Source organism: Aquarana catesbeiana, linkage group LG03 (assembly GCF_042186555.1).
Source record: "Aquarana catesbeiana isolate 2022-GZ linkage group LG03, ASM4218655v1, whole genome shotgun sequence".
Classification (NCBI taxonomy): Eukaryota; Metazoa; Chordata; class Amphibia; order Anura; family Ranidae; genus Aquarana; species Aquarana catesbeiana.
This window is the reverse complement of record NC_133326.1, coordinates 624,283,189-624,526,981: the sequence shown is the minus strand read 5'-3', so window position 1 is coordinate 624,526,981 and position 243,793 is coordinate 624,283,189. Positions and strand designations below refer to the sequence as shown.

The window sequence follows — 243,793 nt, the reverse complement described above, 5'->3', positions numbered from 1 at the left end:
ATAAAATAAACATTCCCCTGTAAACCCTTTGTTAAAATTCTTACCCCAGCATCTGCAGTTTACAACTTTTAATGCTGCTGGCTCCTGCTCTCTCAGTGCCGCTTCCTGGAACACCAGGTCTTCACAGGAAAGTGTTAAAGCGGAGTTCCACACGTTTTTTAGTTTATTAAAAGTCAGCAGCTACAAAAAGCATAGCTGCTGACTTTTAATAAACAGACACTCACCTGTCCCACGGTCCAGCCTCACAACTCTCCCCCTCTTCTCCTTGGCACCATCATAGCAACTATGGGCATTCAGCCGTGACAGCTTAGAGCTTCACGGCCGGGCATGCACTATATATACACTGTCCTTGTGTCCCAGAAGAGCACTGGCAGGGAGGACCACCTAGGGCGAGAGGAGGAGTCGCCTAGGCAGCCAAAAAGAGGAAGGAGGAAGTGGGACAGGAAGTCCCACTAAAAAGAAGGTACACCCCCCCCCAAAAAAAAATGACATGCCAAGTGTGGCATGTCGGGGTGCGAGGGGTGCTTAAAGCGGAAGTTCCACTTTTGGGTGGAACTCTGCTTTAACAGTGGACAGTGCAGTCTATAGACAGTCTGTTAGCTTGGAAAAGGTGGGGGGGGGGGGGGTGCCTTGCCATCCTAGGCTTTGGGACTGTGTTTCTATTGAAAACTCTAGTCCCTGCATACAAGGGTGGCTCCATAGGATGCTGTAACAGAAAGGAGCTACCCTGAAATAGGAAACCTAGGGCCTTAGTAATTGTCACGGAACGTCCCACACTCCGCTTGAGTGCTTCCGTCATATACCACTTCCTCCCAGTCTGTATACAGATATCAGATATTCCAACCTCTCTGAGCAGAAGACAAGGCGACACTTGCTTCACTGCTAACATGGACTGTTTATTATGAATCAAAGTTACAAGACTTGCCGTTGGAACCTCCTCTAACAATACAACTGTAACTTAATTAACATGAGCTAATTATCTAATCCTTTATACAGCCTAGGTGACTGAGACATGACCTTTCACCCAGACTTGTGGTCACCGAGCTTCACACAGTTAGTTAACACAAACAACAATGGGTGAAAAGACTCTTAGAGCCACACTAGACTTATTTACAATAAACCCATTATAGCAGAATTGATGACATTAGCATTTAACAGTACGAGTCCCAACGGTATAAATCAGTCACCATTCTAATATGGCATATAAAGGGTTCCCAGAGTCTGTGTGTTTTTGGGGGGACATGGAGCTGAATCCAAAGTAACACCAACCCCAGGGTCCCCAGGCATACAGCTCATAGAGAGCACCATTCCCCCAAATGCTAGGGCCCATAATCAAAAGGCAACAGGCTTGCATACAGTCCTCTCCAACAGCCTCTGTCCCGGCTAGGTCTGTGACATTTCTCCCCTTTCGGCAGGAGACTAACACAGGAGGAGACCCCAGACGGGTTGACTCCGAAGTTAGTCCATAGTTCCAGTCCTCTACTGCCTGTACCCACACCGTACCCCAAACAAATTGTTCCAAACAGAGTATTACTCACCCAGCCAACCTCTGCCTCTCTCAGAGAACATATCTGCCGCTGGGGAGAGGCCTGGACTGGCTCTTCTCCCTGGAATCCTTTCTGCCGCTGGAGAGAAGACAGGGTGTCTGGGCTCACTCCATCATGCTGTTGGAGATCTGGGCCCACTGCCCAGCATCCCTGGGGTATACAGGTGGAGACTGAAGTCCCATCCACCTTTACAGGAAATCCATCCTCTGTTAGTTGAGGGCAGAGTCCAGCAGTCCTCGGCCCTGTTGCCAGCCCTTCTGCTGGAAACCCCACACCATCTGTTCCGGCTAACTGTTGGAGAGGGAGGCCGACTGCCCCGCCTCCCTGGAACTCTGTAGTTGTTGCCGGTGCTGGGCAGAGGTTGGTAGCACTCTGCCCTGTTGCCAGCACTTCTGCTGGGGACTCCGCATCCTCTGCTCCGGCTAACTGTTGGGGCAGGAGGCTGGCTTCCTCCACTCCCAAACTGTGTAGCTGCCATTGGGGAGGTGAGCCGGCTGCTTCCTTTTCCATTCCCTCATCTGGCTGTTGGGACGACATGTCGATGGTACTGTCTCCCAGGTACACGGATCTTTGCTGGGGAGGAAAGCCCACTTCCTCCACCCTGGCCAACTGTTGGGGAGGGACAACACACACCTCCTCTCCCTTCTCCCCCTGTATCTGCTGCTGGGAAGTGATTGCCATCTTCTCAGCCTGAGCCTCCACAATTGCTGCAGGTGTGGGGCAGAGGTCTTGGACCCTCTGTCCGGTTGCCAGCACTTCTGCTGGGAGTTTGCCAGGTGGTTCCTCCTCTACAGAAACGTCTATTAAATCCCCAGTCTCTGGAATTGGTAAAAGTGTGGGACAGAGGTCTTGGACCCTCTGTTCAGTTACCAGATCTTCAGCTGGAGAAGTTTGTTTTAACTCCATAGATGCTGCTGGCAGAAAATCACATGTCCCTGTCAGTGTTGTGGGAGAAAGGCCGACTACCTCTTCTCTCAGGAAGGCTGAAGCCACTGTTGGTGCTGGGCAGAACACAGTGAACTTTGGCCCTGATAGCAGCTCTTCTGCTGGAGGCTCATCAGGTTGTTCTTCCTCAGCAGAAAAGTCTATCAAATCCCATGTCTCTGCAACTGATGTCTGGGGATAGAGGTTCACCATCTCCTGTCCATGGAACCCAGAAGATGCTATCATTTCTGGGCAGAGGTTAGCAGAGCTCTGCCCTGTTGTCAGCACTTCAGGTTTGGGGACGGCAATCTCCGGATTTTCCACTGCCGATTCTCTGGCATGCTGCTGAACTTGTTCTAGCAGTTTTCTGTATGCCCTTTCCAGATGCTGTTCCTTCCTTAGCAAATGGTCCAGATCAGGTTTGAGCTCTGAGACCCCTGCAAAACCGAGCATAGACTCTCTATAGTCTCTCAGGTCCTCAAGGTCAGGTTCCCCTTCATCGCCAAACATAAAAAGATCTGTAAGGCTCTCCCACAGCAATCCAGGGCCGCCAAAGTCATATCCCTCCAGAGAGCATTCTGTTGTCTCCCCTAAATATCCCTCCTCTGCGTGCCATTGCAGAGCCCGATAACGATTGTCCAGCTCTATCTCCTGCTGGACCAACCTGTCCAACTCAGTCACCCATTGCTCCTGGGGCTGCTCTCCCAGGAATGCCATCCGCAATGCCCGTTGGTCACTGGCCCGTTGCTCTTGGGTTGGAAAGCACTTGCCCTGTTTTATACCAGCGAGACGGAGGGCTGCAATCCAGAGCTCCACCCGAATTTGCTGCCTAAGCTCCAGGTATTCATCCTCAGACACAGTCCTGGTGTATGTTGAAAGGATGATCCGCAGCAGCCCCGGGAATTCTGATGCCAGGTCCATATCTCCGCTGGGGTGACTGAAGTCTGCTATCCTGTTCTTGGATCCAGTTGGAGGTTTGGATGTCCCAGACTTCAGGAAGCTTTCCCGCCGCTTGCCACCAATGTCACGGAACGTCCCACACTCCGCTTGAGTGCTTCCGTCATATACCACTTCCTCCCAGTCTGTATACAGATATCAGATATTCCAACCTCTCTGAGCAGAAGACAAGGCGACACTTGCTTCACTGCTAACATGGACTGTTTATTATGAATCAAAGTTACAAGACTTTATATGCCGTTGGAACCTCCTCTAACAATACAACTGTAACTTAATTAACATGAGCTAATTATCTAATCCTTTATACAGCCTAGGTGACTGAGACATGACCTTTCGCCCAGACTTGTGGTCACCGAGCTTCACACAGTTAATTAACACAAACAACAATGGGTGAAAAGACTCTTAGAGCCACACTAGACTTATTTACAATAAACCCATTATAGCAGAATTGATGACATTAGCATTTAACAGTACGAGTCCCAACGGTATAAATCAGTCACCATTCTAATATGGCATATAAAGGGTTCCCAGAGTCTGTGTGTTTTTGGGGGGACATGGAGCTGAATCCAAAGTAACACCAACCCCAGGGTCCCCAGGCATACAGCTCATAGAGAGCACCATTCCCCCAAATGCTAGGGCCCATAATCAAAAGGCAACAGGCTTGCATACAGTCCTCTCCAACAGCCTCTGTCCCGGCTAGGTCTGTGACAGTAATTAAATCAGCTGACCATTAAAGTGGTTGTAAACCCAAAAAAACAAACAAAAAAAAAACCCCTGTAAGATAAAGGCATAATGAGATGCATACTAGCTCATTAAGAAATACTTACATCAGATCGAAGCTGTTGCAGCGGCCCCGCACACCGCTGTAAACGGCGACATATCTCCCAAAGTTATTTCCGGGTTCGCGGGCTCTGGCGCTGTGATTGGCCAGAGCTGCGATGACGTCACACCCACGCATGCACGTGGGAGCCGCTGGTCATGGCACGCTGCTGAAGAAACGGCATGATCAAGCAGTTTCTTCAGTGCGCATGCGCCGATGATGTCGGCGCAAGTGTATATGATAAATATCTCCTAAACCGTGCAGGTTTAGGAGATATTTACAGTACCTACAGGTAAGCCTTATTATAGGCTTACCTGTAGCTACAAGTGGTGTAACAAGGTTTACAACCACTTTAACGCTGACAAAATACTCAACTCTAGGTAGCCAGGTGCTGAACTACAGGAAAATGTAGATGAAGACATTGTCCTCTTTATAGTCAGTTTGATTTTACTTTCTACTGCTATGCTAGATGTTCTGTTGCAATCTCCCCTCCAGCCAGCAGGGGGAGAGCTATAGCCAGGAAATCCTATGGACTGCTATGTAGCAGTTTAGAATCATAGGAATTGAGAACCGGGACATCCAACATAGAATGGGACTCATGTATCCTTACACTACAGTTCCCAGAGAACACTGAGGAGGGGCAGAGGTGGAATAAATTTTATCAGACTGGATCAGCCTGCACACATCTCTGCAGCAGACCAGACCGGGGGGAACCAAAGCTTGGGGCCTGAGAGCAATGATTGGAATCAACATTATAAGAATAAACTTTGGACACAATTGGAACAAACTCAAACACTCATCCTTGTGGTGTTTCAATCGCCTGCCCTTGGTGCTCATAGCTCACCCCCTACTTGGCACCATACTCCGTGTGTGCTTTAAGACGGTTTTTCCAGTTTCCCTCTCCACTCGTGACTCTCCTCTGTTCCTCATATTGGGTAACCCAGCATCTCCCCCTGGACTTGGACGGTCTAAGTTCCAGACACTCTCTCAAATGGGTCGAGACTAGCATCTCATTTTTTGGAAGGGGATCATTGGCCTTCCATATCGTCATTGATGAGTGCTTCTGGCCGTTTTCAACTTCCTCTTTGGAATGCTCTGCAATTGCATCACTTCTTACATTCTATTGCAAAGCCTACCCTTTTCAACTGTAGCTTAACGACCTTTGAGGATTATTGCCAAGACGAAGGAATTCTGACAAAGGTGTTATTCAAAACTTATACCTTGCTAAATTCCCCCTTTGAACAACCACAACTGTTTTTCTTACAAAAATGGGAAGTAGACTTAAACCGATCCTTTACGGTACTCAAACAACAAAATATCCTTAGATTTTCCGTCAATTTGTACGAAAATACAGGAGTCTAATTATAAAATCCTGACTAGGTGGCATTATACACCTCAGTTACTGCAGAAATACATATTTTGATCCTGCCCTAAGTTGAAACATTTTTGGACGACCGCCCAAAAATATCAACCAAAAATTCACAGACTTTAGGATTTCTGATGATCCTGCTTTTTCCCAGCGAAACAATACCAAGAATCAATTGTGCGACATTTGTTGAATGCTGCCAAATCCTGCATCCCCCTACTTTGGAAAAAGCAGACACTTCCCTCTATTGGGACTTGGTTGAGCAAAGCGGGGGATATAAATTAATTGGGAGGACTTGATCCTCACGGTGCAGAACAAGCAGGAAAACATACTAAAACATGGAGGCTATGGAATATGTTTATTCTCTCTGACGAAGGGGTGTCTATGCTCGGTTCATAGATGGATCTATAGCGAATGCTCAGATTGTTTTTGCAGATAGTGGAAGTTCCTCGCCCACCGGGTCCCCCCCTCCTTTTTTTCTCCCTCCCCCCCCCCCTCCTTTTTGTGACTCTTTCCATATTTATTTTCTTCTAATCACCTTTTCCTATTTTTCTTTCCCTTTTTCATGCTGTTTTTTATTTCTTCTGTTCCTTGAAACACATAATGAACTGACGGGATTGTGCGGTTCAAACCACATCTTGAGGAGTTTTTGCTCTGTTTGCATCCAACAAAATAAGATGATGTTTTTTTTCTTGATGTGGACAAGCCTTTTATTATATTACTTTATAATAAGTTGATATTGCATCTTATTAACCCAATTGCTGGGAATAATGTACATTCTCTGCGTGGAATTGTCCACAATTACTTTGTGTTGCTGATGTAATTGAACTTGCCTTCCCTGAGTTCTAAACTAATAAAGTTATATTTTTAAAAAAAAAGCTATCCAAAGCCTTGAATATGCCAGTCAGTACTGTTCAATTACTTACTAAGAAGTGGAAAATTCTGGGATCTCTTGATACCAAGCCAAGGTCAGGTAGGCCAAGAAAGATTGCAGCCACAACTGCCAGAAGAAATGATTGAGATAAGAAGAATAATCTACTACTGTGGCAGTAAAAGACTTCTTTCCAGACTTTTCAAACTTATGGAAAATGCCTGACGGATGTTTTATCTGGAAGAACTTTCTGTCTGGAGGCCCAGCAACAGCCCCTTTGTGGTCTGTGATGACGGCTTGACCAAAGGAAGGATGGAGAGCAATACCAGGAAGGAGAATGAGATCTCTTGAGGTGGTCTGAATTATAAGAACAACATTTAGATCAGTGTGGAAATGAGGAAGTACAAGAAGACTTGAGGTAGACAGGAAGCAGAAATAATGGTTACATAAAAAATAACATGTGACAACAGAGGAGGGAAAGATACAAGCGCAACAGGGCCGAGATGAAACTGGAGAGACCAAGAGCTGAAAAGGCAATAGAGAAAACCCAAACCAGAAACTTTATATGCCAGAAAATTGCAAAAATACCACACATCTGGGGAAAAACAGCATATTAAAACCCTCAGCCATCCTCACCAAGTTCTACACCCAAGCAGAAAGAGAAAGGCTTCAAGAAAATGTAATTTTCAAAATGACTAACAAATAACCTGCTGGATTTTTTTTCCCCCCCTAGGGTATAAGAAGCAGACACCCTTAACCGTGCCAGCCACATTCATGGAAAAAAGAAAATGGCACACAGAAAAATGCATCCTTTCCTTTCAGATTTTTTTTTTTTACATATAGTGGATATAAAAATTCTACACACCCCTGTTAAATGTCAGGTTTCTGTGATGTAAAAAAAATAAGACAAAGATAAATCATTTCAGAACTTTTTCCACCTTTAATGTGACCTATAAACTGTACAACTCAGTTGAACAACAAACTGAAATCTTTTAGGTGGAGGGAAGTAAAAATAAAAAACTAAAATAATATGGTTGCATTAGTATGCAGACCCTTTGTCAGGAATGGTGTCATTGCTTGGTTCACCTGCTGGTGGCACTGTTGCATTCAGCACCAAAGGGTGTAGTTCTGGTGGCCACCAGCGGCTGTCTCCCTGCCAAGTTACTAACTGACAATCAAGTTACACCTGATGTGGGTCTGCTGGACTATATAAGCCCGCCCTTAACCAAGGCTCAGGGCTTCAGAATTCCCCCTGCAAGCCTGATTCCTGCCCTGTACCTGTCTTCTGTCCTGGACCCTGTATCCTGAATCCTGACCCTGAGACCTGTCCCCGGTACCTGTTTCCAGTCCCCCTTTATCTGTTATCCATGTTTGATTCTTGCATTTGTGTAAACTTAGTTAACTAGGTGTTTTTTTAGGGTTTGCTGTGTTCTTTGTATTCATTACTTGTTTATGGTTTGCTGTTTGGTTTGTACGTGTGTCTTTATCTTAATAAATATACCTTTTTCACTTAATCTTTTGTTCCTGATTCCTTAAGTGCAGCCCAACGATCTGATCACCCAGTGTTGGATGCCTGTATATGGCATCCCTGACAGAATTCTGAAGCCATACAATCAGATTGGCTGCACCTGGGAATTAGGTCAGAGCACTTGCTCAATTACTGCAAGATGCATCTGGAAGATGTTTTGTATTTTTCACTCTTGGCAACAGATGACAGAGATTTTTGCTTTCAGACTTTGAGAGCGCATACTAAAGAGCAGTTATTCGAATGTATCCATCTGGCTCACGTTTTCATTGATCAGGGGAGTTTTCTGTTTGAGGACGTTCTGCCACTTATTTAGATTTGTGCAGAGTTGGCCCTGTCTAATGCCCCTAGTGGAGGTGATGATTATACTGTATGTCCCCATTTAGTGCAGCTCAGGTGGCGTTTTTGGTTTGGCTTTTGGAGGATGACAGCCTTTTTCTTTGAGCAATACTCAGCTTGTCCTCAACAGGTGCATGTGGAATGTATTGATTCAGTGCAGTCTCTGATCAGACAAGCCGTGTGCAAATCAGATTTTGTGCAATCATTATTACAGGCCTGGTCAAGTTTATTTTACTCAACCTCTGTCCGCTTCCAACCACCCATTTCTGTGGCTAGATACCAGCCTGCTCGGATGTCTACATCTCCTTCACCCACAGCAATCACAGTTGCCACCCAATATACCCTGCTACCAACTAAGTACCAGTACCCCGTTTCCTCCTGCTGCACCTACCCTGCCTTTGACCCTTCTGCTTCTTCTCTGCCGCCTCCAACAGTTCCAATAAATCTCTCAACAACTATTCCCTCTGATTTACCACCCTTCCGCTCTTCGTTTCCATCAGTTGCACCCACTACCTACTGCCCTGTATCCCCCCCCCCCCCCCAAAAGATTTCAGTTTGTTTTTCAATTGAGTTGTACAGTTTAAAGGTGGAAAAGTTCTGAAATTATTTATCTTTGTCTCATTATTTTACATCACAGTAACCTGACATTTTAAAAGGTATGTAGACCACTGTACATATGTTTTCCCTGCTATCAGCATACCCATACAGTGGGGCAAAAAAGTATTTAGTCAGCCACCAATTGTGCAAGTTCTCCCACTTAAAAAGATGAGAGAGGCCTGTAATTGTCATCATAGGTATACCTCAACTATGAGAGACAAAATGTGGAAACAAATCCACACAATCACATTGTCTGATTTTTGAATGAATTTATTTGCAAATTATGGTGGAAAATAAGTATTTGGTCAATATCAAAAGTTCATCTCAATACTTTGTTATATATCCTTTGTTGGCAATGACAGAGGTCAAACGTTTTCTGTAAGTCTTCACAAGGTTGTCACACACTGTTGCTGGTATGTTGGCCCATTCCTCCATGCCGATCTCCTCTAAAGCAGTGATGTTTTGAGGCTGTCGCTGGGCAACACGGACTTTCAACTCCCTCCAAAGGTTTTCTATGGGGTTGAGATCTGGAGACTGGCTAGGCCACTCCAGGACCTTGAAATGCTTCTTACGAAGCCACTCCTTCGTTGCCCGGGCGGTGCGTTTGGGATCTTCAGATGTCATGCTGAAAGACCCAGCCACGTTTCATCTTCAATGCCCTTGCTGATGGGAGGAGGTTTGCACTCAAAATCTCACGATACATGGCCCCATTCATTCTTTCATGTACACGGATCAGTCGTCCTGTTCCCTTTGCAGAGAAACAGCCCCAAAGCATGATGTTGCCACCCCCATGCTTCACAGTAGGTATGGTGTTCTTTGGTTGCAACTCAGCATTCTCTCTCCTCCAAACACGACAAGTTGTGTTTCTACCAAACAGTTCTACTTTGGTTTCATCTGACCATATGACATTCTCCCAATCCTCTTCTGGATCATCCAAATGCTCTCTAGCAAACCTCAGATGGGCCCGGACATGTACTGGCTTAAGCAGGGGGACACGTCTGGCACTGCAGGATCTGAGTCCCTGGCGGCGTAGTGTGTCACTGATGGTAGCCTTTGCGTTGGTCCCAGCTCTCTGCAGGTCATTCACTAGGTCCCCCCGTGTGGTTCTGGGATTTTTGCTCACCGTTCTTGTGATCATTTTGACCCCAAGGGGTGAGATCTTGCGTGGAGCCCCAGATCGAGGGAGATTATCAGTGGTCTTGTATGTCTTCCATTTTCTAATTATTGCTCCCACAGTTGATTTCTTCACACCAAGCTGCTTGCCTATTGCAGATTCAGTCTTCCCAGCCTGGTGCAGGTCTACAATGTTGTTTCTGGTGTCCTTCGACAGCTCTTTGGTCTTCACCATAGTGGAGTTTGGAGTGTGACTGTTTGAGGTTGTGGACAGGTGTCTTTTATATTGATAACAAGTTCAAACAGGTGCCATTAATACAGGTAATGAGTGGAGGACAGAGGAGCCTCTTTAAGAAGAAGACACAGGTCTGTGAGAGCCAGAAATCTTGCTTGTTTGTAGGTGACCAAATACTTATTTTCCACCATAATTTGCAAATAAATTCTTTCAAAAATCAGACAATGTGATTGTCTGGATTTGTTTTCACATTTTGTCTCTCATAGTTGAGGTATACCTATGATGACAATTATAGGCCTCTCTCATCTTTTTAAGTGGGAGAACTTGCACAATTGGTGGATGACTAAATACTTTTTTGCCCCACTGTATATCTACACACAATTCAGGCAAATATGAGGGGATGCAGTTGTCCAGACCAGTCTCATTTTTCATTGGCAAGTATCTCCATTGCCTGTGACCCTTTCACAGGACCAAGAATTGTGAGGTGTGGAGTCTTATTTTGCTATGGCCTGTGGCAGAATCTTCAGCATCTGACACTTCCGGGTGTGCCAGATGCCTTGGTTCCCTGCTGCACCAAGGTTCCAATCATGAACCCTTACGTCAATACATGTCACAGTAGTGACATAGGAGCCCACAGGAGAAACCAGTGTGCAGCGGGTGACCAGACATCTGACATACTTGGAAATATTAAATGCTGACGCTTCTAAAGCTCCTTTGCACTGACTTGTGTCAGTGTCTCCTTAAAGGGGTTGTAACACCCTTGTGTTTTTTCACCTTAATGCATCCTATGCATTAAGGTGAAAAAACTTCTGGCAGTCACTGGCCCCCCGCCCGTTTTACTTACCTGAGCTCCTTATTTCCCTAGGCGGAGATGCGCTGTCCCTCTCTGTATGGGGTCCCGGCTCTTGATTGGATAGATTGATAGCAGCGTAGCCATTGGCTCCCGCTGCTGTCAATCAAATCCAATGATGCGGGGGAGGGGCTGAGTCTGGCATTCGTGTCTATGGACGCAAATGCTGGACTCGGGAGATCACCCGCACCCCCCGGGAGATCGTTCTCCTAGGGGGTCATACGAAGTGGGGAGGAGCCACGAAAGCCACCAAGGGACCCCAGAAGTCGAGGATCGGGGCCACACTGTGCAAAACAAACTGCACAGTGGAGGTAAGTATGACTTTTTTTTTTTTTTTTTTTAAATGTAAAATAACAAACATGAGCCTTTACAATCATTGTAAGGTTTGCACCCCTGCTAGGAACCAGGCTTTAAAATGTAAAGTGATATTAAAGGAAATGTTTAAAAAAAAAAAAAAAAAAAAAAAATGTTATACTTGCCTAAGAAAAAGAATAAGCTAATGCGCTGACAAGAACCCAACCATCATTAAACGGGGCACATAAGAGGGCCAGGAGAATGGTAGGGAGCACCAGATGAAGTGGATGCAGCTCCTCTCAGATTAGGTCGAGATCCTAATGCAGACATAAAAAACAAACACAAGAGGGCGCTTCCATCTAGGTGTAGCGATTTATTTAACCACTTGCCCTTCAGAAGGTTTACCCTTCCTTCATGACCAAGCCATTTTTTGTTATACAGTACTGTGTTACTTTAACTGACATTTGCGTGGTCGTGCGACACTGTACCCAAATAAAATAAATGTCCTTTTTTCACACAAATAGAGCCATTTTTTAGTGGCATTTCACCTCTGTGGTTTTTATTTTCTTGCGCTATAAACAAAAAAAGACTGCCAATTTCAAAGAAAAAAAAAAAAAAAAAAAACGCAAAAAACAATATTTTTTACTTTCTGCTATAAAACATATCTAATAAAAAAAATGTTAAAAAATGTTTTCATCAATTTAGGCCAATATGTATTCTGCTATATGTTTTTGGTAACAAAAATCCCAATAAGCATATATTGATTGGTTTACGCAAAAAATATAGCGTCTACAAACTATGGGATAGGATTTACAGAATTATTTTTTATTTTTATTAGTAATGGTGGCGATCAGCGACTTACTGCGGGACTGCGACATTGAGGCGGACAAATCAGACCCAGACCTGGAAGTGCAGGATCACGTACAGGCATGTGATGCTGAGCGGAGGAGCCACTTTGCCGCCATACATATACAGTATACGGTCAGCCAGCGGTTAAAAAAGTATAAAGGACAATAAAAATGCACTCACTAGATAACAGTGGATCAAGGCTTGCCATAGACTTATATAGACCTCCATAGGATCAGCAAGCATGTGGCTAGTTGAAGCAGAGTTTTTGATGGAAGTGCAGCTGTCAAGCTTCAGGTTGGAACATAAGCATCAGAAGCTTCCAGAAGTGGAAGTGCTTCAACTAGCCACATGCCTGCTGAGCTCTGCAGCTTCAGTTTTCCTATGGAGGTCTATGACAAGGCTTGATGCACTTTTATCTAGCGAGTGCATTTTATTGTTTTTTTATACTTTAAATAAATCACTACACCAAGATGGAGGCACCCTCTTGTGTTTGTTTTTTATATGTTGTACTTACCTGCTGTGTGTAGTGGTTTTGCACTGAGCAGCCCCGATCCTCCTCTTCTTGGGTCCCCTGCTGGCGCTCCTGGCCCCTCCCTCCTGCCCCCAGAGAAAGCAGCTTATGGGAGCACCCGAGGAGGCTCCCTTCTGAGCCGCTGCTCTGTGTGTCCATTCACACAGAGCCACAGCTCTGCCCCGCTCCCTCTCTCTCCTCCTTGGCTCATTGAAAGTGATTGCCAATGGCTCCTGCTGCTGTCTCAGCCAATGAGGAGGGAGAGTCCCCAGAGAGTCAACGCTCTGTCCAAGGGTCCTGCTGCCCAAGGGTGGCTACATTTCTCCTCCTTCAATAGAGTGGAGCGTAGCCACCCTAAGACAGGAAGGGTGTTGCAAGCTAGAGCACCAGGTGAAAAGAGAGAAAATCAATGCAGACACTACATTGGTAGGACAGGGATTGGTAAGCTGCAAATAAAGTTTTGTAATTTGATTTAGATAAGCTTTAAGCGATATTAAAGTCTTGTTTTTTATTTAAGTAACAAAACAAAAACATGTTATACTTACCTGCTCTGTGTAATGGTTTTGCACAAAGCAGCCCGGATCCTCTTCTCGGGTCCCATACTAACGCTCCTGGCCCCACCCTCCTGCCGGGTGCCCACACAGCAAGCTGCTTGCTATGAGGGCAACTGATCTGTGTGTCCATTCACACATGAAGCTTTGGCTCGGCCCCGCCCCCTCCATCTCCTGATTGGCTCACTGGCTGTGATTGACAGCAGCGGGAGCAAATGGTGCCTGATGCTGCCAAAAGCCAATCAGGAGTGTGAATCCCTGGAGAGGCAAGGCTCTCCTGGACATTGCTGAATCAAGAGGGGGCTCAGGTAAGTATTGGGGGGGGGGGGGGGGGTGCTGCACATAGAATGCATGAAGGTAAAAAATCTTGTGCCTTTATTTACAACCAATTCTACTGAGTATTATTGGGCATTTGTACACACATAGAAAAGTGGCATGGGCAGCTCTTGCCCAGGCACATGGTCCCTGGCACCTGTATGAGAAATGTATTTAGACAAATAGTCTGCACTACTGAAATGCTTCTTGCATTCAGCTAGAATAATAACAGACAGCAGCATCCACACTGAACAGTCCTTTTCAGTTCACCAGCATCCATGGTGGGCAAAAATTTGATTTATTAACAAAACGTGTTCTGTACCAGAGAATATGTGTAAGTAGCATAGCTTTGGAAAATGTACATCACCTCTAATTTCAGCATTAACATACATGGACACCTCAAAAATAAATGTATCTTATTTGCTCCCTTCCAGCCTGTTAAACATCCTATTGAAAGTGTTTTTGTTATACACGTTCAATACGTGCAAAAAATACCTGTTGGTCCTGGTAGAAATTTTTTGAGCCGAAAACTTTCTGTGCCGACTCTTCTCAGTTGGCATTATTCCCACCAGCTGTCTTTGTAAACTACAAAACAGCTCCCCTATGGAGAAAAGGAGGGAGTGGGGTGTTCTGTCGTCTTGTTCCTGGGCGACACCAATGCTCCTCCAAAAATACAGTAGAGTGAGTATTCACACCCCAAGTCAGGAAGTGTTTTAGGCTACTTTCACACTGAGGCGTGCGGGCGCTGGCGGTACAGCGGCGCCAAATATAGCGCCGCTTTACCGTTATTTTAGCGGCACGGTTTTAACGGTTAAAACCGCCCGCAAAGCGGGTTTGCAGCACTGCACCATTGTTTTCAATGGGAAGGGGCACTTTAGGAGCTCCTACAGCACTACAAAGATGCGGCTTGCAGGACTTTTTTGACCGCCCTGCAAGTGCACCGCTCCAGTGTGAAAGCCCTCGAGGCTTTCACACTGGAGTGCATTGAGCGGCCCTTTCGGGGCAATTTGCAGGCCTTATTTTTAGCACTATACCGCCTACAAAGCGCCTCAGTGTGAAAGGATCCTAACTGCCAGGTTTACCAGGTGAAAATATAAAAAAAAAAAAAAACTAACTTGCAATATATTACATTGTTGTTTTTGTGTTATGGACGCTTTCATTTTTTAAATGCTCCCACTGGTTCTTCTTCAAACACATCAAAAATTACTATAACCGAACCACAAGGGATGCAGAAAACTAACCGATGAAATTCTGTGAGACTCGAGCCATATTTACAAAAAAAAAACATCTTTACTGAATAGATCACTTTGGTATCATACATGAAACCACATTCAATCTTACATAGTGTACAAAACACACTGGGGAAGAGTGCAATATTAGGAGAGGTGTGAAGGAGCAGCGCCTTCTGCTGGACGTCTTCTAGTCCTGCGAGTACAGCTTCTCTCTTCGCTGTCTTGCGGCTTCTTTTGCCTCCTGTAACTGCTGCTTCTGCAAGACAAAAGGGGTGGGCATTACTGGTGTGACCAGTCTTTTTACTGTGCTTCTCTATATTGGAAAAGCATGATATTGTTCCAAAGCAAGAACTTAAAATTAATATCTATATACCTCAAATTAACCACTTACAATGGGCTCCCACTGGCCCTTAAAGGGGTTCTGTACACCGGAGACTCCCGATTAGAAACAGGGATCAGGAACTGTGGATGATGGTGAGGTCGCTGGGAGCAACAAGTGAGTGTGCTTCCCAGCACAGAGCAGAATACATGCATGTGGCAGCACAACATTAAGCCCACCACTGTGATGCCATATAAGTATGGCCAGCAGAAACAGCAATTTTTCTTTAAATATACAAGTAAAAGGGAGCAGTGTTTCTACCGGGGATCCCCAAGCCCCAGGCTGCAATCTGGTGCCGGTCCGTGGCCTGCTGGGACCTGGTCCACCCAGGAAGTGGTTGGTGGCAGGCAGAGCAAGCCGGCACAACCTGCATTGCCACCCTTTGACCACCAGAGGGCGCCCGCTCCCATTCTCTTAGCAGCACTACGCCCCTTCACTCTCTGTGGTCACGAAGGAGGAGAAGAGGAGGGGGAGAGTCGGGCCAAGGACAGGATCTAATAGCACTGGTGAGACCCATGCTGCACCACACCACCTACCTGGGGTGACAGACTGCACCCCCCCCCTCCTCCTCCCAGTTGACAAGCTGCAAACCCACCTTAACCCCCCCCTCCCCACCCAAGGTGACAAGCTGCATCCCCCTGTCCCCGTGACAGTCTGCAACCACCACACAAATAACCACCAACCCCACCCCCCAGTCAGTGGAAGGGTTAACTTCTGAGTGGCAGGGGACTGGTGATCTAAACAATGTATATTTTTTGTACTTTTTTTTTCTTTTTTTTACTTGATTTATAATTTGTTATATTATTTGTCCACTGGGCAACCATATTTGCCACATTATATATTTAGGTTTCTGCTTCCTGATTTGAAGTGGTTGCACTTTACTGCTGCTTCCCACATTGAAAGTCTTCTCTTTGCTCCCTGCCCTTCCATGTAGCCTACAGGAGCAAGGAAAGGGAACCGTGTAAGCTCCAGTGACTTGGAGCTTACACAGGGCTGAGGACTCTTTCCCTGTTTCCATGTGACAATGCTGGATGTCTGAGCAGCCAATTATCAAGCACCATTGCTGTCACCTGGAGGAATGGCAATGCATGACATACTGTCCCATACCTTGAAGAATTGGATATGCCACTTCGCTTCTCTGAGTAAACAGATCATGAAAAGCAAAAGGAAATAGTAAGAATAAACAGCTGTGGGGGGTCAGCATACAGGTAATCTGTTGCTCTTCTCTAAATGGACAAAGCAAAGGTTTATTTTTAAGTAATATTTATCTGACTTTTGGATCTTTACATGTATGTACTTTTGTTATCAAAGTGTATTGAATTTGTAGATTTGTAGTTTAGCCACCAGTGGGAGCTAGCAGACCCACTGAAAACAATGGGCTGCCTATACAGATGATATCTTATTTCAGCAGTTATTAAAGCACATAGCCAAAACATTTTATAGTGTCTTTTTTTTGTTGTTGCCATCTTGCTGTGTCTTGTTGATGAAATTTCCCTTAACTTCATGTCCTGGAGACACAACAGGAATTGCAAGGAAATCTCTAAAAGGTGAAGGAGAATCGACACCTAAAGCGGAACTAAACTCTCCGATTCAACATTATTTTTTAATCCTTAGCATGTTAGCATTAGTAAACAGAAAGGAATGTATATGATATTCACTTGCTTTAAACTTTTTTTTTTTCTTTTAACCACTTAAGGACCAGAAGATTTGGCCCCTTAATGACCAGGCCATTTTTTGCAATACAGCACTGCGTCGCTTTAACAGACAATTGCGTGGTCGTGCGACATTGTACCCCAAACAAAATTGACGTCATTTTTTTCCCCACAAATAGAGATTTCTTTTGGTGGTATTTGATCAATAGTGACAATTTTGAAAAAAAAAAAAACAATATTTTTTATTTTTCTCTTTAATAAATATGTAAAAAAAAATAAATTTCTTCCTCAGTTTAGGCCAATATGTATTCTACATATTTTTGGTAAAAAAAAAAAAAAATATCACAATTAGCGTACATTGATTGGTTTGCGCAAAAGTTATCGCGTCTACAAAATAGGGGATAGATTTATGGCATTTTTATTATTATTTTATATACTAGTAATGGCGGTGATCTGCGATTTTTAGCGGGACTGCGACATTGAGGCGGACAGATCGGACACTTTTTTGGGACCATTAACATTTATACAGCGATCAGTGCTATAAAAATGCACTGATTACTGTATAAATGGCACTGGCAGGGAAGGGGTTAGCACCAAGGGCGATCAACGGGTTAAATGTTCCCTTTCTAACTGTGGGGGGAAGGGGACTAACAAGGAGTAGAGAGAGATTGCTTTTCCTAATCACTAGGAACAGACAATCTCACTCTACTCCCCTGACAGAACGGGTATCTGTTTGTTTACACTGGCAGATCCCCGTTCTGCCTCTCTGTGGAGCGATCGCGGGTGGCCGGCAGACTCGCCGATTGGCTCCCTCGCTAGCAAACGGGCGCAAATGGGCACACGCACACCCACAGTTCGCCGTGTATGCGCCCGATGTACAACAACGGCGATTCGTGCAGGAGAGCCAACCTGCCGCAGTACAACTGCGGTGGCAGGTTAAGTAGTTAATTGCGTCCTGGCCTAGGCCAAAATTATATCTTACATCCTGGGAGTCTTCATGGACATTTTTTTTCTTTCATCTGGAAAAAGGAAGGTGGAGGCGCTTTCTCAGCGAAGCACACCCTCCTGCCAGCATGCCTGAGCTAAGGGCAGATGGAAATGCTACAAAACATCTACCCTTATTTATGATGGCCATGGCCAGGAATGCTGGGAAATGTTTCTAAGTGACTTCCCAACAAAATTAAGCATGGAGACATAGATGGATGGGTGAGTTTGCTTTGAATATTAAAAATGAATTAACCCATTCCCGCCGACAGTACGCACATCTGCGTACTCGGGTTTCGGGGGTTATACCGGGATGATGCCCGCAGCTGCAGGCATCATCCCGGTACCATTGTTTCGAGTGGGCGATCGGCTATCCGTATAACAACCGATGCGGCTAAAAGCCGCTTGGCTGTTATACCGGAGGAGCGGGAGGGGACATCCCCCCCCCTCCCGCCGCTCTTACCGGGCCTCCCGTGCGATCGGGAGGCCCGGTGTCCAATCGGCTGCCTCCGGCAGCTGAGGGCGGGCTGGAACGAAGCTGTGGGCGGCTTCGTTCCAGCCTTCTCAATGTAAACACGGAAGCGACGTCATGACATCACTTCCCGTTTACTCGGCTGCCAATGGCGCCGAATTTTAAAAAATACACAGTATTCAGAATCGCCGTTTTCGGCGATCTGAATACTTTGAAGTGCAGAGGAGGGACTAAAAGACCCCCGATCCCTCCATAAAGAGTACCTGTCACCACCTATTACTGTCACAAGGGATGTTTACATTCCTTGTGACAGCAATAAAAGTTAAAAAAAAAACATTTTTTTTTTAAACACAATTTTTAAGTATAAAAATAAATAAAAAAAAAAATTTTTTTAAAGCGCCCCCGTCCCCACGAGCTCGCGCAGCGAAGAAAACGCATACGGAAGTCGCGCACGCATATGTAAACGGTGTTCAAATCACATATGTGAGATATCGCCGCGATCGTCAGAGCGAGAGCAATAATTCTAGCCCTAGACCTCCTCTGTAACTCAAACCTGGTAAACGTAAAAAAAATTTAAAGCGTCGCCTATGGAAATTCATAGCTACCATAGTTTGTCGCCATTCCACGAGTGCGTGCAATTATAAAGCATGACATGTTTGGTATCTATTTACTCGGCGTAACATCATCTTTCACATTATACAAAAAAATTGGGGTAACTTTACTGTTTGGATTTTTTAAAATTCGTGGAAGTGTCCCTTTTCCAAAAATTTGCGCTGCACAAATACCGTGTGATATAAAATATTGCAACAATCTCCATTTTATTCTCTAGATTCTCTGCTAAAAAAAAAAAATATATATATATATATATATATATATATATATATATATATATATATATATATATATATATATATATATATATATATATATATATATATATATATATAATGTTTGGGGGTTCTAAGTAATTTTCTAGCAAAAAATATGGATTTTAACTTGTAAACACCAAATTTCAAAAATAGGCTTAGTCATGAAAGGTTTAAAGCGCATTTTTGGTTTGTGTTGCTCAAATACAGTTTAGTTCCACTTTAACCACTTGCCAACCAGGCCAATTCTGACATTTCTCTCCTACATGTAAAAATCAGTTTTTTGCTAGAAAATTACATAGAACCCCCAAACATTATATATATTTTTTTTAGCAGAGACCCTAGAGAATAAAATGGTGGTCATTGCAACTTTTTATCTTGCACAGTATTTGCGCAGCAATTTTTCAAATTTTTTTGGGAAAAAAAAAAAAAAAAAAAACTGTTTCATGCTTTAAAAGGAAACAGTAAAGTTAACCCAATTTTTTTGCATAATGTGAAAGATGAAGTTATGTCGAGTAAGTAGATACCCAACATGTCATGCTTCAAAATTGCACACGTTCATGGAATGGCACCAAACTTCCGTACTTAAAAATCCCCATAGGCGACACTTAAAATTTTTTTACTGGTTACATGTTTTGAGTTACAGAGGAGGTCTAGGGCTAGAATTATTTGTCTCGCTGTAACGTTCGCGGCGATACCTCACGTGTGGTTTGAACACTGTTTTCATATGTGGGCGGGAATAACATATACGTTCGCATCTGCATGTGAGCCGTTCTGTGTTGTCAGTGTCGATAGATGCAGGCAGCATGGCTTGGGGTTGAGCCAGCACAAGTGCTCCCAATTGAAACAGCTTCTTATGGGGGTACTCACCGAACAAGAGGAGCCAGGAGCGCAGGAGGGGGAACCCAGAAGAGGAGGATGGGGACTGCTCTGTGCAAAACCATTGCATAACATGTTTATTGTTAAAAATAAATAAGTAGTTGTCTGGGTATTTTGACAGCATGGCACAGCTGTCAAAATACAATAGCTCCAGAGGAAGATTCGCCCATCAATGCGCTAAAATGTTGATGGAGGAATCTACTAGTAATTTTTTGGGGGGGATAAATACTGCAATTGACGAATAGTGATGTAATCCCCTCTAATAAAACATCAAACATAAACAATACTACAAATAATTGCAAATTACAATCACATCACTGTTTGTCAATCGCAGTGTTGTATACACCAGATATAAGAGTTTCTATGGGTTATTGAGCCCATTAAGAAAGAGGGTGTCACTATTACATTGCAATACATTTTGTTTTTTATGGTTTACATTTGCAAAGTCATTTTTTAGAGTATGGTTTTCAGTAGGCTTGTGATGCCTTTTTTATGTATATGGGTGTGAGAATGTCAACAATGCTAGTGGCAACAATTTAACAATTTTATCTCCTTTTATTATTTGATGTAAGCCATTTGGTTTTTTTTTTTCAATTTTTTAACAATTATAATCACAGTGATTGTGTGGTGATTATTTGATTTATACACTCACCGGCCACTTTATTAGGTACACCTTGCTAGTACCGGGTTGGACCTTCTTTTGCCTTCAGAACTGCCTTAATTCTTCGTGGCATAGATTCAACAAGATGTTGGAAAAAAATTCCTCAGAGATTTTGGTCCATATTAACAACATCACACAGTTGCTGCAGATTTGTCGGCTGCACATCCATAATGCGAATCTCCCGTTTCACCATATCCCAAAGGTGCTCTATTGGATGAGATCTGGTGATTGTGGAGGCCATTGGAGTACAGTGATCTCATTGTCATGTTCAGGAAACCAGTGGTGAGATGATTTGAGCTTTGTGACATGGTGCATTATCCTGCTGGAAGGAGCCATCAGAAGATGGGGACACTGTAGTCATAAAGGGATGGACATGGTCAGCAACAATACTCAGGTAGGCCGTGGCGTTTAAATGGTGCTTAATTGGTACTAAGGGGCCCAAAGTGAAAATATCCCCCCACACCATTACACCCGCCTGAACTGTTGATACAAGGCAGGATGGATCAATGCTTTAATGTTGTTTACACCAAATTCTGACTTGTCAGACCAGACAATGTTTTTCCAATCTTCTATTGTCCAATTTTGATGAGCCTGTGTGAATTGTAGCCTCAGTTTCCTGTTCTTAGCAGACAGGAGTGGCACCCGATGTGGTCTTCTGCTGCTGTAGCCCATCTGCTTCAAGGTTCCATGCGTTGTGCGTTCAGTGGTGGTTATTTGAGTTACTGTTGCCTTTCTATCATCTCGAACAAGTCTGTCCATTCTCCTATGACATCAACAAGGGGTTTTTGTTCCACACAACTGCCGCTCACTGGATAATTTCTCTTTTTTTGGACCATTCTCTGTAAACCCTACAGATGGTTGTGTGTGAAAATCCCAGTAGATCAACAGTTTTTTAAATACTCAGACCAGCCAATCTGCCACCAACAACCATGCCACGTTCAAAGTTACTTAAATCCCCTTTCTTCCTCATTCTGATGCTCGGTTTGAACTTCAGCAAGTTGTCTTCACCACATCTAGATGCCTAAATGCATTGAGTTGCTACCAGGTGATTAGCAATTTGTGTTACCAAACTATTGATCAGGTGTACCTAATAAAGTGGCTAGTTTGTGTACTTTTGCGTCAGGCCCACTGTTGGTCCAACAGAAATTTCTAGCATAGGAACAGAGATGTGCAAATAGGTTTGTGATTTTCTGTAAACTGACTGCATCAAATGCACTATTAGACTAGGTTCATACTGGCACGGTGCACATGGCATTCCTGTTCAGATTACATGTGATTCTATGAAGTGCGATTGGAGCTGATTCCTTTTGTATGGCTCAAATCACACAAAAAAGGTGCATGCACCTTTTTTTTTTTTTTTTGCCGCACTGGAACTGGATCACATGGGTGTTCTATGCGATCCGATTTTGCCAATTGCACTGCGTTTTGCAAACCGTTTTTGGGGTGTCATTGAGATAACATTGACACCTGCAACAGTTCACATGAACAGGAGTGGCATTGCGATGCGGTGCGGGAAAAGCACAGGAATTGCCGCACCGTATCAGTTTATACTGGGGCTCATGGTGAGATGTGATCTTCCAGAATAATTAGCTGCCACTTCACAAAGTGATATACAAATAGTGGGTCTAACTATCTTCACATGTGCAGCAAACAGAAGACTAGTCTTAAATAGATGTGTGAAGAGGCAACCACATATAATGCGTTCAATAAATAATGTATGTTAGCTTCTGGTTCATACCACTGTATGGTTTGTATACACATTGACAGCAGTGATTTACTTACCACGTCATCCTTTTCTGGGGGATAAATCTCCCTCTAAAACATAAGAAAAATATATGTCGAGTTAATATTATTAGCTACTGTACAAAATATTGGCAAACATAGATACACAGTATAAATGCATGTATTGTACGTGAATGTTTTTATATGCCAAAATATTAGTAATGAAATTCAGCCACTCGTATCCTTTACTTGTATTACAGAGTAAGATTGCTATTTTGAACCTGCAGGTCTGCATCCTCCTATGTCACTTTCCCACCTCCAGCATTGCTTTTGGCTGCAGCCCCGTGCCTCTATTCTGTTTGTCCTCTAAATGAAAAGCCTACATTTTGGAAATGAGGTTGGACAGGTATCCTAAACCAATTTTATGTTTAAGTTTCAGACAGAGTGGGGAAGACTACAGACCCAGCCACACGTTGGCAATCTGGTGCGTTGCATTAAGACCCCTTTAACACTGAGGCATTTGCTTGTGCTTTGCAGTGCTTGTGCTGTGAAATCTGCCCCCTGGCTGATCCTGCTTCCCCCTCTGTGAGCTGACCACGAAAATCAGGGCTGCTGAGCCCTGACCACTGTGGTCAGAGTATGTCCCTTTGTCATCCGCAGCCCTGCTCTCCTCTCCTCTCCCCCTCACCCCTGCCTGTCAGCTCTGTGTTCTATATCTGTCTCTGCCCCTACATCCCCGCCACTATTAGTGCAAATAAAATTTTATATATGGTCACTGCCAGCGCCTCTATTATAGTTAGGCATAGCACACTGTATAAGTCTTTTTATAAAAACGAGGCTTGTAAATAACGATTTAGTGTGATCTTCAGGCCGGTCACGTGACTCTCAGGCCGGTTTCCAGGGCTACTGACCTGCCCGGCTGACGTCAGAGGGAGATCTTGGCCCCTCCCGCAGTAGCCATGTATCGGAGCTGTACAGTGGCCGCAAGTCACGTGACCAGCCTGAAAATTGCTCTAAATCTGTATTTACAAGCCTTGTTTTTATAAAATACTTATACAGTGTGCTATGCCCAACTATAATAGAGGGGCCGGCAGTGCTTTAGGCCCCATTCACACGATCGGACCGTTCAGGTCCGCCTGTCAGTTTTGACGGCGGACCTGAACGGGCGCTCCATGTTAGCCTATGGAGCGTCGGATGTCAGCGGAGACATGTCCGCTGACATCCGACCCCGTCCGATCAGCTAAAAGCAAACGGATGGCCCTACATCCGGATCCGTCGCTGGCGGATCGGATGAGATCTGATGAAAACGGACATGCTGTCCGTTGTCATCCGATCCCTCCATAGGCAGCAGCGGCGCCTGACAAGCCCCTCCCCGCTCAGTGAGCAGAGAGGGACCTGTCATCCGCCGGCTCAGCGGATATCAACGGAGAGATCTCCCGCTGAGCCGGTGGACCGAGGCGGGCTCCGTGGAAGTGGAGTCCGCCTTGTGTGAATGAGGCCTTACATATTTGAGTTCACAAACACTCTAAAGGTCACGTTGTCACGTGACCTTAAAAAAAAGCGCACCGCTAGTGCCTCAAAAGCACTGCAAAATCCCCGGCGGTTTATGGGCAGTTTTTTTAAGTGCCTCAGTGTGAAAGGGGTGTAACACGTGTACTGCATGCATTAATTAATGTACTGCATTCAAATTAATGTACCAAAAACATCAAAGAAGGTTAGACAGCATTTTTTTCAACACAGTGCCTCACAACACATGGTAGTGTGCTGCAATGCATGTGCATTAAAAACGAATGGCGCCACAATGCGCTGATGTATGCAACATGCATCACTGCAAGGCAACAGTGTAAATGGACCCTTCTTGTTTTTGTCAGGTTTCTATTTCTGTCTGTGACCCCATTGAGGAGATTTATTCTCACTTCCTTTGCCTCTGATGCCAACGCAAGAATCAGGAATGTCGTCAATGGTAAATAAAGGCAGGAACATCAATAAAAATATTAATTCCAAAAATAAAACAAGCCACTGACATATTTTATCCCAGTCAATCTTAAATACATTTACATATTTGTCAATTCCAACACCAAACATTCCCAATACATGAAAAGTTTAAAAGAGGCTACTGATGCACACACCAAAACTATACAGTTGTGCTCATAAGTTTACATACCCTGGCAGAATTTATGATTTCTTGGCCATTTTTCAGAGAATATGAATAACACAAAAACTTTTCTTTCACTCATGGTTAGTGTTTGGCTGAAGCCATTTATTATCAATCAACTGTGTTTACTCTTTTTAAATCATAATCACAACAGAAACTACCCAAATGACCCTGATCAAAAGTTTACATATCCCAGTTCTTAATACAGTGTATTGCCCCCTTTAACACCAATGACAGCCTGAAGTCTTTTGTGGTATTTGTGGATGAGGCTCTTTATCTTCTCAGATGGTAAAGCTGCCCATTCCTCTTGGCAAAAAGCCTCCAGTTCCTGTAAATTCTTGGGCTGTCTTGCATGAACTGCACGTTTGAGATCTCCCCAGAGTGGCTCAATGATATTGAAGTCAGGAGACTGAGATGGCCACTCCAGAACCTTCACTTTATTCAGCTGTAACCAATGACAGGTCGACTTGGCCTTGTGTTTTGGATCATTGTCATGTTAGAATGTCCAAGTACGTCCCATGCGCAGCTTCCTGGCTGATGAATGCAAATGTTCCTCCAGTATTTTTTGATAACGTACTGCATTCATCTTGCCATGAATTGTGACCAAATTTCCTGGCCCTTTGTAGCTCACACATGCCCAAAACATCAGCGATCCATCTCTGTGTTTCACAGTAGGAACGGTGTACCTTTCATCATAGGCCTTGTTGACTCCTCTCTAAATGAAGCGTTTATGGTTGTGGCCAAAAACCTCAATTTTGGTCTCATCACTTCAAATGACTTTGTGCCAGAAGGTTTGAGGCTTGTCTATGTGCCGTTTGGCGTATTGTAAGCAAAATACTTTGTGGCATTTGCGTAGTAATGGCTTTCTTCTGGCGACCATGCAGCCCATCTTTCTTAAAGTGCCTCATTGTGGATCTTGAAACAGCCACACCACATGTTTTCAGAGAGTCCTGTATTTCACCTGAAGGTATTTGTGGGTTTTTCTTTGCATCCCAAACAATTTTCCTGGCAGTTGTGGCTGAAATTTTAGTTGGTCTACCTGACCGTGGTTTGGTTTCAACAGAACCCCTCATTTTCCACTTCTTCATTAGAGTTTGAACAATGCTGATTGGCATTCTCAATTCCTTGGATATCTTTTTATATCCCCTTCCTGTTTTATACAGTTCAACTACCTTTTCTTGCAGATCATTTGAGAATTCTTTTGCTTTCCTCATGACTCAGAATCCAGAAACGTCAGTGCAGCACTGGATGAAAGATTCAAGGGTCTGTCAGGAGTCCGCAAACTCATTGACCTTTTATACACACACACCAATTACAAGCAAACAGATCACAGGTGAGGATGGGTACCTTTAATATCCATTCAAACTCCTTTGTGTCAACTTGTGTGCATGTCATCAGGCCAAAATCACCAGGGTATGTAAACCTTTGATCAGGGTCATTCGGGTAGTTGCTGTTGTCATTATGATTTAAAAAGAGTAAACACCATTGATTGATAATAAATGGCTTCAGCCAAACACTAAACATGAGAGAAAGAAAAGTTTTTGTGTTATTATTCATATTCTCTGAAAAATGGCGAAGAAATCATAAATTCTGCCAGGGTATGTAAACTTATGAGCACAACTGTATATGCTTTATTAAAGTGTTTGCAACCCTAAAAAAACAAATAAATAAATTAAATCAATTAATTAATTTAAAAAAAAGGAAAATCCTGGTCCCTTATAGCAGGTTTAACAGCACAGTGCTTGTGTTGTCTAACGTGCCCCCTCTCTAAACTGAAAAAAACCTGGCTGGTCCTGCCACTTCCGGTGTCCCCCTCTGTGAGCTGACAACAATAATCAGGGCTGCTGAGCCCTGACTACAGTGGTCAGTTTACGTCCCTCCGTCACCTCTGCACCTGTCTTTGTCTCCGCACCCCCCTCCTGCCGCGATTAGTATAAATAAAAGATTAGCAATGGTCACTGGCAGCCCCTCTTTTATAACTAATCCTAACACACGGGGTAAATGTTTTATGAAAACGAAGCTTGTAAATACAGTTGTAGAGCAATCTTCACGTGACTCCCACCCAGTCTTCTACTCCAATCCAGGGCTACTGCAGGAGGAACAGAGTGGCCATGTGACCTCCCCGGCTGGCGTCAGAGGGAGATCTCGGCCCCTCCTGCAGTAGCCCTGGATTGGAGTAGGAGACCAGCCGGGAGTCACATGAACGGCCTGAAGATCACTCTAAAACAGCATTTACAAGCTTTATTTTCATAAAACATTTGTCCCGTGTATTAGGACTAGTTATAATAGAGAGGCTGCCAGTTACACAGTTTTGGTGTGTAGATCAGTAGAATTCATTCAGTCTTTTGTATATTGAGGGGAAATCCCCCACCACTGCTTGTAGTGGCAGGAAAAATCTCTCATCACTGCCTGTATTGGGAGGTGGTCATACCCCCGAAGGGGTCTTCAGAGTCTGGATTCCAAAGGGATAGACTACAGCCCTGGATCTGTATTGCACCCTGAGGTAAACTACAAGTGTGTCCAGACGAAGCTACACTACTGCACAGCGAAACACGTTGCCGTCATCATCACCCTGACGCCACAGCCCCATCCCCTGTAGTTTTGGCAAGCACACGAGGGGATTCCTCCAAATCAGAGAGGGACCATCCATGTCTCCTTGGGACCATACATGTCTCCTTGGTCGTTGGCCAAGCTAACCTTCATGTGGATATATTGGGATTGGTGAGAGGAAGTTGCAGCAAACGGCGGCATCCACCCCACTCTACTGGGATAGGACTACTTGTTTTGTAGAAAGGATCAATACCCCTGGGAAACACCAGATGCCAAGCATGCACCAAGGTGATAAAACATAGTATCCATGGAAGGGTAAAGTACTACATCAACCCGCTGGTATCTTGATCTTGTAATCCTATTGTGAATCATCGCAGACTGGTTTCTACATGAAATCCCATTACCCTCAATATCTCTTTTCTCCTTGATCTATCAATGATAGATCCGCCGCACTTCCATCCATCCCTGTATGCCATCCACCCATGACCCTTCATCATAGTTACAGAATAGGAGACCTACAATTATCAAGACCTTTTTTGAGGAATTTGGCTTTAGTGGCTTTGATATAGTGCTCTCAAATTTATTGAACACTATTCAGCATATACCAAAAATCCTCAGCAATAATGACAACTCAGCACATGGGCTTATCAGGAACTCAGTAATTAGACGGATAAGAACCTTCTGTTCTTCTATACACTGGGATATACTATCTAAACCTGAGACATTCTTCCAGCCCCTGCTGATTTAGATATACCATCAACCTCCCCTCTCCCTCCTCCCCTCCAGCTCAAGCCTCCAAGGGGTTGACACTTGGGTACACCTCCTAGACAGACTGTGCTAGATTCCCATACAGCCTTTTGCCATGGAGGTGTCCCCCTGTGTCAACTGAATTGGCGTCCGGATGAATTGTTATATTTTTTTTTGGATATGTCTATGGTTTATGTGTGTCAATGACACAGCTAGCGTGCAATACCCTGCATTGCTAAGCAGCAATTTTTCCATCGGTTTCCCCAATGGTGGCTTGTAGCACCATGTTTTTAGATGAAATTTGAATTAATAAGTTTATTTATCTTATTAAGCAGTCCGCACTCACAGTCATTTGGAGCTTTTCTGTTTTTTTCTCCCCTACTCTGGGAAGAGATCATTTTTCTATAAACTACAAGGGTTGCACAAAGTGAGCACCCATGTAGGAACCAGTGCCCAAAGCAACTTTACAGTTATTTTCCACAGGGTGGGGTCTGGGTATGACTCCCAAGGTTTTACTGAGGTTACACCAAGAACTGATTGAATCTGAAGATAAAATAATAAACTAGGTAAACTTAGCAAGGGAGAAGAGGTCCATGACCCTAAGACACCAGCAAAAAAAGAAGGGCTCACGGAGTGGGGTACAGTTATAAGGGAAGCAGCCAGGAGGTGTCCTCAAAACCTTGCCAGTGTCTAATTACCTGAACTTACAAAGCTAGAACTCAGGATCTATGAATACTCAGCCTGTCTCCTCTACTATATGATTAAGACCCCATGCACACTGTTAGATTTTCTGCAGATTTTCGTCTTCAGATTTACCAAAACCATGTAGTGCAAGGTCCTGCCTGATTGCATACAAATTGAAACTCTTAATGTTTGACCTCATATTATATGGTTTTGGTAAATCTGAAGACAAAAATCTGCAGAAAATCTAATAGTGTGTATGGGGCTTTTGAGAAGATAATTCCCCAACTACTGCACAAAGGATCCTCCAAAGGTCTTTTGTGCAACAGTTCAGGATTATAAAAGGCTATTGCTTATTTAGCAGAATATCCAGCTGGGTGAAACCAACCTACGTGCTCTATATAGTTATGTAGGAAGTGTCAGGGTGTGGTTGTGTGTCCTCCAGGTGGAGTAGTATGGTTGGCCTTGTGCCCCACTGTTTAATGGGAGATAATTTAACAGATTACAAAATGTCCTGCTTCTTTCTCTATGATAATCTGCATTAGCTGGTTGGCTGCAAATAGTTTTGATTTCATGTTCCTGTCTTCAGACTAACAAAGCTTATCAGTAAAAATAGAATGTAAAGGGAAGGGGGGGCTTGCTCTGGACATCTGCTTATAATTATTATGGGAATAATACAATTCTATGCCAGTTGAAAAGGAGGGCTGCAAACCGCTGGTATCATCCACAAGAAACTTTATTGGAGATTGCTCAGGCAGAACAACATTCACAGACACCATGTTCTGTCTGAGCAGTCGCCAATAAAGTTTTAAATAAAGACTTAAATCATCTGCTACAGGAATGCGTGTGGGCTCCGTGTCAGTCTGCACCTGCCCTTTACAGCTTAAGCCTTAAGTTATTACTAAAGGCAGTAATAATCAAATTCAGGAGGTAATTAGTTTATATTATAAAGAATAGATACATTTATATAGTCTTACAGATACAACTGGCACTTTGAGGGCAAGCATATTGCTGATGTGGCCTGCAATGGAATCAAGTTGGACACCTCTGGTATAGAGAAAGCCTAGAAATGATAATTGTGCTCAAGCAGTACCCTGAAAGATTCACCCTTTGTCTGAATTTCTCTTAAAAATATCAGTGCACTTCTCAGCATGTGAGTGTGGACAAGGTGGAGACATCCAATCAGATAGCGTTCTGCATTTATTCAGAAAATGCAAAGCATTCTCTGAATAGTGCCTGTGCTGAGGGGTCGACCTCCTTCCAGGTCCAGCTGCTAAGCACAGGACCTGGAAGCAAGCAGAGATCACCGGGGTAGCGGTGTTTACTTCAGTGATTTACAGCTTCCAGGGACATTGGCCAGGTGTGGAATATACATATTTACACCGGTTCAAGCTGGACTAATGTGACTATGTATAAAATATCTATACCTGGAATTCTTCTTTAACATATTTTAAGCATGTCATTTACCTGTAAAAGCTTCCCTTGTGTAGACATCCAAAAGCCCTGAGACTACTGCTGGGTGCCACCATGTTTGATGTGATGTCAGCAGTCCCACGCAGACTCAGAGCGGTCAATCGACGTTCTATAGCATGGGTGCTCAACCTGTGGCCCTCCAGCTGTTACAGAACTACAAATCCAATAAGGCATTGCAAGGCTGACTCCCAAAGGCAGAGACATGAAGGGTAGTTGAGCAACAGCTTGAGGGCCACAGGTTGAGCACCCATGCTCTATAGTATTACTCTTCCCTCCTCCTCTGCCAGCTACATAAAAGGTTATGTAGGGAGGTGAGGGATAGAGGAGCTGGGTCTGCCTAGAGTAAATAGACATTTCCAGAAGAAGAGAGGGCTATGACGTGCAAGGAGGGAGGGGGCTGTGCTAAGGAATGGACTCTAGAATAGTCAACTTTTCTAGTCATTTCCAGTACCAATAACTAGAAGGATATGTGTATAGTTATTATTATAAATACATCTAATGCCAAAACCTTTTTGTTTTCTATTGGTGGGAGTGTGGACAGGTTAAAAGTCTTGCCAGGTCTTTCTTTGCAACCGGTGTCCTATTCGGTTCCCTTTAGAGTAGATACTACAGGAAGTAAGAGGGTATCTCCTCAAAGCGAGCTAAATCCCCTCTTCAACACTCATAGTTTCCTAGTTATTCAGGCCAACCCCCTCCCCTTTTTTTTTTTTTTTATCTTGACCTTAACCACTTCAATACCAGGCACTTGCGCCCCTTCCTACCCAGGACAATTTTCAGCTTTCAGCGCTGTCACACTTTGAATGACAATTGCACGGTCATACAACACTGTACTCAAACAAAATTTTTATCATTTTCTTCCCACAAATAGAGCTTTGTTTTGGTGGTATTTGATCACCTCTGCGGTTTTTATTTTTTGCTAAACAAACTAAAAAAAAACAAATTTTTTGAAAAAAAAAAAAGAGTTTTTTTTTTTTAGTTTCTGTCATAAAATTTTGTTTTCTCTATCACTGATGAGGTGGCACTGATAAAGTGGCACTGATGAGGAGACATCGATATGTAGAATTGATTGGCACTGATAGGCAGCACTGATGAGCACCAATAGGCGGCACTGACAGGCGGCTGTGATGGGCACTGACAGGCGGCTGTGATGGGCACTGACAGGCAGCACTGAGGATGAGGTACTGATACGTACTTAAAGTTGTTACTGCTGGACAGTGATTGGCATTGTGGGGGACAGTGATTGGCACTGTGGGGGGCACTGGCAGAATGTATTGTTTTTACATTGCTGGGCACTGGTTGGCAGGCGATTTGTACATACGAGGGGGCTGTGCTGATAATCAATGTGCTGATTATCAGCACAGACCCCCCCCCCCCCGACAGGGAGAGCCACCGATCGGCTCTCCCTGTCAGCGCGAACCGAGGAATGCCGTTTACCAGCACTTCCTGGTTCACGTCATGACCAGTCACAGCTGATCACATGGTAAGAAGCCTCTAACAGAGGCTTCTTATCACAATCGGAGATGCGGGGTGTCAGATTGACACGCCACACTCGTGATCGTCCACGCTCGTGGGCATATTATCCTGCTGGACGTCATATGACGCCCACTCAGGATAACAGAACTGGTTAAAATGTATAGAAAACAATCTGTATAATGCATACCTTTCGCTTCACAATATATTCTTCAAAATATTCCGGTTGATTTGAGATCCAAAACATTGTCACTGGGAATGAGAGATAGAGCATCATCTAGGAGGTAACATATGAGAAAGTCAAGACTACAAAAGGAAGAATGTTTAGCGTATATTATTGAAAATTCTCAGTACATTCGATGACTAGAGAAATGTTCAAATTTGGATGGTTATTAACATTTGAATTTGTTTTTTTTTTTTGTTTTGTTTTTTTATATCTTTATTAAATTGAGGTGCAATAATAATTATCCCCAAACAAGGGGAAGGTTTAAATACAATAACATATAAACAGTATCAGCATACACATAGAACACATTTTAATATCTATAAACACCTCAAGTAATTTTCTAATAAATAATAACAAAACAAAACAGAACAAAAAAAAAAAAGAAAGAAAGAAAAAAAAAACCCATCCTAAATTAGATTATCCCTAGTCCTCTTCCTTTCACAGAAGCAAAAAAAAAAACAACAAAAAAAACACCACTATTGATATGATATAGCCCAAAACAAGGATCTATACTCTCAACCCACTCTCTAGAACATACACATATTTTCCACAAAAATAAAAAAAATAATATTTATCCCCCCTCCCAAATTACCTTCCCTCTCCCCTTCCACCCTCCCTCTCCCTCTATTGTTAACATTTGAATTTATCAGTAAATGTAATCTCCTGAACAAAACCATACAGTTAAAAATTTTTCAAGAAAAATTTTCCATCCTGCTCCTTCAAATTTTCTTGTCACTGCAGTCAAAAACAAATATTGATATGACCCCATAAATGATTAGAAAATCAAACTAACATTATTAAATCTAAAAATTTCACAGGCAATTCTACTGGTGAAGTGCTTAATCAGTTCCGGACTGCCCTATAGCATATTTACTGCTACAGGGCAGCCGTCCAGTGCAGAAGCATGTTAATATACATACTTCTGCACTTCCACCTGCAGGTGGCGTGCACTCGCCGGCGGGCTGCTTCTGCTGTGATTATTCACAGCAGAACCAATTTCTGGGTGCCAGGGCACTGGATGTCTGCCGGCACCCGTTAATCATCGGTAAAACACGCAGAGTGCAGATCTGCCTATGTACACAAGGCACAGCTCCGTTCTGACAGGAGGGAAGGGATGGATTTAGTCGTTAATCGCCGCCATTACTACTATAAAAGAAAATTTTAAAATTCAAAAAATATATCACATAGTTTGTAGGCGCTATAATGTTTGCTTATTGGGATTTTATTTATTTTTTTACCAAAAAAAATTTTGCAGAATACATATTGGCCTAAATTGATGAAGAAATTAGATTTTTTACATTTTGTAAATGGATATGTTTTATAGCAGAAAGTAAAAAATATTGTTTTTTTTTTTTAAACTGTCTGTTTTTTTGTTTATAGCGCAAGAAATAAAATGCAGTGGTGATCAAATACCACCAAAAGAAAGCTCTATTTGTGGGAAAAATATTACATTAATTTTATTGGGGTACAGTGTCGCGCGACTGCGCAACTATCAAAGTACCGCAGTGCTGTATCGCAAAAAATGGCCTGGTCACAAAGGGGGTAAATCTTCCAGGGGACAAGTGGTTAAAAGAGGCATTCATAGAGGGGAATGTACTAAAACCAGAACAGCTGTGCATGGCAACCAATCAGCTTCTAGCTTTTACATTTAAAGCGGGATTCCGGCCAGGACATTTTTTTTTTTTTTTTAAGTCAGCAGCTACAAACACTGTAGCTGCTGACTTTAAATAAGTAGACTTACCTGTCCTGGGTGCCGTCCCTCGGCTCTCGGGTCCCGGCACCGCCATCCTAACTAAGGGAAACAGGCAGTGGAGCCTTGCGGCTTCACTGCCAGTTTCCTACTGCGCACGCTCGAGCGGCGCGGCGCTCTGTGAATGGCCCCGTGGTTTATTGGGAACACACACAATTCCCAGAAGGCAACGGGGCCGCTCAGCTAGGAGCAGAACACACCACGGAATAGGAAGAGGCAGATTAGGAAGACTGCCTAGCAACAAGGGTTCAGGTAAGTTTAAAAAATTTTTTTTCAAATTTTTTTTACATTTTTTTTTTAGGATTTTTTATGCTATTTTTTATTTTAGGGAGGCCCTCCACTTTAACCGAACAAGCCAAAGGTAGAAGCTGATTGGTTACCATGCACCACTGCTTTAGATAATTGCCATAATCTGCTTTTCTCTCCAAAAGGACATCTCATCATCCAGGGTCACCATCTACTTCCTGAACTGAGATTGCCGATTTAGAGATGACACCATTCTGTAAATCCAGGTGCAGTACAAATACAGTTCATGAATGTCTGACACGGAACAGCCCCTGCGGCAGCCTCTCATCTTGCGACTTACTACAAAGCGACAATGTTGCCGTCTGATTACTGGGAGAGAGAAGACTGGGGAAATGCTTCCTCCTGCCTGCAGCAGACTGATGTCATCACCTTTCAGAAAAGCCATTACTGGAGCTCATGGACTGATTTTCAAAGTGATAATAAAACCAAATTTTTAACCGATGGCCGACCTTATACTGTACATATATGGCGGCAAGGCGGCTCTCCTGCGCAGGATCTTGTACTGGTATGTGATCCTGCACTTCCGGGTCTGGGGCATGCACGCGCACCGACGGCGACACAGCGGGGGCCAACCAGCAAGTCTGGCGAATTCGATGTCCACCGGGACCCATTTATCGTTCGGGACACAAGCAGAACAGTGATCTGCCTATGTAAACAAGGCAGACTGCCTTTCTGTCAGTAAGGAAGGTAGTGATCCTGTGTTTATGCAAAGCAGGAGCTTGGATCGCTGCCTTTCTATAGTACAAGCACATCCCACACAGTAACCAAGCACATTTTAGGCACACATTTAACCCTTTGATCGCCCCTGATATTAACCCCTTCCCAGCCAATGTCATTAGCACAGTGGCGGTGCATATTTTTTTTAACACTGATCACTGTATTAGTGTCACTGGTCCCCCAAAAAAAAGTGTCAAAAGTGTCACTTAATGTCCGATTTGTCTGCCACAATTCTGATATAAGTCACTGATTGCCGCCATTACTAGTATAAAAAATAAAAAAATCCATAAAAATATCCCATTGTTTGAAGATGCTATAAATTTTGTGCAAACCAATCAATATACACTTATTGGGATTTGTTACCAAAACATGTAGCAAAATACATATTGGCCTAAAATGATAAAGAAACTTGATTTTTTAAATTTTTTTTAATGCGTTTTATAGCAGAAAGTAAAAAATATTGTTTTGTTTTTTTTTTCAAAATTGTCAGTCTTTGTTTATAGCGCAAAAAATAAAAACCACAGAGGTGATCAAATACCACCAAAAGAAAGCTCTAGTTGTGGGGAAAAAAAGGACATCAATTTTATTTGGGTACAACGTCGCACGACCACGCAATTGTCAAAGTGACGCAGTGCTGTATCACAAAAAACAACCGGTTTGCGTACATTGACTGCGGCACAATGGCACCCCTGCGCGAAACCCCGTATATATACAGGGTTCCTTTAAGAGCCGCCAGAGGGCGCGCGCCCACTACACAGCGTGGGACCCGATGCACGTGGCCGGCGGTCGCGTGCACGAGTGCTAGCATGGGAATTTGTGTGTGTGTATAAAAATCCCTGTGCTGTCAGAGGAAAGGAGACTAAGGATGAGCTCCGGCGTGTTCGCACACTCCACGTGCAGAGCCCGCCAGGAAGTTGGCAATGCGCTGCGCTAATCACAGGCAGTGAGGCATTTCCCGATCTCTGCAGCTGCACATCGGGGAAATGTCTCACTGCCTGTGATTAGCGCTGTGCCGACTTCCTGGCGGGCTCTGCACATGCAGCAAGGCGAACACGCCGGAGCTCATCCTTAAAGGAGACATGTCGTTTGTTCCTACTATTTAGAAACAGTTAAATGTCTCCTCTCCCCATACAGTTAGAACACAGTGAGGGAACACACATTTAACCCCTTGATCGCTCCCTAGTGTTAACCCCTTCCCTACCAGTGTCATTTACACAGTAATCAGTGCATTTTTATAGCACTGATCGCTGTATAAATGTCAATGGTCCCAAAAATGTGTCAAAAGTGTCCGATCCGTCCGTCGCAATACCATTAAAAATTGCAGATCTCACCGCCATTACTAGTATATATAAAAAAAAAAAAATAATAGTAAAAATGCCATAAATCTTTCCCATAGTTTGTAGACACTATAACTTTTGCGCAAACCAATCAATATATGCTTATTTACATAGTTAGTAAGGTTGAATAAAGACACCAGTCCATCCAGTTCAACCTGAGTGAGTTTGGGCGCATGTATTGCGATTTTTTTAGCAAAAATATGTTGAAGAATATATATCAGTCTAAACTGTTCAAGAAATTTGTTTTTTAAAAAAATTTGGGGGGGGGGGGGATATTTATGATAGCAAAAAGTAAAAAAAAAAAAAAAAAAAATTATATATATATATATATATATATATATATATATATATTTTTTTTTTTTTTTTTCAAAATTGTTGCGCTTTTTTTTTTTTTTAGCGCAAACAATAAAAACCGCAGAGGTGATCAAATACCACCAAAAGAAAGCTCTATTTGTGGGGGAAAAAAAGGACGCAAATTTCATTCGGGTGCAACGTCACACGGCCGCGCAATTGTCAGCTAAAGCGACGCACTGCCGAATTGTAAAAAGTGCTCTGGTCAGGAAGGGGGTAAAACCTTCCGGGGCTGAAGTGGTTAAACTTGGGTCAGCAATGAAACCCCCAAACCAATGTCCACACACCTTCAGCACAAGCAACAGTCAATGTGTATTATAACAAGGGCCTGCTGCTGGGCATACATACAACATACACTATATAGTGTTATCATATAGCACTGAGCAATACACAGCACACACGTGACAGGTGAAAGGTTAACCAAGGTCATCGTCACAACCCAGAAACTGGAACCCCCTCACAACGACCAGGAGTGACGTCACTGACCCTCCCCCTTGTGCTTTCCGATAGTTACCCTAAAAACCTCCAGCTTGACCCCCATGTCTGCAACTACGTTCCAGGGCCCGGCCACGCCTCTTCAATCCCTATTGGCTACAGCGTGTGTCGAGCTCTGCCTTACGTCCTGGCTGTACGTGCGCGCGCCTTCAACTTGTCACGGATCCCACAGCATGAGAGTAACGCGCATGCGCGGAATAAAGTGTCGTTTTTGGGGTACTTTGACGAATAGTTGTCTCGTTTCCGTCTTCTCTGTGCTATATACTGTAATGTGGCGTGACGCACGAGGGAGATGACAAAGTAGTGAAGAGATTCCCCTGAGTGTATAGCAGACAGTGCTGCCGTCTTCATGACTAACCACATAGCCAAATACATATAAATATACACCTATGTATGATGATAGTGACAGGCCTGAGGCAGTGTGTAATTATGGTAGCCACTTAAGGACCAGCCTCGTTTTGGATTTTAGGTGTTTACACGTTTAAAACAGTTTTTTTTGCTAGAAAATTACTTAGAACCCCCAAACATTATATATTGTTTTTTTTCAACACCCTAGAGAATAAAATGGTGGTCATTGCAATACTTTTTTTTTTTTTGCACCGTATTTGCGCAGCGGTCTTATAAGCGCACTTTTTTTGTAAAAAAAATCACTTTTTTGAATAAAAAAATAAGACCACAGTAAAGCCCAATTTTTTTTTTATATTGTGAAATATAATGTTACGCCAAGTAAACTGATATCCAACATGTCACGCTTCAAAATTGCGCCCGCTCGTGGAATGGCGTTAAACATCCCTTGTAATAGAAAAAAGCATGACAGGTCCTCTTAACCACCTCAGCCCCGGAAGGATTTACACCCTTCCTGACCAGAGCACTTTTTACAATTTGGCACTGCATCGCTTTAACTGCTAATTGCGCGGTCATGCAATGCTGTACCCAAAATAAATTTGCGTCCTTTTCTTCCCACAAATAGAGCTTTCTTTTGATGGTATTTGATCACCTCTGCCGTTTTTATTTTTTGTGCTATACACGGAAAAAGACCAAAAATTTTGAAAAAAAATGATATTTTCTACTTTTTGTTCTAAAAAAAATCCAATAAACTCAATTTTAGTCATACATTTAGGCCAAAATGTATTCGGCCACATGTCTTTGGTAAAAAAAAAGTCAATAAGTGTATATTTATTGGTTTGCGCAAAAGTTATAGCGCCTACAAACTAGGGTACATTTTCTGGAATTTACACAGCCTTTAATTTATGACTGCTATGTCGTTTCTTGAGGTGCTAAAATGGCAGGGCAGTACAAAATCCCCACAAATGACCCCATTTTGGAAAGTAGACACCCCAAGGAAATTGCTGAGAGGCATGTTGAGCCCATTATATATTCATTTTTTTTTGTCCCAAGTGATTGAATAATGACAAAAAAAAAAAAAATTACAAAAAGTTGTCACTAAATGATATATTGCTCACACAGGCCATGGGCATATGTGGAATTGCACCCCAAAATACATTTAGCTGCTTCTCCTGAGTATGGGGATACCACATGTGTGGGACTTTTTGGGAGCCTAGCCGCGTACGGGGCCCCGAAAACCAATCACTGCCTTCAGGATTTCTAAGGGCGTACATTTTTGATTTTACTCCTCACTACCTATCACAGTTTTGAAGGCCATAAAATGCCCAGATGGCATAAAACCCCCCCAAATGACCCCATTTTGGAAAGTAGACACCCCAAGCTATTTGCTTAGAGGCATGTTGAGTCCATGGAATGTTTTATATTTTGACACAAGTTGCGGGAAAGTGACAAATTTTTTTTTTTTGCACAAAGTTGTCACTAAATGATATATTGCTCACACAGGCCATGGGCATATGTGGAATTGCACCCCAAAATACATTTAGCTACTTCCCCTGAGTACGGGGATACCACATGTGTGGGACTTTTTGGGAGCCTAGCTGCGTACGGGGCCCCGAAAACCAATCAACGCCTTCAGGATTTCTAAGGGTGTAAATTTTTGATTTCACTCTTCACTGCCTATCACAGTTTCGGAGGCCATGGAATGCCCAGGTGGCACAAAACCCCCCCAAATGACCCCATTTTGGAAAGTAAACACCCCAAGCTATTTGCTGAGAGGCATGGTGAGTATTTTGCAGCTCTCATTTGTTTTTGAAAATAAAGAAAGACAAGAAAAATTTTTTTTTTTTTTCTTTTTTCAATTTTCAAAACTTTGTGACAAAAAGTGAGGTCTGCAAAATTCTCACTATACCTCTCAGCAAATAGCTTGGGATGTCTACTTTCCAAAATGGGGTCATTTGGGGGTTTTTTTTGCCACCTGGGCATTCCATGGCCTCCGAAACTGTGATAGGCAGTGAAGAGTGAAATCAAAAATTTACGCCCTTAGAAAGCCTGAAGGCGGTGCTTGGTTTTCGGGGTCCTGTACGCGGCTAGGCTCCCAAAAAGTCTCACATATGTGGTATCCCCGTACTCAGGAGAAGCAACAGAATGTATTTTGGGGTGTAATTTCACATATTCCCATGGCATGTTTGAGCAATATATCATTTAGTGACAACTTTGTGCAAAAAAAAAAAAAAAAAAATTGTCTCTTTCCCGCAACTTGTGTCACAATATAAAATATTCCATGGACTCGACATGACTCTCAGCAAATAGCTTGGGGTGTCTACTTTTCAAAATGGGGTCATTTGGGGGGGTTTGAACTGTCCTGGCATTTTATGCACAAAATTTAGAAGCTTATGTCACACATCACCCACTCTTCTAACCACTTGAAGACAAAGCCCTTTCTGACACTTTTTGATTACATGAAAAAATTATTTTTTTTTGCAAGAAAATTACTTTGAACCCCCACACATTATATATTTTTTTTAAAGCAAATGCCCTACAGATTAAAATGGTGGGTGTTTCATTTTTTTTTTCACACAGTATTTGCGCAGCGATTTTTCAAACGCATTTTTTGGGGAAAAAACACACTTTTTTAAATTTGAATGCACTAAAACACACTATATTGCCCAAATGTTTGATGAGATAAAAAAGATGATCTTAGGCCGAGTACATGGATACCAAACATGACATGCTTTAAAATTGCGCACAAACGTGCAGTGGCGACAAACTAAATACATTTTTAAAAGCCTTTAAAAGAACTTTACAGGTTACCACTTTAGATTTACAGAGGAGGTCTACTGCTAAAATTACTGCCCTCAATCTGACCTTCGCGGTGATACCTCACATGCATGGTGCAATTGCTGTTTACATTTGACGCCAGACCGACGCTTGCGTTCGCCTTAGCGCAAGAGCAGGGGGGACAGGGGTGCTTTTTTTTTTTTTTTTTTTTTTTCTTTATTATTTTTTTGCTTTTTTATCTTATTTTTAAACTGTTCCTTTCATTTTTTTTTTTAATCATTTTTATTGTTATCTCAGGGAATGTAAATATCCCCTATCATAGCAATAGGTAGTGACAGGTACTCTTTTTTGAAAAAATTGGGGTCTATTAGACCCTAGATTTCTCCTCTGCCCTCAAAGCATCTGACCACACCAAGATCGGTGTGATAAAATGCTTTCCCAAGTTCCCAATGGCGCTGTTTACATCCGGCGAAATCTAACTCATAAAATGCTCGTAGCTTCTGGTTTCTTAGGCCATAGAGATGTTTGGAGCCACTCTGGTCTCTGATCAGCTCTATGGTCAGCTGGCTGAATCACCGGCTGCATTCTCAGGTTTCCTGTTGAGACAGGAGAGCCAGAGAAAAACACGGAAGACGGTGGGGGGGGGGCATTCCCTCCCACTGCTTGTAAAAGCAGTCTAGAGGCTAAATAGCCGCTAGGATTGCTTTTACATGAAAGCCGACCGCTGGCTGAAAAGAATGATACCAAGATGATACCTAAACCTGCAGGCATCATTCTGGTACAGAGCCGTTGCTAGGGGGGTGCGGGGGGTGCGGTCCGCACCGGGTGACACCCGCTAGAGGGGTGACACCCTCCCGACGGTGTGGAAAGCACTGTTTTTTTTTTTTTTTAATGAGCTGACCCGTTCACCCCGCACTCTGCAGCCTGCCGGGTTGAAACAACACACACCTCCAGCGCCGTGGCGGCGCTTGGTATGTCAGTGTGTGAGCGTGCTGCGTGTCCTCTTTCCTCCTCCTCCTACTGAGCCAGCCTGTTACTGTCTACACACACTACCATCTCCGCCCGGGCGGCGCGGCAGCTGTACGTTGTGAAGCTGCCCTCTGCTCTTCTCTCCACTGGCACTGAACATGAACACTCGATCCGGGCACACACCCAACACATGCCATTCCCACAGACAAAGCCTCAAGCTCTGCTGTCTGTGTCTCCAGTGAGGATGGCAGAGCCGGCTGTGTGCGATCCGGGGCAAGGTGAGGAGGGGGGAGTCTCGTCCCTCTCTGTGTCTCACCCCCCTCTCTCAACCACCCTCTCTCTCTCACCCCCCTCTCTGTCAACCCCACTTTCCTCTCTCACCCCCTCTCTGTCACTCCCCACCCCCCCTCTCTCTCTCTCTCATCCCCCTCTCTGGCACCCCCCCTCTCTCTCTATCTATCTCTCAACCCCACCCCCCTTACCCCCTCTCTGTCACCCCCGCCCTCCTCTCTTTCTATCTCTCACCTCCCACCCCCTCTCTCTATCACCCCATCTCTCTTTCACCCCTCACTCACCCTCAACCCCTCTCACCCCATCTCCCTCTCTCTCACCCCTTCTCTCTCTCTCTCAGACCCCTGCCTCTCTCTCTCTCACCCCTTCTCTCTCACCCCTTCTCTCTCTCTTTCACCCCTTCTCTCTCTCTCTCACTCCTTTTCTCTCTCTCTCTCTCTCTCTCACCCCTTCTCTCTCTCTCTCTCTCACCCCTTCTCTCTCTCTCTCACCCCTTCTCTCTCTCTCTCTCTCTCACCCCTTCTCTCTCTCTCTCACCCCTTCTCTCTCTCTCTCTCACCCCTTCTCTGTCTCTCTCTCTCTCTCTCTCACCCCTTCTCTCTCTCTCTCTCTCTCTCACCCCTTCTCTCTCTCTCTCACCCCTTCTCTCTCTCTCTCTCACCCCTTCTCTCTCTCTCTCACCCCTTCTCTCTCTCTCTCTCTCTCTCTCTCTCTCTCACCCCTTCTCTCTCTCTCTCTCTCTCTCTCTCACCCCTTCTCTCTCACCCCTTCTCTCTCTCTCTTTCTCACCCCTTCTCTCTCTCGCTCTCTCTCTCTCACCCCTTCTCTCTCTCTCTCACCCCTTCTCTCTCTCTCTCACCCCTTCTCTCTCTCTCTCAGACCCCTGCCTCTCTCCCCACTTTCTCTATCTCTCTCCTACTTTCCCATCTACCCCTCTCTCTCCCTCCTGTTCCTATCTCTCCTACCACTCCCCCCTTCTGTCTCTATCCCTCCAACCCCTCTTTCCCTCTTAGGGCTAATTCACACTGAAACAGCATGAAATCGCAGAGCAATTTGGCACTTCAGCCACTCTGCATTGCAGGCTGCTAGGGGGCAGTGTGATGCACAATTCAGTGCGTCCTACTGCCCCCCCCCCCCCTTTTTTGTACAACCTTTGTTTGAAGTATACAAAATGTACATTTCATTCTCCACAATATCGGGCAGCACGCTGTCATCTCAGCTTCTCAGGAAAAAAAAGCATTCTGTCAGTAGATTTTCAATGTGTATAATAAAATTGTGGGGGGGTTGGCAACACTGTTGGGAGGGGGGCTTCAGCGTCCAGTGCCTATAGGCTCCTGCGATGTAAATCTGGCCCTGGAGAGAGAGGCGGGTAGGGGGAACAGGGACAAGTAAAGGGAGAGGAAGAAGAAGAGATAGAAAGAACAAGAAAGATGGATAGAGAGAGAGAGAAAAGGGGAAGAAGGGAGAACAGAGAGAAAACAGTAGGGTAAAAATATATTGGGAAGAGGTTATTGTGGGGGGGGGGGGTGACACCATGTTTTCTCGCACCAGGTGACACCAACCCTAGTGACGCCACTGTTCTGGTATAACCATTCAAAGCCATGAATTGCGTACCTGAAGACAAAAAAATGGTTAACAATAAAGCACAGTAAGCGGTAAAGTATAAAAAATTGCATACCTGCAAAACAAACATGATAAAACATAATAACAATAAAACATTGCAGAATAGAATACAGTAAAAAAGAGCAGAACAATAGAGAGAGAGAATAGAGAGAGAGAACAATAAAATGACAACTATTTTTTTTTTTATTTTATATTTTTGTATGTGTTTTTTTTTTTTTTTTTACACTTTTTTTTTGTAACTGTAACTTTTATAACTATAACCGGTTCCAGGTTCGGGTCTCTCAAAATGCGATGGCATCTTGGGAGACCCTGTGAAAGTGCGCCTAGTCTGTGCAATGCTGTACCCTACGCTAATACTCAACTAGTGTATGGTAGCGTTCAAAACATTCACCAATGCAAAGACCAGGATTGTCAGGACAGGAGGGACAATAATAGCGGGTGTCACGCCTATATCCGCGCTTGCTGCAGACACGACCTTTTTGGCGGGTTCGTTGGGTAGGGGTACTCGGGAGGACATAAAGAAAATGCCTCTCATGCAGCCGACTGCATTTGGTTGGGGATGTGAATGGGGGAAGTACGGGCGCTGCAGAAGTGGTGGGTTCCCAATTAGGATTGGCGAATGCAGCAGGAAGGGCACTATGGGCATGACGGGCCTGTGTTTGTCTTTTTGGTGGCAGCGGGACACTACTTGTGCTTGCCACCTCACCAGCTTGAACTGCACTTATGGGACTCGCCACGTCACCAAGTGTTACTGCAGTGCTGGTTTGACTATGACCGGGGTGTACTAGGCCGCTGGTGCTTGCCAGTTCACCAAAACGCTACCAAAAAAAGTGTTAGCGATCGCAGGGATCAGGCCTGACTCTGCAAATGCTGCAGTTATGCGTTTAGTGTTTTGTAAGTGACAGTGATCGATTGATACTGCACTTGGGTGGGCTGGGCTGGGCCGGGTGGAGGGGCAAAACGCAGGTGCTAGCAGGTATCTGGGCTGATCCCGCTAACACTGCGTTTGTGGGAACCCTAAACTGCTGGGGACGCCAGTATAGATCTGATCGGATCAGATATTGATCCGATCAGATACTATACCACTAAGGGAGGTGTACGGTGCGTGCGTGGGTGTTAGCGGTACTGGCGCTAACCTGACGCTGCCTGGGGCTGGTGCTTGCCAGTTCACCAAAATGCTACCAAGAAAACTGTTAGCGATCGCAGGGATCAGGCCTGACTCTGCGAACGCTGCAGTTATGCGTTTAGTGTTTTGTAAGTGACAGTGATCGATCGATACTGCACTTGGGTGGGCTGAGCCGGGCCGGGCGGAGGGGAAAAACGCAGGTGCTAGCAGGTATCTGGGCTGATCCCGCTAACACTGCGTTTTTGGGAACCCTAAACTGCTGGGGACGCTAGTATAGATCTGATCGGATCAGATATTGATGCGATCAGATACTATACCACTAAGGGAGGCGTATGCTGCGTGCGTGGGTGTTAGCGGTACTAGCGCTAATCTGACGCTGCCTGGGGCAACGCATATCACCGCCGGGCGATCAGGGGGCTAAACCTTTATTCGGTAATAAACGGCGGGTGCCCTGACACTATAAAAAATAAACGAACTAACCAGCGTCAACCGTAACACTTATACGGTGATCAGTGGTGAAAGGGTTAACTAGGGGGCAATCAAGGGGTTAAAACATTTATAAGATAGTATATGGGGGTCCCTGTCGCTATAAAACGCTGACGGCAAACCTAAATATTTACGTCCCTAACCAGCGTCACCAGCGACACTAATACAGCGATCAGAAAAATGATCGCTTAGCGACACTGGTGACGGGGGGTGATCAAGGGGTTAAAACTTTATTAGGGGGGGTTAGGGGGGTACCCTAGACCTACAGGGGGCTAACACTCACTGCCCTACCACTTCTAACTGTCACAAACTGAAACCATGCAGTAATCAGAAAAAAAAAAATACTGCTTGGTGTCAGTTTGACAGGGAGGGGGGAGGGGTGATTGGGGGGGATCGGGGGGCGATCGGGGGGGGATCGGGGGTGTAAAGTATGCCTGGCATGTTCTACTGTGTGTGTATGTGTTGTGCACTCACATGTCTTCTCTCCTCGGCGCCGGAACGGAAACTGCCGAGCCGAGGAGAGATGACATCACATCCTCTGCCTGTGTGAAACTACACACAGGCAGGGGAGGATTCTGATTGGCTGGGAGCGATCGCGAGGGGGGGGCCACGATCGGATGGCCTCCCCCTCGCCTCTCAACGCTCCCAGAGAAATGCCGACCGCCGCTGGGTACGGGTACGTGATTCTGCCTGCCCATGCCATTCTGCCGACGTATATCGGCGTTAGGCGGTCGGCAAGTGGTTAAATATGAGATCTGGGGTCAAAAAGTCCTCAGATCTCATATTTAGACTTTAATGCAAAAAAAAAAAAAAAGTCGTTTGAAAAAATGACACAAAAAAAATTGTGCCTTTAAGACAAATGGGCGGAGCTGACGTAATGATGTCGCTTCCGCCGACCTATGGTATGGAGACGGGTGGGGGCCATCTTAGCCTCACTCGTCTCCATACCTAAGAAGTGAGAGGACCCGATAGACTCCGCTGCTACTGACGGCTCCGGTAAGCGGCGGAGGGCGCGGGAGAGAGACGGGACGGGGTTCGGCACCTCTCCCGCTGCCGCTAACGGTGAATTTGCGGTGAACCTGCCGCAGAGACCACCATTATCATGTACAGAACCGCCGGCCCTAAAGGTGGATACCTTGGTTGTGGCAGCAGCTGCTGCCATTACCGAGATATCCATCTTCAAAGTAATGACGTATATATACAGTGGCCGGTCGGTAAGTGGGTAGTATGGTCTCCAAATACAGTGCTGGCTATGATTGCAGTCTGCTCCTGGCTATTGTATTCAAACAGCCGGAGTTCTGTCAAATTAGGCGACCCGTCAGAAATGGTAACGGAAGTGACGTTCCGTCGCCACCATCTTGCTACACCCCGCACTCCTCCACAGTAAGGACACACCGAGAAGGGGGCAGGTGGACATCTTGTTACACCCACCAGAGTTTTGCACTTTACAGTTATTTTTAAAAGTAAACAGAGCTTATATGGCCAAATACAGTATTATTATATGTTGAATTCTAAAATCAGTGTTCTGTCAGATTAGCAGGCATCTCAACCATGGAAGATGGGGATACAACAAACAGACAGGTAACACCGCTCCAGGTGAAAAAGATTCCTTCCTTAAAGCGGAGTTCCACACAAAAATGGAACTTCCGCTTTTTCGGAACCCTCCCCCCTGCCGGTGTCACATTTGGCACTTTTCAGGGGGGAGGGGGGGTGCAGATACCAGTCTAATGTCCCGTACACAAGGTCGATTTTTCCAACGGAAAATATGCGATCGGAGCGTGTTGTCGGACATTGCGACCGTGTGTGGGCTCCATCGGACTTTTTCCATCAGATTTTCCGACACACAAAGTTTGAGAGCAGGCTATAAAATTTTCCGACAACAAAATCCGATCGCATCAATTCCGACCGTGTGTGGCCAGTTCCGACGCACAAAGTGCCACGCATGCTCAGAAGAAATTCCGAGACGGAACAGCTCGGTCTGGTAAAATTAGCGTTCGGAATGGATACAGCACTTTCGTCACGCTGCAATGTTTTAAATTGTTTAATACAGTGCACTCTCTTCTTCTTTATAATGTGAAAAGAATGAAGTAGTTTTGCTGCTCATATTCACACACACTTCTCACAAACTTATTTCTTTATTATTTAGCGGGATTCCCTCAATATATTTTGATTTGTCACATCTGACCAAATTTCTATTTTGTTGTTTTATTTTTGTTTTGTATTTTTTTCAAGGCTGTTTTTATTTTTTTTTGGGTTTGTATTTTTTTCAAGGCTGTTTTTATTTTGTGTTCTTTTGTGTTTTACTCCCGAATATTTTTGTGTGTGTTTTGTGTGTCAAGTTACCACAACACCATTATTATCTTGTATTATTTAATCTCAAGGAGGTTGCTTGGTGTTGGTGTCCCTTGTTAATTTCACATTGTATATTAGAAATGTACCTGCCTCCTCACTAACAAACTGTCCTTTTTGAAGGAAAACACACATAGGCGAGTATAATTGAAACAAAAAATTCCTTTATTAAGGGCTCACAACTAAACAAAGAGGGAGGCAACGCTGGAGAAACAGCAGAAATTGGCAAAGCCTTTGACCCCCCAGGGCACACATCAATTATTTCCAGCCAAAATTGGTGGCCTGAGGATTCCATATCTAAGGGAGTGCAGTCTGGTCCAGAAGTCCCAGAGATCCGGAAAGCAGCAGATGACATCTGTGTCCCCAGGCTGTGGTCATACAAGAGACTGCATCTTTGGCCAGACCAGACTGAACCCAGGGTCATCACTCTCTGGTCTTCCTTCCACGCTTCCTTCCACGCTGTGGCTCTGGTGTTGGAGATGTGGCAGCAGGAGGAGGAGGAGGATGGGCCAACTGGGTGTGATTTCGCCACTCACCCCCTTACTTAGGACTTTATACAGAAGGTCCTCACACAGCTTGCATTGACCCTCCTGCATGGCCTGCAGTTTGGTGGCAGCCATGCAGGCAAAGGCCTCTTCAGGTGTGGGGGTGGCTCTGAGGGATGCAGAAGCCTCCTGAATGAGCCTGAGCGCTGAATCCTGAACGTGACTCCCCTTCCTGGGATTTTGTATGGAAGGCGGAGGGGAGGAACCTGCGATTCGGTCAGGCTCCGACTGGGCCCAGGCTTCTCCTGGCTGCCACTTAGCCCCGCCTCCTCCTGGCTGCCACATTCCACAGCCTCCTCCTGGCTGAGGTCTTCCTGTGTATGAAAAAGGGACATCGATATAGTTTTTTATTCATCAATCACACACAATTTTCACCTCATGATTGTTGCAAATTGAATGTTAACAAATAGAAAAGACTATCATTCTGAGCCCAGCATTTTTCAGTCTTGTCCCAATTATTTTTCAAAACTACTGTCTATTGATATGTAAAACACTTTCTTAAATCAGCAATTAGTGATCAATAATAACATCTAGTAAACATCATTTCTTTATTGACCAGAAATCTGTAGAAGAATGCTATACCTGACTCCATCTGGGCTCCTCCACCTCTTCTTGGCTGGAAGTCCCAGGTTGGACATCGGAAGCCTCAGCTGGGGTGGAAGGAAGAGTGGAAGGAAGGGTTGAGAGGGATTCCCTGACTCCAGTCTGGTCCAACAGAAATCGCAGTCTCTCATAGTACCACAGTCTGGGGACATAAATGTCATCTGCTCCAGCTCCTAAACTCTGGGAATCCGTGACCTTCTTGCGCTCCCTAAGATATGTGCTCCTCAGGCCACCTATTTTGGCTTTTAAATAGGGGATGGTTGCTGTGGGGACCACCGGCGTCACCAACTCTAGCAGTTTCTCCAGCGCTGTCTGCCTCTTTTGTTTATGATTAGAATGTTGGCGTTTCACCTGCCACAGACAGGGCTGCTCCCTGTATTTGTCTATGAACAGGGGGAGGAAGTTTTGGTCATTGAAGCCATCCATTTTATCTGCAAGACACAACACAAGACAAACCCTAATGTCAGGCAAAACTTTCCTAATCTTGTTACAATATAGGCCTCAATGTAGAAGCAGTATAGGCCCAAGTTTAGATCTTACCTTCGTTATCACGATCGGCGCCTCTGATACTCCTTCCTCCGCTCACAGATCGTACGTACTACGCACGCGTGTTACGCTTTATACACACTGCGCATGCGTGTAACTCCGCCCGCCCCTGACGTTCTTTCTAGTGTATTTCCCGCCCCTTTCGTTCGGCACAGTGGGTAATGAGCACAGCAGGTGTGTGCTAATTACAGCAACGAGGAGGAGGGGGAGGAAAGCCCGGAGCCAGAAACGTCTGGATCCAGAAGGAGAAGATTTAAGGCATCAAATATGTCCTTTGGGGAGATGTTGGACATCCTGAAGAAGGCCGACTATGACGGGAAGTATGGACCTTATCCCAACCCCAATGTCAGAAAGGCCAAGATCATGGCGAAAGTGGTCAAAAGTCTGCACCGGAATTTCGGGGTAAGACGATCAGCTCAGGAAGCGGTGGTCGGACCTAAAATTAAGAGAGCACGAGCAGTACAGAAAGATCCGGAGAGTGCTGCAAAAAAGTAAGTAGTTGTCCTGTGTTCTTATTCTTTATTTTTATTACGTTCATGCTGCTCCATGTGCTTTTCTTAACTGTTGTCCAGTTTAAAATGGCAACTTTCATGTTCATGGGCACATTATTCGTTCGTATCAAACATTGTTCGTTCGGCCTAGAAAACACCATGGTTTTGGCCACATGCATTTGGCCACATTTTTAAGGGCCTTCTTGTCTGAAACTAATTTAGTTGGGTAGATGGGTTTGTAACTAGAATTCTGTGTAAGGAGAGGACACTCAGCAGCAGTTTTCACATCTGGACTCTGTAGCACTAGTGTGGGACACAAGAACACCCTTTTTATTAGGGGGCCCACACAGGTGCTCCAGTGTATACTATAGGGGTCTCCATATGTGAAGCTTGTATAAGATAGGTAAAGTATTCAAGCTTGACAAAGGACAAGAAAAATGCTACATCTTGGAACTCTGGCCACAAACAAAATTGTACCCCATTTCCAAACAATGTTTTATATTTATAGTTCTGCCATCAAATATCTGTGTGCTAAGTATACCATTTTTTTTTTACATAGGGGAGAAAAGACTCGGAGGACACCCCTCATCCGAGGAGACCAGAGACCCCCCACCTATGGAAGAAGGGGAAATCCACCCAAGACAAACAGAGCAGGAGGAGGAAGACGTGGTGGAAATTGGCACCACAACAGGTGAGTGTCTGCAACCACAGGCTCAGGTAAGAGATGGATGCCGGCATATTTATAATACATGGTGTTTTTTGGTTTCTATCTTTTTAGGTGATCGTGATGTTGTGGATCCAGATCCTTTCACCTCGGAAAGTGCACAGATCCTGATCAGGGAGATCATGGGGTGTAATAGGGACTTGGAAAACATCAAGAAAAACATCAATGATGTTCTTCAAAAAAAATGAGAACATCATTGATGTCTTAGGGAGAGTTTAAAACCCCTCCAAATCCCTTTGTTTTTTGGTGTGCTACAATTTTTTTACATTTTTTGTCAAGTTCTAGAAAAGCCAAATTTTGAAGAGGCACACAGTGTGTCAACATGTGCTATCTGCCATCACGGGAGATCAATGGACGCGTTTTGGGGGTGCAACCCCTTCCTCAATAATAAAGTAGCTGAGAGGAAGGGGTTGCACCCCCAAAACACGTCTCTTGATCCCCCATGATGGCAGGTAGCACATGTTGACATTCGGCTATTTGTGTGCATCTTCAAAATTTGGCTTTTCCTGGGGTGACTTCACCCCATCTGAACGCAATATCAAACACAATTTGTAAATACTCATGTCTGATATTGCCTTCAAGTTCTACCAAATGTGAACTTTGTAAATTCAAGATTTGTGTCTTTCTTGTTGGTTTTAAACATGCCTGTTTTATCTTAAATGGACATTTCTACTTTTTCTAATGTGACCCCAAAAATTGTTATACAACAAACATGTTGGTTTGTTTTAAAAACCTTTTCTAAATGCACTTGTGATTGTGCAAGTATTAAAAAGATTGTAAATCAAGAATGTGTGGATTATTGTCTCAACGCTACAACACTTTTGTGGTGCTCTAATTGCTGTTTTCTGTGACAATGGGTGTTATTTCCTAAGGGCAAATTCACATTGCACTACAAGTGCAGTTTCAAGTGCACTTGTAGTGCAAAGTGTCTTTGCCTTTAGTAAATAACACCCAACAGTGCTTTGTAATGTTACACAATCACGCCATTTTGAGGACTCATCACATTTCTCTCAGGGTCAGCTAAAACAAACACAAGCAGTAAATGTCACCAAAGATTTGATTTTTTTTGAAAAAGGTTTTAGACATTGTCTGGCATATTGATAGCCCCCCTACCCGCAAAGAATTCAAGGTATCTTAGCCGGACATCACGGGCACTCAGGGGGGGCAAGCCAGGACGGCCACTTTCAAGCACCGTCAGGGTTGGTTCATTTTGAATTCTGGCCTCAGGCCCAACTGAGCCAGCATAGTTGGCAGAATGTTGCCATAAAAAGTTGTGTAGAACACAGCACGCCAGGATAATGTGATTCAGTTTGTACTCCGCCATATGTATGGGTGTAAGAAATAGGCGGAACCAGCTGGCCATGATCCCAAACGTGTTCTCCACCACTCTTCTGGCTCTGGCCAGCCTGTAATTAAAAACCCTCTGGTCCGGGGTGAGGGTCCTCATTGGGAATGGCCGCATAAGATGGTCCCCCAGCGCAAATGCTTCATCCGCAACAAAGACGAATGGGAGTCCTTCCACATTGTCTTCTGGAGGTGGCAAGTCCATGCTGCCATTCTGGAGACGCCTGTAGAACTCGATCTGGGTGATGACTCCACCATCAGACATCCGGCCATTCTTCCCCACGTCCACATACAGGAACTCATAAGTAGCCTACACCACCGCCAACATCACAATACTATTGAACCCCTTGTAGTTGTAATAGTACGACCCCGAGTTGGGTGGTGGGACGATGTGGACATGTTTCCCATCAATTGCCCCTCCGCAGCTAGGAAAGTCCCACCACTGGGCAAAGTGGGAGGCCACAGTCTGCCATTCCTGTGGCGTAGAAGGAAACTCTGGAGTCAAAACAAAAAAAAAAATTAGTCATTTTGCACATAAAAACAGGGAACGCAGATTACACACAAACATTCTTGGCCAACATCAAGATAACATTTTTGGGAGGGAGTTTTTAAAGACCAAAGTATAAGGTACACCTATCATATTCCCCCTCCCCCCCACCCTCTCATGGGCCATTTCTAACATTATGGGGGGGGGAGCTCTAGGACAGGTAACCCTCTCCACTTCATTGAGAGATGAATGCCTAAATAATGGGTATTACTTTGGCCAGCCCCTCCTTAGTTACACTATTGACAGCCCACTGGACAGATAAGAAGTGTCATAATACAAAGATATAAATACACATTGTACACATTTGAGCACATTTGAGCACATTTGGAAATTCTGCTATTACCTATCAAGATAATAATAGTATACAAAAACTTTAAACAGTACCATTTGAAAGTATACAGGTAGGCCCTTGCTTTGGGGAATTCAAAGGGTGCTGCGCTTGGTTCTGAACTCGCCTTTTCTAGTCTAGTCTACGTCACCGAATTCTTGGTGATCGGAAATTCCGACAACTTTGTGCGACCGTGTGTACGCAAAACAAGTTTGAGCCAACATCCGTCGGAAAAAATCCATGGATTTTGTTGTCGGAATGTCCGATCAATGTCCGATCGTGTGTACGGGGCATAAGGCAGGTATTTGCACCCACTTCCGGGCATAGTCTCCCGCGGGAGTCTAACAAAGTATTGGTAACTGTAAGCGCAAACAGACAAGTCCATATATAACAGGAGATATAAAGGGCTGAGCAACTTAGTCCATAGGGGATAGGCTGGAAGTTCAAGGGTTAAGTGGTAACCGGTAATGTAATGGTTAAAGTAGGTTGGTAGGCTACTGGTTCCTTCTCTACCCCTCCCGTGGGGGTCTACGCCTCTTCCCGTCCCCCCGTGCTATCTGCTGGGACACACACGGGTCCCAGAGACAGCAGGGACCATTCGGATTGCGCAGCGCGACTCGCGCATGTGCAGTAGGGAACCAAGAAGTGAAGCCGCAAGGCTTCACTTCCTGATTCCCTTACCGAAGATGGCGGCGGCAGCACCCCAGAGCCCACCCTTTTTTTAAGCCTAATAAAGCCTCAGTCTCTAATCATGTGCTTCAAAAAAAAAACCATTGTAATTTATGCATCCTGCACCCCGCATGTAGATTAGGGGGCCAGGAGCCCTACATTACAGGCCACCACTGAACGGATTGTGTTCGAAATTCTTTATATAGCCCTATGGAACAGACCACATGGGTTTTATCTGTTGCAAATTCTTTATCTGAGCCCTTTAGGGCTCTAAAGGAACACATGGAGAGAGAATCTGCAACTAAGAGGACCTTTCAAGCCATGCTGGAACTTACCACCATCCCTGTGGGGTTACATGCGTTTATGACCTTCTGTAATACGGAGGTCCACCTTATCTGGTAGGCGCAATTTGGCTTATGTGGTGGAGGATACTGTCACTTATTCATTAGTGGAAGAATTAATTTACCTTCCTTCACGAGGGATCTTGTCTTTCTCCATCTGTCTGGATGTAGGAGCCCCTATCCATTTGGTTTGGACATTTTTCTTCTTTTAATTGTTACGCTGCACTAATAGATCTGTAATAGGCTTATGTGATTACCTATAGTGTTCAGCCTGCATTTTTCTGTACTCTTGTATTTGTTTGCACTGATTGTTCCCCTTTTTTTAGATAAAATAAGATTATAAGTATTTTTTTAGTAGTATGTACATGCATATTGACAAACATAGAAATCTTTTTTTGTTTGTCATATGCATTTTTTCTTTATGCACTTTCTCCATATGCATTTTTTTGTGCAACTTTTCTACTATACTCCTTCTCTATGGGTTTTATAGAGTATTGATAGGTATGCAGGTATTTTCTTATGATATAGGTTTTTAATAATTCATTAATATTAGATCCTTTTATATATATATATATATATATATATATATATATATATATATATATATATATGCCTCACCGAGAACTCCACTGTAGTCCACTCACCGACCTTCTTCTGCCCCAAGTCCATGATGGAGAACTCTAACTGGACATACGTTCCGGCAGCTTCTCCAGCCCCTCTGTTCCAGAACACTTCATCCATGACCATGTAAAGATGAAGCTCCCTCCCAGCTTTCCCGGGCTCCTCCGCTAGGCCGCCCCCCCCAGATGGTGATGGAGCCCCTGCTGCTGCCTAGTACTCTATTCTCCACATTTCCCAGCCGACAACTCCTCCCCCAGTGGGCTGTTACCCAAGCTTATATGGGAGGCCTGCCTCCTGCCAATTCCAGTTGGGGATTGATCAGAGCTCCTCTCATGAGCTGCCTGCCACTCCAGTCCTAGGCCCTCCCCCTCTTCCAGATCATTCTTCCTGGAAGCAGAGGAGGCGCCTCAGAACTAAAGCACAGGTGGTCACACCCACTGCTGCACTAACCATTCCCTGCCCCCCAGATCAAAACAGACAGGCCTAGCCTGAAGCATAGGCCTGCCCAAATTTACCTGAACTGAAGTCTTCACTCTAGCACCTACCTATGGTAGAGGGTGCTACACAATGTTTTCTAAATTCACACAGTGTAAGTTCCTGAATTTATCCTACTATCAGTCTGTTGTAATTCCCTGAACAGCAGAGCTCACACTAGGAGAGGAAGAAGCAGCAGAAGAAGCCAATTAGTATGTGCTTTAGCTATCATGAGGCAACAAAGAGCATGCTGATAGGAGGAGAGAAGTTACAGAGAGACAGAGAGACACAAGCTCATCAATGACTTCTCCTGTAGACCTGTAAGACCTATAAGTCCCAGTTTACACTTGGTGTTTGAGGAGGGGGTTAAGCTGCAGTTTTAATGCCCCCCAACCACCCACGTAAGCTGCAAAGGCAGCCATATGGAGATTTACAAGAAATGGAGAAATGACCCCCCCTACTGCACTGATCAGGCAGTGCTATGGTGTAGGTGCTGGTAGTTAAAACAGGCGGCGAGGAAGCAAAATAATGCTTTCTCACCTCCTATCAAATGCCCTCTGAAAAATGATTTCAGAGGGCCACCACAAATGTAAACCAGCCCTAAGTGTTATGCAACTGCAACAAAGAAAAATAAGGTCCCCTTACCTGCCAGACAGGGTTGTGTTGTGTAGCAGAGCTGTGTAAACCTCAGAACTCAGTGGACAAAAATGCAAAAACCTTTGGTAGGTAAAAATACTCCCATAGATATATTGCTTCTGTGTGTAGCACTGACCTCCTCCGAAGCTGGTGGGTTAGAGGGGGGTTGTATCCTTTCTACTGGTCATCTGGCCTACGCATGGGCGTCCGCAGAACTTTTTCAGGGGGGGGCATAATTTTAGGGTCACCCATGCACTGCCCCTTTTCGGCAATGTCATTATCACATTATCATGGTCAGAGACTGCAGATGTAGTACAGTCCCTAAGATAAGTAATGGATAATGGCCAACAGGCCTTTTTACTAGACCCAGCGAAACAACAGCAGTGATTACTCCAGCTGGATGATCGCTCACTCTGGGTTCCCCGGGGGCGACTCTGGTCAGTAGTGTAGCATGTCTGTACCCTGGTAGTGGCTCAGTCTTTCTCTCTCTGGTGGTGCTGGGCAGCGTGGCTCTCTCTCTGGTGGCGCTGGGCAGCATGGCTCTCTCTCTGGTGGCGCTGGGCAGCATGGCTCTCTCTCTGGCTTCCGTCCAGTATACTCCTCGTTCTTTGTCCTGTAGCACTCTCTCCCTCAGCTTTTTTCCAGGCTGCAGTCTCTCAATCTCTCTCTTGATCGAGCTGTAGCCTCCTCCTTGTGAAAAATGGGGCCGCCAATCTTTGGGACTACACGTCCCATGATGCTCTCCTCTCCTAGTCTCCTTTGATTGGCTCTCAGTTATGGCCAATAGGGAAGGAACGGAGTGGGCAGGAAGCTGGGCGGGGAACCTGGTGAGAGCTGCCGTCTCTTCTCCCTGACAGGAGAAAGGGGGGCAAGCGGGGGAAACCTCTGATAGAAACCTCTGATAGCTCGCCATTCTCCTGTCACAGCACCGCCGAGTTCTCTGCTGGACTGAGCAATGGAAAAAAGCCTGAAGTCAGATTACACTGATGGGTGGGCTTGACAGCAACTTGATGGTGTCACCCCACTGGCAGGTGGCACCCGGGTGCAGGCTGGCCGCACCCCGATAGCGACGCAACTGTACTGAATTTAAGATCAGATTCCTGATTCCGGGGGGGAGCACTTGACCCCCCTTGCCCCTACCTGCAAATGCCCATGGGCCTACGGCTGCCCCAAAACACTCAATGAACCTCCATTGTTGACCAAATAACAGATATCCATTCCGTCAATCATCATTTGCAAAATTTATTGACTCAGTGTCCAAGGGAGAGAGGGTTAGTAGCAAAAAATCCCTCTGCTCAATAGTATCTGGTATTATCTTTACATCTGCCACAGGCTAATGTAAAACTGGGTGGGCCAGTCAAAGAGCTTTCTTGATATATCTTGAAATAATATCTTCAGCCCCTCTCACAGGCTGGTAGTGGACCTCTAAACTGCGACCAGCAATTTATAATAGCAGCTAAGACTGGCAATAGACTAAGCAGAATTCTTGTGAATGTGCTCCCCTTAAAGTGTTACTAAACCCACAACAGTAAAATCAGTGTCTATATGCAGTAATGCATGCTTGTTATACTCACTGTAGAACCTAAAGGGTTAATCCTCTGCATTTTGTAAAAAGACTGTTTTATCCTGTCTTCTCTGACCCTCCCCTTCTTTTACTGTTCCCAATCCATCTGCTGATAGAACAGAGCCTTGGAAAAACTTTGCACATGCTTAGTTTTAGTGTGTATTGCTAGAGAGTTTTTTTTTTTTGGGGAGGATGCATGTGATCAGCACAGGGCCAATCATCACTGTCCAAACAGAAAGTCAGAGGTCATGCAGCCTCATAGGACAGTCAGATGAGAACGAAAGCTCCTCCTACAGGCTATAACCAGTGCACAGCCAGACACTGATAGAAGTCACAAGACTGCTCTAACTGCTGATAAGAAAAGGTATTTAGCAGTTTATATTTGCTAAAATAATTGCATTTCCATGTTCTGTGTATTTTTGGGAGACCAGATATAGTGAATGCAGGGTCCTGGGTTTAGTAACACTTTAACCCCTTCCCGACCAGCTGCCGCAGTTATACTGCGGCAGGTTGGCTCCCCTGCGTGAGCCGTCGTAGCTGTACGTCGGCTCTTTAAGATACTCTAGCATGTCCCTGGAGCCGATGCGCGTGCCCGGTAGTCGCGATGACCTCCAGGCATCCGAGATCGCTCGTGACAGAGCGAGAACCGGGATCTGTATGTGTAAACACACAAATCCCGGTTCTGTCAGGGGAGAGGAGACAGATCATGTGTTCATACTAAGTAGGAACAACAATCTGTTTCCTCCTCTAGTCAGCCACATTCCCCACACAGTTAGAACACATCTAGGGAACACATTTAACCCCTTGATCGCCCCCTAGTGTTAACCCCTTCCTTGCCAGTGACATTTATACAGTAATCAGTGGCTACTTTTATCTCTGATCGCTGTATAAATGTCAATGGTCCCAAAAAAGTGTCAAAAGTGTCTGATCTGTCCGCCGCAATGTCGCAGTTCCGATAAAAATCGCAGATTACCGCCATTACTAGTAAAACAAATAATAATAATAAAAATATCATTAATCTATCCCCTATTTTGTAGACGCTATAACTTTTGTGCAAACCAATCAATATATGCTTATTGATATTTTTTTAACCAAAAATATGTAGAAGAATAAATATCAGCCTAATCTGAGGAAGAAATTTGTTTTTTAACCACTTGCCTACAGGGCACTTACACCCCCTTTCTGCCCAGGCCATTTTTCAGCTGTACCCAGATGAAATTTTTATCATCTTCTTTACACAAATAGAGCTTTCTCTTGGTAATTTTTCTCCACTGATGTGCGCTGATGAGGCGGCACTGATGGGTACTGATAGGCTGAACTGGTGGGCATTGATGAGGTGGCACTTATGGGCACTGATGAGGCGGCACTTATGGGCACTGATTAGGTGGCACTGATGAGGGGGCACTAATATGCCGCACTTATGGGCACTGATATGTGGCACTGATGGGCAGTGTTAGGTGGCACTGATGGGCACTAATAGGCGGCACTGGTGGCCACTGATAGGCGGCACTGGTGGGTGCTGTTAGGCAGCACCGGTGGGCACTGATAGGCAGCACTGATAGGCAGTACTGATGGGCATTGATGCGTGGCACCGATGGGCGACACTGATGGACATTGATGGACAGCAGTGATGGGCATTGATGGGCAGCTCTGATATGCGGCACTGATAGCCAGCACTAACTGGCATCGCTAATGTGCACTGATTGGTGGCACTTGTGGGCAGTGGTGGGCACTGATTGCTGGCACTGGTGGGCACTGATTGCTGGCACTGGTGGGCAATGGTGTGCACTGATTGGTGACACTGTAAGTGCTATATTGTAATCAGGGCACTGATGATCAGTGGCCTGATTACATGCCTAGATGTCCCCCTGCGTGTCCCCCTGCGTGGAGATGCCGCTAATCGGCTCTCCTCGCCACACACTTTGTCAGGGTGAGGCGAGGAGGGCCGATTACTAGCATCTCCGTGTTTACATGTGACCGGCTGTGATTGGGCACAGCCGATCACACGGTTACCCACTTCAGCCCCGGAAGGATTTACCCCCTTCCTGACCAGAGCACTTTTTACAATTTGGCACTGTGTCGCTTTAACTGCTAATTGCGCGGTCATGCAATGCTGTACCCAAACAAAATTTGCGTCCTTTTCTTCCAACAAATAGAGCTTTCTTTTGATGGTATTTGATCACCTCTGTGGTTTTTATTTTTTGCGATATAAATGGAAAAAGACCGAAAATTTTGAAAAAAAATGATATTTTCTACTTTTTGTTATAAAAAAAATCCAATAAACTCAATTTTAGTCATACATTTAGGCCAAAATGTATTCGGCCACATGTCTTTGGTAAAAAAAATGTCAATAAGCCTATAATTATTGGTTCGCGCAAAAGTTATAGCTTCTACAAACTAGGGTACATTTTCTGGAATTTACACAGCTTTTAGTTTATGACTACATATGTCATTTCTTGAGGTGCTAAAATGGCAGGGCAGTACAAAACCCCCACAAATGACCCCATTTTGGAAAGAAGACACCCCAAGGAAATTGCTGAGAGGCATGTGGAGCCCATTGAATATTCATTTTTTTTTGTCCCAAGTGATTGAATAATGACAAAAAAAAATTACAAAAAGTTGTCACTAAATGATATATTGCTCACACAGGCCATGGGCATATGTGGAATTGCACCCCAAAATACATTTAGCTGCTTCTCCTGAGTATGGGGATACCACATGTGTGGGACTTTTTGGGAGCCTAGCCGCGTACGGGGCCCCGAAAACCAATCACCACCTTCAGGATTTCTAAGGGCGTACATTTTTGATTTCACTCCTCACTACCTATCACAGTTTTGAAGGCCATAAAATGCCAAGATGGCACAACCCCCCCCCCCAAATGACCCCATTTTGGAAAGTAGACACCCCAAGCTATTTGCTGAGTGGCATGTTGAGTCCATGGAATATTTTATATTTTGACACAAGTTGCGGGAAAATTACAAACTTTTTTTTTTTTTTTTTTGCACAAAGTTGTCACTAAATGATATATTGCTCAAACATGCCATGGGCATATGTGGAATTACACCCCAAAATACATTCTGCTGCTTCTCCTGAGTACGGGGATACCACATGTGTGGGACTTTTTTGGAGCCTAGCCGCGTACGGGGCCCCGAAACCAAGCACCGCCTTCAGGATTTCTAAGGCCGTAAATTTTTGATTTCACTCCTCACTACCTATCACAGTTTTGAAGGCCATAAAATGCCCAGATGGCACAACCCCCCCCCCCCCCCCCCCCCAAATGACCCCATTTTGGAAAGTAGACTCGACATGCTTCTCAGCAAATAGCTTGGGGTGTCTACTTTCCAAAATGTGGTCATTTGGGGGGGTTTTGAACTGTCCTGGCATTTTATGCACAACATTTAGAAGCTTATGTCACACATAACCCACTCTTCTAACCACTTGAAGACAAAGCCCTTTCTGACACTTTTTGTTTACATGAAAACATTTTTTTTTGCAAGAAAATTACTTTGAACCCCCAAACATTATATATTTTTTAAAGCAAATGCCCTACAGATTAAAATGGTGGGTGTTTCATTTTTTTTTTCACACAGTATTTGCGCATTTTTTTGGGAAAAAACACACTTTTTAAAATTTTAATGCACTAAAACACACTATATTGCCCAAATGTTTGATGGAATAAAAAAGATGATCTTAGGCTGAGTACATGGATACCAAACATGACATGCTTTAAAATTGCGCACAAACGTGCAGTGGCGACAAACTAAATACATTTTTAAAAGCCTTTAAAAGCCTTTACAGGTTACCACTTTAGATTTACAGAGGAGGTCTACTGCAAAAATTACCTCACATGCATGGTGCAATTGCTGTTTACATTTGACGCCAGGCCAACGCTTGCGTTCGCCTTTGCGCGAGAGCAGGAGGGGACAGGGTGCTTTATTTTATTTTTTTTTCTTTATTATTTTTTTGCTTTTTAATCTTATTTTTAAACTGTTCCTTTCATTTTTTTTTAATCATTTTTATTGTTATCTCAGGGAATGTAGATATCCCCTACGATAGCAATAGGTAGTGACAAGTACTCTTTTTTGAAAAAATTGGGATCTATTAGACCCTAGATCTCTCCTCTGCCCTCAGAGCATCTGACCACACCAAGATCGGTGTGATAAAATGCTTTCCCAATTTCCCAATGGCGCTGTTTACATCCGGCAAAATCTAAGTCATGAAATGCGCGTAGCTTCCGGTTTCTTAGGCCATAGAGATGTTTGGAGCCATTCTGGTCTCTGATCAGCTCTATGGTCAGCTGGCTGAATCACCGGCTGCATTCTCAGGTTCCCTGTTGGGACAGGAGAGCCAGAGAAAAACATGGAAGACGGTGGGGGGGGGGGGCATTTCCTCCCACTGCTTGTAAAAGCAGTCTAGAGGATAATTAGCCACTAGGATTGCTTTTAAATGAAAGCCGACCGCTGGCTGAAAAGAATGATACCAAGATGATACCTAAACCTGCAGGCATCATTCTGGTCATATGACGGCGTCCCAGAACGAGAGCCGCACAGCCCTGCCGTCATTTGACGGTGGGCGGGCGGCAACTGGTTAAAAAACATTTGAGGATATTTATTATAGCAAAAGTAAAAAATCTTGTTTTTTTTTCAAAATTGTCGCTCTTTTTTTGTTTATAGCGCAAAAAATGAAAATGGCAGAGGTGATCAAATACCACCAAAAGAAAGCTCTATTTGTAGGAAAAAGGGGACCTCAATTTTGTTTTTGTACAATGTCGTACGGCCGCGCAATTGTCAGTTAAAACGACGCAGTGCCATATCGCAAAAAATGGCCTGGTCATTGAGGGGCCAAATCTTCTGGGGCCAAAGTGGTTAAAGTAGAACTATAAAACAAGTAAAAAGGCGCAAAGCACAGTTACCTTAATAAGGAAACGATTAGTCCAAAAGCTAAAGATTAGTTAATAGGATGCATGTGTAAGTTCATGCATGCATACTGGGGGATATGTAGCAGAGGTCAGTCAGGGCAACCACCCAAGGAGCCAAAAGCGGGGTCCAACGAACTATAACTATAACGAACTATAACAACAACAAGGAGAGGGGCGCCTCTGAGTATGTATCATAAAAACATTTTATTGAAACAACAATATCCACTCACATTAAAGCTAGATGAGTTGCATTCTGGTCTATTAGCTGGGCTGAAGAGATGCAGTGGGACTACAGGTCACAGCGGTTTCTGCAGGGCTGGTTCCATATCAAATCCAGAAGAGGAAGGATGGGATGGTACAGCAGGGTGCAGTCTCTTACAGCTGACAGTCTAATTCGAATCCTGCTAGGAGCCTGATGGTATCCAGAGTGCAGAGATAAGGTTTCCAAGCGGGGGGAGGTGGGACGCCAGAGCCGCCGGTCAGCCGTGCTGCTGCTCTGCACTGGATGGTGAAGCCTCGGGGATAGAACACGGCCGGCCGTGTATAGGACCAAAACGAGGCTTGGGGAGCAAAACACAGCGTGGTGCCCGGTGATGACGTCACACGTATGCGACGCGTTTCAGAACAAGCTGGCCATTGGTGGACGAAAAAAAAGGAGGCTTCCGTTTTGTTAATCACTCCGCAATCAAGAGCTGACTTCACCAAAACGTTAACCTCATTGGCAAATTCACTAGTGGGGTCTTTAGGGAGCTTGTTATATGTAGTCTTATCTGAGAGAAGTCTGAGGGCTTCATCGATATAGTCCGTCTTATTTTGCAGAACTATATCTCCCCCTTTATCGGCTGATTTGATAATAATGTCAGCCGAATGAGTTAGGGAGTCTAGAGCATGAATTTCAGAGGCGGACAGGTTATGTATGTGAGGTGGTATCATAGAGGATGTCTGGCAAAGTTTCAAGAAGTCAGCATATACTACTCTGTAAAAACTTTCCAGGTAGGGACCTTTTGACTTGGGTTTCAACGATGAGTGTATTATGGGTGGTGACGTGGCGAGGTGTTGAGTAAAGAGGCTAAGAGTGTCTCCTTCATCAGTTAAAGATTCTAGTATGTCTATGATGGTCACCATCATATTCAAAAGTATCTGTGGGGGGAATGATAGAGGAGGGGTCCGGGCAGACTGCAATAGGTTTGTTTTGTTTAGCATTAAAAACCTTTTTAGGGTCAGGTTACGAATATATCTATTTAGATCCTTAAATAAAAGGAAAGGATTGGGCTTGTTGATGGGGGCGAAACTGAGGCCTCTGCTAAGTAGACTGATATCTGCAGAGGAGAGTTCGAGGGATGATAAGTTGAAGATTTTTACAGTTTGCGGAGTTTGGGTGTGTTGATTTTGGGACTTTTTACGTCCTGCTCTACAGCCTCTCCGGTGAGTTTTCGTTTTCCTCCGGTTGGTTTGAGGAGGACTGAGGACTAAAAAAGTGTTAGGGTCAGTAGTAGCGGAAGAACATGATGTATAGGATATAGAGGCATCAATGGAAGGTGTGTGAAGGGAGGATAGTGGAGTCAGAGGTGACAGTGGGATGGATGCTAGGCGGAGGAAGGAATTGGGATGTTCCATGATGGTGGCGAGACTCTCTGTGGCGGACTGGACATCCATAGTTAGATCATTGGAGGTTATGACCGAGGTAGATGTTGACGCCAGGAACAAGATTGCCCCGAGCAAATTATCTATGAACATATCCACCTCCAATCTCACCACCCTTATACCATTAGTTGGCATGTACCAATGCAAGAAAACCCGCTGCAAGACTTGTTTGTTTGTTGAACATGGCAAAAAATCCTTCCATTCCAAAGACAGAACTTACACATTAGAACAATTCTACAACTGCTCATCCAACTTTGTCGTGTATGGCCTTACATGCCCCTGTGGCTTGATTTACGTTGGGCGAACCATCTGCCGGCAGCGTTTCGGCCAGCATCGACGACTCATTGAGGGGTGGAAGGGACAAACATAGTGTTCCTCTGCATTTTGCTGAGTATCACAACAAATCCACTATTGGTTTGTCAGTTTGGGTTATAGAGCAAATCCCCAAATATATGTCCAGAAGCTGAACGTTTCAAAAAATTGTGCGCAAGAGAGACTTTTTGGATATATTGCCTTGATGTACTCTCGCCTGGTAGCCTCAATGAAGGGATAGAGATATCCACGGTCTTATAATAACCCCCTTAATGCTCTACCCTAACCATATGAATTTACATGTCCCATGTGTATGCGGCTGCCTATATGTCCATATGTGTATAAGTTTATACTATTTATATAATCTATTTCTATATTTTTCTGATACGGTTTTACCCCATTATACACATATATATAACTTCTGTCATTATTATTGTTTACTGCAGGTTTCTCCATATCTATGTCCCTTTTCTATACATGGGGGTGGTGGGCTTGTTTGCTCATATAGTAAGTATTGGTAACCCTATAGATAACATCTCAGCGCCCCCCCCCCCCCCTTTCCTCTCCCCTTCTATTTACATCTTTTTCTTTTTTCCCTCACCCTCTCTCCTTTCCTCCTCCCCCCCCCCCCCGACCCATTGTTACTTATTTTTATTTTTATCCTCTCTTCCCCCCCTCTCTACCTATATTATCTTTCCCATACCCCCATCTTATATATGGCAGGATATTTGTATATACACATAATTATTAAATATAGCATTAAAAAAATTAAAACCAATGAATGACACTTTCACTGACTTAGGATGCGAGACTTACAGCGGAGCACAGCACTGGACAGGGGAGAGGGAGCTGGCAAAGTTAACTTATCCTATGAACAAGCTGGTGATTGGTTGCCAAGTGGTCCAAGCAACCAATCTATCAGGCTCCTACTTACCAGACCGGCGAGTCCTGTCGGGCCAGAGGGTAGGCTCCCTTACCCTCCGACTATCGGCCCCCTGATAGAGTAAACAGGGGGTACAACAGTACGGAGTGGTATGAAGGCCAATATGGCTGTTCAGGTATTGTTGTCCAGGTGTCACAGGGTTAACTGTAGCAAAGACTGAGTAGACTGGAGCACCTTCACTGAGCAGAGCAGGCTGGTGTGGACAACAGGCAGGGAGACTGCAGACAGGCTGACAGGATCCCAGGGAGCAGGCAGATGGATGGTCAGGAGACAGGCCGGGTTTGGCAACAGGCAGACGGCAGAGGTACAGTGGAACAGGCAAGCGGATGGTCAAACAAGCAAAGGTCGGTGCAGGCAGAGTTCAGAGAGTGGTCGGGGGACAAGGCCGGGTCAGTAGGTATAACAGGAACAAACAAGGTACACGGTCAGGCTCTGGAACTACTAGCTGTTGATTAGGCAGCACTGGTCACCAGAACTTACTGGCTTAAATAGGGCTTTTGGCGCCAAACGACGTGCACGCGCGCGCCCCGGCACACACAGGCACGCGCGCCCGCCAACGCCCGCGCACGCGCCCCCCGCACACCGGCGTGCACAGTGGAACGATCCCGGACACACACACCGGCGCCGCGAGGAGCCTGCACGGCGAGGTCCGCAGAAACGCGCGCGCCAACGCGCGCCGACGCACCCTGACGCACACCACCGCGGGCGCCCCGCCTGCCAAGGTAAGAACCCTGACAGTGCCCCCTCCTCAAGGGCAGCCTCCGGATGCCCAGCTGGGCCAGCCTGGGAGCATGGGAGTTCTTGAAGGTTTGTAGCAATTCGTTGGCATGCAGGTTACCTTCGGGTTCCCAGGAATTATCCTCGGGTCCATACCCCTTCCATTTGATGAGGTACTGGAGCTGATTCTGCCTTTTCCTACAGTCCAAGATTGCCTCGACTTCGAACTCCTCCTCATTGTTGACCAAAACAGCCTATGGTGGCTTGGCCTTACGGTCAGGAAAAGGATCGTGGATAACTGGTTTCAGTAATGAAACGTGGAAGACCGGGTGGATTCTAAGGGACTCTGGCAGACTAAGTTCAAAAGCAACATCATTCACCTTTCTCTTCACCCGAAATGGGCCCAGAAACTTAGGTCCCAACTTTTTGGAGGGACAAGCCAACTTTAGATTAGTTGTAGAGAGCCATACTTGGTTGCCAGGTTCAAGGACGAGTTCTCCTCGCCTTTTCTTATCGAACATCCTCTTGAAGGAAGCCTGGGATTGGGCCATGGTTTCCTGCAAGATCTTACAGTTACTAGAAAAGAACTCCATTGTTTCCGTTACTGCGGGTAGAGAACATTCTGGGATAGAACTGGGAAGGAAAGAAGGATTGAATCCATAATTCGCAAAGAAAGGAGTCTGGTTGATGGCAGAGTGTAGGGAGTTGTTATATGAGAATTCGGCGACTGGTAACAAGGACACCCAGTCGTCTTGAGTAAATACAGAAAAACAACGGAGGTATTGCTCCAGCGTCTGGTTAGTTCTTTCTGTCTGGCCGTTCGTCTGAGGGTGGTAGGCCGAGGAGAACGCCAATTCAATTTCCAAAGCGGCACACAGGGTACTGTGTCACTAAATGATATATTGCTCACACAGGCCATGGGCATATGTGGAATTGCACCCCAAAATACATTTAGCTGCTTCTCCTGAGTATGGGGATACCACATGTGTGGGACTTTTTGGGAGCCTAGCCGCGTACGGGGCCCCGAAAACCAATCACCACCTTCAGGATTTCTAAGGGCGTACATTTTTGATTTCACTCCTCACTACCTATCACAGTTTTGAAGGCCATAAAATGCCAAGATGGCACAACCCCCCCCCCCCAAATGACCCCATTTTGGAAAGTAGACACCCCAAGCTATTTGCTGAGTGGCATGTTGAGTCCATGGAATATTTTATATTTTGACACAAGTTGCGGGAAAATTACAAACTTTTTTTTTTTTTTTTTTGCACAAAGTTGTCACTAAATGATATATTGCTCAAACATGCCATGGGCATATGTGGAATTACACCCCAAAATACATTCTGCTGCTTCTCCTGAGTACGGGGATACCACATGTGTGGGACTTTTTTGGAGCCTAGCCGCGTACGGGGCCCCGAAACCAAGCACCGCCTTCAGGATTTCTAAGGCCGTAAATTTTTGATTTCACTCCTCACTACCTATCACAGTTTTGAAGGCCATAAAATGCCCAGATGGCACAACCCCCCCCCCCCCCCCCAAATGACCCCATTTTGGAAAGTAGACTCGACATGCTTCTCAGCAAATAGCTTGGGGTGTCTACTTTCCAAAATGTGGTCATTTGGGGGGGTTTTGAACTGTCCTGGCATTTTATGCACAACATTTAGAAGCTTATGTCACACATAACCCACTCTTCTAACCACTTGAAGACAAAGCCCTTTCTGACACTTTTTGTTTACATGAAAACATTTTTTTTTGCAAGAAAATTACTTTGAACCCCCAAACATTATATATTTTTTAAAGCAAATGCCCTACAGATTAAAATGGTGGGTGTTTCATTTTTTTTTTCACACAGTATTTGCGCATTTTTTTGGGAAAAAACACACTTTTTAAAATTTTAATGCACTAAAACACACTATATTGCCCAAATGTTTGATGGAATAAAAAAGATGATCTTAGGCTGAGTACATGGATACCAAACATGACATGCTTTAAAATTGCGCACAAACGTGCAGTGGCGACAAACTAAATACATTTTTAAAGCCTTTAAAAGCCTTTACAGGTTACCACTTTAGATTTACAGAGGAGGTCTACTGCAAAAATTACCTCACATGCATGGTGCAATTGCTGTTTACATTTGACGCCAGGCCAACGCTTGCGTTCGCCTTTGCGCGAGAGCAGGAGGGGACAGGGTGCTTTATTTTATTTTTTTTTCTTTATTATTTTTTTGCTTTTTAATCTTATTTTTAAACTGTTCCTTTCATTTTTTTTTAATCATTTTTATTGTTATCTCAGGGAATGTAGATATCCCCTACGATAGCAATAGGTAGTGACAAGTACTCTTTTTTGAAAAAATTGGGATCTATTAGACCCTAGATCTCTCCTCTGCCCTCAGAGCATCTGACCACACCAAGATCGGTGTGATAAAATGCTTTCCCAATTTCCCAATGGCGCTGTTTACATCCGGCAAAATCTAAGTCATGAAATGCGCGTAGCTTCCGGTTTCTTAGGCCATAGAGATGTTTGGAGCCATTCTGGTCTCTGATCAGCTCTATGGTCAGCTGGCTGAATCACCGGCTGCATTCTCAGGTTCCCTGTTGGGACAGGAGAGCCAGAGAAAAACATGGAAGACGGTGGGGGGGGGGGCATTTCCTCCCACTGCTTGTAAAAGCAGTCTAGAGGATAATTAGCCACTAGGATTGCTTTTAAATGAAAGCCGACCGCTGGCTGAAAAGAATGATACCAAGATGATACCTAAACCTGCAGGCATCATTCTGGTCATATGACGGCGTCCCAGAACGAGAGCCGCACAGCCCTGCCGTCATTTGACGGTGGGCGGGCGGCAACTGGTTAAAAAACATTTGAGGATATTTATTATAGCAAAAGTAAAAAATCTTGTTTTTTTTTCAAAATTGTCGCTCTTTTTTTGTTTATAGCGCAAAAAATGAAAATGGCAGAGGTGATCAAATACCACCAAAAGAAAGCTCTATTTGTAGGAAAAAGGGGACCTCAATTTTGTTTTTGTACAATGTCGTACGGCCGCGCAATTGTCAGTTAAAACGACGCAGTGCCATATCGCAAAAAATGGCCTGGTCATTGAGGGGCCAAATCTTCTGGGGCCAAAGTGGTTAAAGTAGAACTATAAAACAAGTAAAAAGGCGCAAAGCACAGTTACCTTAATAAGGAAACGATTAGTCCAAAAGCTAAAGATTAGTTAATAGGATGCATGTGTAAGTTCATGCATGCATACTGGGGGATATGTAGCAGAGGTCAGTCAGGGCAACCACCCAAGGAGCCAAAAGCGGGGTCCAACGAACTATAACTATAACGAACTATAACAACAACAAGGAGAGGGGCGCCTCTGAGTATGTATCATAAAAACATTTTATTGAAACAACAATATCCACTCACATTAAAGCTAGATGAGTTGCATTCTGGTCTATTAGCTGGGCTGAAGAGATGCAGTGGGACTACAGGTCACAGCGGTTTCTGCAGGGCTGGTTCCATATCAAATCCAGAAGAGGAAGGATGGGATGGTACAGCAGGGTGCAGTCTCTTACAGCTGACAGTCTAATTCGAATCCTGCTAGGAGCCTGATGGTATCCAGAGTGCAGAGATAAGGTTTCCAAGCGGGGGGAGGTGGGACGCCAGAGCCGCCGGTCAGCCGTGCTGCTGCTCTGCACTGGATGGTGAAGCCTCGGGGATAGAACACGGCCGGCCGTGTATAGGACCAAAACGAGGCTTGGGGAGCAAAACACAGCGTGGTGCCCGGTGATGACGTCACACGTATGCGACGCGTTTCAGAACAAGCTGGCCATTGGTGGACGAAAAAAAAGGAGGCTTCCGTTTTGTTAATCACTCCGCAATCAAGAGCTGACTTCACCAAAACGTTAACCTCATTGGCAAATTCACTAGTGGGGTCTTTAGGGAGCTTGTTATATGTAGTCTTATCTGAGAGAAGTCTGAGGGCTTCATCGATATAGTCCGTCTTATTTTGCAGAACTATATCTCCCCCTTTATCGGCTGATTTGATAATAATGTCAGCCGAATGAGTTAGGGAGTCTAGAGCATGAATTTCAGAGGCGGACAGGTTATGTATGTGAGGTGGTATCATAGAGGATGTCTGGCAAAGTTTCAAGAAGTCAGCATATACTACTCTGTAAAAACTTTCCAGGTAGGGACCTTTTGACTTGGGTTTCAACGATGAGTGTATTATGGGTGGTGACGTGGCGAGGTGTTGAGTAAAGAGGCTAAGAGTGTCTCCTTCATCAGTTAAAGATTCTAGTATGTCTATGATGTCACCATCATATTCAAAAGTATCTGTGGGGGGAATGATAGAGGAGGGGTCCGGGCAGACTGCAATAGGTTTGTTTTGTTTAGCATTAAAAAACCTTTTTAGGGTCAGGTTACGAATATATCTATTTAGATCCTTAAATAAAAGGAAAGGATTGGGCTTGTTGATGGGGGCGAAACTGAGGCCTCTGCTAAGTAGACTGATATCTGCAGAGGAGAGTTCGAGGGATGATAAGTTGAAGATTTTTACAGTTTGCGGAGTTTGGGTGTGTTGATTTTGGGACTTTTTACGTCCTGCTCTACAGCCTCTCCGGTGAGTTTTCGTTTTCTCCGGTTGGTTTGAGGAGGACTGAGGACTAAAAAAGTGTTAGGGTCAGTAGTAGCGGAAGAACATGATGTATAGGATATAGAGGCATCAATGGAAGGTGTGTGAAGGGAGGATAGTGGAGTCAGAGGTGACAGTGGGATGGATGCTAGGCGGAGGGAAGGAATTGGGATGTTCCATGATGGTGGCGAGACTCTCTGTGGCGGACTGGACATCCATAGTTAGATCATTGGAGGTTATGACCGAGGTAGATGTTGACGCCAGGAACAAGATTGCCCCGAGCAAATTATCTATGAACATATCCACCTCCAATCTCACCACCCTTATACCATTAGTTGGCATGTACCAATGCAAGAAAACCCGCTGCAAGACTTGTTTGTTTGTTGAACATGGCAAAAAATCCTTCCATTCCAAAGACAGAACTTACACATTAGAACAATTCTACAACTGCTCATCCAACTTTGTCGTGTATGGCCTTACATGCCCCTGTGGCTTGATTTACGTTGGGCGAACCATCTGCCCACTTAGGCAGCGTTTCGGCCAGCATCGACGACTCATTGAGGGTGGAAGGGACAAACATAGTGTTCCTCTGCATTTTGCTGAGTATCACAACAAATCCACTATTGGTTTGTCAGTTTGGGTTATAGAGCAAATCCCCAAATATATGTCAGAAGCTGAACGTTTCAAAAAATTGTGCGCAAGAGAGACTTTTTGGATATATTGCCTTGATGTACTCTCGCCTGGTAGCCTCAATGAAGGGATAGAGATATCCACGGTCTTATAATAACCCCCTTAATGCTCTACCCTAACCATATGAATTTACATGTCCCATGTGTATGCGGCTGCCTATATGTCCATATGTGTATAAGTTTATACTATTTATATAATCTATTTCTATATTTTTCTGATACGGTTTTACCCCATTATACACATATATATAACTTCTGTCATTATTATTGTTTACTGCAGGTTTCTCCATATCTATGTCCCTTTTCTATACATGGGGGTGGTGGGCTTGTTTGCTCATATAGTAAGTATTGGTAACCCTATAGATAACATCTCAGCGCCCCCCCCCCCTTTCCTCTCCCCTTCTATTTACATCTTTTTCTTTTTTCCCTCACCCTCTCTCCTTTCCTCCTCCCCCCCCCCCCCGACCCATTGTTACTTATTTTTATTTTTATCCTCTCTTCCCCCCCTCTCTACCTATATTATCTTTCCCATACCCCCATCTTATATATGGCAGGATATTTGTATATACACATAATTATTAAATATAGCATTAAAAAAATTAAAACCAATGAATGACACTTTCACTGACTTAGGATGCGAGACTTACAGCGGAGCACAGCACTGGACAGGGGAGAGGGAGCTGGCAAAGTTAACTTATCCTATGAACAAGCTGGTGATTGGTTGCCAAGTGGTCCAAGCAACCAATCTATCAGGCTCCTACTTACCAGACCGGCGAGTCCTGTCGGGCAGAGGGTAGGCTCCCTTACCCTCCGACTATCGGCCCCCTGATAGAGTAAACAGGGGGTACAACAGTACGGAGTGGTATGAAGGCCAATATGGCTGTTCAGGTATTGTTGTCCAGGTGTCACAGGGTTAACTGTAGCAAAGACTGAGTAGACTGGAGCACCTTCACTGAGCAGAGCAGGCTGGTGTGGACAACAGGCAGGGAGACTGCAGACAGGCTGACAGGATCCCAGGGAGCAGGCAGATGGATGGTCAGGAGACAGGCCGGGTTTGGCAACAGGCAGACGGCAGAGGTACAGTGGAACAGGCAAGCGGATGGTCAAACAAGCAAAGGTCGGTGCAGGCAGAGTTCAGAGAGTGGTCGGGGGACAAGGCCGGGTCAGTAGGTATAACAGGAACAAACAAGGTACACGGTCAGGCTCTGGAACTACTAGCTGTTGATTAGGCAGCACTGGTCACCAGAACTTACTGGCTTAAATAGGGCTTTTGGCGCCAAACGACGTGCACGCGCGCGCCCCGGCACACACAGGCACGCGCGCCCGCCAACGCCCGCGCACGCGCCCCCGCACACCGGCGTGCACAGTGGAACGATCCCGGACACACACACCGGCGCCGCGAGGAGCCTGCACGGCGAGGTCCGCAGAAACGCGCGCGCCAACGCGCGCCGACGCACCCTGACGCACACCACCGCGGGCGCCCCGCCTGCCAAGGTAAGAACCCTGACAGTGCCCCCTCCTCAAGGGCAGCCTCCGGATGCCCAGCTGGGCCAGCCTGGGAGCATGGGAGTTCTTGAAGGTTTGTAGCAATTCGTTGGCATGCAGGTTACCTTCGGGTTCCCAGGAATTATCCTCGGGTCCATACCCCTTCCATTTGATGAGGTACTGGAGCTGATTCTGCCTTTTCCTACAGTCCAAGATTGCCTCGACTTCGAACTCCTCCTCATTGTTGACCAAAACAGCCTATGGTGGCTTGGCCTTACGGTCAGGAAAAGGATCGTGGATAACTGGTTTCAGTAATGAAACGTGGAAGACCGGGTGGATTCTAAGGGACTCTGGCAGACTAAGTTCAAAAGCAACATCATTCACCTTTCTCTTCACCCGAAATGGGCCCAGAAACTTAGGTCCCAACTTTTTGGAGGGACAAGCCAACTTTAGATTAGTTGTAGAGAGCCATACTTGGTTGCCAGGTTCAAGGACGAGTTCTCCTCGCCTTTTCTTATCGAACATCCTCTTGAAGGAAGCCTGGGATTGGGCCATGGTTTCCTGCAAGATCTTACAGTTACTAGAAAAGAACTCCATTGTTTCCGTTACTGTGGGTAGAGAACATTCTGGGATAGAACTGGGAAGGAAAGAAGGATTGAATCCATAATTCGCAAAGAAAGGAGTCTGGTTGATGGCAGAGTGTAGGGAGTTGTTATATGAGAATTCGGCGACTGGTAACAAGGACACCCAGTCGTCTTGAGTAAATACAGAAAAACAACGGAGGTATTGCTCCAGCGTCTGGTTAGTTCTTTCTGTCTGGCCGTTCGTCTGAGGGTGGTAGGCCGAGGAGAACGCCAATTCAATTTCCAAAGCGGCACACAGTGCTCTCCAAAACCGGGAGGTAAATTGAACACCTCGGTCGGATACGATATTCGCGGGCACCCCATGTAACCTTACTACTTCCTTGACGAATATCTTCGCCGTTTCTACGGCTGTGGGAGTACCCTTCATAGGGATGAAGTGTGCCATCTTGGATAGCCTATCAATCACCACAAAGATGGTTGAGAAACCTTCAGAGGGGGGTAACTCCACAATGAAATCCATTGATAGCATTCTCCAAGGCCTGTCAGGAATCGGTAAGGGTCTCAATAAACCCCAGGCCTTTGAGCGGTTGCATTTATTCCGGGCACAAGTGCGGCAAGAACCCACATACCTCTTACAGTCCTCCAGAAGACATGGCCACCAAAAGGTGCGTAGCACCAATTCTGAGGTTTTCCGGGCTCCGAAGTGACCCGCCAGCTTGTGGTCATGACATAGTTCCAGTACCAGTACCCTACATCTTTCAGGTACGAAAATCTTGCCTTCATGCCAGAGCAACCCATCATTTAAACTGGTTCCAGTAGGTAGAGGAATTTCAGAGGAGGCCTGTTTAATCCTGGAAATTAAATCTCCCTGGAGAAGTAAGAAACTACCTGCAGGCAGAATAGTATCAGGAGGAGTACTTTCCTTGGAGTCGTGGAACATCCGTGATAGAGCATCAGGTTTTCCATTCTTGGATCCGGGCCTGTACGTGATATGAAAGGAGAAGCGGGAAAAAAAAAGTGCCCATCTAGCCTGTCGTGGTCTGAGTCGCTTGGCTGCTCTTAAGTATTCCAAGTTCTTGTGGTCGGTAAAGATGAGAACCGGATGTACCGCACCCTCTAGTAGATAGCGCCATTCTTCCAAAGCCGCTTTGATGGCCAACAGTTCCCGGTCTCCGACATCATAATTTCTCTCAGATGATGAGAGTTTACGGGAAAAGAATGCTACAGGAAACAAGAGGGCCTTGGGGCCCTGACGTTGAGAAAGTACTGCCCCCACTGCGATCTCCGAAGCATCCACTTCCAGTACAAACGGTAACGCAGGATCCGGGTGCTTGAGAATAGAGGCAGAAGTAAACAGTCCCTTTAATTTCTCGAACGCTGCCTGTGCTTGGGATGACCAACAGAATCGTGCCCCTTGTTTAGTAAGTTCCGTTATTGGTGCAATGATCTTAGAAAAGTCTTTAATGAATTTCCTGTAAAAGTTGGAAAATCCTACGAAACGTTGGACTCCTTTCTTGTCTGTAGGAGCCGGCCAGTCCAGGATGGCCGATACTTTTTGTGGGTCCATCTTGATTCCTTCAACAGAAATAATGAGTCCCAAGAACTGAATACTCTGGCGTTCGAACTCACATTTATCTAGTTTAGTGTATAAGCCATGTTGCCTGAGCCGGACGAGAACATTCCTGACGTGCCTGCGATGATCCGCCAAAGAAGAGGAGAAGATGAGTATATCGTCCAGATAAACGATGACATAAAGGTCCAGGATATCTCTAAAGATGTCGTTCACAAAGTGCTGGAACGTAGCCGGGGCATTACAAAGACCAAAGGGCATGACCTGGTACTCAAAATGCCCGAAACGAGTGCGAAACGCAGTCTTCCACTCGTCACCCTCTCGGATGCGGATTAAGTTATAAGCACCCCGGAGATCCAGTTTAGTAAAGATTCTGGCAGTGCCCAGCCTTTGGAATAACTCAGGTACCAGAGGGAGCGGGTAGCGATTTTTAATCGTGATCTTGTTCAGTTCGCGGTAATCAATACATGGCCGCAGGGAATGATCCTTCTTTTCCACAAAAAATAAACCCGCACCGGCCGGAGAGGTGGACGGGCGGATAAATTTCTTTTTCAGATTTTCATCCAAGTACTGCTTCAGGGTGCCCAGTTCCTGCTCAGTCAAGGGGAAGATCCGGCCAAAAGGTACCTCGGTTCCAGGAAGCAATTCAATTGGGCAGTCGTAGGGCCTGTGTGGTGGTAGTAATTCTGCCCCCTTCTTGCTAAACACATCCGCAAAGTCTTGGTAAGGCTCAGGAATAGCTTGAAGCAGATCAACATCTGGATGTAGACAGAGGAGTTGGGCAACCTCACGGCCTGTCCCTTGCAAGCAGTGTTGAAGACAGTATCCAGAGAGGAACTCGACATTACCTGAAGCCCAGTTGATTTGGGGGTTGTGCGCTTGTAGCCAAGGTATTCCAAGAATAACTGGAAAGAGGGGGGACGAGATGGCGTCCAGACAGAGATATTCATGGTGTTGCTGGCCCATGATGGCTTCTAAAGGGACAGTCTCCTGAGTGACTGGGCCGGAGCGGAGAGCAGAACCGTCAGCGAGATGAACAGCAAGGCTTTGAGTTTTGGTTTGGAGAGGAATGGCATGTTGAAAGGCAAAGGTCCGGTCAATAAAACAGCTGCAGGCTCCAGAATCAATGATAGCTGGGACTTGGATGGCCTTTCCGGGAAGCTGTAAAGTGACAGAAATGGTTAGGTGCGTGCCCAAAGAGGGTACAATAGTAGCACAGGTACGAACATCAGAACGACACTTACGCATCTTGTTGGGGCAACCGCTGGCGTAGTGCCCCGATTCCCCGCAGTAGAGGCAGAGGTTGTGTGCCCGCCTACGTGTCTTCTCCTCTGGAGTCAAAGAAGGACGGAACAGACCAAGCTGCATTGGTTCAGGTGCATCATAGGTTGAGGCAGGTGGTGGAGCAGGAGATCTACTGGGAGGACAGGGTACTTGTGGAATCATCCAGGTAGGACGAAAGGTACTGGTGGTTCTTTCGGTACGTCGTTCTCACAGTCTACGGTCTATTTGGATAGACAGATTGATAAGGTCTTCCAGGGTCTGTGGTACCCCTACTCGTGCCAACTCATCTTTGAGAGGTTCTGACAACCCCATCCTGAACTGATGGCGCAATGCAGCGTCATTCCAAGCCGTGTCAGAACTCCAGCGTCTGAACTCGACGGCATAGTCTTCAGCTGCTCGGCGGCCTTGACGAAGGGCCTGTAAGGAAGCTTCTGCGGTGGCAGTGAGCTGGGGGTCTTCGTATAGTTGGGACATGGCTCCAAAGAAGGCCTCCAGACTATCCAAGACGACAGATTTTTGCTCCAGGAGCCGATGGGCCCATGTTTGTGGTTCACCAGACAGTAAGGAAATAACAAAGCCCACCTTAGTGGCTTCCAGGGAGAACGTGCGTGGCTGAAGGGCGAAGTACAGGTTGCAAGCATTCCGGAAGGCACGATACTTACTCCGGTCTCCGAGAAATCTTTCGGGTACTGGTACTTTGGGCTCAGGAGGTAACATGACCACAGAAGGTGTTGAGGTGGCTGCTGCGGACCCTGGTGGACCGGTAGGTGCGGACAGAGCCTGCACCCGTTCTTCCAAGCTGGAATACCCCTCTTGTAGGCTTTTCACTGCCTGGGTTAGACCCGCCAAATGTCGGCAAAGTTCATCCATGGGGGAGGCCCCCTGCCCGGACTCGGTCATGGCTGCCTAATACTATCAGGCTCCTACTTACCAGACCGGCGAGTCCTGTCGGGCAGAGGGTAGGCTCCCTTACCCTCCGACTATCGGCCCCCTGATAGAGTAAACAGGGGGTACAACAGTACGGAGTGGTATGAAGGCCAATATGGCTGTTCAGGTATTGTTGTCCGGGTGTCACAGGGTTAACTGTAGCAAAGACTGAGTAGACTGGAGCACCTTCACTGAGCAGAGCAGGCTGGTGTGGACAACAGGCAGGGAGACTGCAGACAGGCTGACAGGATCCCAGGGAGCAGGCAGATGGATGGTCAGGAGACAGGCCGGGTTTGGCAACAGGCAGACGGCAGAGGTACAGTGGAACAGGCAAGCGGATGGTCAAACAAGCAAAGGTCGGTGCAGGCAGAGTTCAGAGAGTGGTCGGGGGACAAGGCCGGGTCAGTAGGTATAACAGGAACAAACAAGGTACACGGTCAGGCTCTGGAACTACTAGCTGTTGATTAGGCAGCACTGGTCACCAGAACTTACTGGCTTAAATAGGGCTTTTGGCGCCAAACGACGTGCACGCGCGGCGCCCCGGCACACACAGGCACGCGCGCCCGCCAACGCCCGCGCGCGCGCCCCCGCACACCGGCGTGCACAGTGGAACGATCCCGGACACACACACCGGCGCCACGAGGAGCCCGCACGGCGAGGTCCGCAGAAACGCGCGCGCCAACGCGCGCCGACGCACCCTGACGCACACCACCGCGGGCGCCCCGCCTGCCAAGGTAAGAACCCTGACACAATCACCAGCTTATTAATAGGAAAAGGAAAAGTAAACTTTGCCAGCCCCCGCCCAACCCCCCTCTCCGCCCCACCCTCACCTCATCTAGTTCTTTGCCGACTCTCGCTGTATGCCCTTCAACCCGCTTGCTGGCGGCGCCCACACCTCCCCCTTCAATGCGGCTCCACACTCGCCCTCAAGTGACAAGTATTCTAATCCCTCTCCACTCTATCCAAAACTTGCATGTCCAACTACGTGAGTTAGTTCACAGTTCGGGTGTACATTCTTGTGCGTGCATCCTCTACAAGTGGATTACTTCTGTGTACTTTATTGTACACCGTACTGTATTTTTATTTCAACCTTTTTTTCCATGCATTATTTGTGTGAAATGTGTTCTAAACCTATTACAGTCATTTATTGCACCAATTGTGTTAATTGGGTTCCAAGGCTAACTTGTTGGACTTACGAAACGTGCTCTCGGAATGGAACTCATTCGTATATAAGGGACGTGCTATATTGTGGTGTTTTGCACATTATGAAATGACCTTCACTTTATGACACGTTATGAACTTTTTATTGATTGTTTATTTATTTATTTGCACATCTATTTATGATATTTGTACATAATATGAGTTTTTTCTATATGAATTGTATAATAGCGGTATTTGCACAGTTGAATTTAGTTCTTAAAGGCGCAGAGTACCAATATTTGGTTTGATATTGTTTTCATATTTGGTATTTGGATGTGCTGTTGAGTGCAGCTGAGATCAATTTAGTTTTGATCACTAAGAACGGTTATGAGTTGTTTTTTCTTTTATAACCGGAATATCTTGTTATCGTTTTGTTTCCAGGTGTGAATGTCATTGAGTGTTTCATCAACAAATATTAATTAGCAGAAATCAGGATAGTAGGACAGGTTGTCAGCTACAGTATCCGCCTAAGTGATCAGTCACTTTTTAAGCTCACAATTAATAGATGAAATGCAAACTGAGATTGACATAATTGTATAACAGATACACAACTACTACGCCCATAGAATTGTTATCAACACTGCAGAGTTACATGTTGGACGCACACATGTGCTATTTAGTGATGTGGTGTCACAATTGCATGGTGCCTTGCAAGCACATAAATATACTTCAGTTGCTGACCCAGGTCTTTAGGTCTAAAAAGATCTATAATCATTCAAATTTGAAAATTAGGCACAGGGCACATCAGGGCACAGGACATCAGGCCACAAGGCACATCAGGTCACGGGGCACATCAGGGCATAGGACATCGGGGCACAGCACATCTGGGCATGGGGCACATCAGGGCACATAGCACATAAGGGCACATCAGGGCATATAGCACATCAGGGCACGGGCCACATAGCACATCAGGGCACGGGGCAAATCATTGCACATTATGGCACATCAGGGCACATAGCACATTATGGGGCACATCAGGGCACATGGCACATAGGGCACATCAGGGCACGGGGCATGTCAGGGCACATAGCACATCAGGGCACATAGCACATCAGGGCACATAGCACATCAGGGCACGGGGCACGTCAGGGCACATAGCACATCAGGGCACATTATGGCATATCAGGGCACGGGCCACATAGCACATCAGGGCACGGGGCACATCAGGGCACATTATGGCACATCAGGGCACATAGCACATTATGGGGCACATCAGGGCATATAGCACATCAGGGCACGGGCCACATAGCACATCAGGGCACGGGGCACATCAGGGCACATTATGGCACATCAGGGCACATAGCACATTATGGGGCACATCAGGGCACATGGCACATCAGGGCACGGGGCACATCAGGGCACGGGGCATGTCAGGGCACATAGCACATCAGGGCACATAGCACATCAGGGCACATAGCACATCAGGGCACGGGGCACGTCAGGGCACATAGCACATCAGGGCACATTATGGCACATCAGGGCACGGGCCACATAGCACATCAGGGCACGGGGCACATCAGGGCACATTATGGCACATCAGGGCACATAGCACATTATGGGGCACATCAGGGCACATGGCACATCAGGGCACGGGGCACATCAGGGCACGGGGCATGTCAGGGCACATAGCACATCAGGGCACATAGCACATCAGGGCACGGGGCACGTCAGGGCACATAGCACATCAGGGCACATTATGGCACATCAGGGCACATGGCACATTATGGGGCACATCGGGGCACATAGCACATCAGGGCACATAGCACATCACACATGGCACATTAGGGCACAGGGCACATCAGGGCACATAGCACATCAGGGCACATAGCACATGGCACATGGCACATTAGGGCACAGGGCACATCAGGGCACAGGGCACATCAGGGCATGGGGCACATCAGGGGGCACATGATCGGGGGACATTATATGGCACATCAGGGGGCACATCATCAGGGCACATCAGGGGACACATCATCAGGGCACATCATCAGGGCACATCAGGGGACACATCAGGGGACACATCATCAGGGCACATCAGGGGACACATCATCAGGATCTTACTAGTCAGTATGCAGAGTAGCACAGGAAGCGTGTGTAGTAGTAAGTTCTCTCTCTCATGTCACGCGCGGCTGCTCCTTGGCAGCCCCTCCTCTCTTCTCTTCTATCCCAGATGATCTTACAAGCCAATGGGGATAGACAAGAAGAGAGGAGGGGCCGCCTGGGAGCAGCCACGCGTGATATGAGAGAGAGAACTTACTACACACGCTTCCTGCGCTACTCTGCATACTGGCTTACGATCTACCCGTCAGGCGACAGCTGTCGACGGTTGACGGGTAGATTGCCGCGCACCGCAGATGCAGCAGAAACTGGTCCACACTGAGCCATCGGCCCCCCGGGAATCTCCCGGTAGTCCCGATGGCCAGTCCATCCCTGACAGCCAGTCATGTTTCACCTTTCATTTTAACAAGAATTCTGATTGGTTATTATGGGAAATATCTCCAGTTTTGTTCTCTTTTCTTTTTATCCAGTCTTTAAAAGATCTATGGGGATTTACTGTGCAGTGGCGGCAGGGGGAAAGAAGTCATTGGCCTCGGGATGTAAAGATTGTGGTAGGCCATGAGAAGCAGATATGTATATATTACGGGTTGGGAAGGGTTGCTTTAGGTCAGAGGGGCTAGGCAGAAATGATAACTGCATGTTACATGAAAGTGCACTTACCCTTTAATGACACAGACCAAAATCATAGACACACAAACCCAATAGCCCAAATATGAGCTTAAAACATGATCCTTTGTGCTAAGGTTTATGTGTGTCTTTATCTTGAGAATTATGTATGTGTCTGTAAGGCTTTTACGTGTGGCACAGTCAGTAAAGCCCAACTGAAGTTCAAATTGTTTTAGCTCTTTATATCCTGATCCCACAGCACATTATGAATTGTTATATTAACCACTTCAGCCCCGGAGGATTTGGCAGCTCAATGACCGGAGCACTTTTTACAATTTGACACTGCGCTGCTTTAACTGGTAATTGCGCGGTCATGCAATGTTGTACCCAAACAAAATTTGTGTCCTTTTTTTCCCACAAATAGAGCTTTCTTTTGATGATATTTGAGTGCCTCTGCGATTTTTATTTTTTGCGATATTAACAGAAAAAGACCACAAATTTTGAAAAAAAAATGATATTTTCTACTTTTTGTTATAAAAAAAATGTAATAAACTCAATTTTAGTCATACATTTAGGCCAAAATGTATTCAGCCACATGTCCTTGGTAAACAAAATGTCAATAAGCATATATTTATTGGTTTGTTCAAATAGCGTCTACAAACTAGGGTATATTTTTTGAAATTTACGCAGCTTTTAGTTTATGACTACCTATTTTGAGGTGCTAAAATGGCAAGGCAGTACAAACACCCCCCAAATGACCCCATTTTGGAAAGTAGACACCCCAAGGAAATTGCTGAGAGGCATGTTGAGCCCATTGAATATTTAATTTTTTTGTCACAAGTGATTGAAAAATGACTAAAAAAAAATTACACAAAGTTGTCACTAAATGATATATTGCTCACACATGCCATGGTTGTATGTGGAATTGCACCCCAAAATACATTCTGCTGCTTCTCCTGAGTATGGGGATACCTCATGTGTGAGACTTTTTGGGAGCCTAGCCACATACAGAACCCTGAAAACTAAGCACTGCCTTCAGGCTTTCTAAGGGAATAATTTTTGATTTCACTCCTTACTACCTATGACAGTTTTGAAGGCCATAAAATGCCAAGATAGCACAAAACCCCCCCCATGACCCCATTTTGGAAAGTAGACACCCCAAGCTATCTGCTGAGAGGCATGTTGAGTATTTTGCAGATCTCGCCTTTTGTCACAAAGTTTTGAAAATTAAAAGGAGACAAAAAAAAATTATTTTCTTTTTTTTTCTTCATTTTCAAAAATAAATGAGATCTGCACCATGCCTCTTAGCAAATACCTTGGGGTGTCTACTTTCCAAAATAGGGTCATTTGGGGGGGGGGTTGTGCTATCTGGACATTTCAGGGCCTCCATAACTGTGATAGGTAGTGAGGAGTAAAATCACAATTTTACACCTTTAGAAATCTTGAAGGTGGTGATTGGCTTTGGGGTCCTGTACGCGGCTAGGCTCCCAAGAAGTCCCACACATGTGCTATCCCCGTACACAGGAGAAGCAGCAGAATGCATTTTGGGGTGTAATTCCACATATGCCCATGCCATGTTTGAACAATATATCATATATTTAGTGACAGCTTTGTGCAAAAAAAAAAGTGTAATTGTCCCGAAACTAGACAAAATATAAAATATTCCATGGACTCGACATGCCTATCAGCAAATAGCTTGGGGTGTCTACTTTCCAAAATGGGGTAATTTAGGGGTTTTGGACTGTCCTGGCATTTTATGCACAACATTTAGAAGCTTATGTCACACATCACCCACTCTTCTAACCACTTGAAGACAAAGCCCTTTCTGGCACTTTTTGTTAACATGAAAAAATATTTTTTTTTTTTGCAAGAAAATGACTTTGAACCCCCAAACATTATATATTTTTTTAAAGCAAAGGCCCTACACCCACCCATTAAAATGGTGGGTGTTGCAATTTTTTTTTTCATACAGTATTTGCACAGCGATTTTTCAAATGCAATTTTTTTGGAAAAAAACACACTTTTTTTAATTTTAATGCACTCAAACACACTATATCGCCTAAATGTTTGCTGAAATAAAAAAGGATGATCTTATGCCGAGTACATGGATACCAAACATGACATGCTTTAAAATTGTGCACAAACGTGCAGCGGCGACAAACTACATACATTTTTAAAAGCCTTTAAAAGCCTTTACAGGTTACCACTTTAGATTTACAGAGGAGGTCTACTGCTAAAATTACTGCTCTCGATCTGACCTTCGCGGTTCGCGGACATGGGTGCTTTTTCTTTTTTTTTTTTTTAATTATTTAATTAGCCGCTAGGATTGTTTTTACATGAAAGCCGACCGCTGACTGAAAAGAATGATACCAAGATGATACCTAAACCTGCAGGCATCATTCTGGTATAACCACTTTGTTGGGCATATATTGTAATGTTCTTTTTTTCATGCAGCCTGTGGGCTGAACAAAAGAAAAAGATTGATTGGTGGGTATGCCCACCATTAGAATACCGCCCTTCATCCACCCACTTCTATGGGCATACATGCACCATTTTTTTCTTAACTGTGGTGGTGAAATCTTTATCTTGACAGCAAACGCTGTTGCTGTCAAGATAAATAAACCTGTGCTGCAGCTGAATGGCATACCTGCTAAGCAAATGATGGTTCACCGGTTCCCGACCGGCTCCTGTACATTTACGTTGGCAGAATGGCACGGCTGCGCAAAGTAACGTACCCGTACGTTACTTTGAAATTGCCGCCGTGTGCACGCGTGCGCCGCGATCTCCATGAGTCAGGTCGCGGGTCCTGCGGACTCAATCGCCGCGGGGATACCCGCGATCGCCTCACGGAGAGGACGAACAGGGAGATGCTGATGTAAACAGCATCTCCCCGTTCTGCCTAGTGACAGTGTCACTGGATCTCTGCTCCCTGTCATCGGAGCAGAGATCAGTGTAGTGACACACTCAAGCCCATCCTCCCTACAGTTAGTAATCACTCCCTAGTACTGATTTAACCCCTCCCCGCCCCCCTAGTGGTTAACCACTTCACTGCCAGTGTCATTTATACAGGAATCAATGTTTTTTTATAGCACTGATTGCTGTATAAATGACAGTGGTCCCAAAAATGTGTCAAAAATGTCCGACATGTCCGCCATAACGTCGCAGTCACAATAAAAATCGCTGATCGCTGCTATTACTAGTAAAAAAAAAAAAAATTAATAAAAATGCAATAAAACTATCCCCTATTTTGTAAACGCTATAACTTTTGCGCAAACAAATCAATAAACGCTTATTGCGATTTTTTTTAACCAAAAATATGTAGAAGAATACGTATCGGCCTAAACTGAGGAAAAAAAAAAATTTTTATATATTTTTGGGGGATATTTATTATAGCAAAAAGTAAAAAATAATGCGTTTTTTTTCAAAATTGTCGCTCTTATTTTGTTTATAGCGCAAAAAATAAAAATCGCAGAGATGATCAAATACCACCAAAAGAAAGTTCTATTTGTGGGAAAAAAAGGACGTCAATTTTGTTTTGGAGCCACGTTGCACGACCACGCAATTGTCAGTTAAAGCGAGGCAGTGCCGAATCGCAAAAAGTGCTCTGGTCAGGAAGGGCGTGAGTCCTTCCCGGGGCTGAAGTGGTTAACAATAAAACAAAGTAACATTACAGTATAACAGTAATGCCCTGTACACGCGATCTCACATTCTGACAACAAAATCCATCAGATTTTTTCTGACGGATGTTGGCTCAAACTTGTCTTGCGTACACACGGTCACACAAAGTTGGTCGGAAATTCCGAACGTCAAGAACGGGGTGTTGTACAACACGTACGACGAGCCGAGAAAAATGAAGTTCAATAGCCAGTGCGGCTCTTCTGCTTGATTCTGAGCATGCATGGCACTTTGTGCGTTGGAATTGTCTACACACGATCGGAATTTCAATTAGCCCTTCTTCACATTATGATTTGTTACTGACTTTGCTTGGAAATGCCTTAAAACACATTTTTTCTTAATGAAAATGCTGCTTCCAGACATCCCACTCCAGTGCTCTATGCTAAAGAAGGGAGATGTGTCTATTTCTGTTACTGTGCGTACTATTGGACTGCGCAGTCATATTTAACCTTGTTCAGAGGGCCAATTTGGAATGTACACTGACCAAACTCAGTGTAAATCAGTGTCGGGTATTCAAAAGAGGACAGAAGCCTGCACAAATCAATGACAGGCACCATCATTTTCTGTGGCTGTTCACTGTGCTGTAAGTTCATTGATCCACATCGGCCTATTCTGCATGATGTGCTGTATGTTCAGTGCTGCACATCGGCCTATTCTGCATGCTGTGCTGTATTTTTGCTGTTTCCCATCGGCCTATTCTGCATGCTGTGCTGCATGTTCAATATTCCACATCCACCCATTCTTGATGCTGTGCTGTATATTAAGTGCTCAGGGAGGAGGTTGGGAGGTAATAACAAGATAAAGTCAAACTTGAAACCAAATTTTTAAGTGTTTTTATTAAAGTTATAGTTTGCATGCCACACCCATTTTGCTGGAAAGGTGGCAACCTTAACACTGACTCAAGCATAACGTTGCGTGACCGAGTACAATCACCAGGAGTAAGTGGGTGTTGAATTGATGCACTCATTTCATTACATTTCATTATCAGTGTATCCCTGGCAACGGATGTGTTTTATTATACTTTATTACTATACTGCTCTGGTTAGCTTTGTAAAGTGCATGTTTATAGATTTAGCTAAATAGCAGATTCCCAGCAGCTTAGGAAAAAGAAAAGTCACTTTCAGCCCCGGTTCACACAGGGGTGGCACGACTTGCAGGTCGCCTCACCGAGACGACCTGCACATGACTGCCACGGCGACTTGCAAAACGACTTCTGTATAGAAGTCTATGCAAGTTGCCCCAAGTCGCCCCCAAAGTAGTACAGGAACCTTTTTCTAAGTCGGAGCGACTTGCGGTTCTATTGTACAGAACGGGAGGCGACTTGTCAGGCGGCTAGGTCACCTGACAAGTCACCCCTGTGTGAACCGGCACTTACAGGAGTTCATCCTACTGCTCCCCAAATTCACAGGCTCTAGGCACCCATCATGTTACATAAACTTTTAACTGTCAGAGCTATTTTTGTGTTTTTGCAAACATTGCAAAAAAAATCATTTTAGGCCTGAAGATTACATAAAACCCTGAAATTATTTTTTATTTTCTGATGGCAGACACCCTAGAGAATAGAATAGTCCTAGTCCCAATGTTTTATGTCACAGGATGTTCGTGCAACAGTTTAGGAAACACAGCATCTTAGTAAAAAATACACTAAAGTTAATTTTAGGGCAAACAAACATAATAAATTGCCCACTTTTTTGATAAAATATAAAACATGAGGTTTCACTGAGTAAATAGATACTCAACATATCAAGCCTTAAATTCGTGTGCACCCGTGAAATGACAACAAACTTCAGTACCCTATATTTTCCATAGGCAACACTTTAAAGTGGGTGTAAACCCTGTTACGCCACTTGTACCCACAGGTAAGCCTATAATAAGGCTTACCTGTAAGTACTGTATATATGCCCTAATCCTGCACAGTTTAGAAGATATCTATCATATACGTTTGCGCCGATGACGTCATCGGCGCATGCATGACGTCATCGGCTCGATCGTGCCGTTTCTAAAGGGTCTGGGGCTTGACTGGAGTGACATCATCGTGACTCCGGCCAATCACAGCACCGAAGCCCGCAAACCCGGAAATAACATGTTGCCGGTCACAGCGGTGTACGGGGACTGCTGCAACAGCTTTGATCTAAGGTAAGTATTTCATAATGAGCTAGAAGGCGATGCCTACTAGCTCATTATGCCTTTGTCTTTCAGGTTTTTTTTTTTTTCCGGAGTCAACAATCACTTTAAAAGCCCCCTACAGGTCATCATTTTAGAGTTACCTGAGAATAATTGGCCCTGAACTATTGATCTCACTTTGGCGTGCGTGGAGATATGTAACAAGTGAAACAATCTACGTTTTTGCGCACAGACAAATTTTTTTTATACTAAACTTTTTTTTTATCACATAGAGAACAAAATTTTGACAAGCCTATGCAATACATTTATTGGTAACAGGTTCTCTTGATGTGCATCACTCTCATGGGTGATTTTTTTTGTGAAAATGGCGATTTGATAAACATTTACGCAACTATTGCGTGACCTAAAAAATCAGCAGCACATTTTTTTTATTCTACAGGTCATGAGCTTTCAGAACATACCATATATGGTTTGAGGGCGTCTTTTAGAAACTCTGAAAGCTGTAAGTGAAAAATGATATCCTTTAGATTTTTAGAGTAAATTTTTTTATTTACAGTTTTGCGTACCTTCAGTTTTTACCATTCTACCAAAAGGCTCAATTTAAAATGCAAAAATATTTGTTATTTTTTGACTCTGTACCGTTTTAGCTTTTAAATTTAGTAGGAATATTTAAAACTTTGCCATTTATGTATCTACTAATGATTTTAGTAGAAAGATTGTTATGATAAACATTTGCGCAAATATCACAGGACCTAAAAAAATCAGTAGCACCTTCCTTTCATTCTACTGGTCCTAGGCTTGTAGAAAATGTATGGTTTATGGGGGGTCTTTCAAAATCTGAAAGCTGAAAGGGGAAAAAAAAAATGGAGCATATGAAAAATTGATCTGGCCACCTGAGTTTAAAAGTGGAGCACGGGGCCCGGCAACGAAAGGGTTAAAGGGATAAAACACGGGCAAAGCATTCTTTGGTTGGACGAGGTGGGGTCGTGACATAACACCCTCCACTTCATCCAATCAGAGAACGCTTTGTAATAATTCAGAAGATGCATAACATTTTCCTAAAGGCCTCTGTGCTGAGCAACTGACCTCCTGTTTTCAGAATGCAGCAGGCCAGCCACTCGGCACGGGACCCAGAGGCAAATGAAGGTCACTGGAGTAGCGATATCGAAGTAGGGCTTTCAAGGACATCAGCCAGGTATAGTAACGTATATACATAGTTACATTGGTCCAAGCTGGACCAATGTAACTGTGTAAAAATATACCATATTTGTAATTCATCTACAGTATAACAAACCTCACCCCTTGTCCCAGCCTCCACACTTGGCACATGCTATATTACCACTGTGCTGCACCTTCCTTAGGTTCACTCTCTGAGATGACAGCAGTGGCCTCTCCTCTGCATGCTATAAGCCAGGAGTTCTCTGGATACAGTTGTAGCACTGCCCCCTCGGGGGTTGCTTAGTAATGCATGTTCTCTTATGCTACCATGACCCTGTGAACTCTCCAGCTCCTCTGACACTCTAGGTTCAGACATTCTGTGTATACATTTAAATGACAAACAGACACAAAGCAAATAGTTTCAACTCTCTCTGTCTTTACTTATTTGAGATGAGAGGTTTAAACGAGAATTATTCAGCCAAATCCTGGGTTCAGCCAAGACTAGATTGAAATAACACTTGCAGCACCAACAATTAGCAATGACACATGAATGACAACAATATACACAATCACTATGGGATTAGGTAGGAAAGCAATCAACGCATATAAAGAGATGTGTCTACTTTAAAGGGGAACCCTGGGTTGACCTATAATACCTTTATCCTAATGAGAGATTGTATACTATATTGACCAGTAAAGTGTCCCCTTTAAGAGTACTAACAACACTGTCCTAAAAGCAAGGCCTTGCACTGTCTTCACCGGCAACATTGGAGCTCATAGAACAAAGATTCCTGGCTGCAGCAAAGTGATGATGAACAAGCAAGATAGTAAATCCCAGTTGATAGCAATACTATTTGTAATCCAAGCAAGTGTCACATGTACACTGTGTTGAAAGTGTAGTTCTTAGCAAGGCAATGGGATCTGTGGGCGCAAGCCCCCTCACCAATCCTGATAGACCTTGAACCTCCTGATCGGATCAACAAACGATTCTTCCTTCCTCAGAGAGCAGAGACAGTGATCAGTCTGCTAATTCAGCAAACCAATTCCGTGGTGTTTAGTGCTGCTGCAGGGCGTCCTTCTGCCAGCGGGTGACGACTGGACTCGCTGGGGCTGGAGCGGTGGGCTGTGTGTCGCATGCTAGGCTGCAATCGTCTTACACAGCGGCGAAGTGGTGCACATACAGTGAGATTCAGGAAACTAGAGAGCGCGGGCCTGGTCCACAGATCCCTACATAGTCTCTCCAACAATTTCCCTGCAGAGCAGATGGTTGGGAGATGCAGTTCACAGTCACTTCTGCAAGATCAGCAATGCCTATCCAGTGGACTACATCTCCCACAATGTCTTTCTCTGTGCTTTAGAAGATGATGTAATTGATTTAGATCCAGCACTAGGGGGACTAGAATAGCAAAAGACAGTCTGCAAAAGTCAGATAAGTCCGTTCCCGGCTACACAGTAATTATTGCAGTAGGAAAAGCCATCTCATATATATGGATCTGCTGCCCTCCACTGTTTGTATTTGTGTATACTTGTGCTCTAAATATTACATAGTTAATTATATATGCATTTACTGTCTCTGGGAGCCTAGATTTAAAACCCCAAAGGAAGGAAGTACATAGAGAGGATTTTGGAGACCATATAGCCACATACAGAAGCTGCTGCTGTATTTTATCCAGGCCAAAGGCAGAGTCTATCGGGTAATTGTTCCTGTGCTCTGGTAGTTTAACTGTAGCTGCCCATAACTTCTCAATCTGGATCCTAATAATAGATTAGTCTCTGTCCTACTGTTATTATCCCACGTGCATACCTCCAAACCTTCTCGCATTCCCTAGGACCGCCCCGCAATTTCAAGTAAATCCCGGTGTCCTGCGAATCCAGGCTGCGTCACGCAGCAGAGCCAAGAACAAGTTCCGGTACTTGACTTCACTAATCCTTCTGTCCCGTGCATGCCATCCCCCACTGCAGCTGGCGAGGTTAATGCTCGCTCAGTGCACTGCCCGCCCACTCACCCGCCCCACCGACTCTTTTTCCTGTATACGAGGAAGGAGGAGGTAGGATGGTTCTCTTCCACCTCCTCCCTGTGTCCCCTTGTGCCTGCCCTCAACACCTGGCATGCAGCAAATGCTGTGCTTCGAAGGGGTTGTGTGGGCGGGCACCGAGCAGGCAGTGTACACGATCCCTGCCTGAGTCTGGGGTGAATAATGCCTCGTTTCCACTCAGTGGATCGGTTCGGGTCGGCACAGTTTGAATGGCCTAGAATCATCCTGTCTATTCTGGTGAGCGTTTGCACTGCAAGTGGGACCATACAGGGTTTAGAAAAAATGCCTCAGCATAGCACAGCAGAGGGTTTTCTGTCAGCCAATCAGTGGAATGTATCGTAGCTCCGCCCTAACCGAACCGTTCCATTTTCTATGGCCCCACATCTGAAGCAGGACCCTGAATGGAACGGTACAGTTCGGTTGTATGGGCCGCTTTTATAATGGAAACACCCAAAATAGCGTACCGAACTGAACCGATCCGCTCAGTGGAAACGAGGCATAAATTCTCCACTCTCTCCCTTCCTTGCACTGTAGTGATCCATCCTACCATACACTGTATTGATCCATCCTTCCTGCCTTCCATGCGCTGTAGTGATCCATTCTTCCTTCCTTCCATGTACAGTAGTGATCCATTCTTCCTTCCTTCCATGCGCTTTACTGATCTATCCTTCCTTCAATGTACTGTAGTTATCCATCCTTCCTGCCTTTCATGTACCATAGTGATCCATCCTTCCTTCCATGTACAGTAGTAATCCATCATCCCTTCCTTACATGTACAGTAGAGATCCATCCTTCCTTCCATGTGCAGTAGTGATCCATTCTTCCTTACATGTACAGTAATGATCTATCCTTCTTGCCTTCCATGTACCGTAGTAATCCATCCTTCCTGTCTTCTGATGCAACCATGAAGCAAAGCATTGCAACTGCTGCATATGTACACCCCGGCTGCTGCCTCTGCATCTGAAGAGGGAGCACTTGGGGAGATGGTAAAACCCTGTGGTTGAGCTGTAGTTTTACCCCCCCTTACAACCACTAGTGTGAATGAGCCCTAAGTGTTATATTGCATATTTCTGACATTTGAAATAAGATTTCCTTCTGATGTTCATTTGTTCAAGCAATGCTGCACTGTATACAGCAACTGGGCTCAGCTTCCCTCTTTAAGCCACTCCCATTGTTGTGCCATCATTTGCTACTATGTGCTGCACGTACTGCAGTACTTATTCTTTGGCTCCATCCCAGGGTTCCTCAGGTCCCTCATAATCCTCTATTATAAGCCCTCCGTCTATTTTCAGTGTATACAAAATCTGATGTATTGGAAGTATTTTTCTAAATGATTGTGTTGAGCTTTATATGTATCCCTGAGACCCCAGCTTGTGGCACAGCAATCAAAATATATTTTATAGGTACGAGAAAGCCCAGGTTTTGTTTAACCACAGCCTGGCGCTGGTCATTATCTTGCTGTAATGTCCCTCATTCTCAAATTCAAAAGTTGGTATGCACATGCACAGTGCCAGATGTCTAGGTATGTGCTATTGTATGTATGCAGTGGCCAACTTCCAATATATTACTAGGTACACCTGTTTATTGCAATATAGTTTATATGCAGCTCCTGTTATTTTAGTTAAGCCTGGTCTGGGATTCTATAGCTAGTTTTAGCTTACGGCTTGATAGCCAGAATAGGCTGGAGCCAAGTTAGGCATCCAATGGCCCAGTAGGTAGCTGGAAGACTGGTTGCATGGCAGATTGGAAGCTACAAGGGACTAAGAAGCTGAGTAGATAGGCTGATCCTGAGTTCCAGTATCAGACCATGGTTTCTGCTTAGTGAGAAGCTAGATTCCAGACTGGTTGGACAGCGGATGGAGGATCTTCCATCATTAATGACTCTGTCCTCAGGTCTTTGACAACTAGATGGACGCTGCATCGTGAACATCCTCAGGGAGCCCCACAACTGGACTTTGCTGCAAGATTCATCTTGAGGTATCCAGATGATTAATAATATTCTATTATTAATTATATATACCTGGGTAAACATGCACAATTCCACCAGGACTCCTGTGGGGCCCTTTGTTGATATTACCTGTCTATACATTGAATGCATGTACTATTATTAACCTTTAGTTATATAAAACTTGTAGTCTTCCCATACTGGTGTGTATCTATATACTTATGGTTAATGTTATATGTTGGTTGTAGCAGTTCCTCTGCTCCCAATTATTTTGATTCTATTATTGATTAATTTCCTGGGAAGGAAATCCCCTCTGTTAACAGAGGCCCTGTCCTGGGTGGAGACACTGCCAACTTTAGTATCAAACCCACTTGTTTACTTGGTGAAGGTTTTGCTTCTTTTATTTACTTACAGGTTTATCACAATATCCTGTTTGGGGACAGTCATTTCTCATAACCCTCCCAAAAGAGGACTACACATATTCCAGACTAATTGCCCTTAAACAGTGGAGACCATAGCAGTGGTAAAGGCTGGAATAATGCACACAGACACAACCGATGAAGGAGTGGAGGGAGGGAAGAGACCAAAACCTGGAGCCGGCATGGACAGGGATCTGACATCCCTAGAAGTGTTGTATGGTAAACTGTAAGTATTTTCTAGTGTTGCAAGTGTTTAAAACATAAAGTGAGGCCTGGTGACAGGTTCTCTTTAAGTGGTGTTCTGTAATATTCCATTAATTGCATTGTACCACATTGATAGGTGTCAACGATGCCATTCAATTTATTGTCTTATGTAATACTAGTAGAAGCAGTGCTAAAGCAATGCCCATACCCAGAGGCAGCTCTCTAATTAGGCAAATTAGGCGATCGCCTAAGGCCCCACACTCACAGGGGCCTCGCAGCTGCCTAATTTGCCTGTGATCAAACACTGATGTCTCATCACGAAGCGTTCCGGTCCGGTGGCAGCAAGTGCGGGGAGCGGGACAGTAGAGGCCTCTAGGTGGTGGCAGCGGCTGGATGACAGCACTCGGCTCCAAGGCATGCGGGCGGCATGTCCATGTGGGACCCACAGCTGAGCTGCTCCTTCAGCCTGCGCCGCTCACCCGACCTCTCTGCACCTGCCTCTTATTTGGTTCAGCAGTCGGGGCGGGTCGCTGAAACTATCCAGCTGAGCTGCCCCATGACTGTGAAAAGGAAGGAGCTCTTATGCTGCCTGGCCAACTGGAGAGAACGTGAGTGCCTGTGCAGCCTCCCTGTGTGTCTGAATAGGAGGAGCGGTGGGGAGGGAAAGAGATAGGGGAGGGAAAGAGAGAGAAATGGGGAGGGGGAGCGAGGGGCAGGGCGGGGCCAGGGAGCACAAGGAGGGGCTGGAGAGCAGGAGGGGCAGAGCCAGGGAACACAAGGAGGGGCCGGAAAGCAGGAGGGGCAGAGCCGGGGAGCGCACTGAGGGGCTTAGCCAGGGAGCACAAGGAGGGGCCGGGGAGAGAGAAGAAGTTAGATAGGAGGAGCGGTGAGGAGGCTGAACATAGTGGAATTGATTTTCCTATATTCCTCCATGCAGTCGCTGAATGTCTGCAGGAGGGAGAGGAGGAGAAGTAATCATTCATCGGCTGCATGGAGAAATATGGAAAAATCTATTCTACTTTGTTCAGTCTCCTCACCGCTCCTCCTATCTAACTTCTTCTCTCTCCCCGGCCCCTCCTTGTGCTCCCTGGCTAAGCCCCTCAGTACGCTCCCCAGCTCTGCCCCTCCTTGTGTTCCCTGGCTCCGCCCCTCCTGCTCTCCAGCCCCTCCTTGTGCTCCCTGGACCCGCCCCTCGCTCCCCCTCCCCATCTCTCTCTCTTTCCCTCCCCCTCTCTCTCTTTTCCCCCCTCTCCCCCTCTCTTCCCCCCCCCTCTATTTCCCTTCCCCTCTTTCTTCTTCCCTCCCCTGTCTCTCTCCCCCTCTGGCTCTCCCCCTATCGCTCACAATCTCTTGCTCCCCCTCCCCTCTCTCTCCTCTATTTCTCTCTCTCTCTCCCCCCCTCCCCCTCCCTCTCTTTCTCTCTCATTCTCTCTCTCTTGTTCTCACTCTCTCCCCCTCTTTCTCTCTCGCTCCCCCTATCTCTCCCCCCCTCTCCCTCTCCCTCCCCTCCTCTACCTCCCTCCCCCCTCTCTTTCCCCCTGCGCTGTGCTGGGATCCCCCCACTCTACTTCCTCTGTGGATGTGGAATGACTCAGTGACATCCCCTCCCCATTCTCCCAACACACGGGAAATTCTTAGAGGGGTTGCCACCTTGCTGGGCCCCAGATGTTTTATTGGTTGCATATGTCTGATGGGTAAGGGCGGGTGCCCTGGAAGTGGTGCTGATAAACTGCGTGCTAGATCTGTGCATGTTTTTGCAGCCATTTTTATTGCTTGAATTTTTTTCCCATTATGGGCGTGATTGGGCCCTCATGTGTAAGTTTAGCCTAATGCCTCACAGAGCCGCCTCTGCCCACACCCAATAGACTCCCACAGACAAGTCATGACATTTACATCCATTCAGCACAATGGAAGACTGTCCTCTCTAACACACCCTTCATTTATCATTTTTCTATATATACCCTGACCTAATTAATAAATTATTGTTTTCCCAGGTTTCATACTTTTGACACAGACAAATTACATTTTCAAAGGTAAAGTGTATCTATAGCTAAAAATTGTATTAGCATTGCATAGAGTGGTTAAGTGATAGAACCCCTGTCTTATTTTTATTGTTATCTGTGTCCCCACTGGGAAAATTTCCCCTTGTCTTGGTGACAGTAGTAATGAGGAAAGTGATAAAACACCCATAGATGTTACGGTTGTCACTAAGATATAACCAATAAGTCTGTGTCATGAAAAACATAGAAATTAGTGCCTAAAAGCGTGCAGCTGCCGTCACTAAGGTATTTTAGATACTCTTATAAATATAAATAAAAAATGACAGCTCTATCAATCCCTCTATCACGGGTGTCAAACTCAATTTCATTGCAGACCACATCAGCATTATGGTTGCCCTCAAAGGGCTAGTTGTATCTGTAAGACTACATGTCCAGAGAAAGCCCCCCACCGTCAGAAATCAAGAGTCCTCCTCCCTCCCTCCCTCCCTTACATCACAGTGCACCCCCCCCCCCCTTACCATGTGTTGCTGCCAGGAAGAAGCTGGGGTGGAGCTGGGAAGTAGAAAGTGCAGGGTCTGGAGGAGAATCAGAAGGAAGGAGTCTGCTGCCGATGTCTGCTGAATGCTGAACCCGGGGAGGCAGAAACGAGGCCGTGATGCAGCTGCAGAGAGAGGTGTAGTGTCTGTAGGAATAGTCTTGTCCTCCTCTCTGCTGCCAATTGCTGATACAGGGGGCATAGGTGAGCTTCTCTGCGGCTGCACAGAGAAGAGCAGGATCTGGAAGACAAGGTGAGGGCAGGGTGGAGCCGCAGCTGTAGGACAGGTGTGCAGGTAACATAGAATGGCCTGGGGGGCTGAATTGGCCTTGCGTTTGACACATGTGCTTTATGTTCAATACAAATATAATGGGAATAAATAAATACGTCTTAGATGCTCGGTTCATATGTGGCATACATAAATAAATTAAAATATAACCATTAAACTACAAATTCTTAAAACAACACCATGTGATATAATTTGTGACCTTTAATCTCATCACAGATTTTCATTAACCCTTAGAAATAATCCTGTCACATTCTTGGTTTCTTGGGACACGGTCCATAGATAGTCAAGGTAAACTGCTCTCGACATTCCTTCTTGTCTTGTTTGTTGTTGCCTATTCTGGTGTCATTGTTGCTTTATTTTTTTCTCTGCCTGATGCTGTTAGGTCGGATCATGTATTATATACTTCCATTGCAGATGTGTCCAATTGTCTGACTTTGAGGGAGTTGATACTGTTACATAGTTACTTAGTTACATAGTCAGTAAGGCTGAAAAAAGACAATAGTCCATCCAGTTCAACCTGTGAAGATGTATGTGTATCAGTGTATATAATGATCTCCCATATCCCTGTATGTTGTGTCCTTTTAGATGTACGTCTTATGCCGCGTACACATGATCGGAAATGCCGCCAGCAAAACTCTGATGAGAGCTTTTTGTCAGAAAATGCGACCGTGTGTATGCTCCATCGATCTTTTGCTGGCGGAATTCCAACCAGCAAAAGATTGAGAGCATGTTCTCTATTTTTCGGTCGGGAAAAGTTCCTATCCGAAAATGTGTTCATCTGTATGCAATTCGAACGCGCAAAAAATCACGCATGCTCGGAAACAATTTGACGCATGCTCGGAAGCATTGAAGTTCATTTTCTGAGCTCGTCATAGTGTTGTATGTCACCGTGTTCTTGACGGTCGAAAGTTCAGAGAACTTTTGTGTGACCGTGTGTATGCAAGGCAAGCTTGAGCGGAATTCCGTCGGAAAAACCATCCAAGTTTTATCTGACGGAAATTCCGATCGTGTGTATAAAAGTCTTTTAAAACTATCCATACTCCCCGCAGTCACCACCAATTGTGGGAGAGAGCTCCACATCCTTATATCCCTAACAGTGAAGAACCCCCTACGCAGTTTAAGATTAAACCGCTTCTCCTCCAGTCTCATTGTGTGCCCCTGTGTCCTTATATACTCCCTAGGACTGAATAGTTTGATTCCTATGCTGGGATCCCCATTGAGATATTTGTAGATCGCTATCATGTCTCCTCTTAAGCGTCTCATCTCCAGTGAGAATACATTTAGTGTTTGCAGCCATTCCTCGTAATCAAGGTCCTCCAGTCCCCTTATTAGTTTTGTTGCCCTTCTTTGGACTCTCTCCAGTTCCAGCACATCCCTCCGGAGGACTGGTGACCAGAACTGGACGCAAAACTCCAGATGAGGCCTAACCAGAGTTTTATAAAGTGGCAGAATTATAGTTTTGTCCCTGGAGTATATCCCCTTTTTTATGCATGATATCATTCTGCTGGCTTTGGTAGCTGCAGCTTGGCACTGCATGCTGTTGCTCAATCTATCATCTATTAGCACCCCTAGATCCTTCTCCATCCTTGAGTCTCCCATCAGTTCTCTCTCTAGTGAATATTTTGCATTTATATTTTTTGCCCCCAAGTGCATTACTTTACATTTCTCCACATTAAACCTCATTTGCCATTTGTCTGCCCACACCTTTATTTCATTCAGGTCATTCTGCAAAATGTCCTGATGTAAGTTTATTACTCTGCTTATCTTTGTGTCATCTGCAAAAACTGAGACTGAACTAGTTATCCCATACTCTATATCATTTATAAATATATTGAATAGAATTGGTCCCAAGACAGAACCTTAGGGTACCCCACTCTCCACTCCAGACCAGTCTAAGTACATGTTATTTATCACTACCCTTTAGACCTGTCCCTGTAACCAGTTTTTTACCCAAGCACAAACCCTATGGTCCAAGCCTGCAGATCTCAGCTTGTAAATTAGGTGTTTACGGGGGACTGTATCAAATGCTTTTGCGAAGTCCAGATACACCACATCCACAGGCCTCCCCCTGTCCAGATGGCAGTTCACTTCCTTGTAGAATGATGTTAGCAGATTGGTCTGGCAGGAACGTCCTCTCATAAACCCATGCTGTTTATCACTGATGATATTCTTGTCCTCAGTAAAACTTTGGATATAGTCCCTAATCATCCCCTCCAATAATTTACCTACTATTGTTGTTAGGCTGACTGGCCTGTAATTCCCAGGAACATGTCTCTGCCCTTTTTTTGAAAATTGGGTATCACAAAAATCAGAAATAATGGCCTGGCTATAACTTGACTGAGTTCTCTGAGGACTCTTGGGTGTAAGCCATCTAGTGCTGGTGATTTATTTGTGTTAAGTTTATTAAGTCTTTCGTTGACTCCGGCCTCTGTTAGCCATGTCAATATGTCATGTGTTGTGTTACTAACTCCACAATCGCTGTTGGTAAACCCTTTTTTTTGGAGAAGAAGGCGTTTAGTACAGTTGCCTTCTCCGTGTCATTTGTAACCATCTTCCCATCCTCATCTTTAAAGTGTGCAGTGTGCTCCAATTTTGTCTTTTTTTTTTTCAAATATAAATTTTATTATTTTCTTAAACAGAGAATCAAAATACAAGAAATGTTACAGTGTCTCACAACAATGCATCACGTTCACATAGAAGTATAAACATGTGATAACTTTAGTCGAGCATACTATAACCAATTCTGAGCATTGCTTCTGTGTACTTTTATGTCCGGTAGAATCCCGTGATCCCTTCCGTCGAACTCAGTATATAAATACGCAATGATTTCAGCTTGGAATCTCCATAATTCTCACGGAAAAAAAAAAAAAAAAAAAGAAAAGAAAAACAAGAAGAAAAAAAAAACCCTGACGAAGAAAAAAGAAAAAAGAAAGAGAGACAGAGAGAGGGAAGAACAGTCATAGAGGGGAGTACAAGAGGGGAAGAGAGGTGGGGGGGGGGTAATGTGGTGGTGGTCTGTGGAGTTAGTGACTCCAGGTTCCTCAGCAGGAGTATTGTCCTTATTAGTATATGTTCAAGTCGTTAGCATAGCCTGCCCTTCATCTGAATATATAAATATATTCCAATGCATCCAAGTGTTGAGGTGTTGCTCCTGCTTATTCTGTGCCGTAAGGACTAAGTCCTCCAATCTCCTGATCTCTTCCACTCTGCGCAGCCACATTCCCACAGTTGGGGGTGAAGTTTTTTTCCAAAATAGTGGGATGCATGATTTAGCTGCGTTCAATAAGTGTCGTATTATTGATTCTTTATATTTCTTTGGCGGAATAGAGGAGACATGCAGCAGTATAAAGGCTGGATTATCATTCATCGGGTAATCCGTAAATTTCTGAGAGATCCTTCGGACTGTTGTCCAAAAATGCTGCAACAGAGGGCAAGACCAAAAAATGTGGAGGAGCGTTCCCCTGGCAGAATGGCATCTCCAGCATCTATCCGAGGAGCTAGGGAATATCTTGTGGAGTCTGACGGGGGTATAGTACCATCTGGTCAATATTTTGTAATTAAGTTCCTGAGTCTTTGTGCATATGGATGATTTCAGTGAGAATCTAATTATTGATTGTTTTTGGGTGTCTGTAAATTGGCATTGTAAGTCTGTTTCCCATTTTTTTATGTGTGTCAAGTCTGGTAGTTCCATCGGGGTATTTAGCAAGATATACATTTTAGATAAGACCTGGGGGAGAACTCCCTCGTCCCTACAGTAATCTTCGAAGGTCGTCAAGTCCCGATTAAAGCGCGTTGGATTGGGAATTGAGTGTAGAAAGTGGTGTAGTTTTAATGCTTCCCAAAATGGTAGTTTGAATTGTCCTCTAGCGTCCATAAGTGACCGCAAGGACGGCCAGGTATTATCCATTAGAAAATGTGTTGCTCTGTCTTTTCCTGATAATGTCAATGTCCTATATCCCTCCCTCTCCAGGCCAGGCGTAAAAGCAGGGTTGCCAAGTATGGGATAAAGAGGGGATTCTTTAGTGGATAGGAGGTTTGCGGAGATCGTGGACGCTCCAATCCGGAGGGTGGCACCGATGACCGGGTGAGACTTTAACTGTGGTGAGATCTGGTCATAACACCAGATCGCTCCTTTTAGTGTGATTTCGGCCTGTGCCTGTTCCAGTTGTGTCCACATTTTGTTTTTATAATGACGGTTCCAGTCTATTATTCGTCCTAAGTGGACCGCTGTGTAGTACTTTTTCAGGTCTGGGAGTGCAATTCCTCCCAGGTTTTTAGGTAGGGTTAAGTAGTTTCTACGTAGTCTAGGTTTAGAATGTGCCCAAATAAATTGGGTAAATAATGAATGCGTTTGTTCAAAATATTTAGGTGGGATTTTAATTGGGAGGGCCTGGAACAGGTACAGGAATTTCGGGAGTATCGACATTTTAAGCAGGTTACACCTGCCGAACCATGAGTGGAGTCCCTTTCGCCAGCCTTGTAGTAGTAAACGGATCTCAGTCAGTAAGGGTGTAAAGTTTAGGTCAAAGGTGCGTGCTAAGTCATTTGGGATCTGAGTACCTAAATATTTAAGGGAGTCTGTGGACCATTTGAATTTAAATTGTGACTTCAATGAATTCATTCTGCCCGTTGGGATATTCATTCCCATCGCAGACGATTTATCAAAGTTTATTTTTAAATTAGACAGGGCTCCATATCTGTTGAACTCTTTGAGTAGGTTTGGTATTGAGATCAGTGGATTGGATAGGGAAAACATAAGGTCGTCTGCATATGCAGAGATCTTGTATTGGGTACCCTTCACCGTTATTCCCATTATATCCGGGTTCGAGCGAACCGTGCACAGGAAAGGTTCAAGGGAAAGGGCGAATAGTAATGGCGATAATGGACAGCCCTGTCTAGTACCATTAGCTATTGTAAAGGGATCTGACAGAATCCCATTTGCCTTGACCTGGGCTGTAGGTATAGTGTATATACTCGAGATCCACTGCATCATTCTGTTCCCTAAGCCTATCTGTTTGAGGACTGCTGACATGAAGCCCCAATTAACACGGTCAAACGCTTTCTCAGCGTCCGTGCTGAGAAAAATGCATGGGGACTTCTGTTGGGTCGCTACGTGAATAAGATTTAGTACTTTTGTAGTATTATCCCTTGCCTCTCTTGCAGGGATAAATCCTACTTGGCCAACATGGATTAGATCTGGAATGAACTGGGTTAATCTATTGGCTAACACTTTAGTAAATACTTTAAGGTCTACGTTTAGAAGGGAGATGGGCCTATAGCTGCCACAAGCAGTTGGGTCTTTGCCTTCTTTTAGTATTATAGAAATGTGTGCCCTCAGCGTATCTCTAGGGAAGGAAACTCCATTGTTTAGGCCATTAAATAGCCTTACCATATAAGGGCCTAGAATATGTTGAAGGGTTTGATAATACTGCAAAGTGAGTCCATCTGGGCCTGGGGCTTTGCCTGGTTTCATGCCTTTCACTGCCTGTTGTATTTCTTCTAGAGTGATGGGCTCTTCTAGTTCTTCTCTGTTCTCTGGTGTTAGTTGGGGAATCTGAGATGCAGAGAGGTATTCCTTTATTTTTGTGTCATTGGGCGGTCTAACAGGAAGATTATAGAGAGAGGTGTAATAGTTTCTAAATTCCCCCGTGATCTGTGTCGGCGTATTCTTCTTCTGTCCCGATTGGTCTATTATCTGAGGTATATATGTGTTAAGTCTTAGGTTTCGTACCGCATTGGCAAGCAATTTCCCACATTTATTTCCTGATTCGTAGGAAAGTTTACGACACCTTTGTAGTGCAGCTTTGGCCCTATATTGTAGTAGCTCCAAAGTTTGCTTTCTCAGTGTCATTAGTTCTGTCTCTAGGGGTGAGGTCGGTGTTATCTTGTGTTTTGTTTCTGTGACCTGAATCTTCTTAAGAAGTTCCATCAGTAAGTGTTCTCTTTCTTTTTTGATTCGCGCTCCATGTTTGATGAACACTCCCCTCAGTACGGCTTTGTGCGCCTCCCATAAAATACCCGGGTCACAGTTGTCAATGTCATTTGTCCGGAAAAAGTGTTGCAGTTCGTTCTCAATATCGGTCTGTACTTCTGGTGTTTGCAGTAGACTTTCATTAAGTCTCCAGAATCTGGATCTGGTGTTCCAATTGGACGATAGGCAGTATCGCATGGTAATAGGAGCGTGGTCTGACCAAGTGGCACTGCCTATTTCCACTGCTTGGATAGTCTCTAACTGTCTATGGGGAATAAAGAAGTAGTCCAGTCTCGAGTATACTTTATGTGGGGTCGAGTAAAAAGTATAGTCTCTTTCTCCCGAATGAGTCAGTCTCCAGATGTCTATCAGTTGGGCATTGTGAAGGTCTTTTGTTATCCTCTTAAGAGTACTCGCACGCATAGAGGAGGTATTTGAAGAGGTATCAACCGCAGGGTTGAGAGGCATATTAAAGTCACCCCCTAGAATCAATTGACCTTCCTGAAAGTCAGAGAGCAGTTTCAGTGTACGATGTAGGAATGTGTCCTGTCTGTCATTGGGAGCATATACTGTGGCTATGGTGACCTGAGTATTTCTCAATGTTCCCTTGACAAATATGTACCGTCCGTCCGGGTCTGTACGTACGTCACTACATTACCATGGAACCGTCCCTGCAATCAGTATCGACACCCCTTTAGATTTAGTGGTCGCGTTCGTCGCGTGATATACATGGGGAAATTGACGACTTTTGAGGTAAATGGGTTTGTCTGTTCTGAATTGTGTCTCCTGTATGAGCGCGATGTCAGTGTGAGCCCTTTTAAGGTCATTTAGGAGCATTCGTCGCTTTTCAGGTATGTTTAGGCCCCGCGCGTTTATGGAATAAATGTTTACCGTGTCCATATTCTCCCTGACTGTGGCTAATGAGAGTGAAGGAACCACCAAAAAATGAAGGGGGTGGGGAGTGAGGGGAGAGTGGGGTAAGGTAAGAGAAGATAGGAAGTTAGCAAGATGTAAAAAAGAAAAAGTAAGAAGAGAAAATTTAAGACAGAAAGTAAGTGCCGTCAGAGAAGGAAGACGACATGTGTCGGATAGTGTAACTATCCTGCCCGTTCCAGAAAAAATATAAATACATCAACAGTGTGTATTGAAGCTTTCTCTGGTATGTACCAAGAGATATGCTTCGGCCTATTGGGGAAGAGGTAAGAGATGACCGTGAGAGGGCCTCCCGTCCCCACCCGCCCCACCCAGCTTGACAGTCGTAAGCTAAGTATCTATTCTCAGTAGACATGAAAATTTCAGTAAGTGCAGCAAAATACATAACCTTATAAACAGTAAAACAGAACATAACAATATTGCTGAGATTGCATCTCCTAGTTCAAGTAGCGTGTCCCCCCAGTCTCTCTCCTCCCAATTCCTGCCTGTCCTGTGATCTATCTTGTGTTTATCTAATGTTTCGAGACAGTCGTGGTATGTGCAGTATAGGAGGGGCTAACTTATCCAGTTCCTGTTTGCTATCTGGAGATAGTTTGTCTGCATCACCCAGATATTAGGGTTCCTGAATCTCTGTGTGTGTAAGAAAGCGGTCTTGTGTCAACTGTGCTGTAGTGAGAGTTTACTCTTTTCTCCTCTACTTCTAGTGTTTACTTCTCACTAAATTGCCCAGCTGCTAACGTCACTGAGACATAGCTTCTCTGAAGTATCTGTCTCATTGTTTTTTCTGATGGTTTACTCTGTTCGCTAGGTTGTGGTCACCTGCTCTCTAAAGGTGTAAGAGAGTTCCCTTGTGTATAGAAACTTTAAACATTGAACATTCTTACAACTCTACAATGCAAACAATCAACTGGAATGAAGAGAGTGACCAGGTACCTGTATAAATACTTTTGTTTAACTCTCGACGAGTGTCTTCTGTAACTGCAGTGCTGAGTAAAACAACATTGCCGGGGTACTGTCATCTTACTCCGCTATTTTTCCCCCTGTTTCCTGTGTTTGCGTTGGTCAAAGTTGTTGCCCCCTCCCCCCCGTTACAACAGAGAAAACATCAGAACAGAGGGTGGGTACTGGCACATATCTGGTTAAAGTCTCGCGAGATATAGGGGGAGACAACCAAGGAAGTCTATCCGTGCGCAGCTCCCCTGAGGTTCAATGCAGACAGGGTTAAGATCATCTCACCACCATACCTTTACTGTGCCTTCCCTGTTTCAGTTCCGTCCCCAAAGTACTGCATGTAGAAGGCCGTGTAGAGAAGGAGTCAGGTTGACTGCTCTCAGAGGTCCTTGCCCCTCATTTTGCTCTCTGAGCCTGCCTATCTGGGACTGTGCCGCTTGGCTGCATAGCGTCACTTCTCAATGGTGGTTTTCCCCTCCCCTGTGCCTCCCACCATCCGGTAAATAGTTCTGAGGGGATCAGTCACCGCCACACAAAAAACCCACCACCATCCGGTGGGTATGGTCAAACCCAACAAAAGAAAAATAAAAATTTAAAATTGAAAAGCAGAAATCTTCAAGAGTAGATATAGTTGGGCCAAACTAGACAAGGATGGAGGAAACCTGTGGGTGGACAGCTATCGTGAATGGAGTCAACTCCCTGGGGGAGCTAGTCCTCTCAGCTTACCCGGCAGTCGCGGTTATTCAGTCCTCTCTTGGTGCCTCTGCCGAGCTGTATCTCGGTCTGTTCCGGTTCCTCTGTGGCCTCGGTGACCGTGTTCTCCGTAGATGTGATGGTCCAGAGCGGGGATTGTGCAGTTGCAGCATCTGGAGCCAATCAGGTACTTCAAATGGTTCGATCTCCATAAATGTAAATAGAGCCGGCAGGTCTGTCGGGGTCCGGAGGGTGAATGAGCGTTGATCCTTTTTAAAGGTGACTGAGATGGGGAATCCCCAACGATAAGTGATTCCAGATCTTCTAGATGCTTCTAGTACCGGTTTCAGGAGAGCTCTTCTCTGCAGCGTTGATCTAGACAGATCCGGCATGATCCGTATGCAAGCTCCATCAAACTCCATGTTGCCCTTCTCCCAGGTTGCCCGAAGTATCATTTCTTTATGGGCATATTGATGGATCCTGCATATGATATCCCTCGGTCTCTCCAAATCTGTCGACCGGGGTCCCAAGGCTCTGTGTATTCTATCAAAGGTAAGACTGTTTGGATATAGTTCCCCCATCAGGTCTCGGAATATCGCCATGATTGTTACCGCCAGGTCCTCCGTGCCCGTAGCTTCTGGAAGACCTCTGAGACGCAAATTGTTCCGTCTGCTACGGTCTTCCATTTCTTCCAGCCGGAGTTGCTGGGTAAGAATTGTGTTTGCTTGTGTGGTACATGAGGCTTCAACTGCAGAGATCCGTCTCTCCAGCGCCGCCACCGATGTTTCTCCTGTGTCCACTCGTTCATTCAAGACCTGTACCTCCTGCCGTACTACCTCTATCTCCTGTCTGTGGGATGCCTCCAGCTTGTTCACTATCTCTTCTATATCGTTCCTTGTTGGGAGGGCCTGCAGGATCGCTTTCAATTCGGCATCCGCTCTCAGAGTCAGCGGTGCCTGTGAGAGTTCTTGTGTTCCCGACCGGAACATTGCAGGTATAGTGAAGTCCATGTTGGGAGTGTTCTGTAACGCTGTCTGGGCAGACGTGGAGGCGGTCAGTGACAAGCGATCTCCATTAGGGTCAGACCTCGTGGCTTCCGCCATCTTGAGACTCGGGGAGGCTCCGGATCGGTTCAGCAGAAGTTGTTGAATGTCTGCACTCCGGCGTGCCTGTGGAGTTGTACGTTTTATGTGTCTGCCTCTCCGCTTTCCAGCGGAGTACATGCCGAGTTGTCTAGGCGAGAAATTACTATTTTAAAGCTGTTAAGGACGGGCCGGGCCGGGAGCTCCTCAGACACACGTCTTCACACAGCCATGTCCAGGCCACGCCTGCTCAATTTTGTCTTTTTACTGTTAATATATCTAAAACATATAATAACATATCTATGTGTCTCTCGTAATCCCTTTTAGCTGCCCTGATTGCGTTTTTACATTTCTTATTGCATTCCTTGTAGTGCTGGAATGCTGAAGGTGACCCATTCACTTTATATTTTTTAAAGGCCATACTTTCCTTGATGAGTCTACTCACATTACGGTTTAGCCACCCAGGTTTAATTTTTGCTCTTCTATATTTATTGCCCATTGGAATGCTCTGTTTGATACCTTTGTTTAATATGTTCCTAAAGCATTCCCATTTCTCTTCTGGATTCAATGATTCCAGAATTTGGTCCCAATTAATGTCATGTAGCAATGACCGTAGTTCAGGAAAATTCGGTTAGTTTGAAATTTAGTGTTTTTGTACTACCCATATGCCTCCTTTTTCTGTGATTTATGCTAAACGCGATCATCCTATGATCACTAGATCCCAAGTCGTCGTGTATCTCCACATCTGAGATCAGACTTGGATCCTTCGTAATTAATAGATCTAACAGAGCACTCTTTCTAGTTGGGGAATCCACCAATTGGGACATGAAGTTGTCCTGTAAAACATTCATGAAATGACAGGCCTTTAATGAGAGAGCTGTTCCCTCTGCCCAGTCAATATCGGGGTAATTGAAGTCCCCCATTATGATTACATTTCCCTGTTTCCTTGCCATTTTCAACTGAGATAGTAATTCCAGCTCCTCCTCCTCCTTCATGTTGGGTGGCCTATAACATACCCCCACTATTAATTTCCCACTTACTTCCTCTTTTTGAAGTTCTACACACACTGATTCTACTTCCCCCTATTTCCATACATAATGTCGTTCCTCTTTACCACCCTTGTATAATTTTTGACATATAGACACCCACCCCCTGCTACCTTCCCTGTCCTTTCGATACAAGGAATACCTTTGTATATTGGCCAGGAATACCACTGTATATTGGCCTGCCTGTATATGCTGGGGACCGAATTCTGGGAGTCTGAGATGTTGAGTAGATAGTGAGGACCAGCGTTGTGATGTTGCTCTCTTTCTTAAGGTCACCATCCCTACAATGGTCAAAGGTCACCATCCCTACAATGGGGCCATTCGACAAGAAAACCATGGACTTTGTTGCTATAGACATTTACCAATCCGGGTACAGTATGTGCAGCACCGGTTCTCTATTGCACCTATTTAGTATACCAGCCCTCAAAAAGGCCACTCGCCTGCTCGCATCTTCTGAGTGGATTTTGAGGGCTGGCGAGCTGTGGCTGCCTGAGAGCGGGGTGGAGGGGGGGGGGGCACCGCCGGCAGCCTGGGTTGAAGGGGAGTTCCAGCGATTGTGGGGAAGTAAGAGAGAGACAACCAGGTGATCAGAGCACAGGGAGCAGTACGATAACAGCTTTAATTTCAATTGCTGTGTTCCCAAGCCCCTCCTCCTGGTCCCGGGACTTTGATAGACAGATCACCTGTCCTATCCCAGGACAGACAATCTGTCAATCAAAGGGGCTGTATATGATGTTGAGCGGTGAGAACACAGCAATTGAAATGAAAGTTGTTATTGCTGTGTTCCCTGTGCTGCACTCTGATCATCCGGGAGGCTCTCCTGTTCCTCTCCTCCCCTGCACAGGTAGGCTGCATAGTGGACACAGGCTGCATAGTGGGCATAGGCTTCATGGTGGACACAGGTTGCATGGTGGACACAGGCTGCATAGTGGGCACAGGCTGCATGGTGGACACAGGCTGCATGGTGGGCACAGGCTGCATTGGTGGACACAGGCTGCATTGGTGGGCACAGGCAGGCTGCATTGGTCGGCATGGATAAAGTTGTTAATGTTTATTTTTGTAACTTAATTCTGTATAAAACATTTAAGTGTAATTTCATGAGATAATTTATGAGGGTGTGTTTAGGGGCGGAATTAGGAGCGGGACTGGATTGGGTGGGACAGCTGGTGGCGAGTAACCCTTGAGGCCTGGCTAGTAGCTAAGAACTTGACATTTTGAGCCCTGTAGTATACCATTAGGGACAGTTTTAAATAACAACACAGCCAAATGCACAGCCAATGTTTATTATTCTTCCTTTGTACCAGCTGTGAAAGAAGAATTGTATAATTAACCAAGTGTATGGAACTTGTCAATTCCTTTTATAGTTTAAGTAAAGAGAAGACTTAAGTCACCAAGAAGTTGTCTTTGTTCTTTATTGGGCAGAACTGTTTAAGTGAGAGACCAATTGTAACCATGGTCTATCTCATGGACAATATCTTGGGAGTTAAAGCCATTTACATTTACCTGTAACCTCCTAGGTTGAGACACTGGTAATATATAGCAGCCAAATGGATAGGAGGCGATGACTGTGACGGATGTCAGCAACCCTGATTGTGGTGGTGGGGGACTGTTGTGCTTTTTGTCCCTCATCTCACACCTTGGTCTCCATCTTAGAGCCTGCTGCAGCACAGAGTTAGTCTGCACCTGTGGGTCACAGGAGTGAAGCCTGACATACAATACCGTGCAAAGGTTTTAGTCAATTGTTTATTTTTTATCTATTTACAAGAGGCAAAATGAGCGAACAGATTAAAAATTTAAACCAAATCAATATTTGGTGTGAATACCCTTTGGCTTCAAACCAGCATCAATTCTTACACTTGCATTCTCTGTACATTTCCACAAATTCAGAGAGTTTGTGGAATTGGAGCCAAGTGTAAAATTACCATATATACCAAGCAGGTATAGACGCAGTGGTTGACCAAGGAAATTTGATGCAGCAGATGAAAGAAACATAATGCTTTCCTTCAACATTGGAAGATGTTCAGCAGTGCCATCAGCACAGAAATGACAGAAACCAGTGGGACCCAGGTATACACATCTACTGTCCAGAGAAGTTTGGCCAGAAGTGCTCTTCATGGAAGAATTGCAGCCAAAAAGCCATACCTCTGATGTGGAAACAAGGCTAAGCGATTAAATTATGCACGAAAACATAGGTACTGGGTGGGCAGAAAAATGTCAGCAGGTGTCCTGGACTGATGAGTTCAAATTTGCTGTAGCAGGAGGCAGTTTATTTGCTGAAGGGCTTGAGAGAGGTATAATAATGTGTGTCTGCAGCCAACAGTAAAGCATGGTTCGAGGTCCCTTTCAAGTTTGGTGTCCTCAATGCTGAGAAATACACGCAGATATTTAACCATTACGCCATACCATCTGGGAGGTGTGTGACTGGTCCCAATGACCCCAAACATACAGCCAATGTCATTAGGAACTATTACCAGTGTAAATAAGAACAAGGAGGCCTGCAAGTGATGGTTTGGCCCCCACAGAGTCCTGATCTCAACATCCTCAAATCTGTCTGGGATTACATGAAGAGACAGAGACATTTTAGGCAGCCTACATCCACAGAAGATCTGTGGTTAGGTCTCCAAGATGTTTGCAACAACCTACCAGTTTCTTCAAAAACTATGTGCCTAGTGTACCTAGAAGAATTGATGCTGTTTGAAGACAAAGGGTGGTCACACCAAATATTGATTTGCTTTTCTCTTCTGTTCATTTACTTTCCATTTTCTTAATTGATAAATATAAACTATTAACACTTCTGTTTCTGAAAACAGTCTTAATTTACAGCATTTTTTTGCACCTGCCTAAAGCTTTTTGCACAGTAGTGTATGTGTACAAGATGTGGTGTTGAGGGTAGATGTGGTAGGCTGGTGAAGGGTGGGATATGTTCAGCATTCCTGTCATGCTATTAATGCTATGAAGTATTGTGAATGAGTGGCAAAGATTACGGTGCCTCTACTGTACTGTACTCTACTGCGCTGTGGAATTATACTTTTAAATATCTTTACATGGCTTGTAGTGCAGTAGATGGCCACCTGCCCACAAGTCATTATTTGTGAACTCCAGCATCTCTAAAGTTTTTTTCCCCAATAGTGCTTCACATCTTATATCTTATATGCAGAGCATCATTTTGCAGCTGAAGCAGAAACATCTCTAGGGATACAAGAGACACCATATTTCTTCTTATTTTGCATGATTCAGAGCTGCCTGCAGTAAAATGCAGAGAAGGAGATGAATCCACACAAACCATGATATTTTGTTAAGGCTGGGTTCACATTGGAGAACGCAGTAGCTCACAGTCCGGTGCGTCTCCATTCACCGTTTCAGGTCTGATTTCAGCCCGAATTTGGACTGAATTCGGACCTGAAATGGACCAAAAGACTCACAGGACTCCTCTGCAATTTGCACCAGAACCGCTGTGAAGATGTGTGAACCGGCTCCATAGAGAGCCGGTGAAAATCTCCTGCTATGTGAATGGGAATGTGGAGAAACCCACATCCAATTCCCAATAGTGTAAACCCAGCCTAAGCCTAGGCTCACATTGAAGTGATTTGGTATGCCATTTGACATGTCCAAATCCCAATTCTCAAAAGTAGTTCCTGTACATGTTTTGGCGACTTTGGGGGGCGATTTGTACAGGAACCCGCACAGAAGCCTGTCAAATTGCCCCTGAAGTCGGACTGCATTGCCGGGTTGAAATTGTGTGAATTCAGCTGAACTCACTCAATTTCTAACCCGCTCCAGTGTGAGCCTGGACTTAAGGACATTTTTTATAAAAAAAAAAAAAAAAAAATGCTTTCTGGAGTGCTTCTTTAAAATATCTGATGCAATTTTCCTTTAATTTTTCTCTCCCAAATTAATTGCATATGTATGAATGCCATGGTATAGCACACGGAAAACCAATATACAAATTCTCTCTATAACTTTTTATTGGGTGTTGTCCCTAAACAGGCTATACAAGCTATACACACCTATAGCACACCTATAGCATAAATTATAGGTTAGCCCAGAGAAAGTCCTTGCCAGTTTACAGGGTGTGAATTTCATGGTGGCGGTTAGTATAAAAAGGGACTTGTCTCCATAGCTGTATGGATTGCTCTCTGCTGTGAGAGGTAAGCAAAAAGGTAATATGTTATATTCCCTTGGTATGTCTTTTTCTTCTGTTTCAAGAATTTTATTGTTTTTTCTTAACATAGTGTAATATTTTTTTTTGTTTTTCTTAACATAGTGTAATAAATACATTGTTACATCAAACAAAGAAGATATACCGGTATATAAATACAATAGACATATAGAGGTATTCCTAATAAAAAGAAAGTAAGGATATATCAGACAAATAAGATAAAAATAAATAAATAAGACCTTAATAAAATTAATATTTAATAATTAATTCTTATTTTATAATAAGTATTATTGTAATGAATCACTAATCAAATGAATCAATTAAAGTTGTTCAAGTCAAAAGAAATATATAATGATAAAAAAATACAGAAGAAGAATGTGGGTAAGATATGTATGTAAGGTATGTCTTTTTCTAATGAACAGTTCTCCAAATCAAGTTCAGTTCAATTCAGTTCAAAGGCTTATATACGCGGTCAGTCAAAGCCTTTTCATTCAAATGCAGCGCTGCTAAAGCTTAATGCACACGGGACACTGAGGCAACCTCCTCTGAACAAACTTTTTGACAGCTTCAAACCGGCGTTTAAAAATGCCCGTTTTGCGGCGTTTGCATGCTGCGTTTTGTCGCATTTGCGTCTAGGAGCGTTTATTTAAGATAACATTATAGGACCCTCCCAAAGCCCAAAAAACAGTATTATTTAACTATTTCAGCCATTCTGTGAGACCAGAGTGAGTAGCAGCAGCTGAGAGAGCAGCAGTGTACTTGTATCTACCTCAATTTCGGTGCTTTTACTATGGATCCCATAATGAGCATATGTGAGGAAAAAAATGAACATTTTTTAATATAATTAATTTTTAAATTGCGATTGATTAGTATATATTTTTGTTTATATTTTTTTATAAGCTGTATATGTAATTTCATTTTATTTATTTATTTTGTCTTTTTTATGCAAAATTTAATTGGAATTTTTTAAATATGTTTAATTCTTAAATTGCAATTGATTAGTATATTTTTTGTTTATTTTTTATTATAAGTTGTATATGTAATTTCTTTTTTTTATTTATTTACTTTGTCTTTTTTATGCAAAAGTTAATTGCAATTTTTAATATATGTAATTTTTAAATTGCAATTGATTATTAGAATTTTTCTTTTATTTTTTTTTTTAAAGCTGTAATTGTAATTTCATTTTTTTTTAATTAATTTATTTTGTCTTTTTTGTGCAAATTTTAATTGCAATTTTTAAAATATTTTTAATTAACCCTAACCCTAACTGGAAACTCTAACCCTAGCTTGTTCTTTGAGGGGAAAACCCTAACTATAACCCCCTAACCTTAATGGGAAACCCTAACCGGAAACCTTAACCCTAACCGGAAACCCTAACCCTAACTTGTTCTTTAAGGGGAAAACCATAACCCCTAACCCTAATGGGAAACCCTAACCGGAAACCCTAACCCTAACTTGTTCTTCAAGGGGAAAACCCTAACCATAACCCCCTAACCCTAATGGAAACCCTAATCGGAAACCCTAACGCTAACCCTAATGGGAAACCATAACCCTTACTATAACCCTAAACTTGTTCTTCAAGGGAAAAACCTTAACCCTAACCATAACCCCCTAGCCCTAATGGGAAACCCTAACCCTATATAAACATAGCAAGCAATTACAAGTTTTTTAAATATTTTTTTAGTGTTTTTTCATCATTTGCTTCATTTTTAAGTTTTGTAATGTTAAAAAATAGGGTACTTGTAAAAACGCTTATAAACGAAATCGCGGCTAAACGCCGATACCATATTTAGCGGCGTTTAGCGTCTGAACTCATTTTTTTGCCTTCAAAGAAAAGCCTATAAACGCAACTGCCTAAAAACGACATTAAACGACCCTGTGTACATGTACATAAGATAACATTGGATGAGTTCAGGGCAGCTGAAAAAAGCAGCCAACTGCCTCTGAACATTTGTTTACCAGCAAGAGTGTACATGAGGCCTAAGGCTCCATTCACACTAACGCGTTTTTTGATGCATTTTGCATTTTGCAGAAATGCATGGGAATTTTTTAACATGGGTTCCTATGGAACATTTTCACATCAATGCATTTTTGTACCTCTGCGTTTTTGGAAAGGGTCAAGGACTTTTTTTCATGCAAAATGCAGCGTTTTGCATGTAATAGAATTTAATGGACCAGCATCAAAAACGCAAGTACAGCGTTTTTGCAGCATTTTTACAGCGTTTTTGCTGCGTTTTTGAGCATTTTTGGCGTTTTTTTTTTTTTTTAGACTGTATACAGTCTAAAAAAAAACTGTAAAAAAAAAAAAAAAAAAACGCAAAACGCGGCAAAAACGCTGCTCAAAAACGCGGCAAGCACCATAAAAAACACTGCAGAAATGCTCAAAAGCAACATGCATAGATTTGAATCGAGCCTAAGACTTACATTTGATAGTCTTACATTTGAATACGAAATGCTGGAGGACAACACCTGTGTCTTCTTACAGGTTCCGTATCTTTGACTATCTTGAGTAGCTCGGGGTGACATAACTGCACGAACAACTCAGTGTACAATATAAAGAAAGTAGAAACCTTTATTGCAGAAGACACATAGTAGGTTGATTTACTAAAAGCAAATCAACTATGCACTTTGCAAGTGCAGTTGCTCCAGATCTTAGTAAATGAGGTAAAGCTTCACGTTGCAAAGAATATCCAATCACATCCAAGCAAAATAAAAGAAGCAGCATTTGGATGATGGAAGTCAGCAGAGCTTCCCATCCTTTACTAAGCCCTGGAGCAACTGCACTTGCAAATGCTCTTTCCCTTTAATAATTCAAACCCAATAAGTCTCTTCTTGAATAAAATTGAATTTAAAGGTAAATATCCACTTTAGGATGCCATATATTTTTCTGTTCAATAACATATGGAAATGTCTGCTTCTGAACTGCATTACATTGATTGCAGAGCTACTGCAAGTCTACAATTCACATTAGCAAGGGACAATTAGTAAGATGCTTCTGTGAAGAGTAGTTGTGACCAAAAAATATTTTGCTTTAATTAGCAAATAAAAAATGGACATACATTTTTTTCCTTTATGTCTAATGGTAAAACTTTGTTTAGTTTTAGTTTGAGTGGGAAGTGGTTAAAAGCCTTGTAAATTTTCTTTTTTTTTTTGCTGTTTGTGTCTCGTTGCAAAGATTTCCGTTCACTTTCTGTTCTGTAGACAAAACAGGAAGGAAGGTATAAAAAATGGGGGAAATGGCGCTACCCTATAAAGCACTAAGTGGTTGTTAAGAAGTAGTGTGGAGTATTAAACTAGACTCCCTACACCAAATTAAAAGTGAACGTACTCCCACAAAAGAGTGTGATATGCAAAGTGGGTATGTGAAAAATATATCAATCCATAACTAGAAAATATATTAAAAAAATATAGTGTATATACAAAATCTGAAAGGTGAGTATGTGTTAAAATATGTCTAAATAAGGCTAGGATCCAGCTCAGATTAATAATTAGTGGGATGCATACCCACCCAACCTTATGACCCAGCCAAATTCTATAAGATTAACAAATCGTTATAAATATATGATATAATAAATGTATACAGAATAATAGAGTGCAAGAATGTCCACACCTTACTATACAAGCGCTAATTGTGTAAGCGTACCCTTATTAATAAAGTGCAATTAAATCCGCACCTAATCGTAAATATGATAAGTCTCCAATATGATAACCCAAGACCCTAATCAAAAATAAAAATGCATATGAATAAAAAGAAAAACAAAAAATATAAGTAGTCCCAAAATGTCCAATATTGCGTAAATCAAGTGACTTCGGTGCACAACAAATAGTGTGACTGTAGTGCTCCCCCAGTGGGTCCCCACTCACCAGACATAGTTACCCCTGCAGGGGTAGTAGGCATAGAGTAGGTGACTGTGAATGAATCTCCACCTTGGTAGCTGTACTAAGCCATCTGTTCCTCCATCGGGCTTGTCCCCCTGTTCAATCAGACTCCGGAGTGTGCTCCAATCAGGGCTTCCCAGGTTGTTCCTCACCAACATGCGGCACAATCCTCACAGAAAAAAGCAAGGGGCTCCCATAGTGCAGTAATTAAAAATGAAGTTTATTAAACTAATGTAAAAACAATCGCTGGTAAGCAAGAGAGAGAAACCGCATTAAAAAAGGTAGGCAAAAAGCCGGTCCATGTCGTGCGTACCATCTGCGTTCTAAGCTCTATTCTTCCGGGTGTGATGTAAGAGCGTGTCTCTGCCTTACGCGTTTCGTCACTAGACGTTCTCAAAGGCGCTTTTATAACTAATGGCTAATGACAGGGGTTATAACTCTCCCTTACTTTATCCAAAATGGAAAAAAAAAGTTTTGCCTTTAGATTTACTTAAAGTGGAAGTAAACCCTCCTATCATTTTCATCCAAGGAAGCTGCCATCTTGGTCTCTGTTTAATCTTCAGCTGCCATGATGCTGCACATGTGATCAGTTATGACTCCAGCCAGTGGCGGCCCGTCCATTGGGGGCGCACGGTGCCATCCCCTCTATCCACGGCCGCCACATCCTAATTGATGCTCTATGATCCACGGCCGTTACCCCCCATTCATGTGTCCGGCCCCTTTCAGGGCGCTGGGCGCATGAATTACAGAGACGGGGGTGTTTTTTTGAAGCACCTGAAGACTTCTAAATAGGGTGGGCTCGTGGCGCAGAGTATTGTGCCATGTGCCCACCCAGGTGTTACAACAGCGAATGAATATTCGCTGTTGCAACACCGATCCTCCTGCCAAGCGGGAAGCGGGTCTGATATTCATCACCCGATTGGCTGAAAGGGCAGGCGATCCTATTGGATGCCTAGGAGAAGATGCACAGCGGAAGCAAGGAGGAGAAGACACAGGAGCCGCTGCTTGATGCCTGCCGCAGTCTGATGTCCGCCGCTGTCCTGATCCCCGCTGCTGCCCGATGTGCCCGCAGATGCCTGATCCCCGCCACTGGCCAATGTGCCCACCGCCTAGATGGGGTAAGTGCTGGTGGACCGGCAGACAACGAGGGGGGGGATTGAGTTGCCGTGGGGGGTTGGTTGTTTGCCGCCTCCCAAAAAAACCACCATCCACCTCCAGCCAATGGGTGGTTTGACAGTTTGGTTAAGAGAACACCCACTGTGACAGTTAGAGCCGGTTCACACGGGGGCGACTTGTCAGGTGACCTAGCCGCCTGACAAGTCGCCTCCCGTTCTGTACAATGGAACCGTTCTAATCGGAGCGACGCAAGTCGCTCCGACTTAGAAGAAAGGTTCCTGTAATACTTTGGGGGCGACTTGCATAGACTTCTATACAGAAGTCGTCTTGCAAGTCGCTGTGGCAGTCGTGTGCAGGTCGCCTCACCGTGTGAACCGGCTCTTACATTCCCGGCATGTACAGGAAATGTAACTGTTTTTTGAAACTGTTAAATCTATGGGTTTACGCCTGCTTTAAGTGACAGAGTAGCTTTAAAACAGACAAAAGAAGGTACAAATAACATTGTACCATATGTGTTTTCTGATGATCTTTGCCTTGGCTGATGTCACAATATATTTAGGGCCACATTTTGTTCTTTTTTTATTTGACTAGACTTGTATCAATTATTTTTTCAAAATGCTAAACCTAGGAAGGGGAGTGAGAGAACGGCTCAAAACAAATAAGGCAAAATAAATGTGTAGAAATGTTTAAGGTGTTTTTAAATAATTCATTACAGTGCAGGTACAAGAGGGATTTTGGAACAAGTTGGGTAATAGGAGCTCAGTATAGATCACATAGGCTGGGATAGGCTGCAAGGGACCATTTCTGCACAAGTATCAGCCATAGAAAACAGAATGCTTTCTGTGTGAAATGGCTTGTATTTATCATGCTATCGCTATGCATTCCCATTTAGTTCTATACAGATTAGAACATGCTCTATACAAACAAAAAACAAAAAAACACAAGGCAAAAGCATCAGGAGATATGGTTGCATATTAATTCATAATTTCGGGGCTCATTTACAGCTATGTGTTATGTGTTTTTTTGAAGCAATGACTTCCATGCATCCATTCATTTCCTATGGTTCCTTAACAGGCTTCTATGTACCAAAAACAAAGAAATGAATGAACACATACCCTAAAGTGTATACTAGTGCACAGGGGCTCTGTATAATTTCTGTCTGCTCATGAGTATTACTGCAGATAAATGTATATTTTAAATTGAAAAAGCATAAATTGGATTTTTTTCTTCTCTTGCAGAAACATGGCGTCGTTGACATTGTTCGTTTGTTGCCTGTTAGTGGCATCCACATGTAAGTACCAGGGATCCTGCATAGCATATACTACTTTTACTCTGCATGCTAGATAATAGTTTTGATAATGAATTGCCTGTAAATACTTTTTTATCCCACTGCCTGTGAAGCTGATCTTCTTGCCTAGAAACAATGGCTGAGGAATCTTTTGCATCCTACATTTCACTACATTAGTATCAGATGTGGTTCCATCCGCTGGCCCCATGTCACTTCAGGACCTCGGGGGACCAACACAAGAAACCATAGTGCACAGTGGGGGAAACATTTGTTTCTTTGCAGTTAAATATTGTTCTTTACAGGGAGTTCATTTTTAAAACTTTTTTTTTTATCTATGGACAGAGTCACTTTAACAATTTCTCGCCCTATAGCCAAAAGACAGCTACAGCACGGCCGTCTAGTTCTGGGAGGGCGTCCAAGGATGCCCCACCAGCGGCCCTTTACCGTCTGATCATCTGTGTCCAATCAAAGCTGATCACACGAAAACACACTTGCTGGTTATCGACATTCCTCTCCTCTCCTCACAACATGAGGAAAGGAGAGCTGGTAACTGGCAATTGTGACAGGACTTTTACACTGATAATCAGGGCACAACAGTGTCCATCAGTGCCGCCTATCAGTGCAGCCTATCAGTGCCCATCAGTACAGCCACATCACGCACATCAGTGAATGAGAAAAATGACTTATTTGCAAAATTCTATAACAGAAACAAAGAAAACCTTTTTTTTTTTTTTCAACATAAGGAGAGCGGGTAACTGGTAATTGTAATGGGACTTTTACACTGATAATCAGGGCACTGATCATCAGTGTCCTGATCATAAGTGCAGCCCCAATAGTGCCCATCAGTGCTGCCTATCAGTGCCCACCAGTGCTGCCTATCAGTGCCCATCAGTGCCTCCTCATCAGTGCCACCTATCAATGCAGCCTATCAGTGCCCATCAGTTCTGCCTATCAGTGCCCACCAGTGCTGCCTATCAGTGCCCATCAGTGCCACCTATCAATTCAGCCTATCAGTGCCCATCAGTGCAGCCACATCAGCGCACATCAGTGAAGGAGAAAAATTACTTATTTGCTAAATTTTATAACAGAAACTAAGCAAAACTTTTTTTTTTTACAAAATTTTCAGTCTTTTTTGTTTGTTTTGCAAAAAATAAAAAACCCAGTGGTGATTAAATACCACCAAAAGAAAGCTCTATCTGTCTCAAAAAATGCTAAAAATGTCATCTGGGTACGTACTATGCCAATGCTAGGGTTTATTATTTAGTCACAACAGTAACCCTCAATATTGGTGTCAGAGCCTGCAGTACTAACCCCCAATATTGGTGTCAGAGCCAAGGGTAATAACCTCCAGCACTGATGTCAGTGTCTATATTAATAACCCCCAGCACTGGTGTCAGTGTCTGCAATAAAAATCCCTAGCACTAGTGTCAGTGTCTGCAATAATAATTCCCAGTATTGGTATCAGTAGCCACAATAATAATCCCAGCATTGGTGTCAGTGAACACAATAATAACCCCAGCATTGGTGTCAGTGAACACAATATTAACCCCAGCATTGGTGTCAGTGAACACAATAATAACCCCAGCATTGATGTCAGTGAACACAATAAATAACCCCAGCATTGGTGTCAGTGAACACAATAATAACCCCAGCATTGGCTGTGACCTCAATAATAACTCCCGGCATTGGTGTAAGTGATTGCAATAATAACTACCAGCATTGGTGTCAGGATCTGCAATAATGATCCCCGACATTGGAGTCAGTGCCTGCAATGATAAACCTCAACACTGGTGCCAGTGCCTGCAGTAATAACCCCCAACATGTGTTTCAGTATTCTCAATAATAACTCCCAGCATTGTTTTCAGTGCCTGCAATATTAACCCCCAACATTGGTGTCAGTAGCTGCAATAATAACTCCCAGTCCCAGCATTGGTGTCAGTTGCCACAATAATTATACCCAGTATTGGTGTCAGTGGGTGACAAAATAACCAATATTTGGTCTTGTTTTACTCCATTGTCTCTACAATGTACCCCCAGGCCCTATTATTACTAAAACACAGCAAATCAAAGGGTGAAAGCCTCATGCCATGAAGCGACACTCACTATATTGACCATGCCCATAGTTGCCAACATTGCAAAAAATAATGTGGGACACTTTTTTGGCTGAAGGCGGAGCCATATAATAATTAGGGGGCGGGGCATGCATTTGTAGGCGTGACACAGCAATAAAAAAAAATGCAGTGCGCGAAGAATGAGCGTGGTTTACGTGAAATAGTGGCCATGACTTAAATGGGCGTGGCTCAAAGGGGGTGTGGTTAGAGTCTGAGATGAATGAGGGATGGAGAGGGAAAGGGGGAGAGAGGAATGGAGGGACAGCAGCCCCAGATCCTTCACAACAATTGAAATATGTGTATTCTAGAAAGTTTAACAATCAGCAGATAAAGATACTCTAAACACCTGGTGTTAGCACTTCAATCATCCCGACACCATGATTGTTATGGTGTCAGGATGATTGAAGCGCATTATTTCTATTATCACATTGTAATATAAAATGAAATAGTTCAACTCACCATAATGCAGAATCAGTGGGAGCACTGAGCGTGTCACCTGCCACGTCGCCTGCCACCAGCAGAGTCCTTACTTGCATCAGGTGCCCCGGCAGAGTCCCTCCTTGCATCACATCAGATTCCTCAGTCCCCCTTTTCCCATCAGAGTCCATAGTCCCCCCTTTCCAATCCTTTTTCACATCAGAGTCTGCAGTCTTCTGGCACCTTTATACATTACAGTTCTCAGTTTCCTCCTTTCCCATCAGAGTCCCCAGCTCCCCCCCCCTTCCTTCATCACATCAAAGTCTGCAGTCACCTGGCACCCTTTCACATTAGAGTTCTCAATTCCCCCTTTCCAATCAGGGTCCTCAGTTCCCCCCCTTTTAATCAGAATCCTCAGTCCCCCCTCTTTCCAATCAGAGTCCTCAGTCCCCCTCTTTCCAATCAGAGTCCTCAGCCCCCCTCTTTCCAATCAGAGTCCTCAGCCCCCCTCTTTCCAATCAGAGTCCTCAGTTCCCCCTTTCACATCAGAGTCCTCAGTTCCCCCCTTTCCAACCAGAGTCCTCAGTTCCCCCCTTTGACATTCAAGTCCTCTGTCCCCCTGTTCCCATCAGAGTCCATAGTTCCCTCCTTTCCAATAAGAGTCCTCAGCCCCCCCCCCCTTTCACACCAGAGTCCTCAGTCTCCCATTTCCAATCAGAGTCCTCTGTCCTTCCCTTTCCCATCAGAGTCCTCAGTTCCCCACTTTCCAGAGTCCTCAGTTCCCCACTTTCCAGAGTCCTCAGTTCCCCCTTTCCAGAGTCCTCAGTTCCCCCCTTTCCAGAGTCCTCAGTCCCCCCCCCCTTCCTTTCACATCAGAGTCCTCAGCACCCCCATCATTCTGGGGGGCATCGTTCTGGAAGACATACAGTTAGCAGATGTGTATCCCAGACTTTGCTCCTCCTTCTGTAAGCAGCACATCCCCCAGGAGAGGGGAGAGAGGCAGGCTGAGACTTCTAAATGGGGGCTGACCGATCTCCTCCTCCTTCAGACCTCGGATACATGACACTTCTGCCTACACCCTGCCCTGCCATCCTCCGCTACCAGCACCCTGCCATCCTCCCATGCTGGACATACAGCATGGTGATGAGAGTGGCCGCCGACTCCGTGTGTTCCATGGAGATGGGAGGGGCCGCCGATCCATGCAAGAGGAGAAGCCGATTTATTGGCTGCATGGATCAAGCCCCCTTCCTCTCTCCACTGAGCACAAGGGGGAGCGATCTAGCGGCGGCGGCGGCTCCAGCGGCCATTCTGCTGAAGCCAGCTGCAAAAAAAGGTAAAATCCAAACATTCCCGATTTCCCTGGGCAAATCCCGATTCGGGACAGCCTCCGATCGGGACGAGGGTTCCAAAATCGGGATTGTCCCAGGAAATTCGGGACTGTTGGCAACTATGCATGCCCGCCCCACAATTGTGTGGAACGCAAGCATTTCTTATCTTGTTCCTCTGAAGGTGTCCCTCCTAATTATTTAGATATTTTAATATTGGCAACTTTTACTCTATCTACATACAATATCTGCTTTAATCAAACGGTGATCTTAGTGGTTGATTTATCATATACTGTATATTTTGGCATGTGATTGAAGGACACGGGCCTGATTTATTAAGCTGTGATAACATATACTGCATTGACAATTTCCATATTAAAATCCAACTGTAGGAAAACTATTCTTTTAGTTTTGTGTGGAAAGGATTATAAACTCTGTAAGAAATATCATCTCAAGTCACTAGGGAATAAAGAAAAACTGCCAGCCCTGTCTAACCCTTCCCTTTTATAGTACAAGTGCCATATCTGCTCATTGTATCCATATTGGAAAGACTCCCTTTACTGGGATCACAGACAGTAATAAAAAACCTGACAAAGGATCTAGGACTTCCCCACTCTGCAAAACTAAAAAACAAAGTTGGTAATTATGTATTATTATGATGCGATTCATAAAAATCATGAAAACTGAACTGATGTTTCACTGTGGCCCAAAGCACACCTTATCAGTGTGTAGCATGTTTTACAACATTGGACCTGATGGGTTCTGAGGAATGGAATGCATCAGGAAGTACACTCCCAATGATCCTGTGAGGTGCTCTAGATTCTATCTGAAGTGAATTACAGAGAACTAGGACTAAAGTACAACTGAGTTGACTTTCTGGCTTTGAAATGATTGCATAGTAGCGTTAGTAGCTCTTTGACTGGTTCCACTTGTCCAGGATTGCTCTTTAAACTACAGGCATACAAAAGTAATATCAGAGCTGTGGAACTATTATGTAAGGGCCGGTTCACACCAGATGCAGCCCAGTGCGTTTTCAGAAGCATGGAAAGTAGATTATATGGGTTCCAATGGCTGTTCAGTGCATTCCAGTGCATTTTTTCTGCACTGAACTGTAGTTGAACATGGCAAAATGTATAAAAAATGCACCAGAACACATCTAAACACATTAAAAATGCAGTAAAACAAAACCCGGGAAAACTTGAAAAAAAGGAAAAAAACAAGAGGGGGAAAATGCACTTGACTGCATTGAAAATGCATCAAAAATATGCATGCAGAATCATATCCAGATTGGGTTTTTGTAGTGTGAGCTGTAAGCAAAAACACATTTGGAACGCATCCAGAGTGTGTTTTTCTGCTGTGAACCGGCCCTTAAAATTTCCATTGAAAAGATGTTAAATAACATATAACATATGCAAAAATATCTTGGCTTGTGTTCATATTTCTGCAGATTCTCAGCCGGGTTGGTTTGGAGGACATAACATTTTTGGACCTCATTTTGAAGGACGATATCCCGTCTCAGGACGAAGTGGAGCAAATGGTGGAGGACGTCCCGGCACAGGAGGCTACCCTGAAGGACGTCCCGGCACAGGAGGAAATGTAGGATACCCAGAAGGACGTCCCGGCACAGGAGGAAATGAAGGATACCCTGAAGGACGTCCCGGCACAGGAGGAAATGGAGGATACCCTGGAGGACGTCCTGACACAGGAGGAAATGGAGGATACCCTGGAGGACGTCCCGACACAGGGGGAAATGGAGGATACCCTGGAGGACGTCCCGACACAGGGGGAAATGGAGGATACCCTGGAGGACGTCCCGAAACAGGGGGAAATGGAGGATACCCTGGAGGACGCCCCCCCACTGGAGGAAGTGGAGAGTACAATGGAGGGTATCCTAACTCAGGAGGATTAGGAGGACGTCCCAATACTGGTAGTGGATCTACTAATACAGGAGGATCTGAGTGTAAATGTAAAATTCCAGAACTCAAATGCATAGATAGTAAAGCCAATGGAGTTAATGCAAAATGCCCTACAGGTAAGATATTTTTTCATAGTAAATTATACTGATTTAAAGTAAACCAAATCCCAAGAGAGACATGAATGCTGCAATTTGTTTAAGTCTCCTGAAAAATCGAGTTCCCTGGCTGTCAGTCTCATCATTCTGACCATGTTGCCTGGCTGTATCCTGGCGATCTTGCATTATACTCTGAGTCACTGTGTGATCAGGAACAAATAAGCAAATAAGGACATCTGACTGAGCCCCTACCTCATTTCATGTCATAGCCCTCTATTTTTTTTTCTGTAAGGCTAGGTTTCCACTAGTGCGACTTGTCATGCGACTTGGGACTGTAAAGTTGCATGACAAGTCATACCCCAAGATTTCCAATGAGTACCATTCATATATGTGCCATTTCAAGTCGCAGCAACTTCAAAGTAGTCCCTGCACTAATTTGGTCCCACTTTGATGCGACTTGAAGTTCATTGACCTCAAGAATACACAGGCATTGTTTCAAATAGCATCCAAATCGCAGCAAAATCAGGTCACAATAGTGGAAACCTAGCTTAAGTGCTGGCTTAACTCCTCCATCTGGTATCCCCACATGACCTTTTATGTAGCTGTTTGGAGAGTAGGGAAGGATAATGGAGCATCCTGTCTTAATCATTGATCCATGGAAAAAAGAAAACAAATGAAGGCACCTCTGAATTAGACTGTAAAGTGTGTATTCATAAAATCACATAGTAACTTACATCAAGGATTACAATGAAGGGTACATCTGTAGTTAGACACTCTGCGAGGCATCCATCACGCTGGTCAAATGAAGGTAAGCTGTATCAGCCGCTCTGCGGGCTCTCCCGGCCGGCAGGAAGATGGTGTAGTGGTGGAGAGCTGGAGAGGAGACTTAGAATGCTCCCTGGACCGCAGAGCTGGAGGGGATAACATCACAGGCGTGATCGCGACGCGTTTCTGGGCTGGCGCACCCTGGTGGTGGGAGGAATGCGTGCTCCTTTTTCAAGCTTGAAAGACCTACCTACAAATGTACCCTTCATTGTAATCCTTGATGTAAGTTGCTATGTGATTTTATGTATACACACTTTACAGTCTAACCCAGAAGCGCCTGCATTTGTTTTCTTTTTTGCATATCTTGGAGACCGCTTCTGCTTCCCTGCTAAGGCTGGCCCTGAATCACTAGACTTTTCTCCTGGCTGCAAAGCAGCCCACTGGCCATTTGGACTTCAGTATCATAGGATCTGTTTCGGTACCAGCGCCACGTGTATATCTGTTATTACATTGATCCATGGAACCATAGGGTTCCTCCAGAGGTTTACATGGGTTTCTTGAGCAAAAAGCAATTTCTACCTCAGATAAGTAACCACTAACACACTAACATGATCTTTTTTGCTATTTGTATGGGGGACATTCCTCCCACTGACTACCATTGCAAGAAGCATTCTTCTCATTGACTACCAAATTAACTCCTTCAGATCCATGCTATAGCCGAATGTTAGCTACAGCGCGGATATGCTTTGCCGGGAGGGCGTCAATAGACGTCCTCTGCTTAGCAAGCTGGCCGTGCCCCCCTGCAGTGTGCGCACAACTGGTTGTGCGCTGTGATCACCTGATTTATTGAGACTCTGGTGATCACAGATCGAAGTAAGAGGTCGATCCCGCCCCCTTACCATGTGATCAGCTGTCAGCCAATGACAGCTGATCACGTGTAGTAAACAGAGAATTGGTAATCGTTTTTTTTTTCCTTCTCACGCTGACAGCGTGAGGAGAAAGAAAAGCCGATCACCGCCTCCTGTTGAAGGGACATTGGTCCCGAGCAGGAAGAGGCGAAGCTGCCTCATATGTGCCCACAGTGCCCGCAAATCAGTGGCCACAGTGCCCACCAATCAGTGCCCACAAGTACATCAGTGCCACCTATCAATGCCCACGAGTGCCACCTATCAATGCCCACCAGTGGTGCCTCATCAGTGCCACCTAAAAGTGCTGCCTATCAGTGTCGCCTATCAGTGACAATCAGTGCCCATTAGTGCCAGCTATCAGTGCCACCTATTAGTGCCCTTCAGTGCCACCTATCAATGCCCTTCAGTGCCGCCCTTCAGTGACGCCCATCAGTGCCACCCATCAGTGCCCACCAGTGCCGCCTATTAGTGACCACCAGTGCCGCCTATTAGTGACCATCAGTGTCGCCTTATCAGTGCCCATCAATGCAGCCTATCTGTGCCCATCAGTGCAGCCTATTGGTGCCCATCAGTGCAGCCTATCAGGGCCCATCAGTGTAGCCTCATCAGCGTACATCAATGAAGGAGAAAAATGACCTGTTTGCTAAATTTATTAACAAAAATATAAAACGGTTTTGTATTTTTTTTTTTTAATGGTGATCAAATACCACCAAAAGAAAGCTCTATTTGTGGGGGAAAAAATGATAACATTTTAATTTGGGTAAAGTGTTGTATGACCGCGCAATTGTCATTCAAAGAGTGACAGCGCTAAAAGCTGAAAGTTGGTCTGGGCAGGAGGGGGTTTAGGTGCCCAGTAAGCAAGTGGTTAATGTAGCATTAGTTGTTGTTATAATAATTATTTGCAGGGATTCCCTGAGACCTGTGTAGCGCTACCCCTGTATGGGCCGCTGGTATTACGGTAATTGTTTTTTCCCTAAAAGAACAGAAGCTGCCCACCGCCGCAAGCACCAGTCCATTCACACCGGCTCGAATAACACAGATTAGCGGATGTCTTTAAGATTTATTGTTTGAATAAACCTTAAACAGGAGAGGAATTAGGGCATGGAGTACTCCAAAATTATTAGCACATAAGCAACTAGAGGACAATCCTCTCCTTAAGTAAATGTAAATGTTTGACAGTCTAAACTCTCACAGCTGAGGTAACTTTCTGAACAGGCTAATGCTGGCCATACACTATACGAAAAATTGGCCCAAATTCGATCATTTGGCCAGTTCGTTCGTCTTTTGGCCAGTTAATGGGCACAAAATGGATAATCGTTGGGACGTTTTTGAGCCGAAAAAACGAAGGACAAGTTTGGAAGTTGTCTGCCGAACGAACGATAAATTGAAAGGTTAATGTGTTTCCAGTGCAAACTGTTTGCACTAGGTATATGTATAAAAACTAACAAAAAATGGATTCATTTATGTCCACTGAACGATTTATCGTTCATTACATGATGGCACTATCATTTGCTCTCATGGCCGAATGTTCGTTTTTTGAAAATGGGTTTGGACGATTTTTTGTATCGTGTATGGCAGTGGTCATCAACCCTGTCCTCGGGGCTCACTAACAGGCCAGGTTTGCAAGATAACTGAAATACATCACAGGTGATATCATTTGCTGCTCAGTGATTGCAGTATTCTAGTTTGCATCACCCCCAAGGTAATACATTAAACCTGGCCTGTTAGTGGGCCCACAGGGTTGATGACCACTGGTGTATGGCCAGCATTAGACCTCACAGTTAAAGACTAAAGCCTCGTACACACTAGTATTTCTTTCCGTTCAACCCAGCAGGGCTGAACAAAAAAAAAAGCTGACCGCCCAGGTCGGAGCCGCTGTGCTAACAATCCGATGTTAGTACAGTGATCTCCCCTGCTTTTCTATTGTGTTCTGACAGGGAGGCGGCCCCCCTGCCAGAACCAGGGTTGCCAACCTCCCACAGCATTTTTTACTGACAAAACATGGAAAATTTACTGGCTGAGCACATTTCTACTGGTAACCTGAGAAATTACAGATCTCCTATTGGAAACTAACAAAGTGAATATTTGAACAGTATAAACATGATATGGAAACACCAACAATACCTATAACAAAGTAATTTGCTTGATTTACACTTAAAAAGTCAACACAGCATGAAATTATCAGCCTCTGATATTTACTGGCAGATGTAAATAATCATCGATTTTTACAAACGGTCAGTAAATTTACTGGCGGTTGGCAACCCTGCCCAGAACACTCAAGTCAGCACTCTCAGCCACTGGCGCTGATCGGGAGACGGTTGGCAGACCTTTTCTGGTCGTAACCCTTCGACAGAAGCCAAGTGAGCGGCTAGCTTCTGTTGAACCAGACGATGCCACCTGACATTCAGGCCGTGTGTACAAGGCTTTAGAGGCAAGTTTCTTTTGGCATCTGGTTACCTTGCACCTATGCACAACTATGTACATTACAAGGATTTTAACAAACTTTGTTGCAGAGTCTTACCTTTTGTTTTTCAGAGGAAATCACTGCTTGTTCCTCAGTGCTGAGTGAGAGCCGGTTCATACTGAGGCAGCACGACTTGCAGCGTGACTGCCTCAGGCGACCTGCACACGACAGCAGCAGCGTCTTGCAAAATGACTTCTATATAGAAGTCAATGCAAGTCACCTCAAGTCGCCCCCAAAGTAGTACAGGAACCTTTTTCTAAGTTGGGGTGACTTGAGTGGCTCCTATTGGAACAGTTCCATTGTACAGAATGGAACGCGACTTGTCAGGCGGCTAAGTCGCCTGACAAGTCGTCCCAGTGTGAACCGGCTCTTAGTCTAATGGCAGGAGTTTCATAATTATCAACCAGATGCTGCAGGTGCAGGGCTCTAATGAGGAAAATTGCTGTGCCTGCATCCCTTTAGATTTGATTTCCTATTGGGAGTATCTTATCAAAAATTACATGCCAAAAAAACTGATTTGTATCTTAGTGTAGACTTCTGAGAAAATCAGTGAGCCAATCACACAAGCAGAAAATGATGTTTCTGGGGGCGTTCTGTACACATTCCGTGTGTAGAACACCTCCAGGTAGCCATATTGCATTGCTTTTTACAGAAAATTACAGAGTTGCAAATTTCAAAGGAAAGGTAATTTTTAATAACATTCAATTACAATATGACTTGTGTTGCAATTGTATATGCTATAATATTTTTTTTTATTTTCTATTTTTTTTCCCCATGAAAGTGGAGTTACCCTTTAATCAAACATACCAGTATTGTTTTCTGGAGTGTTTTCATTTTCACCCTGCGTACTTTTGCATGCAGAGTGGTACATTCAAAGCATAGCGATAGCTGTCACAATTGCCAATGTGTTTATGTCAGTTATTATGTAATTTCTCAACTTATCTTTCGAGCCCTCAAGGTTTTTGACTGTTCTCATGTGCAGCACCATGGCAACTGCAGATCTAAATAGACACAAAGATGGCGCAGTCCTTGGTGGATCGGATGGTTAAGTTTAAAGATTTCTTGCCTAAGCCCAGTTGTGACTAATTCTCTTTAAATGTATTTTGCCTTTGCACCCACAGATTTGGTGTCATCCGTCTGCCTCTCCGCCTCAGTCAAACAGAGGAAGCTTTGTATTGAATGCAAAGCTTCCTGTGAATGGCTGAGCAACACTCAGCCTGACTCCATTTTGTTCTGGGATTGGGATGCTAAGTCCCCATCCTACTGCTGGAAAACAATGTTATATACAGTATATGCAGCTGAGGCTACATACAGTTAATACAGCACATCCAGTGTAGTAAATACTTTGTTTGGGCTAGCTTGGCCCAAACAAACTATTAAAGGGACATTAAATGCGGAGTTAGGCTTTTAAAGGCGGAACTAAACTGACCAATTTACATTCAAGGCATGCCTCTGATGATAACTGTTACAGTTTCCAGCATGCTTCTGTCAGTTCTCAATTAAAGTGATTGTAAAGTCTCGTTTTTTTTTAAATAACAAACATTATACTTACCTCCTCTGTGCGGTTGGTTTTGCACAGAACAGCCTGGATCTTCCTCTTTTCAGGTCACTCTTTGCTGCTCCTGGCCCCTCCCTCTTATCGAGTGCCCCCTCAGCCAGCAGCTTTCTATGGGGGCACCCGAGTCGAGTCAGAGCTCTATGTATCCATTCAGACATGGAGCCCCGACCTGGCCCCACCCCTCTCTCCCCTGATTGGCTGACTGACTTTGATTGACTTTGATAGCCAATCAGGAGGAGTGTGCCTGATGGCTTAGACATTCGTGGACATCGCTGGAGAGAGATGGGGCTCAGGTAAGTAATTAGGGGGGTGCTGGGGGGGCTGCTACACACAAATAGTTTTTTTATCTTAATGCATAGAATGCACTAAGATAAAAAACATTCTACATTTACAACCCCTTTAAATTTTCAAGCCCTCAAATAGCTAAACACATGTGCAGCACCATGGCAACTGCAGATCTAAATAGAGGCTAAAATTACTCTATTGCCGCGTACACATGAGCGGAATTTACGGCAGACTTTGCCCGGCGGATGGGATTTCGTCGGACAATTCGATCGTGTGTGGGCTCCAGCGGACTTTGTTTTCTCAAAAGTTGGACGGACTTAGATTTGAAACGGACTCGAGTCCAGTCGAAAAGGCCGCTCGTCTGTATGCTAGTTCGACGGACAAAAAGCCACGCTAGGGCAGCTATTGGCTACTGGCTATAAACTTCCTTATTTTAGTCCGGTCGTACGTCATCACGTACGAATTCAACAGACTTTGGTTGATTGTGTGTAGGCAAGTCCGTTCATTCAGAAAGTCCGTCGTAAAGTCCGTTGAAAAGTCCGCCGGGCAAAGTCTGCCGTAAAGTCTGCTCGTGTGTACGCGGCATATCTTGTAAAGATTAGGAGAGTTTAGTTCCGCTTTAACATTCACACCATATTTACTTGCTAACATTTGGAATTTAGTGTTTTCTTTTAAAAGAGATCTAAAGTCAAATAATATTCCATTCCCTTAACCACTTCAATACTGGGCACTTTCGCCCCCCTTCCTTCCCAGACCAATTTTCAGCTTTCAGCGCTCTTTCACTTTCAATGAGAATTGCGCGGTCATGCTACACTGTACCCAAATGAAATTTTTATCATTTTGTTCCCACAAATAGAGCTTTCTTTTGGTGGTTTTTATTCATGACTCCGTTTTTTATTTTTTGCGATATAAGCGAAAAAAGAGCGGAAATTTGGAAAAAAAAAAACAATATTTTCTTTTTTCTATTTTAAAAGAAATCCAATAAAATCAAATGTCATCATAAATGTAAGCCAAAATGTATTCTGCTACATGTCTTTGGTAAAAAAAATCCTGTTAAGTGTACAATAATTGGTTTGTGTGATCACGGAAATATGTACGCAGATGATCATGTACAGACATGCGCAGATGATCATGTACAGATGTGTGCAGATGATCATTGGGACATATGATTTTACTGTTACATATGTGGGACAGGTGTTTTTACTGTGTGGGGACGTGTTTTGGGGACACTATTTTGGAGACTTGTGTGTTTACATTGTGTGGGGACATGTGTGGGGACACTGGGCTGGTGATCAGTGTGTAAAAAGCTGTAAAAAACAGCTCATACTCACTGATCACCGGCCAGCTGCAGCGATCTGCTCTCCTCTCCTCACTGACAACTTCCGAGTGAGGAGAGCCGATTGCCTAGCAACTCTATTTACTTCACATGATGGCTGTGATTGGACACACCCATAATGTGATCAGGAGAGACAATCACAGAGCCCTCCTGCCAATCGGAGATGCGCCGTGTCCGGGTGACATGAGCGCATCGGGATCACGCCGCTGCGTGGGCACGCGCGGTCCCCCTCCTTCTGAAGGACGTTCCTGAAGTCCACTCAGAAGGAGGAAGCGCCCACCCGGCCGTATATGTGCAGTGGCCGGGTGGGAAGTAGTTAAAGTGTGTTTATAGCCATTATCATGGAGAATGGTGAGAGGTTAAAACATCTTGTCAGGTTTTTATTTCTGTCTTTGCCCAGGCTAGCAATATTCTCTCTTTCTGTTTGTCCTGATGACCATTGTTACACAGACAGAAAGTGATGGGAAATCCAAAGTTTTTAGAGCTGTCACCAAAACAAGAGGTGAGGATAAATCTTCCAATGGGCACACGTGTTCTGGTGACAACTGTCCAAAAGGAAAACTCCCTTTATTTTGCAGAGATTTCCTCTTATTTCCTTTTGTGTCTCGGAAACAGGAACCAAAGAGAAATCTTCTCCATATGACAAATGGCAAAAAAACAAAACAAAACAAAAAGAACCCTTCACCATTCTATCCAAATTAAAAAAAAAAGGTTTTACCTATACATACACTTTAAACAGAAGACATGACATACCTTTGAAATAACAGCCAGGAGTCCTTGGCAGCTGGGTAAATATCCAAATGCGTTGCCATTTGTCCTATAGTCTCAGCTGAAGCAGAGGATAAGAGCCCTTTCAGCAGCACATATCATATGGCCAATGGAGTGTTAATTAACTATACAGTAAAACCTTGGATTGTGAGTAAAATTTGTTCCAGGAACATGCTTGTAATCCAAAGCACTTGTATATCAAAGCGAATTTCCCCTTTAAGAAAAAATGGAAACTCAAATGATTCATTCTACAACCATTTATTCATAAATCTTTCAGTTTATTGTCCATATAAAAAGATTATAGCAATGTGATAGGTTGTGTAACCATAAAATGTCCATCCACAAATGGAAACCTCCACAAGGGGATTAGAAGCAAAATCCAGCAGGAGCTACAAAGTATAAAAGAGAAGAGAGGCGCCTCTAAGTGTAGCAATATGGTTACATTTAATGAAGGTACAACATTTAGCAACTTACATGGTTGATGATTAAAAGAGGCACATCTAAGTATGCAGGCATCTGGGGTAAAGCTGTCCATGTAGACCGTCCTCCGCACCGCCGGCTCTCACCGCTGTCGGTCTGCAATCGTGACCAGGAAGACTACCCTGCAGTAGAGCGATCTAAAAGCGAGACTTGAACCACTCGTGGAAGGGATGACTTTGATGGTGAGGAGGATGGTTTATGTGGACAGCTTTACCCCGGATGCCTGCATACTTAGATTTGCCTGTTTTAATCATCAACCATGTGAGTTGCTAAATGTTGTACCTTCATTAAATGTAACCATATTGCTACACTTAGAGGCGCTCTCTTCTCTTTTATACTCAGTTGTGACGTGATGCTACTTGTATATCAAGACATCTCTTGTATATAAAGTCAAAATTTATTAAAAAATTTTGCTTGTCTTGAAAAACGCTCTCAAACCAAGTTACTCTCAAACCAAGGTTTTACTGTATATTGGCTTAAAAATATAGAAAACTATTGCTTTTTAGTGCATCTGACCATTATCTTTCAGCTTAAAAGTGACATAGTGCTTCCCCAGGCAGATGACGCTGTTCCCTTTTTTTTTCCAGGCTATACGGCTACTTCATGCTCATGCGCCAATGGCTGTGGTACAAGTTTATTTCCAAGTCCTGATTCCTGCAAATGTGAATGCTTTGAAGTAGACTGGACCTTAGCTCGCTGCTGCAAGAACGTCTAATGTACACAGCAGCACTACATCTTCATATCTCTTAATTTGTTCCTTTATTTCTGAGTTGATCATTAAAAACATTTTATATAATAACTCTGAGATATGAATGTATATGATTGATAGAACAAAACATACTACCTTTTTGACACCAATACACAGGACAACCCCAAAAAATATATATATACAGTCTCCTACATATATATCCACTGCATTCCAGTCTAGCCAAGCCTATATCTGACTGCAGGCCATTCCTGGTGTACATTTTCAAATATACTTTCAGGCAGGCAGGCAGGTGATTCAGTGATCTGCAGTGCATTAAATATATATACAGTCTCCTACATGTATATCCACTGCTTTCAAGTCTAGCCAAGCCTATATCTGACTGCAGGCCATTCCTGGTGTTTGTTTTCAATTACACTTTCAGGCAGGCAGGCAGGTGATTCAGTGATCTGCAGTGCATCAATTATATATACAGTCTCCTACTCAGGGCCGTCTTTTATATTGATTGGACCCTGGGCAAGAAATTTTTGTGGGCCCCCCTCCATGCAGTTTTGCTCTCCACCTGCTTTGAGACATACAATAAAAAGCAGCTAGACTCAAAATCAGTTTACTGAATCAGATCAGACAGCGATTGCGATTGGTTGCCAGAGGTTACAGTGTATCATTACCACTCACTGACTGGTTGCTAGAGGTTACAGCACATAATTTCTGCTTGTTGATTGGTTGCTAGAGATTACTGTACATCAATACTGCAGTGCTCACTGATTTTGGAAAAGGGTTTGGGAGTTTCTTCCGCATTTGTAGCGCATAGAGCAGCCCATTGAAATGAATGGGCTGCCCTACACATGACCTACATCTTTATCCACCCTGTCAGTACACCTTTGCATCCTTAAACCCATGCTAACCTCTGCACCCCAAACCTCCCCATCCTCTCCACTCCTCCTCCCCTTTAACTCTACCTGCCTCCTCTGCTCATCTTTGCACCCACATTACTTACCTCTATACATCCCCTCCTTGCTCACCTGTGCACCCCAAACTGTAATTCCTTCGCTGCCTACCTCTGCACACCCCACACTACCCCCCCCCCCCCACTAATTTGCTTACCTTTGCAGAACAGGCTGATGGTAGGCTTAATGACCACAGTTGTAGGCAAGACTTTCAAGTATGCCCTTTACCTCCCCAGTGGGCAGCATTCAGTATAGGTGATGGTGGATATGACCTCCAGGGGGGCATGATATACATATGAATTCTGCCTCTATTTACATATGAATCCTGCCGGTCTGCCGCTTTACATATGAATGCCCTCACTATTTACATATCAATGTCTGTATTTACATATAAACACAGGGTCTGCAGGTGAGTCATCTGTACACAACAATAGGGCAGAGCTGGGCAGCATTAGTAACAGAACTTTACACCGAGATATCAGGACACAGCAGGGGACTAAAACCTCAAGAGACAAGGGAATTTAAACTGGGATAGTTGCCAAGTATGAGGCAGCTGCTTTGGGCCCCACAACAATGACAGGGCCCAGGGCAGCTGCCCCTTTTGCCCTACCTTAAAAACGGCCCTGCTCCTACATATATATATCCACTACATTCCAGTCTAGCCAAGCCTATATCTGACTGCAGGCCATTCCTGGTGTACGTTTTCAAATATACTTTCAGGCAGGCAGGCAGACAGGCAGGTGATTCAGTGATCTGCAGTGCATGAAATATATATACAGTCTCCTACATATATATCCACTGCATTCCAGTCTACCCAAGCCTATATCTGACTGCAGGCAATTCCTGGTGTACGTTTTCAAATGCATATGTATGTATACAGTCTCCTACATATATATATATATATATATATATATATATATATATATATATATATATATATATATATATATATATATATATATATATATATATATATATATATATATATATATATCCACTGCATTATATATAGTCTAGCCAAGCCTATATCTGACTGCAGGCCATTCCTGGTGTACTTTTTCTAGTAAACTTCAGGCGGTGTTTTGCTAATAAAATTTTACAGCATGTCTGGAAGGCCACCAAGGAGAGGCAGACGCTCACAGGCCACTAAAAGAGGGCAAGCAGGCTCTGTGTCTACAGCCAACAGTGCTGGTCGTGGACACGGTGCATCCTCGGCACGTGGCCGTGGGGCACGCTTGACCTTTTTTTCAGCAACTGGCCGTGTTGATCCACAACATGCAGAAGAGTTGGTAGAGTGGATAACTAAGCCCTCCTCATCCTCTGTCACTCAGACTCAGAGTAGTTTGTCTGCCAATGCAGCTGCCAAAGCCACCTATTCCATCGGCTCAATGTCATCAGTCACTCCTTCCCTAGCCCCACCATCATGCACGGAGGAGTCCCCCGAACTGTTCGACCACAGTGTCGGGTACATGCTGCAGGAGGATGCGCAGCGTTTTGAGGGCTCCGATGATGGTACCCAGGTTGAGGAAGCCAGTAACGTGAGCCCAGAGAGAGGGGGTGCCCAAGAAGGACAAGAAACTGGCAGTCATGTGCCCCCAGCTGCAGCATACTGTCAGGTTTGCTCCAGTGACGAGGAGGGAGGGGATGATGAGGTCACTGACTCTACGTGGGTGCCTGATAGAAGAGAGGAGGAGGAGGCACATCTCCAATGAGGCAGGATGCCCTCCAGGGGCCAGCTTAAGGGCAGCCACCCGACTGCATCACACCGCAGAGCTCCGCAAGTGCAGGGCGCTGCTGACTACCCGCGTATTTTGAAAAGTTCTTTGGTGTGGGCTTTTTTGATAAGTGTGCAGCAGATCGCACCGTTGCTGTTTGCAACATATGTCTGAAGCATATCAAGCGTGGCCAAAATAGCAGCCGCTTTGGCACCACATGCTTGACCAGACATATGTCGACCTCCCATGCAGTCCGTTGGCAACAGTACTTAAAAGACCCACGCCCTCTCCTTGCTCGTTATCAGCTGGGATCACCAACCCCACTATACCTTCAGTCCTCTCAGAAACATGCACTGAGAGGAATGAAGGTGTAGAATTAGGTGTGCCAAGTACTTGCGGGCAATCTGCTATCGCTACACCAACATCTGATTGTAGCAGGCAAATTTCCCTACCCCAGTTGCTAAACCGTCAAAAGAAATTCGGTCCCAGCCATCCACATGCTCAGCGGCTGAATACTAGCTTGGCTAAATTGCTAGCACTCCAACTGTTGCCTTTTCAGCTGATAGTGAATTTGTGGAATGTGCGATACCTCAGTGGCAGGTTCCCAAACGCTATTTATTTTCACGGAAGGCCATTCCAGCTCTCTACCGGTATGTGGAAGGCAATGTCTTGGCCTCGTTGGACAGGGCGGTCAGCGGTAAGGTGCATATTACCGCTGACTCATGGTCCAGCAGGCATGGACAGGAATGTTACCTTTCTTTCACGGCGCTCTGGGTAACTCTGCTGGCAGCTGGGAAGGATGCAGGACAGGGTGCAGTATTGTTGGAGCTTGTTCCACCACCACGGCTACAAAATGCTAGTAGTGGTGATTCTGCCACACCTCTCTCCTCCACCCCCTCCTCTTCTTCTTCCTCTATGGCCTCTTCCTCTGCAGATTTCTCCTCGGAACCAGCGGTGCTCCGTAGGCGTTCAAGGGGCTATGCAAGCACTCAGGCAAAAATATGCGTTGCTTGAGTTGGTCTGCTTAGGGGACAGGAGCCACACTGGGGCAGAGATTCTGTCAGCTCTGCAGGGGCAGACTCAGAGGTGGTTGATGCCACACCAGCTTCAGCCAGGAATGGTGGTTTGCGACAATGGCACCAACCTCCTCTCCTCACGTCCTTAATTTGGTGGTGCATCGGTTCTTGTGCGGGTACCCGGGTTTACAGGATCTCCTGAGGCAGGCCAGGAAAGTCTGTGGGCATTTCCGCAGCCATATAATGCCAGTGCTCGGCTGGCTGACCTTCAAAAGGAATGCAACCTGCCCAAGAACCGCCTCATTTGTGGCATGCACACCAGGTGGAATTCAACGTTGGCAATGCTGCAGGGGCTGCACATGCAGCAGAGGGCCATCAATAAGTACCTGTGTGAGTATGGCACCAGGACAGGGTCAGGGGAGCTTGTTTTTTTTTCGCCACGCCAGTGGCTACTGATCAAGGATGCATGCACTGTCCTGTCACCATTTGAGGAGGCCACGAGGATGGTGAGCAGTGACAGTGCATGCATCAGTGATACTGTCCCTCTTGTCTTCCTGTTGGAGCACATGCTTCATGGAATAATGGACAGGGCATTTGAGGCAGAACAGAGGGAGGAAGAGGAGGACTTCCTTACCTCTCAAGGCCCCCTTTATCCAGACATTATTCCTGCGGGCCCGCCGATCACACAGGAAGAGGAGGAGGAGGAGGATTGTATCAGCATGGAGGTGGAGCCTTGCACTCTGCATCAGCAGCAGTCTTCAAGGGATCGTTTTTAGTCCCCAGAAACCAATGGACTTGTACGTGGCTGGGAGGAGGTGGCTGTGGATCATGCTATCCTTAGTGACCCAGAGGACTCCGGATCGAATCCCTCAGCAAACCTTTGCTGCATGGCCTCCCTGATCCTGCAAAGCCTGCGAAAGGACCCTTGGATTCGTGGTATCAAGGAGAGGGATCATTACTGGTTGGCAACCCTTCTGGATCCACATTACAAGGGTAAGGTTGTGGAATTTATCCAGCCTTCGCAGAGGGAGCAGAGGATGAAACACAGAGACCTTGCAAAAAGGTTTGTGCAATGCGTTTCCAGAGACTGGGAGGTTACAATTTCCTGGTCCTCCTGGACAACGTGTTGTTGAGGCTTCGGTCAGTCACAGAAGGAGCGGTGGAGAAGGTGGCCGTCTGACCGATACGTTTAGACAATTCTTTAGTCCGCAGCCCCAAGGTCTGATCGGTTCCAGCAACCATCGCCAACGTCTGATTTACATGGTGCAGGAATACCTAGGGGAAAGATCAGACTTGGAGACCTTTCCAACCGAAAATCCACTGGGTTACTGGTTCTTGGGGATGGATCACTGGCCAGAGCTTGCACAATATGCAATTGACCTACTGGCCTGTCCTGCATCCAGCGTTCTTTCTGAACGCACATTTAGTGCTGCTGGAGGCTTTGTAACCGATCACAGAGTGCGCCTGTCCACAGACTCAGTTGATTTCAGCTTCATAAAAATGAATCAGTCTTGGATCACCAGCTATCAAGCACCTGATGCTGATGTAACCAATTAATTTTTCTATGAATGTGAGATCCCTTGAAGACTGCCTATGCTGAGTGACTATCCTGTTATGCTGAGTGACTATTCTATTCCTCCTCAATGTTCATGTTGATAGCTAATATTTCACAACAGGGCTCATTCTTGCACTCAACTAAGGTATCTGTGAGGGTTTGCAGTGTTGTGGCACCACCACCAGTGCCTAAGGCCCAATGTTTCTGCCCCTGTTTAACAGGGGCGTGTAATTACAATTTTTGCTGTAATATTTCACAGCAGGGCTCGTTACTGCGCTCAGCTAGAGTATCTGTGAGGGGTTGCAGTGTTGTGGCACCACCACCAGTGCCTAAGGCCCAATGTTTCTGCCCCTGTTTAACAGGGGCGTGCAATTACAATTTTTGCTGTAATATTTCACAGCAGGGCTCGTTCCTGCACACAACTAGAGTATCTGTGAGGGGTTTCAGTGTTGTGGCACCACCACCAGTGCCTAAGGCCCAATTTTTCTGCCCCTGTTTAACAGGGGCATGTAATTACATTTTTTTCTGTAATATTTCACAGCAGGGCTCATTCCTGCGCTCAACTAGAGTATCTGTGAGGGTTTGCAGTGTTGTGGCACCACCACCAGTGCCTAAGGCCCAATTTTTCTGCCCGCATGTAATTACAATTTTTTCTGTAATATTTCACAGCAGGACTCGTTCCTGCGCTCAACTAGAGTATCTGTGAGGGGTTGCAGTGTTGTGGCACCACCACCAGTGCCTAAGGCCCAATTTTTCTGCCCCTGTTTAACAGGGGCAAGTAATTACAATATTTGATCTAATATTTCACAGCAGGGCCCGTTCCTGCGCCCACCACGAGTAACTGTGAGGGCTTACAGTGTTGTGGCATCACCACCACACCACCACCAAAGGCCCAATTTTTCTGCCCCTGTTCAACAGGGGCATGTAATTACAATTCTTGATATAATATTTCACAGCAGGGCCCGTTCCAGCGCCCACCAAGAGTAACTGTGAGGGCTTACAGTGCTCTGGTACCACCAACACCTAAGGCCCAATTTTCTGCAGAGTATATATGGAAGGCTGTATAGTATATACAAGCGGTCCCCTACTTTCAAACATCCGACTTACAAACGACTCCTACTTACAAACAGAGGGAGACAACAGGAAGTGAGAGGAAATCTACCCCTGGGAAGGGAAATTCTCTCCTGTAAGAGTTAATATGGGAAAAAGGTGTCTCCACTGATGCATTATCACCAATCCTTGTTTCCCTAATAACCCCAAATTTTTAAAATCCAATTGTCATTGTGACAGAAAGTGAGGTGAAATCTTCTGAACAGGGGCACAGACAGCAAAACAAATGTTACAGGGGTGATAACCCTTCCCTATGTTATCCAAAAAGCTTAAAAATAGATTTTTTGGCTGGAGCTACACTTACAAAATGTATCTGTTAAAAAATAACAAACGGGGCGTGACCGGAAGCCGAGCTAGATGGAAGCCTGATTTCCCTGCTCTCTGATCCCGCAGCGTGATAGGCACTTTTGGGGACGATTACCTTCAAATATATGGGCAAACCAAGAACCACCCGATCCTCCAAGCAAAGGGGCACATCACAACCCCCTCCGGGTGCTTCCACGGACCTCCGTTCCTTCTTTATCCAGCCTGACATGTCTCAGGGCAGAGAGGACAATATGGCGCCGGACACTTCCGCACCCAAACACCGGAGCTCAGCACAAACTCCACAGCCTGTTCCTGATCAGCATCAGACCTCCACAGGCCCTCCGCTGGCAGTTACGATCCCCCAGGAGTCCAGCCGGCAAACTGGAGCGGTGAGTCCCCCCTACCATACAGACTCCCAGACCATACAGCCACGTGGGTCACCGGCATCCATGCTGCCCATCCCCACTCAGCACTATACGCAGTGCTCAGCAGCATTCCCAAGATTGCTGAGGACAGTCCCGGACCCCTATTTACAGGGTCTGGACCCTGCATCTCCAGCATCCTAAGATTTCTCTCAGGACTATCCACCCCTTCCAGGCCCAGCATCTCCCCAGGCCGGAGCACATCAGACCCCTGGGGGGACACAGGATGAATCCTGGGCCATTGTTGACACCTCCCCTCCTCCCAAAGCACAGAGACTGTCTTGTTCTAGAGACCCCAGCGCCTCCAGGCAACAATCAGCCTCCACACCTTCCTATGCACAGAAGGCAGGTACTCGGGTCACCCTCCCAACAGAGGTATGCACTGTGAGACAACTCCAACAACCACAAGCTATGATATGGTCTGATCCATGGGAACCCCCAGCAACAGGAGCACAATCTGAGTTGGGCGTTTTAAGCCCACGCACACCCCACCTGACCCATCCTCACCCCACCAGCAATATGGTCCTACACGGAATCCACTTTTGCCTCCTCTATGGCACACGTATATGCAAGCCATACCTACAAAAGAGGACTTTAGACAATTAATTTAGGATGTGAAATCCACCTGACGTACAGAAATCCAAGTACTCCAAACGGGTCTTAAACACCTGGTAGAAAGAGTAGAGATGGCTGAAGAGGAAATTCAGGAATCCAAATTGGCTGTCCACAGGACACAACTCCAGGTGGAAGATCATCGAACATTACTTAGAGACATGCAAAGGCACGTAGAAGACCTGGACAATAGGGGGCGCCGTAACAATATTCGAGTGAGAGGCATCCTGGAACCAGAGGCCTCCGAAGACTTGCAAACCACTCTACAAACCGTCTTTAATAATTTACTTGGGGAGCCACCTACAAAACGCATAGTAATGGACAGGGCCCACCGAGCACTACAAAGGAGCCACATCCAAACCGAGAGATATCATCTGTAAAATCAATTCCTACCCTCTCAAAGAAGAAATCATGAGGCAAGCATGCCTGGCACGCAAAGTGACTTTTGCGGAAGTCCAGATACAATTGTATCCTGATCTTTCCTGGATCACCCTGCAAAAACGCAGACTCCTCCAACCTCTGCTACACATATTACAGTCAGAAGCGATCCCCTACCGTTGGGGTTTTCCTTTTAGTCTTACTGCAAAACACCAAGGCAAATCTGCTATTTTGAGATACCCGGAAGACCTCCACACATTTTGCGACATCCTGGAAATACAAGCCCCACAACTGGCAGATTGGGATATAGTTGCCAGACCGCCAACTCCGCCTACAGTCTGGCAAAAAGTGCCCACCTCCAATCGGCCCCGGAACCCTGATGCACACCGCAAACAGACCAAGTACAAGAGTCGTTGAAGAACCACACTTAATGCAACTTCAACCCACTACAGGACTTGAGCACTTAGGTTCAGCAAATATACCTGCCCAGAACACTTTTTGTCTATTATAACTCTAGCCTAGGGTCCCCCAGGTTGCCCCTACGCCAAAATTCACCTAACTACAAAGGGCATGTTTCGGAAGAGCCCCGAGGTTGTAGGCATTGAATCCATCACATATCACCCCCCCCCCCCCCCCCCCCTTAGTTCTTAGTTCATAGTTTAAGGCTATGTATAGTTCACTTGTTTTTTCTAACCAGTCACGGGCCCCCGAGTGTCCCTCTCCGGCCATTCCGATTGGAGTGGAGGTGGAAGGCCACGTGGGACTCTGTCTTGACCTGGGCCTATTGGCCCTTCAAGGTTTAATAATATTGTATGCTCTTTATTATCATCTTGTACTAACTGCACTTTCTTCTTTCTCCCAGTCCTCTCTCTCTTTTTTTTTCCCCTAGTCATCATCGTTTATGCATAGTTATATGCACAATATATCCTGGTCTCCTCCCGGAGAGAGCCTGCCCTGGACCTATGATCCCAAAATATAGCATGTCGCCAACAGTTAAGCACATATCCCCACAACCATACCTAAAAATATGGCCAAGATCCTATCGTTAAATGTACATGGACTAAACTCCAATAGAAAAAGACATCTGGCACTAAGGGAGTTCAGGCAATCAGGAGCGGATATTATTATGGTCCAGGAGACTCATTTTGACAGAGGGGGCTCATTCGCATTCGCCTCCAGATACTATCCCCAGACCTATATCTCATCGGGTACCCATAAAAAGGCTGGAGTAGCCATACTCATTAAGCGGGGATCCCCCTTCACTTGTGCGACCGTGCATTGCGATCCTCATGGCCACTTTATTATATTACAAGGACTGTGGCAAACAGAAGAAATTACTCTCTGTACTTTATATGCTCCAAATACTAAACAACACAGCTTTCTATCCAAGGTATATGCTCGTATTTTTAGCCTAAATCCTAGGGTCCTAGTAGTGGGGGGCGATTTCAATCTCACTCAATCAGCTACTGCGGATCGCCAGGTGGTGGGTCCCCAGGCGTCCTCTCCTAGGGCCCTTAGGGACTCGAGACTATTTAGACAAACCTCTAGATGATATGCGCTCTTCAATGCGTGGAGGGCTCTCCATCCAGGCTATCGGCAGTATACATTCTATTCTGCCCCCCATCATACCCACTCCCGTATAGATTACTTTTTTGTTAATAACCATACACTCAAGCTAACACATGCAGCTCAAATACTCCCAATCCCATGGTCAGACCATGCCCCCATCCTAATCACATTGGAATTAGGCATTCCCATTCGTAGACCTTATAATTGGAGACTTAATACATTCCTTCTCCAACACCAACCCGCCCAGGTAGAATTGAACTCCACCCTTAAACACTATTTTATAGAGAACAACGATCCGGAAGTCTCTCTCCCCACACTCTGGGAAGCCCATAAGGCAGTTCTTCGGGGTAAATGAATGGCGCTATCCTCAGCACTAAAGAAAGATGCACTAGCCGCAAAAGTTAATGCGGAACGAGAACTTCGATTACTTGAGTCCAAGCTTCAAACCAACCCCACACTACCTATTCTCAAAAAAATAACCAATCTTCGTATCACCCTTAGAGACCTGGCCCTGGGATGGGTAGAAAAGGCTCTGACCAGACTGAAAGAAATGTTCTATGACACGGGAAATAAGGCGCATTCCCTCCTAGCCAACAAATTACGCAAACAATACCATATGCAATCCCCGCATCAGTTTAAAAACAAATTGGGACAATTATTATCTCACCCCATGGACATTGCACGTACCTTCGAGAGCTTCTACAAAGAACTTTACAACAACCCCGACATACCCAGTAATCCTCCCTCCCAGGACTTATCCCACAACATGAGACATTATTTGGAAGAGAGCGGAATTCCCCATCTCCAACCATCTGACCTGTTGTCACTTAACATGCAGATCACGAATGAGGAAATAGAATTGACTATTAAATCCCTACCATCTCACAAGGCCCCAGGTCCAGACGGTTTCCCCTATGAATACTATAAAACATTTCTCCCTCTTTTACTTCCCCATATGCGCAAATTGTTCAATGCCTTTCTCCAAGATACTCCTTTCCCCCTAGAAATGCAGCGATCCTTTATCACCCTAATTCCCAAACCAGATAAAGACCCTTCCCTTTGCGCCAATTATAGACCCATCGCATTACTGAACTCTGACCTAAAAATTTTCACTAAGCTTCTCTCCAATCGTCTGAACATCGTCTGAACATGATTCTCCCATTTCTGGTTCATAAAGACCCATTACGGTAAGCAGGTGACAATACCAGAAAGGTGATAGATTTGGTGGACGTGGCAAACAGGGAAAACTCGGCATCACTGCTACTTAGCTTAGATGCCGAGAAAGGTTTTGACCGTTTGGGGTGGCCTTTCCTGTTCGCCTCATTGAGCCACATGGGCTTTCGGGGACCCTTCTTGCGGGCGATAAAACATCTTTACTCCAACCCCTCCTCTCAAGTCAGGACTCCCTTTGCACTTTCCACGTCTTTCTCAGTGACAAATGGCACCAGACAGGGGTGCCCACTGTCACCCTTGCTATTTGCGCTTTGTGTCGAGCCGTTGGCCGCCTCTATCCGGAACAATCCGGATATACGGGGGGTAGCGGTTAGAGACAAGGAGTTTAAAATCTCCCTCTTTGCCAACGACATTATTCTTACACTAACCCGGCCCCATATTACTCTCCCGATTCCACATGCAGAATTAGACCGTTTTCGTGCTTTCTCGGGATACAAAATCAATACGTCAAAGTCAGAAGCATTGCCTATTAATATCCCCGAAGCTGAGGTCACACTTTTGGAAGCCAACTTTCCCTACAATTGGAAAACAACTGCCCTTAAGTATCTGGGGACCTACATTACCCCAAAATTCAATACTTTATACCAAGAAACCCCCCCCCCTTTTCAGCTCAGTTAGATCCCTATTACACCACTGGAAAAAACACCATATTTCCCTCCTAGGTCGTATCGCTTCTATTAAGATGTCCATCATCCCGAAACTCCTATATCTTTTTCAGACACTGCTCATGCCAATCCCACACAAACACCTGAAAAAGCTTCATTTGGATTTACTCCATTTTGTCTGGAATTACAAAAGGCATAGGATACAGAGATCAGTGTTGATGGCGTCGCGCAGTGAGGGGGGCCTCGCTTTCCCTAACATCATCAAATACTATCAGGCTGCACAATTGCGAGCAGTGGCCTCATGGTTCACCCATAAATCATATAATAAATGGACAGAAATTGAAAAATTATGGTTAGCCCCAATACACCCGAACAAACTTCTTTGGAGTGCGAATGCGGATAGCCCCCGATCGTCTGTTGGGCCCCATGTCCCAGCTACGGCGGATTTGGCGTACATTGGCTCAATCTCATAGACTCAGAAAAATCACTATTGACCTCTTTTGTCTGTAATTCTAAAGTGCCAGATAACCTCACACACCAGATGTCACACCCATGGTCCTCTAGGAACTTGTTCCATTTTGGGAACATAGTGGACCCCAGAACACGCAAACTACTATCATTCTCTGATCTACGGCCAAATATGATCTACCGAGACAGGTATTCTATGGGTACCTACAAATCCGACATTATGCACTCACTATAGCCCCAAACCTGCAATTCTCTCCCCCATCCCCATTTGAAACCATAATTTTAGCAGGTAACGTACAGAAAGGTCTCATATCGGGAATCTATAGAATTTTAAATGCTTTTTCCCTAGAAGAGCAAGGCAAACACTCCTACGTGATTAAATGAGAGAAAATTCTAAATGAAGAACTCCCCATAACACAATGGCAGGCAATATGGACCCAGACAGCAAAGAGTTCAATGTGTACACTGTATAAAGAAAACTCATGCAAAATTCTTCTATTCTGATACATGACCCCAGATGTGCTCCATGCAATTTTCCCTACCAGTTCAGATAGGTGCTGGCGTTGCCAGGGAGCAAAAGGCACCCTCCTACATATTTACTGGAGTTCCCATTACTCACCCCATATTGGGACATGGTCTGGCATCTACTCACCCACCTTTTGGAGATGCAAGTTCAAGCGTCTCCAAAGTTTTTCCTATTAGGCCTATCTCCATTAAAGCTCCCTAAACCGTATAAGAAATTAGTACGTCATGTACTCACAGCAGCACGCTGTCTCATAGCCCTACACTGGAAACGCCGTACTCCGCCCTCACCTGAAGATCTTTACTCCAGAATTAAAGATGTTGAGCTGATGGAGAAAATGACGGCTAGAATACAGGACAGATTGGAGGCACATAACAGGGTTTGGGAGCTATGGCATCTCCGGGAGGACCCACCAGGTAATAACCCTACCTAGATGACTTATCTCCTTCTTTACCCCTCTTCTTTTCCTTTTTCTTACCCCCCTCTATCTCTTTATACTACATGCTTTAATGATTTTTACAGTTACATACATTGATGTACAGTTTCATAACAGAATTAATGGTGTATACCTACCAAAGGAATTGCTAAGAGTTAGATGTTAAACTACTACTGGAATTTAGCATAACTTCAGTATCCTTCTTCATTTGAGTAAATGCTTGATAACACAAGTGTATATGTCAATTTATATTTGTGAACTTTTTTTTTTTTATGTTCCTTGCATTTTTATCGCCAACACGAATAATAATAAAAACTGTTACTGAAAAAAAAAAAATAACAAACAGATTCAACTTAAGAACAAACCTACAGTCCCTGTCTTGTTTGGACCACCTGTATACTGTTTTTCAGAGTATATAGGGCCTGGGGGTCCCACGCCTTTTCTTTTTTTAATTTGGGTGCGGGGTTCCCCTTAATACCCATACAAGACCCAAAGGGCCTGGTAATGGGCTGGGGGGGAGGTACCCATGCCGTTTTTTCTCAATAATTTTCATCCATATTTCCGGGACCCGACATTACATCACAGCGCAAGCAGTTTTAAATGACTTTTATTCCTTTAGAAATGTAATTTTGTGCAGGGACTGGACTGTTCTAAACACGGGAAACATGCGCCACTTTACAGGCATACTATAGTCACCCCCCAGGTACGATATTTAAAGGAATATTTCACTTTTATTTTTTCACTTTAAGCATCATTAAAATCACTGCACCCGAAAAAACGTCCGCTTTTAAAACTTTTTTTTGCATTGATACATGTCCCCTTGGGCAGGACCCGGGTCCCCAAACACTTTTTAGGACAATAACTTGCATATTAGCTTTTAAAATTCGCACTTTTGATTTTTCACGTTCAGGTCCCATAGACTTTAACAATGTTCGAATGTTCGCACAAACTTTTGGTCCATTCGCATGTTCTGCCGCGAACCGAACCGGGGGGGTGTTTGGCTCATCCCTAATCGTAAACAACATTACCTTCTGGAAGATAGCACATTCCTGAAAGGAAATAAGTGGGCTGGCTTGTCCATATAGTCAGTTTACAATGACATTCCTATAGCAGGAAGTCATCTAAGGCAGCGGTCTCCAACCTTCTTGGCACCGGGGACCAGTTTTATGTCTGACAATTTTCCCAGGGACCGGGGATGGGGGGCTGTTTGGTGGACAGGTCGGTGGATGGGATATTCACAGAGTCTGTTATCAGCCCCTCTCCATACCAGAACCCCCCTTGATGGCATAGTCCCCCCTTTACCCCTTTATATCAGTATCCTCAGTTCCCCTTCACATTACATCACAGTCCCCCTTTACATTATAGTGTTACAGTGCAGTTCCTTTTACATCAAAGTGCCCCTTTATATTAATGTATTGAGGGCTGCTCTGTAAGGGGCAAGGTGGCACTGTAATGTAAAAGGAGGCTGTGATGTAAAGGGGACTGTACTGTAAAGGGGGCACTGTGATATAAAGGGGACTGCACTGTAAAGGGGCACTGTAATGATTACAGTACCCCTTTACAGTGCTGTCCCCTTTATATTACAGTGCCCCTAGCAATCACAGCCTCCTCTATCACAGTGCCCCTGCAGTCTGCCCCCTCCTTTCCTCAATCGAATCGACACATGGGCATGGCCGCACATCAAGTGGTGAGCGGTGACTGCGATTTGTGATAGCCCTGTGCGGACAGCGGTTGCCACTTACCTCCCGCTGTGCTGCCCGGTCATCAACAGGCTACGGACTGGCACTGGTCCTTGGTCGGGGACTTGGGGACTCCTGATCTAAGGTAACTAGGCTTTGGAGGCTTGCTTTCTTAGATATTGTGAGACAACGTTAATAAGAAAATATTTAATATGAAAGTTCCTTATCAAGATCGGAGATGACAGTCACCCCATTAAGTCACTTTTGGCAAGTGTGCTAGTGATCTAATGTCTATAAAATGCCCCATCCGCTAGTAGGTCACTCTTTAAAGTAATAGTCCGCCAGTTTTCCTCCTTGTTTCTTATTGTTCCTCCTTGAGATAGATAGTATAGCTCAGCTCCTCTGCTTGCGTTACAATAGATATCGGGCTTGACTGATTTCACCTATTGTGTTGGAGAGCCTGGTGACTGACCCAGATTCCTGAGAGTAGCCTTACATGGATTTCTGAGGTACCAAAAACCTGACTAATTAAAAAAAAAAGCACTTAGGACTTCATAATCAGAAGTGCCTGTGAGGGATACATTCAAAGGCATTGTTTTTGTTTCATCAAGAAATTCATGTTTAATATTCAGAGCAAAGGTACCCATCCATCCATGTCTCCATGCATTATTTTATTGATAAAGCACTATAAATGCTATTGGAGTGTTTTCAAAGCAAATTAAAAATAATGCAGGGAAAAAAAGGATGGATGAGTACCTTTGCTCTGAATATTAAAAATGAATTTAATAGTATTTTTAGTTTGAGGTGATCAGATACAGTTTAGTTCCGCTTTAATGAGGGTAGCTAAACTTTTCTTTTTACATTTTTCTCTTGGGAATCAACATGTTTTCTACTTAGGTTAAAATGAGAAGATATTTCCAGTAGGTTTTTATTTTTTTTACCACATCAGTTACACAGTACGGTTGATTCACTAAAACCACCAAGAGTGCAAAATTTGGTGCAGCTGTTCTCAGAAACCAATCAGCTTCCAGTTTTTTTGGCAAAACTTAATTGAACAAGCTGAAGTTAGAAGCTGATTGGCTACCTGGCAAAACTTAACTGAGCAAGCTGAAGTTAGAAGCTGATTGGCTACCATACACAGCTGCACCGGAGTTTGCACTCTCCAGTTTTAGTAAATCAACCCATATGTATCCTAGCAATCGTCCCTGATGACAATAGTATCACTCATAGTAGAACTTTATTGAAGGTGATTTGCTGTTACAGCAATGCCCATAAAGGAGATTAGAAGATAACATCAATGATAATGTGAGTTATGACCCCAAGCTAGAGTTTCGTTAGGATTTATTAAACATACGTGAAACGAAAATCAAGTTAATGAGTATTCAACATCTGAGATCAGGAGGGAGAGTTTTGAATACACCAAGTGAAGTTCCCCATAAAACAGACCTTTATCCTCAATATAGTTTAATATATCATGGACAAATACAGAAAAGTCCAATGTGACATCCAACATATCATGTTTAACCCGAATTGTCGACTTCAAATGTGATGTTTGATGCAGCTGCATTCACATGCACAAATGTACACCTGTATGACAATGTGCTTGAAGCCGGTGCATCCAACAGAAGCTGAATGCTTTATACTGTAGGCCATCAGTAATAGTACAACTGTGATTGTTTTCACAAGCTGGACCCACAGATCAAAGGCAAATATGTGTTCCATATGGAAATAACTGATGGATCATGCATTCGGTATAGTTCTATATAGTTACATAAATGGCAATTCTGTAAAACAGTGTCACCAAGCCGTATATTCATATATTCAGGTAAGAACATATGAAAACATTGCAAAAGAAAAAAAAAAGTCACATTTCTGCCACCCTCTTAACAATCACAAATCTTCCTACAGAAGGTCCAAACTAAAGTGTGGGTATTGTTAATTTTTTAAAATTTGAATAGTATTCCAATAGATATAATACAGCCTTCAATATTGACAAAAAAGCCTCATCAGATCTTTACAGTCACCAGCAGGGCTGTCTTTAATATTTATTGGACCCTGGGCAAACATTTTCTTGGGCCCTCCCGAATCTACTTATCAACTATTTGCAGACATGGGGAGCTCAAGGGGCAGATGCTTTGGGCCCCACAACAATAACTGGGCCCATGGCAGCTGCCCTTTTTGCCCTTTGTTAAAGACAACCCTGGTCACCAGGATAAAGCTCAATTGAAAACTTACGAGTAAAAGAGAGGGTTTACTCACAGCAGTGTTTATCTTCCTTGGAATACTAATACCAGCTCTTCTCATCATTGTAATCTCTCCAGTGCCTACTTTGTTGCTGATTCCCCAGGTTATAGGTCTTTAAAGCTTTCAGAGCAGCATCCATCAGCTCTTTCCCCCCCTTTCCACTTCAGAGACTGTGATATCTCAGAAGTCAGGCACGTACTCAACCTTGCTTTGTGTCATGTTGGAACAGGAAGAGGCCAACTCCAAACTGTTCCCACAAAGTTGGGAACATGACATTGTCCACAATGTCTTGGTACGCTGACACCTTAAGAGTTCCCTTCACTGGAACTAAGGGGCCAAGCCCAACCCCTGACAAACAACCCTACACAATAATCCTCCCTCCACCAAATGATTTGGACCAGTGCACAAAGCAAGGTCCATAAAGACATGGTTGAGCGAGTTTGGGGTGGAGCAACTTGACTGACCTCAACCCAATAGAACACCTTTGGGATTAATTAGAGCAGAGACTTTGAGTCAGGCCTTCTCATCCAACATCAGTGCCTGACCTCACAAGTGCGCTTCTGGAAGAATGGTCAAACATTCCCATAGACACACTCCTAAACCTTGTGGACAGCTTTCCCAGAAGAGTTGAAACTGTTATAGCTGCAAAGGGTGGGCCAACGCAATATATAACCCTACGGACTAACACTGGGATGCCATTAAAGTTCATGTGCTTGTAAAGGCAGGTGTCCCAATACTTTTGATAATATAGTGTATATACGCACTGAGCAAAATTATAAACTTTTGTGTTTGCCCCTATTTATCATGAGCTGAACTCAAAGATCTACGACTTTTTCTATGTACACAAAAGGCCTATTTCTCTCAAATATTGTTCACAAATCTGTCTAAATCGTGTTGCTAATTAGACGGCATGATTATTGCACAGGTGTGCCTTAGGCTGGCCACAAAAAAATACCACTCTAAAATGTGCGGTTTTACTGTATTGGGGGGGGGGAAGGGGGAGTCCAAAAATCAGTCAGTATCTGGTGTGACCACCATTTGCCTCATGCAGTGCAGCACATCTTCGCATAGAGTTGATCAGGTTGTTGATTGTGGCCTGTGGAATGTTGGTCCATTCCTCTTCAATAGCCTTGCAAAGTTGCTGGATATTGGCAGGAACTGGAACACGCTGTCGTAGGCGCCAATCCAGAGCATCTCAAACATGCTCAATGGGTGACATGTCCGGTGAGTATGCTGGCCATGCAAGAACTGGGATGTTTTCAGCTTCCAGGAATTGTGTATAGATCCTTGCAACATGGGGCCGTGCATTATCATGTTGCAAAATGAGGTGATGGTCGTGGATGAATGGCACAACAATGGGCCTCAGGATCTGGTCACGGTATATCTGTGCATTCAAAATGCCATCAATAAAATGCACCTGTGTTAGTTGGCCATAGCATACGCCTGCCCATACCATAACCCCACTGCCACCATGGGCCACTCGATCCACAACATTGACATCAGCAAACCGCTCACCCACACAATGCCATACACACTGTCTGCCATCTGCCCTGTACAGTGAAAACCAGGATTCATCCGTGAAGAGAACACCTCTCCAAAGTGCCAGACGCCATCGAATGTGAGCATTTGCCCACTCAAATATGATGGAGGACAGAGATAGTCAACTGTAAGCACCACATCCCATATTTAAATGGTGAGCAGAAACTAAAGGCTGTTAGGCCTAAAGAAAAATGGGGAGGGGGGGGATCTTCCCCAGGGACTTTTAAGGTGCTATTTAATAGACAGTATATTCAAAAAATTTTTTATACAATTATATAGAATAAAATTAATATTTATTAATATTGAATCACATTAAAATATTCATGTCATACTTCAGGAGTAAGACATGTAGATAAGAACACTAAGACATAAACAGTGTCACCCAAAGGAATTTCTCGGTTATATCACAATTGAACCGTGCAACAAAAAGCAACAATTCAAAAGATGCCAAAACAATCTGCCGTTCTCGGCAGATTGTTTTGGCATCTTTTGAATAGTTGCTTTTTGTTGCACGGTTCAATTGTGATATAACCGAGAAATTCCTTTGGGTGACACTGTTTATGTCTTAGTGTTCTTATCTACATGTCTTACTCCTGAAGTATGACATGAATATTTTAATGTGATTCAATATTAATAAATATTAATTTTATTCTATATAATTGTATAAAAAATTTTTTGAATATACTGTCTATTAAATAGCACCTTAAAAGTCCCTGGGGAAGATCCCCCCCCTCCCCATTTTTCTTTAGGCCTAACAGCCTTTAGTTTCTGCTCACCATTTGCCCACTCAAGTCGGTTACAACGACAAACTGCAGTCAGGTCGAGACCCCGACGAAGATGATGTGCATGCAGAAGAGCTTCCCTGAGACGGTTTCTGACAGTATGTGCAGAAATTCTTTGGTTATGCAAACCGATTTTTGCAGCAGCTGTCCGGGTGGCTGGTCTCAGATGATCTTGGAGGTGAAGATGCTGGATGTGGAGATCCTGGGCTGGTGTGGTTACACGTGGTCTAAGTATTGATGGTCTACAGATAGTACAGGAGAGTAGGGATACCTTCTTCCTCAGAGTAGGCTCTGAGGAAGAAGGTATCCCTTTGAAACGTGTCAGCCAGCAGTGGTCCTGATGTCCTCTCCTGTACTATCTATAGACTGTCGATACTTAGACTGATTGCCATCATTAGGAGGCTTTCACAAAGCGATTTTTCTTCACATGTTTGTGAGTAGTTTTTAATCTGTTTTTATCACTAAATTTATTAAGGATAATGCACCAGGCCGGTGCGCCCTCTTTTCTTTATTTCTCTTAGTATTTGGAAGGTGGCAAGAGGAACGAAGCTGGGAAGTGTATGGGGGAAGAAGTAGGCAACAGAAAACAAATAAAACAGGGAGGGAGAAATGTGTAAATGGGTAGGAAAGAGAGGCAAAGAGAGGATGGGGGTGAAGTTATTGCGCTTCCTGGGCCCTTGAGTCCCCCCAAAGGTATATAAATTTATTCCAATAGAAACAAGTTCAAGGAATGAGATAAGGATTCCATGTTTTATCCACAGTGTTTTATTTCCATTATCCAGAGGCTTACAGGAGGACTATTTGGGAGACTCCAAGTGGCAGGGACACAGTTACCTGCTGCATTAATCAAGTGAATAGGAATCAAGTGCTTAAAGGTTTTGTGGGGTGCAAAGTTGTGATGAAGAAGGAAAAAAGTGGGGTCCGCAATAAAGATTCGTTAGAGACATGAGGGTCACTAAATTTCTCGGAGGGCAGCAAGGCCTGAGAAGTTATCTCTTGAACATTAGATCACCCGGACATCACACTTATGCGCAAGAGTATTTGCTTTTGTTTGCCTTCCAAATACGATATGATAAAAAAGGTTTGTATGCAGTCAGGGAAATCCCTTTTAGAAATCACATGCTAACTTTAAAAAAAGGAAAAACTGGAGTCGAAACATTTGGCAGTATGACGTTTTATTATGCTAAGAGTCCAAAAGATGTATTGTGTCTAGATAGCTGCATTTCCATTTCTTGTCTTCCCATGACTGTTCTGTTTAATAAATAAAGATTATATATTAAAAAAACAGCATATTTTTTTATACATCAGCTAAGTTTTGTAGATATTTGTCTTTATTAAACATTAAACATAAAATTTAAGTTTGGTTATATAAGAACTATTTAAAGATAAATATGTAACCATATTAAGGAGTTGTAAAAATCGAAGATGGATAGATGAATGGAAATAGGATTTATTAGCAAAAAAATATGCTGCAGACTTGTCAGTTCTTATAAAGTATTAGATAGGACCTCAAGCCCTTTTTTTAAACAGAAAGTTGCTCAAATAACTGTGAGGCTGGGTTCACACTATTTTGAATTAGATGCGGGTTTCTCCCAACTCTCTACAGAGCCGGTTCACACATCTCTGCAGCAGCTCTGGAGCAAATTGCACAGGAGCCCTGTGTGCGTCCTCTGGTCCATTTCAGGTCCGAATTCAGCCAAAAATTTGGGCTGAAATCGGACGTGAAACGGTAAACAGGGACGCACCGGACTCCTGCTGTGAGCCGCTCAGTGCGGCAGTGTGAGCCCAGCCTTACTGTAATGACTGTTAAAATAATAACTATGTTAACAATTTAACGCCTTATCTGTGCCCATCAGTACCGCCTTATCTGTTCCCATCAGTGCCGCCTTAACTGTGCCTATCAGTGCCGCCTTAACTGTGTCTATCAGTGCCGCCCTAACTGTGCCTATCCGTGCTCATCAGTGCAGCCTATCAGTGCCCACCAGTGCCGCCTCATCAGCGCATATCAATGAAGGAGAAAAATTACCTGTTTGCAAAATTTTATAACAAACTATGAAACATGATTTTTTTTTTTCAAAATTTTCCATCTTTTTTTGTTTGTTTAGCAAAAAATAAAAATCCCAGCTGTGATTAAATACCACCAAAAGAAAGCTCTATTAGTGTTAAAAAAATGATAAAAATTTCATTTGGGTACAGTGTTGTATGACCGCGCAATTGTCATTCAAAGTGCGACAGCACTGAAAGCTGAAAATTGGTCTGGGCAGGAGGGGGGTTTAAGTGCCCAGTAAGCAAGTGGTTAAAGGAGAATTAACCAAAAAAGGTTAATTAAATCCACAAGGGCTTTTTTTATCAATACTATTCCTTTATATTGGCTTTTAAAATTTACAAATGCAGCCATTTAGAATTTGGATGAAAGGTTTAGCACTGGGAAATACTTTTTGAAAGATAAAAAGTGCATTTTATATACAACTATATAGATCAAACCAAAATGAGGGACAAATGAAAAGGAAAGAGGGACAGAGGGACATTTCTCCAAATCAGAGACAATCCCTCGAAATCAGGGACAGTTGGGAGCTATGTTTTTAATATTACTTTAAAGGGTTAGTTCACCTTTAAAAAACTTTCTATGTTCCAGATAAGGGGGCCCCTATTAACAATAAGCACTGTGCAAATTAAAAAAAAAAAAAAAGCAGCTCCTTTCATTATCTTTAGTCCCTGCAAAGCTGCTACTTCCGGTTGTAGGTATTTCAAAAGATGCATTTAGATTACCCTGAAATGTACCTTCTCACATAGGACATTTGTCCTTTGTGACTTCCTGAATTCCGTAATGCCTTGCTGTTCTCTCAATCCCTGCGCACTCTATGCTCCTCTCCTCTACACCTCTCTGTGATTCCCCCTTATCTACAACCCTCCCAGTGATTCCCCCCTTATCTACACCCCCCCCAGTGATCCCCCCTTATCTACACCCCTCCCAGTGATCCCCCCTTATCTACACCCCTCCCAGTGATCCCCCCTTATCTACACCCCTCCCAGTGTATCCCCCTTATCCACACCCCTCCCAGTGATTCCCCCTTATCTACACCCCTCCCAGTGATCCCCCCTTATCTACACCCCTCCCAGTGATCCCCCCTTATCTACACCCCTCCCAGTGATTCCCCCTTATCTACACCCCTCCCAGTGATTTCCCCTTATCTACACCCCTTCCAGTGATTTCCCCTTATCTACACCCCTCCCAGAGATCCCCCCTTATCTACACCCCTCCCAGTGATCCCCCCTTATCTACACCCCTCCCAGTGATTTCCCCTTATCTACACCCCTCCCAGTGATCCCCCCTTATCTACACCCCTCCCAGTGATCCCCCCTTATCTACACCCCTCCCAGTGATCCCCCTTATCTACACCCCTCCCAGTGATCCCCACTTATCTACACCTCTCCCAGTGATTTCCCCTTATCTACACCCCTCCCAGTGATCCCCCCTTATCTACACCCCTCCCAGTGATCCCCCCTTATCTACACCCCTCCCAGTGATTTCCCCTTATCTACACCCCTCCCAGTGATTTCCCCTTATTTACACCTCTCTGCGATTCCCCCTTATCTACACCTCTCTGTGATTCCTGCTTATCTACACAGGCAATGATAAAGTCACTTTACAACCCAAATGAGTAGTAGAGAGAGGAGAGGGTGTGAGAAAGGAGGGAAGAGAAGAAAGAGAGGAGAGAGAGACAAGGAAAAAAAACACACATATATACATATATCTATATATACACATACAGTGTGTGTGTGTTTGTATGTATGTATGTACAGTGGGGACGGAAAGTATTCAGACCCCCTTAAATTTTTTACTCTTTGTTATATTGTAGCCATTTGCTAAAATCATTTAAGTTCATTTTTTTCCTCATTAATGTACACACAGCACCCCATATTGACAGAAAAACACAGAATTGTTGACATTTTTGTAGATTTATTCAAAAAAAAACCTGAAATATCACATGGTCCTAAGTATTCAGACTCTTTGCTCAGTATTTAGTAGAAGCACCCTTTTGATCTAATACAGCCATGAGTCTTTTTGGGAAAGATGCAACAAGTTTTTCACACCTGGATTTGGGGATCCTCTGCCATTCCTCCGTGCAGATCCTCTCCAGTTCTGTCAGGTTGGATGGTAAACGTTGGTGGACAGCCATTTTTAGGTCTCGCCAGAGATGCTCAATTGGGTTTAAGTCAGGGCTCTGGCTGGGCCATTCAAGAACAGTCACAGAGTTGTTGTGAAGCCACTCCTTCGTTATTTTAGCTATGTGCTTAGAGTCATTGCCTTGTTGGAAGGTAAACCTTTGGCCCAGTCTGAGGTCCTGAGCACTCTGGAGAAGGTTTCCGTCCAGGATATCCCTGTGCTTGGCCACATTCATCTTTCCCTCGATTGCAACCAGTCGTCCTGTCCCTGCAGCTGAAAAACACCCCCACAGCATGATGCTGCCACCACCATGCTTCACTGTTGGGACTGTATTGGACAGGTGATGAGCAGTGCCTGGTTTTCTACACCCCTCCCAGGGCTGCAGTGATGGTTGACTTTCTATAACTTTCTCCCATCTCCCGACTGCATCTCTGGAACTCAGCCACAGTGATCTTTGGGTTCTTCTTTACCTCTCTCACCAAGGCTCTTCTCCCCTGATAGCTCAGTTTGGACGGACTGCCAGCTCTAGGAAGGGTTCTGGTCATCCCAAATGTCTTCCATTTAAGGATTATGGAGGCCACTGTGCTCTTAGGAGCCTTAAGTGCAGGAGAAATTTTTTTGTAACCTTGGCCAGATCTGTGCCTTGTCACAGTTCTGTCTCTGAGCTCTTCAGGCAGTTCCTTTCACCTCATGATTCTCATTTGCTCTGTCATGCACTGTGAGCTGTAAGGTCTTATATAGACAGACGTGTGGCTTTCCTAATCAAGTCCAATCAGTATAATTAAACACAGCTGGACTCAAATGAAGGTGTAGAACCATCTCAAGGATGATCAGAAGAAATGAACAGCCCCTGAGTTAAATATATGAGTGTCACAGCAAAGGGTCTGAATACTTAGGACCATATGATATTTCAGTTTTTCTTTTTTAATAAATGTGCAAAAATGTCAACAGTTCTGTGTTTTTCTGTCAATATGGGGTGCTGTGTGTACATTAATGAGGAAAAAAATGAACTTAAATGATTTTAGCAAATGGCTGCAATATAACAAAGAGTGAAAAATTTAAGGGGGTCTGAATACGAGGGATATAGAGAAATAGGGAAAAATATATAAACAAAAAGAGACACTCAGTGGCTGCTGGTGGGTTTTTTTTGGGGGGGGGGGGCGGCAAACAACCACCTCTGCTCTGCACCCCAAGCCCTCCCTTTTTTAAGCCTATTAGAGCCTCTGGCTCTAATTCCCATTGGAATCTATGCGTCCGGTGCTCCGCATGCAGATCAGGGGACAGACGCATGGATAGAGGGGGTAGTCTGTTCAATATTCCTATCAGACACGTTCCTGGTAAAATGGCTCATAAAATGGTGGGTGCTGCAGCCATTACCAATTGGGTCCTGGAAGCATCAAACAAACGTACCTCTTCGCCAGCACACAATGGATCAGCAATAAGTTGTCCACACCATGAGTTGTTCTCACCATATAAACTCCATTTACTGTTAAAAATAAGTGTGAAATGTAAAACTCCGGTGGGTGTAACAAGATATCTGCTTGCCCCCTTCTCAGTGTATCCTTGCTGTGGAGGAGTGCAGGGTGTAGCAACATGGCGGTGACGGAATGTCACTTCCGTTACAAATTTAAACGGTTCGCCTAATCTGATGACACACCAGCCCCTCCTATACAAGCACAAAGGCAATGATTCATGGGATTTCTTGTCTAATAGTTTCTTATTAGTTCAGTGAACTACAATCCCAGAAGGCATTGCCAGAAGGAAGTAGGAAGCAGAAGAGAAGCTTTCAGTGCATTTTTAAAATGACTCACAAAAATGGGATATGCAGAACTCAGGGGTGAGTAATTTTTACAAAAAATAATATGCACATTAAGATTGTCATCAATGTTAGTCATGATTTATGAATGAATTAGATTTTTAGTGCTGAAGGTGAACTTACACTTTAAGTTTCATTCAATGCTTGACACATATCTGAACATCTCACCTAAAGGGCAATCAACTCCGATGCTGCCCTTCAGCAGACATAATTTAAATAAATGCCTAAGCACTAACCACAAGGTCAGCAACTTTTTCTGCAGAAAAGATAAATGTTTAAAGTGTAACTATGGGCAAAAGTTTTTTTTTTTCCACTTTCGTTAAAGTAAGGGAGGGTTATAACTCTATTAGTTTTTTTGCCATCTGTATCCCATTGGTGAGATTTCCCTTAAACTTTTGTCCCATAGCCAAAACAGGAAGTGAGAAGAAATCCCGGTTTGTCACCGGGGTCATCAGAACTAGCATCCCCTTTGGAAGACTTCCCCTCTTTTAGTGTCCTGATGTCAACCCCCAGGGTTCTGTCCTGGGACCAATCCTATTTAATTTGTTCATAAATGATCTTGAGGATGGGATAAACAGTTCAATCTCTGTATTTGTAGATGATACTAAGCTAAGCAGGGCAATAACTTCTCCGTAGGAGAACTTCTGAACAAATTAATGGGGTGGGCAACTACATAGCAAATGAGGTTTAAGGTGGAAAAATTTAAAATTATGCATTTGTGTGTCAAAAATATGAATGCAGTCTACTCATTGGGGGAGAACCTCTAGGGGAATCTAGGGTGGAAAAGGACCTGGGGGTCCTAGTGCATGCAATGCCAAGCTGCTGCTAACAAAGCAAACAGAATATTGGCATGCATTAAAAAGGGGATTAACTCAAGAGATAAAACGATAATTCTCCCACTCTACAGGGGTCTGGTCCGGCCTCACCAGGAGTATGCCGTCCATTTCTGGGTACCAGTCCACAGGAAGGATGTGCTGGAAATGGAGCCAGTACAAAGAAGGGCAACAAAACTAATAAAGGGAATGGAGGATTTTAGTTATGAAGAATGGTTGCGAGCACTGAACCTATTCTCTCTGGAGAAGAGACGCTTGAGAGGGGATATGATTTTAATTTACAAATACCATACTGGTGACCACACAATAGGGATAAAACTTTTCCGCAAAAGGGTGTTTAATAAGACATGTGGCCACTAGGGATGAGCCGAACACCCTCCGGTTCGGTTCGCATCCAGAACAAGCGAACGGACCGAACGTTCTTGCGAACTTTCGAACACTGTTAAAGTCTATGGGACTCGAATGTGAGAAAGTGCGAATTTTAAAGGCTAATATGCAAGTTATTGTTCTAAAAAGGGTTTGGGGACATGTATCAATGCAAAAAAAGTTTTAAAAACTGCCTTTTTTTCAGGAGCAGTGATTTTAATGATGCTTAAAGTGAAAAAATAAAAGTGAAATATTCCTTTATATATCGTACCTGGGGGTGTCTATAGCAGTGTTTCTCAACGCCAGTCCTCAAGGCGCACCAACAGGTCATGTTTTCAGGCTTTCCATTATTTTGCACAGGTGATTTGATCAGTTTCGCTGCCACAGCCATTTCATCTGAGGGAAATCCTGAAAACATGGCCTGTTGGGGCGCCTTGAGGACTGGAGTTGAGAAACACTGGTCTATAGTATGCCTGCAAAGTGGCGCGTGTTTCCTGTGTTTAGAACAGTCCCTGCACAAAATGACATTTCTAAAGGAATAAAAGTCATTTAAAACTGCTTGCGGCTGTAATGTAATTATTGAGAAAAACGGCATGGGTAACCCCCGAGCCCATTACCAGGCCCTTTGGGTCTTGTATGGATATTAAGGGGAACCCTGCACCCAAATTAAAAAAAGAAAAGGCGTGGGGCCCCCAGGCCCTATATACTCTGAACACCAGTATACAGGCAGTCCCAAGAAAGACAGGGACTGTAGGTTTGTTCTTAAGTTGAATCTGTTTTGTAATTTGGAACAGGTACATTTTGTAAGTGTAGCTCCAGCCAAAAAAATCTATTTTTAAGCTTTTTGGAAAACATTGGGAGGGGTTTTTAGGGAAACAAGGATTGGTGATAACGCATCAGTAGAGGAGACACCTTTTCCCCATATTAACTCTTACAGGAGAGAATTTCCCTTCCTAGGGGTAGATTTCCTCTCACTTCTTGTTGTCTCCCTCCGTTTGTGAGTAGGAGTCGTTTGTAAGTCAGATGTTTGAAAGTAGGGGCCTGCCCTATATACTCTGCAGAAATTTGGGCCTTAGGTGTTGGTGGTATAAGAACACTGTAAGCCCTCACAGTTACTCTTGGTGGGCGCTGGAAAGGGCCCTGCTGTGAAATATTATATCAAGAATTGCAATTACATGCCCCTGTTGAACAGGGTCAGAAAAATTGGGCCTTTGGTGGTGGTGTGGTGGTATTGCCACCACACTGTAAGCCCTCACAGTTACTCTTGGTGGGCGCAGGAACGGGCCCTGCTGTGAAATATTAGATCAAAAATTGTAATTACACGCCCCTGTTGAACAGGGGCAGAAAAATTGGGCCTTAGGCACTGGTGGTGGTGCCACAACACTGCAACTCCTCACAGATACTCTAGTTGAGCGCAGGAATAAGCCCTGTTGCAAAATATTACAGCACAAATTGTAATTACACGCCCCTGTTAAACAGGGGCAGAAAAATTGGGCCATAGCCACTGGTGGTGATGCCCAGAGCCAAAAATGGTCTTACAAGCTATCAAAATGAACATTGAGGAGGAATAGGATAGTCACTCAGCATAACAGGATAGTCACTCAGCATCAGCATAGGCAGTCTTCAAGGGATCTCACATTCATAAAAAAATTAATCTGTTACATCAGCATCAGGTGCTTGGTAGCTGGTGATCCAAGACTGATTCATTTTTATGAAGGTGAGCTGATCAACCGAGTCGGTGGACAGGCGCACTCTGTGATCGGTTACAAAGCCTCCAGCAGCACTGAATGTGCATTCCGAAAGAACGCTGGATGCAGGACAGGCCAGTAGCTCAATTGCATACTGTGCAAGCTCTGGCCAGTGATCCATCCTCAAGACCCAGTAACCCAGAGGATTTTCGGTTGGAAAGGTCTCCAAGTCTGATCTTGCCCCAAGGTATTCCTGCAACATGTAAATCAGATGCTGGCGATGGTTGCTGGAATGGATCAGACATTGGGGCTGTGGACTAAAAAATTGTCTGAACGCATCTGTCAGACGACCACCTTCTCCACTGCTCCGTCTGTGACTGACCGAAGCCTCAGCAACGCGTTGTCCAGGACCAGGAATTTGTAACCTCCCAGGCTCTGGAAACGCATTGCACAAACCTTTCTGCAAGGCCTCCTGAAGATGTTTCATCCTCTGCTCCCTCTGCAACAGCTGGATAAGTTCCGCAACCTTACCCTTGTAACGTGGATCAAGGAGGGTTGCCAGCCAGTACTGATCCCTCTCCTTGATACCACGAATCTGAGGGTCCTTTCGCAGGCTTTGCAGGATCAGGGAGGCCATGCAGCGTAGGTTTGCTGAGGCATTCGGTCCGGAGTCCTCTGGGTCACTAAGGACGACCTCATCCACAGCCACCTCCTCCCAGCCACGTACAAGTCCATGGGTTTCTGGGGACTGTAAACGATCCCTTGACGACTGCTGCTGATGCTGAGTGCTAGGCTCCACCTCCATGCTGACACAATCCTCCTGCTCCTCCTCTTCCTGTGTGATCGGCGGGCCCGCAGGAACACTGTCTGGATAAAGGGGGCCTGGAGAGGTATGGAAGTCCTCCTCTTCCTCCCTCTGTTCTGCCTCAAGTGCCCTGTCCATTATTCCACACAGCGTGTGCTCCAACAGGTAGACAAGAGGGACAGTATCACTGATGCATGCACTGTCACTGCTAACCATCCTCCTGGCCTCCTCAAATGGTGACAGGACAGTGCATGCATCCTTGATCATGAGCCACTGGCATGGCAAACAAAAAGCCAAGCTCCCCTGACCCTGTCCCGGTGCCATAGTCACACAGTACTCATTGACGGCTCTCTGCTGCGAGTGCAGCCGATGCAGCATGGCCAACATTGAGTTCCATCTGGTGGGCATGTCACAGATTAGGCTGTTCTTGGGCAGGTTGTATTCCTTTTGGTGGTCAGCCAGCCGAGCACTGGCATTATATGACCGGCGGAAATGCACACAGGCTTTCCTGGCCTGCCTCAGGAGATCCTGTAAGCCCGGTTACCTGCACAAGAACCACTGCACCACCAAATTAAGGATGTGAGCCAAACAAGAAACATGGGTGAAGTGTCCCTGTCGGAGGGCGGAGAGGAGGTTGGTGCCATTGTCGCAAACCACCATTCCTGCCTGAAGCTGGCGTGGCGTCAACCACCTCTGAGCCTGCCCCTCCAGAGCTGACAGAATCTCTGCCCCAGTGTGGCTCCTGTCCCCTAAGCACACCAGCTCAAGCACCGCATGGCATCTTTTTACCTGAGTGCTTGCGTAGCCCCTTGAATGCCTACGGAGCACCGCTGGTTCTGAGGACAAATCTATAGAGGAAGAGGCCATGGAGGAAGAAGAAGAGGAGGGGGTGGAGGAGAGAGGTGTTTCAGAATCACCACTACTAGCATTTTGGAGGCGTGGTGGCGGGAACAAGCTCCAACAATACTGCACCCTGTCCTGCATCCTTCCCAGCTGCCAGCAGGGTCACCCAGTGCCCCGTGAAAGATAGGTAACGTCCCTGTCCATGCCTGCTGGACCATGAGTCAGTGGTAATATGCACCTTACCGCTGACCGCCCTGTCCAGCGAGGCTAAGACATTGCCTTCCACATGCCAGTAGAGAGCCGGAATCGCCATCTGTGAAAAAAAGTGGCGTATTGGGAACCTGTCACTGAGGTACCGGACATTCCACAAATTCACAAAAGGGGCAGAGTCTACCAGCTGAAAAGGCAGCAGTTGGAGTGCTAGCAATTTAGCCAAGCTAGCATTCAGCCGCTGGGCAGGTGGATGGCTGGGACCGAATTTCTTTCGCCGGTTTAGCAACTGGGGTAGGGAAATTTGCCTGCTACAATCGGATGTTGGTGTAGCGATAGCAGATTACCCGCAAGTACTTTTCACACCTAATTCTACACCTTCATTCCTCTCAGTGCAGTTTTCTGAGAGAACTGAAGGTATAGTGGGGTTGGAGATCTCAGCTGATGAGGAGCAAGGAGAGGTCCGCCTTTGGTGTGGGTCTTTTAAGTACACTTGCCAATGGACTGCATGGGAGTTCGACATACAGTGGGGACGGAAAGTATTCAGACCCCTTATATTTTTCACTCTTTGTTATATTGCAGACATTTGCTAAAATCATTTAAGTTAATTTTTTTCCTCATTAATGTACACACAGCACCCCATATTGACAGAAAAACACAGAATTGTTGACATTTTTGCAGATTTATTAAAAAAGAGAAACTGAAATATCACATGGTCCTAAGTATTCAGAACCTTTGCTCAGTATTTAGTAGAAGCACCCTTTTGATCTAATACAGCCATGAGTCTTTTTGGGAAAGATGCAACAAGTTTTTCACACCTGGATTTGGGGATACTCTGCCATTCCTCCTTGCAGATCCTCTCCAGTTCTGTCAGGTTGGGTGGTAAACGTTGGTGGACAGCCATTTTTAGGTCTCTCCAGAGAAGCTTAATTGGGTTTAAGTTAGGGCTCTGGCTGGGCCATTCAAGAACAGTCACGGAGTTGTTGTGAAGCCACTCCTTTGTTATTTTAGCTGTGTGGTTAGGGTCATTGTCTTGTTGGAAGGTAAACCTTTGGCCCAGTCTGAGGTCCTGAGCACTCTGGAGAAGGTTTTCATCCAGGATATCCCTGGATGAAAATTTAAGGGGGTCTGAATACTTTCCATCCCAACTGTATGTCTGGTCAAGCATATGGTGCCCAAGCGGCTGCTGTTTTAGCCACGCTTCAGACATATGTTGCAAACAGCAACGGTGCGATCTGCTGCACACGTCTCAAAAAAGAACTTTTGGAAAAATGCGCGGAGTCAGCAATGCCCTGCACAGAGCTCTGCGGTGTGATGCAGTCGGTTGGCTGCCCTTAAGCTGGCCCCTGGAGGGCATCCTGCCTTGTTGGAGATGTGCCTCGTCAGAGGTGGCTCTAGGCTTTGTGAGGCCTTAGGCAAAACTTACAAATGAGGCCCTGTGGACTGGGACGCTCCGTGATGAGGCCGCTATTCCTCGGGCTGCGGGCAGTATCTGATTTGCCCGTCAGCTCCTGGACCACAGAGTCCCAGTGGGGGTAGGCGAAGCCGCCGGCGTCAACTTCAGTGATTGAGAACAGGCAAATTAGGCGGCCGCGAGGCCCCTGTGAGTGTGAGGCCTTAGGCGACCGCCTAATTTGCCTAATTAGAGAGCCGCCTCTGTGCCTCGTCCTCGCCCACCTCCTCCTCCTCTCTCCTATCAGGCACCCACATAGAGTCAGTGACCTCATCATCCCCTCCTTCCTCGTCACTGGAGCAAACCTGGCAGTATGCTGCAGCTGGGGGAACATGACTGCCAGTTTGTTGTCCTTCTTGGGCACCCCCTCTCTCTGGGCTCACGTTACTGCCTTCCTCTGGGTACCATCATCGGAGCCTTCAAAATGCTGCGCATCCTCCTGCAGCATGTACCCAACACTGTGGTCGAACAGTTCGGGGGACTCCTCAGGGCATGATGGTGGGGCTAGGGAAGGAGTGATTGATGACATTGAGCCGATGGAAGAGGCCGCTTTGGCAGCTGCATTATCATCCAAAGTACCCTGAGCCTGGGTGACAGAAGATGAGGAGGATGAGGACGGCTTGGTCATCCACTCTACCAACTCTTCTGCATGTTGTGGCTCAACACGGCCAGCTGCCGAAAAAAAAGGACAAGCGTGCCCCACTGGCCACGTGCTGAGGATGCACTGTGTCCACGACCAGCACTGTTGGCTGTAGACTCAGAGCCTGCTTGCCCTCTTTTAGTGGCCTGTGAGCGTCTGCCTCTCCTTGTTGGCCTTCCAGACATACTGTATTTGATGTATTTGTAATGTATTTGAATAGGTACACCAAGAATGGCCTGCAGTGAGATGTAGCTGCACAAAGCTGGGATGTATATATATATACTGAATATACTGCAGCTAACTGAATGAACTGCCTGCCTGTAGTATATTAGGAAAAGAACAACAGGAACGGTCTGCAGTGAGATCTAGCTGCACAGGATACAGTACTGAATATACTGCAGCTAACTGAATGAACTGCCTGCCTGTAGTATATTAGAAACAGAACAACAGGAATGGTCTGCAGCGAGATCTAGCTGCACAGGATACAGTACTTAATATACTGCAGCTAACTGAATGAACTGCCTGCCTGTAGTATATTAGGAAGAGAACAACAGGAACAGTCTGCAGCGAGATCTAGCTGCACAGGATACAGTACTGAATATACTGCAGCTAACTGAATGAACTGCCTGCCTGTAGTATATTAGGAAGACAACAACAGAAACGGTCTGCAGCGAGATCTAGCTGCACAGGATACAGTACTAAATATACTGCAGCTAACTGAATGAACTGCCTGCCTGTAGTATATTAGGAACAGAAAAACAGGAACGGCCTGCAGTGAGATCTAGCTAAACTGGATACAGTATATATATATATATATATAGATATCTATATATATATATCTATATCTATATATATATAGATATATATATATCTATATATATATATATATATAGCCTGGAATGTATATATATACTAAATATACTGGAGCTAACTGAATCAACTGTCTGTTCAATCTATCTAAATGAAATTAAATGACACTCTCTCTCTCTCTGAACGCCGGAACATACTACACACAGCCAACATGCAGGCGGCCTTATATAGTGTGGGGCGTGTACTTAATCCCCTGAGCTAGAGCTGCACGATTCTGGCCAAAATGAGAATCACGATTTTTTTGCTTGGAATAAAAAGATTACGATTCTCTCACGATTCTCGCGACTTAATTTTTTTTTTAGGAGAAAGAGAGATTGATAGAGATTGATAGAGAAATTGATTGATTGATAGAGAGATTGATTGAGAGTGATTGATTGACAGATTGATTGAGAGAGAGATTGATTGAGAGAGAGATTGATTGAAAGAGAGAGATTGATTGAGAGAGAGATTGGTTGAGAGAGATATTGACTGAGAGAGATATTGAATGATTGAGAGCAATTGATTGAGAGCGATTGAATGAGAGCGATTGATTGCAATTGATTGAGAGAGAGATTGATTAATTCAGAGCAATTGATTTATTGAGAGATTGATTGAGAGATTGATTGATTGATTGATTAATTGAGAGTGATTGATTGAGAGAGAGAGTGATTGAGAGAGAGATTCATTCAGACAGATTGATTAATTGAGAGATTGATTAATTGAGAGAGATTGATTGAGAGTCTCAATCTCCCAATTAATCAATCTCTCTGAATTAATCTCTCTCGCTCAATCACTCTCTCTCTCAATCAATCACTCTCAATTCAAGAGTGATTGATTGAGAGTGATTGAGGGAGAGATTAATTCAGAGAGATTGATTAATAAAGAGATTGATTAATTGAGTCTTGTCTTCATTGAAAGAGAGAAAGATTAAGCATTTGATAATTCTAAAAAAAAAAAATAAAGCAGCTCACGTTTTCTCAGTGCTGCAGCCTACAACTGCAGTCACGCTTGTCCCCGAGACCTCAGTGTGAAGAAGAAACATTACTTACCCGACCGACCAATCACATTCTTCTTTGCTGAGTGACCTCAGCACGCTGGCTCCGACGGCTTCCCCTCTGCTCCGCTCTGCAACAGGGAAACATCCCGGGAACAACATCGATCGTTGCGCGGCGGCGCACGCTTTGCAGCTCACAACATTCAAATTGCTTGATGGTGAGAATCGCACAACTCCGGAATTGCAATCGCGGCGGGCGGAGAATCGCGATAACGATTCTCCGCGATTAATCGTGCAGGTCTACCCTGAGCCATAATTGGCCAAAGGCTTTGGCCAATTATGGCTCTGTTTGCTTACGGCGCTGTGATTGGCCATCATCAGCCAGTAAACCACTGCGATGACGCAGTGCATTATGGGCCGTGACACGCCACTTGAATTGTGCGCGAACGGCCAATAATGTTCGTTCTTCGTCGAACGATCGAACAGCCTATATTCGACTCGAACTCGAAGCTCATCCCTAGTGGCCACTCATTAAAATTAGAAGAAAAGAGGTTTAACCTTAACCACTTGGCGTCCTCGCTATAGCCGAATGACGGCCACAGCACGGACCTGAATTTCCTGACGGCCTCCCCTTTGCACGCTTCCTGCGTGCGCCCTGTAGGGTGCGCGTGGCGCTCGCTGTGATCACCGATTCACTGAGACTCGGGTGATCACAGATCCGAGTAGGTGGCCGATCCCAGCCCCTTACCACGTGATCAGCTGTCAGCCAATGACAGCTGATCACATGATGTAAACAAAAGCTTGGTAATCTTTTTTTTTCTCTTCATGCTGACAGCGTGAGGAGAAAAAAAAGCCGATCACCGGCTTATGTGCAAGGGACATCGGTCCCGAAGAGGAAGAGGCAATTCTGCCTCATCTGTGCCCACCAGTACCCCCTGCCAGTGCCACCTGCAATTGCCTCCTGCCAGTGCCCACAGTACCCACCAGTGCCACCTATCAATGCCCATGAGTGCCACCTATCAATGCCCACAAGTGCCACCTATCAATGTCCACCAGTGTTGCCAATCAGTGCCACCTAGCAGTGCTGCCTATCAGTGTAACCAACCAGTGTCGATCAGTGCCCATTATTGCCACCCATCAGTGCCCATTACTGCCACCCATCAGTGCCCATCACTGCCACCTATTGGTGCCCATCAGTGCTGCCTCATCAGCGTACATCAATGAAGGAGAAAAATTACCTGTTTGCAAAATTTTATAACAAAATATAAAAAAATATAATTTTTTTTTAAATTCGGTCTTTTTCAGTTTTTTTAACAAAAAATAAAAACTGCAGAGGTGATCAAATACCACCAAAAGAAAGCTCTATTTGTGGGAACAAAATGATAAACATTTCATTTCGGTACAGTGTTGTATGACCGCGCAATTGTCATTCAAAGTGCATCAGCGCTGAAAGCTGAAAATTGGTCTGAACAGGAGGGTGGTTTAAGTGCCCAGTAAGCTAGTGGTTAACTCCTTATGACATCACCACCCGGAGCATTATGGGACAATGATGTCATAAAGAGGTGGGGCCTCCGGATGATGTCAGCAGGTCGCCCGCCCCATGCCAATATAAGTCATTGCACACCGCAGACCCAGCATTACACCGGGAGATCGTGTCGAGTCAACATCGGAAGAAGAACCGGAGAGGGGAGAAGACCCAGCAAAAGAGCAGGAGAACAGCAAAAGAGCAGAAGATAGCGGAGAGAGAGGACAGCACAGAGGGGAGAAGGACCGGAGAGGAGAGAACACGTTGCCAGAAGAGAGAGAAGACCCGGAGCTGCTTTAATAAAATACTTTAAAAACCTGTGTAGTGTGTTTATTTTTGACGTTTATTTTATTTTTTTTAGGTGAATGGGTAGGGGTACAATGTACCCCATACTTATTCACATAGGGTGGGGGCCAGATTCCGATAAGCCCCCGCCCGCAGACCCCGACAACCGCCGGCCAGGGTTGTCGGGAAGAGGCCCTTGTCCTCATCAACATGGGGACAAGGTGCTTTGGGATGGGGGCCCCCCTGCCCCAAAGCACCCACCCCCCGATGTTGAGGTCATATGGCCTGGTATGGTCCAGGGGGGCTTTCGCTCGCCCCCCCCTTATTCTGACCTGCCGGGCTGCGTGCTTGGATAAGGGTTTGGTATGGATTTTGGGGGGGACCCCACGCCATTTTTTTGGCGGGGGGGGTTTCCCCTTAAAATCCATACCAGACCGAAGGGTCTGGTATTGTTGAGGGGGGGACCCCACGCCAACACGCATTGACGCCAATGCAAAACGCTGATAAAATCGCGTTTTTAAAGCCGTGTTTTCCTGCCAGCAATCCGACGTCCAGAATAACTTTTTTGAGCGTCCTGTGTGCATGGAGCCTGAAAAGAAAAATAAAGATAGAGAGATATTCTTACCTGGTAGCTTTGGGCCATTTAAATTTATTGAAGCTAGATTATTGTTTGGATTGCTTGGGATTGTCTGAAGGTAGTTTCTTGTTGTTTGCTTTTGTTTTTTGCTGTTCTTTAATAAAATCTGACACAGGCTCCAAGCTGAAAGACATTAGAAAAAATCACCTTAACAAATTTTCTATTAATAATGCCAGAAATTCCCAGTGAGGGTTATGGTGTAACAAGAAAGGTAAGAGAAGGCAAGTAGAAGCAGCTGCAGTGACTGGCATTAAAAAGGCCCTGTTGCCAGACCATTCATTTTAACAACAATCTTCCCATAAGATTATATGTACAGTTAATGCATTATATGTATGTTACATACCTGTAAAAGCCCCCCTTGTGTAACCAAAAGCTCTGAGACTTCTGTTGGGTGTGGCTATCTTGAATGTGATTTCAGCAGCCCCAGGGGGCTCAGAGCTGTCACCCAAGTGACACTTCATAGTATTCCACTTAGATAAATGTTTTTGTAAGGAGGTGAGGGGTAGAGTAGCTAGGCCAGCTAATTGACTCTTCCTGGGGTAGACACATTTTCTAGCAAGACCAAAGGCAAGAAAAGGGGGAGGGAAGGGAACAGGAGTGGTAAAAGAAAAGAAGGGAAAAAGCCAAAACAGGGTTTGGGAGTGTTGAGAGAAATAGGGGTCAGTAGGCTCTTTTACAGATTAAAAGGACACCTCCCTAACGCCATATAAAGGAGCAATGGCACTCTTGAAAAAGAATATATGATCCAGACCATGTTAAAGAGTGAGGTCTCTAGATTTTACGCAAGCCGACCATATTTTTTCAAACTTCTTGGGGCAATTACAACCCATATACCTAAGCTTATAAAGGGGTAGAACTGCATTTACTATGGATCCACAGGCAGGGACAGTTGAAGGTTTTGGCAGGTTTCATTTAGATAGCATTGTTTTCCTGGCATAAAACACCGTATAGAATTGAAGCAACATCTTATGGAAAGTCGTGGGAATATTAATCGGTAATACCCAGCAGTAAGGGTGAGTTGTCCACAGAAATTATCAAGCCACTAATTTTATTAATATCAGCAGCCACTGGCATCCAGAATTGTTGAATATAAGTACAGGACCATGTATAAAGTTCAAACAAATGGGCACTGCCCTCACTTATAACTGGCCTTTGCAGAAAGGAGCACATGGAAGGAAGGGTGACGCATGTCAAACAAAACCAAAGAAAATTCCCAGCTCAACTTACCAACCAGTCTGCAACCAACTGAATTGTCCAGTCTAACAGTGTGTGTTAAAAACAGGGGTTTAGTTAGCACACATTTGCAAAAACATTTGTAAGCTGCAGAGCCTCTGCACGGCACCCCAGTATTGTCTGCAGCCCTAACTCTAAATTTTGAAAGCCTCCATATTAGAAGCACATGCATTATAATGGATAGGAAAAGGGCAGGTGAGCCAGGAGGGAGCCCACCCCTCCTTAAAGGCACAGGGGCGCACTGGACACCCAGGACCTGGAATTGTACACACAAGCGGACTTTTTGACCGGACTGGTCCGACGGACCGAGTCGGCGGACAATTTGACCATGTGTGGGCTTCATCGAACCTGCAGCGGACTTTTTCGGTCGAAAATCTGATGGACTTTGGATTTGGAACATGTTTCAAATCTTTACGTTGGAACTCCGCCGGACCCAGGTCCTATTGAAAAATCCGCTCATCTGTATGCTAGTCCGACGGACAAAAACCGACGCTAGGGCAACTATTGGCTACTGGCTATGAACTTCCTTATTTTAGTCCGGTCGTACGTCATCACGTACGAATCCGTCAGACTTTGGTGTGATCGTGTGTAGGCAAGTCCGTTCGTTGGGAAAGTCCGTTGGAAGTCCGTCAAAAAGTCCGTCGGACCAGTCCGGTCGAAAAGTCCACTCGTGTATACGTGGCATCATGGAAAGTCATGGGAATATTATCGGTAATACCCAGCAGTAAAAGTAATGCCGTGTATACACGAGCGGAATGTCCGAAAGAAAAATTCCGACGGGAGCTTTTCATCGTATACTCCGATCGTGTGTATGCCCCATCGGACTTTTTACGTCAAAAATTCTGATGGACCTAGAAAGAGAACATGTTCTAAATTTTTCCAACGGAACCAATTCCTATCAGGAAAACCGCTCGTCTGTATGCTGTTCCGACGTACCAAAAACGACGCATGCTCTGAAGCAAGTACGAGACGGAAGCTATTGGCTACTGGCTATTGAACTTCCGTTTTCTAGTCCCGTCCTATGTGTTGTACGTCACCGCGTTCTGGATGGTCGGAATTTGGTGTGACCGTGTGTAAACAAGACAGCTTGAACGGAATTCCGTCAGAACTCCATCGGAAAAACCTTCAGAGTTTATTCCGACAGGAAAACCGGTCGTGTGTACAGGGCATTAGTTGTCCACAGCTATTGTCAGGCCACTAATTGTATTAATATCAGCAACCACTGGCATCCAGCCACAATTGTTGAATATAAGAACAGGACCATATATAAAGTTATCAACTTCCTGGCGGCATTTAGGGCAGTAATCCTAACCAATAATCTCTGAGGGGTATAATAAATACCCTCTGTAAGAACTTTAGCTGAATGAATTTTTCTCTGGCTGAAATGGGATATCTCTTCCACACATGAGTCACCCTAAGGAGATGTCCTTACTTGTAATCCTGAGGTGCAGTGAGGAAAGTATTTTGCCTATACTATGTGAAATGAGGAATCTCTCTTATAAATGAGAGGCCAGGGGGACAAGGCCAGGGAACTGAGCCTGAACAGCATGTAAAGGTTGTAAGAACCTGAAGACCATCATTGTTGGTGCCTGGAAAATGAGTCTTAATTCATCAAAGGAAAGGAGACGTCCTTCAGGCATAATCTCCTGCAAGGTCTTGTAGCACTCATCCCTGCAGGGCGCACTGAATAGATGCCCAGGGTTCTGTATGTAGTAATTGCACTGCAGCCAGGGACATAGTCACAGTCACTCCTCTTGGCTCAAACACTCTGTGTATGCTTTTCTGATGCTTTATTGCATAATTTGAACTTGAATAGGTTCAGGCTAACTGTGGGATACTCTAGTAACTACTAGTAGTGAATTTGAGGACACTAAACTTCCTCTTATTAATGTGAGCAAGGGTCTTTGCCTGCTGCAAATACAGTATTGAAGGTTTTCAATAACACATTAGTAGTAAATTCCCTTTAGGTAGAACTGACTGATTTACTAAAGGCTGTGCACTTTGCAAAGTTCAGGTGCATTCTGCAAGAGTGCTTCAGAGCTTAGTAAATGAGGTAAAGCTTCACTTTGCAAAGAATACCCAATCATGTGCAAAGAAAATGAATGAAGAAAAAAGCTTGTTTGCTTGCACATGACTAGTTATTGGACATCAGCAGAGCTTCTGCTCATTTACTTACCATTCTCTCCGGGACACATTGCCACACCAGCACTGTGGTTTTCATAGGGATAGTAATGTTTGGGTTGGACTGGGTTCTACTGGGTAACTACTATTATTGCTCTTGACATAGAAACTGGAAGAGAGGAGGCATCTAGAACAGAAGTTAAGACCTCATACAACTTAGCTGCCAGAAGATCCCCATATGTTTTTAAGAACTCAGATGGCAGTCCATCATTCCCAGGTGTTTTTCCTGCCTGTAACAAGCGTATAGTCCCCTGAATCTCTTCCAGGGTGAACGGAGCATCGAGCGGCTGATGAGAGTGTGCCGACAATACAGGAAACTTAAATGCTATCTAGAAAGAAATTCAGGCTATCAGAGTCAAAATTAGATATAGAGGAATAAAGGTCTGTGTAGTAGGCAGCAAAATAATTCATGGCCACTAGGTCCATTAACAGTTTTCCCCCTTCATCCCTGATGTTAGCTATGTGTGCTGAGGTCGCTTGTTCTTTAGAAACCCACACCAACAGCTTACCCATCCTCTCTCCCTGCTCAAAGATTCTCTAGGATTGGTATAACATTTTTGTTTGAATTGCATCACCTCCCAATAAGCCACCTGAATATCACTATATACCCCTATGTCTCTGGTATCAGAATAGCAAGATTCCAACTCACTAGCTCTAGCTTCAGCCATAGACAGGATAGACTTGAATTCCTAATGGATTCTTCCAATAGTGAGTTGATAATGACCATGGAGGTATGCCTTAAACACATCCCAGATGACTGCTGATTCTGCATTAACACCTACTGTACATTGGTTAAGACAGGGTTACTGATATAAATGAGATCCATGTGAGACATTGTAGAATTGTTAGTGGATTGACAAATATAGCATTTCAACTGTGGATGTTTCCATCTCCATGTATCTGTGAACCCAGAAACCTGTGCACATTTAAATAAGGCTGAATCCATGTTCACATCAGGGGAAAATGTATCCAGATGCGGACAAGGAGTCACATTGAAACCTCCTACAAAAATAACATTATCCATAGAGTAGGACACAAACAAGTGTGTCAGCTTAGTTAGAAAAGAGACACTGGCCGGTGGCAGGATATACAGGCTCACCAGCACCATTGTCAAATTATCAAAGACTGCATGTATCAAAACATATTTACCCTCTCTGAGTAAATGATAAGGCCTTGTGGACTATTACACTCACACCTCTAGCATAACAGGAGTAGGTGGCATGATAATAATGGCTCACCCATGGCTTTTAAAGACTGAGCACTCTGCTCCCTGTTAGATATTTTTCTTGATACAAATATATGAATGATAGGTTTTCATGTTATTGAACAGAGACCATTTAATTTTCAGATTCAATCCTGTGACATTCCAGGATTAAATCATTAAGGGAGTCAAAGTTTTAAAGGACCAAGTAATCTTTCAGGCCACCTTAGCACATTAAACCCAGGAGGGAAATATAAGAGCCATACAGATGCATAATACCTCCAAAGAGTTGACCTAGTAAGACAGAGCTCATGTTTCTGCTCATCCAATTCCTCCCCCTTACTGCACAACCAACCCAAACCACAGCCTGACTCCCCAAACTATACATGGTATTTAACCAATTTAGTTCATGAGCAGTGTGCAGCCTGAAAAAGGGGCAAAAGAATGCACTAAACTTAAACTGGAGACCCAAATAAGACATGCTGCCTGAGAAACAGTGAGGAGTATTGCTGTCTTCCAGCCAAGCTTAGGGTCCCCAACTTAAGTTACAGTCAGCTAAACATTCAATATTGCTGATAGCCAAGTCCATAATGGGATGGACATATTGGTCCTCTGGTTTGCATAGAGTGGCCCCATAAAAGTATACGGGAAATCAGCAGAACTAATGCCCCATAGTCATCACAGTAGAACTGGTGGACAGTTCCCACAAGGCAACATGGTGAAAGTAGAAAAGTAACTCCCACAGAGAGTACTTGGATCCAGGGGAACATCCACTGGGAGCCCAGAATAAGGCTTGTGGATCCCTCAGATAGAGGAATCCACAGGGCTCTTAGTCGGTTCCACACAGGATTAACAGTAAAAAACATAGTCACAACAGCAGAAGTATAGACATGGCAGTCATAGAAAGAGAGGATCATATCCTGGGCAGTGTCTCAAGCCAGTGTGAGGCATCCTCTGGTATATTAATGAAGCAGGTAATTTCTCCATCTTGTACCTGCAAGTGGGTAGAAAACAGCATGCTATACTTAATATCTCTGTTTGGAAGATTTTGCTTCATATTATCAAAGGATTTGCAGAGCTTTTGGGTATCCACTAAAAAGTCTGGGAAAAATCATACGTTTAGCAGCCTCATGGCATATTGTATCCAGCCTACAGACTTCACGGAAGCAGCATCCTGTGGGCCCTCTCCACAGCAAGGAAGAAGGGAAATGGGGCTGTGGGAATAGAGTACGTAGCAGGCGTTCGGTGCAGGCCACAGGATCCAGCCCCTCCACTACTCCCTATAACCCCAGGATTCAGAGGTTGCTATGTTGATTGTAGTTTTCCGTATCCTTAGCTCTGGAGTGTAAGGATTTTACCTGGAGTGGAGAGTGGAGTGGTCTCTGATTGTATCCTCAGAATTCCCTGTGCGGCGCTCAGCCTCTGCGATATTCGGTGACAACTCCAACATGCAGGGACAGTGGAAGACAGGAGGAACTCTCGATCCTGTTAGTCCTCCATAGGGGTCATGAGGTGAGCTGTTGTCCGAATGGGCGCTGCTGCCTCAGGTGACCCCCCTGACTATCTTTAGTGAGAGCACTGCTTATGAAAGTACTGACTCTCTACAGTTGGGCTCATTTTGCGTGTGGTTAGGACAGGGACAGGAACCTGCAGGTCAGGGAGAGTTTTCCTAGTTCCAGTGGAGAAGGAACAGAATAGGGACTGGTCGCCAGTTCATCAGTGTGGAGCCTTTCCATTACAACTCCTTGTTGCATCACTGCCTGCTAGCCTCCTACTCTGCTAGGTTCTGTTGGCATTCGAGTGTCATTCTCCAGAAGGGCTGCATAGTTTTCTGTGAATGCTATAACCAGTTCACTGCTTCTGCCTAGACTCTGTACTGTGTTGTGGGAGCTTTCACGTTAATACACTTCATTGCAACTTGGATCTCTGTGTGTCTTTCCTCCCTTCTGTTGACAGAACAACAGCATGGTTGATAATAAACTGACAATACTGTATGCATTATACCAATCTATCCAGCAGGTGGCACTGCAGTGTTATAATAAGTATTCCATGGTAAGGTAATCAGAGGAAGTATCATCCTTATTATGTTATGCGTTCTTGTATATTCCTACTTCCTGTTTGTCTTCATGATGTAAAGACAGGTTTCTGATATTTCTCAATGAAAGTAAAGCCGTATTACTCTATCCAAGAAGCTTCCAGTACTTAATTCAATACTCTGACAATAGGTTACAGGTCTCAGGCACCCAGGCATTGGAGAGGATACTACATGCAGAAGCACCTAGAGCCCCTGGAGAGAATACTCAGTGAGTACAGCAAGTCAGTGAATACTGTATAGAAGCTGATGAAACATGGCAAGTGGTTCAGATGTGAAGTTTGCAATAGCAAAGCTGAACAATGCCAGTTACCAGCTATGGAAGTTTAAACTACAAATGTTTCTTTGCAAAGACGACTTGTGGCAAGGGCTGAATACAGACAGACCCACAGACAGAGAGATGGAGGATTGGGATAGGAAGGACAGACAGGCAAAAGCAATTATAAGCTTACTAGTGGAAGATGACCAGCTTATCCACATAAGATTAGAGAAAACGGCCAAAGGTATGTGGACTATATTACAGAAACTGCATGAGCGTTCAAGTCTTAACGGCAAGCTGTTTTTGCTACGAACGCTATATAAGATGCGACTAGAAGAAGGGCAGCAAATGTGTGACCACGTGAATGCTATGCTATCATAGAGCAGCTACGCGCCATCAGAGAGGACATCAAAGATAACCATATTTTTTCCCTGATCCTCTGCAGCCTTCTATCAGTGAAAAGTCTTGCAAACAATGGTTTCACAGTTAAGTTTCAGGGTGATGAATGCACAATTCACAATAATAAGCGATTCCTTGCAAAAGGAGAATTAGATGTTTACCTATACAGGCTCATCACCACAGACCAGCAAGCCAATGTAGTCTCTAATGACCTACACAGCAAATGTATTCACTTATGGCACAGGCGGCTGGGGCCCAGATGTCCAGAAGCTATACAGGACATTATAAAGAGATGTTTATCAGAAGATTTAACAATAATGCCTGCAAAGTGCACCCCTTCTTTCTAGCTAGGTCTGTGAGAGTGTAAAGAGAACTGTATTATCATGTAACTTTACTCAGCCAAGTTAAATCTTGAAATGGAAACCTCTGTAATAGTGAATTGAGATGTGTATTTACTATAATGTGTTTGTTTTCCAGAGAGACAGTTCTGAAGCGTATATGGTGAGGTATAATGATTTGTAAATAAATGGTACTGCTAAAAGTTTTATTACGAGCTGCTCATTTTTTTTTCACCATGGTGAATACGTTTTTTGGGGAAATTAATGGTATACCATAAAACCAAATCCACGTGGTAATAATTAAGTTGAGCTCAACAATTTTTGGTATTTTAAAAAAGTGCACAAACAAATAAGAAAGACTTTCTTTATGTAATATAATGTAATGTATGTTTATGTGTTTCGTATGCTAATGCTTTATTACAGGTACCTAACCATAGGTTTATTTTTTCTGGAGGAAAATTGAATATTCATTTGCTAAATTTTATTGGTGTTTTATCCTTCTGTTTCAATAATTGGGTTTCATGGCTTTCAGAACAAAAGGAGATCACAGCCTCCATAGACAACTTTATACAAAATAGTTTTTCTTTTTCCTGGTTTGTCAATTTTTAGGTTTTCATCACCATTATTTAGTTGATGCTTCTGTTTGTCTCTCCATTTGGCTGTGTTTGGTCTACCTTGTGTGTGTGTTGTATGTTCTGATCGGACATGTGTGAAGCTCCTTGTATAAACAAGTTTCTTTGCTCCACTTATTAGCAGAACCAACTACTGTAGCTAAAGTTCGCAATCCTTTATTACCAGTGACAATATGACTGGTCATCTCCAGTCTCACTTAGTTTTGAAAAGTTGGTTAGGACTGCAGTTGATAATTGTCACTCTAACACATATTAGGTTAAGAAGTGTTATACATTTCTGTCAATGTTACTGTATTTATTGAGAAGAGTATGTTGGTATTGTCCAGAGTTTGAATTGGATCTGTCATAGATCTGTATTACATATCTGTTTCCTATTCCCAAAGATCAGTAGCCATGTTGATACTTGTAATTCCATGGTTTTAACTGTTAAGGTTCTGCTATTACTTGTTATCCCACAAGACTTGTGTTTAAGACAGCTTAACCCCCTGCTGTTAATGTAATTAGTTACGCTCCCAGCCAGTCCTCCCTTTTCAAACATGGCCTATTGCCTCAGGCAAATGTATGTTAATGTCCCTAGCAGTCTATCTGTGTGTTCCCAAGTGGTTATTAAATGACGAAGCATGTGGTCACGTGTGCGAAACGCATTGACGTAGGCAGCGCCATCTCCACCCTGCTCTCCACCATGCGCTCCAACAGGTGCGTGCAACCTTGAGCCGACCCTTCCGCATGAACAGACTGGACGAGCTTACAGCACATTCACTCATGGGTCTCCTGACTTGACGTATCAGTGTCCGATCGGATATCCAGCGTCTAGCTGCTATCTGACATTGAGCCAACGCAACAACACAAGTAAACATCAAGGGTTTACCAATACACTGACTGCAGCGTTCATGAAGGAAGACGGTCTATACATCATCTTCATCTCAGTCAATAACCATTGAGTGGTGAGAACCTCATCATTGTTGTTCATGCAAGTGAGAGAGCTACCAAGCCTGGCACACTCACAATTTCCAATAACGTGAAGAAGCAGGTTTCAGCCGAACCAACAGCATTTCTGTGTCTCATCTGGACTTCAGGCTGAATGGGTTCACACTACCTAGCCTCCACTCACTAAGGGGAGCTGACGAGCTGAAGGAGCTCAAGAGACTTGAATGTTGGCAGCAATGAACCATGGGAGAAATAGTTTGAGAGAGAGAATTTGGATACTTATATACCCAGCTTAAAACGGTTCTATACCCCACTTTGTAATTTTTACCTATAATAAGGCTTACCTGTAGGTAAAATGAATATCTCCTAAACAATCACCGTTTACGAGATATGCACCCTGCATGCAGCCACTGACATCAGCGGCGGATGCGCTCTGAAGCTCCAACGTATAGTGACAGAACTTCAGAGCTTCTTGCCGCAACCGTAGGCTCCCACACGCATGGGAGTGACATAATCCTGGCTCCGGCCACTCACAGCGCCGAAGCTTGCAAACCTGGAACTAACACCGGGGGCACTTATCCGCCCCCTCAGCGGTGCCCAGGCGACGCTGTGGGGGCTTGTTCCAAGGTATTTCATAATGAGCTAGTATGCAATTTTTTTTTTGAGCATACAAACGCTTTAAATTGATATTAAAGGCAGATTTAAAAAAATAAAATACCAAACATGTCATACCAGCTCTGTGTAATGGTTTTGCATAGAGCAGCCCCAATCCTCCTCTTCTCGGGTTCCCCCACCGGTGCTCCTGGCCCCTCCCTCCTGCCAAGTTCTCCCATATCAAGCAGCTTGCTATGGGAGCACCTGAGAAGGCTCGCTCTTGAGCCACTGCGCTCTGTGTCCAATCATGCAGGGAGCGAGGCATCGACCCTGCCCATGCTCTCTCCTCATTGGCTCACTGCCTGTGAATGACAGCAGCGGGAGCCAATGTCTCAGCCAATGAGGAGGTAGAGACGCAGGAGAGCCACTGCTCTTGTTCACATTGCTGGATTGAGATGGGGCTCATGTAAGTATTAGGGGGCTGCTGCACACAGAAGGTTTTAAAAACTTTGAGCCTTTACAATCTACTTTAGGTCTGTCACTGAGTGGGAAAATGTACAAAAACTGTAAAAAAAGAAGGACCTGCAGAAGTAGAGAGTATCTTCACTCACTCAAACAGCTCCTTTACATCAGGTATACTTCCAGAACTGTCAAATGCCTGGTTCCTTGCTGCACTCTGTGGTTCCTTTCACTGATCCCAAAATAAATAAATGTAGTGATATAGGGGTAAGTGAAAGGAACTACAGCATACAGCAGGGAGTGCTGACACCCCATATTGCCAGAAATGTTGAATGTGGAAATTCTTCTGATGGCTTTATGTCTTGAAAAAAATGAAAAGCCAAGGATCAGGCAGCTGGACAGATGAGCATATGCTTTCTTCTTTTTCAGGACCTGCTTGTTGACATTTTTGTAAACTCAGCAACAGAATCACTAGAATAGTTCAACAGGCATTTACATTTCAAGTATACAATAAAATTGTTGTTGTTAAAGTGGTTGTATACCCTTTTTATTAAACTTTTACCTGCAGGTAAGCCTATAATAAGGCTTACCAGTAGGTAAAATTAATATCTCCTAAACCTGGACGGTTTAGGAGATATTTACTTTGCATGCAGCCACTGACGTCAGCGGCGCATGCGCTGTGAAGGCCCGGCTTAAGGTCCAGCAAACGCTGCCGGACCTTGCCGGGAAAAAGACTCCCGCTCGCATGAGCAGGAGTGACATAATCGCGGCTTCGGCCACTCACAGCGCCGGAGCCGTGATACCCAGAAGTAACACCGAGGGAACATGTCAGCTCCCTCGGCGTGGACTAGGATCAGATGTCAAGGCCTCGTTCTAAGGTGAGTATTTCATAATGAGCTAGTATGCGCTGCATACTAGCTCATTATACCTTTGCCTTGCAGGTCTTTTTGTTTACAAAAAAAAAGTGCGATTATACAACCACTTTAACCACTTGCTGACCGCCGCATGAACATTTACGTCGACAGAATGGCACGGACAGGCAAATGGGCGTACAGGTACGTCCCTTTAAATTTGCCGCAATGTGGTCGCGTGAGCGCCGCCGGTGGGGCACGTGCGGCCCTGCCGTGAGCTCTGTGAGTGTGATCGTGAGTCCCGCTGACTCGATGTCTGCGGGGATACCCACGATCGTCTCACGGAGAGGAAGAACAGGGAAATGCTGATGTAAACAAGCATTTCTCCATTCTTCCTAGTGACAGGACTCTGATCACAGCTCCCTGTGATCGGGAGTGGTGATCAGTGTCGTGACACACGTAACCCATCCCCCCCCCACAATTAGAACACATTCCTAGGACACACTTAACCACTGCAGCGCCCCCTCCTGGTTAACCCCTTCACTGCCAGTCACATTTACACAGTAATCAATGCATTTTTAATCGCACTGATCGCTGTATAAACGTGAATGGTTAAAAATAGTGCCAAAAGTGTCAGATCTGTCCGCCATAATGTCGCAGTCACGATAAAAATCGCTGATCGTCGCCATTACTAGTTAAAAAAAATTATTAATAAAAATGCCATAAAACTATCCCCTGTTTTGTAGACGCTATAACTTTTGCGCAAACCAATCAATAACTGCTTATTGCGATTTCTTTTACCAAAAATATGTAGAAGAATACATATTGGCCTAAACTGAGGAAAAAAAAAAAAATTTTATATATTGTTTGGGGATATTTATTATAGCAAAAAGTAAAAAATAATGCGTTATTTTCAAAATTGTCGCTGTTTTTTTGTTTATAGCGCAAAAAATAAAAACCAAAGAGGTGATCAAATACCACCAAAAGAAAGCTCTATTTGTGGGAAAACGTCAATTTTGTTTGGGAGCCACGTCGCACAGTGCCGAATCGCAAAAAGTGCTCTGGTCGTTGGCCAGCCAAATGGTCCGTGGCTTAAGTGGTTAAGAATAGAGGCCTTTTCCTTTTAACAGGTAATAAAGAATAATATAATTTGGGCATATAGTATGACTTACATCTCGTCAACAGGAAGTCCTTCCAGTACTTCTTGGGTTACCTCTGCTACTTCTTTAACTGTTTCCAATTCTTCTGGAACTTCCAATCCAGCGGCTTCAGCCAGGTCCGTTGCACAGCTAAATAGATTGCCTAATAATGTGTATAACATTTGTTTTTTAAAAGAATATCACATATTCATACCTTTTTAAAGTAAGACCCGCACCCCATATCCCTATAAATTAAGAACAGCCCTTGGGGGGGAAAGACACTATGCCAAAAGGGCAAAGGAATCTGACATGAATTGATCATTTCTGCTCAAAGTGTAACTAAATGCAGAACTTTTTTTTGGATAGATTATTGGAGGGTTATATTCCTTGTCATTTTTCTTTTTTTTTACATCTGTTTCCCATTGGGGAGATTTCCCTTCATTTCCTGTCCCATAGCCAAAACAGGAAGTGAGAGGAAATCCCTCTAAAGTGAGATAATCTCACCAGGGTCACCGAAATAATGTCCCCATTGGAAGATTTCCCCACTATTATGCCCCGTACACACGGTCGGATTTTCCGATGGAAAATGTCCGATCGGAGCGTGTTGTCGGAAATTCCGACCGTGTGTGGGCTCCATCAGACATTTTCCATCGGATTTTCCGACACACAAAGTTGGAGAGCAGGAGATAAAATTTTCCGACAACAAAATCCGTTGTCGGAAATTCCGATCATGTGTACACAAATCCGACGGACAAAGTGCCACGCATGCTCAGAATAAATAAAGAGATGAAAGCTATTGGCCACTGCCCCATTTATAGTCCCGACGTACATGTTTTACGTCACCGCGTTTAAAACGATCAGATTTTCCGACAACTTTGTGTGACCGTGTGTATGCAAGACAAGTTTGAGCCAACATCCGTCGGAAAAAATTCTAGGATTTTGTTGTCAGAATGTCCGAACAAAGTCCGACCGTGTGTATGGGGCATAAGGGTTCTGAAGTCAACCCCAAATTTGGGATTTTCTTTTACTTTCGATGATAAGGTAAACAGGCCAAATAGAGAAGGTGAATCTCCCTAAAGGGGGGCACATATAGCAATAAAAACTGACAGGTGTTCTAATCCCTCTCTATTCTATCCAAGTCTTTCCAGCTCTTTCTATTCAAGTCTGATACCTACTCTCCAGCTATGAGACAGTCTGTATCTTACTTGCTGCAGCTTCAAATGCACAATATGAGAAACTTACAGTGTGCAGTGAAATGAGAGTGAGCAATTTCAGTACAAGAGAAAAGTCTGAAGAAGTGTGCAAGACCGAAGTTCAGCTTTAAATTCTCTTTCCTTTACTCCTCTTCTCCAACCCACAGTTTATGTTACCTCCACTCTTGTGTTCGCTATTTTACTGCACTCTTTACATCCAGCTAATTCTGAATCTGCATGCTGACATAACCTGCACACTGGGGCTTGTGCGCTCATATAAATTTCACTCCCATCTTACTTTTCTCACTCTTCTGCTTCTCCTAACTTCTGGGGATATTTCCCCTAATCCCAGCTCATGCTCACCTCTTTCCATGACTTTTGTATCTCCACCTCTTTTAACCAACTTTAGGCTTGGTTCACACAGTTGTGACTCTGTGGGCCACATTTGTGTGTTTTAATGGGCTGCTGTGTCTGCGTTTCAATTAGGAAAAAGGTTTTTGCACCATTTTGAAAATGGAGCTGCCCGGAAATCTTATAGTGCTTTTGCACCATGTGATTTTCTGGTGGATCTTGCGTACGCAAATGCGTGGCATATTTAGATTGATGGGGGAGGTTGTCATTAAGAATGAATGGCAGCCCCGTGTATTTTTAAAGAGCAGCACATTTTGGCTGTGGGTGGTTGTGGATGCAGGAACAGATGCAATTCCCACACCCGCAACCACCCACAATAGGGTGAACCAGGCCTTACATGTTGCTAAAACCTGCCTTCAGGAATCTAACTCTGCTTCTCTAGTTGCCTTCTCCTATGGTGGCCACCACTGGACTAACCCTAACCAAAACCCTTTAAGTGCTAGCCCTGCCTCTACTAGATAAGGCTATATAGGGAGTGTTAGTGGGATTACTGTTTTTTATCTGTTTGTGGACGGGACCAATTCCACATGTAGGCAAGTGGGCCTTATTTGTTTTCTTTTCCCATTGAAGGGAAGCCTGGAGAAGTGTAAGGTTATTATGCATTTTTTAGGACTACTCACATCCCTCTGACATGAGATGCTGGACTCTGGGACAACTCTTCTGTGAGTAACGGGTCTTTGTCTCTTCTCTCATACTATATATCTCTCTGATCTATACTGGACTTTTTGTAACTTAAAGAGGAACTTCTGTCTCTTATAGTTTCAACTTTATATAACAAATCATATCTGTATTGTGTTTGGTCGGTGTTAAACTTACAGAATGTTTCCATCGCACAGCAGCAATTGCAGCATTTCTTTTCATCATTTTCTGGTAAGTATGAAAAAGTAACAGTTAAAACAGATCTTTTGTCCTTGTTCAATGTTTTTTATTAGGTAAAGAAAATTGCATGTAAAATTACAGTTTCCATTCAAGTAGTAGTGCCATCAGTGGCAGCCTGTCCATAAGATGCGCAGGGCGCCGCCCCCCCTAATCCATGCGTCCAGCCAATAATCTACATGACGGGCGCCAGACGCATGGATTTCAATGGGGTTTTTTTTTTGAAGCACATGATTAGAGCTTCAAAATAGGAGCACTGCGCCCTGAGTCCACCCAGTTGCGTGACAATAGCAAATTACTATTCGCTATGGTCTTTCTGATTCTCCTCCTGGCCAATCAGGAAGCAGGTCCTGAGACTAGATTGGCCAGGGAGTCTTGGGAGAAGCAACGGCCCCGGCTCTTCTCAAGCTTCGCAAGCTGGAGCGAGGAGCAGCAGCCCTACCCCGGATCCTTGTCATCTGTATCCTACGGTAAGGAGGCCTCAGATCGTGATCGCCGCCTTCCTGTCCATCTTTAGCGGGGGGGGGGGGTTGGGGATCACCGCCTTCCCATCCATCTCCCGTGGGATGGGGGGGTTGGCGTTAGTTTGCCGCCCCCCCCCCCCAAAAAAAATATTGCGCACCAAAAAAAATATTGAGCACCAGCCACCACTGAGTGCCATACAGAAATACTGTATAACAATAAAGAACACAAAACAGCACTAAGATACCATACAAAGTAGAACTGAATGCTAAAGTACGAACATATAACATACATGTGGACGTGGGGAACAGCACGCTTAAGAGCTCCACAGTACTAGAAGTGCAAAACAGTCTATTAAACTTTTACAGTTCAGGTGAATATTGTAAAAGAAAGGAAGGCAAAGAAATAGAGAAAGGGGAAAGAGAGGAATCAGGGGGTACAGTGGTGGAATCATGAACAAATTATTGGTTAGAAGGGCCAAAGGGTAGACATACAGGTCACAACAGTTCTAAAAGTGACCGGTCCAGTAGCAAGTAATTTTCTACCCACGGTTGCCAAATTTGCAGGTGTTAAGGAATTAGGTCAAGCAACATGGCTTCTAATTTGCTGTGGATCATGAATTGCGTTATCCTATGCTTCAACTCAAGGAGACAAAGGTTAGGAGTCTTTCATTAAAACAGATCTTTTTTAAATACCCTAAATATAAAAAATATCAAATCATCTACATATTAAAACCTTTCTTTTTCAATTAATTTAGTCATTGGCTCTGTTTTAAACCAGTTTTGAAATGATTTATCTTTAGATTACCATCTCTGTATTTAAGGGGGAGTAGGATTGGCTGTGTGTTGGCGCCAAATTGCTATAGCCCCACCTAGCATCTTCTTGGATAGGACAACAACCCACTGCTGGTAGATGAAAACCTTTTCTATATTATGCCAAACTCCTGGCCATAGGACCATTCATGACATCCCTAGCCATAGGCCTTAATATTTGAATAAAGGAATGTCCACGCAAGAAATGGGTTTTCCACACTTTATCATAGCTTGCAAAGATGGCCATGAAGACATCTAACATTACATTGATATAAGGGAAAGGAAGAAGGTAATCCCTAAAGCCACACATCCATCCTGTACTGCAGTAGTATCAGAATGTCAGAGTGACAACTTCAGCCTTGCTCCAACTAGGCCACGCCTCAATGCATTTCGCTCCGCCCCCAGAGCTTAGTCATTGACATATTAACAGAACTCTTGGGCACACCGCCATACACAAGAGCATACCTTCTGAAGCAGTCATTTGGGTGCAAAACGCCAGCACACATAAGCCATCTTCCCTTTTGCATCTCCTTTCTCCTTGGGAGCACCACAGTGTTGAGACCAAACTCCCTGTATACTATGTTGTAGATCCACAGCATTACGCTTCTGTCACCAAGATTAACAAGGTGCTTTTCTGTAGTATATTAGTCTCTCTATGTCCCCTACTATAGGTCTGACCAGCTGGGCACACTCCCTGATGACACTCTCGTTCCCAGGTGTATTAGTACTCACGTACATTCTGCTCACAGTCCATGTCAGACTGAAAAGGAGTCAGGGCGACTACAGCTGGTCCTTCTGGGTGTTGAACTACCTCACAAGGGGTTCATCCCAGTGAGGGGCCATTTTAGTAACAGACTACATTCACGTGACACTGAAGGAAGGCTTTGTCTAAAAGGGGACCTAACACCCACTTACATAACTCCCTATTACCACTCTATTTTGGAACAGAAGCTCCTAGTGGCAAACTAGCTAACTGAACCTGCTAATAAGTGTAGGAAACTGGGGCTCCCAGTCATCTTCTGTGTTGACCACTGATATGATTCAGTAAAATAGACAGCTTCCCCCCAATCATCTTCCCCTTTTGGACTTGGTATGCTCTGTGACATTTTTTTACTTTTTTTTCCCCTTCATTTCTTTTTCTTTTTCAAGCTAGGGGGCTTTGATCCAATTTATATTTAGATGTATAAAGCAGTAAATCTGACACTCAACAAAAATTAACTACAGGTGAATCTTCCTAATATGGTGTTTTCAATGATAATTCGATTCATTTACCACCAGTGAATGTTTGGTGAAGGTCACATTTATGGCTTTATAAATATACCCCTGTGATCAATTTTTCATTGTTATCGGCAGGCAATATGTCACTATTGAAGTAATCTACTACTGCAGGGGCAGGTAGGGCAGAGATAAGACAGCCATGTCAAAACTTCCAGTCTCAGAGGTCAGCACTTCCTGTTTAAAGCTGAACTCCAGACACATAAGGAATTGATGTATTATTTAAAAATAATTAGACATAAAATGTATTTGATTGGTCTTTGGCTTACTAAAGCTCTGTGTTTCATGGACAATTACCATTTAAAAAAAAAAAAAACAATGTTCACCTATTTTTAACCTTTGTTTCATGATAATGATGACAACAGTCACTTGTCTGCATAATGTATGTTTAAAGCCTAAATACCTCTAAAATAAAAAATAAAGGATTTGCATAGGGAGGGAGAGCATTTGCGCTGCTAGGGAAATGGGGGAGGAAGGATTGTGCTGGGGGGAGGGGGGGATTTGTGTTGGGAGGGGGGGAACTGGAGGGGAAGACGATTTGTTTCCTAGAAGGGGAATTTATGGCAGGGGGAGGATTTGTGTTGGGAATGGAAGAGAATTTGTGTTGGAAGGGACAGGATTTGGGCAAGGTGGGAAAAGGGGGGAAGTATTTGTGCTTGGGGAGGGGATTAGGGGGGTGGTGAAGGATTTGCTTTGGGAGGGAGAGGATTTGTGCTGGTAAAGTAATGGGGATTTGTGCTGGGAGTGGTGAACATGCAGATTAGTGCTGGATTTTTTTGGAGGGGAAAGAGTGGGGATCTTTGGTGGAAGGTAAAGTAGGGGAGTGTAATTTTGCACCCTCCTGACCCCTATATTATGGCTATATTTATACCATAGGCATGCGCAGGGGGTGTGCCAGGTGTGGCGGTGCTAATTTCCACTACTGCCCAGGCTTCCCCTTGTGTTGCTCCCCCCGCAGTGCTGCTGGCAGGGGAAGGGGCTAGTCAATATGGCATTTACCGTCCCCTTCCTTTTCTAAATGAACACAGTGAACACTCACTGTGTTCATTCATAGCTAAGTAAGTGTTTACTATGCTTCAGTATGTGAATGAACAGGAAGCCGCTCAGCACAGAGCACTTCCCATTCATTTACTGTTCTGTGCAGCGGAGGCTGCAAAGAAAGGCATGTGTGTTTGAGCTTTGGGCTGCACACCCTAATGCAATAGGCTGTGCACACCTATGATCTATACATATTGTGGCTATATTTCTATCTCCGTAATGTCTCCAAAATATGCCCTTTTTTAACCGTTGAAACCACTAAGCAACTTATTCACACGTCTTGACTATTGTAACTCCCTCCTCATTGGCCTACCTCTCTGCAAGCTATCCCCTCTTCAATCTAACATGAATGCTGCTGCCAGACTTATCCACCTTACCAACTGCTTAGTGTCCAGCACCCCTCTCTGCCAATCCCTCCACTGGCTCCCATTGCCCAAATAATACAATTCAAAATACTTACAATAACATACAAAGCAATCTTGTCTCCCAATATCACCCAAATTGTCCTTTCCGCTCCTCTTAAGACCTCCTACTCTCTAGCTCCCTTGTCTCCTCCTCCCATGCTCGTTTCCAGGATTTCTCCAGAGCCTCCCCCATCCTCTGGAACTCTATACCCCAATTTCTCTGGCTATCTCCTACTCTGTCCACTTTTAGGCAATCCCTGAAAACCCATCTCTTCAGGTAGGCCTATCCTGCCTTCAGCTAATAACCAATTCTCTATTTCTCCCATCAGTTCATCCCTCAGTTATTACCTTTTGTTTCACCAGCCCCTCCCTATTAGATTGTAAACTTGCAGGAGTAGAGCCCTCCTAACCCTCTTCTATTGAATTGTATTGTTGCTGTATTGTCTCCATTTATATTGTAAATTGCTGCTTTTGTCATTTTATTCCAAGAGTAAGTTTTTTAATTGTTTACCGTTGTCCGTTGCCTCGCTGCTATGTTCTTTATCTGCTGTTTTCTTCTTTGACATGGTATATCTGCTTTCCTTTGTAATCTGCAGTCAATAAGCATATTTAAGTATAATTATAATACCCTGCAATAGAGAACTTCTATTTATAAATGTTTTCATACAAGATTCACAAAACTTTCACAAAATAGTCATACTTTGTTTTTTTTTATTCTTTTTATTATGATTTGAAAAATTTAAAGTCTAGAATACAGAGCCTACTGGGCATACCCAGGCTTGCAGGGCATAACAAATAAAAGAACAGTGGGAAAATAAAATTACAAAAAAAAAACTAAAGTAAAATTGAAATTCTAACCGATACGTATGCTCAGACCACAATAGTGGAGTAATTCACAGTATTCATAGATCAAAACTCAGAGTGGAGAAATAGTGAAGGGAGGGATCATTTACCTGGTACTTCTCTGTAGGTCATCATCAATCTGAATTGTAGTGTGCACAGAAAACAGCTAAGACAATATATTTTTAAACTGGATTGCATTGAATTCTGTTGGAAGCTGTGTGAATCTTGAAAATAAATAGATACCCTAGTGATCAACCAGATGTTTATTTTAACTTTTTACTTTGAATTAGACCACGGACAGCATGGGAAACATATTTCTGCTTTCAGGGTCAAAATCAGATCATTGCCAATTAGTTATATTCAAATTGCAGGAACCAGAATTTAGCCAAGCTTGTGCAGATTTTTCCATTTGGTTACCACATTGTATTTTAGAGGGTACATCTCCAAAAGTAAGGCATCCTGAATAAGAATCAAACAAACAAAAACCATCTTCTAGAATGATTAAAAGGTATATATGGTCCCTCTAATCCTACCCTCCCCCTTCCCCCCTCTTTATTTTGTCCCCCCCCCATTTCCCTCACCCCCCATTCTTTTTGAGATACCTAATTCAAATAAATACCCGTTTTTCATAAGTAAACATTCGGCCACTTCTTCTACTATGTAGCACTCCAATTGAGCTCAGACCAGCCGTGATAGGAACACTCCACAGTATATCCCTGGTAGAAATGAAACAGGGTCGAAGAAAGAGACCTAGCAAACTAGTTCCTCTGCTAGCAACGCTTAAAGATTACAATAGTCGCTATCCTTCCTCTCAATGTCACGTTAGAAATTAGATATGTGAGACACACAAACACTTCTTGCAAGTATAAAATGTAAGCAGGGTATACATAACAGAGTGTTCCATCCGGCTGAGCAAGATGTAGAGCTTACAATAGTCGCTACTTTTGTATATCCTGAATGGATGTGGCTGGACAATTGACAAGAATAGAGGGTGTCGCCTCTCTCCCCCGGGCACAGTTTGTACCCATTTGGGGTGCTCGGAGCTGACAGAAGGCACTCTGAGCTTTATCCATGAAATCCACACAGGTATCTCACTGTTGAATCTCATTACATATGTCTTTATCTCATTTTGTCATACTTTCCTGTAAAATGAACCTTGAACGAATGAATATAACTGTATGACAGTGTTTATTATCTATACTTGTTAAAATTCAATAAAAAACGTTGGAAAAAAAAAAAAGGTATATATGCACTATATTGTCAAAAGTATGGGACGCCTGGTTTAGGAGTGTGTCTATGGGAATTCTTCCAGAAGCACATTTGTGAGGTCAGGCATTGATGTGGGCGAGAAAGCCTGGCTCACAGTCTCCACTCTAATTAATCCCAAAAGTTTTCTATCAGGTTGAGGTCAGGACTCTATGCAGGCCAGTCAAGTTCCTCCACCCCAAACTCGCTCATCCATTTCTTTATGGACCTTGCTTTGTGTACTGGTCTAAATCATTTGGTGGAGGGGGGATTATGGTGTGGGGTTGTTTTTCAGGGGTTGGGCCTGGCCCCTTAGTTCCAGTGAAGGGAACTCTTAATACATCAGCATACCAAGACATTTTGGACAACTTCATGCTCCCAACTTTGTGGGAACAGTTTGGGAATGGCCCCTTCCTGTTCCAACATGATTACGCACCAGTGCACAAAGCAAAGTCCATAAACGTCATGGATGAGCGAGTTTCGGGTGGAGGAACTTGACTGGCATGCACAGGGTCCTGACCTCAACTAATCCGGTATAGCAAATGCAGCATAATACCAATCATAAATACAATTACAAAAAAAAATACAGTATATACAGTACACTAATGAACGATGAATGCAATAATTAATAGATACATATTAATACAAAACCATTAAAAAATGAAACTCCTAATATATGAACAAATTATACAACATGTATAAAACAGATATTATTTAACCTGAATTAATAAAACAATTTATACATACACAAATGCACACACATAAACACACTGTACCGTCCTAGTTATTATTAATAGAACAGTTTAGATCTACAGCATATTGACATTTAACTCTTTGGGGTTCAAATTTTCCAGCATATAGTTCCACTTCTGTTTATGATATTAGGTGCTTTCCATTTTCTCCTCTCCATCCTATTTGCATCTTTTCTATCCTCCCACAAAACAGACCCCATTTGGAATTCTGTTAGTATAGTGATATACTCATAGAACAACGGGAACACAATTTCTTGGGGTATGGTGGATATTTACAAAATATCAGAGCAACAGCGGGAGATAAATTCTCACCCAGTCTTGGGAATATTTATGTGGATAAGTGGGAGAAAGAATTTATTAATTGGAAAGAATGGTCTCAGTTATACCTATGGATGGAACATTTATTGCAGTGTACACAATGGTGGAAGAGGAAAATTTCCAACAAGATATACAGTGGGGAAAATAATTATTTGATCCCCTGCAGATTTTGTAAGTTTTTTCCACTGACAAATAAATGAATGGTCTATATATTTTATCATAGGTGTATTTTAAATGATACAGACAGAATATTAACCAAAAATCCAGAAAAAATACTTGATACAAATGTTATAAATTGAGTTGCAGTTTAATGAGTAAAATAAGTATTTGATCCCCATGCAAAACATAATTAAGCACTTGGTGGATAAACCCTTGTTGGCAAGCACGGTGGTAAGATTTTTCTTGTAGTTGGTGACCAGGTTTGCACACATCTCAGGAGGGATTTTGGTCCACTTTTTTTTTTTTTTTTTTTACACATCTTCTCTAAATCCTTAATATTTCTTGGCTGTCACTTGGCAACTTGAAGTTTCAGCTCCCTCCATAAATTTTCTATAAGATTAAGATCTGGAGACTGGCTAAGCCACTCCATGACCTTAATGTACCTTGGTGGTATGTTTTGGGTCATTGTCATGCTGAAAGACCCATCCACAACCCATCTTCAGTATTCTGGCTGAAAGGGAAGAAGGTTTTCATCCAAGATTTTACAATACATGGCCCCGCCCTTTGCCCCTCAATGTGGCAAAGTCAGCCTGTACCTTTTAGCAGAGAAGCAGCCCCAAAGCATAATGTTTCTGCCTCTTTGTATGACTGTAGGGATGGTGTTCTTAGCGTCATAGTCAGGATTTTTTTGAGTTAATGCCAAAGAGCTTAAAGAGGAGGGCCCATTAAAAAAAAAAAAATTAAAAGTCAGCAGCTACAAATACTGCAGCTGCTGACTTTTAATTGGACACTTACCTGTCCCTGGGTCCAGTGATGCGGGGCTTCGAAGCCCCGCTTGTCTCCCCCTCCATTCGGCAGCACCGGCATTGCAACTGTGGGCACCGGGCTGTGGCTTCCCACTGCGCATGCGCGAGCGGCGCCGCGCGCCGTGATTGGCCGCTCAGTCACCTGGGACCTGTAATGGGTCCCAGATGATTGACAAGTGGGAGGGAACAGAGCCGAGTCCTTCCTGTGCCAAGGGGGAAGTGATGTCACCAGCCCAGGCACTGAAAGAGGCAGACTACGAGGGACCCCCTAGCAACAGGCATTTAGAGGTAAGTTTAAAAAAAAATTCCAAATTTTTTTAAAATTTTTTTTTAGGCACAGTCATGCATATTTTTTTTTTAGGGTGGAACACCACTTTAATTTTGGTCTCATCTGACCACAGCACTTTCTCCCAATCCTTCTCTGAATCATTTAGATGTTCATTGGCTAACTTCAGATGGGACTGTACATGTGCCTTCTTGAGGAGATTGCGGCGCTGCAGGATTTCAATCAATGGCGACATATTGTGTTACCAATGGTTTGTTTGGTGACTGTGGTCTCAACTGCCTTGATATCATTCACAAGCTCCTCCCGTGCAGTTTTGGGCTGAGCCTTCACTTTTCTCATGATTATCCTTACCCCGTGAGGCGAAATCCTGCATGGAGCTCCAGACCAAGGGTGATTGATGGTTATATTGTATTTCTTCCATTTGATGGTCTTGTAGCCTTGTGCAGGTCTACAATCTTGTCCCTGATGTCCTTTGACAGCTCTTTGGTCTTGCCCATGATAGTGAGGTTTGAATGGAATAGCTTCTGTCGACAGGTGTCTTTTATACACATAATGGGTTGTCGTTAGAAGTGCCTTCTTAAATTAACAAGACTATTGTACCACATGAGCACATACTGTAGCCAGTCAGTCTGTAGCCAGAATTATTGTTGGTTGGTAGGGGATCAAATACTTACTTTACTCATTGAACTGCAACTCAATTTATAACATTTGTATCATGTGTTTTTTTGTGGATTTTTGGTTGGTATTCTGTCTCTATCATTTAAAATACACCTATGATAAAAATTATAGACCCTTCACTTCTTTGTAAGTGGGCAAACTTACAAAATCTGCAGGAAATCAAATAATTATTTCCCCCACTGTAAACCATTTTATAGTTTACCAACTAAAAGAACATTTTGTATATTTTGTTTGCTATGCAGTGTGGAGTCATATTGTAATTTTTGAACATTGGTGTTTTTGTTTGATATGCACAGTCAGATATATAATTGATGACAGAAAAGGTGCTCTTGACTATTTTTATTACATGTCGGGGTAACTGCAATAAAAAATGATGGGAAAATCCAAAATTTTGCAGTTGTCACTAGAACAGGTGGTAAGAGAATTTTTTTCAATGAGGACACCTGTTTTGGTGACAACTTTCTATAAGGGGATTTCCCTTCAATTCTGAAGGTTTTCCTTTCACTTCTAGCTGGGTTTCCAGGACAGAAAGTAAAAAGAAATCTTCACAGGCAGCAAAAATCACACGCAAAATTCCAATTCGCATGACAGGACAGTGTGATTTTCTCTCAATGGAGCTGGTTCAGACAGCTCCAGGGTGGCCATGGTCCGAATTGGAAAAGGGTCCTGTGCGTCTTTGGCTCCATTTCAGGTGCAAATTCAGGCAAAAATTTGGATCTGATTGGTGCCTGAATCAGTGAATAGGGTCGCACGGACCCCTGCTGTGAGCCTCGACTGCATCAGTGTGAACCCAGTGTGATAGGAATGCTTCATATTCCCATTGCACGCGTTCCTGGTATAAGCTCAAAAGGATTGATGCTGCAGCAACAACCAGCTGGATACTGTTTCAAGTCACAATGTAGATACTTGCCAGCACACCAAGGATCATCACAAGGTGGCATCCAAACGGTTTAGTTTATTGCATGATCACAACACAAAGAGGTGCTAAAAGGATAGGAGGCGCCTACCCTTATTCACTTAAATAATCAAAAGTGATTCAAAATAATAATAATAATCAAAAATCTGAAATGTGACATATGATGTGCCTCCCCATTTAATGTGCAATCCACACGTATAAACTGTATAAACCATAAAAAGTCAGGCGCTACACCCCAAAAATTCTGAATAAATATCTTCAAAAAACAAATACATAAAAACAAATGAAATAAATCCAAAGCACTTGGTGTTTGCACCAAGATAGGAAGAACGAGCAAGAGTCACAAGTATAATACATCTGCACGGTGTTTCATTTTTGAACTTTTAGTTTGAATTGAAGTGATTTGGATTTATTTCACTTGTTTTTTTTTATGTACTTGTTTTTTGAAGTTATTTATTCATTATTGTCGGGGTGTAGCGTCTGACTTTTTATGGTTTATACAGCAATAATCACCTAACCATATAAAACCCTCTCCAAATGTTTTAAAAAGTTGTATAGAACATGGGGTGGCACAGTGGTGTAGTGGGTAGCACACTCACCTAGCAGTAAGAAGGGTTGCTGGTTCAAATCCCAACCACGATACTACCCGCCTGGAGTTTGCATGTTCTCCCTGTGCCTGCGTGGGTTTCCTCCGGGTACTCCGGTTTCCTCCCACACTCCACATGCTGGTAGGTCTATTGGCTTCTGTCTAAATTGGCCTCAGTATATGAATGTGAGTTAGGGACCTTAGATTGTAAGCTCCTTGAGGGTAGGGACTGATGTGAATGTACAATGTATATGTAAAGCGCTGCATAAATTGACAGTGCTATATAAGTACCTTAAATAAAATTTAAAAAAATAAAAACATGGCAATGGTTTAAACCCTGTGTTATGTCATAATGAAGAGACCCAATGGACATTCTAACAGGACTGACATTTGTGGGTGGTTGTCTGATATACACACTGGATGCTTTTTTGCCTTGGTGTCAGCAAGAGATGTGTTGCAACCTGCAGTAAATAGTGATACTTCAGAAGAAATAAACTGAATGAGTTCACCAACCTCCAAAAATTGATTTTGGGTGAACTGGCCTTTTAAAATATTAAAATAGTAAAAATAAATAGTAAAAATAAATAAGGTGCTGAAAGATACACAAAGCTTAAGGTAAAAAATATATATAAATGAAGCACCCTCCTAGCATAGGATGTTAGGCAAATTTAGTTTGATTGTTTCCCCCTCTCCTGTTTAAAGTTTGTCAAGCAATACATTTCAGAAAGTCACCCCCTAGACTGAGTTATCGGAGCCAGAGTGTATGGATTGGTGCTTGTGGTGGTGGGCAGCCTCTATACAATTTGGGAAGAACCAGCTATTACCAGCGGCCTCTGCGAGGGTAGCACTACATCAGCAAAACTCCAAATTTAAAAAGAAGATAGTTACCCACCCGACCAATGAATATTTGATTATTTAAATGAAACAAGCCAACCATTGACTCACCTTTCAGGAATGGTGTATGATCGTCTACAATCTACAGCTTTTGCTGGGTGTACAGTTTTATAGTCTTTCTGTTCAACGAAAGTGTCACAAGTTTATTATTGGGAGCCTAAACTTTAATTATTAACTTAAAGTGGTTGTAATGTAAACCATAAACTAAAGTGACTAGCTTCAGGCGATACACAGAGATGAATCAAATCCTCCTATATAAGTTGTACCTGTTTATCTGCAGGACTCCCTCCTCTACATCTGTTCAAAGTCCACAATTTACACAGCATGTCTTAGCTTTAGAAGGCAGGGGGTGGGCATCTGACACAACAGAGAGCAGGGAGCTGAGTGTAATATGGCACCTGGGGGAGGGAATGGACACCTCCCCTCTACACAGTCCCATAGGGAAACATGCACAGCTGAGGCTGTCAAACACCTTCCCCCAGGATTCTGTGGTTGTGGCAAAACCTGACAGAAGTGATTAATGCAGATAGCAGAGGGAAGAGAGAGCACATAGGAACCACACTAGATGCTTTGGATTGAAGGTAGTATGCTATAGAGGGATATGCTTTGTTTATTTTTAATTTCAGTGGTTTAACCGCTTCAGCCCTGGAAGATTTTAGCCCCTTCCTGACCAGAGCACTTTTTGCAATTCGGCACTGCGCCGATTTAACTGACAATTGTGCGGTCGTGCTTCGTTGCACCCAAACAAAATTGACGTCCTTTTTTTCCCACAAATAGAGCTTTCTTTTGGTGGTATTTGATCCCCTCTGCGGTTTTTATTTTTTGCGCTATAAACAAAAAAAGAGTGACAATTTTGAAAAAAACACAATATTTTTTACTTTTTGCTATAATAAATATCCCCCAAAAATATATAAAAAACATTTTTTTCCTCAGTTTAGGCCGATATGTTTTCTTCTACATATTTTTGGTAAAAAAAATTGCAATAAGCGTATATTGATTGGTTTATAGCGTCTACAAAATAGGGGATAGTTTTATGGCATTTTTATTATTAATTTGTTTTATTAGTAATGGGGGTGATCTGTGACTGCGACATTATGGCAGACACATCGGACACTTTTGACACTATTTTGGGACCATTGTCATTTATACAGCGATCAGTGCTATAAAAATGCACTGATTACTGTGTAAATGACACTGGCAGTGAAGGGGTTAATCATTAGGGGGCGATGAAGGGGTTAAGTGTGTCCTAGGGAGTGATTCTAACTGTGGGGGGGAATGGGCTTCAACTCACATGACAGCGATCACTGCTCCCGATGACAGGGAGCAGAGTTTGTCATGACACAAGGCAGAACGAGAAAATGCCTTGTTTACATAGGCACTTCCCTGTTCTGCGGCTCCGTGACACGATCGCCAGGAGGCCGGCGGACATCGAGTCCGCCGGTCCCGTGGGCATGGTCACGCGCCTGCTGTCCCTGGGGATGTACAGGTACGTCCATTTGCTCACCGCTGCCATTGTGCTGACGTATATCAGCGTGCAGTGGTCGGCAAGTGGTTAAAACCACTTTAACCACCTCCCTCCCACCGTATAGACTAATGATGGTGGCGGGGTGGCTTTCTCGTTCTGGGCCTATATCATATGACATTGCCCTAGTCTCACCACGCTCGTGTGCATGCAGGGATGCTTGCGCAGCGATCAGCGGCGTGCTATGTCCATGGGACACACCACAACCCTGATCTTGGTAAAGAGCTGATGATGAGGCTCTTTACCCATGTGTTTAGCTTTGTTCAGTCAAAGCTGATCACATGGAAACAAGGAAATGACAGTTATCGGCTCTCCTTGCCTCACACTGACAGCGTGTGAAGACAGCAGCATTTCCTCACAGGGGAGACATGTACAGATAATCAGGGCACTGATCAGTGCAGCCTCAACAATGCCCAGCAGTGATGCCAGTCTGTGCCCAGCAGTGATGCCAATCAGTGCCCAATGGTGCCTGCTCATCAGTGCCACCCATCAGTGCTGCATATTAGTGCCTCCTCATCAGTGCCCTTCAGTGCCTCCTCATCTGTGCAGCCTATCATTGCCCATCAGTGCAGCCTCATCAGCGCACATCAGTGAAGAAGTAAAATTACTTACTTACAAAATCACAAGAAAAATTTTTTTTTCAACATTTTCGGTCTTTTTAATTTTTTTTTTAGTAAAAAATAAAAAAAACAGTGGTGATTAAATAACACCAAAAGAAAGCTCTATTTGTGTGAAAAAAATGATCAAAATTTCATTTGGGTACAGTGTTGCATGCCCGCGCAATTGTCATTCAAAGTATGACAGCGCTGAAAGCTGAAAATTGGCCTGGGCTAGATGTTAAACTAGCAAATATGTGACCATTCCAGAACACAAAAGGATGGAGATATACCAAATAAAGAAGCGTCTTAATGGGTAGTTTATGCAAAAGAATAGTGTAAATGGTATGAGAGCAGCCAGAATGCACAGGAGAGGATTGCAGAGGATATGGAGGTGGGCAGTACGAGCAGACGAGTAGTGTGGATGGTATGATGGGAGACAATATGTGCAGGAGAGAAGCATGGAAGGTATGACACAGCAGACAGTATGCAGAAGAGAGGTGTACAGGCTTGGGCAGTATGTGCAGATGAGGAATGCAGAGGGTACAACAGCAGAAATATGTGAAGTAAAATTGCAGGGATTGTATTATGTGGGGCAATACTCGTAGGTGTGGGGTGCAGAGGGTGTGGGTGGGGGCAATATGTGCAGGAAAGGAGTGTGAAAAGTATTGGCATAAAGGTATGGGAGGGTATGATGAGGTTCAATATGTGCAGGAGTGAAAGAAAGGTGTACAAATGTATGGGGGGGGATATGTGCAGGAAAGGAGTGTGGTTAATATGGGGTGGGGGTGGTAAGTGCAGGAGAAGAGTGCAGCGTTTATGACAGTGGGCAGTATGTGCAGGAGAAAAGTGTGGATGGTATAATGGGGGCAATATGCGCAGAAGAGAAGTGTGGAGGGTGTGACAGGGGGCAGTATGTGCACAAAAGGGGTTTTGGGGGTATAACAGCAGGAAAGGTATAGGGAGGGTATGGTTGGTGACCATATGTTTAGGAGAAGAGTGCCAAGGGTATGACAGTGGGCAGTATGTGCAGGAGGTGTAATGGGGGGAATTATTTGCAGAAGAGAAGTGTGGAGGGTATGACAGGGGGCATTATGTGCACAAGAGGGTTTTGGGGGTATGACAAAAGGTATAGGGAGGGTATGGTTGGTGACCATATGTACAGGAGAAGAGTGCCAAGGGTATGACAGTAAAAAAGCAGGGTTCCCCCTTGTGGGACTTTAGAGGCCCTGGTCATTGTATGACAATGCCAAGAAATACAATATGTAGAAAACTTGTAGAGAAATATATAAATTTATTAGATCAAACGGTAAAAAAATAATTGACATAAAGCAGACAAAAGAAAAGAGTGGCTGTATGGGTAGAAGTCAACAACACAATGGTGACTGTACGCTGCTGAAGGTCCTGGACCACCGTGATGCAGAGACGGAGTCCTGGAACCAGACCCAACGCGTTTCAGAAGCGCTTCATTCTTCAGGGTGTATTAGTAGATGAGAATATTCACACTACAACACAGATAAGATTTATAAGATAAAGTGTACATCATATAGACATATGAACAGGAACCATTCCTTATTGTGGTGTAACAAGACAAACTTACATGTTGATGATCTTCCATCATACTTGATGTGATTGTAGCCGTATTAGTGCAATTGTGACAGAGAAAATTGAGTACTGTCATGATACTTTTTTTATTTGCACGGTATAGTGTCTTTATCTTTTGAAACACCTTTTTTCTGTTAATGTTTTATTTGCATCAACTTTGACCTTTTCATAATAAACCTTTATGTTGAAAAGTGTTAACCTTGTCTCTAAAGCTCTTAATTCAAGCTATAAACGAACCTGCCTCTTGAAGGGCACTACTGTTGTAGAGTAATAGGGCGTACACACGGTCGGACTTTGTTCGGACATTCCGACAACAAAATCCTAGGATTTTTTCCAACGGATGTTGGCTCAAACTTGTCTTGCATACACACGGTCACACAAAGTTGTCGGAAAATCCAATCGTTCTGAACGCGGTGACGTAAAACACGTACGTCGGGACTATAAACGGGGCAGTGGCCAATAGCTTTCATCTCTTTATTTATTCTGAGCATGCGTGGCACTTTGTCCGTCGGATTTGTGTACACACGATCGGAATTTCCGACAACGGATTTTGTTGTCGGAAAATTTTATCTCCTGCTCTCCAACTTTGTGTGTCGGAAAATCCGATGGAAAATGTCCGATGGAGCCCACACACGGTCGGAATTTCCGACAACACGCTCCGATCGGACATTTTCCATCGGAAAATCCGACCGTGTGTACGGGGCATAAGACCTCTGAGCAGACCTGTCTGTGGTGGCAGTGTATGTTGCAGATGCTTATTTTAAAATTATAATTGGTATTGCTAAAATTACGAGTCTCCCCCGGCTCTGTCTTTTAAACGGGGGTGGTGGCAGTTAAAGGGTTAATTGTGTAATTAGCCCAGTGACAATCGCTCTCAGGCTGCTCGCACCTAGATTGTGTTCCCGCAAGCTGGAAAATCTTTGTGCTGGGTGCAGCTGAGAGTGGCATTGTTATGTAAGTGAGGTTGACCGGTCCTTCGTCGCAAGTTAGCGAGGAGGGCAGGGATCTGACACCCGCGTTCCTCACATATTGTCATAAAAAGTGTTTGGGGACCTGGGTCCTGCCCAAGGGGATATGTATCAATGCAAAAAAAAGCTTTAAAAACGGCCGTTTTTTCAGGAGCAGTGATTTTAATAATGCTTAAAGTGAAATATTCCTTTAAATATTGTGCCTGGGGGGTGTCTATAATATGCCTGTAAAGTGGTGCATTTTTTCCCGTGTTTAGAACAGTTCCTGCACAAAATGACATTTATAAAGGAAAAAAAGTCATTTAAAACTGCTGGCAGCTATAATGTAATGTTGCCCCCCCCCCCAGCCCATTACCGGGCCCTTTGGGTCTGGTATGGATATTAAGGGGAACCCTGCACACAAATAAAAAAAAAAAAGGCGTGGGGCCCCAGGCCCTATATACTCTTAGGTGGTGGTACCAGAACACTGTAAGCCCTCACAGTTACTCTTGGTGGGCACTGGAACGGGCCCTGCTGTGAAATATTATATCAAGAATTGTAATTGCATGTCCCTGTTAAACAGGGGCAGAAATATTGGGCCTTAGGTGGTGGTGGTGGTGGTAGTGGCACAACGCCTCACAGATACTCTTGTTGAGCGCAGGAACGGGCCCTGCTGTGAAATATTAGATCAAAAATTGTAATTACAATACAGTGCAGCCGTAGTGCAGTTGCTACTACTTTTCTGGTGGTGTACACAGTACACAATACAGTGTAGTGCGGTGTTGCAAAAAAAAATATACATCATGTCCAGAAGGCCACCAAGGAGAGGCAGACGCTCACAGGCCACTAAAAGAGGGCAAGCAGGCTCTCTGTCTACAGTCAACAGTGCTGATCATGGACATAGTGCATCCTCTGCCAGTGGCCGTGGGGCATACTTGTCCTTTTTTTCTGCTTCTGGCCGTGTTATTGAGCCAGAACATGCAGAAGAGTTGGTGGAGTGGATAACAAAGCCGTCCTCATCCTCTGTCACCCAGGCTCAGAGTAGTTTTCCTTCCTATGCAGCTGCCAAAGGGACCTATTCCACTGGCTCCTTGTCCACAGTCACTCCTTCCGTAGCCCAACCATCAAACATTTAGGAGTCCCCTGAACTATTCGACCACAGTGTTGGGTACATGCTGCTGGAGGATGTGCAGCGATTTGAAGGCTCTGATGTTGGTTCAGAGGTTGAGGAAGGGAGTATCGTGAGCTTAGAGAGAGGGGGTGCCCAAGAAGGACAAGAAACTGGCAGTCATGTTCCCCCAGCTGCAGCATAGTGCCAAGTGATGAGAAGGAAGGGGATGACGAGTTTACTGACTCTACTTGGGTGTCTGATAGAATAAAGGAGGAGGCACAACTCCAATGAGGCAGGATGTCCTCTAGGAGCAGCTTAAGGGCAGCCACCCTACTGCATCACACCACAGAGCTCCACAGGTGCAGAGCGCTGCTGACTCCCCGCTGATTTTGAAAAGTTCCTTGGTGTGGGCCTTTTTGGACACGTGTTCAGCAGATCACACCATTGCTGTTTGCAACCTATGTCTGAAGCGGATCAAGCGTGGCCACAACAGCAGCCGCTTGGGCACCACATGCTTGACCAGACATATGACGACCTCCCATGCAGTCTTTTTCCCGTATACTTTTTTGAGATTTAATATCTCTCAGATATGATTTGGGTTAAATGAGAGTTCTTTGACCATGAGTGAAAGCTTTAACACAATAACAACATTTATTGGTGAGTAGTTGAAAGTCTATCTAATACACAACCATCTATCGATAGTCTACACCAAGGAAGAAAATATTAGGTTAAAATAAGAGAATTACATGAAGGAATACAGAGTATATTCCTGAAAACATTAATCTGCAAACATATTTAGTTACAAGTAAAATGCAGACCTTTCCCATAATTACCCTTTGCACCAAGGTTCTATTCTGATGGTTGCTCTCCCATAAAAGTGTGTGTTTCCCTCCCATATAGTCTGTGTATATCATTACATGCTGATGCCTTATTGGTTGGCATATCGTGGCTCTGATTGGTGAGCTTCCCTATTCCTAGTTAAGGACTGGCTACATTTCCAATCCCTATACTTTGCATAAGTCAGCCCCCTTTAATGCAAATCCTTGTGACTATTCTGAGCAGGAGCTTAACTTGAATTTTCCCGGGAAGTTAAGTATTAATTACAGGTTGGCCTCCCTTCATTGCATATGCCAGCATGGGATCCTTTGAAGTAAGTATGTGTAAAACAATGAGGTTTGGATCCCATTGTTTGCATACACATGCCTAGGCACTGACTTGTCTGGTCTACCAGAGATTTCTGTGAAGATAATATGTTCCACGCTACATAGATAAAAGCTAAATTGCATATATTCATTAAATATAAATGAATTAAATATAAATGAAATATAAATGAAATATATTCATAATTATAATATCTGTTGCCAACAGCACTTGAAAGACCCACATCAAAGAAAAAGGTGGACTTCTCCTTGCTCCTCATCTGGGATCTCCAACCCTACTCCAGTCCTCTCGAAAACCTGCACTGAGAGGAATGAAGTTATAGCAATAGTTGTCCCAAGTACTTGCAGCCAATATGCTAGCAGTACACCACCATCTCATTTTAGCAGCCAAATTTCCCTACCCCAGTTGCTAAACCGTAAAAAGAAATTCAATCCCAGCCATCCACATGCTCACAGTCTGAATTCTAGCTTGAATGCCAGCTTGGCCAAATTGCTAGCACTGCAACTACTGCCTTTTCAGCTGGTAGACTCTGCCCCCGTTCGTGAATTTGTTGAATGGGCTGTACCTCAGTTGCAGGTACCAAAACGTCATTTCTTTTCATGGAAGGCCATTCCAGCTCTCTACCGGCATGTGGGAGGCAATGTTTTTGTCCTGTTGAACAGGGCGGTCAGCAGTAAGGTGTTTATTACCGCAGACTCATGGTCTAGCAGGCAAGGTCTGATCGGTTCAAGCAACCATCGCCAGCGTCTGCATTACATGGTGCAGGAATATCTAGGGGCAAGAGCAGACTTGGAGACCTTTCCAACAGAGCATCCACTGGGTTACTGGGCCTTGAGGATGGACCACTAGCCAGAACTAGCTCAATATGCAATTGATCTACTGGCCTGTCCTGCATCCAGCGTTCTTTCTGAACGCACATTCAGTGCTGCTGGAGGGTTTGTAAAGGATCATAGAGTGCGCCTGTCCACAGATTCATAAAAATGAATCAGTCTTGGATCAGCAGCAGCTATCAAGCACCTGATGCTGATGTAACTGATTGATTTTTCTATGGATGTGGGATCCCTTGAAGACTGCCTATGCTGAGTGACTATCCTATTCCTCCTCAATCTTGATGATGCTAGCTTCCAACAATATTTTTGGTTTAGGGCACCACCACCACTGCCTAATGCCCAATTTTTCTGGCCCTCTTTAACAGGGGCATGTAATTACAATTTCTGATCTAATATTTCACAGCAGGGCCTGTTCCTGCGCCCAACAAGGGGATCTGTGAAGGGTTACAGTGTTGTGGCACCACCACCACCAAAGGCCCAATTTTTCTGCCCCTGTCCCAGCAGCAGAAAAAAAGGACAAGCATGCCCCATGGCCACCTGCAGAAGATACACCATGTCCATGACCAGCACTGTGGACTGTAGACACAGAGCCTGTTTGCCCTCTTTTGGTGGCCTGTGAGCGTCTGCCTCTCCTTGTTGGCCTTCCGGACATGATGGATATTTTGTTTTGCAACACCGCACTACACTGTATTGTGTACTATGTACACCACCAGAAAAGTAGTAGCAACTGCACTATGGGTGCACGGTATTGTGTACACCACCAGAAGTCTAATAGCAACTATGGGTGCACTGTATGTATTGAGTACTGTGCACACCACCAGAAAAGTAGTAGAAACTGCACTATGGGTGCACGGTACTGTCTGAAGTGTCGCCTGAAGTATATTAGAAACAGTACACCAGGAATGACCTGCAGTGAGATATAGCTAAACTGTATGCAGTGGATATATATATATATATATATATATATATATATATATATATACTAGGTCTATTACTGATTAAAAATTTTGTGTTCAATTAATTGATTTTTTTTAATCGATTAATCGACTAATTTTGATTAATTATAACGCACATACCGATCCAACTACTTTTAGCTGATCTCCTTGCATTGCAACTCTGCATTAGTCAGTGGTAAATGTGGTATACAGTATATACAATCACCCGACACTAGTTAGTTTCCACAATCCATGACTTAACTTCACAGTTCACACAAATACGTTTTAAATTCAAACTGTAGCACTGACGTAAGTCATTTTTTAAATTAAACTTTAAGAAAAGCGTAGGAAGTTAGTTTAACTTTAAAGTGGAGGGCCACCCTGAAAAAAAAAATCACCAAAAATCCTAAAAAAATTTAAAAAAACATTTGAGAAAAATTTTTTTTTAAACTTACCTAAACCCTTGTTGCTAGGCAGTCTTCCTAATCTGCCTCTTCCTCTTCTGCGGTGTGTTCTGCTCCTCGGTTAGCAGCCCTGTTGTCTTCTGGGAACTGTGTGTGTTCCCAGAACACCACGGGGCCATTCACAGAATGGAGCGCCGCTCGCGCGTGTGCAGTAGGAAACTGGCAGTGAAGCCGCAAGGCTCCACTGCCTGTTTCCCTTACTTAGGATGGCGGTGCCGGGACCCGAGAGCTGAGGGACGGGTCAGCCTCGGGGGGCCGACATCGCGGGCACCCAAGACAGGTAAGTACTTATTTAAAGTCAGCAGCTACAGTGTTAGTAGCTGCTGACTTAAATTTTTTTTTTTAGGACGGAATCCCGCTTTAATTATAAAACTTATCTAGTATATTGACTGTAAAATTTGGTTATCAAATTTGCCTACACTTAGCTCACTGAATGATCCCAGTTAACCACATCCATATTTACCATCATTGTCCAGGCTGTCCGGTGACGTCACGGACATCAACGTCACTGGACTTCTCCCCCCTTCCCTTCGTTAGCAGACGGAGGCACTTGGGGAAGGGGGGAGGAGTCTGGTGATGTTGATGTCCGTGACATCACCGGATCTCCAATGGAACTCCCTGAAGACCCGGAAGCCGGCGGAGAGGTGAGTACAGATCAAAAGAATTTTGATCGATGAAAAAAATTAACGATTAATCAAGGAATTAATCTTTAATTTCCACAGCCCTAATATATATGAGACTATCTGCATATATATATATTAAATACACTGTAGCTAACTGTCACGGAACGTCCCACACTCCGCTTGAGTGCTTCCATCATATACCACTTCCTCCCAGTCTGTATACAGATATCAGATATTCCAACCTCTCTGAGCACAAAACAAGGCGACACTTGCTTGTTGCTAACATGAACTCACTTTATTCAGAACCAGAATACAGTCTTATAATCAGGAGAAGATGAGATTCCCCCCTCCTGCTCAAATTACTCTAACAATACAAATGTAACCTAATTAACCTAATTAACATGAGCTAATTAACTAATCCTTTATACAGCCTAGGTGACTGAGACATGACCTTTTGCCCAGACTGAGTTAATTATCACAGGACATTTTCTCACTATAGCAGCAGCTCCAATAGGAGTCGTCCCGTCTCCTACATTGTATAGAGGACAATGTGATCAGCTCATTCAATTAACATAAACACAGGTAGTTGGAGTTGATGACACCAGCATCTCCTCACAGGATGTGTCCCAACAGTATGAATCAGTCTTATCAGCAGGGGGCTGCTGGAGGAATCCCCCCTCCCTCTTCAGGGACACAAATCCCAAATGACCACAGCAAGGAGTCCCCAACAGAATCAAACAACATACAATATATACATATATACACGACTGAGTCCGATTAGTACTGGATTTCTAATTCACCTCACAAAGAGTATTGTTCCCTTCAAAATCCAGGGCCCATAATCAAAAGGCAAGAGGCTTGCATTCAGTCCTCTCCAACAGCCTCTGTCCCGGCTAGGTCTGTCACACTAACCGAATCACCTGCCTGCCAGAAGTATATTAGAAACAGTACACCAGGAACGGCCTGCAGTGAGATATAGCTAAACTGTATGCAGTGGATATATATATATATATATATATATATATATATATATATATATACGAGACTATCTGTATATACAGTCAGGTCCATAAATATTGTGACATTGACACAATTCTAATCTTTTTGGCTCTATACACCACCACAATGGATTTGAAATGAAACAAACAAGATGTGCTTTAACTGCAGACTTTCAGCTTTAATTTGAGGGTATTTACATCCAAATCAGGTGAATGGTGTAGGAATTACAACAGTTTGTATATGTGCCTCCCACTTTTTAAGGGACCAAAAATAATGGGACAATTGAATGCTCACCTGTTCCATGGCCAGGTGTGTGTTATTCCCTCATTATCCCATTTACAAGGAGCAGATAAAAGGTCCAGAGTTCATTTCAAGTGTGCTATTTGCATTTGGAATCTGTTGCTGTCAACTCTCAATATGAGATCCAAAGAGCTGTCACTATCAGTAAAGCAAGCCATCGTTAGGCTGAAAAAACAAAACAAACCCATCAGAGAGATAGCAAAAACATTAGGTGTGGCCAAATCAACTGTTTGGAACCTCCTTAAAAAGAAAGAACGCACCGGTGAGCTCAGCAACACCAAAAGACCCGGAAGACCACGGAAAACAGCTGTGGTGGATGACTGAAGAATTCTTTCCCTGGTGAAGAAAACACCCTTCACAACAGTTGGCCAGATCAAGAACACTCTCCAGGAGGTAGGTGTATGTGTGTAAAAGTCAACAATCAAGAGAAGACTTCACCAGAGTGAATACAGAGGGTTCACCACAAGATGTAAACCATTGGTGAGACTCAAAAACAGGAAGGCCAGGTTAGAGTTTGCCAAACAACATCTAAAAAAGCCTTCACAGTTCTGGAACAACATCCTATGGACAGATGAGACCAAGATCAACTTGTACCAGAGTGATGGGAAGAGAAGAGTATGGAGAAGGAAAGGAACTGCTCATGATCCAAAGCATACCACCTCATCAGTGAAGCATGGTGGTGGTAGTGTCATGGCATGGGCATGTATGGCTGCCAATGGAACTGGTTCTCTTGTATTTATTGATCATGTGACTGCTGACAAAGGCAGCAGGATGAATTCTGAAGTGCTTCGGGCAATATTATCTGCTCATATTCAGCAAAATGCTTCAGAACTCATTGGACGGCGCTTCACAGTGCAGATGGACAGTGACCCGAAGCATACTGCGAAAGCAACGAAAGAAAGTGGAATGTTATGCAATGGCCAAATCAATCACCTGACCTGAATCCGATTGAGCATGCATTTCACTTGCTGAAGACAAAACTGAAGGTAAAATGCCCCCAAGAACAAGCAGGAACTGAAGACAGTTGCAGTAGAGGCCTGGCAGAGTATCACCAGGGATTAAACCCAGCGTCTGGTGATGTCTATGCGTTCCAAACTTCAGGCTGTAATTGACTGCAAAGGATTTGCAACCAAGTATTAAAAAGTAAAAGTCACATATACAAACTGTTGTAATTCCTACACCGTTCACCAGATTTGGATGTAAATACCCTCAAATTAAAGCTGAAAGTCTGCAGTTAAAGCACATCTTGTTCGTTTCATTTCAAATCCATTGTGGTGGTGTATAGAGCCACTGGCTCTGTGATTGGCCGGAGCTGTGTGACATCACTCTCACACATGCGTGCGGGAGCTGCCAGTCACGGCACGGAGGGCCGTTTCTTCACAGCGCATGCTCCGATGACATCATCGGTGCAGTAAAGAGTAAATATCTCCTAAACGCCAGAAATTCAGGAGCTATTTACTGTACCTATGGGTAAGCCTTATTATAGGCTTACCTAAAGGTACAAATTGAAAATGGAGGTTTACAACCACTTTAAGAACTATTTTCAGTGTAAAGAAGAACAAGGAGTCCTGGAAGTGATGGTTTGGTCACCACAGAGCCCTGATCTTAACAACATCAAGTCTGTCTGGGATTACATGAAGAGACAGAAGGATTTGAGGCAGCCTACACCCACAAATCTGTGGTTAGTTCTCCAAGATGTTTGGAACAACCTACCTGCTGAGTTGCTTAAAAAACTGTGTGCAGGGGGGCGTGGTCTGGACATGGTGGCAGGTGGACGCATGTAGCTTGAGCTCCTGGCCTTCCCTCACTTACCCCAGCTTATACCGATCTTATTTTTACGGCATGCCCTTAGCCAAGAAGCGGAAGGCAAAAAGAGGCACCCAGACCACTAAAAACAACAAGGCTGGTGAAACTTTGGATTGTTTCTTCCCGATTGCTCAGGCGGCCTCCCCGGACCCCAAGATGGCAGAGCCACACACAAGAGGTCTCCGGCCCACACACTCACCAAGCCTCTCCTGCTGCCTTATCGGCCTCGGATGCTTACTCGGACATTCCGCCTGATTTACGATCAGACGCACAAAGTCCCTTACCGCACCCCTGCACCCCCTGCATTGACACAGAGCTGCGGACCCTTTTGCAGGCCCTTCCGCCGAAATCGGACATAGAGGTGCTCATTACCCACCTTGTGGAACCACACAGCAAGGAAATGCAGGGGTCAAACAAGAGATCCAGTCCTTCTCCACCAGATTGACAGCGGAGGAGTCATCTATGGCAGGGGTCATCAACCCCTGGGCCGCGGCCCACTACCGAGCCATGGCCTTTCTGCAGCCGGGCCGCGGGTGTGGGCGGGTGGCATGAGAGAGCCCGGCGGATGGCATGAGACAGCCGGGCGGCCGGCATATGAGCGCCGGGTGGAAGAGATAAGCGAGCGGGCAGGCAACAGGGCAGGTGACATCTCTCTCCGCCCCCTGCATCGCTGCTCTTCCTCCCTGTCAGCCTCAATGTTAGAGGTGCGGCGGGGAGCAGAGAGATTACATCATCTCTCTCCGACCCCCCGCATCGCTGCTCTTCTGCCCTGTCAGCCTCGGAAGTGCGGCACGGAGCAGAGAGATGACATCCCTCACCGCTCTCCCGCCTTCAGTCTGCACCCCTCTGTGCTAGATGGACCACTGCTGCCACCAATGCAGTAGCAGGCAGCGTGGCAAGTGACAGTCCGTATCTGGTGACAGACAACGTGGCAGGTGATGTGGCAGGTGACATTCCGCATCTGGTGAGAGGCAACGTGGCAGGTGACGTGACAAGTGACATTCAATATCTGGTGACAGGCAACGTGGCAGGTGACGTGGCAAGTGACATTTTGCATCTAGTGACAGGCAACGTGGCAGGTGATGTGCCAAGTGACATTCCGCATCTGGTAGCAGGCAATGTGGAAGGTGACGTGGCAAGTGACAATCCACATCTGGTGACAGGCAACATGGCAGGTGACGTGAAAAGTGACAATCCACATCTGGTGGCAGGTAGGGTGGCGAGTGACATTCCGCATCTGGTGGCAGGCGACGTGGCAATTAACACACTCAGGGCTCCCACTGATTCTGCATTATGGTGAGTTTTGTACTATTTTATTCATTACTACAATGTAATAACAGAAATAATGCACTGACAAACTGCCCACGAAAAATCACTTACCCCCCGCGTGCCAAACCCCGCCCCCCAACTGGGCCTTGGCACAATTTTCTTACACGCAGCCGGTCCCCGGTGCCAAAAAGGTTGGGGACCACTGATCTATGGCATCCCAAAACCAGCGAGTGTCAGCCCTGGAGTGTCAGGGATCTACCAGCACCAGACCTGGGCGTTTGCATGCGCCTATGCGCCGGCGCACCCCTGTTCAAACAGTGCAACAAACTTCTGCTGTTACAATGCATCAGCGCGGTGCTCGGGTGCGCGACACATGTGTGCACGCGCGCGGGCGCATGCGTGCGCACGGGCACACGCGCATTCGCGTTAGCGCCGTTTTGGCGCCAAGGAGCGCATAAGAGTTCCCCTGTTGCATGGGTGCGTTGCTGCTTCGTCTCAGTGATTCCGTTAACCTGCACCTGATTGATCGTTACCTGATTTGACTCGGCTTGTCTGACCATCCATCCCGCTCCAATCCGACCCGGCCTGCCTGACTATTCTGCTGCTTCTACCAAATACCGTTGCCGACCTCTGCCTGCCTACCAACTCTGCCTCTGCCTGCCGTTATTGCCTGTCTCACTTACCTGCTGACCCAGACTGTCTGACCTTGCTAGTGCCTGCTGTTTGCTCCTTGCTGTTGCACCTTCAGCTCCAGCTCCAGTGATCTCTGCATCTCCAGTGTTCCAGCCTGCTGCTCCCAGTAACCACCTTACCTGCAGTCCAGCCATCCCTGGAGGGATCTCCACCCCGCTCCAGCATCAGAGACTCTACTTCAACAGGAACTCCTACCCCACTGTGCTCAGGAGACCACTGTCCCCACTCCAGTGGCTCCTAAACCAGCATTGTATAAGAGGTCTTCTCCTACAAGTCAGGCTCTACTACCAGGTACCTAACATGGAGTCCCTCCAGGACACCCACATGGATGCCGCGGTGGCCCTACAGCTCCAGATGGAAGACAAGAGCAGGCACAACAACCTGCGGCTCCAGGGCCTACCTGAAGCAATGGGGCCAGAGTACCTGGCAGAGTCAGCGGCTGTGATATTCCAGAAGGTCTCAGCCCTCCCTGAACGGGTGGAGTTCGACCGCATACACAGAGCCCTGGGTCCCCGGCCTACTGATCCTGCCAGACCGAGAGATGTGATATGCCGGCTGCATTGGTTTACCCACAAGGAAACAATATTACACAAAACGTGGGAGTTTATGGAAATCGATTTTGATGGTGCCCCTGTCAAGATCCTCCCAGACCTGTCCAGGGCCACTCTACAACGTCAGGCCATGCTCTGCTTGATCCTGGATATTGCTCGTCGATCAAACATTACTTATCGATGGGGATTCCACCTCTCGGCCACCTTCAGCAAAGACCAGCCCTCCTTTACCCTGCACACTCCTGGGGATTTGCCTGCCCTCTTCACATTCATGGAATCGGATCCCGTGCCAGTTCAGAACTGGCTGATGTTCCTTTCCTGACCACGCAGGATTGAAGGTACCTTGGAGGGCCTCCCAGCCTCGGCCACAGAGAACCCAGAGGAATTCTCACCTGCAATCACCTGAGGTTCACGTGAGTACTGAACAGCGACTGTTGTACCCTGGATCTGTTCTCTCTCCGATCAATTGTTTTAGGTGCCCTTCAGACCATTGTCCCGATGCCATCCCGTGGTTTGACAGAGATATATGACACCCTGATAATGTGTTTTATCCCCACAGTTATACAGATGACAACTGCACCCAACTTCAGTCATCGCATGACTACCAACAACCCGCCGTTACTTTATGACTCACGCTGATAAGGTAACTGTCCACACATACTGTCTGCACAGCCTTAGCAGTTATATACTGCCATCTGGAGTATCAGAGCTACATACACCCACCTGTTGTGTCACACCCCATTGTTGTTTTTGGGTTTTTTGTTTCTCTACCTCCTTGGCTATCCCTATGGGTGATTTCTACCTCCATTTATAGTGCCTAACGCACCTCTTCATGTGCTTGTTTTTGTACTTACTACTTGTAGTGGTTGTAGTGGTTTGGACCCCTCCTTTTTTGACTCCATGTCGGCTTGGATTGAACTTCCTCTACCCCTCCTGACACCAGGAAGGTCCTTGGATACTTTTAGACAATGTACAGCCGTTGATATTGATCATTTACCTCTGACACTGATTTGCTCATTGTCCGTTCACACCCTGGAATATGAACCAAGATTCACCGCCCTTTTGGAGGTCTTAGTGCCTCAATATTTGAGCTCCACATTTCTGATGTATAGTAATGCATATTGGTTCATCAAACTGTGGAACTACCCATATGACTACCTGTTTGCTGTTAGCTGTGCACAGTTAGCACTGCTGTCACCGCATAACAGGGATAATGTGACCTGTTGTTTAGAGTGATGGGTGATGACTGATGCATAGCCAATTGTTCTATATCACTTGTTGGCGGCTAGGAGGCCTTAACTTTAATCTGGTTAATAATGTGCCTTTTTTTCATGTGTTCTGGGCAGGGGCGTAGCTAGGTCTACAAAAGATCTGGGGCTAGAGCCCATAGCAGCGAAGTAAAGAGAGTCATACGCTTGAGCAGGCATACACATGTACATAATATACGTGTGTGTGTGTGTGTGTATATATAGAACATTATATATTATTACATAAGGGTCGCCAAAGCCCCCCTCATTACATCGGGGTCATCAGAGAGCTTGTCACGTCACCTGCTACCAGATGCGGATTGTGTATACAGAGGCTGGGTATATACAAAGAGGCTGGGTATACAGATATGCTAGTGTATACACAGAGAGGCTGGGTATACAGAAGACAGGCTGGGTATATACAGAGAGGCTGGTATATACAGAGAGGCTGGGTATACAGAAGATAGGCTGGGTATATACAGAGAGGCTGGGTATACAGAAGATAGGCTGGGTATATACAGAGAGGCTGGGTATACAGAAGATAGGCTGGGTATATACAGAGAGGCTGGTATATACAGAGAGGCTGGGTATACAGAAGATAGGCTGGGTATATACAGAGAGGCTGGGTATACAGAAGATAGGCTGGGTATTTACAGAGAGGCTGAGTATATACAGAAAGGCTGGGTATACAAAGAAGCTGGTATATACAGAGAGGCTGGGTATACAGAAGATAGGTTGAGTGTATACAGAAAGGCTGGGTATACAGAAGATAGGCTGGGTATATACAGAGAGGCTGGGTATACAGAAGATAGGCTGAGTATACAGAGAGGCTGGGTATACAGAAGATAGGCTGAGTATACAGAGAGGCTGGGTATACAGAAGATAGGCTGGTATATACAGAGAGGCTGGGTATACAGAAGATAGGATGGGTATATACTGAGAGGCTGGGTGTACAGAAGATAGGCTGGGTATATATAGAGAGGCTGGATATACAGGAGATAGGCTGAGTATACAGAGAGGCTGGGTATACAGAAGATAGGCTGGGTATACAGAGAGGCTGGTATATACAGAGAGGCTGGGTATACAGAAGATAGGCTGGGTATACAGAGAACCTGGGAATACAGAACATACACTGGGTATACAGAGAGGCTGGTATATACAGAGAGGCTGGGTATACAGAAGATAGGCTCGGTATATACAGAGAGGCTGGATATACAGAAGATAGGCTGGGTATATACAGAGAGGCTGGGTATACAGAAGATAGGCTGTGTATACAGAAGATAGGCTGGGTATATACAGAGAGGCTGGGTATACAGACTGGGTATACAGAAGATAGGCTGGGTATATACAGAGAGGCTGGTTATACAGAAGATAGGCTGGGTATATACAGAGAGGCTGGTATATACAGAGAGGCTGGGTATACAGAAGATAGGCTGGGTATACAGAAGATAGGCTGGGTATATACAGAGAGGCTGGTATATACAGAGAGGCTGGGTATACAGAAGATAGGCTGTGTATATACAGAGAGGCTGTGTATATACAGAGAGGCTGGGTATACAGAGGATAGGCTGGGTATGCAGAGAGGCTGGTATATACAGAGAGGCTGGGTATACAGAAGATAGGTTGGGCATATACAGAAAGGCTGGTATATACAGAGAGGCTGGGTATATACAGAGAGGCTGGGTATACAGAAGATAGGCTGGGTATATACAGAGAGCCTGGGTATACAGAAGATAGGCTGAATATACAGAGAGGCTGGGTATACAGAAGATAGGCTGGGTATATACAGAGAGACTGGGTATACAGAAGATAGGCTGAGTATACAGAGAAGCTGGGTATACAGAAGATAGACTGGGTATACAGAGAGGCTGGTATATACAGAGAGGCTGTGTATACAGAATATAGGCTGGGTATACAGAAGATAGGCTGGGTATACAGAAGAGAGGCTGCATATACAGAAGATAGGCTGGGTATATACAGAGAGGCTGGGTATACAGAAGATAGGCTGAGTATACAGAGAGGCTGGGTATACAGAAGATAGGCTGGGTATACAGAAAGGCTGGTATATACAGAGAGGCTGGGTATACAGAAGATTGGCTGGGTATACAGAGAGGCTGGTATATACAGAGAGGCTGGGTATACAGAACATAGGCTGGGTATATACAGAGAGGCTGGGTATACAGAAGATAGGCTGGGTATACAGAGTTTCCCCCTCACCCATGGTCTGCACTTACCAGCTCAGGAGAGAAAGTTCCTCTTGACTCTATGATATGGGCGGAGCAAGGGAGGAGACTCACTCTCACACTGATCTCTGGGCTCTGGCTGTGTCACTCACTGAAGCACGGAGTGCAGACTCAGTGGGAGTGCTGCGGCTGTGTGGGAAGCGCTGTGTACGGCGGCCTGCGACTCTCTCACAGTAGGGCGACCCTGGACTCAGGGCTATGGGTCCCAGATTCGGGGCTCCAGCCTCAATAGATACCCCTTAATGACGCCTATGTTTCTGGGGGAGGGGGGAAACTAATAGACATGGGGGTGCCCCCTCGTGTCTCTTCCTCTCCAGGAGGAATCTACCCTCCTCTTTGGTTGGGAGGGGGCTGAGATGGGGCACCACCGATGCTGGTCCTGACGGGGGGGTCTGCTGGGAGGCTGTGTGATATGGGGAGTGCTGTACTGCTCTGGTAGAGGAGACACTCATGGGGACTGAGGTCAGAGGCGGCTCTCTAATTAGGCAAATTTGGCGGTAGCCTAAGGCCTTGCACTCACAGGGCCTCACAACCACCTAATTTGCCTAATTGAAGAGCTGCCTCTACTGACAACAATGCCGCTGTGGCAGCGATGCGCTCTGGCCAGCAGAGGGTTAATGCCTGTGAGCTCCGTGGAGAGAGAGGATGGAGCCGTGGCTGTGTCTTGGGGAGGAGGCGGGGCCAGCGCTGTGTTGTCCAAGGGAGGAGACGGGGAGCATTTCAGCAGCTGGAGCAAAATAATACAAATAAATGTTCCCCTGCTCCGGAGACGCAGATCCCCCCGTCACCCCCCACTAGGATGCTGCGCTGAGCGATCCCCACACGCCCAGAGGAGGCATCCAGCGTCTGACTGGTAAGCAGAGGGGAAGAGGAGGGTCCTGCTGGGGAGGAAGCCTTGCCAGGGCTGTATGGATCCGATAGAAGGGGGACGTAGGGGAGAAGAGCTGTCAATTAAGGAGGGGAGATCTGGGGCTCTAGCTGCAGGGAGAGGCACAGCACAGCTACCATGTCACAACCCCTTCTGCAGCCAGCGACCACCAGCATAAGAGAGAGCCAGCCCCCCATCCCTGCTCCACCAGCATCCCTTTATATCCAACCCTGAACCATCCCCCCACTCCCTTCCTCCTGGTTATAAGTGCCACAGTCAGGGCAGCTCAGTCCTGTGCCAGTGTGCCAACCTGTGATTGACAGCCCCTGACCCCTCCCTCCACCCTGCCCTTACCTCCACCTATGCAGGGCTCCACTGCGGGGTTGGGAGGTCCCAGCCCAGTCCAGTGCTGATCCTCAGCCATGGTGGGCCGGGCGCTCTGCATCCTGCGCTAGAACTGCCTACTGATTGGCTTCTCCGCTGCTACCTCCCTTAATGACACCAGCACCAAGATTGTGAACACTGACACCAGCACAGAGATAGAGAACACTGACACCAGCACCAAGATTGAGAACATTCACACCCTCATCGAGATAGAGAGCACTGACACCAGTACCAAGATAGAGAACACTGACACCAGAGTTGAGCTAGAGGACACTGACACCAGCACCAAGATAGTGAACACTGACACCAGTACCAAGATCGAGAGCACTGACACCTGAGTTGAGATAGAGGACACGGACACCAGCACCGAGATAGAGAACACTGACACCAGCACCAAGATTGAGAACATTGACACCAGCACCAAGATAGAGAGCACTGACACCAGCACCAAGATTGAGAGCACTGACACCAGCACCAAGATAGAGAGCACTGACACCAGCACCAAGATAGAGAGCACTGACTCCAGAGTTGAGATAGAGGACACTGACACCAGCACCAAGATAGAGAGCACTGACACCAGAGTTGAGATAGAGGACATGGACACCAGCACTGAGATAGAGAGCACTGACACCAACACCGGGATAGAGGACAGGGACACCAGCACTTTAAACCTCTTAATATATGCAATTTATACAGTTAATTTTTTTATTGCTTGAATTATTTTTCCCATTATGAACGTGAGTGGGGCCTCATGTCTAGGTTTTTCCCTTAGGCCTCACAAAGCCTAGAGCCGCCTCTGATAGACCCTGAATGTCTAATAAAGAGTACCTGTCACCTATATGATATCACATAGGGGGCTATTGGTCCCCTAAGTATTGACAATAAAAGTTATGTAAAAAAAATAAAAACAAAGAATAAAAATATAAAATATAAAAAAAAGTTTTAAACATTTAGCCCGGGTTCACACCACAACGGGCTGCGGATCGCACAGGAGCGCTGTGCGTCCCTGTTCCACGTTTCAGGGACGAATCAGGGCCTATTCAATGCCTGAATTCGGCCCTGAAACGCAGCCAAAGACGCACAGCGTTTTTGTGCAGTGCGCACCGCAGCCGCCCCGGAGATATGTGAACTGGCTCCATAGGGAGCCAGTCACATTCTCCTGCGGAAACGCACCTCTAATTTGCATAGGTGTGAACCCGGGCTGAAAAAGACACATAAAAAAACATTTTAGAGCCACACACACACTTAGTGATTGCAGGCTTCCTCAGGACTCAAATGACGCTTAGTGCTCTGGATTGAGAAAAGTGCACACTATAGAGGGAGATGCTTTGTTCCTATTTCATACCTGAGGTTTACAACCACTTGAAATAAAAGTCATTTAAGAATATTAATTTTTGACCTCCTTGTCTAACCTCAATCAAACTGCTCATATTTGAAGAACTTTCAACCTGGAGAGAAAATAACCTAATAACATTCAATATTGCCCACATTCACACAGAATGAATGTGCATGCAGTTTAATAGGATAAATAGCTCTGGAAATTCTTTAGAAATACATCCTGGGTCATCGTCTTTGTTTCAGTTTTGCCTCTCCTGTGCCATTGTGTCTCTATTACCCTCCTCCCCTCTTCTAAATCTATGGGAATTGCATTTTAGGTGTGGGCAGTGGAAGAATATTTTAGTGTAAATATGGCAGGTGACAGGTGTGGGATGCAGGTAAGTATACATCTGCAGAGGAGAGTATGTTATCTTAGGTCAGAGTTCTATTCAGGAAAAATAAGTACATGTATCTAATAGTCATTTTATTTTATTATCTAATGACTCCCAAGAAAGCCATACTTGTCATAAAATAATTTTTCAAAAGTAATAATCAGACTTCTACCTCTAATCTTTTAATTAGGGAGGTTCAAAATACCATCTTTAGTATTTTCTTTATCTTTGGATCCGGAGAAAAGAAACATTAAAGCTTATGAATTCATTATATAACCAGATTGACAATTTGGAAAAAGAAAATGTTCAAAAAAAAACGTCTTTTTTTTTTTTTTTTGTAAAACAACAACTGAGAGGCAATTTAAATAATAAATGCTACTTCACCAAAAGTGTTGAATTATTATCCAGAAGGTATATAAAATGTGGCAATGTGCTACTGCAGTTCATTAAAATATGTAATGTAATACTTTATACCACAAATGATAGATCATAGTACAGGTACCACAGCCAATCTCTAAGTACTAAAATGGCTGTAATTCACTGACTGGCCTGGGAAGACAATAAAGTATAATGGGGCTATTATAGATTGAGTAAATAAAAATAAGCGACTGTGTTGACTTAAAGTGATTGTAAAGCTATAATTTTTATTTTTTTAAAATAACACTTGCCACTTGCTATCTTGGTATGGAGGCACCCGTGCGGGTTAGCTCCTAAGTTGGCTCTGTGTGTTCATAGAGACGCCAAGCGTGGCTCGGCCCCACCCCCTGCTCCCTCCTCACTGGCTGGGATTGACACCAGCGGGAGGCCACTGGGTACTATATTATGATATGTGCAAAAATTACTAAATCATGTTTAATGGCTTAAGGTATTAGCAGTAGATTGATAAATGATAAATGGTTTTCAAATTTTTTTACAAATAAACATCTGAAAAGTTTGGTGCGCATTTGTATTCGGCCCCCTTTTCTCTGAAACCCTTAACTAAAATCTAGTGGCGCCAATTGTCTTCAGAAGTCACCTAATTAATAAATAGAGTTTTCCTGTGTGTAATTTAATCTCAGGATAAATACAGCTGTTCTGTGAAGCCCTCAGAGGTTTCTTAGAGGACATACAGTGGGGACTGAAAGTATTCAGACCCCCTTAAATTTTTCACTCTGTGTTATATTGCAGCCATTTGCAAAAATCATTTAAGTTCATTTTTTTCCTCATTAATGTACACACAGCACCCCATATTGACAGAAAAACACAGAATTGTTGACATTTTTGCAGATTTATTAAAAAAGAAAAACTGAAATATCACATGGTCCTAAGTATTCAGACCCTTTGCTAAGTATTTAGTAGAAGCACCGTTTTGATCTAATACAGCCATGAGGCTGGGCCATTCAAGAACAGTCACGGAGTTGTTGTGAAGCCATTCTTTCATTATTTTAGCTGTTTGCTTAGGGTCATTGTCTTGTTGGAAGGTAAACCTTCGGCCCAGTCTGAGGCCCTGAGCACTCTGGAGAAGGTTTTTGTCCAGGATATCCCTGTACTTGGCCGCATTCATTTTTCACTCGATTGCAATCAGTCGTCCTGTCCCTGCAGCTGAAAAACACCCCCACAGCATGATGCTGCCACCACCATGCTTCACTGTTGGGACTGTATTGGACAGGTGATGAGCAGTTCCTGGTTTTCTCCACACATACCGCTTAGAATTAAGGCCAAAAAGTTCTATCTTGGTCTCATCAGACCAAAGAATCTTATTTCTCACCTGCAAACCTACCAAGACATGACCGTCCACCTAAACTGACAGGCTGTGCAAGGAGAGCATTAATCAGTGAAGCACCAAGAGGCCCATGGTAACTCTGGAGGAGCTGCAGAGATCCACAGCTCAGGTGGGAGAATCTGTCCACAGGACTACTATTCGTTGTGCACTCCACAAATCTGGCCTTTATGGAAGAGTGGCAAGAAGAAAGCCATTGTTGAAAGAAAGCCATAAGAAGTGCCATTTGCGGTTTGCGAGAAGCCTTGAGGGGGACACAGCAAACATGTGGAAGAAGGTGCTCTGGTCAGATGAGACCAAAATTGAACTTTTTGGAATAAAAGCAAAACGCTATGTGTGGCAGAAAATTGTGAACAGCAATTTTCAAGTCTTGCCACTGATTCTCAATTGGATTTAGGTCTGGAATTTGACCGGGCCATTCTAACACATGAATATGCTTTGATCTAAACCATTCCATTGTAGCTCTGGCTAGATCTGCATCTCCTCCTGTTCCCTGCCCTGCTGATAGGATGATATTGGTGGGCGAGCGGGATACTTGGGAGAGTACACCCAGGCTACTAAGTGGCATGGCCGTGGTCTAGACAGGACTGTCACTTGGTCCGGGTCTGGACCACAGTCAAGGCTCACCTCCTGCTGTGTTACCTGGTTACTAACAGGGGGGTTAGGGACCTCTACTCCAAAGTTCCTGAAAAGAGGACACACAAACACAATTCGAGGTTAGAAGAAAGGAGGTTTAACTTTAGATTGTGGAAAGGGTTCTTTATTGTTAGAGCAGTTTAAATGTGTAACTTCCTCCCCCAGGAAATGTTACTAGCTGAGAGTGTCAAAACTTAAAAAAAAAAACTTTAAAAATGTCTTCCTCAGGAAGCAGAATGTCCAGGGCTACATGAATATGTAAAGAATAAAAATCACACCCACATAGTTTGAACTGGATGGACCTGTGTCTTTTTTCAACCTTTTAAACAATGTAACTATATGTACGGATGGGGTATTAAGGTAAAATTGATTAGCAATTCTGGATGAATGTACAGTTTAATTTGTTTCATTTTTTTAGACTTTTCATTCAAGTAGTGTGGCACAGCAATGGGTATCATTGCCACCATAGATGCCACAGATGATATAAAAGTAAGTGACCTTATTCTTCACGGTGTGTAGGTGTTTTTAAAGTTGTAGAGGGAGAAATAAAGAAAGAAAATAAACAAACTGACAAAAATGTATGTTTTGATTCCATTTTATTCATACATAGTTTAATCCTAAAACAAATGTTGAATATTTAAGTGCTGATTTTTGTAACTTTACATCTTTAAAATGGAGAATAATGACAATATGCATGCTAGACATTTATTAATCATACGATTAACAAAACATTAGGTATAATGTTGGTAAATTTGAAATATTTTTACAGGATTATAACACCTTACAATTCCCTTTCAAATAATGAAAAATACAAATATGTAGTGTAATGCCCCGTACGCACGGTCGGACTTTGTTCGGACATTCCGACAACAAAATCCTAGGATTTTTTCCGACGGATGTTGGCTCAAACTTGTCTTGCATACACACGGTCACACAAAGTTGTCGGAAAATCCAATCGTTCTAAACGCGGTGATGTAAAACACGTACGTCGGGACTATAAACGGGGCAGTGGCCAATAGCTTTCATCTCTTTATTTATTCTGAGCATGCGTGGCACTTTGTCCGTCGGATTTGTGTACACACGATCGGAATTTCCGACAACGGATTTTGTTGTCGGAAAATTTTATATCCTGCTCTCAAACTTTGTGTGTCGGAAAATCCGATGGAAAATGTGTGATGGAGCCTACACACGGTCGGAATTTCCGACAACAAGGTCCTATCACACATTTTCTGTCGGAAAATCCGACCGTGTGTACGGGGCATTAGAGTGAAACCAAAAAAAAAGTACTTAACATGAAAGGCAAAAATGGCTTGTACATCATATCATCTCTTTCTTAGCGGCAAAGTTGGTCAAAAGATTTTAAAGTTTTGTCTTGGGTAGGTGCTAGATAGAGTATAGTTTTTGGGTTTTCCTGCCTAACAGGGGGGCTGTTAGGTAAATTTAAATGGTAGCATAGGCTAAGTTACAGCCATGGCCATTGGCAGAAGAAGATGCCTCAAAGCATACTGGGTGATTGTATATATGTCTAGGGCACATGTTCTCGGCATCTTCGGCTGGAGAGCGTGGTCCCAGAGGGAGGGGGCTGCTGTCCCTCTTCTGTGCAGGCTGCCATGTGGCCTCAGGTGGTTGTCCTGGGGGCTGGAACTGCAGAAGCTACAACCCAGATGTCCTGTAGAGCCGACTAGGAGGGAGACGCGTCTAGAAGGATCTGTTCCTGGCTACTGTGAGTACAGACCTGCTTCTAGGGGCCTGTTCTGTGAGGACCATCCCTTCAGACTAGTGAAGTCAGTGGACGGGTGTCAGCCAAAGGGGATACTGGTGAGTATCCTGAAGAAAAGTGGTGCATTGAGTCTCTGTTGCCAGAGCAAGCAAGGGACTTATTCTCCCACATAGTTATAGTGTGTTCCAGCAGGGAATCTGCTACCTAATTCAATTTAATGGGGTCAAGTGAGAGTTGTCCTCGTCTGTGCTTAGTTTAAGGTGGAGTATCCCACTAATCCCTTCTCCTATTCAATTTCTACCAATAAATACCAAAAAAACAAAACAAATACCCTAGACTGATCATTGGATAATGAGCAGAAGAGTGTGTAGGTGATAGTGTGAAAATACTTAAGTGTCTGGCTGCAGGATAATTAGAGAGAGGCCCAGGGAAGACTATACTCAGCAACCCCTACGGGGGAAGTGCTACAAAAAAAAAAATGTATATGAGTCAGATTAGATAAGTAGAATTGTTCAACAATCTAGTCCAGTGTTTCTCAATTCCAGTCCTCAAGTCTCCCCAACAGGTCATGTTTTTAGGATTTCCCTCACATGAAACAGGTAATTACTAAGGCAGTGAAACTGATCAAATCACCTGTGCAAAATAATGGAAAACCTGAAAACATGACCTGTTGGGGCGCCTTGAGGACTGGCAGTAGCCTTGAAACTCATCAGCGGTTGGGGAAGGGGCAGGGGTATGTGTATATGGGGCCTTAAAAAGGGATGCCAGGGAATGGAAAACACCCATGTGGACACAGGCTTATAATATTGCCACCACTCACATATCTTGGGTGTGACACAGCTCAGCCATGTTAGTCCATTGCTTTTTCTACTTTCTGTTGGCCTTTAATGATTTATTTTTTTTAAAATCTCAATACAATTTTTTCTCACTAAGTGAGAAAGGGTGCAGGATGCACTTTCAGGCAAGAAGAGGATTTTTTCTATTTCATTCTGAAAAACAGTGAAGCACTCTGTAAAGAGATCAAAAAGGAAAGATACAATAATTAGGTAATATTTCCACAAACCCTCGGTTTATGGGAATGATTTTTATATACAGATAATTTAAAATTACATAATATCACACATCTGTAAAATATAATGCTGTAAAGGAAGAAGGTACTGGAAGTAGGACTTGTATTTTCTGCCAGCTTTCCACTTTCCCTGTCTACATTCTGTTTTTGGAGTAGTAGATTGATGGTGCTGGAACCTTAAAGTGGATGTAAACCCAAAAAATGTTTTTTTAATTAAGACTCATATCTGTTACAGTAGAGGATGTCATTTCATCTGTGCCCAGTCTTGCCATAAAGAGTTAATTCAGCTCTGAGCAGTCCTCTTATCTTTCTTAAGTAAGATAAAAACAGACACACAGAGAAATACTGTCTGTTCTTCCCCCTTGCTGTGACTGACACATGATTTCCTTATCTCATGCACCAGTGTGAGAGAGGCATTCTGTGTACTTCAATGTGTACTATCCCCTTCTCCTTCCTTCTACAGCTCTCCTAGGATTGGCTGCTCCACTCCTCAGCATGATTGGGCATGCTGAAGTCATGTGGTGACTCCAGGGTTTTGACTGGATGTTAGTGATCATGGGGCATAATCCACAAGACCAGCAGAAGTTTAGTGTAAGAAATATCGATGCTTGGCCAAAGGGAGTGTAGAGGTGAGCGGGGAGTCTACTGACATCACAACTCCACCCACCAGGCCCTGGACAACAGACCCACCCACAGAATCTGGTGTATTGTAGGGCTCCAAACAGCTAAAGGGGACATACAGTATTTGACAGGTAAGGATGCATGCAGGAGGCATATCCTTATAGATCAGCACTATGGAAGTAATTTAGAAATGATGAGAGTGGGTTTACATCCACTTTAAGGTAATGGTAGGTGATACTTTAGTACTGAAAATTTTGTTTATCCAAGTTGTGCTAATGGTGTTCCTGTGAGTGATATACTAGCAGATTCTAAGCACCAAGGAACTACCACAATAACCTTGGGATGTAAATGGGGTTGATTTACTGAAACTAGAGAATGCAAAAACTGGTGCAGCTGTGCATTGTAGCCAATCAGCTTCTCTTTAGCTTGTACAATATACCCTGTCACGCCTGCCCTATAGCCGAATGACTGCTACAGCGCGGTCACACATTGCCAGGAGGGCATCATATGATGTCCTCCCATGCTTGTGCTTCCCACGTGCCCCCTTGGGCGTGCATTGATACTGATCTTTGGACGCATTGCTCACAGGTCGGGTAAAGAGCCAATCACAGAGTCACTTTACCATGTGACCAGCTGTGTCCAGTCACAGCTGATCATAGTGTAAACAGGATTTGCCGGTTATCGCCAATCCTCTGCTCACGCTGACAATGCGTGAGAAGAGGAGAGTTGATAAGCAGCAATCCACACAGGGGACATCTACACTAATAATCAGGACACTGATCATCAGTGTTCTGATTATCAGTGCAGCCCCAACAGTGCCCACCAGTGCTGCCAATCACTGCCCACCATTGCTGCCAATCAGTGCCCACCAGTGCTGCCTGTCAGACCATATCAGTACTGCCTGTCAATGCCCATCAGTTATGCCTATCAGTGCCACCTATCAATGCCCATCAGTGCTGCCTGTCAGTGCCCATCAGTTATGCCTATCAGTGACACCTATCAGTGCCGCCTATCAGTGCCGCCTATCAGTGCCCATCATTGCTGCCTATCAGTGCCCATCATTGCTGCCTATCAGTGCCGCATATCAGTGCAGCCTCATCAGTGCCTTCTCATCTGTGCCCATCAGTGCCACCTCATCAATGCAGCCTATCAGTTCCCATCAGTCCAGCCTATCAATGCCCATCAGGGCAGCATATCAGTGCCCATCAGTGCAGCCTCATTAGCACATATCAGAGAATGAGAAAAATTATTTATTTACATTTTATAACATAAACTAAGAAAAAGCTTTATCTGTCCCAAAAAAATGATAACATTTTCGTTTGGGTACAGTGTCACATGACTGTGCAATTATTATTCAATAATAATTATTCAATGCAGCCTTTGCATTTAAGCACCTGTGTTCAGATGGTTCAGAAATTAGACAGAAGGTCCTTGAGAAAGAGGTTTATACACCCCCGAAACTGAGTTCTTTCTTCTCCTCCTTCTTTTCACCAGGCTCTGGCTATGCTTTCCTTTTTATTATTTTATTTTGGGTACTGAATTCCTGTATATATTTCTGAACACCAGTTCAGTGTCTTGTGCAACCTATTCTCTCCAATTTCCAAAGTACTATACTTTCTGTGGTATGTAGTTAATAAACACTGTCATCACTGTCCCCCTGACTGATAGTGGAGAGAAACCCCTACACAGATGTTAAATGCCACCTACAGCTCTGCTCCTTTCCTGTAAGTCCCAACCATTTAACCAATTCTGATGTCTTGTTGTATGTGTGTCATGGCTGGTACAAACAGTTGCACCATGACTTGAAAAGAAAGGGTACCGGCCCTCTCCTTCCAGGAAGGATAACTGACAATGTATACATGACTCCTCCTGCCAATGCACAATCAGAATTTTCCCTGCTTTATCTCTCTTCACTCACCCATCAATGATCAGTGATCAGGTCTACCTCTGCACCCTCTCCTGATAGAACATGATCAGCTGCCCCTCCTCTCTCTCCCTTCGGGTCTGGTATGGATTTGGAGGTGAACCCCACACCAAATTTTTTTTTAAAAAAACAGCGTGGGACCCCCCACAAGATCCATACCAGACCCTTATCCGGGCATGCAGCCTGGGGGGTCAGGAAAAGGGGGGGGGGGGAACGAGCGAGTGCCCCCCTCCTAATCCATACCAGGCCACATGCCCCCAACATGGAGGGGGGGGTGCTTTGGGGTGGGGGATGTTGTGATTGATGATGGATTTACATCGAGGGATACAATTTTTTTATTTTTTAATAAAGGAATTGTCAAAAACTTGTCTCTTGTGTTTATTACTTTTTTTACACTTTTTAGGTGAATGAGTAGGGGTACTATATACCTGATACAGATTCACAAAGGGGGGGACGAGATCTGGGGGCTGCCAGATTCCAATAATTCTCCACCTGCAGACCTCCACAACCACCGGCCACGATTGTGGGGATGAGGCCCTTGTCCCCATCAACATGGGGACAAGGTGCTTTGAGGTGGGGGGGTCCTGCCCCAAAGAACCCACCTCTCATGTAGAGGGCATGTGACCTGGTATGGTTCGGGGGGGGGCGCTCGCTTGTCCCTCCCCTCTTCCTGACCTGCCAGACTGCATGCCTGGATAAGGGTCTGGTACGAATTTTTGGGGGGGGGGGGGCGCCATTTTTTTTTAAATTCTGGCGTGAGGTTCCTCTCCAAATCCATACCAGACCCGAAGGGACCCCACGCCGTTGTTTTCTTTATTTTTTTAATAGTCGGGTCCTGGCAATTATAACCGCGAGTCATTTTAAATGTGAATTGACTCGTTTTTTTTTTTCTTTAGAAATGTCATTTTTGCTGCAGCATGTTTTATGCATGCTACAGATTGGCCACTTTACAGGCAGACTAAGGGGACCCCCCCCCCCCCCCCCCCCCGGCACTGTATTTAAAGGAATTTTTCATTTTTTATTGTTGCACTGTAAGCATAATTAAAATCACTGCTCCTGAAAAAGCAATTCCTTTAAAAAAAAAATGTTTTTATTGATACATGTCCCCCAGGGCAGTACCCGGACCCCCATACCCCTTTTATGACCAATTACTTGCATATAAGCCTTCAAAATGGGCACTTGATTTTTCCTGTTTGACTACCATAGACTTCAATGGGCTTCGACGTTTGTGTTAGAACATTTCCTCTGTTTGGGAGCTCTGCTGCGAACTGAACAGGGGGGTGTTCAGCCCATCCTTACCTCTATACAAAGATACAATATAACATATTTTTACTTTTGCATCTTCCTGTTCATTCATCTGCAGATCAAAGGGATGATCTTATCTCTGCAGATGATGTCAGCTGAAAAGCAAAAAAAAAAAAAAGTTTTTTCTTGTTTTTTATTAAAAAAATATTCCTTTAACCCCTTATTAACATTTAGTTTACTCCAGTCAGCCCTAATTAACTCCATAATCTCTTTTCAACTATTATTTTCCTGCTGATTGTTGTATCTGTTTCTACTAAAATTGAACCTTTTTTTGTTTCTGTTAATATTTAAACTTTTTTTGTTTCTGTTTTGTTTTTCTGGTAATAATTTTACACATTTAACATATATTTACACATTTCCCATTTAAAAAAGTACAAAATTGAAAAAAACTGTAATTTGTATATAAATTTGCTTTGTACCTGAATTAAAATTGTAGTTTTATTTTAAACAGCACAAATTACATAATAACATTTATTTGTAAACTAACACTTAAAAAGAGGGTTTTGTTTAGTTTTGTTGCATTTTATTGTATAAGAATTGCAGGGAAAAATTGTTGCAAGACAATATCATTAAGGGAAGCTGTGTTTGTCCTTAAAAAAACAATATATATATCATATATATTTTATCTTGTTATCTTTAGTAATGACAAAGTTATATCCATAGTCCATAGGGGGTGAATAAGTGTGAAACTGTAACACCATAAGGCCCCTTTCACACAGCCTGTCTGATCAGGTCCGCCTATCAGTTTTTCAGGTGGACCTGATCGGACCCTCCATTCACCCCTATGGAGCGGCGGATGTCAGCGGACACATGTCCGCTGACACCCGCTGCTATTTGATCCAATCCTCTCCGCCAAATCCAGATGGATGGTGGTCCTATTTTACATACGTATGGCGAATCGGATGAAAGCAGACAGGCAGTCTGTTTTTATCTGATCTCCACCTAAAGGAGAGCGGGACTCTTTCTGTCTCCACTCTGCTCAGTGAGTGAAGACAGACCTGTCATTTGCCTGCTCAGTGGGTATCAGTGGAATGATCCCCGCTGAGCAAGTGGAGTCCGTTAAATGGACCTGCCCCATGTGAAAAGGGACCTAAGTGTCATTTATCTGATGACTTGTGAGTGCGGTTGCTTCTATGTAGGCAAGACGAGGAGGGAATGCTGGGGAAGAATGTATGATCACATACATGTCATGAGGTTGGGGAACCTTTATCTCCACCTTGGATGACACACAATGGCCTCCTCCCTCCTATTTCCTTTTCAGTATTTAAAGAGGTGGGCACCAGACTCCAGCCACCAACATTGTTCACAGAGGGATCGGTAGGGTCGGCTGGAATTCTGGGCCACCTCTTCTACATCTCCGATAAGCTTCATTTTATATGTTTTTGATTTTTTAAATTACTATTTTATTGTTATTTAGGGGTGGTATTCCCTTTATCCACTTATCTGTTTCCTTCCATATTGCACATACACAATTGATTGACTGGCAATGCACTGTGGTTTTAGTAGTATTCATTATATTTTCTACTATAGAGGGTGAGTTATACATCAACATGCAATGGGTGGCTTTGTCCCTTTTCTGGGTGTTTCCCTAACACTGTGATATGGGTTACGACTATTATATATATTATTTTATAGCAATCATGTGCATGTCACTGGGTCCCTGCAAGAACTTCATCTCTCACGCATCTCTCCAAGCATCTTCTGGGTCCACAGGCTGGATAGATTTTATTTATCTTTGGCTGATAAGTATAAAACTCTCATAAGCTTGTATGTATGTCTTTCACAAAATGACACCAAGTTATTATAATATAGCCAATTTTGAGATTACTCATGGTGTCCATTGTATGTCATATAGATATGAATCCAATGAAAAATAAAAAAGGCACCCAAGAGGTGCTGGGACTTTGATATGAGTTTAAACAAGACAAATTAATAGGACAAATTAACAAAGTGGTGAGAGGGCAAAAACATTTGAAGTGCCCACTGGCTCAGGTTAGGCAGACAAAGCTACCCTTCCAGTGAGAACCCCAGCCGGTTAGAAGAAAAAAAATGTGCATATATGATAGGAGCTCCAGAGTGAAAGATAAGAGACCAAATGCATTTATTGGTATTGTGCTAAAAGACCGCCAATGTATTTTGGGGGTCAAAGGAACTATGACCCCCTGAAACTGGCTGTCTTTTAGCACAATGCCAATAAATTAATTTGGACTCTTATCTTTTGGTCTGGCACGCCTTCCATGTATGCAAATATAGATATGAATTTCCCCTGACGAAGATCTTTTCGAAAGTTTTTGGACTTGATAATCTGCTTGGACAAGTCCAGACACAACTGCTATATACTGTATATCTTGTACGTAACAAAGTGAATATGTAGATGAGAGTTCTTGTATAGTCAGCCAATACATTTTTATCCATATTATTATTCATGTAACAATTAGGGCTGGTTCACACCGGGATAGCACAGGAACCCGCACATTCCTGTATGGTGCATTTTGACAGTCCATTCATATGAATGGGCTGCAAAAAGCACCGGACCATGCAAAAAGCAGTGTTTGCACTACTAAAACTGCATGATACTGAAGTATGCACTGCATTTGGTATGCAATTAAAAATACATTGGCACCTGCATCCAGATTGCAAGGGCACCTCCAACTCTTATCAGCTAATACTGTCTCTTCCCATTCAATTTAGTGAAATATTATACTTGACCAAATAATATGAGGCCAGCTTCCAATTGAACACTCTTACCATGTGTCATTCTAAAGATCGTTCTCACAAACATATTGATACCCAATAGTTAAATAACAAATATACTTACACGTGTAAGCAGCATGCGCAGCACTGACATATTTCACACAATCCACAACACACAGAGCAACCAAGAGCTGGAAAATCAGAGTAAAATGGCATTTAGTCCAGAGAAACAGATCGCTTGCTAAACAAATTCTATTTTCCAACTGTAAAGCTAAACTTAAGCTGACTTAAAAGACCAATTAATGCAGCTCTGTATTAAAATAATATATAATTCCATAAAATACAGAGGCAGACTGACACGGGATAAACTTTCATTGGACGACATACAAGTGATCTTTACACTATCCAAGTAAGTTGTCAATTGCTTTGTGTGAATTTACTTTCCCCACTGCACTTAGTTTGGCACCCTTTTGCTGTCTTCCCAGTTACTACAGATATCCTTACTGCCAGTGTTTCTGCTCGACCTATTCACTGATGTCCCTTCTGGACAAGACCCCTTCTGTACTGTGACGACAAGCATTTTACATTAATCTTTATGTGAGTTGCTATTTGTCTTTGTTTTAATAATTTTTATAAAATCTACTACACTTAGTCTGCACACTCTACTGTGTTAGCTTGCAATTTTAGAGAATCCTTCAGTCTCTTAGAGGTGCTACACAAAATATACTGCATTTATGACACCATGGACTTTACATACTAAGAAGTTGCCCAGAGGACTCGTCTCTCATGAACTTTCTGCTCCTACCTATTGAGTCCCTCCCAATTATACTTTTGTGTCATATTACTCACAATTTACTAATAAAATGTAAAGTAAATGAACAGAGGAGAAATCAAAGTGTTTGAGGGAACTCGACAGGTAGGTTGTTCCAAACATCTTAGAGAACTAACCACAGATCTTCTGTGCATGTAGGTTGCCTCAAATCCTTCTGTCTCGTCATATAATCCCAGACAGACTTGATGATGTTAAGATTGGGGCTCTGTGGGGGCCAAACCATCACTTCCAGAACTCGTGTTCTTCTTTACATTGAAGATAGTTCTTAATGACATTAGCTGTATGTTTGGGGCTGTTATCCTGCTGCAGAATACATTTGAGGCCAATCACACCCATCCCTGATGGTATGGCATTATGGATAATTATCTGCCTATATTTTTCAGCACTGAGGACACCATTGATCCTGATCAAATCTCCAACTCCATTTGCAAGAAATGCAGCCCCAAACCTACAAGGAAGCATCACCATGTTTCATTGTTGGCCGCAGACACTCATTATTGTACCGCTCTACAACCCTTAGGTGAATGAACTGACTCCTGCTACAGCCAAATGTTTTACATTTTGGCTATTCAATCCAGAGCACCTGCTGAAATTTTTCTGCACCCCAGTTTCTATGTTTTTATGCATAGTTGAGTCTTTCCACGTCGGATGTATGGTTTTTTGGCCGCCATTCTTCTATTAAGACCACTTCTGGCCAAACTTCTCCAGGCAGTAGAAGGGTGTACCTGAATCCCACAGGTTTCTGTCAGTTCTGTGCTGATGGTACTGCTGGACATCTTCCGATGTTGAAGGGAAGTAGGCATGATGCGTCTTTCTTCTATTTCTTCTATTGCATTACGTTTCCTTGGCTGACCACTGCATCTATGGTCCTCAGTGTTACCCGTTTCTTTGTGCTTCTTCAAAAGAGCTTGAACAGCACATCTTGAAATCCCAGTCTGCATTAAACGCTCTGTATGGAAGTTAAATGACAGGGCACAGAGTTCTCTGTTGTGATTTGTGGGTATTGTCACGTAACAATGACCTTTTCACCAAAAAAACAAGGTGCACCTAAAAAAATCAAGGCCCCTTCCCCATAAGAAATTGCAGGTTCTATTTGGAAAAAAATATGCTGTGAAAGTCCACAACTAGAATTTGTTTTAAATGATCTAGCTCAAAGATCTCATACCACCTTTTTTGAGATCCTTTTTATTGCAGTGGTATAGCGTATCATGGTTAAATAGGATGATAGGTCCCTGTGGTTAAAAACATGTGGCTGCAAGCAAAGCAGACATCTGAATGCCATTTTTTAACAAATGTAAACCTTGTTTTCTGGCCAGAATATATTTTTTCGTTCTGTTTTACATTTCTAAACTCCCTTGTGCCCTTGGCATTTAGATAAATTTGTACGATATTTAGAGATGATTATTCCAGTGACATAGATGTACATCTTTCATTCACATATGCTGGCCATTTAATCATCTTGACCCTGGTGACCTGACCACAATTTATACTTGCATCTATGTAAATCGAACTATTAGCATCAGTCTCAGACTTAATGGCATAATGGTGACTGGTTTATGTAATTAGGGGTTTAAAAATCTTTAAACCTCCATTTTTGTTTTCAAACAATTGTGTAGCACCCTCCTAGGTAGGTGCTAGAAGAGAGTATAGTTTTGGGTCTTTCTGCCTAACAGGAGGATCATTAGGTACATTTAGAATGCTCTTTGCCTACCAGGGAGCAGGATATATTAATGAGGTCTGCTCATGGTGCTCAGGTGCATGAAACCTGACAAGTGAGGGCACAGGCATTGTTACAGCCCTGGCTATTGGCAGAAGAAAGTGCCTCGTTGCATTCTGGCTGACTGTATAAATGCCAAGGGCACATATGGATGAGCAAGTTTGGGGGGGGGAGAAACTTGACTGGTCTGCACAGAGTCCGGACCTCAACTCAATAGAACACCTTTGGGATGAATTTGATCAGAGGCCTTCTCATCCAACATCAGTGCCTGACCTCACAAATGCACTTGTGGAAGAATAGTCAAACATTCCCATAGACACACACCTAAACCTTGTGGACAGTCTTCCCAGAAGAGTTGAAGCTGTTATAGCTGCAAAGGGTGGGCCAACTCAATATTGAACACTACGGACTAAGACTAGGATGCCATTAAAGTTCATGTGCGTGTAAAGGAGGGTGTCCCAAGACTTTTGGCAATATAGTTTATGTCCATTTATGGCCTCTCTTACACTTAAGAACTCCCAGTTATTCATAATTTACATATAATTGATCTGTAAAACAATAATCCTTACCTTCTGATCCTGTTGTCACTCCGCCTATCGGTACTGCTGACACTGGTGTTTGTGTTTCTGCAAAATAAATGCAAAACTTGTAAAGTGTGTGTAGGGATCTGCTCATCTCTACTGTCTGAATTTTTAAATAGCTGTTCATTAATTATCACGGACTGCCAATTATTTTGCTCCCAATTATTTTGAATAGATTACGGGTGAATTTTCCAGGAAGGATATTTTGTGTTCACAGAGGCCCTGTCTTGGGTGGAGACACTGCCAAGTTTATTATCAAATGCCTTTATCCGTGCACTCAAGCCACGTTTTTGTTAATTGTATTATCAAACCCACTCTTCCACTTAGCGAAGGTTCTGGTTCTTTTGTTTACCTATAGATTTAGCCCACTATCCTGTTTGGGTAGAGCCATTTCTCATAACCCCTCCAAAAGTGGGCTACATGTATGAACTTCTCTTATTTTGGTATGTTACATTTATCATTAAAAGTGTTTTGTTACTTCTGCTTAATAAGTGCAAATATACCTGTTGATCCTACCAGAACCTTGTCAGCTGATAACTTTCTGTGCTCTCTGACCGTGCTGCCCTCTTATCAGTTATAGCATTGTTCTAGGCTCTCTCTGTAGACTACAGAACACCTTTACTTATGTTATGAAGAGAAGGAGGTATTCTATAGTCCTAACACACTTCCTGTTGTAATGGAAATTTGTAAGTTCTGTATATAATTGTATTGTATTTTGTATGTATTGCACTCTGCCCTCACTGTGCACACGGCACTAATAATGTTTTCAGTAAATGTTTACATTCTTTTGAGTCCTGATTAGAATAAGCCTGCCTATGTAACGCCCCTTGTTACGATAAACCTACAATTGTAATATTAATGTGATACCTACGTAATCATGTGCATAAAAACCTTCAATTGCGTCATAATAAAGCAGAACAGTAATTTGGAAAGATGCTGAGCGTATCTTTTGTGTCTGTTCCCTACTGCAGTAGTTATTATTAATTTGGAACCACTAATCAATATGAGGATAGGAGTTGCCTATCATCAATTCAACCGAGTCAGCATGGCGAGCTTTGCCTTAGGAGGGGATTCCAGGTGACCCTGAGTATCCGAAACGAGGAGCTTGAGACGATCCAGGAATTTCTGATAATCAGCCGGCTGAGGTAAGCCTTTTGCTTACATTTGAGTTATCAGACTTCCTTGATCGGTAAGGCATTTTCGGGACAAAGGGTACCTATTTTACTCCCCTTAATCGAACTGTATTGATTGGTGGTTATATGTTATGTTGTCCCTGTCTATTGTCCATCGGAGTGTTATAGATAAGAAAGGGAAGAATAGTGCTGTTCACAGGTATATGTAGTAAATCTGCTAGATAAAGTAGTTTAGAGGCAAGAGGGTATAGGCACAAGTAGAGAAGAGAGAAGACTGGCCAGTCATTATGGGCATTAAATTAAGTAAGGGAATGAAGGGTAAGAGACCCTCAAAAATGCCCAGCGCAAGAGGAGCGCTATATATGAACCAAAGGTGCGGTTCCGCCTATACTGAGCCCCTAGATTAATGGTTAGAGTGGACAGGGATCCACAATGGGTAACTGGGTTACCAAAGTCCACAGGGACTAAGAATCGTGCAGAGTAAACAGCTAGAGAAACAGCTATCTATGTGAGCAGGATGGATCAAGGGTGACATTAACACTAGACAGAAAGGGACATTTTCATGTTAAGTTGTGGGATGAATTTGGGGTCAGGCACTACAACTATTAGAGTCAGAAACAGAGAAATGAGAGGTAAAACAGAATACTTTATATGTTGTCAGAGAGAGAAGATGGGATGAGTACTCTGGCTGACCGTCTGATCATAGAAGCTAGATATAAAAGATATCTAAACAAAATAAGGAAAGCAGAATTTAGGCAGGGAAATATTAAAGAGTTAAAAGAAAGTGAGAGAATGATATGCATGTGTTGTGTACAAATGGGAAAAATGTAAGCGATTTTAGAGAGATATTGGTGTGTGTGCGAATGCTGGGACCTTTAGTTCTATTGCTTGTGTGTGTCATGTACGCAGATGTGACCCCCTCCTTTGTGCTCTCATGAAAGAAATGTGGCTGGGATGAGAGGTTAGTGATAAGCTGGAAGGACATCATGCCAATTCCAGTTTTTTAGACAAAACATTTATAACAAAATGTGCCGGGTTAACGAATCTAATGGTAAACAATGTGATCACAATTATTTTGAATCTGTTTTCCAAACATGGTAAAATGAAGGTTACATTTAACCGTGTATTACACAAATTGAATATCCTTTGATAGTGGAAACAGTGCATTTAAAAAAGGGAAATTAAGTAAAATTAAGTAGTAATGAGTATTAATTTCTAATATGAGTTTAACAATTTTAACAATAATATAGATATATTGAAACTGGTTTAGACAACCTTTGGTTGGAAATGAAGTCCAGGTTAATGGGGAAATTTGTAATGAATGAGATTAGTTTAGATTAAGATAACAATTTTGTAATTTTACATTTATACAATAAGCCCTTATTGAGAGAAAAAAAAGATTAAGATGAGGTTGTTATTTTGAATAAAGCTGCCATAATATTTAACAAAGCCAAGATGGATGGAATACATAAGAAGTTTTTCTACAAAAATGATATTGTAAGGTTTTTGATGAAAACTTGATGTGCGGTCCATGATGTAAGAGTAATATTAAATAAAATTTAAATATAACAGACCCATCACATCAAGTCCACACACCCTGTTAGGATAGATGCCGCCTGCAGCCAGTTGTTTTATAGTTTTTGATGCTTTCTGGTCCATCATACAGATTCTTGGTCCTTTTGTTTTTATTTATTTTTATTTTTGAAATCCAAAGCAGAATGTGTGGATTGTGAAATGATGTGCCCCTTTTTCTTGTAAGTACAGTGGTATAAGCAGAAGAATATTTTGGATTTATGGGCATCTCTCCATGACCGCAGGGTATTGTTATCATTTATTATAATATTGCCAGGAAGAAGTTGTCTTTTGAAACATGAAACTGGAGTTCTTACACAAACAGCGTGATAGAAAACAAGCCATTGTAATATATTTATGCAAGCTGGACCCAGTAATGAAGGGTTCACCCCGATATATCAGAGCTGTAGCTTTTATGCAAAGGTGCTATTAGACAAAGTTAGATATTGTTTTGGTCAATGGTCCGACATTCTGTGCAGCAAATTTACAGCTAACTAAATGTTTGTCTAATGAAAGGTTTAAAATATGAGTTTGTTTATGTACAAATCTAACAATGAAAAATGCGTACATTTATTCAAAAGAAAGGAAAAGACGCATGTGTTAAATTGATGACATAGGAATCAGCTGCTGTGAGCCCAGTGCAGGACACACTCCCTGAAGACCCAGATATTACATTTTTTGTAGAATGAGTATGCAGTTTATCACCCAGAAGGATACTCTGTATTCAAAGTCATTGGACCCTTTTTCCCCAGCTCAAGAAGCAGAGCTCCATGTTTTAGCAAAGCCTGTGAGCTATAAAAAGAGTGTATATTTATATAGATAGTTGAGATATAGAGAGCTTTTGGTTCCATTTGAAGGGCCAGAAGTTTGTTTTTACTTCGGCAGGTAAACCAATAAAGCATGCCAAGTTAATTTGATTGGCTGTTTTCAGCCTTCCAGCTTCTTGCTGAGGTAGCCATATTAACTTTCACACATGGAAGCAGACCAGGTGACTCTAAGGATGCTGCATTTACAGCCCCGGACACTTGATGGGTCTGTGCAACTCACAGATTCCACCCTAGTTCTGGCCCAGTATAGCTGGGATTAATAATTCAACTTTAAGGACCCCAGAACGAGAAGAACAAGTGGTCCACAGGGGGCAACTTCTTATGAAACAGGACTTTGGAAAAGGTGATCATTTATGTCTGCCAGCCACTCTTTTCCCTTCAGCTTGACACATGGACCGTGTCATCAGTCACAAGAAGTTATGGCTGCCTTAGTAAATGAGCGTGGGATAGAGCCAGGGTTCACCACAGTTGTTTTTATAACACACCACTTCTTGTTTTACCTGTTACCAAAGGTGTTACCAAAAGCTGAACATCCCTCCCAGAGATTACAAAAAAGATATATCCAGATGCCCAAGTCAGGATCTTACGAGTATGCATTTTGTCTGTATGGACATGTTTTTTGGATGTCCAGTGGCAAATGCTACTGCAAAGGCCACAGTAAAAAGTGTTATCAGAAGTAGTTTGTAAATATAGAGTGCAGAAAGTACAGAGAGTAACAAAAGAAATCATTTTTTATAGGAGAGTCCTTACTAGAAGTTTTGAAGTTTTATTTTTACACCCCTTACTGTCTACAATGTAGCGGACAAAGTAGAGTAAGAAACTAGAAAACTTTTGCCTGAATGTTTTCTTATATTTTATGAAGCCCCTAAGGGGGATATTGGACTCTCTCCCTATGAGATTTTGTTTGGGAGTGTGTTACTCACTTGCTTATATTTTGTCTCAGCAGCTGAAGTCCTCCATTCGGATCTCACGGAGAATGCTGATGATCTTTTAAGGTTTTTTACAAACTCATTTATGTGTTTTCTCCCTAATTCCAGATCCTAAAAGTTTGGAAGGATCTAAAACTAAAGCCAGGTGACTTTTGGATTGTTAAGAGACATTTATATATAAGGAAATGTTTGGAGACTCAATACAGCATCTATTTCATGTACAGTTTTTGCAAAACTTGAAGGAAAAGTCACCTGGATCCACACCAGACACTGCAAAAATGACTAAATTAAAGAAATCTCTGTGTTTGATTTGTTTCCCTCTTGTGATCACAGTCTAGGGTACTTTTTGATTAAATTACTTTAATTGTAAGGGATATATATATATTTGAAAAGTAGTTTAGCCATGTTGAAGTCATATCTTGTCTTTTGTACATCTTCCATTTTATGTAGAATTGTCTGTGTTTACATATGCTGATAAGTCAGCATGCCAACAATTAAGCTAGAAGGCCATTCTGGCCACAGGAGTGTACAGCCAGTACTCTGTAAATATGTCTTATCAATCATTTGTTTTTCACAATGAAAAGTCATTTGGTAATGAAAAAGTTGCTCAGCTATTATTTTCTCCACAATGGAGTTTTTTTTTGCCTCTTTGGCCAGGACTACCTCCACCTAAGTGTGTGGAGGTTCCAGGTTAAAGGTGATAGCAGGTATGGTTAGTGATCAAAATATTGATCAAAAGAGGGGAGACTGTAATGGAAATTTGTAAGTTCTGTATATAATTGTATTGTATTTTGTATGTATTGCACTCTGCCCTCACTGTGCACACGGCACTAATAATGTTTTCAGTAAATGTTTACATTCTTTTGAGTCCTGATTAGAATAAGCCTGCCTATGTAACGCCCCTTGTTACGATAAACCTACAATTGTAATATTAATGTGATACCTACGTAATCATGTGCATAAAAACCTTCAATTGCGTCATAATAAAGCAGAACAGTAATTTGGAAAGATGCTGAGCGTATCTTTTGTGTCTGTTCCCTACTGCAGTAGTTATTATTAATTTGGAACCACTAATCAATATGAGGATAGGAGTTGCCTATCATCAATTCAACCGAGTCACTGTCCTAGGGTGTTGATGCTCTTGCATGTTCATGGAAGTACCTGGTACAACAGACATATTAGTAATATCTAATATCTAGGTAACATACACTTTAAAGGGGTTGTAAAGACAGAAGTTTTTTTTATATCTTAATGCTTTCTATGCATTAGGATAAAAAACAGTGGCATCTGGTGCTCAAATTGAAAAATACTGAACCACCCCATCAATTGCAGCTTCACTGTGCCCATCAAACGCAGCCATTGTGCCCATGAAAAGCAGCCACTGTGCCCATCATACGCAGCCACATGTGCCCATCATATGCAGCCACTTGTGCCCGTCAAATGCAGCCACTTGTGCCCTTCAAATGCAGCCACTTGTGCCCAGTATATTCCACCACTTGTGCCCGTCTAATGCAGCCACCTGTGCCTGTCTAATGCAGCCACTTGTGTCCATCTAATGCAGCCACTTGTGCCCATCAAATGCAGCCACTTGTGCCCCATCAAATGCAGCCACTTGTGCCCCATCAAATGCAGCCACTTGTGCCCCATCAAATGCAGCCACTTGTGCCCCATCAAATGCAGCCACCTGTGCCCCATCAAATGCAGCCATTTGTGCCCATCAACTGCAGCCACTTGTGCCCCATCAAATGCAGCCACTTGTGCCCCATCAAATGCAGCCACTTGTGCCGATCTAATGCAGCCACCTGTGCCCATCAAATGCAGCCACCTGTGCCCATCTAATACAGCCACTTGTGCCCCATCAAATGCAGCCACTTGTGCCCCATCAAATGCAGCCACTTGTGCCCCATCAAATGCAGCCACTTGTGCCCCATCAAATGCAGCCTCCTGTGCCCATCTAAGGCAGCCACTTGTCACTTCACTAAACCAACCCCCCCGCGCGCACGCAGTCCGTCCGGAGGCACTTACCGCTCCTCTCCTGGAGTGATGGGGCTCTTCTCCTCGGCAGCTCTTCTCCTCGGCAGCTCTTCTCCTCGGTTGCTCTCTTCCTCGGCGGCTCTTGTCTCTTCCACAGCGGCTCTCCTCTTCGGCGGGAAGCGGCAGCTGCGGCTCCTGTGTTTGCTCGTCTCCTCTTCCGCCAAAGCGTTAGGCATCAAATAGGATCGCCTAATGCTTTGGCCAATTGGGAGACAGGTCTCACTGACCTGCCTACTGATTAGCAGGGAGGAACGTCAGTGTGAAAATAGCAAAAATTCGCTATGCCACACAACAGGTTGTGTGGCGAGCCCACCCTATTTTGAAGCCTGTTAGAGCCTCAGGCTCTAATCACATGCTTCAAAATACACCTCCCCCCCCGCCTATCCCCGCCATCCCGCCATAGTATTTCATGTGTCCGGGGTCCTGAAAGGGGCCGGGCACATAAATAGGGAGGGCGGCGGAGGTGTCGGGGGGGTGGCGTCTGTGCGCTCACAATGCACGGGCTGCCACTGATAAAAAAACTTCTGTGTGTAGCAGCCCCCCTCAGCCCCCCTAATACTTAACTGAGCCCCATCTCTATCCAGCGATGTCCACGAGTCCCTAGGCCGTCCGGGACTCTCCCTCATGATTGGCTGAGACACAGCAGCGGTGTCATTGGCTACCGCTGCTGTCAATCACAGTCAGTTAGCAAATGAGGAGAGACAAGGGCGGGGCTGAACCGCAGCCCTGAATGGATACAGCCGGCGTTGTCTATCTTCTGACCTGTATGTGCGTTTGCTTCTATGTGGTTAAAAAACCATTTGGCAATTTTGGAAGCGAGCATATCGTCATATACTCAGTATCCAGATCTGCCTTGGGAACATCATGTCACCTCTCACACAATGGCAGGTTTCCCCGATTCAGGTCCTCATCCTGGACAGAATCCATCCCCCCCCTTCCGGGGGGAGATTGGAACGAGAAATTGCTTCAATGCGATTTATGCTGGATTTACCAATTGGGGGGCACATCTCCCCCGGGCATGAACGAAGCCACAAATTTCAAACCATTTTTGGAGGGATTTGCCTCAGGTTGTTGGGAAAAAGAAAAATAATACATTAACCCTTTCCCGACCAGCCGCCGCAGTTATACTGTGGCAGGTTGGTACAGCTGTGCGAGCCGTCGTAGCTGTACGTCAGCTCTTTAAGACGCTGCAGCAGGCACGTGCACCCACAGCGTGTCTCCGAAGCCAATGCGCATGCCCGGCAGGGCAGAGCGAGAACTGGGATCTGTGTGTGTAAACACACGAATCCTGGTTCTGTCAGGGGAGAGGAGACAAATCGTGTGTTCCTCTAGTCAGCCACGTAACCCCCCACAGTTAGAAACACACATAGGGAACACACTTAACCCCTTGATCACCCCCTAGTGTTAACCCCTTCCCTGCCAGTGACATTTATACAGTAATCAGTGGCTATTTTTAGCTCTGATCACTGTATAAATGTCACTGGTCCCAAAAAAGTGTCAAAAGTGTCCGATGTGTCCGTAGCAATGTTGCAGATCACCGCCATACGGTATTTGTAAATTGAAATCATATCCCCTCTCAAGCGTCTCTTCTCCAGAGAGAATAAGTTCAGTGCTCATAACCTTTCTTCATAAGTAATAACCGCCAGTCCCTTTATTAATTTTGTTTCCCTTCTCTGTACTCGCTCCATTTCCAGCACATCCTTCCTGAGGACTGGTGCCCAGAACTGGACAGCATACTCCAGGTGCAACCGGACCAGAGTCTTTTAAATTTATTTTCCAATGGGATGCACTGGCTAATGCCCTGATTTAATATGCTCTTAAAGCACACCCATCTCTCCTCCGTGTTCTTTGTTCCTGGACTTTCCGGCATACTTGGTCGGGCGTACCGGAGTCCGTCGGACAATTCGATCGTGTGTGGGCTCCAGCGGACTTCTTTTTCTCAAAAGTTTGACGGACTTATGCCGCGTACACACGAGCGGACTTTACGGCAGACTTTGCCCGGCGGATGGGATTTCGTCGGAAAATTCGATCGTGTGTGGGCTCCAGCGGACTTTGTTTTCTCAAAAGTTGGACGGACTAAGATTTGAAACATGTTTCAAATCTATCCGACGGACTCAAGTCCGGTTGAAAAGTCCGCTCGTCTGTATGCTAGTTTGACGGACAAAAAGCCACGTTAGGGCTGCTATTGGCTACTTGCTATTAACTTCCTTATTTTAGTACGGTCGTACGTTATCACGTACGAATTTGACGGACTTTGGTTGATCGTGTGTAGGCAAGTCCATTCATTCAGAAAGTCCGTCGTAAAGTCCATTGAAAAGTCCGCCGGGCAAAGTCTGCCGTAAAGTCCGTTCGTGTGTACGGAGCATTAGATTTCAAACATGTTTCAAATCTATCCGACGGACTTGAGTCCGGTCGAAAAGTCCGCTCGTCTGTATGCTAGTCCGACGGACAAAAAACGACGCTAGGGCAGCTATTGGCTACTGGCTATGAACTTCCTTATTTTAGTCCGGTCGTACGTCATCATGTACGAATCCGTCGGACTTTGGTTGATCGTGTGTAGGCAAGTCCATTCATTCGGAAAGTCCGACATAAAGTCCGTCGAAAAGTCCGCCGGGCAAAGTATGCCGTAAAGTCCGGTCGTGTGTACGCGGCATACGATTTTATCCCAGTTTATATCTTCTAGCAAGGTTTGTAGTTTAGTGAAGTTGGCTCTTTTGAAATTCAGTGTCTTTGTATTCCCCTTGTTTCCTATTTGTGTGATTTATACTGAAGCTAATTGACCTGTGATCGCTGTTTCCTCACAGTATTTACTTTGTGCCCAAAATGTGCACTTGTCCAATGTAAGTTAATTGGCTCCTGTATAAATTGGCGCTAGCATGTGTATGTATGAAGGGCAGGGACTGATTTGAATGTGCAATATTTATGTAAAGCACTGCGTAAATTGACAGCGCTATATAGGTACCTGTATTAAATAAATTAAATAAATAAACTTACATACTTCGAATTTACTATGTGTGGTTTGCTATGTGTATGCTTTAGCACTGAATGTAAGCACTGGCTAAGCGGTGGTGTGCCTAAAATACAAATATGATTTTTTTTATGTCTTTGGGTCTATCTGACCACTTTAAGGTGAACATATGATACTAATTTGTTTTCCTACATGCATGCATACAACTCAAATCATAGTGACATTATAAATTATGTTGTATACATATGTAGACATTCACAATGTATGCACAATACATACAATGCATGCATGTGTTTTTGTCTACCGATTCTCATCACCTACCTGGTTGGTGATTCACAACCTGTTGATTTACATCTGGACAGTATAAGATAAAAATAATGATACAGTTAAAATGTGTCATCTTTTATGTTAGTTTTACTTAGAAGGAGATTTCTAGACTATATGGAAATCAATATATATATACTATACATATATAAACCCCCCCCCCTACAGTAACAAAGAAACGACCCAGACTTCATCTTCCTTTTATACAATAACAGGCCTAGTATCACACTGCTTTGTATTTACAGTGCTAACCAAGTGAAACCTAACCAGGAAAAACTATAGTACTGGCATAATATTAAACGTTACCAGCAGGTGGCGATGCAGGCAAGGACAAGAAGGGGCAACAAATCCACAGACATTCCAGAGACATGCAGGTGCTTGCGGGATGTTAGAAAAAGTCTTGCAAGCAGCATCTTTGAGGTGGTTTGGGAGCGATGTAAACAGCACTCCCAAAACACCCCTGCCTATTGCAATTAATGGGCAGCGCTTCCGAAGCTCTTTCGGAAGCGCCGAAACACGGGCGTTTTTAACTCCTTCTTTGGGATTAAAAGCGCCCCACTAGCGGCTGAAAAGCCCTGCTAAAACAGCGGTAAAGCACCGCTAAAATAAACGCCGCTTTACCGATAATGCATAGGCGACCATCCTTCCTGAGGACTGGTGCCCAGAACTGGACAGCATACTCCAGGTGCGACCGGACCAGAGTCTTGTAGAGTGGGAGAATTACCGCTTTATCTCTTGAGTTAATCCCCTTTTTAATGCATGCCAATATTCTGTTTGCTTTGTTAGCAGCAGCTTGGCATTGCATGCCATTGCTGAGCCTATCATCTACTAGGACCTCCAGGTCCTTTTCCATCCTTGATTCCCCCAGTTGTTCTCCCCCCCGTGAGTAGATTGCATTCATATTTTTGCCACACAAATGCATTATTTTACATTTTTCCACAGTAAACCTCATTTGCCATGTAGTTGCCCACCCCATTAATTTGTTCAGATCTACTTGCAAGGTTTCCACCTCCTGTGAAGAAGTTATTGCCCTGCTTAGCTTACTATCATCCGCAAATACAGAGATTGAGCTGTTCACCCCATCCTCCAGGTTGTTTGTGCATGAATTAAACAGGATTGGTCCCATCTAGATGGCAGCTCACATCCTCATAGAAGGTTAATAGATTGGTTTGGCAAGAACGATTCTTCATGAATCCATGCTGATTACTGCTAATGATACCAATTTCATTACTAAAATCTTCTATATAGTCCCTTATCATCCGCTCCAAGAGCTTGCATACTATTGATGTTAGGCTAACTGGTCTGTATTTCCCAGGGATGTATTTTGACCCTTTTTTAAATATTGGTGCTACAATTACTGGCAATTACTTGACTAAGTTCCCTAAGGACCCTTGGGTGCAAGCCATCTGGTCCCGGTGACTTATTAATGTTAAGTTTTTCAAGTCTATTTCTAATTCTGTCCTCTGTTAGCCATAAGGGTGCTTCCTGTGATGTGTCATGAGGATAAACACTGCAGTTTTGGTTACTGAAGCCCCCAATTCCCTCGTGAAGACTGAGAAGAATAAAAAATTCAATACCTTCACCATCTCACCATCCTTTGTAACCAGATTCCCTTCCTCGTTCTTTATGGGGCCAATGTGGCCTGTTCTCCCTCTTTTACTGTTTATATACTTAAAGAATTTTGTGGGGGTTTTTTTGCTCTCCTCCACAATGTGTCTTTCATGTTCTATCTTAGCCGCTCTAATTGCACCCTTACATTTCTTGTTGCATTCTTTTTAAAGTCTGAATGCTGATGATAATCCCTCAGCCTTGTATTTTTTGAAGGCCTTCTCCTTTGCTTTTATATGCATTTTTACATTGGAGTTAAGCCATCCAGGACTTCTGTACGCTCTTTTAAATTTATTTCCCAATGGGATGCACTGGCTAATGCCCTGATTTAATATGCTCTTAAAGCATACCCATCTCTCCTCCGTGTTCTTTGTTCCTAAGATTTTATCCCAGTTTATATCTTCTAGCAAGGTTTGTAGTTTAGGGAAGTTGGTTCTTTTGAAATTCAGTGTCTTTGTATTCCCCTATGTGTGATTTATACTGATGCTAATTGACCTGTGATCTCTGTTTCCTCACAGTATTTACTTTGTGCCCAAAATGTGCACTTGTCCAATGTAAGTTAATTGGCTCCTGTATAAATTGGCGCTAGCATGTGTATGTATGAATGTGAGTTAGGGTCCCCTAGATTGTAAGCTCCCTGAGGGCAGGGACTGATTTGAATGTGCAATATTTATGTAAAGCACTGTGTAAATTGACAGCGCTATATAAGTACCTGTATTAAATAAATAAATTTACATACTTCGAATTTACTATGTGTGGTTTTCTATGTGTATGCTTTAGCACTGAATGTAAGCACTGGCTAAGCGGTGGTATGCCTAAAATACAAATATGATTTTTTTTATGTTTTTGGGTCTATCTGACCACTTTAAGGTGAACATATAATACAAATTTTTCTTCCTACATGCATGCATACAACTCAAATCATAGTGACATTATAAATTATGTTGCATACATATGTAAACATTCACAATGTATGCACAATACATACAATGCATGCATGTGTTTTTGTCTACCGATTCTCATCACCTACCTGGTTGGTGATTCACAACCTGTTGATTTACATCTGGACAGTATAAGATAAAAATAATGATACAGTTAAAATGTGTCATCTTTTATGTTAGTTTTACTTAGAAGGAGATTTCTAGACTATATGGAAATCAATATATATATATATATACTATACATATATAAACACCCCTCCCCCCCCTACAGTAACAAAGAAATTACCCAGACTTCATCTTCCTGTTATACAAAAACTGGCCTAGTATCACACTGCTTTGTATTTACAGTGCTAACCAAGTGAAACCTAACCAGGAAAAACTATAGTACTGGCATAATATTAAACGTTACCAGCAGGTGGCGATGCAGGCAAGGACAAGAAAGGGCAACAAATCCACAGACATTCCGGAGACATGCAGGTCCTCTTTAGAAACATCAGTTGATAATTTTTTTTGTCCTTTTACTATAAAGTTTTAAAATAAAGTTATTTAGTATTTTTCCCATAGCTATGCTGGCCAGTGCTACCTTTTTGACCCCTTTCACACTGAGGCAGTTTTCAAGCATTTTAGCGCTAGATATAGTGCCTTTAAAGCGCTTGAAAACTGCCTCCCAGTGTTTTCACACTGGGGCGGTGTGTTTGCGGGATGTTAGAAAAAGTCTTGCAAGCAGCATCTTTGAGGTGGTTTGGGAGCGATGTAAACAGCACTCCCAAAACACCCCTGCCCATTGCAATTAATGGACAGCGCTTCCGAAGCTCTTTCGGAAGCACCGAAACACGGGCGTTTTTAACTCCCTCTTTGGGGTTAAAAGCGCCCCGCTAGCAGCTGAAAAGCCCCGCTAAAACAGCAGTAAAGCACTGCTAAAATAAACGCCGCTTTACCGATAATGCATAGTCGACCATCCTTCCTGGGGAATGGTGCCCAGAACTGGACAGCATACTCCAGGTGCGACCGGACCAGAGTCTTGTAGAGTGGGAGAATTACCGCTCTATCTCTTCAGTTAATCCCCTTTTAATGCATGCCAATATTCTGTTTGCTTTGTTAGCAGCAGCTTGGCATTGCATGCCATTGCTGAGCCTATCATCTACTAGGACCCCCAGGTCCTTTTCCATCCTTGATTCCCCAGTGGTACTCCCCCCAGTGAGTAGATTGCATTCATATTTTTGCCACCCAAATGCATTATTTTACATTTTTCAACAATGAACCTCATTTGCCATGTAGTTGCCCACCCCATTAATTTGTTCAGATCTACTTGCAAGGTTTCCACCTCCTGTGAAGAAGTTATTGCCCTGCTTAGCTTACTATCATCCGCAAATACAGAGATTGAGCTGTTCACCACATCCTCCAGGTTGTTTATGAGGAAAATTTTATACTTACCTAACGGTAATTTTCCTTTCCTGATGCAAGCATGACAGCATATACGCATGGGTAGGCTCCGCCCCCTGCCCTATCACAGGACCGGTTATACTATAAGATTAGGTCTCCTCCCTACCCCCAGTATTCTCGTAATTTAGTATCACTGCGAGGCCTTTCGTTTTTTCATTTTATTTATTTACTTATATATATATATATATATATATATATTTTTTTTTTTTTTTTTTTTACGGGAGGGCCCCCTATATGCTGTCATGCTTGCATCCGGAAAGGAAAATTACCGTTAGGTAAGTATAAAATTTTCCTCATTCCTGACACAGCATGACAGCATATACGCATTAGATGTACAAAATCACCAGACGATAAGGGTGGGTACTGTTGGAGTGTTTGAGGATTAGATCTATCCCCACTAACGACTGAGATGTATTATAGTTAAG

At 44.2% G+C, this 243,793-nt stretch overlaps 2 protein-coding genes and 1 long non-coding RNA gene across 4 annotated transcripts; 2 read left to right on the top strand and 1 right to left on the bottom strand.

Annotated features, from left to right (window-relative positions):
- Positions 1 to 14,934: 14,934 nt before the first annotated feature.
- On the bottom strand, positions 14,935 to 36,947 carry PET100 (PET100 cytochrome c oxidase chaperone). The gene is made up of 4 exons (XM_073622372.1): positions 36,789 to 36,947; positions 31,778 to 31,864; positions 22,572 to 22,604; positions 14,935 to 15,152 (listed from the first exon to the last, which is right to left on the bottom strand). Exons 1-4 carry the CDS (start codon positions 36,813 to 36,815, stop codon positions 15,084 to 15,086), a joined length of 216 nt encoding a protein of 71 aa, XP_073478473.1. The 5' UTR covers positions 36,816 to 36,947; the 3' UTR covers positions 14,935 to 15,083.
- Positions 36,948 to 40,987: 4,040 nt separating this feature from the next.
- On the top strand, positions 40,988 to 93,315 carry LOC141133175 (uncharacterized). The gene is made up of 3 exons (XR_012243016.1): positions 40,988 to 41,139; positions 91,074 to 91,304; positions 93,277 to 93,315. It is a non-coding gene; the product is annotated as an uncharacterized lncRNA (long non-coding RNA).
- A 15,514-nt stretch (positions 93,316 to 108,829) lies between these two features.
- Positions 108,830 to 130,451, top strand: LOC141133174 (uncharacterized). Of its 2 annotated transcripts, none has more exons than XM_073622371.1 (4): positions 108,830 to 108,930; positions 115,175 to 115,227; positions 120,525 to 121,109; positions 130,240 to 130,451. In XM_073622371.1, exons 2-4 carry the CDS (start codon positions 115,179 to 115,181, stop codon positions 130,365 to 130,367), a joined length of 762 nt encoding a protein of 253 aa, XP_073478472.1. In that variant the 5' UTR covers positions 108,830 to 108,930; positions 115,175 to 115,178; the 3' UTR covers positions 130,368 to 130,451. The 2 variants fall into 2 exon arrangements, with proteins under 2 accessions (XP_073478472.1, XP_073478471.1); XM_073622370.1 differs by having other exon boundaries at positions 108,844 to 108,942.
- The last annotated feature ends 113,342 nt before the right edge of the window (positions 130,452 to 243,793 follow it).

What these genes read in the sequence shown, in the direction of transcription:
- PET100 (XM_073622372.1), bottom strand. Translation starts at nt 36,815, where the DNA reads ATGGGGGTCAAGCTGGAGGTTTTTAGG. An exon ending in TCAAGCTGGAGGTTTTTAGG is followed by an intron (nt 31,865 to 36,788) that starts GTAACTATCGGA and finishes GTTACCTCCTAG; the next exon opens with ATGATGCTCTATCTCTCATT. An exon ending in AATATATTGTGAAGCGAAAG is followed by an intron (nt 22,605 to 31,777) that starts GTATGCATTATA and finishes CTTATGTTTTAG; the next exon opens with AGGGAGATTTATCCCCCAGA.
- LOC141133174 (XM_073622371.1), top strand. Translation starts at nt 115,179, where the DNA reads ATGGCGTCGTTGACATTGTTCGTTTGTTGCCTGTTAGTGGCATCCACA. An exon ending in CCTGTTAGTGGCATCCACAT is followed by an intron (nt 115,228 to 120,524) that starts GTAAGTACCAGG and finishes ATATTTCTGCAG; the next exon opens with ATTCTCAGCCGGGTTGGTTT. An exon ending in TAATGCAAAATGCCCTACAG is followed by an intron (nt 121,110 to 130,239) that starts GTAAGATATTTT and finishes TTTTTTTTCCAG; the next exon opens with GCTATACGGCTACTTCATGC.